Below are 288,358 nucleotides of genomic sequence, written 5' to 3' on the forward strand. Positions count from 1 at the left end.
ATTGATTTCCATTGATCATTTTTGTGTGATTTTGTTGTCAGCACATTCAACTGTGTAAAGAGCAAAGTATTTCATAAGAATATTTCATTCATTTAGACCTAGGATGTGTTTTTTAAGTGTTCCCTTTATTTTTTTGAACAGTATATATATCCTGCATTCGGGGTCACGGGGGATGCTGGAGCTGTCCCGGCTGTCATCGGGCGAGAGGCTGGGCTCACAGGGCCACATACAAAATGACATGCAAATTCCCATTTTTTTTTTCCAATTAATCTGCTGCATGTTTTTGGAATGTGGAGGAAATCTCGTTCTTTTGGTCTCGACCCAACGCTCGTGACCAGGTGAGAGTGGGAACGTAGTTTCGATCGGTAAATTGAGAGCTTCTGGCTCAGCTCCTTCGTCACCACGACAGACCGGTGCAGAGTCCACATCGCCGCAGACGCTGCACCGATCCGCCTCTCGATCTCACTCGTAAACAAGACCCCAAGATAGTTTAACCCCTCCTCCTCTTGGGGCAGGACCTCTTCCCCGATCCAGAGTGGGGTTTTCCACGAGATATTTGGACAACTATTTGGACTCCAAATACTCCAGATTTGGATATTTGGACTGGGGGCAGGATCTCTTCCCCGACCTGTGATGGGCACTTTGCCTGTTCCCAGTTGAGCACCATGGTCTTGGATTTGGAGGTGCCGATCCTCATCCCGGCCGCTTCACAACTCGACTGCCAACCGCTCCGGTGAGTGCTGGAGGTCGTGGCCTGATGAAGCCAACAGAACCACATCATCTGCAAAAAGCAGAGACTCGATCTTGCGGCCACCAAAACGGATCCCCTCGACATCCTGGGTGCGCCTAGAGATTCTGTCAATAAAAGTTACGAACAGAATCGGTGACAAAGGGAGGCCCCGGTGGAGTCCAACTCTCATCGGAAATGGGTTCGACTTACAACTGTTAATGCGGACCGAGCTCTGACACCGATCATACAGGGACTGAACAGCCCCTCACTCCCAGAGCACCCCCGCAGGATTGCCCATGAGATACTGTCGAATGCCTTCTCCAGATCCACAAACACATGTAGACCGGTTGGGCAAACTCCCTCGCCCCCTCGAGGACCCTGCCGAGGGTAAAGAGCCGCTTCACTGTACCACGACCAGGACAGAAACCAAACTTCTCCTGGATCTTCCGGGTCAGTGGATCCTCTTCTCCAGCACCGCTGGATAGACCTTACCAGGGAGGCCGAGGAGTGTGATTCCCCCCGCCTTGGATCCCCCTTTTTATAAAGGTGGCTCACCACCCCTGTCTGCCAGTCCGGCGGCAACGTCCCCGACATCCACGCGATCCGGCAGATGCGTGGCATCAGGACAGCCCTGCGGCATCCAGAGCCTTGAGGAACCCAGGACCTCATCCACCCCCGTGGCTCTGCTACTAAAGAGCTTTTTGACTGCTTCAGCAACTTGAGCCCTGGAAATAGGTGCGTCCAGGGGACGGCCCTGGTGACCCGGGCAAGGGAAGACTCGATCCGATGTTTTGCTTCTTCATCCTCCATGTCTGAGATGGGAGGTTGTGTAATTTGTTCTTCAGTCACTCGTCGATATCGTTTCTCTTTATTTGTGAGTAGCATTTAAAGGACAACACAGCGTTCATTTCGTAAGATAAATTAATTTCAAATCCGGACTCAAAAGATCGTCTGAAAACAGAACCATTTCCAGCCGATGTACGGGCGTCTGTACTTGGGTGCCTCCCTAATGATTTTTTAACGATTTTTATTTCTCGCCGTCGCAAATCATTAAATAATGAAATCTGTGTGCGTGTGTTAGTTTGTGTGTGGGATTGTGTGTGTTAATGATTAATTTCGTAAATAGTAGAAAATGTTCATCTTGCAAGAACTGCGAATTACACACTCGATTCCAGGGAGTCCCGGAGCAGCGTGGAAAATTTAAATGGCGGCAGAAGGGGGGGGGCTAACTAACGACAACGATTCATTTAGTGATACAATCAATATGTTGTTTTGCTTGTCTGAATTTGTTTCAACTTTTTTTTTTTTCTTTTTTTTCACCTCTACCTAGAAAAAGAAAAAAAGTATCACAAGTGTTATTCTGTCTAGCTGTCGGCAGAGTCTTTTTGTATCACCGTCGGAGAGCTCCTTGGTTCGCTCCAGCTCAATCAAATACCGTGCGCAGGGTTCGGGATGAGTTGCACGCCGGGGGAACATCCGATGTGAAATTCAAACCCTAATAGCACTGGCTTGTCGCCGCGGAACTTATGAAGTTTTAAAATTGAATGAAAAATCCCACTCCCCCAAAAAGACGAGACATTTGCTGGTTTGGACGGTGCCTTACGATACATGACCTTTTTTTTTTTTCATCTGATTACTATCCGTGGTGTTTGAGGGGTATTCTGTAGGAAAATAAAACCAGCTTGGTTTTGAAGGCTCTGACATTTGCATGCATTTCATGCAAAAACCGTTTTTTCCCTGTAGCTTCGCATCCAGCTCATTCATGTGTGTCAGTATTTCCACAGTAAAGGCTAAATCACAAAGCCAATCTGTGTCATTCAGCTCTCATGTAGCTCCAAAAATGAAATCATCTCCTGTTTGACTTCCCACATTCATTGATCCAATCATTCAATCGTTCACATCAAGTATGAATTCTGTACCTATCTTTATCTAAAAAAGGCCGAATGTGGCCCGCGGGCCGTAGTTTGCCCACCCCTGCTCTTGGCCCTGTAGGAACTTTTTGTTGTTCCTAGAGTTTTAGTAACTTGGCCATTTTTTGGTGCATTCAGACATCATTTGCCAAAGCTCCTAGAACCATTTTAGCTCCGTGCGCGACGCAGGGTCGTTTGCTAGACCTCATAAGCCGTGCACATTACCGGATACTCCTTGTGGACTGTGGAGCGTGATTTTTTTTAAGCTTCTATGGCGACTCGTCAGCTGTTTTCTTGCGAAAAAATCAACAGAACCGGTGATGAATTGTGCAACAAAGAGGTCAGAGCTTTTCTGACCTGCTCCAGCACAGAGGGGTTTCCAGGGCTTGCGGCGGATCATTAACATTTCGAGCAAAATAAGTAGCTTATTAGCTAACTGTGATGTATTTTTGTTTTCACACTGCAAAACAGTGCATGAAATACAGTAAATAAAAACACCGAAGTCCATCTGATCGTCCACGGTTATTATTCTCGTCATGCAAAAACATGAATACTGTGGCAGCTTTGCTCTCAATGTTGTCCTTGTACATGTTGTAGACGCTTTTGTCAAAACTAAAAAGTTCCCTCAGAGGAGGGGAGCTCCTGGAATGAGCCTGGCAGTTGTTAGAACTGAGTTCTGGGAACTTTTCTGTCCGAAAGAAGCTACTTTTAATAACATGTTTAAGAATAAACCCGCTGACACTCCTGCGCCAGTGAAAAGTAACGTCGAAGCCCGTGGCGGACATTTTGTCTTTTAAAAAAAAGTGCTTCCCGGGATGTTTGCCATCGGATGCTCCCATCCCTCTGTACCCTCTGTTCCTTGGAAAAAAAAGAATTAGGAATTCGTCCCAAAGAAAAGGTTAAGAACCGAAAGTATTGCAGCTGCCGCGAGAAGAGCACTCCAGCAAATGCATTTCCTAACACCTCCTAATGCGCCAGCTGGTTTGTGAAGGTCACGGTTATTGAGCTTAAGCCTCTGGTCGTCTCGCTCTTGCCCCCCCCCACCTCCCGATCAGAGTGGGGACTTGAAGGAACGCAAACAGACGTGTTGTTCACGCAGGTTCAAAGTTCCTCTCTGGTTTGCGGTGGCATTCACAGCAACCTGAGTCGCTTCTTACCTGCCGGGTGTCTTTCTGCACCGCCAAAACTCTTCTCCTTCATGTTTGCCCTTTTTCCTTCTTTTTCTTTTGACGGGGTTCGAGTTTAGAAGCTACGGCCAAAAGCTTTTTTTCTGCTTGAACAATTTATCATGACATTTATTAGAATCTATAATGATATTTATTTATTTATTTGTAACAGAAAAATGCAATTTTGGCAATACTACATAAAGATTGATCACTTTATTGTCAACTTTAGCACTTTGAGTGGGCAACTGGATTGTAAGATGGATTGAAGGAGCAATAGGTGGTGTTGATTAAATGCTATTATATAATCACGTGCTGTTGATAAACTTGATATCATCGGACAAATGAGAGGAGCCTGTAAGGCAAAGTATTGGAATCAGATGTTGCTGGTTTCTTTGAAAATGATGCAAGAAACTGATGATAATGATAATCATTATAATAATAATATGCGATTATATTGGATGAATGGATGGATGGATGGATACTTCATTCATCCTCAAATGAGATTCTAGTTTGTATCAATTCAAATGGTTGAAGGAATGTTGCGCTTACAAGCAGAATTGACAGGATTTGTACAAGTTCAAATTCTGATCTATTTTAGGTCTATGTTATTACAATCTGCTGCACGTGTCGTCGTCAGTTTTCCCATTTTATACACGTTTTTGATTAGATTAAAATTCATGCGATTCTGCAGACCAAATAGGGAGCTGGCTGGCAGAGCGGCGAGACAAGCGGCATCTGTTCATCTTCGTTCTGGACTGTGTTTAATTTTTCCTGACCTTTGAATGAGACGCATCTGATTGGTTAAATCAATCCAGATTTGATGAAACGGGCAGAGCGGCTTTCGTGTTCGCACGTCGACCGAATCGCGCGCCAATAAAGGAGGAGTCGCTCCATCTCGCGCTGGAACGGCCCTCAAAAGACTTTCTCACTTTTGTTGATTACTAAGTTTTGCCAGTTGCGACAACAGATGGCTTTGAATCACCACTGGAAGAAAAAACAAAGTGAAAAAACAGAGGGTGATCAATTTGGCCACGATGAAAGATCACCTTTATCCAACACTCAAAAGATAGCGATCAAATCCCCACGGTTTATATGGAGTTTTCACTTTTGTGTGATGAGAGCTGATGTTCCCGGATGAACCCGCTCGGTTCCCCTCCGGCAGGTTGTTCCGGGGTATCGCCGTTTTAACGGCAGAACCCTCAACTTTTAGTAGACTCTCGCGGGGAGATAATAGAGTTTAGATCTCCAGGCGGTGTGTTCGGTCGTGGGAGTGTCGGGTTGTCGGGGGGTTTGAGATGGTGTGATATGAGATGCCGGACCGGATGGAGGTTAAAACGTTATGAAACGGTATTTTCAAGTCGACTCTGTTAACCAGGGTGAGGAAGATAAGAAAAAAAAAAACAAATAAAGGGATGCCGTGATATTTCAAGTCTCAAGGGCTGAAGCTGCAGACGGAGAGACATTTCAAGGAAGATGAGATGAACGAGTGAATGTTCATCTTTGCGAATTGAAGAGAGCTCACTTGTACTCTTGATTTGAATCCATCGATCCGTTTATCTAGCATCGATCAAATACAGGAAACCGAGGTTTCGAAATCGAATCCATCCATCCGTCCGCACGGCGACGTCCTTTTGTCCAGACGACCTCAGATCGTCGGTGTGTCGGGCGCGGTTCGAGGTCACCGTCGGTCCCTTACCGAACGTGGAGATCATTTTTTTCCTGTGACGACGGCTTGGGGAGGTGGGCTGGGGGACGATTTAAAGCAGATAAACACACTCCGTCTGATGCGCAGCTTTGCTCCACGGAGCGTATTACGGCACCGCTATGAACGCACCGCACTTCTCTCTCATCAGCGTGCAGAAACCTCATTTAGATGGCACATCTCTGGGAAAAGGATTCCACAGCGCAATATTGCATCGCGGGGTTAAATGGATTTCCGAGCGCTTCCATCCATATTAACAACGACTTATATGTGTTTTATGTAGACAGTGATATCACTGCGCGGGGAGGGCTCGTGCAATATGAGGTTTTGAGAGACACTTCAATCAGTTTACTCTAATGAAGTCGCCGGCGCCGGAGTAATTTATCGGTGTGTTTCTCGCTATGCTAATGGTGCTTTGGCTCATTACGTTATACAGTTTAGGCGGATATTTTGTCCCAAGGCCCGGCTGCTCAGGTTTCAATTCGGCTACAGGTAATAAAGCGCTCCATCTACGGCGGGGTTTTGACGTATCAGCGCACGTTACGGTCGTTTATGGAGCTCGTAATTTGTTTTATTATTCATGTTTATTTTATCTGCTTATCAGCTATAACTTAGCTCAAAGCATGCAAATCCGTCGACGCGTTTCGACGTTGTTGCGCCTCGGCATCCATACATCAGCATTAAAGGGTCCTCGGCGGAGACGGTATAAAAATGTATTATCCTGGCATTCTTTTGCTTCATCTGTAAACAAAATCATGTGCTAAGCTCTCTCTGAGTTGTGCCGGTCATCAAATTACAAAGTAATGGCCTCCACGGGGGCCGACGAGGTCGGGGAGGGAAACATCCCGGGTGTCCTCCACGGGTGACGAGCTATGTTGACCGTTTTTCGTTTCAAAATAAAAGTTTCTGTCAACCCTTGAAATGATTACCAGTGTGTCGCAGCGGAAACGAGACTTGGCAGGCACGTGCGGATTCAGCGTTTGGGTTTCCGGCCAAACACATAGTTACAGCGACTTTGCAACCACGCGTATGTTTATTGGCTAAATGAATAAAGAACTTGGAAAGCAAACCCCCGAGTACAAGCGTCCGCAATTAGGCTGCGGTATTACATGGTTTATTTTGTTGCCATGGAGATCTTCAGTTATATAAATGATGAAGCGGCTTTTTAAGAATTCCCCCACAGCAGCTTGTGTTGTCACCCGTCCCCACAGAGCCTTGTACATATGGCTGTTCTGTTTGTGTGTGTGTGTGTGTGTTTGTGTCTCCGTCTGTGTGTAAACAAATAGCTACAGTCCCCTTCAATTGGGGATTCTCACAGAAGTCTTTGCGCGACCTCTGCGCTGATCCCGACACTGGCATCGCGTACCGACTCTTTGGTTCCTGTCGCTGTGTTCGGCCCGCAGGTGGCTTGTTAGCATAACCCGGAAGCCCCGAGCGCCCCGGTGTGTGTTTGTGACGCCTCGGCGCCGCCGTTCTGTCTCTCTCCCTGCCTTTCTCTGCCACTTCTTTGTTTCAGCCGGTTGTTTTTATTGTCATTGGTCTTGTTCTACACCTCAATACTCTCGCATGCACACTCTAACACACACTCCGACTCCGACTTAACGGTCTCCATTTGACGCTAATTTGCTTGACCTGCCGAGACCCGAGCTGTTGTTTGCCTTTTTTTGAAGGTGTCCGAAGGCATTCACCAAGTGCAAGTGCTCAGACTCTGTCTTCGGACACAAATAACTGTCTAATAAAGAGACGTCCTCATATGAGGACGGTGAGTTTATTGGTAGCTAAGGCTACTCTCAGATGCCGTTTATCTGCGTGAGTATCTTTTACGTGTGAGGAGGAGGCAATGGCACGGAATCTGTTATTTTCAAATCAGTTATGGGCTTCATTAGCATTGGTAGCACACTCTGAGCTGAGCTGAAGTGACTTCAAATAAGACCATCCCGAATGCTGAAATGTCAAACGTTGACGAAAATCTCCATAAGGAAAAGGTTCTGGAGCTGCTCCGGTAAGCAATAGATGACATCATAATATTGTTGTTTGTGTTTATTAGAAGTCCTAACAGACATTTGTTTTACTCGAGTTTTGGCATCAGCATGTTTACTTCAATTTCTCTGGTCTGTGCTGCCTTATTCTAGTAAGACCACGTTTTAAAACTCATCTAATATAGACAACAAATCAGAAGTTCAACCAAGATAATGGAAACCTCAATAACACTTATATAATAATATTGTGTCATTTGGGTTTGTACACACACTGATATAGCGATAAAATGTCTGATCGATATATTTCACGAGAAACCTCTGTCGGTCAATTCTACAAGGAACGTTAACTCCGAACGCTTCACCTTTGGAGATCTCCAAAAGAAACTTTTCCCTTTTATTAATCACAATGAAGTCAAAGACAATTAACTGCCATAATCGCAACCTGTGATTAGTGGTACGTCCCGTCTGTCGGCGTGCATATTTATCAACTTTACCACTTTATCGGCTGCAGGTTTAAGGCCACGCCGGGCCGGAGGTCATCCCGAGACCGCGGGAGGTGGGTCCTTTACTTTGCAGTAAAAAGAATAAATTTTATTTTGTTGATCTTTTATCAACACTATAACCAGTATACTGCTATTACATCATTATTATATAACGACCAGCAGCACCAGCTCCAGGCATAGAACGGTGGGGTCATATTGGCATCATTATTTTTTCGTGACTTTCTCTCAAGTGCGCTGTTACACAACTCCGGCCGCGTCCTCAGCTGCTGTTGAATAACTGAATAACATCTCCCCTGCCTTCCTTGTGATTGGCTCGGACCACTCAGCGTTTGAGGACCTTTGAGGACCACATGGGCTAAAAACACAGGGGTTAAAGCCTAACATTTTAACTTGCGGATCAATGGAATAAATGGTGTTTTCGAGGTCCGGTGATTAAGTGATACGCACGTGTCAGCTACCGATGGTATCCATGACAACGACTGTCCGCAGCATCCGGGCGGGTCATCTTTCCCGCTAACTGCCTGGGTGTTAGCGCCTTGCTTTTTTCCCTTTTTTCCCTTTTTTCCCTTTTTTCCGTCATCGCTCCCCCGTGGCTGCAGTTTCCCCGCTGTCATACCAGACGGTTCGGGATGGTTCGGACCCAGTAAGGCAGGCGGAGGTCGATTTGCAGGGTTCGTTCGTTGATTGACAGTTTTCTCTGGCAATAACAGCAGCCGAGGAAACGCGGCAATTATGCAAATCCAGCGGTTTAATAGTCAGACATCAGGCCGCACACCCAGAGGCACTTTGCTGTGTGAAAAGAAAGCCATCGTGCTGGCAGATAGTCAAAACACACCTTTATTGAAATAATTAGATGAATCTTCATCTGATGGTGATTTACCCGCCGAACTAAAGCGCATAATTAGCCGATACCTCATTGGAGACACGTGATCGACTGAAATGTGACCTCATTGGCGGAAAGCGGTGCGAGAAAATAAGCGTATTCAAATACCCCCGCTATTACTTCGGATCGGGAAAAAGTTCCCCTTTTCTCAGACGTGTTTTTATTACAGCCCGTGAAATTACAGGTTGTGAGCAGTAAACGGTTGATGGCGGAGACACTCCGGGGAAACCGAGACACGAGACGGCACTAATGAATGACGATTGAGCACCTTAGCTGATAATACTGCCGGGAAACATTATGGGATGAGCCGTCAGGAGGTCGAATCGGCAAATGAAAGAATCCCGAATGCAGTTTACAGATGATAACAGCAACCGCCATTAAGCAAGGAACATTTAACCAGTGTTTTTAGTGCAATGTTTAAGAATATTTATATTTTCAGTTTGGTTTATTTCCTCTAAATCAGGGGTCTCAGACTCGCGGGCCAATAGCGGCCCTCGGAACAATATTTTGTGGCTCCCTGCCTGAAATCAAATCTTTGTGATATTGCGGCCCACGCGTTTTTTCTCACATGCATCTGGGGGTTTTATACAGTGGCTTTCAAAAAAAAAAAAACAGCAAGGAAAAAAATTTAAAAGTTACTTTGCAAAGTATTTTTTTTTTGCTTCAAAATTTGAAAATAAAATGATTTTTTGTGAAAAAAACCTCTAGTGACATTGTTAAATTGATCTTTTCTGTTCTACAAATTTCTACAAAAACCACAAAAACGATAGCTAAAGAAAAACGGGCAAAATTAAAAAGACTGATTGAATAACCAGAATATCCACCATTAGCCTTGTAAACATGATAGCTCCTCTTATACATGCTACCAATCCATTTTCTAATAAATTCAAGTGGCACATTTTCCCACAAGGACGAGATTTTTGTTTAAAGTCAACCCCATTTTTAGGGTGTTATTTCATCAATTCTTTGAAATATTTTTTTTCAATATTAATTCTTCATGCATTTCTTAGATGAACACTTCATTACATATTATAAAGATTTTTTAAATTTACCTGTCTACCTTCTTTACACTAAAACAAAGGAAAAATTTGGACTTGGTGTTACATCTAGGTAATGATTTTTACCGGTCCGGCCACCTTGACGTAAAATTAGACCGTATGTGGACCCAAAACCAAAATGAGTTTGACACCCCTGGTCTAGGGCAACATCCTGGCTCCGGGATTTCAACCGGAACATGTTAGCGCACTGGCGGTTATTTACATTTCATGGTATATTGTAACTAACTAAAAAGAGTATCTGATGAGCGGCTCCAACAACAGCACGTCAGCGATCAGACTCAGACATATGGCACGCACTACCGAGATTCTTCGAGGAACACATATGGAAAAAAACTGTGAAAAAAGAAAGGGAAAAAAAGATTCTCTGAACGGTTTCTGGAGTAGCTTCCAACCAAAATCCACTTCAGGGAAAGTGATGTCTCACTCACCGTGAGGCCTTCTCCTTTTATTTTTTCCCATCACTCTTGCACCCGCTGGGTATTGTGCACCGCTTTGGCTTCCGGACAGTTCTACACCAAACAACGTCTTCTTTTCCCTTCTAATGTGTGTGTTTTCCGGCGGTATGCGAACATATAGACCCTCGGACTAACGAAGATGGATCCTTCGCTGGAGCGAGGAGGTGGAATTAGAGCCAATCAGAATGATATAGTGACCATTTCCCCGTCGCAGGGGAATCGGTACAATCCAGTCATTGGTGGTATGACCCGTTTTTAACTTCAGGAAGTAAAAGATAATTGTTGTTCACTTTATTTGACATTCTTTCTCATCTTTATTCTTCTTCTTCCTCACAATTTCAATCGGGTTCCTTTCTCCCCCAACCCACAGACGAATTTCGATGTTTTTTTTTTTGGTCAGTTTTCTTTAACCCTCTCCAGGCAGATGTTGCAGATTTGCGACAGCTAAATGCTACTTAGCTAATTACGCCACAACTTAATTTGAGCCTGAGAGGGTTAAAATCCTGCCAAATGTAGTTCAAATTAGACTTTTATTGAAAACCTGCACGACCTGCAACAGATGCGTGTCCCCATTAACTTTGCATTCAGGAGGCGCAGCAGCATAACTGCAAGTCCCTTAATCTCCCGACGCAGTCCGGCTGAATCGGCCGGCCAGGTGATTAATGTTCTCACACACACACACACACACACACACACACGCTCCCGGATTGGTTTAGTCACATTGTTTAGCTTAAAGCAGCCTCCTCGTCCTCCTCATCCTCCTCCAGCTGAACCCTGCTCATGTTACTTCCTGTAATGCCAGATTTCTTTGCGCGTTGAATCGACGTCCTTCGCCCTTAAAAGGAAGAGATCGGACACCAAAAACCGAGAAATTTGACTTTCAGCCCGGCGCCTCCGACATGTCAACGTGAAGCCGAGTCTGAATCATTGCTGACGCCACAGCAATCCGCCTGTCAATCTCCCGCTCTACTTTTTCCCCTCACTTGTGAACAACACCTTAAAATACTCGACTTCCTCTTTGCATAGAATTGTTGCTACTTGCTTAACTATTGGCTTTTAAATCAGCCGGCTTGTTTTCCCTTCTCGTGAACGTAGCTGTGCTCGCTGTAATGTCCCCGCAGCAAATGCGGCGATATATTTAAAAATCAGAACTAATAAGTCACTGGTGAAGTGGTTCATTTTTCTTCAATTTGCTTAATTTATCGTATAAAAAGCAATCTGCCCAGGGACGGTGGTGTTTTTTTTTTTTTTTAAACATCTGGCATTTAAAAGGAATCAGATGTGACGGTTCTGATTGGTCGGTTCGTTCGTTAATGCCGGAACCAAACTATTCTTGAGTGAAGCTGGTCAGAATGTGTAGATTTTTGCCGCAAAGAGTGATTTCACATGCAGGTTTAAGTGTCCCGGTATCCTGTAAATGCATTTTTCTCATGCACGTCCATAAGAATGGATCATTTATTTCCCTTTTTTTTTTTTTTAAACACACACATCCCCATCCGGTGTTCGGCCCTGTATGTCCCGGCTGGAAATGGCCACGTGAAATCAAGCGGTGAGGAAAAAAAAAAAAACGAAAAATTCCATAGACTGTATGTCATCTCGGCATTGAAATGTTTCCAATGAGTTAGAAAGCGCTTATTTCACAACCTGCGTTAACAAGCTCATTTGTCAAATTACTTGCCGGAGATTAAACAAATGGCTTTGGGAATAATTATTTGTTTTTCTATTGAAGACCATCTACTTAATCAAATAGGTGTCAGGCTTACGCAATTTAATGTGTGATGGGCTCTTTTTAAACGCCTTCATACAAATTGCACCTTTGCAGGGGCGCGATCGATGGCGGCGGCGCTCCCGGCATGCAAAATACAACAAATGAGACGGCGGTGAAGACGTTTTAAAGGGACAAATGGCCGTCGATGGACATGTTAGCCGCCGACGGGATTTAAGCGGTGACTTTTCTAATTACGGCCGCGGTATCTCAAAAACCACAAGGGCACCTCGGCTCGGCTCCGCATGGGAAATCAAAGTGTCAGGGAGAGTTTCCTCGTCGTATTTAGCACCAGGATGCTTTGCATTTTATTTTAGGTCGGTGTCCTTGGTGATGAATTAATCTCTGTATTTCACCGCCGGATTCGAGTCCGGCTCATTGAGATGCTCGAGGACCGGGAGCCCGTCGTCCTCCGACGTTTTGCCGGATTCTTAACAACAGCTTGGATTAAGGGTCTTATCGCGCGGCTCATTAGATGAAGTGTTGGCCTGAAACCGCCGCGAAAATGACGACCGCCCGTCCTCATCAAGATCTCGAATCAACGCTTGACCAACCCGATGGAGACGCGTTTCTTTGCACCGGCTCGATAACCAATTCCATCTTTCTGCTGTGAAAACTTTTGAAACGCTGCAAGTATTTCACGTTGAGATCTCCAAAAGTCCACACACACACACTCACGACCACTGTTTTCATCCAAACAACCAGATGCATAATCTGTCTTCCTCGTGCACCCCCCCCCCCCGTTTTGTCGGCTAAGTGCCGCATCGATTTCCCCATGATTCACCTCCAGATAAAGGCCGTCTGAATCGATGTAGCCTCATATCACACGTTAAGCCGGACGCAACCAGACGCACCGGCCGATCCTTGTGTTTGAGCCCCGTCACTAACCTTCGATGGATCTATTGATCATCAGTAAAGCTGAAATTCAAAGCACCCGTGCAAACATGAGGTGAACGTTATCTTGAGTTTTCCCCGTGAAAGCCTCGCATTGATCGCAGTCATCATAAAGGTCAGACATAATGTGCACACCTGTTTGTTTGCTTTTTCTTTTTAAGGAAAAGGTAAAACGGTTCTAGTGCAATCTCCCACTTCGATATATGTGCCTCCGTCGCCCTGAGCTTTTTTTTTTTTTTCCCTTCACCTCGAAAAGCTATCGATTGGGGTTTTACAATCCTCCCCCGCCACAATGTTTCTGCTCACCACTGTGTCCTGCAGGACAGGCTTTGTGCTCGGCGCACAACAAGCCTCTGTGTCCAGATGACGTGTTATCTTGTAACAGGTTTTTTTTTTTTCTCTCTCTCTACATCTCTCCCGTCCTGTCACACTAATGCATCGCTTACTGTGCAATCCAGAAGCGCAGAAAGGCGGTCGGGAAAGCATAATGTTCGGATCCCAACGACAAGGCACGACGTACGGTCGATTTCAGCAACATGGTGATTTTGAGATTGAACCCTAGAACACTACCGACAAATATAGCGTCACCATCACTGACGTCGGGTACAATAATCAATACAAAATAAATCTCATTGAAATATACTGCTCAGAAAAATAAAGGGAACACTTGAACAACACAATGTAACTCCAAGTCAATCACACCTCTGTGAAATCATAGTGTCCACTCAGGAAGCAACACAGATTCATTTTGACTTGTTTTAAGGACATTACATCAAATTTGGATCCGTCTGGAGTTTGTTTTTACACTTTAATTTTGAGTGTGATTCCTAATCCAGACCTCCATGGGTTGATACAATTGATTTCCATTGATCATTTTTGTGTGATTTTGTTGTCAGCACATTCAACTGTGCAAAGAGCAAAGTATTTCATAAGAATATTTCATTCATTTAGATCTAGGATGTGTTTTTTAAGTATTCCCTTTATTTTTTTGAGCAGTGTATATCAAAATCAGCAATACATGGCAACTAGAAATCAAACAAAAAATGAAAAAAATGTATCATGGGGGACCCAAAAGAAAATCAAATTAGTGAAACATTAGAATATCAAACAATAAATCCTTAAGCAGTAATGGAGCTGGGAACGTCCACCCATTCTTGGGACTTTTGAACCTCGCCTGGTGAAGGTAAAGCCAAACTAACGGTGCGTGAAGATCAACCAAAACTGCGCCGTTGAAAAAAAAACATGCCTTCTCATGAAAATCATGCAACCGCAGTTGCAAAGGTGGGGACAATGATCTCAATTTAATTGTATACAGAAGCGATTTCTCACAGCAACCATTCGGTTATAATGCATCTTAACAAGAAATCACAGACAATGTAAAATGAAGTAAACAAGGGAAAATGCAGGGTTACTATTTTTATTATCATTACAGTTTCTTATCCAGTCAAACATTTTGTAAAGGTCGCTCTGCTCTTGTTATTAATAATGTTATAGAGCTATCTTGTATTTCAGGTTAGACAAAACCCACTGAGTAACTTTTTTGTGTCTTGCAGATTTTTCCCCTTTTCATTGTTGCAAGCAATTTTTCCACAGTATTTGTGTGTGTGTGAGAGAGATTCTGTGTCAGAGAGAGATATGGGAAAAAAAAAGTTCTACTGCTGAATCATTATAATTTTGCAGTTGCAGAGGGAGATGGAGAGAGACGGTAAATTAAGTTCTTAGCGTCAGTTCCAGCTGCAGCTCGCCCCGACGCCCCCACCATTTAATCTGTTCCTGATCTGGGGGCGCAGAATCGCCCGCTATCACGAGTGCAGGCGGTAACAGCATCTTTCTAAAGAGCAAAATAACAACACACCCCACGAATGAATATTCTATATGGAGCATTTCTTCTTTGGAACATCACCGGAGAAAAAAAGAGGGAGTTCATGGGATCAGAGCGATTGTCGCTCTTCGTTATAAAACGCCGGTTTCCAGTCACGCTGAGGATCCCAAGCTTCCACTGAACCTTCTGTCAGCTTGGATTTCATCTCTCATCCAAAATTGTTTAAAGAGCTAAAAGAAAAGGAACTCATTACATCAGTATTAAACTGCATTGGGATTTCGGCTTGGGGGGAAATTTCGGCTTGGATTTCTTCAGCGAGTAGAAGATAATGACGAAATTCAGTGATTTTGGTGGATGTTTCACCTCTTGTTAGGGTTCTTCTCACTTCTTTTGAGGCCGAACTTCTCTCCCAGCACATTAGAAACAGGCAGAATTTATCAGCTCCAGAAAGAAACGAACACTTAATTGCATCTGGTTGCTCCGCTGCAACTCCCTGGTCCCACACACACATACTGGAATCCTCAAGGATTTGAAATTGTTTGTCAAGATTAACAGAACGAGCGCCGCAATAACACGTCTCACACGTTTTTCCCGTGGGGGTCAGTTTTAGGCGCCCGCGGGAAGATATTTCAAGCACCTGATGAGCTAAAGGCATCGAGCCATCCCCGTCTCTCCAGTCACCATCCAGCAGTGACATGCTTGACCTACCGGTTTGACAAAAAGTACGACGCTGTAGGTGCAGGGGAACCGGAATTAATGGGAAGACTAACATGCAGAGAGGAAAAACTAACACCGATTTTCCTCTGTTGGTATTCTCCTCAGTGCTGTTGCGCGCCAGGTTGCTTTACAACGGGATCTAAATTGGGTTTTGTCGGCGACCTTTGATTTTAATTGCACCTCAGCTCATTTCACAAATGAACAGCTCAGCAAACACCGTGATTATTTGCATGGTGGATGACAGGCCCACTCCCACTCCCACGGGTTCCGCTGTTTTCGGAGCTACGGCAGCTCTACTGTTGGTTAATTAATTCGTTTGCCGTTTCCTTTACCGCTTACGCTGCACTCAGGCTCGCGGGACATTGGAGCCTATCGTAGCGATCATTTGGGGGTTCACGCCTGTCAATAACGGGGACACATACATTCGCTCACTCACTCATTCACAGAGTAGAATCGGAGGGAAGTCATGCAGACACGGGGAGAACGTGCAAACCCTGCGCAGCAAAGCCTCCTGGCAGGGTTAAACTAGGGACCTTCTTGCAGTGAAGCGGAAAAACTAACCACCGAGCCCCTTGCTGCGCTGTTGTCCCTTTATGCATTTACTAATTCTGCCTCGGAGAACAAGGGAAGCGGAATCATGATTTCTCTAATTCAGGGGTGTCAAACTTATTTTGGTCCGGGGGCCACATACGGCCTAATTTGATGTCAAGGGGGTAAACCAGTAAAATCTTTTTTTTTTTTTTTTTTTGCGTCTTTTTTTCCTAAATTTTCTACTTTTTTTATTCTATTTACTTCTACTGATACCACCGAGGAGCTCCACTGAACGCCACAGGAGGTCTTTCCTACCTGAGGCTATCAGACTTTTTAATTCCTCTCCCTTCAGCCGCAGAGAATCTCAAAACCTTAAACCATAAAAAAAAAAAAAAAAAACTCACCCACTTACTGTAAATCATAATAATTTATCTGTATATATATTCATAACTGTGCAGTATTTCATTTCACAACAGCTGCATGTGCTATATTTTTTCATACTCTTGTGCACTCCGTAGCTTTCCCTTTGTACTTAAGACCTTAAGACACTGTATAGCCTTGAATTGTTACTTAGACACTGAAAGTTTTATTTGTATTTCTTGTTCCCCCCTTTTTTTATACTGTTTATACATTTTCCTACAATCATTTGTTATTGTTTTGTTTTACTTGAAACTCTGGCACAACAATTTCCTGCGGGATAAATAAAGTTATTCTTATTCTTATTCTTGTCCTTATTCTTATTCTTATTCTTATTCTTATTCTTATTCTTATTCTTATTCTTATTCTTATTCTTATTACCTAGGAGTAACACTAAGTCCATTTTTTTCCTTTGTTTTAGTGTAAAGGAAGTAAATGGGTAAATAATAAAAATCTTTATATGTGATGAACAGTTCCTCTAAAGACAACTTGACAAATTAATATTAAAAAAGAATTGATGAAAATACACCCTAAAAATATGGTTGAGTTAGAAGAGAAAATCTTTTCCTTGTGGGAAAATTTGCTACTAGAATTTATCAGAAAATGGATTGCTAGCATGAATAAGAGGAGGTATCATGTTTACAAGGCTAATTGGGGGCTAATCTGGTTATTAATTTTGACCATCTATTTTTGCTATCTTTTTTGTGGTTTTTATAGAAATAAGAAAAGAAAAGATCGTTTCAAGAATGTCACTCGATGTTTTTTCATCGAAAAATAATGTTGCTTTCAAATTTTGAAGCAAAAAATACATTGCAATGTTACTTTTTCCATCGATTCTTTGCCGTTTTTTTATTTATTTATTTTTTAAACCCACTCTATAAAACCCCTGGATGCATGTGAGAAAAAAACGCATGGGCCGCACTGACAAAAAGATTTGATTTCAGACAGGGGGCCACAAAATATTGTTCAGAGGGCCGCAATTGGCTAATTTCTTGGTCAAATTTTCCGTGGGGAGTTCAAGATTCTCTCTGCCTGAGTCCCTCATGTCATTGGACACGTCTCCTACCGCCCGTGTTATTTACCTCAGACTAAATGGTTACACCAACCAAGAGCCGACTCCATCGCCGGAGTTATTTCTACCGCCGCGTCGTCACGGTGGATCCGATCTCGCAAAGGAATCTGCGCTCATAAAGAGCTGTCATTGTCAAGTGTCATTTGACACGGAGTAAAGAAAGCCAGCGTTCGAAATCATCACAGGGACAAAATCTGATGTGGCCGCGACCTTCCGACCCGGCCCCGAGGTGGCAAAACAATTCAAAGCGAAAGATGGAAAAGGGCAGATGCGGCGGGGCAGTATCTAGGGGATACAAGTCCCCCCGTTTGTTCCATTAGTCTCCTGCCGTGGCACATCCTATTCCTCCGGGGAATTAGCCTGTCGATAAGAAAGCATCAAACCTCGCCGCAAAGGACGGAATCCATTTAACCGGCCTTTTGTTTCTCGACATTTTTCAGCCGCCATCTGGAAAATGTCATGGCAACCTTATCACAAAAGTCACACACCGCGGCGTCGACAGTTGGCATCTGACAAATAGAGGAGCGTCGGAAATAATGCGATATGTCAGCTCATTTATGGTCCGATCGGGCGCTTGCCATTTTGCTGAGTCGGCCCTAACAAGCTTTAAGTGATGATGGAGTCGGCAGAATCGGGGAGATGGTTGTTAGTTTGCACAGCTAATAAAGTTGTATCTTCATTCAATTGGTCGCGGGCTTCTCCGGGACAACGGGCGAGAGAGAACACGTCTCGCGCGGATTGTAAAGCCTCCAGAGACCAACAGCGTTCTATCAAACGGCGCAAGTAAACCTCGTTTGACTCTGTCGGCGACGATCGAATGTCCGAGCTTCACAAATAATCATCTCACTGACACGAGAAGCTCGAAATTACACGGAAATGATAACTCGCGGCCTCTCGAAGGTGAACCGGCGACTGATACGCTGCCAGTGAGGTCAAAGATTGTCCAATGTATTCAAAACATCTTGAATAAATAAAGAAAAATGCATTTATATGGCCGGGGGGCAGAGGAGCTTTTTTGTTTGGACTTACCCAAGAGGGCTGACGGCCTCGACTTTGGACGGAAAACAAGGAACATCCTCAGTTTTGCAAGTCTGAAGAAAAGCGATTTAGCGTTAACATATGTGGCGGTGATGGCGGTAAAGGAAGAAAATAACCCCGGTTTGTGTTTACATGGCGGCCGGCGGAATGAGTTATTTCCTTTTACAAGGGCAAACATGAAAGGTGCATTGGGGGAAATTAAAAGATGCGGATGTGAGCACGAAAGAAAAACAACAGAAAAAACAAATAAATCAATGCGGATTGAAGAAAAAAACCCTGTTATTACTGTGACTTTTCACAACTTCAAATGCTATGATTATGCAAGTCTGAGATTCTTAAGCTCTGTCCTCCATTTATCCTGCTAACTATGCCATTAGAATAGTTTAAATACTTAAATTCAGGAGAAATGGAGGCATTACAATGATTAAAATGAGTAAGGGGGGGGGGGGGGGCATAACAGTTGAGAGCATTTAACAAGGGAGCTTAGGATTAGGCTTATTGTCCTGAATTAGAACAGCAAATTATTTCACACGAATACAGCGGGTCGGAACAGGAAGTGGCCATGTCTCGCGTCAGTCTGGAAGAAGCACCGCTTCAGAGCCGGGAGACCGACAAATGTCCGTAAACAAAAAAATAAATCAACTAAAATTTGCCTAATTGCAGTCTTACGTGTGAAAGAAAGCAAACAAACCCAAAAAAGAAAATAGCGACGGATCGGAGCCGCGAACCGGCCCGAAGCAGACGGCGGCGGCGTCTCCACCAGTTGCCGCAGAAAGAACTATTATTCACGCTTAAACTGATTCACAGACCAACTCCAAAGGTTAAATTACGCCTGCGACAGCCTCTGGTATGAATCAGGACTTTATCTGCTGAAGGGAGCGACTTTCAGCAAAGACTCGGGGCGCCGGAAAGAAATTGAAGGAGAGAAAGGGGAGAAAATCCGGTCCACGATGAGGAACGACGTCTGGGACGTCTGGGAGCGCCGAGCCGAGAGACGGATAAAAACCGATGAGACAAAGTTGAAGAAGTGGCTGACCGTCAAAACATCACGCCTTAAAAATACCCGTAAAGAAAGGCTTGTCATTTATTGGAATCGTATTAATATTTCTGTTTCACCACATGAATTCAATTCTCTTAAACACAGTTCATTCAAGTCCGGCATCATGGAAACTAAAGTGCTCCAGGTCTGGATAAGTGTTGCCCAGACTAGTCATTAAAATATAAATGTTGGTTGCTTTCTTCCTTCGCTGACGATGGACTTTTAATGGCAGGGTGCGACTCTTCAGCCACTAATGCTTATTATAAGCTGGCTATTGGTTTTTGCAGTCGGCTGTGGTTACAGGTAGGAGCGAGGTCAACGTGCAATGAAGCAAACCTCTTACCACTAAACATAACACCCTATTGACTGAATGCTAAGATCCTTTGTGTATGGTTTCTGAGAAGGAGTTTATATATTGCGTACGGCAGAACGATAGGTTGGATCGAAGAAAGTTGGGACTCGAGTGATTCCCCCTTATTGCAAATTTAATTGCAGAAGAAAATAAACTAACTTGAGAAGATTTAAAGGAGCAAAAATGAGTCAGCTAGCCTGGCAAAATGATCTGATTGCTAATAATGAGATGAATAGGTAACCTTGGTGAGAAAAGACGATATCATCCCTTATTTCTTTTTTTTTTCCAGAATGGGAGGAAACACGTCATTTAATGTATAATAATAACAACAACGTATATCTCGACGCCTCCTTCGTACCGGGAGTTCTCCTGAGACGGCCGCTGTGCGTCCAAACCGCCAAAGTGCCGCACAATCGGTGATGGCTCTATTTAAGGATATGTCTATTTTCAAACCGGTAGCTCCGGCGGACGGCAACCCCCTTTTATTTCCAAAGTGTCTGCCTCTCAGCGATGGCGGTATGCCGCGGTGCAGCAGACAAGCAATTAGTCCACAAAGGCCAGACAATTACGGAGACTGCAGAAGCACTTCAAAGAGACCCGGGCTTAAATCCTTAAGGGGCCACAGAACGCATCCCATCACACATCTCTGCTGGATGGCAGTCAGTTATCCCGTCCGCTGCCACGGGCCGGAGAAGCAGCTGCGATGTGTCAGCTCACATCACGCGGACGTCTGGTGGGAAGCAGAGCTTCTCTTCATCCTCCAGACACACTGAGACTTTCATTCATTTTGGTTGCCAGCTCTGTTTTCTATAGATTTGACAACCGCCTCGCAGCGACGGCGTGAACGCGTACCCCCCGCGATACCCCGGTCGCCTCTCCAAGCGCGCACACACATGCGCTCTGGCGTGTCGCCTCGGAGTTGACGAACCGACTTCACCCCTTGCAGGTTGCATGAGGTGGTTATCAATGTCCACAAGTGCGGCGGGCGCCAGACGCAATTATATGTTCTTCTATCGCAGCTATTATTACCGGCTACTTCTGTTGTCATGGAGATGCGCCGTGATGAAAATAAGGATGCGTTTGCGAGGTGGAAAAGGGTTTACGACGGCCCGCGCCCTGCCGGGTATCCTAGTAGTTGCGAATTACAAATTCGCAACTATTACAAACAGCAAATTAGCTGAGTGCAACTAATTTGTTGTTTGAGTCCAAATTTTCGAGAGCCGACGATTGCGAGGGGCCCGTGTGCCCCCGGCTCCTCGCCAATCGCTTGATTACACAGTCGTAGATTGGGGAGACACATTACCATTAAAAATAATGATTGCGAGACAAATTATTTCAAGTATGTGAGGGGAATTAAGAGAAATCAGAATGTCAACAGGCAAAACATTTGTAGAGCTCGATTCGTAATGGCGATGAGCTTGAAACAGAAGATCGTCTTTGTGGCTCAGTTGCTCTTAGAATTGATGAGTTGCAGCTCGATGCTTCTTTTTATTCTACATCTAGATGTGTGTGGTCCTCACAAACAACTGGAAAATATGAACATTTTTTAAGTCACGCTTTTTTGTTGGACTTCCAAGAGCATGTTATTTACATTACATTACAATGCATTTGGCAGACGCTTTTATCCAAAGCGACTTACAATAGAGGACATAGGGACTGCAAATACACTTGCAAATACACAATGCACAGGAAATATATAGAACAGTAAGCTTGGGTTAGTGAGGTTTTTTTTTTTTTTTTTTGACAAAGATATACACAAACGTACACACACACACACTGCATAGCCTTTAGGTCAACGGTAGGCGTTAACCATCGACCACGGTTACCATCGTCTGCCACTTATCCTGCAATCAAGGTCACGGGAATAGACAAAGAACCATTCACTTACTCATTCCGGGGAATATTCCCAATTTTTTGGTTTTTGGACTGTGGGAGGAAACCAGGTCCTTCCATGCAAAGGTCCCTTTGTTAGTATCGATCCAGGATCCTTGGTGGTGTGCGGCCAAAGTACTAACCACCGTGTCACTGTGCCGCCCTGCTGTAAACCAGAACCTGCAGACATTGTTCAAACGCTTCGAAAAACCCAACAAAGTTGTATGTCGCTTGGCAGCATCCGTGGCAGGGTGTCGTCTACACTTGTCAAATTGTGCTAAAATTCAGATTACAAAATACCACCCGTGTCTCACGATTCATCGTTTAATTTTGCTTGATAGGAACAGTTTTTGTACCCCGGCACTCAATTGAACTAATGTTCAGATATTCTGAGATCCTTCAACCAAGATCTCACGCCGTTTTAACGCCAAAGTTCTCTTTTCACACATCTGACGGCTGCTACGGTCACCCGGGAGCCATTTTGGCTAAAAACATGATTCAAATTGGTGTTTTTTTACCGCATGGAAAGTGTCCTTAGAAAGACTGGTTGATGGTTTTCAAGGCGACGGTGATCATTTTGATTTTGATAAGTCAGCACGCCGCTCTTTGGTTGATGATTACACAGTATACCCTTGTTTTTTGCGGGGGTTACGTTCCAAAAAGAACCCGTGATAGGCAAAATCTGTGAAGTAGAAACCTTTTAATTTTTTTTTACAATTATTATACAATTAAATACTCTGTTATACATTGAAAAGAAAGAACAAACCATTTTACAGGCTCAATCATCAAATCAAAGTTTTGATACGGTATTCTCGCTTTTGTGCAGATAACGTTTGTATAGAACGTAATGTTTTTTTTTTCCTGCAGTCATTAAATCCACAGAGCTAATGCAGACTCCATCCTTACCATGGTCTTGTTGCGGACAGTTGCAACTCTTTTTGCATCCTTATTAAAACTTATTGCTGCTGTCGTCCTTATGTTTTTTTCTTCCTTCCTTATGGAACGAACGGAAGATTCATAAATTCCGTCATGCCGATCTACGGCCGCATAGCTTTTACCTTCCCTTAGCATGTCCAGAAGTTTAACTTTATCTGCGTAACTTTATCTCTGTCGGTTCAGAGCGTTTTGTCAACATTATGGGTTTTAGGGAAACTCAAATTTGCAAGAGAATTTGCACGTACGTAATGTAAATTTGGCAAGTTGTCTTACGTACATGCGCATATTAAACTGCAACATTATTGACGCACAAGTAGAGAAGAAGCGGAGTGACTTTTTAGCCAATCAGAATGCAGAACGCAATGCAAGATGCAAATCTGTGAAGTAGCGAAACCGTGAAAAGTAAACCGCGTTATAGCGAGGGATCACTGTATTTTAATTTCACTGAATCATTCGGTCCAATGTCAATTCTGCAAGTCCCGTCAAAATGAAGAGCCGAATCCACACGACTTGCATAATAAAGCCGGGGTGGAAATGAATCCGTCAGTTCTGCACATGGTCTCCCAATATCAAACCTTCAGCGGCAAAAAAAAGAAAAAAGATCTACAATATTTCACTTTGACCTTTCTTTTGAGAAGCGTATTGAATAAATAAATAGTTCAACCCGGCTTTGAACACTTTAAGACAATCTTGAAAAAAAATCAAATTGTTTCTCTCTCGGTCTGGCGCCGAGAAGGTCATGTGGTCTCCGCCGCTATTCCATATCTGCTGTATTATTGTGATTCCTTTTATGCAGGCCAGAGTAGTGTTTCTTTACCTTTTGCTTGGTACTTCTGTCCTGACTTAAATAAAGTAGAATACAGAAAAAAAAAAAAAAAAGAACAAAATAAAACTGCAGACGATATCACATCGGCCTTATCTTTTTTAGCCTCTCTTCAACTGCTTTCCTGGTTGACGGGATTCATGGAGTTATGAGATTATGAAAGGGTAACTAGCTGATGGTATGTGGGTTAAAATTTCCCACCCTGAGTTCTGTGCAGATATTTGCTATCAGTTTGATATCAGTTTGCTGTCACCTGATTTTACCAAGAGCAATGTTACAGCAAAGGAAGTGGCTAACAGTACTAGCATTTCACGAGTAGCCTTGATGAGATTTACAGAAACCAAACAATGAGAAAACTATTGCTGACAGTGGCAAGGAAAAACAGAGTTTTGCCGAGCAGAGACCTTTCGACAGATTCACGCTTAACGCTGGCGGCCTTCTGTCTCGACCGGTCAGGAGACACAGCTTGTCCCTACAACTCAGAATACTGGATGCAAAAAAGTCTGTTTTTTGGAATAACATATCATAGTTTGATTCCACTAACTTAACGGTAGAACGGTCTACATTTCTGTTTTCCGTCCGTGTAGTTGTTCAGTGCCGTGACGGTTTGTCTGTACTTTCATTTGAAAGGGCCTCATCATATGAAGGACACATATAGAGAGAGACATTTCTTCTGATGTGATAAATGGCCTTTACTTACATCCCCTAAAGATGGATGAATAATAAAAAAGGAAGAAAAAAAAGGTGCTTTGAAAAGCATGGAACAAAAATTCCTGAGGACTTTTTATTTGAATAGAGAAGGAACTGCTCTTGGATGGGACGTACAGAGTTTTTGTTTTTTATTTATGTGACATGTTATAATAATAATATATAATAAAAAAATATATACATATAATGTAATAATGTATGTATATATTTTTTTTTATTTTATATTTCATAATTTTTATATTTTTTAAATCCATAAAAATCATATATATATATATATATATATGTGAAAAATATAAAACATTAAAAAAATGAAATAAAACGATATAAATTCGTATGTATATACATACATTATTATGATTTTTTTAATGGATTTTTAAGATGCAGCTCTATTTCCTCCCCCCCCAGATTTGTCGCATAGGAGTGATTGCCAGATGAAAGAGCCGCAGCCTGGGTTGAGGGTGTCGGACACAAAGCATCGAAATGAACGAAACAAATCAAGGTCTTCAAGAGGCTTACGACCAACTCGGAAATGAATCCCATAAGGAATTGAAATCAACCTACTCGGTAGCGGTGAGGCGGTGGCTTCACATTGGCTTATCACATATATATATATCATATGCATATCATATATACATATATATGTATATCATTTAGCTTAAAATGAAAAGGTAGCATAAAAAGCATCTGCTGATCAGATAAGGTGTCCATTTTGGTGTCGAGGCAAATATATCAGAGTGCCGTTTTCTGAAGTCAGCGAAGCACCAAATTGGAGCGGCGAGTTCCCCGACAGTCCCATCAAATTCGTGATTTGGTGCTGAACAGGAAGGAGATCCAATATCCCGCAGCCACGGCTCTCCGGACCTGCCAGGAAACCCCGCGGTTGGCGATCAGCATCTTTCAAATACAAGACCGCCCTTGATATAGTTTGAATATTTATCCTGCGAGCTGCCATTATTGCCAATAAGAAGCTCGGTTTGTTTTATCGATTGACTGATTCCATTCCATCGCGCTTTAACATCTTCATCCATTACCCTGGTGCTACCCGTGCTTTGACAACCCCGATGTCAAATTGATCGAAGGAGCGGAAAAGGAGAGACCACTTCGTCGAGTCGCTGCTCCGGCTCAAAAAAAAAAAAAAAAAAAAAAGGGAAACGTAGGTTCTACTTGAGCAGGTTCTTTTTGTCAGAGCCTGACAGGAAACCCACAGAGAGAAAGAATTGAGAGGAGAAGGAGGGGAAGGGGAAGCTTTGGTCCGCCAGTTGCTCGTCCGCCACTTGGAAGAGAGAGAGCCGGGGGGTTTCGGGGGCAGTCAGAGCCTTCCGCCTTTATCTCTATCTCGTTTTTCCTCGCCCTCCCGGCCACGTCCGCAACACTTACCGTAGATCGCAATAAGCCTCGGAATTCGGTCGAAAGCGAACCTGCCTCGGCCTCCGGATCCTCAGGTAAATGAGTCCCGCTCGCCAAGGAGAACAAAGAGAAGACGAAGAAGAGGGGAAAAAAAAAACTGCTTGGAAGCGTTCGCGCTTTTGCGGGGCTATTTAAATGATCGATGACGCGTTGTCTAATTTAAGTGGCTTTTAGGTATGGCCGATCCATTCAAGTTAGTTAAATGAGGAATAAATCAGGCCTGAAGTGAGACTCCAAGAGCATCTGTCGTCTGTCTCCGAAGGACCAACGGTACGACGTCTTTACTTGAAACATTGCTGTCACTGACGTCTCAATTCTGTTTCCGCCTGACGGTGTGACCCGTCCTGCAGGGACGCCGGAGGCGCGCCTTTTACCGTAAGTCAGTAAAGAGGACCGATCTAATGAAAAAAATCAGGGATTTACACTCATTCGTTCATTATCTACGTTAGCTTCTCCTGCAATAATAGTCACGGGACACAGGCTCCGACCGATCACGACCTCAGTTGATCCGGGTTTTATGTGGCGATAAACAACCATTCAAGGCCGCCGGTCGGAATCGGAAGCGGAACCCAACGCCTCCAAATACGCCGTCTGTTTGGGTGCCATATTTAGAGAGGACGGACCGCATTGTTATTGCCCAAATCAGGGTCAAAACAGGGTTTTTGTCCAAAATGCCAGAGAGCGGAGCGTTCCGGGGGAACATCAAGCTGCAGCGGCGGCAACTCAACACGATCAGATTAAGAGCCTGATCCCGGCAGCCTCGGGTTTTGTGTGGGCCAGGAGAGCTGCGGGAGAGAGATTATGGGGAGAAAAATTATCTCGGAGGACAGGTAAAGTAATTAGAGTGGAAAAGAGGATAGGAATAAATTGGGATTCTGAGAGGAAACCGGAGTACAAATTGAAGGAGGCGAGATGAAGCGGTAGGAAGAGGCACGGCGAACAAAGGGTGGAGCGAAGACGGATGGAGCGACGGCGTTGAAAAGAATAAAGGGTAGGAGAGTTGAACAGAGGGAAAGAGGCGGCTCGGAATTTGGATGTCCGTCTGGTATTGTAACCCTGTCAAATCCGCTTTGGAATCCTGGGAGAAGCCCAGGCTGTGGAGATAACAGCGGGAGGTTCAGGGAACGGACGGATCCGCCGGCGGGAGGGAGGAAAGGGGACGCTTCCAGCATCGATCAAAAGTCAGTTTTTGAAGATATTAGATTTTCTCACGCGATGATGTATTTCAATCAGCCGGTCCTCCGGCTTTTGTCGTCGGGATCTCACGGAAATCAAATCAAAATCATTGTTTCTGTGGAAAAAAAAACTCAAAAAAAAAAAACATCCGGATCGTCACCCTCCCCGCAGACACATCACATCGACTTCTCTTCACGACAGTACATCACTGTCTGCACAGACGTGCAGGATAAAGGCTTAAAGTGACAAGCTAAGATGAATGACGGGGCTGCAGATGTCTCCTCTGAGAGCACCGCTGCCACGCCGATGCACGGCTCCTGCAGCTGGATTGAGTTTCCACACGCCGTGAGCAGCCGCCACTGCACTCCCGGCTGGGTTTGGACGAAATTAGCCTGCTTCTAGCCTCATTCGGTGAAAATTTGGCCGTCGAACAGCAGCTCACCTGTGTCCTTAACTTGACCCGGTCCGTTTTTCCGTCCGTCCGTCATCTCCACAACACGCAAGATGTATCTATTAACCTGCTCCGTCATTCTGTGATCTCCGAAAACGGAAGCACCGTAAACGCTTGCTGCTGTGAAAGTCCTAAAAGACAGTGCCGTTCTGACCAAACATGAGGAATACAAATCAATTTTAAGATCATATTCCGGAAAGGACAGATGATTGAGGAAAAAAAAAACGAAGGAGGAGCGACGCTGTGAATGTACAGATAAAAGATTCGCTAATTCACCCGCGTGATTACAGCACTTATCAATGTTGGCGTCAATAAAACACGAGAAGCGCTAAAATCACAGCTGCAAATTCCATTAAAGGGAACAAGTTACTTTTTCAATATTAGTGTCATTCCATCGTTGTTAAAGTCCTTGCAGCCAGTCAGGAGCAAATTTAAAACATCCTTTGATTGAGTAAATGAATGTTGCATCCAGCCCCGATGTAATTTCGCAGAACCGGCTGAAGCTATTCCGAATGCCAACCGGATCAGGTTCCTGAATAATACAAGGGGAAATAACATGTAATGGATGGAGGGATACAGGGGCGTGTAGAAAAAATGGTATCTATTATCCACACAAATTATTCACACCTACCGGGTGTAAAGCAGTGATCTTTTTTTTGTTTTTCCCGAACAAAAAACAGAGTAACGCACTTTTAAATCCCGTCCAACGTGACACATCGTGTTCGGGATATCCGTGAAGTGACGCTAAAGCTGACGCCTCTGCTGCTTTCCTGTGATACTGTACTACCGTATTTTCAACACTATAAGGTGCACCGAAAAGCCTTTTATCATCTCGAAAACCGACAGTGCGCCTTATATATGGATCAGTATCGAGCGCCAGGAGGTCTCGCAACTATAGGAAGCAGCTGCCAAGTCGTGAATGCACTAACTTGTTTTGGGAGTGAACAGAGTTGTCAGAGCCTTGGTTTGTATTCTATTAATGACGTTTGACTGACTTATCTGACTATTTTGTTGACATTCCCTTTAGCGCAGCTCCATTTAGTGGATGCATAACGCAACCCCAGCCACTACTGTAGCTTCTTTTCTATCCGTCTTATAATGCGCCTTGTATATGAATTTTTTTTTAAGATAGGCCATTGATTGAAGGTGCGCCTTATAATCCAGTGCGCCTTATAGTGCGGAAAATATGGTACTTTCCAGCGGGGTGGCTTATAGCTTCCTTTAGCTTTTAGCTTCCTTGTGTTCAGAAAAACAGGCAGCCTCCGCATTGCTGGTTGTTTCAAAACACTCTTTAACCGCTGCATTATCTCTCTCTCTCTCTCTCTCTCTCTATCTATCTATGTATCTATCTATCTATATATTTTCTTTACCCTTCACGGTGGTGGCAGGTTGTGCAAAATCACCAGTGTTTGGCCGATGGCGGGTGCAAATTTGGAACCCTGATCACAGTATCATTATGCATTAATGTAAAGTCACTCAGACAAATGAAGTTTTTAATTGAATATGCTTGCGGAATAGATGGAGTCGGCGGAGGTTTATCAGTCACCGTCTCCTCCGCTCTGTAATGAGTTTGGGTGATTGAGCGAATTCCAAAAGCAGCCGGTTGAAAAACAGATGTGCGGCCGTCAAATTCCATCTCCTCATCTCTCCCATCTGCCCGGAACGGGTGATCACACATCTAATATGCAAATAACATTACATATAAATGTTTTTATTTTTATTTATTTTTTGGTTAAAAAAAAAAAAAAAAAAAAAAAAAAAGCACATTTGGCTGAAGAGCAGCTTTAGTTTTATTTCATGTTAACTCTGCAGTCTGATTTTTTTTTCTTTTTCACCATACTGATATTTGTTTAAATGCTGCCCAGCTCACAAATTCAACCCAAACTGAAATTGCACGCTTGGGGAAATTGTTTAAACTAATTTAGATGGGCTTCTTTTGGAGCTTATTATGCTTGATGTGAGCATTGAATGGGTGAGTTTTCTTTTTTTGCCTCGTCTGAAACCAAATAACTTTACTATCAAGTGGATCCGTATTTTTGTCAGCCGTTATTTGGCCGCAGAAGTGCTTGTCCATGGGTGAATGTTGGGTTTCCGTGAATCCTCTTAAACAGTGTGATCCTGACCCGCTCTACATCGAAAGCGTCTATCAGACAAACTGTTGTGATTTGGTTGCATATAAATAAAATCCACTTAACTTGACTCGACTTTACTTTAATGGGATGAAAACGTGCCCAGATAGGGACGGAGATGAGCGGACGCCGAACAAATAGCCTGAAAAGTTGGCGACGGTTTTCGCAACACACAGGTACAAGTCTTTGAACGGAGGAATTGAGTCGGGCGCCGTGTCGTCGGACAATCTGCATCTTCACTTGGACAATTTATGGCCTGACGTTATTGAATTTTTAATCACGCCAGTGGCATCAATACACGGCCACGGGAGACAGCTGAGAGATTATTCGACTGTCTACATTTATTCAATACCGTTGCAGCACCTCTTTAAAAGAGATGGCATCGAAAAGATGCTCTTTTAATTTCTTTTCTTTTTATTTTGTCCTGCTAAAATTACTAATACATATAAATATATATATATATATATATATATACATATACATATATATGTATATCTCAATTCACGGCCACGGGAGACAGCTTAGAGATTCTTCAATTGTCTACATTTATTCAATAGCTTTGCAGCGCGTCTTTGAGAAAGACGGCATTGAAAAGATGCGCTTCTATTTCTTTTCTTTTTATTTTGTCCCGCTAAAAACACTAATATATATATATACATATCCAAATATGATGACAGATAAAACGTTTTGTTTTTTAAGCTATGACTGTAGGGTTGAAAGCTCCAGCTCGTCAGTGATAGGATCTTATTTCCTATCTCTTTACATTTTGGTTTTGATGCGCCAGTCAAGAGAAAGTCACATTATTTTCTTTCAGGAATTAGGTTAATTTCATTTCTGAATTGTTTGATTATCGATTCGTCTGCCTCTGCCCCTGGCACAAACTCTGGTGCCATGGTCAAGCGATGGTTCCTAGATTAGGAACCATCGAAATCATGTCAAAAAAATGTAAAGAATTGAAACTGAGCAGCTGAGCCAGGGCTTGGTTCTGCGCGGGTGCAGAGTTTTTAAGTTCCTTGCGTGTTCTTGGATTCTTGTGGATGCGATGATTTATTCGGTTACGTTCACATGTTATGCTGATGATATGCCGATATCCATCAAAAGCGCACTGTGTTTGTTTGCCTTAGCTTTGTTTCCCTCGTCATTGTGTGTATTTTGTGTTTTTACAAATGCCCCGAGGACGCATTGTAGAGAGGAAGGGAGCTGAAAATAGAACATCTGTTCCCGTGGTCAATGTAGCAGCTCCGATTGATTATGCCGGAAGTGATCAGCTGTGACAAGCGTCTCGGTTTATTTGTACCAAAAGACTTTGTGTTTGATATTGTATCTGTTTACATCGCTCACCAGACCAGAGGGGAAAGTGGGGGTTGTAATCACAACTGGGAAGGTTGTAAGATTCATAAAAAACACCAACCGGATGTGGGGGAGTGTAAGAGTGAGAGAGACTTCTGGCAACCAGCGTTTGCATACGTCCGCAGTTGATGTGCGTACTGGGACTGTTGAATACCGGCTATTTTCAAATGAAGTGAAAGGCGGGGGGCATAAAAATCCGTGCAAGGATTGAAAGCACAAATGAAATAACAGGGGATACAATGCAGAGATCTTCACCGGTCTACCCGGGCTCATGCACAACCAAAGTCCACGTCCGTCAGGCAAATCATTGATGATCCGTTCAGTTAAAGACGCAAGATGAAAAACATGCAGTGGATCCCGTAGCCTTGGGTTTCCACGAGCTACCAAAACCTCCTCTTTGGGACACTGCTGGGTGTCAGGAAAGGCAAAGGTAAAACGAGTCAGGAGAGGATAGCTCCACATGATGACATCGTATCTATTTAGCATGCGTGCTAGCGCCTCTCAGACATTTCCCTCTTAGCTTTGCATAAATTCATCACCATCTGACTTCCTGCTGTGTGGGTGAAAGGGGGGACAGCTGCGTGCAGCACTCGTGCTCTTTGCCGCGGTGCGGTAAAGATGAGGTTTTGCCGAGGCGATGTGGTCTTACAAACAAGGGCTTGTGTACGATCGCACCTCCAAATGTGTTGGTAAAAGGTTGATTCACCCTGGGAGAAAACCAATAATGGCTTGCCGGGGTTAACTTGAACGGACTAAAGAAGGATTTCCATTCTGAGCATGTTTTATTCCAGGCGGCTATTTTAGTGGAAATGCAGTGGATAAAACTTTGAGCGTTTAGCTTTCTTTTAGGGACCCGCCTCGGTTGAAGGGAATTTTGATAATTCTATTCTTTTTTTCGAATGCGGCGGCCGTTTCGGGACCACCTGTCAATCATGAGCCATCTCAGTGCATGGTTATATTTCACATGTGGGCTCCACTGCTGTCCACTTGTCTAGATTTGGGTACAAAAAAAAAAAGAGATTTCACCGCCGATAATCCCCGGAGCTGCTGCCACAGGCTCGCTACCGCGCCGTAAAGCTAATGATGTTTTTAGCCTTGTGGAAGGGCAAAAGCGAAAAGCCGTCCGCTCAGCGTTGGTCTTGGAGCGCGTAGAATAGAAAGGCACATTACTGATGAAACAAAGAAAATGACAAAATCATCCTATTAGCATACAATCACATTTAGCAAAGTACTTTATTGATCAGTGTCTTTTGGTAGGATTAAATAATTAGTGCAATGTACAGTCGGATATGACACCATCTAGCATTTCTAATAGCGGCGAGCTAGAAAAAGACTTTCTTGAAAGAAAGACCGAAAGGGGTAAATGGAGGGAGTAGAAAGTTCTTTTGAGGTTCAGCACCGGCACCGATTGAAAATGGACCTTCAGGGCCAAACTGCACATCTGCGCGCTTATTTCTCCGAGCTTGCCGGCCTTGATAACAACTGCACAACAACTGCAGATCGTCTATCTGCAATGTGTACGTGCAGGGGAATTCGCTTTGCAGCTTGCAGGAGGTTGAGGTTTCATTTGGCGGCGCCCGCCCCCCCCGGTAGTTACCCCATTGCCCCTGATTGTATTTGCCCCGCAGAGGACAGCGTCGGGAAATTGAGCTTGTGAGACCCTAATCAGAGAGCAGGGCGCGTTAATTTCATAAGAGGGCCGAGTCCAGTCGTTGGCGAAATTCCCCCGCGTACACCGAGGCACCCTCCGCCCCCTTCCCTTTCCCTGTTAGGTCGAACTGATGCCGCTATCTCTTAATAAATGAGGTCCACCTTCCTCGTTCCCCTTTGTCTCCGGGCTCCACCCCCCCACCCCCCACCCGCCGCCTCTTATCTGTCATCGGGTCCAATCGCGGAGGCGTACGGGGGGCTATGACGGGGCGCCGCGCTCGCAATTGAGAGGCTGAAAGGGAAAACGAGATTGGACGGGGCGCCGAGCTCCTGATAGAGCCAAAGATTTCATTTCAAACCTCCCACCTTACCGTCCGTTCTTAATTCAATTAATCCCCCGAATATCTTGCGGTAGATGAAATGTCATATTTTTGGACCGCGCTTAATCGGTAGCAACAATAGCGGGGTGGTGATTTGGATATCTTATTTTGTATTTTGATCAGTGCAGGGTTTCCAGACTCTTTCCAGCTCATTCAAAAGTCCCTGTGCATATTTCTGCCGTACTGTACAGTGCCGAGTTTCTCACATCCTGCTGAGAAAAAGACCCACTTTCCGAGAGAAGCCGAGTGGATCGACGGGGATGACAGAATAATTTCAGGTGTTTTGAAAGAGCTAAGCACAAAAGGAAACAATACCGAGGATTGCTGTTGTTGTTTGTTGTCCTAGAGGGCGATTAAGAGCTGACAGCCAATAGAAAACTGTCTAAACGGCTTTTTTTAGAGGTACTTCATTTATTATTCATTGCCAGGAAAGCTTTTTCGGGACAAATCAACTTTGTATTTACTAGCGGCCGTGCAACGAAACGATAGAACGACAAAGGTGATATCGACTTCTTGTCGCGGTCAAGAAAAATTGGATGAAAAGATAAGAGAGTAAATGACGGGAGATTTCGGATGCGGAGAGATTTGATCATGCTTCCGGGTTTCGGTTTGAATTTCTAATGTTTGTTTTCACAACATTTTGAGGACGTTGCAAAGGGATTTCATTTTTGAACAGTGGTATGACGCGCGCGCATCAGAATGACCACCAGGTGGCGCTGCGTGGCGACCAAAATTATGTTATTTTGGTCTGATTTTAAGATCAACCAAAAGGGCGTTGTGGTCTCTTCTGTCATTTCACGTGTGCCTCATCTTCAAGCCCATATTCAAAACAAACCCCTTCTTCTTGGCATCATCCTACAAGCAACTTTGCCCTTCTAAGATCATGTCTTACATCCTATCAAATGTGCAATAATACAGCAGGGCCGTATTGTTGCGTTTTACAAAGCAACCCTCTTTTATCCTTTGGACGTTTTATGACACAAGACGCTTTTAGACAGTGCAGTTCAGCGAATAGTTAATTGGGAAGATCCGATTTAAAAGCCTTTTAATCGACCAAATTAAAAATGCTTGCGGAAGGTCGCGGAAAATTCCCCGATCGTCCAAGACTCCTCCGTTTCCTCTTGCGGTGCGCCCTCCGTGTCCTCGTTGCGTTTGCGCACGGCATCATCGGCACAGGTGTACGAGTGACAAACTAATGTAGCCGTACAATGCTTGTCCATTACAGCATGTGACTGGTAAGGAGTGCTGAATTTGAATGCAAATTCCCAGACCCGCCGAGTGCAATTGGCTGTGGAGACGGAAAGAGCCGACGAAGCAGCGGTTTTCCACGCCTCGCTACCCTCCGAGGTGTCAGGAGACCCGCTTGGCAAAGCCCCGTTTTACTTTCAAGGCTGAGCGGGATCGTTTCAAGCAAAGGTTATAGACTCGTACCCGTTCGGCGAAGGGACCAAATCAAGATAAATGCTTGAAGAAAAAAAAAAACAAAAAAAAACAAGTCCTGCCAAGACATACTTTTATTTTAAAACCGCTACGAAAGCTGTCAGGTGAGTGATTGAAGTGGGAACAACATTTTTATAGCGGCTTGTTCTGTATGCATGTGTTTCGACGCGGAGGAAAATCATCCTTCTGTGCGGTTCCCGTCTGCACATTGTCCTCTCTGCACGCTGCGTCACGCCGCATTCTCTTCTTGATGCCACTTTCAGCGACAAATCCCTGTATTTGGTGCCGTGCAGCTAATCTGCTACGCCGGCATCAGAGCTGGTAACGTCACATATGTCCGGGCGAAACCGAATGTATGTCGTGTTCCATTTGCTGACTTGGCTAATTTGGCTGGCAGTCTCTGAACCGACTTGACGCCTCATTTTAACCCTTGTGTTGTCTTGCGAGTCAAAAGTGACCCACTACCATGCTTAGCTGTCGAAAAAACACCTTAACCTATTTTTTTTTCAACTTGAAATTTTATGACTTTTCCTAAAGAGACCCCATAATTAGAAAAAGTGATACTTCTTTTTTGCACATGTTTCAATGTGGACTGTACACCACTAGGGTACAAAGATTGTCTTACGGGTCATTTTTGACCCGTAATACAAGGGGAGTAAACGCAATGTTAAGATCGCACGAGGGTTAAATACCTCAGAGCTGTTAGCGTGTTTATTAAGCTGTGCAAAGTTTTTTTACGATCCAACCTTTTAACCGCCGGCAGAAAACTGTTACGATAAAGGAGTATCGGCCGGATTGAAAGGAAAGGTTTTACAAGGTTCAGGAGCATAGATGATGCTGAGGTTGGACAGGACCAGGAATGAGTCCGCCAGAAAGACAACACATGTTAGATGTTTTTGAGATGGAGTCAGACAGAGACGGTTTGGACGTGTACAGAGGAGGGATAGTGAATATATTGTTAGAAGGATGCGAGGATGGAACTGCCTGGCAGGAGGTTTAGTGGACGATCAAAGAGAAGAATCGGTGCGAGAGACAAGGATGCTGAGAACGGGGTTGTACGATGAGGAGTAAAAAAAAAAAAAAAAAGGGAATTCCCTCAATGTCTACAGAAATCTCCATTTGTACTTCTGTGTGTTTTCCTTTCTTTAGTCTTCAGATAACAGAGCGGTAAAATTGTATGTGCCGCAGACAAATGGGAGATCTGTGGGAGTCTCGCCGGCCGCACCGATGATCCGGGTTAGTTCATCCCGTCCACTGGACTCTTTTCACTTCCTCTTCAGGGTTTTTTTCGCCCGTCTAATTCAAAGAACAGCCACCTTTGGTTTGCATACATTATTCATGGCGCAAACAAATGTCGGTTTGTAATGAAAAAGTCTTTCTGTCGGTGCGCTTCGGCCCGCCAGCCAGCAGGACGTGAATTTCCTCTTGCCCCGGGCAAATGTAAAGGAATTCTAATGCCATCAGAGCAGCATTTGAAGCTCAACTTCTTGATTGAGATTTTCAGTCGGCCAAAGAAACCCGTCCGCCGGCTTTTTGCGACGGCACGGCGCTTTTAGCGAGCTTAATCGGATTTCGGGTTGCAGGAGTAGCATAGCATCTTGCATCTTAGCATCTCTACACGCAATCAGTCAAATCTCACTTCTCAGTCGGCATCATTACGCGTTGGCCTTTAAGCTCCTGTTGGTTTCGACGTCTCGAGTCTTTCCTCCTCACCGTTTCCCCCATTTCCATCCAGGAACTTATCTCCACAGCGTTGCTCCGTGCCTTAATCACCCGGGTGACTCACGCGACCGCCGAGCAGTAATAAGGATTAAGCAGAGCTTCTTCGCATCATTGATTTTTTAAGAGTTTCTCAAGGAAGCGTTTTAGCTCTGTTTACGTGCGCTGTATTTAGTCGATTACTCCTAAACCCGCAGAGCATGCAACTTAACACTCTGTCCGCTTCGCAGACCGGAGTTTTTCGGCAGGGGTTTATAGCAAAGCCTCGCGTGGGTCGGTTTTGCGTTTTGCGTTTATACCACCGGCAACAATTTAAGATCCCGAGCTTAATTTAGCGTCTAATTTTCAAACAAAAATCCTTACGTAACCCCATTAATTCTCTGCCCGACGGTGACGAAACGAGGAATTAGAGAGCAACATGTTAGTGTTGACTTCCTTACGCGGCATATCGTTTTCTCTTGGATGGTGTTTGTAAAAATGTGAAACGGAGTGTTTTGCTTGCCTCTCTCTCTTCCATTATCTGTGTTGTTGGGCTTCTTGTGTGATAATTAAACGCTGCTCTGCAGTCGGACTAACGCAAGCCAACGGGACAAACAGAGCAACAAGCTTCATCGGTCCCCGCGGAAGCCGAGAAACGATTCGGAGGCAACAAAGTAAAACCCCCGGATGGGGTTCTGAGTGTTTATTTTTAGTCTTTTTTTTTTTTTTTAAATGCATTTTTTTTCTGCTCTTTTCTTGGCAGTCGTGATCTCTGCAGGGGTCTGCGCGAGAAGATCGAAGCTGATTTAGAGCAAAATCAAGCGACGTTTTCTACCCCGAGTGTCTCCGTTCAGTTCCAAGATCTCAATCCGCCACATCGTGAACTTAGTTTTATTTTTTCATATTTTTAGACGGAGCCATTTCCAACGCATCACTCATGCTGGGAATTGCGAAACTGTCAACCGCCGCACCAAATTATGTTTTCGCGCATCCGTAAAAATCAAGGTCAAATAAATAACACGAGCCGTAGTGCGCATGCAAATGACGGCAACGCATCACGGCAACGGCTTTTGTCTCGACGTCCTGACCCGAGGAGTCATTACCGCGTTATTACACAGAGACAAGGCACTTATCAGATGAGCCACCCGTATCTGTGAACTCGACTCGGGTTTTGATCCTCGTTTCGATAACTCGCCCGTGAAGCTCGCGACTTCTAATAGATCTGGGCCGGCCAGGAGGCGAAGGCATGGGTAAGTTTGATCAACAGACAGCAGACATTCGGGATGGTGTGCTGTAATATGCGGGAATATGAAATGCCTCATCTTGAGAACATTTACATGATAAAATACGCTTTAAGGCTTTTTTTTTTGGTCTAATGCGCACAATAACAAGAGCAGGAATGTGGGTAATTTGGTTGAAGGAAAGGTGCTTATCTGCCTTGCTGTTGTTGTGCTGAGGAGGAGACATGGGAGTACTTCAATAATTCAGAATATCTCTTTTTTTTTTTTTCTTGCCGGTGTAAATATTTCAATTTTTCTGGTTTTTATTGTGTCAAGCATTCTTTTTTCCTTTAGCCTACACATATATTTGCTGCATCCGACAAATATGATTTCCTTTTTTATACTAAATCAACACAAACATTGCAATGTTTGATTTGAGTTATTAGCTGATCACGTATATTTAGGTTGTCTGTATGAAGGTTGTATTTTTGTCAATAGGTTGCAGAGACCCGGAGACTGATTCAGCGCGGGCTCGGACGCGCCTCCGACGGGCTGAAGGCGGCCGGTATTTCAGCTGAAGGAGAAAAATAAGCTAGAAAGAGGCGTGATGATGCTCATCAGCGACTCAGCTGACGGTATCGCTGGAAATCATAAACATTTTTCACAGCGTTCCGGGTCGGAGCGGCTGCGGCGACCTTGTTAACTCGGCCAGGCTCGGCTAACAACGCCAGCACGCGGCTGCTAGTACAGGAACGACACGGGTCGGGTGGGAGGATCGACTAAACGTAAGGCGGCATTTAGAGAGGCGCGTTCATTTAAATCTAAATTAATTGAGATTTTTGACTTATAAAAAGGAAAATAAGTGCAAGATTAGATTTAGTGAAATCTAATTATTTATAGCTTATTAGAGGCATTTTCAACCCTGTTGAGTTAAGGGTTTTCAGCCATTTGTCGCATGTGGTGGCACTAATTGCTTCCCAAGTGTGGTTTCCATGGTATCACGGGCGGCAGTTTGTGTTTATTCCCTTTTTTTTTTAACCCTCTGCAAACTAAATATGCCTTCATTTAGATTTCATGCACACAGGTTAACAGCTTATTTTGAGACACTGCTCATTAAATCCTCTTTTGTTTTTAGTTCCTGTCATTGTGTGTTACAGCATGATTTTTCAATCACTCTCTTTCTCTCTGTCACACACACACACACACACACACACACATTCTCCCAAGATCTTCCAGGTGAAAACAATGCACACCTCAAGCCATCTCCAACCGAAATGATGAACGCGCAGCCTTCAGGAAGGTTATTCTGGGCTCTATATGTTACTGGACATAAAGTCATGCTGCAGATTGTATAGGTAAGCAATCTGTTGAGAAAAAGTGCAAGAATCGGTTACCTGTATATTGTTTTTCGGGGGCGGAGAGGGTGGGGACGGGGACATAAGCCTGCTTGGTCCATTGCATTTGAATTGCCTCCAACTCATCTGCGCCCGGGATGCTCCCTGAGGGAATAACAGTTTATATTGGCGCCATATGTGTTTTTTTTTGTTTTTTTTTCTCATAAGCAGGAATTTGAAAAGAGCGGCGAGTTAAAGTGGCCCCATTCTCTTTTCAAGAGGAAGAATTATGACTTTGCTCAGAGAATGGATTAAAAAAGGGGAATTAAAATCCTAGTTATGGCGACAAGCGGCGGGGAAGCGGTTGGGTGGGTGGTTGGGGTTGCGGCAACGGCTGTTTCAGCTCGGCGGTGCAAAGTGAAAATTGACATCCCCACAGACTCGGATGCCAAACTCGCTCAGTATCACCGCGCTGCACGCAATAGGTTGTGACTGCGCTCCCACTGCGTGCGCCGATTGCCAAAGCATCGCTTTCAGAGAGATAAAAATATAACTTTGTGACAGTATACTAAAAATCCAAGTTATCTGCAGTTTTTGGATCACGTTTGGGGTGTGAGGTGTTTCTGAGACGTGTGTCAATGAGCAGGAAATATATCCACTGATTTTCTCCCCCTTGAAAAAAGTTTTTTTTAAACCCCTTATTTATAACTAGGCAATTATGATGACTTTTTGACGAAACTTTGTTTTTTTTCATTATGATGATGATGATGATGATGATTATTATTATTATTATCATTATTATTATTATTGTTGTTGTTGTTATTATCATTGTTATTATTATTATTGTTGTTGTTTTTGTTGTTGTTGTTGTTGTTGTTGTTATTATTATTATCAATATCATCATCATCATCATCATCATCATTATCATCATCATTATTATTATTATTACTACTACTATTACTATTATTATCATTATTATTATCACTGTTATCATTATTATTAGTATTATTAGTATTATTAGTATTTTCACCTCCCTTGAAATGCTTACTAGACGGGAACAATTAGGAGAAAATGCACTCCTTAAAAAATGCAATTTTTGATCTGTAAACGCGGGGAAAATTCTGACATTTCATTATGGGATGGCTCAGACAGAATCACCAGGAAACATTTTTCCCTGTCGAATGATAAATCCAACGGTCCTCACCAGGAGGACACAGCATGAAGGTGCGGTGCGTAAGAAAGCTTGAAAAATAGAAACCCCGGGAGACTGATGTCATGCGATTGGTCACCGCAGTTGTGACCCGGGATAATCGGGCCGTGAAAACATGTCACCGTTTCATACTGAGTTTAAATGAGAGCGTCGTTTGCAGAAAATGAACACTGTGCTGCGCTGGAGCGGAGCTGGAACCAGGAGTGGAGACCATAAGCTCATTAGTGTTTTCCTGGCAATCCTTTAAAAAACATGGCCGCCAAGAGACGCACATCGGTAAGCGGTGAGAGAGACAATGTCACTGAGATGAAGACGTTTTAAAAACGTCTGGTTTCCTGCACAAACCGCTCTGATCGACTCGGGGATGTAACATTCCTCGATTTCAAGATAAAAACTTAAGGTGACATCAAGGGGCGAAGGGAAGAGGATTTAATGTAGACATTATCTGAATGAAAACTACATTAGAAAGTTGTTAGCTCACCTTAGTAGCGCAAGTAAGTTCGCCCTCGAAGACGTTGTTATCGGAGAGGCTGAGCTCCGTGTTTGCATCCGTCCGCCCTTTTAGACATCGTTCAAGCAGTTATTTACTTGTTCCGAGGCACAGAAACCACCTCATTTTCTCACCGTTGTTGGTGGTTTGGCTGTTGGCGGCAGAGGACGGAGGACGGAGAGGCTCTAACCTTGCAGAGCTGGGCCGGATCAAATCCAAATATACAGCAGGAGTTAGGATGGCTGCTTCATCTCGAAGCAGGAGCCTCCTTTTCCTCCCGTCTCCGAGGCCATGAAGGCAAAGAGCTAAGCAAAGGGCAAACACGGCGCACGATGGCGCTTTTAGTCCGCCTCCAGAGAAGGAACTCTACTCCGGGACCACGCTGACTAAATCAATTCGTCCTTCACCCAAATATTTCAAATTAAATCAAGTACCACTTGGATCATGATCCAATACTTGTTAGTTTACCGCATGATGACATTTGCGAGTAGTACCAAAAAGTAGCGGTTGGAGATAAAACACCTGTTTAGGGGAAAGAGAGAAGATGATACAGAGTGACGGCAGAGCGAGAACGAGATGGACGGAGATGGAGAGAGAGGCGGCAAAAGATGATGGAGGTAGACGGAGGTTGCGGTAGCAGATGACTGAACTGGAGCAGGAGAGTGGCAGATGATGGAGGGAGAGCAGCTGTGAGGAGACGGAGAGAGACAGAAGAGCCGGAGACGTCGGCGGATGATGAAGCGCGAGGCGGAGAAGAAGCAAGCGGTGAGCGGCACGAGAGGTGCGGCCGCTTCCCAAAGCCGTGGCCGGGTATTTGGGGGAGCTTTACTGCAACGTCTGAGGCGCTCCTTCAGTCTGGTGACCCAGAGCCAGTTAACGTGATCCGATGACTGACCAAACCTAATAAAGTGCTCTCCAAGGTGCCCTTGGAGTTGACAAAACAAGATGAGGTGTCCTCGAGGGTGTTCTTAAGGTAGAGGAGAGGTGATAAAAAGCCCCCCAAGGTGGCCTTCCAGTGCACAAAATGTGGTAAAATGTCCCTCCTGGTGTGGCCTTCCCGCGGGCAGGTCATTTCTGACCAGCTGTCGTCCGTTCTCATTGCTAAATGTCGAGGTGTCGTCTTACCGCTGCCCTTCGTCTTCTCCTTTGGGAGTTTCCCTTCAGGGGTCGCCACAGCGAATCAACTTTCTCCATCTAACCCTATTCTCTGTATCCTCCTCTCTCACAACAACTACCTTCATATCTTCTCTCACTATGTCCTTAACCCTCTTATTATGTTAAGGGTCAATTTGACCCATTTCACCCATTGACCCAATGGGTCAAGTTGACCCTTAACATAATATGAGGGTTAAACCTTCTCTTTGGTCTTCCTCTAGATTGCCAGCCTGGCAGCTCCATTTCCAGCATCCGTCTACCAATATATTCACTATCCCTCCTCTGTACATGATCCAACCCAATCTCTCCAAAACATCTAATATGTGCTGTCCCACTTATTGACTCATTCCTGATCCTATCCATCCTGGATAGGATCCCAAAGAGAACCTCAACATCCTCATCTCTGTGACCTCTAGTTCTGCCTGCTGTCTTTTGGTCTTTGTAACAGTTTCTAGTCCATACATCATCGCTGGTCTCACCACTGTCCTGTCCACCTTTCCTTTCATTCTGGCTGATAGTCTTCTATCTCTTCGTACCCCTGACACTTTTCTCCACCCATTCCAACCTCCTCGAACCCGTCTCTTCACCTCTTTTCCACGCTTTCTATTGCATCTGGACTGTTGACCCCAAGTACCCGATATCCTCCAACTTCTTGATCTCCACTCCTTGTAGCCTCACCGGTCCACCCGGGTTCCTCTCATTCACACACAAATATTCTGTCTTGCTGCAACTAACTTTCATTCCTCTCCTTTCCAGAGCATACCTCCACCTTTCTAGATTTTCCTCAACCTGTTCTCTGCTCTCACCACAGATCTACAGAAAAACTGCCCAACTCTGGCTGGGGAAGGTGCTACGAAGTGCAAACAGGAGCTGGGGTGATGTGAGGTGTGTACACGTGTTTGGATTCAGTCATGTGATCCGGCCGGAGGTGCATGAAGTGTGACACAGGGCCTCCCCCTCCGAGTTCCTTGAGGTGGAGGTGATTGTATTAGTTTGCCCCGGTGTACGCTGTTCTCGCCACATACCGCTTTTTGGAAAGTCCTCTGTTTTTGAAATGAGAGGCAGGAATGCCTTTCTGACTCTGGCCTTCTGAAGGCTCATCTTTTGTTGCCACGACTGGGCGGAATATGTTGAACCGCGCAACTGATCTGGAGTTCACAAGCGACACTACAAAGTTGTTTGCTTGTAAACCCTTTTGAACAAACACCCATCCCTTGTAGAGGCTTAAATCTTTCAAACAAAGCCTCCATGAATCTTTCATCGTGCCAGTCTCGCGGATGGTACGGGCGCCGCGCAACACAACAGAAAAAAAAATGATGTAACAAGGCCAATGCCGTCAATTCAATATTTTAAAATGCCGTCTTCAAGCTACAAAGTGAAACTCCAGAGTGTTGAGTTGGGGCAAAATGTCTTCCAGTGGTGCTTCTCCAAAGCGTAAATTCGCAAATTCAAGCTATTAATTGTGTTGCCCGTCAGTTAAAGGGGCTAATTCTAGCGTTAGTGAGATATAAATACTACTGATGTGATAGTCATTGAAATCATATGATTTATTCCCTTTAATTTTTCCCGAGGCGGCAGCACCAGCACTTTGTTGACTCGGTTTAACATACGTTATAGCTACTGGTGTTTTCACCCATTAATGTTCCCCTTTGTAGTCCCAGCATGGGAAAATCAGGTTAAGAAGCGCCCAGAGGTCATTATAAAGATGTGCTTTAAATAGAAAGGTCAGCTTTGGAAGTTCAGATCAAGCCTGGAATGTCCTCGAGTCTAAGTCAACGCTTCGGGATGTGCGGCGTTTTCATGTTTTTTCCGTCTATATCCCAGGACGTTAAAGATCCAAGCGGACTGAATGGCGGTGATAAGGTACAGCCGGCGATGCCGCCAACCGCTGGTGTTTAGTCCCGAACACGCGCTCTTCAGTGGAGGGCTTTCCATATGGAATGAGTCCCTCTCGGCCTGAAACCACAGGAACGCTTCATCCCGGCACTCGCTCTCTGTCCCCGAACAGCTGGCTCTCCAGCTAAGAGCTGCCAAGCCGGAGAGAGCCAGACGCGTGACGTTTTCCCCCTTCGGTGACAGAGTTGCTCTCCAGAACGGGTTCCCACGACGCTGGATGTGTCTTGCCGCATTTGGCGAGGCAGGACGGGGGCGTCACATCTGCTCCGCCGGGCAACGCGAAGTATATTCTGCTAATGACAAGCGGCCGGCCGCCGGCCTCCCGCTCCCGCCGAAGGAGAAACTTTATTTCCATTTGCGGGATGGTAAATCAACCCAATCCGGGTTTTTTTTTTTTTTTTTTTCTTTTGTCTGTTCTCACAGTGTCTGTGTTTAAATTTCATCAGGCCTTTGAGAATATGTCACAGCGGAGAGATAATAACTACTTAATGCAGGATTCCTCCCGAAGCTCATCGCTCTAATCCGCTAATCCACAGGCTGGATGACCTCCTCGAGTAACACCGTCGTCTGTAAGACAGCAGCACCATTCAAGGGAAATAAACAAAAAACAAATACTTTCAGGGGATAAAATGATTGTGAAATAAATCTAATACCGACCCTTTGTCCAGCTGTAGAGGCCTACACGACCTACATCTTAAGTGGTCGATTAATAGTTGATGAAAACGATTACTCCGATTGTAAGGTTTTTACATCTTCGTGAGCCTCGTGGAAGCAGCTGGTTGCTAAAAGCAACGACAGACTGTGAAGGCTGAATGAAATATCATTATTGAATAGTGAAATAACTATTGATTCATGCTTTCACTAATCATCCATGCACTCAGGGTTACCTGGGACCGGTCGCCAGCCAATCACAGGGCAACAAATAAAACCATAACCCTCTCATTCACAAGTCACATGCAACCCTGTAATTCAGGGTTCATTCAATAACAAGTGATTGAATCAGCATAGTAAAGCATGTATATGCTTTACTGTTTGTTCCCATACTACAAAGAATTGTTATTTCTTTAAAAATCACAATTTATAACACATATTTTAACCCAGGAGGCAGCACGCTGGGTTGATGACGTAAGGAGGTTGCTTGTGTTAACTTTGGCTTTCCACGGTACGCCATATTCGGTAAAAATACCACATTGCGCTGCTAATGGTTGCAATTTCCGGTCCGAGGGAAGGAAATGGACTGACGCTAGTCTACACTGCTTTCCAAGGGATGCATTTGACGTATTTAGCTGAGCTAAGCTGCCTAAAGTGCTCAAAGTTGCCATTTGCACACCAGTGACTTTTGTCAACTTTTACCTCTTCGCGTCTGTTTTCATTTTGAAGCTCATTTTGACTTCTTTCTTCAGCTTTATTCTCCTCGTGCAGATGTCAGGGTCAAATGTGAAGGGTTGACGCAACATGTTTTTGCACCATACGGTAAATCTCATGACGTCACCAGTGTTGGATGAACAACAATGGTGACCTAAGAATTTTTTTCCAATTTTATACCAAATAAGATATGTTATATTCTCGTTTTTATTCAGCACAAATATCGGTCAAATAGGACAATAACATCTTGGGGATCCCCTTAAAGGTCTCCAATGAGGCTGTTTTTGGACTGGTTGAGGAAACAAATGCAGTCATAGGGAGAACATCCAGACTCCCCCCTGTTGGAATCAAACAAAGGACCTTCTTGCCGTGAAGCGGAAGCTCCGGTGCCACCCTGTAAAAAAAAAAAAATTACATTCAGGAAGCGAAGGTTCGGATTTTGAACCGTCATAACTGGAGTGTGCGGAACAGGCTTAGAGATTTCATCCGACTTTTAAATCTTTGATGAAAGACGGGACCTCGCGGTCCTCGTGTGAGGGAGGAGGAGGAGGCAGAGGAGCAGGAGATGTGTGAGTCGCAGAAAATGTCAAGAGACATTAGAACTGAACTTCTCCACTCTAAAACGTGCATCTTGATTTTTTTTTTTTTTTTTTTTTATGACTGCCTTCTCGACTTCACCGACTTTTGTTTTAAAGCCTCAGTGGAGTAGCGGCGTGTTAGGAAGGGACCCTATTTCACGGCCTGTGGAAGCGCCCGCCAGATCCAGCTCGTAAACCTGCCGCAGACATTTTCGAGGACCATTCGGATTTCCATGGTGACCGGTGACCTTTTCATCGCCGCAAACCGTGCAGCTCCATATTCTTATAGCTGGCGTGATGGAAAGATGTGCTAAAGTTAACGAATAAAGGATGTTGGCGGCGAGCGCGTCCTCCTAGGAGTTGCTAACAGTGAGCAAAGTAGCCTTTCAATGAAACTATGGGAATTTGGAAACATTTTTAAATAATATTTTAGTATATATTCTTTGTACTTTTTCCTCAGGGTGGATGATGAGGAAGTTCACCCAGCCCAATGTAATAACACAGGTGCAGCCGTGTAATAATTCAAATGCAAAAAATTTCTTCCTATAAAAAAAAAAAAGCATGCTAAAAGAGTCTTTATTTTCTTTGTTTTCATAAAAAAGTTAACTTTTATTGTGCGGCTTTGTTGGAGGTATTGGAGTCAGTTTGCACTACTTAAGGAAGGCAATTCCTTTGTTTACTTCATACCAAAAAAATCCACAGAAAGGAATTTTAAAAAACACCCAGAAGGACTTATTGAACTTGTGATGTTTTTTTTTTTTTTTTTTCCCCTCTCTCTAAGGTCGACCTTGAAGAGGCTTCCCTCCGCCGCCTTTTTTCGCGGCACAGTGAGTAGCAAAAAGGGCGACAGACAAGGCTCGTGTTAAACGGAGGCGGTGGCTCCTGTCATGGTCTACCTGGGCGCTATCAGGACGGGATCAGTCGCCCGTGTCTGGATGACAGGATTCCCGGGCAGCTCTGAGAGAACGCCGCGTCCTCTGGCTTTTGGTGTCGTGACAACCAGCTCAGGAGGACAATGGGACAACTAGAGTGGAAGAAATGCCCGCTGTCAGCATCTTAAGCTGTACAACCTGGGTGGCACCTTATGTCCAAAACTATCCGAGCGGAAATCTAAACTCCGAAATGATATCGAGGAATACGCGCCGCAGCGGACGAGGCTATTTATTGGCTGCCTTGTCCTATCCTCTTCACTGTAGACACAAGTTGACTCTGTTCCAAGTTCTCTCATCAGAGTGACAAAGACTTGGAATAGAAACGCCCCCACCAAATTAAGAGAAATCAAATACAACACAGATTCACTAGTATGGGTGGATGATTTTCCAAACATCATTTTGCATATTAAGTAGTTATTATCATTGTTGGTTTGGGACATGCTAAAACAGGGGCGGGCAATTATTATTTTGACTGGCGGGGTGCATTTTTTATTTTATTTTTATACGCGGGCCGACAGGGCGTCATGTAAATTGAACAAAATGGAAATTGTAATTTAGATATTTTTGGCACTTTATTTTAACTTTAAAATCATTCACGATCATGTTATTGTACCTATATTATTTTGTATGAAATAATCTGCACAAAATTGAACAAAAGGAAAAAATTGAGGCATTTCTAAATTCAATATTGATTGAAAATACTTCAAAAAATATTCAAAGGAAATAGTTCGGCGGGCCGGATGTGGCCCGCGGGCCGTAAAAGAACCTAAACTGATACTAATGTTAAAATCAGGACCAAATTATCACTTTAGACCCTGTTGAAGGGCAGCAATGTAGTGCATTGATTAGCACGTTAGCCTCCAAGCAAGAACATTCCTGTTTGAACCCGACAGGGGGCCTTTCTGTGAGGAGTTAGAATTTTCTTCCTATCTCCGCATCAATTTCCTCACGCTTTTCGGGTTTCCTCCCATGCAGGACTTTCGTCGGAGACCCTAAATTGTAAATGAGAGAGGGAACGGTCGTATGTCTGTGGCCCTGTGACTGTCTGCTGACTGATTGGTTCGGCTTGAAGGAATCGCGAACGGCTGTTTGACGGCATCATCTGGAATATTGCAGTTAAAGTCAAGAGCACTGCAGATTCTTAGATGGCGCAACTTGAAGGAAATCGAGGATTTCTCCAATTTTCCCATAATTTTCTCACTGCGATGTCACACTTGCGGCGTTGTTGCGTTGTGCTGTTTTATCAAGCTGAGCCGGTCAAGGTAGTATTAATTAAATCTACATTTGAAGTTTCAACATCAGTCGCCCGCTTTATCCAAGCGGCCGATATTTACCGACTGACCTTAAAAAAGTTTTGTGAACGCAAATCAGCGCAGTTGATGAAGAAGTGGTAACAACCGGTTTAATGAGCGATAAACCCTCCATCTCCAATCTGTTGAAGGGAGGAGGCTGGAGACTAAAGGTCTAAATGACACGGGAGAGTTTCGAATTTTCCCCGCACTAATGAGCCACTTTTTAAAGGTCATTTCCGATCATCTCAAAATATATACATATATACATAAGTTGTTATTTCATGAAGTGCAGTTTGTGTATGTTTTACTCAAATCAAAATTGAATGAAGGGATTCCCACACATACACATGTATGGAAACTCAGCCATCATTTGCGGGTTTATATCTAACAGCGCCACTTTGACGCAAAGAATCTTTCAACATCCGAAGCTCCAGTTGAAGTCTTGTCCAGCCCGGCCACCGGTCCGTGACTGGTGGGGTTTAAGGACGCCTGCACATCTATTTGGATAAACACAACTTGAGCGGAAGCAACCCGCACCATGTGTTTCATCATGTGCTTTTCAGAATCATGTCAGAGAGCTGGAGATAAAACCAAAATCCATTTCAGACGGTCGTGTGGGTTAATAGTAAACATTATTTCAACTCAGTGCATCTTTTCGCGGGGTTTTGTTCTTTCGATCCCTGTTCCCGACACCTTCTGCAGTGGTGTTTTGTGCGTCTCGTCAAGGCTGAACGCGCCAAAGACGGGTTCATGCATTCATGGGATAATTCATTTCTGCTCATGCGTCGGGAATCACCAAAGAACTCCTTAAACTCACTTAGACAAGTCTTTGGTCCAGTGGGCGAATCAAACACCCTATATATTGAAAATTCCACCCCCGGGGTGACGGATCCACTCTGGTCCCAACATTTAAATTCAAGTCGCTGCTAACCGGCGCACTTTCCGGTGCGTTTGCGTTATTCGATGCGAACGACGTGATCGGTCGAACCCGGTCGGACGAGCGACCGACCGGAAACGCGGTTTAGAGAGTAAACAAACCTGGTCGAAAACGTAACGTGTTCGCAGTCGAAAAAGTGATCGGCATAGTTTGATTCAAGGAAGGAGTTTGATTGGCAGCCACTGAGGTCGGGTGTGTTCAGCCCAACTCTGCATGACTGAATCCAGGGGAAAGTCGGGCATAAAAAAAAAACGTCAATGTCTTTCTTGGCTTAAGTTGACCAAGCAGCTTGCTTTTTACAAACAAAAAAGAAAAAAGACTGTAGAAAGGCACGGTTTAGACATCTTTTCATGTCACTCCCCTTGTCTGTTGGTTATTGTAATTAAATCCCTTCCTATTTGCATTTTTTCATGGCAAAGCAACATGACAAATCAATTTTTTGCAGTTCAGGAGGGCTTTTTTTCTCCCCGAAAGAATCATCAATTTTCCACCATCCACCGACTCAACAAAAGCGCGCTAATTATTCCGGATGCGGCGAGGGAGACGAGGCTGCATCTCGCACAGGATGCACAACCAACCGGCGGCCTCAGTCAGTCATCGGGTGGCTCGGCGGGATGGGGCCGGGAGGTTGTAACGCCGGCAGGCCTCCGACGCATGATTGAGGAGCCGATGGCGAGATTATACCGCTTCCCTTCGCGAGCGGAGGTAAAGAAAGAATAGAGAGGTTGAAGCCGGTGCTAAATTCTCCAGAGGAGGGGGCGGACGGGTGGAGGGGGGGGGGGCCAACGCCCGTCCATGTGACCGGGAGAAGATAAAGGACTGACAATAGATAATTAAGGAACTGCCAAGACCACTTTTCTATTCACGCGGCTGTTTTATTAAAGAGGATTCAGCCAGGAAGAATATTAATATCTAAACTAGCAGGCTGTGTGACTCAAGGATGAATAGAAAGCGGGAGAGGAGGCGGAGGAGTGCGTTAGGAATTCTTCATCGTCGAGCGGCGGACACACTTCTCATCACGTTGTTTCGCCGTTTGGACGGTCGTCTGTTTGCGTAACGGGATTCTTAAAGCCCGTGTTTAACCGTCCGGCTTCCTGTCAGCTGATTGGTGCTTCTTCTTTAAAAAGGCCTGACCGTCAGGTTAAACTAAAGTAGGTTGATCATTTTAAATGACATCCCCAAACTACGGCCCGGGGGCCGAAAGGGCCCGCCTCAACATTTTGCCCGGCCCCTGAACAATGCCAGAAATGCATAATGATTTTTTATTTTTCATTCTGGGCACGTAATCGTGACTTGTACATGCATAGAACACAACATTCTGTTCCACCCTTTGTGGCTTATCTGAAACCCCTCCCTCAAAAAAAAACAAAAAAAAAAAAAAAAACATCCTGGACTCACCCCTGTCAAATAAAATAAAAAATGGCAAAAAGATTAAGAAGATAGGTTATTTAACCTGCAGTGGACACGCTTATTTTTTTTGTTAAATTCAAAGAAAAGACTGTTTGTCTCATCTGTCAAGAGATGAGACAAAGACATTATTCATCGATAATGTTATTATTTATTTTCTGATTTTTATTTTTTTTTTCTTGTCAAGATCCCAGAGAAGGGTTAATTTCAGGAAAACAATAAATGTTTATGTTTAGAAACGTCTGCGATCATCACACTTTTTGTTACAAACTGGCCCGGCCCCCCCGTCAAAAAGGGAAAAGTTATTTGGCCCTCGAAGGAAAAAGTTTGGGGACCCCTGCTCTATACGATCTAACTATAAGCACGTTGGCTAGATATTTATTTTTATTCAAAAGTCGTGAGCAGCGGTGGTGGCTTCTGTCATGGCTGCGGAAAATTCATGACTTTTTTTTCATTCGTTTATTTTTTAATATGCTTTCTTGGTGGGGGTGGTTGTCAGTCACGGTTTCCTGCAAGAATTGAAAAGTAATAATGTTATGAAGATCAAATTATGCTTTAACAAAACACTAATGCCGTCATTAAAAATTGCTTTAATAACTTATAATCGGAGATGAGTCATGTTGAAAATTGATCCATCTTAACAATGATTATAAAAGCCAGAAACATTTCTCTTTTTTTTCAATGTCGACGCTTTTTTAAAATTTCCATTTTTTTTCAATCCTCCTTCTGTTTCTATTTTGCCTTTTTTTTTTTTTTTTTTTGTGCGGAACAGATGTCGAAACACAGCTCACGCTTATTACCGTGTTATTATCTATTCTTCATCCACTCAGCGGGGACTAAACCTTCTGACACACTGAAGGTAAAAACCTTGCGAGCTGCAGTGCGTCCGTTCGCTCGGCGACCAACCCGCATCTGTTGAAACCAAATGTCGGAGGAATCATAATGTAAACACGGGAAAAAAAGTGGAGAGGGTGAGACGGCATTGTGATTAATGCGGTGGAGTTTCATTATCGATGCATGCAGCTTATCAGATGTAGAGGTTGTTGAGATGAAAGTACCTCTCCACGTGGATTTCAGAGATAAGTGTACCGCCTAATACTTTTTCAAGGAGCCTTTTATCCAATACACCCTACTGTGTAAGGCCATACATTTAAAGATGAATGCATTCCCTGCGAAGGGTGTTTTTACTTTCTATTCTCTGCTAACATGGCTAAAATATTATTACTACTTTCTTTTTCAATTTTTTTTGCATTAAGCATGGAGGGGATTATATCTCAGTTGTGATGCGTTGGGCATGACAGAATCGGATGAAAAAGGAAGATGCAAAATGCCTGTTTTGAAATGTGCGTGTATATATATTTATGTATATACATGTATATACAGACAGAGAAAGATGTATATACATGCAGGGGGTTGGTGCAGTTGACTTTCTATATGATTATATGTTATTATCATATATGTATTATCATTATAATACTCCAAGTTTGATTCCTGTGGAAGAAGTGACTGCTCCCCTGGTGCTGCTTCATCCATGATGGATTAAATAATGGTCAAAATTAGATGAATATGTGCTGTATGTATGATTAAACGTGACAAAAAAAAAAAGATTTTTATAGTCTTCAGTTCCTGTCACTAAGGAGGGTGACACCTGTAGAAATGTGTAAGTAATTTTCCATTCTGTGTGGTTTCACTTTTTATTTGTAGAGCAGCCTCTCAGGCGTATCGTGTTTCCAGTAAAGCTCATCGTCGGATGGAAGGTATCATCTTCAACTTCTGATGCTTTAATTTTGAACTTCCTCTCACCTCATCCTCAGTTGCAAGATTTTATGTTCAGTACTTTGTTAGTGCTATTCCACATCAGTGACATTTAGAAAATGTTGCATTGACGGGCATGCCTGGAATTAATGTGAGGGAAAAGCTCACCAGTTGCCATAACAACAAGTGGCTTCAAGAACCATTTACACCTTATCATATCTTCACCGAACCGTTTCGGAAGCTTCTAAAGACACCATACTCTTTATTTATTACGTTCATATATACGCCTACCTCATTATACACTTTCTTAACATGCGCTTGTGTTTGATTTATTTTTTCCCCCCCCAGCAAAACTCACGTTTCATGCGTTTCCACTAAAGCTGTAAAAATAAATCATGTTAAATCTTGCTTGTATTTCCCTTTTTGACGTGTGAATGAAATAGTGAATGGCTGTGTGTGTCTGTATGTGAGTGACAGTGACGTGCGGTGAGGTTCATGGCCGCTGAGGCCTATAGAGTAGCTTATTCACCATTCTGTTCTGTTTAAAATATAATAGCAGCATTCTTTGCATATACAAACTGTTGAATAGAAAAAAAAAGCACATTATGAAAAACATTATTATCTCTTACCTTTACTTATAAATGAAGTCCATGCATCCTTCTGAAGAAAAGCATCGATAACTTGCTTGTAGAAGTCTTCCTTATCTTTATTCAGTTTTAAGAGTCTCTGTGTCTCAATGGAAATCGCTGCCAGTGAAGACAGTTGTCCTTGATCGGTCCTGTTACGACTGTTTGTTTTCGGTCTTTTCGGTGCTTAGAATGAGCGCTCCACCGATGCTGTCGGCCGGAGCACCGGCCGGCGCAACTTTGTCGCCTCAGGAACAGTTTGAATGAGATCCTTCTGGGACAAAAAGTTGAGAAGCTGCCCAGGAGATTTACATTCATTCCTCGCCGTTTATGAGCTATACAGCCCGATGAGATCAGCAAAAAATAACTGGATGGCTACACTTGACTTGCTAACTGTTTACTGTAGCTTGCGATTGCTAATTCTATTATTCTGTAGCCGAGTAGTAAGAAGGATCCCTGGGATCAGCGGTGCCCCCTTAAGTGAGGCACAGTCACTGCGTGCCTCACTTAGTGTCTCTTTGCAGTCATTTTATGATTACAAGAAACACGTTACAGTTGTTGACGAAAACCATTAGACACATCAGCTAAACTATGGAAATTTAGTTCTTGTATTAAAAGTGTTTGAACATTTTAATAGTGACATACACAGAGATGGCAATACGGTCTCAGTGCATAAAATGCTAGCACAGCTAGCAGAATCATTGTGCAATCCATAGTCACCGCACGTCCCTTCTTCATATTTGAACAGTAAATGTGCATTTTTTTTCAACAATTTTGAAAAAAAACACTGAAAATGGTGAAGTTAAGTGGAAAATAACTTTGTAGTCACAAATCACAGAATAAATATAACCATTTAATTTATTTTTTCATTTGCAATTTTTTTTTTCTAGATGTCAGGTGAGGCCCGGCCTCCCCTGCCTCTGCTGCCTGGAAGTCACTGGTGAGTGAGTGATTGTACGCCTCTATATACAAATTAATGAGATAATGAACTGTTTGATATAAAGTAGAACCTCGGCCTATGTACAGAATTCATTCTTTGACTCTGTAAGTGAACTGATCTGTTTGCAAATGGAACCCATTTTTCCCATTGAAATCAATGTAAATCCCACTGATCTTTTCTCTAGCCATCAAAGATCATACTGCACTCTCCTATGGGTTTATTTGTGGCAAAAATCAAGAAAGGAAATAAAGACAACCTGAATTATATCTGGTGTTCTTTCTCTTCTTGCTAGCACTCATTTGACTTGAACTTCTTCTTAACACCAGAACTTTTAGTTATATTGCGAGCCATAATAAGGGCTAACTTGCTGAAAAAGCAACAAAAATCTTCCAAACAGAAAGATGAAGGATGTAAACAACGCGACGTGCCACACACGACCCCTGGAACGCTACAAGGCCACGACGCAGAAAGCCCATGAGTTTGTTTGTTTATGTGTTCACACACTTTGATTGAAAAAGTCTGTATTTTTTGTGATTAAGCTGATTTGTAAGCACTTATAACACGTGAAGGAGAAGGTGAATTATTGCGTACCACTATATGACTTGTGAATGGTTGTCTGTCTATGTGACGTGTGAATGGAAAGATGGCTGGATTTAGGTTTCTGTCTCCATCTGGCAGTAGAGGGTGATTATTTTTTAATCTTGCTCAAAATGTGAATGTTATTATGAATGGAATGAGTGTAGATTTAAAAGCCTTAGCTCTCCGGTCCCACTGGTCGCGAGGTTTTATTTTTGTTTTTTTCCCTCCGTCAGACGTCAGGAACCCCTTCGCTCTCTCACTGGACATCTAGAACCTTGACTCTATGTGTTGCATTTGTGTCCACGACCCTCCAAGTCCAGTGAAAGGGAGGTCAGTTGCGTGTCTCTTTATATCGTGTGAATGGTTTTCCGCCTCTATGTCGTGTCAATGAGAGTCTGGACGCATTCATGTCGGTGTAGAATGTGTGACGAAGATAGGCGCCGGAAACATAATGAACGAACGACTTGTAAAGTCGAGTGAACGACTGAATTTGTCTTCATATGACGAGTGAATGGATGTGTGTCCGTATGGTTTCATGTGCATAAGGTTAGCGAATGGATGTATGTGGCCTCTATATGACCTGTGAACGGCTGCATGTCTGCAGGAAATGCGAATGAGAAAAAAAATAGTTGTGACTATATCAGGGGTCGGCGACCTTTGACACCCAAAGAGCCATTTGGACCCGGTTTCCACGGAAAGGAAAACACCGGGAGCCGCAATTACTTTTTGACGTCTAAAATAAAGGTACCCCTGTATATTGCTAGACAGTTTTTCTCCACAAATTAGGCAAACTGGTAGGCCACTCTTGTCAGAGGTAAATGGACATGCATTTGCCCAGGCATCATTAAATGTTCAATTTTCTGCACATATTTTTCTTTTCTTACATTTCTCTATATTTTGCCTACCTGAGGTTGAAAGTCTCGACAAATTGGCTTCCGCGAGTGTGACGTCGAAAAAATAATAAGATTTCAAGATCACAATAGTGTAAGGATGAAAGAACCGCGGGTTGCCGACCCCTGGTCTATATGATGTGTGAATGAGAGGGGAATGCTATTATTTCTCCAGTTGATTTATGAATAATAGAATTAAATAACAGACTTAATTGACATATAAATGACAGTGAATGGTTCCATGTGCCTATGTGATCTTTGAATGGAATGGTTCATGGATGTATGTCTATAATAGCGTGTGAGCGAGAAGCAATGAAATATGATAGATGTTAATGTTTTTTGTGAAATAGAGCTCGGTTGGACATCTTTATTTGACGTGCGAATGTTAACTGGTTGTATGTCTCTAGATGAATGTTTCTTTATAACTTGTGTATAGGAGTGAAAGCTTGCATGTATCTATAAGATTTGTGACTGTTTCAGGGTATCACACCTGATCCCAATTTGCAATCGGCGCCAGCTGCAGCAGATGCCGCTAATCAAGATCCCTATAAAGGGCAGCGGCACGCTCTGCCTGGCGCCGGGGGATTGTGGCTCTCAGACCACAGCGGAGCCCTGCCACGACCGGACCCCAACCCTGCCACGACCGGACCCCGGCGGCCGGTGTAACCGCTGACCCCTACCCTACCCTACCCTGCCTGGGGCCCGTCCTGCCTGCAACCCGTCCTGGTGAGACCCAGCCCTGTGCAACTCTTTCTCGGGGCCAGGGGCTTACCAGGGACACCCTACCTGCCGTTTCAACGCAATAAAACGCTTTCGATCCAATTTCTGCTCAGAGGTGTGGTTCCCTTTGTTTCTTTATTACGTTTTGTGAGTATGATGTATCAATCTGAGGGTGATGGATAGATTCCCTAAATCAGACCTGGGCCCGCCAAACTATTTCCTTTGAATAGTTTAACAAGTATATTCTATCAATATTGTTTTTAGAAACTCCTTTTGTTTAATTTTGTACGGACGATCACATACGAAATAATGTCGGCACATTTATATGATCGTGAATGATTTTAAAGTTGAAATAAGCTGCCTAAATATTTCAAGTGCAATTCTCATTTTGTTCAGTTTACTTTATACCTAATCAAATAAGAAACCAGCCAAATAAATTGCCCACCCCTGTCCTAAATGGTTGATTTTGGTGCGCTCAGTCGTCAACTTCTGACTGTCGTGAAGGAAGGACGTGTGATTTCTTTCTTAATATTTTAATCCCTAATTATGTTGAGCAAAAACAGAAAGCGGTCAGACTAACATGGATTCACATGTATAACGGTGACGGGAGTCGGCCTCAGAACTCTTTTTGTGTGAAGATCATGTTTTGCTGGTTTTGTTCTTTGAAAACACTGATGTCGATGCAGGGTTCATTTTGTGCACCCGTAAAACAAAGACCTATCTCTTAAATTTTTGAAAAGAATCACATTTTATTTTTCCAATAAAGAAGGGTTCGGTGAATGCACTTAGGAAACTGTTGGGGTTCAGAACCATTGATCTATATGATGAGAAAATGACTGAATGATGACTGAATAAAGGGTGAGTGCTTTTATATTTGTTTGTAAATAACATTTGAATGACACAGTGAATTGTTGTCGTGTTGCAGGTTAACTGTTTGTAAATGACGCGTGAATCATAGAATGGCTAAATGAATTAGAGATAGTGTTGTATGTTTCTGTGTGACATCTCTTGGACAGAGTGAACAAATTATCTCTATATAACGGTTTTACAGTTGTGTGTCTCTGACGGGTGAAGGGGAGAATAATAGCTTTATGTCTCTAAATGACCTGTGAATTGATGTGTTTCTATATGAGCCGTAGATGAGAGGGTGAATGGATGAGTGTGTCCGTATATCTTTATTTAACGTGTGAACACAAGAATGACTGGTTGACATTTGACAGACGAACAATAGTTTTAATATTCTATAAAACCTGTATGAGAGATTGAATGGTTGTTTCTATGTGATGAGAAGGTGAACGGTAGTATATCTCTATAACGTGTGAATGATTGTATTATTGTTAGATTATGAATCTCTAATATAATGTGTGAATAAGAAATTGAATGTTTCTATGTGCTTAGCGCTTCTCACGGCAAAAAGGTGCCTGGTTTGATTCCAACAGGAATTTTGTGTGCGGAGTGTGTGTTCTTCACACGTCCCCGAGGATTTTCTCTCACACTCCGACAACATTTAATTGTAAAAAAAAAAAAAAAAATCTGGAAAACTGCCCAGATGTGTGAATGAGAGAGTGAATGGTCTCTATAGGCCTTTATTCAACATGTGAAGGTGAGATGAAATACTTGTCATTTGATGAAATTACATGGTTGAATTTCTTAGTTTGACAGTTCGAATGCTTGGTAGTCTCTTTATAACGTGAAAGAAATACCGAACGTGCCGTGTGAAAAGGTCTGCAGAGACGAAGGCGAGTTCTAAATTCATCCTTCAAACAGCAAAATGAAACGGACAGTAAATTTTAATGGACCGTGATGCCCCTCGACCTGAGCCACAACCCCTGGTCCCTCGGGGGCCCCTTAGTGTCCACCTCACAGCCCGAACACTCAGAAGGGACTCCCAAATACAAACTACTCTCATGGGGGGCTTGTACAGCCCGCTATCACAACTGCTCCCTCCTTTGGTCAAAGCAGCGGGAAGCACCGGACGCTGGAACTGCGGAGGCGCTGCTGGGGTCCCGGATCGATGGCGACCTTGTTGGGGAACCTGGAAAGGAACACAACTTCATGTCTGATGGCGTGAGCTACGCCGGCCCATATCCAGCACAAAACTTAGAACGCCCGTCTCAAGAACCCGGAAAAGCCCACTGTACGGCGGTTGAAGAGGCAAGCGGTGAGCGTCGTGTGTGACAAACACAAATTGAGCTTACATGAGCTCTGCAGGCATAAAATACCACTGAAAACAGTGGTGAATGAGTTCTGGAACCCAAGAGCTGCTGGCCATGAAAGGATCTGTGTCCAGACGGGGTGAAAGGGGCACATCTCTCGGGCAAAAATTCCCCAGGGACTCGCAGCGGCTGACTGCGAACCAGCTCGGCGGGCAATGCGTCGAGGTCGTCGTGGTAGGCAGTCTATCCAGTTGCCATGGCAGCCCACAGCACTGCCTCGAGGGACCGGTGGAACTGTTCGCATAAGCCATGAGCCTGAGGGCGTTATTTCCATCGCACAGTGTACCTCCGCCCCCGATGACACTGCCAGCGCCGACCGGAGCGCCGACAGGAAATGCGGACCTCTGTCCGAAGTGATGTCTAACGGAGTGCTGAAACGGGCGACCCAGGAGGAAAGAAACGCCTGTGACATGTCCGAGGTTGTCGTGCAGGATAGCGGAACACCCTCTGGGCACCTGGTGGTTTGATCAACCATGTTGAGCAGGTGTGTAAAACCCTACGAGGCCCCATCAGGTGGACACGAACACGGTCAAAGCGCCCGGCTGGAATGGGAAACGGTTCATGAGGCGCCCTAAGATGCTGGGGAATCTTGGCGCGTTGGCACGCCACACATGCGGCCGCCCTCTCTGGCGTCCTTATGGCTACCAGGTCAGACAAACTTTGAACACACCAACTTCACCAATGCCCGAACTCCTGGATGTGAGGGGGAGTTGAACGCCAGGCCACTGGAAGCGCTGAGCGGGGACAGCCGATGGAGACGTCACAGAGGATGGCAAGACTACCTCTCCGCAGGGCGAGGACTTCTGGATAACTGGGCTCGTTGGTGACCACAGGAGAGAAAAGTACCGCGATGTGTACGGGGCACAGGAGTACCCACGATAGGCAATCAGCAACAGGGCTGGACTTCCCATCCACATGCTGAATGTCGGTTGTGAGCTCTGGAATGGCTGCTAGGTGGTGCTGCTGGCAAGCGGACCACGGCTCAGTCGCTTTGGATACGGCAAAGGTCAGTGGCTTGTGATCCACATAAGCCGTGAAGGAGCGACCTTCCAGCAGGAACTGGAAATGACACGCTGCCAGATGCAGGGTCAAAAACTCCCTGTCAAAAACACTGTACTTCTGCTCGCTATCCCGTATTTTGCGGCCAAGGAAAGCAAGGCGCTGCCACCCAACCACCACACGCAGTTTGACCACAGCCCCGACAGCAATGTCAGATGCGGCCGACGTCAATGCTATCGACGCCATGGGTGCGGGATGGGCGAGAACGGCCGCGTTAGCCAGGGTGCGCTTAGCCGTGTCAAAAACCTGGACCTGTTCAGGAGTCTAGCCGTCTGTGTCGCCTTCTTGAGCTGCAAAGCCACGAAAAGGGGCTGAAGGAGGTGGGAAGCGTGAGGGAGGAAATGGTTGTAAAAGTTCACCATGCGCTCCTGCAGTGAAAGTCTACTACTCCAGAGGCGACGGCACCTTGCGGTGAAAGGCGATCACCTAAGAGGTGAATCATCGACAGTCCAAACTGACACTTAGCTGGGTTGCCTATGAGGCCGTGTTTGTCCAAACAAATTAAAACCTGTGTCAGGTGTTCGACCGGCCAGTAGTATGTTGTCATGGTAGAAGAACACGAAAGCAAGATCACGCGGCACTGAGTCAATGAGGTTCTGGAAGGTTTGAGCAGCTCTCTTCAAGGCACCAGGCGCAGGAATTCGAAAAGTCCAAATGGGCTGACGCAGGCTTGGGCACGGACACCCGGTGATAACAGTCCACCTTGGAGAAGACGGCGGCGCCCGACAGCCGTACGGAGAAGTCTTGAACGTTGGGGATGGGGTCGCAGTCGTTCATGGTGACGTTGTTCAAATGACCAAAGGTTCTGCAAGGTTACCATGACCCATCGGCCTCGGGTACCATTTGCAGCGAAGAAGCCCGCGGGCTGTTGGACCACCTCACGATCCCCAGACGCTCCATGATGGCAAACTCCTCCTTTGCCGTGGCCAGCTTACCCAAGTCAAGGAGCCGCGGCGGCGTGAAACCAGGCGTTCCCCCCATTGGGATGAGGCACTCCACGCCATGTTTGGTAGATGTGGTAGAAAAGGTGGGTGTCGTGAGCGTCTGTGAATCTTCTAGAAAATGTTGAAAAACATGTTGAAAGACAAGTCTCTCTGTACGAACGCTAATTTCGATCTAATGAGAACTCGGTGGTTATATTCAGATCTTGTACGTCACTCCAACTTTTAATAGCTCGCTAATTAAACAACTTGACTCCAAGTCAAAGTGACGCATTCATAAATTTGTGAAAGTAAACGCGAGTTGCAGTAGAATACTCCCTCTTGCTGTTTTACTTAAATATGATGGTTTGAATAGCGTGAAGTACTTTGTGGATGTCTGTCTATCGATCTGTGATCTCACTCACTCATCCCATTTATCCCTTTAGCTATCATTAACCTAGTTACCATGGAGTTTCAGGTCAAAGGTATAAATACTGAACTGAAATGAAATTAAATATAATGTAGTAGCAGATTTCATCACCTGAAAGGAAAAAAAAAATGACTCGCCGGTCGTTGTCATGAGGAAGGAGAGCAAATGCAGTTTTTTTTTTTTTTAATTCTATAGGTTTTTATTGTTGGGTAAAATGACAAGCTTGTTTTTTTCACTTTTTTCTATATAAATAACAATCACATGGAGGAAACATACGACTCGGCTATGTGGACGTGAAAGCGGCGATCACAATGTGCTCGAGGGAGTGATGGATGTTTAAGGGTGACAGTCGTGTTTTCTCGGTGGGAGGGTCGAAGGGTTGAATTGTTCGGCCGGGACGAAGGACCGGAACCTGAATCTGTACAACACCTGGAACTCAAATGACCACTTTGAAATAAAGAACGGCGACAGAGGAGGAAAAGAGGTAAAGACGTGGCGTGAACGTGAGCGAGGCGGTGGAGACAGATGGACCGTATATAACATGTATGTATATGCCAATGTATATAATATGTACACATCAGGAGTCCGTATTAAACTTTTTTTTTTGAGATACACGCTGCCCGGTGTGATCCACAGAGTCATCGAGTGCCAGGGTGAGAATGCATAGAAAGGTGTCCAGCTAGAAAACTGCTTTTCTGATTGAATGACCGGCTATGTATCTACGGCCTGGCGGAGCTCCGCCTCCCCCCGCGCCCCGCCAGACACCACCGACACCACACGCCACAACTAACCATTCCGCTAGCTCGCCGTAAAACTTCACATTAAAACATCCAGTTTGGGAAAAAAAAAAAAAAAAAAAAATGCATGATCTCATGCAGTTCATTGTCTTGTGTCACATTTTTTATTCGTTCGTTTTTCTTATTTTCCTCAGTCCGGGAGTTTCGGAGCTAAGATACGGGATTCTTGTCTACTGACTCGTCGTGAAGGAACTTTCTGAAAGGACAGGTTTTCATGTGTGGCGAAGGGAAGCTGGTACTAGCATTGCATTGCAGGCTGTCTTTTTGGACTAAAGAGGAAATAAAAATCATCCCAAAGGCTCCGACTCTGGTTATAATTTGGGATCAAAGGTGACAGAGCACGCCGCCGCCGCCGCCTCCACTTCAAACAGGACGGGATCGCAGCGAGGGCTCGTTTTAATTAGGCCGGGTCGGCGGCGTCAGCGGCGGCGAGTGAAGGGATAAAAAAAAAAAAAGTAAAAAAAAAAAAAAGCAGTATCTGCGAGGAGACGCGAACAGAAAGGGGTCAAAGAAGGAGGCGCGGTCTGCAGTCACGCTGGGAATAATTACGCTAATTCCTCTGACTGTGGGGAATTTTCCTTGAAGGCACGGGGCAAAAAAAAAAAAGTGGATGTTTGAAATGAAATTCCCAAAGTCGATGCCGGGTAGAAACAGGGCGCAGCTCCCCTTTGACCCCATCGAGCTGATGGACGGATTTATAACGCAGGATTTCACAAAACGCATTTTCCTGAAAAACGGCGCCGGCGGTACCATCATGTAGACGCGTGGTCTGAGACAACGTTTCGGTACCTTCCCTCACGTGTAGGTGCAGCGCTGACCGATGGCCGGCGAAAGCGACGGCGTTCGGCGGCTAAGCAACGACGGCATCCATTAACACCTTGTATTTCTTCCCCGCTGACAGGTGCAGAATTGTATTACCAGAGTCTGACAAGCTCACATGAGGCACCACTGAGTGTTTTTGCATGTAGCCCAGGCAGCGTCACCGTCCCGTAGGGGGGCGGCGAGCATCGGTGCACAATGATGAGGGCTTCCAGCCGAGAGCGAGCCAGGGGGTGCCGTGCTTTGGATAACCGTCACGGGAGAAATAGAGCACGCCGCCGAAATGGGTCGGTAAATATGTGGCGCTTAAGGAAGCTGTCATTTTGGAGACGCTACAGTCTAAAGTTCTGACTAAATGACTGCACACGGATGAAAGTACCGTCTGGACGCTGCGTCTTGCTGTGCCCGTACGTGCCGGAATCTGACGGGCAGTTGGACGGGGGAAAAAAAATAAAATTGTTACAGTTAAGCAACTTTCCCAGAAATGTGGATGAGTGGGGTCGAGCTAAATGTGCTAGTCGTTAGCACGACGGGTCGGGGGTGTGTGTACGTGTGCGTGTGTGTGTGTGTTCGTAGCAGATCATTCCCGTGACGTTGTCAGACACCGATAATAGAATTTCTGGTCGCCCAATCCACAGATGGCGGCAACATTTGGCCCCCGGCGTAAAAAGAATCAAATCGAATCCCTGCATCACTTTCTCCTATTTTTGAGATACTACATTTTGGGGAGGGGGGGGGTGATAGTGTGTCATCTCTCAATATACAAATCGATAATTGATTTTTCTTACTAATTTGAGGTTTTCCCCGCGGCGCACCCTCTCGCGGAAAATCAAAACACAACAGACTTCAGTGCAACAGTACCTTGGAGGGAAAGAAAAGCGGCTCGGGGAGTTGGGGGGGGGGAAGGGAGGCGTCGCGACCTAAGACTCCCCGACCCACGCCAGTACGTTGCCTTTGAGGACGTCGGTGATTTCGCAGTTGAGCTTGTTGAGCCGTCCGTCAAGGATGAAGAGCGATTCCCTGGAAGGGGTCATGAGGTACTGTCCAAACAGACCGCTGCCCACCACCACCCTGTTCCTCCCGCTCCAGGGCCACTCCAGAGCCTTGGTGGCCTCCTTCAGGCTCTTGATCATCTTGACCTTGCCGGTGGCGAGCTCCACGAACAGGACGTCGGTCTGACGGCCGGAGCTGCCGAACACGTTGTAGCGGTGGAGCTCGGTGAAGGAGCGCTGGAAGGCCAGGTCGGACAGGTGGAGGTTGGTGTGGATGTCGAAGGGCTCGCCGATCTCGCCCCGCTCGGAAATGGTCTGGATCCTCATCAGGCCGTCGCCGTCGTCGACGGTCACCAGGTAGTGGCCGTCCGGGGACATGTAAGGGGTGCCGGTGACGTCGCGGTTGGGACCGATCACGCTGTCCGTCACTCCGTCCAGGACGATTTGAGGTCGGGTGGCGCCGGTGGAATCGGGTTTGCAGTTGACGAAATAGTAGCCTCCCAGGTGGGTGTAGGCCAGCGACTTGGGGACGCAGTTGTATTGTCGCAGGCTGATGTTTTTCACGTACGCCATCGTCTCCAGGTCAATCTTGTGCAGCGCCGGCTCATTTCGGTGAAGGATGAGGCCGAACCTGGAGGCAATTCAAAGAGAGGAAGATTTCATCGATAACGTATTTTGGCTCGCGAGCCGCAAATTGCGCGTGTGCAACTCACACAGCGCAACCAAACAATGGGATGGATCACCGTTGTATCCTATACGGACAGGCATCTTTATCATTACAGGGTAAAAAACTAGATTTGAGTCACTTTCATCGGAAACAGTGGCATTTCACAATAATTACACAGCAATAACTGATATTTGCTCGATTTATGCGATCACCCCTGTAAACAGAAAGGCTTCTCACCAACTCTCTCATGCAATTTTTCATTTATGGTACTCGAATAAATGTGTGATGCTAACCGGGGACGGATTTTGAACGGCGAGCAATTCAAATCTGGATTATTCAGATTAAAAATGAGATACAGTGATCCATCGCTATAACGCGGATTACTTTTCACAGTTTCGCTACTTCACGGATTTGCATCTGCATTGTCTTCTGCATTCTGATTGGCTAAAAAGTCACTCCGCTTCTTCTCTACCTGTGCGTCAATTACGTCGCAGTTTAATATGTACACGTACGTAAAACAGCTTGCCAAATTTACATTACGTACATGCAAATTCTAACCCATAATGTTGACGAAACACTCTGGACCGACAAAAGCACCTGCGGCCCAAAAGGCAGCGGAAGATGCTATCTATCGCAGATTAAGTTAAACTTCTGCACATGCTAAGGGAAGGTAAAAGCTATGCGTCTGTAGGTCGGCATTACGGAATTAATGAATCTTCCGTTCGTTCCATAAAGAAGGAAGAAAAAAACATAAGGACGACAGCAGCAATGTATAATAGAGTATTTAATTGTAAAATAATTGTAAAAAAAAAAAAAAAAAGGTTTCTACTTCTTTTTGGAACGTAGCCCCCGCAAAAAACAAAGGTATACTGTATATAAAGTCCTGTTAGTCCCTGCTAAGTTCTGTTTATGCGGCGGTGGTTGCGCGTGATCAGACCTCCAGAACAGCCGAGTTGTCATTTTTCCCGAGCTATCGCCGTGGTTACTGGATGGATTGTCCCCGCAGTACCATCCCCACGATCTCGTATCCTCAGACACTCCTTCCAGCTCGCATTTCAAGGAAAATGTTTGCATTGGTTCACGTATGCATTAGCGTACACAAATTGTGTTGAGTGTAAAAACTTGTTAACAAACTAGTTATCGCATGTGATTATTAGTACTGGATTAACTACTTTAGGAATAGTGCAATCATCAGTTTAGCAGTGAAGACTTCCTCTCACAATAATAATAAAAATGCAATTCACCGTTAAAGGCAGGTTATAATTCAAGTGAGCGGAGTAGAAGCGAGGAGCCGGCGGGCCTCAATTAAAGGCGGGAATCTGCTGATCGATGCCGACAGTCAGCTCAATCTCGCCGCCGTTCATCTTTTATGCCATTTGAACAGCGAACCATCGGTACCTGTGAACTGGAAACGCCACGGAGCACATCATCATCTATGCGGAGCGAATCATTGATCCAGAGATTGTGTCGTCCACCGAGCCGTAAAATAGGAGATCTAAACCCTGTTTTTTTTTTTTTTTTTTTTTTTGCAGACATCATGGCGGAAGGTAGTTATTATGAGCAGGAACAAGATGAGCTGAGATGTTCATTTTTAAAACCCTGCGCTGAAGGCAAATTGTTTTGTAATACTGGTTCCGTTTTTTTTTTTTTTTTTTTTTTTTCAGGGTATGAGAGGGACTGGCGAAAGGAATATTTGGGAGTTTAGGCTTATTATCCCAAGTCTGGACTTGTCAAGGATTGTTATTACACATTAATTACCCATTCGTACCCAACCGCAGATGTGAAGCCGCACCTCATCTGGAATGGATGGAAGGAAAAAAGCATTGCAAGATGCTTGAACTTTTGTCCTGGGGGAAAAAAACAAAAATGTCCGCGCGGCCCACGTCATGTTGATCAACGCAATGTAACGCTATCGAGCCGAAAACGTCTGTCATGAAATGTATTTATGATAAGTGGGGGAGCAGGATAAAAGTCTGGATGGAAATAATCAAAATAAATAAGAAATGCGTGTTCACCTGTTCCTATATCTATCAAATATATATATACATATATACATTTCAATGTTATCAACTTTTTATTTCACATGAGGTTGGCGAATCAATAAAAAAAAAAAAAAAAACATGTTCCATGGATGAGACGCAGATCGCATCCTTTACAGAGGAATATTACCGCTTCCTTTCAGCCCCCGCTGAAATTGTTTGCTTGTATTCTAATTGTGTTGTTTGCGACAGATCAATGAGACGTGCGCACTGATTTATTGGCAACATGAGGGTGGGTGGCTGGACGGAGGCGGCCGGATGAAGGCCAGCGGTGAAAACACAGCGTCGATAACATCGTCGGCTGCCACGCCTCTGCATCCCCCGTCTCCCCGGCTAACAGGTCAACATAATACGGCGGTAATGAGAATACAATGAGAATACGGATGGTGGGCGGTGGGCGGCATCTTTGAACGAGAACCCGACCTCGCTCATAAATGACTAGATATCCGCGTGTTCCCGTCGGATCAGGTGCGCCCAATGCGTCGATCGCGAGCTACCGGTCGATGGCAAGGGTAGTGTGTGTAGATCGCGTGGCATTAAAATGCAGATGTCAGATTATCGTCCTCACTATGAAATTTGTCACTTGACTGATAGTCGGTCAGTCCGATCTGACCTTTTTTGACACGGGCGCCACTGCGCATGTGCACATAACGGCGCATTCTAGCAAGCTAGTTAGCCTCCGATTCATGTCTTCTAAAGTTTTGGGTGTAAAAATGAGTTGGGGAGCTCAAACGACGAAAAAGATTAAAACGTATCACTTCCATACCGAATGGGAGGTGGACTTTTTTTTTTTTTTATGATGTCATTTTCAAAGTGCGTTCGCCTCATCCGTCGGTCTGCCATCGCTATACCGAAAAAAGGGAAATGTGGAGCGGCATTTTCTGACCGTTAATCAAAAACGACGACACCGGCTTCCCTCCGAAAAGTGATTCGAGAAGGAGAAAGGTGAAGGAACTAAAATCCCAGCTGTCAGGACGGCAGTCATTTTTCTCACAGATAAGTTCAACTATGCTGCTGCAAGTCATCAGAATAAGGTATTTACATAAAAAGTACTCTGTTGTAGAGTGCCATAAGGGTTCATGCAGTTATGCAAGATCCACAAACATTTATTGTGTCAAGTATACTCAGTAGAGATATCAATAAATACATATTCAGCATTTTTAGTGGAGGTCGATCATTTTCACATGTTCATTTGAAAAGTAGCTCACAAGGTGAAAAAGTGTGGGCACCCCTGCGTTGGATCAGAAAGTCCCCGAGGTTGATTCGACGACTGATCGATACAATCTAAAAATATGGATACCCGCTTGTAGAAGAACCCCCCCCGGGAAGGGTGAAGATTAAGTTCCCAGACGATGCGATGTGAACGCAGCAGAGTGGCAGAACACGATCCGACAGCTGATCTCGCTGTTTGTTTGTTAACGATTAGTGTATTACACCTTCAAGGAAAGCTTGTTTTATTTCACCGGCACAAGGGCGTCTTATCCTCCGTCTGAATAACTCCGGGTCAGGACACACACGATCACACATAGACAGACAATCACACACACACATGCACTAGCACCAGACATGACATTTACAAATCACAGAAAGACCCCCCTGAGGCACAGCAGCAGGTGAAAGATGGATGTGGCGTGGTGAAATCCATCTCTGAAATAACAATCTGTGTCCAGCCGTCCCCTGGCGGCCCGAGTGACAATTTGAATTAAAATAAAATCATGCATTTATATACTCATTGACATGTGAATGGAAAAGTAAATGGGTGTATCTCTCTCTCTATATATATTTATACTGTGTAATCCCCATCTGTGAAAAGCTCCAGCATCCTGTGAGATAATTCATGATAGTTGCGCAATTCCTATTACTATTATCCCTATTTTATTACATTTTTACCTAAAAAGCCATATCTGATTTTTGTATTTGATTCACACATTTAGCATGATATTGTTGAATAGTCTGTAACAACCACTTGGATAAAATGCTGATTTAACGACAGAGAAAAATATTGATCTATATTGTAAAAAAAAAAAAATATATATATATATATATATATATATGTGTGTGTGTGTGTGTGTGTGTGTGTATATATAATCTTTTTTTTTTGGCAAATGTCAATTTTATTTAATTACTCATCAATTTATTTTCTGATATGACACTTTATCCCAAAAATGGTCAGCTCATATCTGTATAATATAATGTAAAATATTGATATATTGAAAATTTTGATGGGAAATATGTTATAACGACTCTATTTTTTTTTGGTAAATATCAATTTTATTTCATTGATTCACCCATTTATTTTCAGATATGACACTTTATCTTAAAAATGGTCAGCTCATATCTGTTTGATAAAATATAAAATATTGGTATATTGAAAATATTGATGGGAAATATGTTATAACGACTCTATTCTTTTTTTGGCAAATATCAATTTTATTTAATTATTCATCATTTTATTTTCTGATATGACCCTTTGTCCCAAAATGGTCTGCTCATATCTGTATTGATGTGCAGTAGACATCCGACAGTTGTGACTGTAAAAATTTCAGCCAAAGTAATAACACACATTTGTTACTGTATAATAATTCATGAATATTCATTTTTATTTTTCCCTGCTTTTCCGTGCATCATGGAACAGGATTAACAAGCCGCTGTCCCGTATTGGACTGCCTAAGTTTGATGTGGTATTCTGATTTGTTGAATTTACAACATAAAAATCAAGATATTCTTCTCCCCGACATTCCAGCAGGTTTAATTTATTGCAGTTGAGTTTGTGATAAGTGACAAAAAAAAGCCCTTTGAAAAGAAATTTGGACCGGATTATTAAACTGGGCTCCAATTTGCCGGCTTTAGGACTTTAATAGGTGTCGAATTCGGTTTCAAGTGTGAGTTTTTTTTGTTTTTTTTTTCATGCTCTGTATCCGTGCAGGGAAGTTTGCTCCAACTTATTTTCAGCGAATACTTGATACCCATGGACAGCAGGAAAAAGCTGTAACACACACACATACACACACACATACACACACACACTGCACAAGCTTCCCCAACTTTTTAGGTCACGGCTCCCGAAAAATAAAGGTGGCGCTGACAGGTGACCCCGGACGAATCCATCTCCGATGTGATTGGAGCAGATGAATGTTGCATGCTCGCTCAAAGTCTTATACACACACACACACAGACACACACACACACACATTCATGGCCTATTTTTTTTCATTTATTTTCCAATGCTTTCCCTGGAATTAAGTCGTTCTTCAACAGATTCTTTCATGCCAATAAAAGAGTCATCTTGGGTAACAATTAGGACACGTATTTTTTAGATTTATTAACTCATTTCTCATTTTTACTGGAGTCATTGCTAATGTTTTTATTTTATTCTAATTATTATATGATTTATTGGATACTTGACTGATTTTTTTGCATTGATTTTGAGGACCTTTCTTGTAATTTAAATGTGATTATACTTGTTTGTATATATTTATCCGTGAGACAAATTGCAATGAATGTTAAAGTGATCTCAAGCTAATATTTGTTTTTTTTACATTTTGAATTACTCTGTGTTTGTGTGTGTGTGTGTGTCACAAAATGCGCTCAGAGACCCTCTTCTATTCAGCAAGCTTATTTTCTAAAGGGCATGTACTATGACATGTAAAGAAAGCAACTTCCAAACAACATTAAGGAGAAGTGAGATCTTCTCTGTGGGTCTCGGCGGATCTAATTACAGCTGCTCTAGAAACCCTCCCCGCTCGCCATCCCATGAGTCGAGCGCTCGCTCCTCATCTAAAAAAAATAAGTCAAGAGGCCGGAGACATCTTGGAATCTTGAAAACCCCCCTGCTTTTTCTTGACCTCCCCTTGACATTGGCTCCAGCCTCAGGGTCCCCAGGTCGGCCCCCACACTGACAACTATTTTTCAATATGCTGTGCAACCTATAACCTATAAAAAGCGATTTGGATGCAATTGTTGGAAAGTAGACGGCCTCTGGCCCTTTTATAACCTGGTAATAAGCGGATCAGCTGATCACCGCGGAGGCGATTCCACTCGGTTCAAAGGACAGGCGTCAAAATGTTAAATATCGTATTGAAAAAAGAGGCCCGCGCCGTATCGGCTCTTCAGAATCACAAAACAGTCGGCCTCCTGTCCGGAGTCGGCGGCTTGACGAGGCGTCCGCGATTGCCGAGGCCAAACGACTCGCGAGTTCAAAAAAGCGAATTAACGAACCTGACGTGGTTGATGATGAGGCTGGAGTCGGGGATGAAGAAGTCGTCGACTCTGTCGAAGCGCCGGCCCACCGGCTGGGTGTGGACGGTGTGGTGAGACACTCGCCCGCTGGCCTGACTGATCACCTGCACGAGGATAAAATGAATTGGGTGCACAAGTACTGTGAGTGGATATGTAATGTAAAAAATATAGTATATGTTATAAAAAAAAAAAAAAAAGTTAATTTATTTACTTTCGTTATCTTCTGTGGTAAAAGAAGAGTCTTTGGACTATTTATGATGTTTCAGTCTTGTGCTATACTGAACTACCACACTTTTTTCCCCAAGACTGCAAATAAAATCATTATAACCTTTTTTTTTAAAAAAAAAACAAATAGCCCTTAAATGAAAAAAAAAAAGTTGAATTATGAAAAAAAAAACATCCAGAAATATGCCAATAATAGGCTTAAATATAATATAAGAAAATATTATAAGACTATGAATACATCAATATTTCTGTGAGTTTGTGTGTTTGCGTGTTTAATATCACAATATAAATGTAAACAGAAAAAAAACAGAAAAAAAAAAACACAAATGCATTTATATACAAACACTTTATATAAGTTACAAAAAGAATTTCAATTAGGACACCACACATTTAAGTGGTGTATATCTAGACTTATGATAGATACTGAAAAGATAGATTCCTTGAATAAAGAGCAGCCCTGTCCGTCGTAAAAAGAGAGTCTTGTCGGGCGATTCCATCCCATAATAACAAGAAGCCTTGACTTCCTGGGTCCTTACGCTTGATGAAACAATGAATACATTGATATCAAATGCACCTTTTTGCCTTTATGTGCCATATATCAGATAAACTCCCACAGCCACCTGTCCTCATGCTGCACCGCAGCGGGAGGCAGCGAGCGCTGTCATTAGTGGAAGTGCGATGGTAGACGTGCACATGCGCACGTGCCCGTTTGATTGTTCTATAATGCACAAAGAAAATTGCCGGTGTTGAATCTCCTGCGGAAGATGAACTCAGCCAGATGAGGAGCCGCCAATCATCCGAAACAATGCAAACGTCGAATCAAATCATGGTCATTAAAAACCAGCAGGCGAATAAAAGGCATGTTCCCGTCCCTGAGCTCAGAGCGAATCTGAATTTATATTCATTTAATTTTCGTGTTTAATCAATTTTTTACTCATTAGATTTATTCATTCAAAGAAATTTAACATCAAACACCCCCTAGGTTACTGTTAGCAGGTAACTAGCATGGGCTTCAAGCTGTAGAACACCAGCTATGGGAAAACAGATGACCTGACGACAACCTCCTCTGTGTCGTCAAGGTTACTATAACTGAGAGTTGACCTGAAAACCAGAAATGCAGCAGGCGGGCCTATTTTTTGGGGGAGAATTGATGATTGTGGATCATCATCATGAAGACTGGCATGTAGATGCTCAGCACATTGCATTGTCATTGCTTGCTTCAAAGGAATTGTATTTACTAACCAGTACTATGTTTTTATATCTTAACTTTACTCAGAGTGACATACCTGCAGAGTGGGGAAGTTCTTCTCCAGGTCTCCCCAGCTGAGCAGCCATACCTGGTCGTGGGACTTGTCATAGTGGAGCTTGACCGGGTAAGGGTCTGTGGTGACAGTCTGGAAAGAGAGGAAAACGTTGGCTAATCAGATCGCCGCAATGGTTTGGGTGCACAGCGGAGGACAAACAGTCAATGGAAACCACTAACACTCCGGAAAAGATTATTTGACAAGTAATGCAGAGGTGGCCCAGATGTAGGGATTTGGGCAAGGGTCAGGCAAAATGGGGTTTAGGGTTGGGGGAATCAGGATTAGAGGTTCTCTTTATTTTGCGTGTTTGTTTTTAACAAAAAAAAAACCAAACCTTAAGAAGCTGAACCCTTAGCCGAACCCTAATCTACTGACCCTAACCCCAAGCATAACCACTGCAATAAGCCTACAGCTTACCTGGACCCACCAACCCGGAGCCTAAACCTCACCATGAGCCTGACCTTGAACCTAAGTCTAACCCCATTCCACCATCCCTAACTCTCAGCCAAACTAAACCAAATTGACCCACAACTTAACCCCGACACAAAGCTTAACCCCGACCCTAAACCTTGCCCTGACCCCAACCCCAACCCAACTCTAACCCATAGCTGAACCCTTAGCCTAGCCTGACCCTATTCATAACCCAAATCCTAAACCACTAAACCTAAGGCTTACCCTAACCCTGAACTTTACTCTAACCCTAACCTTAACGCCAACCTAACCCAAAGCCTAACCTTTAGCCAAACGTAACCCCAACCCTAACCCACTAACCCTTGCCCCAAGCCTAAATAACTCTAACCCTCACCCCAGTCCACTAACCCTTATTCTGAGCCTAACCCCAAACCTCAGCTTTACCCTAATCTGTTCGAACCGAGCGGCGACAGATAATGACTTTTCATTCTTTAACCGCCCCTCTGAACGCAGTGGCCATAATCAGTCAGAAGAACAGTTGTGCTGAAAGGCAAACCCTCCATGTCTGGTGTCCACCTGAGTGTAAATAGCCAGCCGTGTCCAAGGTCAAAACGGGGAAACACCTGGAGGGCGGAGGATGCAGGGGTTTTCCCCTCTCTGACAGCTGGAACAAACAATAATCTTCTTTTCGGAGATGACGAACGCAGCCCCGTACGGTCCCATCGGCCGCGGTGTACTTTCTATATTTGTTTTGCTCCGCAGCCCTAATGGCATTGTTTACCTTGGCGAGATGTATATTTGTATCAGCGGGAGTAAACAGCTCCACAGAGGGTTATTAAAAACCTGAATATCATCTAGAGTCGTGGCTAATCTCCAAGTACGTTGTTGTTGGAGGAAACAGGTGTTAGCGTCGTTTCCCTGCCGCAAACATTCCCTCTCAGGCGAAAGGAGATTAGATCCCCCGTCAGTGTGCTCCCACGACTGCGCTGTCTGCAAATCCATCGAAAAACCATGCGGGGAGGGGGGTTGATCGTGTGGAACATTAAGAAATAAAAGTACAATATGCTTGTCGATGCTCAAAACTAAATTTGTTTGCTATTGTTAAATCCTGCTTGTCAGTCATATAAATCGTTCAATTAGACGATGCAAACCCGATGCTTTTTAAATTGCGCCGTGGGTTCAGGTTGTTGATTAGCGACAGCTAATATAACGCAGTGAAGCTAAACCTCCAGGCTACTGGATAATGAGCCCACGACCGTCTCTGACACACACACACACACACACACACACACACACAAAAACACACAATCCTGTTCGCTGGCAGGATCTCAGGTTATTCCCCAAGAGGACACCGAGGGGTAAACAAATGGCAAGGTGTCGGGTCTGCGGAAATAAACACAAAACACCCGGAAACCCCAGGCAACACTAAGACGAGCCCAAATGAGGCGCTGTTTTCAGAGCTCGCCCTCGACAATTTTTTAAAATTTTTTTATATATATTTCTACAACACCTGCAAAATAATATCATTACCATTATTAGAAATTTAGTGATTGGTTGACGGATTGTCGTCGCTACAAGGGTCAAAGGGTAAGAGGGTCACCGCGCAATACTTGACTTCCATAAAGTATGCACAAAACAAATATATATATTTTTTTTCTGCAAATCATGTGCAGGAACTTGTCAGAAAGAGTGTGAACATGATATGGAATAAAAACTACAACATTGCTACAATGTCACAGTATTGCACTGTGTACTTTACCTTTAAGATAATTATAAAAATGACTATTCTAATACATATATAATATCTCCAATTTCCCATACATATATCGAAGTGCATGTGGCACTTAATTTGATTTTGTAATACTTCATCAGTTATTCCTCTTAATTATTAGGTTATGACAGCCTTAAGTAATGGTAAATAATTGAGGTTTTTATTTACTTATTTATAGCCATACCTTATTAATGCTGTATGAGTTGAATGACAATCAATCAATTTAATGATCAAATAATCCAATGTTATGAATTAAATCAGTCGGATCATTCCGTGTATCTTAATATTGTAAAATCGGGCTAATCATTTTTTTCTTATTTTTAATAAACATATATACATATATAAAAAATTACGTTGCAAGAATTGAAAGTAACTGAGCATGAATCACATCATAAACAACTCGATCCATTCTGTATCCACAACCAGTTTTCGTTGGTCGATATCGGACATGATCTCCGCTATCTAATGATCATGTCATATATCGACATTTGATCCCCAAATGCTTGATGTTAATCTTTTTTTTTTTGATATGTATACATTTATATATACATATATATATATATATTTTTTTTTTTTTTCAACTGACCAAATTGTGGCCCAAATCTGCTCAGCTCCCGTATGAAGAACGACGTATCAACAGGGGTCCCGGGTAGAAAAGGCAGGGCGGCATCATGAGAGAAATATGTTCTTTATTCAGCCGCAATCAATCACAGCGGCTTACAACCCATATTGAGCCCTGAGTCATTGTGCCACGAGCCGGCTCGATCGATGAGGTATGACTGTTTGACAAAAAATATCAAAAGGAAAAATGAAAAAAAAAAAAACAGAACCCTGGACCGCAGTGACCTTGAGGTTTTCCGTTGAAGTTTAAATCTATTTCACCGAAGCACAAACATGACATACCGTTCGGTTCTATTTATTTGTCGATTTTTAACCACTTCAGCCTTGAGTTGGCGCCGAGTGGTCCGACCGCCGCTGGAGAAAACTCCCGCGGACGGGGCTGCAGGGTTACCTGGACGGCCTTCTGAGACCGGACGTCAACTATCAGCACGCGGTCCAAGGTCGGCTGCGTCACGTAGATAAACTTGTCCTTGACGTTGACCGCCGACGACCACACGCACTTCTGGACTTCATCTCCCGCCGAGTTGGGACACACTTCCTCCTGGAAAAACCAAAACAGGCACAAAAAAAGGAAAGTTCGCTTATGCGGCCGCCTGAAACGTGTCTCGATGCAGCCTCCGGGCCGGGCCGAGTCATCCGCCACAGGCTCGCCGCCGTAATTTAGCGAGCCGTCGGTCGCGGCAAGGATGACTGAAGGGCTCCAGCGCGCCGGAGTGAACCTTCCCCTTATATTTATTTCCACGGAGGCCGCGGAGTGACGGGTGCCTTCCCACAGGCCGACGGCTCGCAGTTAGATGGGCACAAGGTAATGTATGAACTCCGCTGAACTCTATCAGGGATTAAGGGGGCGCCGTGGCAACGCTGACAGAATTTATCACATCTCCCGCCAAGTCGTTTGCTCGCCGCGGCCCCCGTTATCCCCCCGTAACCGTCAGGAAAAGACCATTAAATTCGGACGGCCGCGGTGAGAAAAAGGTTGTTTCGGGATGCAAACCAGCACAGCAGGCTCCCCCTTCCGCCGCTATCAGGGTATTTTGAAGTATTACATCGTGCTTCTATTTTCTTCTCTCGGCTAATATTGAAATACCTTTCGGCAAAGCGTCCGACCGTTCGTAACACCAGATGTTACGACTTGATGATTCCCGGGAAGTTACGCCAGGCAAACTGCTCAGCAGTGTCATTTCCAAATGCGGGTTTTCATCCGGCGCCATTTACTCAGAAGTGTTTTTCTACTGGCCCATCAGGCAATATAGGAAAATGCCAATGGGGGGGGGGTGTGTTAATTATATTAAAACCAGTTTTTACTATTAACTCCAAAAATGGAAAAGTCCCATAGATGTTAATCCAAACAACAACACCAAATAAGTCTCTCCTCGCCTCCGGTTGATCGGCCTGTGCTCGCTCTCTGCGGGGGGATGTAGAGATGTGAATCCTTGTTATATTTATAATTGATTAATATCATCATTTTTTACTGGACTTTTAGTTTGGGGTTTATTTGGGGCTTATTTATATATTATATATTATATATTATATATTATATATTTATTTATATATTGTATGTAATTATTTACAATATATATTGAAATAATATATATACATATATATTATATATATATATATGTATATTTCCTGTGCTTCGTGTATTTGCAAGTGTATTTGCAGTCCCTATGTCCTCTATTGTAAGTCGCTTTGGATGAAAGCGTCTGCCAAATGTAATGTAACATATATTATTATATCATATTGTTATTATATAGCATATCATTATATTATTTTGTTATTTATCATATCATTATTTATTGTATTATCATATATTATTTTATATATATATTTCTTTATATTGTGTTCAGATTTTTGTGATGATTATTATAGATGTTATGTTAAAAATCAAAGAAAACTGTAAAAACAATGCTGGTTAATTTCTTTTGTCGTCGCTGATGGAGGGGGCTCATAAATATCACGCCTAGGTTTGGGCGGATTGTAAATGTTGCATGATATTGGAGCGAGTCGACTTCCTGTTGACTCACACTGATGGAATCACGCGCTTCCTGTTTCTATTTTTAGGATGTTTCAATAAATAAAAGTGTCTTTCGGGGGGTTCGGCGTCTATTTGCATTTATTTTTTAAAAAACTTCAGATAAATAACCCCGTCTGTTCTAGCAGTCCGTGGGAGAGAGAGACGCCGAAAAGTAGAAAAAGAGAAAAATCCCCGCCGCGGTTGTCATCGCGCCATCAACGCCGGGCCTCCGAGGTGCCGCCTGCTGACCCACACCGGTTGTTACCGGGCTGTAAATGTCAAACGTATTGCACCCGTAAGAGGTGGAAAATTGAACATTTGGTGTCTGGCTGAGGGTGTGAACGGGGGCGACGGTAATCCTGCCCGTGTTATCTGGCGCGTGGGTGCGTCACGTGCGCGTGAATTATGTAGTAACTGACGGCAAGCGGAAACCGCAGGGATGTATTTCAACCCTTCTGTGTGCTTAATTATGGAAATCCACTCTCACCGCTGATACGCAGCAGGATATTTTTTCGCATGGATTCGTTCAAATCATCAACGTCTGGGACTTTAGGGGGCGGAGGGGTTGATCCAGCAACCACAAAATGCAGGCGTGGATTTGCCTGTCCCTTTGCAATCCACTCAGACGCTGTTTACATTATGTTTCTAGGAAACAACTTCACGGGATGATTGTAATAAACGTATAATAATCACTGTTTGATCGTGTCCGAGTGGATTTCTAAGAAGGGGGTGTTTATTTGCATTTTTTTTCTGCATGAAAACCCGCCGTCTGTTAGCATGAGAGGAATTTTTCATCGCGTCTTCACTCCGGTTTGGTTGCAAATCTAGGCAGGGCTGCGATGCGCAAGTCAAATCGTAATGTATTCAAGACACCACATCAGCGACTTTTGAGGTGCAAAAAAAAAAGAAAAAAAACAAAACAACGGGAAGCTCAGAAAACCATCATCATCATCCAGAGTGTCAAGAGGAGGAACTTGATGTTGATTTCAGGCGATAAATTGCTTGGCGGAAACAGATTCTGCAAATGCAATCACATTTTCATCCTGAACGTCCCTGTCTCGTCGGGGTTTGACATATTTATACCTGCATTCTCCGCACCGGGGCGGCCGTAATGCCATTTTTTTCTTTTTCCCACGTATCCTTCGGGGACTACGGGTGTTATCACAGTGTTTATAACTGTTCAATTATCATTATTTTTTTTTTAAAGGAAAGTAAAAATCCATCCAACGTGAAATAAATACAAAAACTGTCACATAACAGTGACAACCATAACCACACACAAGCACACACACCACAGTAAAACACTCTATATCCTCTATCTAAGGTATCAGATTACCATAAACAAATTACAACGGCGATCACGTGAGCGCCATGCTGGTCGCGGGCCCTTGCGTCTACCTGAGAGCCCGCCAGAAGAAGAAGCGGCATCACGACGATCACATTGATGGATATCCTAATAGAAACGACACCTCTGCGAGGAGGGCTCGGATTATTCGCGCGCATCTCCGCGCATCAAGTTATGGGGCTCCCTTCGGTCGAACTGGAGACGGCGGCGGGGGGAGGAGAGAGGACCCCGTTCAAGAACACGTGTAAATCTAAAAGGTGTCTCGCTCTCTTTCTCTGCGCCGGATGCTTTGAATATTTTGTCGCTCGGCTGCTTGGACGATTGATGGCGATTCCGCCCGGAAGAAGGGTAAAGAGATTGCACTCCGAAGGGGGGCGGGGAGGTGGGAGTGGGAGGGCATCATTGGAGTAAGTGTGATAAGGCAGAATAAAAAATATAATAAAAATAATATGAAAAAATATATACACATATATCAATAAAGGTTACATGTATTCTAGACATTGTGAAACTCTCTGGTGATCAATTGAGCCGTAATAGATCTATAATATCCTCTGACTTTGTAATATCCCACTTTGTATCAGTGATTGAATATTTTATTTGAGGACATTTTTTTTCTTCTGAACTTGTACCTTGAATTAGAATAAAATATGAAATAAAATAAAAAAATAAAGTGTATAAAATAAAAAAATATAATAAAAAAATATGTGTGTGTATATATATATATATATATATATATATATATATATATATATATATATATATATATATATATATATATATATTTTATGTGTGTATATATATATATGTACATATATATATATACACACACATAAAAAAATAAAGGTAGCATGTACTCCAGACATTGTGAAACTCTGGTGATCAATTGAGCTGTAATAGATTTATAATATCCTCTGACTTTGTAATATCCCACTTTGTATCAGTGATTGAATGTTAATTTGAGACATTTTTATGGATATCATCTGGATGTGTACTTTGAATTATAATAAAATATAAAATAAATAGCAAAAAATATAATTAAAAAAGATATATATGCACATAAAAAATAAAGGTAACATGTATTCCAGGCATTGTGAAACTATCAGTTGAGCTGAGATAGATCTATAATATCCTCTGACTTTGTAATATCATATCATATTGTATCAGTGAATGAATTTCAGTTGAAGATATTTTAATGGATTTCATCTGAACGTGTACTTTGAATTATGATTCTGCCCCCCCCCCCTTTTATTCTAGTGGAATTCCTGCAACTTGCACAATGAAAAGACCCTGACCATTATTGACCTCTTAGTCAATCATTCTAACTAATCTGTACATGGTATTATATTTGTTTCTCAAAATATGCTATTTAAAAAAAATGTAGTAAAGGAATGATGCTCATTTTTTGCATTTGACCTTTGACAACCTTGTGAAGTCCTTCTTTTACTAGCTTATATGTCTTATGATATTTTACAAATTAATTATGAAAAGTGATGCCATTCACTTCCCTGGTTCAAGTACAAGCTTGCAGTGAAAAAAAAATATTCAGGTACTTAAAAATATTACATGCGTAATATTTCACTTCAAATGTGATCCTTTATAATTGTATAATTATCAAGGTGTAAACCTGCCCCTTCAGCGTGATTCTCTTTTCCCAGAGTAGACTGATATAAAAGTGGCGTTTCGCGAGTTCAGATCACGCGTGCTTTTAATTATTCAAGAATAGGAAAAGAAAACGGTGCGTTCAAATTCAAGACCCGCCTCCTGCTCATTTTGTTTATAACACCATGAGGCGCTTAATGATTCCCTCACCCTCTCAAATCTGTAAGGAGCTTAAAACATTGTTTTGGGCTTTCTGGACATAGCGAGACCCGGCTGATGAGATCATTGCACAATATTACCTCTTACCATCGCACCTCCGCCGTCTTGCCAGATGATAACTGACCCCCCCGAACTCCGATACAACGGCCGCTCGCTTGCATCATTAAAACCAAGTTCACCCTCCTGAACATGAAGGGAGTTCCCGGTTTATAGATTTTAATCTCAGCTCCACGTTGGTTATAAAACCGTTAAGAAATAGTTCATATGAGTAGATGGTCCTGGGTTTTATTTATGTATTTACTTTGCTTATTTTTACCTCAAGGACACGGTTTTGTGTGGAACCTCTCATGAATCTGTCTATGGTTTGCATGACTAGTTCCTGACCTCTAATATGTTCAATAGCTTAGGAGTTCAAACATTTCTGCTGCGGTTAAAAATATAAAAATGATATTTTATTAAAACCATAATAAGAAGAAAAATGTTGGTCTTGGTCATGATTTAGACATTACAAGGCTATCACCAGTCGCGTCTCAACCGCAAAACGGTGGATTTGCCTGATGACTTCGAACCCTCTGTTGGCAAACGTGCTCATGAATATTTTCCCGTGTCTCTAGATGATTTGTAGGGAAAAGAAAGTGATGAGCAATTTATTTTTCAACATAAAGATTATCACCAGAGACTGCAGCCATAGATAAATCTGTTGTTTAATTTATAGCAAGTAATTGATACCAACCTCATTTCATTTTTGTTATCATTTTTTTATGACAATAATAATAATAATAATAATTATTATTATTATTATTATTAGCAATAACGATATATGTTCTATAATAATAATAATAATAATAATAATATTAAAATCTTAATTGTTGTTATTATCATTGGCATTATCTAATGACAACTATAATAAAAATTGTTATCATCCATCCATCCATCGTCTGCTGCTTATCCTGCACACAGGGTTGCACCCCAGTCCAAACGTCTTATCTGCAGTAATATGGAATAGCCCTAGAGGTGGTGTCTATCTCTGGTAACCTATCTCCCTGGTGTTTGCACTTCTACCGCCCCGTTCTTAAATTCCTCTGAGACGGAACCCGCCTCTGCTCCACCTCTGTCTCCATACCCTCTATCATCTAGCAACTGGTCCAGGGTGAATTCCGCCTCTTGCCAAATGACTCCAGCATCCCTTCGGCCCTGAATGAATGAAAAAGTGAACGGCACCAGGGGGATCATCGTCCCCAGTCAGTCCGATGACGTTCAGCATTGAACCGCAGGGGGGCGGAAGCGAGTTGGTACTTTCGAATTGGATTAGTTACCGATGACTATGGGAGTTTGGCAAAAGAGGTTGAAGAAGATGAAGAATTGCCTGTTTTTTGTATTCAATGTTGACCATTAGTGTCTGAGTGGCGACATGAAATGCAAATGAAAGCTGATGACTTTCAGAAAAAGGAAACGTTCCAAAAGTGCAGGTGTTCAAACTCGGACGAGTGGCTGTAAAACAGAATCCCCCGTTTTATCGTTTTTCGCTGGGATGTCTTTCTTTTGTTCCCCCTCACCTGCAGAGCCAGCAGCTTCTCACTCGGCTTGATGTGTCTCTGGATTTCACACGCCACAGGCTGGATGACCTTAATGCCATCCTCATAGAACACATAGAACATGTTCCCGATGCCGAGGCCTGGAGGAGAAAAATAAACAAATATACAGATGAATAAATTGATAAATAAATTAATGATTGTAAGAATGAACCCATGCGTAAACAAATTTTAACCAAATGAATAAATGGTTGGATGAATGATTTTAAAAAAAAAATTGAATGAATGTATGAATCCATTAGTAAACAAATAAAAAATAAATAATAAATAAAGAAATAAATGCATGAATGAGTGAATACATATACATAAATAATCAAATACATTAGGAATTAAATACATGTATGAATAAACTATCATATGATTTATTCAAGAAATAAATAAATTAAAAAAAAACAGAAGTTGACTCATACATACATACATTAGCACATGCATTAGCAGTAAAAATAAAATGACTGGCCAAGTCCTTCTCATCACAGTGCAAGAAAAACAAAAAAAAAAGAAACTGAACAGCGCCACTGGCGTGATACATACCTTCCTCCCGCCACAGAATGTTCGCCACTGTGAAAGAGAGAGAGCGGTATTGAAAATAAAGGCCATAATCGATAGTATGTCTTTGCACCTCAACACCTCAACCCTTGTGTTGAGGCAATTCAGAAAGCAGAGGACGTGAAAGAAACCATCTCCTTGACATCTGGTCCAACGAATAATCGAGATTGGGCTCTGCTTGGAAATTATCTAACCTTCCTCTTGTGTTAGGGTCGCCACCGACCCGTTTTAGTTTTTAAATCCATAAAATAATCACTTAATTTTTTTTTTTTTTTTGCATCAAGGCTTCTTGACTTTGTCAGGAACCTTGATTTTAACAAAATTCAACAAAAACATTTTTTTTCACTGCATGATAAAATACTCCAGTTGAAATTATGTCCTATGTAGTGTTAGGGTCAGTTTCGACCCGGGTATAAAAATAAGATTACAAAGCAATAATTAGAGCCAAAATTTAAATCTTAAATGCATTGTCAGCCAACACAATGACAGCCAACTCCTCCCCCACTAGTGAGCTTCTGGGGATGCTCATTTGTCCAGGATTGCTGCAAAAAAAAACAAAAATGAGCATGTCCAGACACGTCAGACACGTATTTATATTATTCTCTTGAGGTTAATTTTTCTGTTTTTTATTGAAATCGAGAGGTTATACTAATAATAAAAAGGCCCAGAGAACCACAACAAAAAATTTTATACCCAATATTTTCATGAATAAGGAAGCCAAACGAGGTAACCAAGAGATGAGAAAAAGAATTGGAATTTAAGTTTTTATTTTTAGTGTATTTTAAAGCTGATTTAAGACACGGGTCGAAACCGACCCGTTAACACCGGGGATGCTACCAGAAAGCTAACACGGGAGGAAGGTTAAATACCAGACTCAAAAACATACCATCGGGAAGGAGAAGTTGCCACTCTCCCTTCATTGCTTCGCCGTGTGAAAAACCCTGGCGTTGGGTAACTCGGCTTACTTTGGCCAAAATCTTTATGTTTGGCTACGAACCATGGAAACCACCAGCCAAAAGTGCTTGGACCTCTTTATTGCTCCATTTCTCACCGGTTCTGTCAATTTTTTCGCAATAAAACACCTGACAGTGAGCAGTAGTTTTTCAAGATAGTACTTGGCAGTCCCAGAGAAGTATAGCTGTGTCTTATGAGTCCGACCAATCACCCATATGATATCATATGAGGACCACAAAAGCCCTGCCTCGGAGTAGAAGCTGAGATGGTTCTAGGAACCAAAGCCCCTTGTCTCTGGCTCCTCTGCTAACCTAATGCAACAAAAAAGTAGCCTAGTCCAGGAAAGGCAAAAAGTTCCTACTGGGTGAAACGGAGCCTCCTATGGATGAGGGTGTTCCAGGCTTGGGTGATTTTGGTGGGATTCACCATTTTTCTCTAGTAACCCCCCGCCTTTCCACCCTCTGGCCTAACACCACTGACACGTTAGTTAACTTAACGCCATGGATGTTAGCATACAACTGCAGCCCCTTTCGGCGCGTTCAAAGCGACGGTGTGTAAATACACAGCAATACACCAGACTACCAAAGTTCCAAATGGTGAGTCAGTATTTTATGAAATAATAAGATGGTTGAACCTTTAATGAATCAGCAAAACAAAATGCCGTGGTGAAAGGTTGGAGGCTAATACCGCGATAGGAACGCCCGAGGCCATTTCAAAGCTACTTTCCATGCAAATATGTGAGTGAATCCTGCAACGCTATTTAACGGTGACCTTCTATCTCATTGTTCGTTATCCGCCCCCCCCCAAGTCTTTCCCTCTTTTTCCATTCCGTCTCCCATTTTCAGGCATTTCTAGCCCACGGACCAATCTCCAGCCCAATTCACATCCGATTGTAATCTCCCCTCTATTGCAATGTTCATTCCCTCAGCCTCTCGCTCGGGAAGAACAGACAGAAAGAGAGGAAGGGGGGGGTTAAAGATGGGGGGGGGGCAAAGACAACTAGACGCATCTGCGCCGTTTGTCAGCCTTAATCTTTCAAAAGTGCTTTGTCAAGTGTTTCCCCCCCTCCGGCTGCGGTCTGGCATACCTTTTAGCTCATTAAAAAAAAGTTTGGCGGCGCAAGAAGTGTTCTGTAGCAGTTGAGGAAAAACAAGAAAAGAAGGGCGATACAATTCGAGACGTTCCGAGAGACGTGCCGGGGGAAAACGAAAAAACGAAAAGAATAAAAAAAAAAAAAAAAAGAAGGAAAATGGCGGAGAGGAGTCGAAATGAGAAGGGGCACGCCCCGCTCCTCTCCAACAGCCCGTCGGAGATACTATTCATCACTTGGCGTGAAGACAGCGACCGTTGGGCGCCGACAAGGACCCAATACATCAACTTCATCATCCATAGAGCAAAACAAGCCGCCGCCACCGCAGGCAGGGACTTCACTCTTTCTGCCATAATGACTGTGTTTTCAGCGACTGGAATCGCCGGGAACGCTGTGCTCTCTCGCCAGGCTCTCTAGCCGCCCCCGGATCCCGTCGCTCGCGCCGTCGGCGGGGTTACATAAATTCAATTTGTTTACAAGAGCGTGCTGCTGAGACGGCGGCGGTGCTCATCCCGTGGCCACCGAAGTGGCAGCGGAAGGCGATGCATGCATAATATAAGAAGATTAATTGGGTCAAGGCAAATGCAAATGCAACGTACATCTCCGCTGCTTTGGGGTCAGGCGGGGGCCTTTTCGCAGCGACTCGCCGGTATTCTCACTCACATTGACCTCCGCAGCATCGAATAACTCAACTGTGAACGCCATATGGATTCTTTACTGTGAGAGCTCAGTGGCTTCCAGCAGTGGCTGGAAAGCCGTGCTAAGGAAGGTGTTTTTTAACCCCTTTTAGATCCTTCCATCCCTGGATGAGGTTGAGGCATGTTGATCAGCAACAGGCCAAACTGACACACCCATGTCCCAATTGCTAAGAGGCCGGTGAACACTATATATATATATATATATATATATATAGTATAAAAATAATAGATCCCTGTCCAATGACATTCTTATTTTTCTGTCCACAGTGCATTTATATGTGTAAATATCTTTGGCAATACACAGACACACACACAGACACACAGACACACACACACACACACACACACATATATATATATATATATATATGTTATACTGAGACAAAAATATGTATGTGGAACAAATGGAACAAATTTATTATAATGGTATTATATATATATATATATATATATATATATATATATATATATATATATATATATATATATATATATATATACACACACACACACACACACACACATATATATATATATATATATATATATATATATATATACATATACATATGTGTGTGTGTGTGTGTGTGTGTGTGTGTTTCTGTGTATTGCCAAATATATTTACACATATAAATGCACTGTGGACAGAAAAATAAGAATGTCATTGGACAGGGATCTATTATTTTTATACTACATATATATCTTGTAGTTTTATATATATATATATATATATATATATATACACATATATATATAACTTATCTACATCAGGGGTCCCCAAACTTTTTCCTGCGAGGGCCAAATAACTTTCCCCTTCTCTGTTGGGAGGCCGGGCCACTTTATAACAAAAAGTGTAAAACGTAAACATTTATTGTTTTCCAGAAATCCACATACATCCAAAAATTAACCCTTTCTGGGATCTTGACAGGAAAAAAAAAATCAGAAAATAAATAATAACATTTTGAATGAAATTAATAGCACTATTTATGAAATAAATAATCAACAAATAACCCTTTTCAAAATTTTCACAGAAAAAAAGACCAGATAAGGCACAGACTGCAGAAGGATGGAATAGAAGGTTACGTTCTATGTATGTACAAGTCACAATCACGTGGCCAGAATGAAAAAAAAAAAATCATACTGCACTTCTTGTATTGTTCAGGGGCCGGGCAGAATGTGGAGGCGGGCCTTATCCGGCCCCCGGGCCGTGGTTTTGGCACCCCTAATCTACAACCTTGGTTGCTGCTAGCCACCAAAATAGTGACCCGGCCACCTCTGTGCCACGACTCCTCACTGGAATCAAAACCACAACAAACCGAGAAAATCTTGCCCTTCTCTGTTTGGTGTTGGCTCCTCGTTCAGCTCCACTTCAAAACACACACAGCCACGCAGAAAAACACACGGGAATGACCGTGACCTTGTAACTTCGCATCAGACGGTGCCAGTGTGATCTTTGAATGTGAAATTACCGTACAAAAGATGGCGGTGAGTAAAACACTTTGGGCGTGATAAGCCCAGGATAAACAAGGCTGTTAGGGTATTATTTTTTGCTGCTGGATAATAATAGCTTATCATTTAATTAATAAAATATGGATTTAAGCACAAAACATGAATTTAATTCAAACTAATTCTGGAAGTAAAGACTAAACACCTCAGCCCGGCTAGCATAGAAAATCAGCCCAGCAAATGTGCATCACTTATCCGACCACTTTATATTTCATTTCACGAAATGTAAATAAAAGAAAACAAGATATGTGGCAACTTTAATGCAGCCTCAGGAGGGCACATTCCTGAACAGGTCCCAAGCGTTACTGCAGAGGGTTGCGTCCATTCATTATTGAAAAATATCAGGTCTTTCTGTTTGTCCTGTTGACTTTTACTTAATGTCTAACTATTTGTAATATTTATAGCCATTTCCTTTATCACTGAACATTGAAAGCTAATGGCACACTGCTATTGACTTTTTTTAAATCATGATTTTGATCATAATCTATAGATGAGCAAAGGTAAGCATATTGTACCATGGCTGCAGGCAGTAAAAATGCAAATCATGAAAAATAAATAAATGAAATGAAATAAATCAAATTCAGCGCGTATCTATACGTCAACCCCAGTGCATTATGCTAATTACAGGTCAGGGCCTTTTCATATTTCTTTGGTGAGGCTGCTCTGCTCAAATCGGAGCTTTCAGAGACCCATCATGCGCAGCCGTACACAACAGGAAGTAGCTTATTAGCAGCAACATCTTCCGGATGCACCACTCGGGTTTTTTGGGCAAACTGAACAAGAGGAAAACGGCTGTAACAGCTATAGTCAGACAGAGAGGAAGAAACGTGCATTAGTAACAGGAGTGACTGCGGTAGAATTAGCAGCGGTGGAGCTGTGGGGGATTGAAGGCTGAATCATCTTTTTAAGGAGACTTAATCCTTAAAGGGAAAAATCCCCCGGAGTTTCAGTGAGGAAAAAAACAAACAAACATACAAAAAAAACAAAAAAAAAAACACTACAAGTTGCTCTGAGGGGCTTGAAACATTTGGGGCTGAAGAACTACAGAGGGAGACATGGAGGGATAAATATACATGCATGGAGGGAATGCTGAACACACACACACAAACACACACACACACACACACACACATGCTAGTTGCTGTTCTGTCAGACAAATGCTACAGGGTTTTCCATGTTCTTTTTTTTGTAGTTGTGCTGACCGATATGCATCATGTTTATAATCCTTTTATTACATCTTATAACCGAACCACTGTGGAATTCAAACGTCGCTGCTGTGCTACGTGCGGTGAAGACTTTTGTCAGGATGTGTAACTGCATCGTTCATCGTCTTGAAAAGTTTCTTAAATATAGTTGTTTCTATTTTATCTGTGGTAAAACTAAAACTGAGCAGTAGCAATTCATTATAGGTTGTAAGAAAACAAATTCGTAATCAATTTTTCTTTTTTAAATATTTATTTTACTACATTTTTGGCTCTATATCATGTTACAGAGCCATAAGTTAAGATGTCTAAGGAAGTTATAATTACTATTATTTTTCTATGATTATTATAATTATAATATTATTATAGCAAGTGTATGGTTATTTGTTATCATTCTTATTCATTATTCTGTTTTTGCGTGACCATGAGTGCAGGATAAGCGGTAGTAGATGGATGGGTGGATGGATGGATAGATGGAAAAAAAGAGAAGAAAATCATTTTAAAAAATTCCCCATGAATACTGAATACATTTCCAAGCCCGTGACCAGTCCTCCCCGTGCACGCCCATCAGCCAAACAGCTTGTTAGTTCCGACCCCGATTAAGATCGGCACACTTCATCATGAGAAATATTCATAAGCAAACCGAGGGTTTAAAGGCTTCGCGATGAATTTAGAATACTCTTTTTGCTAAAGCCTTTTGCATGTAACCAGGGGCCACGGGCACCGGGGGCCGGCGTGCCGGCCTGCTCGTAACCCACTTGCTCGGTCTGACACTCTGATTGGAGCCTCATCTCTGGATCCGGAAAATATCAACCCGTCTGTTTTCTACTTGGAGTAACAAAAAATTTGCTCTGGCTTCCTGGCCCCTCAAGGGAGATACACTAGTCCAGCGGTGTCAAACGTACGGCCCGCGGGCCAGTACCCGCCAAGGGGTCCAATCAGCCCGTGGAATAAATCTACAATTTGAAAAAAAAAAAAAACGTAAAAATCATGAGCAACTTATTTTAAATGAAAATGCAGTTCCTATATTGTCTGCAAGGTGTGCACTCTTTTAGTCCATGTTAGCAACATGGCACAACACTATGCGACTCACAACTTACAGCAGATGGCTGCAATGCGGCTCCTGGGTCTGTAAATAGCATTTTTACTAATTGTTAGAAATTGACCTGCTTTTGTGTCGGACTTTCCAAAAAAAATAAATAGACCGCTTCTTATTTGTTTGTTGAGGTTAATAAGAAACCTGTATGCTCAGTGTGGAAGCAGGAAGTTTTGGTGCCGCTTTGAGACTCGCCGTGGCAAAAATCACTACCAAATGCACGGAGAACTGAGAAGACAATAGTGAGGCTTTGTATTGTTCTCACAAAAACAAAGGAAAAATTGGACTTAGTGTTACTTCTATGTAATTACGCAATAATTTTACTGATCCGGCCCCCTTGACATCAAATTCGGCCGTATGTGGCCCCCGGATCAAAATGAGTTTGACAGTCCTGCACTAGACTGATTGTGGGCGCAGCTGCGGGAACGTTACGTTTATTTTCAGAGGAAAACAGCCGTCGGTTATCAGGGAGGGAGTTGAAGGTGTTCCTGATCAATCTAATCATGGTCAAACCGTCTCAAGGAAGAAAAAAACAGTCTATCCCAGTTTTCGTTAAGGAATGAAAGAGCAACACGTGGCAGGTTTTAGAGGATCGGGCGCTGTTCATTAATCAGACCCAGCTCGTCTGCTAACACCTGTCACTTCTAAATTCCTTTTGTAAACTGTTGCCGTGAACTGTAAATTTCTGTCCGTCTCAAACGGACTCTCCTTCAAGTGTCTAAACACAAAACAACCCCGGCCGCCAATTTGAAATGACTTAACTGGCTTGATTGGCGGTTTTTCCCTGCATGTCTGTTTGATTCTTGACATGCTTGTTGTTGTCTTACCCAGTTATTACAATCATTTTATTTTCAACAACTGACTTGACTATTATAATAAATAACAACAAATATATAATATTTTTTATATCTAGAGAGAGATCTCTACATATGCGCACACATACACACACACACACACACACACACACACACACACACACACACATATATATAAATCAGCAGTTCTTAACCTGGATTTGACTGAACCCCAGGGGTTCGCTGAGTCAGTCTCGGAGGTCGAGGCACCTCAGCAGCCAACTTGTGACAGACGCAATGCAAAGTTGTGTGTTTTTTTTCCTAATATTAGAAGATAATAGGGGAAATTCCCCTGTCACATTAGCATAACACTTATAATGTCCAAAAAAAAGGGAAAATAAATATGATTTTACATATAAAGAGAGAGAGAGGAAGACAGAAGATAGCAAGGTGGGAAGAAAATCCCTTCATAGTAATTATGTCGAGCAAAAAAAAGAAAATATGTACAACATGGATTCATATGTACAATGAAACGTGATGGGAGTCGGTGTCTTAACTGCTTGATTTGCCAAGTTGAACAATTCAAGGCAAAACTAGGGGAACGCTTCCTTAATCCTTCTTATTCATTATTCTGTTTTTGCGTGATGTTGATGCACGGCTCACTTTGTGCACTGGTAAAACATATACGTACGGCTGTAATTTTCTTTTTCTTTTTCCAAAAAAGAAGGGTTCAGTGAATGCACGTACGAAACTGATGGGGTTCGGTACCTCCAACAAGGTTAAGAACCACTTATATAAATATATGTGTGTGTGTGTGTGAGAGAGAGAGAGATTGTTATTATTATTAGTAGAGATGGCAGAGATGCTGGTAACGTCAGCACTAGTAGCAGTCAGCAGTCTTTCAATCATTTTCATAAATGTCCGTTATGTGTTACATTTTACCTGCAGTCATCAAACCCAAACCCATTTTACCCGCTCACATATCATGATGTTTTCCCGCTCCAGATATGCTACAGGTGTATCAATGTTAGATTCTTGGCCGCCATGCAGCCTTTGAATGTGTTTGCAGACAAGCCTACTTCCTGGTTGCGTGATGCCTACGCCTCTCGGGAGCGTCGGCCATTGATGTCGACCATGAATCCTGAGCGGCGTCCGCTAACGCGCCGTCTTTCCGCTCGGCTGCTACCGTGGTTCTATCGAACCTTGTATGCTATCAATTAATATTACCTCCCCCGACGCCGACGGTTTTACAAAAACAGTTCTTCCGCGGGTTCGGGCGCCGCTTGTTTCAAACTACCTGCAAGGACTCTGTGACAATGAGCCAGGAGAGGTGCTTAACGCGGCAAAATAACAAAGCCAGGGGAGACGGAAGCAACAAAAGCTCCGCCGATCTTCCTACACGGCACAAATAATTGGCTCATCGTGAAGGGCAGATATTTATGCCGGTTTGGAGGCAGACTGTCAGAGATGGATGGGACGCTGCCAGCCGGTGACAGACTGTTAAAAAAAGAGATCTCGGAATAGCGACGGCTCAGGTTTTTACCCAAACAACGACGGCGCGCCAGATTAAATCCAGAAATCCAGGAGGGAAGGGGGTGAATAAACGAACATTTGCGGCGATGGAGGGGGAAGAAAAGAAGTTCTGACCTTCGGTCTCCTCTGAGGTGGATTCATTTGAGGATGATCATTCGCGGCGCCCTCGTCAAATTACGCATTTCAGCTCATCTCCTTTTTAATATCAGATTCGGCCCTTTGAAAACAGGCTTAGTTACTGATCCGCCGCTCTCTTATTCGACTGTCCGAATGAGGAGCCCGAGGCAGGTCATAAACAAAATGGTTTCATGGAATGAGATCATTAACTCCCGCCGTGTCCGATTTCTAAAACAATTCCAAACCCAATCAGTGAGCGTCTCTCTCAGCCGGGCCGCGTCGGAAAAATCGGTCGCGTTAGCCCGTCGCCACGCCTGTGTCGGGACCTCTACGGGATGAGATGTATCGCAGCCTTCGTTCACCTTCGCGCAAGGTGATGTCGGAAATGTCCCGTCCGAGCTCGCGGCGGAGAAGGGGGGTCGAGACTGACGTCCTTTCATTCGTCATGAACAACACTTATCCCAGTCCTGTCATCGGGCGAGAGGTCGGGTTCACTCCGCACAGGTCGACAGTCAATAGACAATCGACTGCATGTTTTCGGACCGTGGGAGGAACCGGGGATGCGAGAGGAAACCCACGCGGGCGTGAGCAGGACGTGCAAACTGTCTGAAATGAACAGGGACCTTCTTGCTGTGACAAGGAAGCGCCAACCGCTCGTCTTCCCACACAGACGCAAATTAAGCATCATGGAAAATGTCCAAAAACAAGAACTGCTTATAGATTGTGGAATCAAATTACTGTGCATACTGCTCGTTGTCATCTCGTCTGCATGAACCAACCGGGACCCCTATTGGGTTTATATTACACATTAATTACACTGGAACAAAAACAACATATAAAAAAATCTATCACGGTTAAAAATCAATTTCAATATATTCATTCGTTTTTGAATAGAATAGAAGAGGCCTTAATTTGTTCCACAGTGCGGAAATTTCAGGTCTTGTCAGTAATGCAGAGACTATGAAGCCTCACTTATATATACAAATATATAGTCGATTTAAGAAATAATACAACTATTAATGCTTATTTTATCTGGAAGAAACTGGTACAAAGAACGATGCGGAAAAATTTTGAACTTTACTCACTTACTTACTCACCCAAAGTAACGCCCCCCACCCCAGGAGGAGGATATCAGGATGAGGAGAAAAAGCTCTTTTTTTGGCGTCAGTTACTAAAGGATCGGAAACATGGTGCATCTTAATAGAAATATAATTCAATACTTACACTTGTTGAACTCGTCTGCGGACACTTTGATGAATGGAAGTAATAATGCAGCTGTCTGAAAACTACGAATGATTTCCCAGACTGACTTCCTGAAGTATCGCATTGGGATTTTTGGCCGTGTAACAGGAAGTGATGTCAGAACGGTGGATCTGTAATGATATCACCTCTGAGCGTTATATTTTATTTAAATCATTTTTTCCAGGTTGAATTTCTTTCCCGACATAAAGGTAAAGAAAAAGGACTACAAGAATCAGAGTGAGGTAGGAGCGGAGCTGTCCAAGAAAACGCCAATTCGAAATTGATTTGAAATTTGAAATGGGAACTTCTGGCCCAGTTTTAAGTTCAATGGAAATAATAGATCCCTGTCCACTGACATTCTTATTTTTCTGTCCACAGTGCATTTATATGTGTAAATATTTATATATACGGTATATATGGCAATACACACACACACACACCTGTATATTTAGATTTATATATATATATATACAGGACTGTCTCAGAAAATTAGTATATGTGATAACATTCATTATCTTTTATAATGCAATTACAAAAAACAAAAATGTCATACATTCTGGATTCATTACAAAACAACTGAAATAGTGCAAGCCTTTTATTATTTTAATATTGCTGATTATGGCTTGCATCTTAAGAAAACTCAAAAATCCTATCTCAAAATATTAGAATATCATGAAAAAGTAATTTTTGTTTTTTTTAATTTCATTACAGAAGAATCACAATATTCTAATTTTCTGAGACATAAACATATATACATATGTCTACGGATATAATTTCGGTGTGTCCAGACTAAAGACTAGAAGTTGTTTTGTGGTGTTTTTTTCTTTCTTTTTTCTAAAAGCTCAAGACAATGTCTCGACCTCGCACTTGGAATTCGCCATCTCCGATTCAACTTACGCTCAAACTTTTTAGATGCATTCGTTACTTAACCTTGACTTTGTAGATGACAAAGATGCCCTGATTTTGCACGAGGTCTCCTGTTTCCACTACAACAAACATCTTACCATCGCTTAATGCTACACGTCAGTATGACATGCGAATGGTTGGATGTCTCTATGTCTGCAGGGCGAGGACAAACCCCACCCAACCAAAGAAAGCTGAGCTAGGCTGTGACCTCCTTCTTTCTATTTGCATGCATACTCATGCACCGGCTATGTTAACAATCATTTATTACATTTGCAAGTGCATAAAGATGTGTGACTGTGTGTCTATTAGGGGGAGGAAAGGGTGTTCAGATGTAAAATAACCATAATCAATAATTCAATCGGTTAAAAATGGATCAGCCAACAAGGCGGGAGAGCGGCGTTTCATTCTCGCACGACTCGGGGGTTCGTCCGTGTGGCCGTCTCCGCGGTGGTTTCGACATCCCAAAACATGAACAAACATAAAAAAACAACAACGGCATGTCTTTCTGTGAAAGAAATGACTAAGGCTCTTTGTTTTGATTTGTTCCGGCACGCTCACATTTCGGAGGAATTCTTATCAATCATTATTGTCCGCGGTGTTTCATCTTGTTTCGGCGACGAGTAGCAGCCAAGCGGCGGAGCACCATCTTAACAACAAAATAAAAAACAGGAACAAAAAAAACTTGTAAATGCAAACTTTCCTCCTATTTTCTTAAATCATATTTTTTCTACTCCTGCATCACGAGAAAAGAATCCACAATCCGTTTTAAACCTGCAATAATTAGCCATTAGCTGATCAGGGATCTTTACCCGTGTGTTCATTATTTGTATTTCTAGTATTTTTTGCATTTATAAACCATATATTATTATAGGAATATCTCTATCTATATCTCTCGATAGATAGACGATAGATGAAAAGCTGTGAAAATGTTCACCATCAGGTTTGGGATTTGGAGGTGCCGCTCCAATACAAATGTTCTGTGATTGTCTTTTATTTATTTTTACTTGAACCACACGCTGACATATTGTCTCGCGACGGTAGGTGTATCTAACAGAGCGTCCGCCTCCGAGGAAGTTTGGTGCTGAGGATCACAGACGTGTCAGCGGCAGCTCAGCATCTCTGCAGCGCAGCAGTGCCCTTACGGGAGCTGCCGGCGAGAGTTCGTCTCCGAAGGACAATCAAGCTGCGAGATAAAGCAGGAGGTCAGACTCCGGCCGACAGTCCGTTCGCAGACTTAATGAGTTTTGTGTTTCTTGCCTCCGCGCACTGACGTCATCCAAATTGCATTTCCTCCTGGGACGCTGCTGCAAATATTCGGTCAAACGCGACCCGATTGTCACCGGATCATTAGATTACACCGTCGTTAAACCTATTCCACTTGCAGAGCCGCCTAATTGTCCAAAAAAAAACTTTTTTTTTTTTTTTTAATATGCAAAAGCTAGCAGGCTATCTTGACGAATCTATTCAATTCAATCTCTTCAAATTGGTGATTCAAAGTGTCTGTTTTTAGCCGTCATTAGCATTGGTAGCCGGACTCCTCAAAAAGCCTTTCAGGGGCTAAACAGGACCAAAACAAGGTGACTTAAACGTAGTGTTTCGAAAGCTGTGAGTTGTCTGCGAAGGGACGTGAGCAAAATTTGGACCCTCCTCTGGTAAACCGTGTCACACACTCAACAAATTCTTCTTTTTCTCACATTGCGGGCTAAAGCAGTAGCACAGCATTTGGTAAGAACCGGCTTTGCACTGTATTTGACGCCCACGTTCAATTATTTCCCACCAAACACATGGCGAGCACATCTTCCTGACATTCCAGTGTGATTACAGAATGATTTGCATTGCAAAACAAATAAGTAAAAAAAAAAAAATTCTGGGAAAATAACCTCAAATTTAGGTTACGCCAACACAAGCGACAGACACTTCATTTATGAAGGAGGCCTCGCGTTTTGCAGGGAAGCCACACGAGAGCCGGAGAATAACAACGATACCCGGCTCGGCGGACAAAGAGGCGTCGCCCCCCCCAGTGATGTCGACTCCAGGTTTGCCGAGACGAAGCGCGGGTAAGTTTCGAAAAATAAATCCGCAATGATTGAGCGTGTCGGGGGAGACGGTGCGGAAAATCACAGCAGCATATGCCGTGCAAAAACAAACCGCCATGATAAAAAGGAGCATCGGTTGTAAATCCGGCGTTCCCTCGCAAGGGGTTACGATGGGCAGATTAGGAAGGCGGGGGGAGGGACAGGCGGTGGTTAAAGATTTCTCTTTAACTCCGGGTTTCCGTGGCTAAGATACTGCGCCGGTATTTCCAAGATTTCCATTCGCATGTGGGAGATATGTGACGATTAAACTAACATCCCACGGCCTCGACCCCGCCGGCGCCGGCCTATTAAAGCGTGCAACAGGAAGGGCGAGACCCTCAAGGTGGTTTAAAGGTGAGTGTGAATGTGATACGAGGGCTGTGGGGGGGTTCGGCCCAGAGACACAGCATCCCCAGATTCGAATCTGATCCGACGCCGCCCACGCGCCATAAAACCTTACGAGCTCATAGTAGTCACAGCTGAGGAGGGTCCCAGATGATAAAGGTTGAAAAATAAAATAAAAAGATGTTCATTACCAGCAAATTTTTGTCTTACTTTGTCCTTCAACAAATCCTGCATAGGAAATGAGAAAATGAAGCCGTCATGCAGCGTGAGCTAAGAATTATATATATATATTTTTTTTTGTTTGAAGACTTGAGTTTTATTTATTTGATTGTTATTATTATTATTATTATTATCTATATATTTATTATTAATTACTTATACATTCATTCACACAATAGATATCCGTCGGCCAGGTTACAATATTGTAATTGAGCCCAATAAAAGGATATTTAGCTGAAGCATTTAGTGCATTTATCCTGCACTCACGGGATGCTGGAGCCTATCCAGTCATTTAGTGAGAGGCAGATATTTTCCCAATATGTATATATTATATAGATCTATTTAGTTATATCTATTGTTACTAGTAATGGACATCAAAAACAGCTTATTGCAGAGGGTTGTTACCGTCAACAGGCTATTGGATAGACAGCTGCTGAGAGAATGATTTAGAAAACAAAGCAAAAAAAAAAAAAAAAAGGTTAATTATTGTAATTATTGACATAGCGGGCAAACAACAAGCTTTCATCATCAATTTGTGTGATTAGCTCGATTAGCTATTTTGAACGATTCGGCAGCACCCAAAATTGCAAAGTATGAAAAATAGTTAATGTTATTATCATTTAACCTCCCCCCCCACTGAGCAGGATTCGACGTGACTTTCATTTTCTTCTGCACTTCCAAGCAAAGGTTGGTGTTTTCATGAGGCATCCAGAACGGGTCAGTGGGCACATATTCAGGCCAGACAACTGTGAAGTGAAGCCCCCCCACCCCCTTTTTCGTAATGTACCAGCGCGGCCACGTCTGGCTGACTCGCATCCCTTTGAACTCCTCTCCTCTGGGGATGTTCACACCAAAAAGGCTCTGGAATATCTCCTAGCATGATTTTTAGCCCGTGGTCGAGCTTCAAAAGCTTCAAAGCACATGAGTGACTCCTGACCCCGGCGAGCGTGAACCTCTGATGCGTGACGGGCCGGTGTAGGAAGTTTTGTACCGCTGGGATGACATCAAAACGCGTTAGGTCTTGCAGAGGTGCGGTACAGTGTGTATGTGCGCGTGAGTGTATGTGTGTGTGACCAGACTACATAATCGCCTCATGTGGCGAAACAGGAAGCCTAATTACACAAGAAAAGCTAAGACGCGGCACACTAACAACTGTTCTTGAGCCCCTAAAGACAGATTCTGACATTTCGGAAAAGGTTAATTATCGCGCTTGACTCCTTTCGTGGGCGCCGTAGAAGATTAGATTGTTTGTCTTGGAAAAAAAAAAAAGTATTTGAATGGACAGATAATTGTGTCTCAATCTGATGTTAACAGCGGGTGAATATAATATGTTAACAAAAATCATCAGTTCTAAAGAAATCATTGCTGGTACCGATTGGAGGGAGAGAGGGGTTTGTTTAGATTTCCGATGAATCAGATTCGCGTCCATTTCGGAGATAAGATTATCTCAATCTTGTGTTACCTTAAAACTTGTTTGAAATGCTATCTCAGTTCAAACTCATTAATGTTGCGATAATGGGGTGGGTAGGCAGAAAGTGACTAAATAAAATGAAAACAAAGCATTGTTTCTTAACGGAGATTATCTTTCAGTAATAAAAGCCTGCGTGACTGAAATTCAGAGTCCTATATATTTAATCTAAACAATAAAAATGAGGGTGGCGTCGTGGTTAGCACTTCTATCACATCGCAATAAGGTTCCCGGTTCGTTTCTTCCAGATTCTTCTGTTTCCTCAAAGAATACAAAATCACGTGACGATAATGAAAATGAATAAACGAATATCAATTAAAATGAAAGCTAAACTTGGGTGGGACGTTTAGCATCCAATATGTTTAACTCCTGACGTCATCAAAGTTGCACTTTCTAACTAAGTGTGTCGTACCTTTTAAATATTGTTGTTGTAAATATCACAAGGATAGCCAAATATCATAGTTGTATTTGTTTTCAATAAGACAATTTAATGTTAATAAATGTTTAAAGCATTTTTTAAACCCTAATTTGTGCTTTCATGCCACTGTTGATGATGAAAAAAGTCAAAAGGCGAGGGGCATTCTGAACTCGAATGAGAACTTGGTTTCACAAAGGGTCCGATAATATTTGATAATTTCAATGAACAGTAGTTGCCGCGGTGATCAGAGATTTTAAAAGAAAAATTTGATAAAATCGGTATTACCATTAATTCCCTAGCAGAGCCCTTATTATCGTATCATATCATATCATATCATATCATATCATATCATTCAATCTTTGTAGTTACAGTTAACAGTTAAGACAATTCATATTTCATTGTATTTCTTATTCTTCCTCCTTTCTATTATTAACCATTACTGTTATGTTTTTTACTTGAAACTCTGGCACAACAATTTCCTTCGGGATAAATAAAGTTGTTCTCATCTCATCTCATCTCATCTCATCTCATAACGTAAACAAAGCCAATGATAGCAAAATGCTAACGCCATTAGCATGGCTCCATCCGAAAAGGCATTGAGCATACTGGGTTCATTGTTTATACATACAGGTCTTGCGTGCAGAGTCTTCCACGAATAGCGACGAGATGTCCTCGTCCACGCCCGCCTCATTTTTGGCAATGCAGGTGTAAGCGCCAGTGTCCTCAAAGTGCACGTTGCTGACGTGCACCTCGCTTCCATTAGCTGCGCGGGGGACAACACACACGGAGAGGAGATGAAAGGGAACTTCTGTACATCCTCTGCTACCTTTACCACCTTACATAACGCATCTCTGACATGTTACAAAGCAGCCTGAGAGGTTTTATTCAGAGAGATGTTTGGAGAGGAAAAAAAAAAGTAGAAGTTCAAAGTGAGGCGCGGCGCAGGTCTTCCGCGTTCCCCCCGTTTTCTTTGAGCGCTAACCAAGGTCTCCGCTTCAAATTTCAGGGTTGAAACTTCAGAGGGAACGAGCATTTGTTTCATGTGTTCATTGCAAGATAAGGGAGTTCGAGGTTTCAAATGAATAAATGACTGGTGAGCAGGACGACCGTCGCGGGGAATCCTCGGATGTTAACTGCTGCTGGAGAATATAATTACCGATAGACGTGGACTAAAACACCCAACTGCCTGGATCCGGTCTTCGGCTCAAACCCGAATAGTATCTTGGATTTGTTGCGCATTTTCTAGGTTACCCCTTAAAACAAGCGTGGTACTCCACCTACATTGTCCTAAACTTGCAGTGTTTCCACTTAGCGTCAGAAATAATTCAACAAACAAATTTGAACTTGAAGCATTACGCCGTAAAATTCAAAAGGTTGGGGATCACATGCAGCGCTAAAGGGAGATATAGGAGGACGGTAGAGGACGGTATCATTCAAGACTAGCTTAAAATGACTACATTTTATTTACACCTGCAGCAGGTGCTGGTACACCAGCAGTTCCTCTTCCAGCCTCTCCATCGTCTTCATATCCCGCAACTTCTGTAGCCTCTCCTGACTCCCGAACTTCCTCCATCTTCCATCTTCTGCAAAATCTCCTGCCTCGCCTGCACCTTCAGCATCTCCCGCACCTTCTACAGTTCTCGCTTTCATTTCCCCACAGCCCAGTTCTGTTTTGTGATGTACATGTACGGCTCTAAGGTGTTCTTGGTTAGGTAAGCTACTTTGGTTGCGGTAAATCCCCTTACATTGTAGTAATGGATATATGTAACTCGACGAACCCCTGTGCTTTTTGCTGATCTCTTCAAATTGGTAATTTCCTTGCCGTTTATTTGAAACCACGTATGTAAGATTAGAGCGTAATATAGATGTTTGATGACTCCAGACTTCAGTTATTTTTCATCATTTTTGAACCACTAGGCTTTTTAGGCCGAAGGGGAAGACACCGCTTTATACAGTCTCAACCTTCAGTGAACCTCCAGAGACGCATCGTCTGTCTGACTCCTATCGGCTTTGAAAACGTTGCCAGGGCAACGCTCTTTCGCAAGGTACCGCATCGGGACTCGGAAGTCGCCGATTCCGGTTTGTGAGACTTCTTGACGCCTACCTGTCAGACACCTCTTGTTTTATTTTCTTTTTTTCCTTTTGTTGTTGTTGCTGTTTTTGTATGCAGGAAGGGGGCAGCCATGGAGAATGGGAAGCCGTTGAAAGAAGCAGTTGGTGGACGGGGCAGGTGTGTGTGTGTGTGTGGTACCTTGCAGGGTGAGCTGTTTGGAGAGCTTAGAAGTGATATCCATGCCATTTTTCAACCAGGATAGCTGGGGGCGGGGGATGCCCTCGGCGTGGCAGCGCAGGCTAGCGGTGACGCCTGGCTCGCGGGCTTGGCTCTCCGGATACACCCTGATGACGGGGGGAACTGGAACACATGGGAAAAAGATGGTTCGGGGGATTAGCTAAGGGGGCTTTGCTTGGTTTGTTTGTTGAGCAGGCGAGCCTCAAATCAGATTTGCGCTATGATTCGTCTGTGTGTCGAAGTGTCCCCGGTTAAGAGTGTGATCCGGTATAAGGAATTGTGAAACTGCACGGTGTAAAAGCGCCGTGTAAGTTGACACCGTTTAACAAAACGCCACGTGACCCGTGGGGTTTTCAGTCACTGGCGGTAAGCGTTCATCCTTGAGTCGAAACAACGGCACACGTCGGTGGGCGTCGGGTTAAAATGCAACTTTTTCTCTGGCGAGGGAGACGGAAGAGATGACGGAAACTCAACATTAAAAAAAAAGGCGCGGTTGGGAATAAACAGGCGGCGTAGTGTTTCCCGCCAGCTGACATTACATTTCCTCACGTCGGCGCCGCATTTCCGCCTCTTTACCGAGCCCCGGGGGCCAAAACCAAAACAAACAAACAAAGAAAAAAAAAAGTAAACTCTCCGACGCGCGTTGCTTCGTAGAACCCGGAGTGGAGATGAATCAATAAAAAATAAATAAAAAGAAAAAAGAAAAACGCGAACGCGTTAATGATATGCATTTATGCATTGACTTAGAAAAAGTACGCCGCCATTTCGGCTCGGCGCCCAGAGGGGCCGAATTGTTAGAATCTCCGCTCCGCAAAACAAGGGGAATATGAAAAGAGGGGGATTTGAATAATCCGTCAGATGACTAAAGGCTTCGCCTAAGACCTTGAGGAAGGAAGGGCGAGGGGACCGTCCCGTGGACTAACTCCGGCATCAGAAGCATTTACTGAGGCCATCAAAGACTGCGTTATCCGGCGCACAGCAGCCTGTCAAGAGGCGCCGCCGGCCTGGCGGCGGACATGGAAGTCTCTATCTCGCCATCTTGTTGCGAGCAGTTCCTTGTAGCCTCCGCCACTCAATCCATGTTTTCTTTATCTATTTTTTTTCTCTCCGTCTGCTGTTCTGAAACAGACTTCAGAGACACAAGCTGACGGGGGAGGGAGGGTTGGCGGCGCCGCCCGGGAACGTTTCCTGCGGGCACCGAGTCGGAGGTAGTCTTCACTCAGTCAGGTGAGCGGAGGACGAGCGCTGCCGCAGCCATCTGGCAGTTTTTTGCACTTTCGGGATTACGGCAGCGCGCTGCGCGCCGGCTGCCAACACGCCGACTGTTGTGGGCCAACGAGGATCGCCGCGGTGCCCGAGTTACTCCCCCAATCAGAGTCGGGGAGACACTCCAGCTAGGACGCCACCCCTCGGCACCGACAGCGCTGATTGAATAGAACCCAAGGTGGAGATTATGCTGGACGGTCTGCCGCTATTCACTTCTGATGCGAATACAAGCGTGCAAACACTCAAAGGCCTGAAAGGACGTACAGCGGGAATCACTGCAGAGTCCAAGTCTCACCTAAATATAGAGAATATTTTACTTTAGAAGAGTCACAACACCGAGTGGCTTCACATAGACGCCAAGTTGTAAAAGGCATTTTTATAGGAATGTGCCGAAATCTAACAACAGTCATCATCTCATTGACGAGTCATATCGAGACGTACGACAATCAAACGTTCGGACAATTTAGGGTCCCGAATTTGGATTGTCGGATAACACGGAGGAATCCACACATACAGTGGGAGAACGTGGAAACTCCACAGAAAAGCCCTGTCGGAATTGAACCTTGGACCTTCTTTGAACATAATTAGTTGTATAAATACAATTTCAAACGGGTGGGCATGTACATCTGAAATGGAAAGATATCGTCTCCTGCTGTTAATCGCATTGATGTATGACTCTTAGAATCAGTGAGATGTATAATTAATACGTTAATTACAGAACATGTTACACGAAATGCTAATAATGCGAGGCAGGAAGTATCAGGTTCATGCCGTGCGTACCACGCATCTCCGTTCAAAGCTCGCGACCGCAATTAATCACAAGTCGCGACGGGGCATCGACCAGGCACCCCCTCGCTGACTCTGCTTCTCTGATGTCTTGGCTGCTTTCGGTAATTAGCCAGTTTAAATCCAAACTAGCGTTATCTAGTCAAGTGTTGGTAGCAGGCAAAAGACCTGACTCGCTTCGGCCCTCTTATGCAGAGAGGCGGAAATATACGAGCGTATAATAAAATATGTAAATATATTCTCACCCCGGTGAGCCTGGTAATAGACAGACATGATAGGAAAAGAAAGAGGGGGATTTATGGCTAATAAATAATCCAGGTCTGGGAGCTTGCGGAGGAATGAAATGTATAAAAATGAGCAAGAATCGTCAGAAAGGAAAAAATAAAAAAAAAAAAGCGGCATAAATTTATGTCAGTTTCCAGCCTGCAGCAGCCGTGGAGGGGAAGGGTGTTCGGGGGGGGGGGGTGACTTTTACTTCCTGTTTTGTGTTTGTCAGGCTGTTTGTCAGTGACAAGCCACGCACTTGTATGACTTCCAAGGTCGTGTCTTCGGCTCTCGGGGCTGTGGGTGAGGTGGACTGTGGTTTACACCTTAAATACATTCAAATAAAATGACTATGTCAGCCTCGGATATTGGATTCACATATTAAATTCCAAGCTGCGTTATCACAGATTCATTCACATTTTATTGACCTTTACGACAACATTTTTTTTTTTTTTTGACCTTTACCTTTTTCGCATGAACCTGATTGAACTTTAACTGTTTGAAAAAGCCGTTTAATGGCCTCTACTTGGATATAAATGTTCATCTGCTTTTGGGGGGACGGACGAAAACTAAATAACCGATATTTTTTCAGATGATTTGAATGCAATGAGAAAAGAAACAAACGAACTGCGGTATTGTGTTCCCGCCGCATGGAGATACAATGCTAATATAATTTCAAAACAAATTCCATCAAGACTTCTGAATTGTCCCTGTGTTTATCTTGTCTTTTTATTATGAAACAAAAACTCTTCCACAAATATGTTGTGAGGACACTGAGTCAAAAACTAAGAAACAACAACAATGCATTTTTTATTTATTTTTTTGTTATTTTTAACAGATGGAGCAAATTCCCCCTGCACCTCGCCTGTCAGGCAGCGAGGTTGGTTGCGCCGGTCTTGAGGCCGAATGTCCCGGAAAGCGGCGGCGACTGTGGTGTCGGCCAGCCTTTACTCTGTTTGCTGCCACATCGCCCCGACAGCCCTGGTATATTTTTAATGATCCCATCCCATCGAATTAGAGGCCTTTTTATATTTTTAAAACCTCCCTGAGAGCTGGGACCTGGATTATTGATGGTGTTTCTGGCCCTGGGAAGGACAGCGGCTCCGCTCCCGCTGCCCGTTCCCTCTCATGCAAGTCTCATCTCTTTCACTGGCGGTCGTGATGAACAAGATGAGATGTGATGTCACAGCAAAAACGCCTGAGCTTATGTTTAACTTTTTTAAGAAATGCATTTTGCAATCCAAAATGGACCGTGCCATGAAATGAAATATTCTTTAGATGCCTGATTCTTCTGATTTACTTTGATTCAAATCCTTCATCAGGAAGACTCTGATATTCTTTGATTCTGCCTTGCCGATGTTGACAGACAGAGCACACTCTCCATAAATATCAATTGAGGGAAAAAAGATGGTGTATCGGCATAGAATTGTGTACTCAGCAGCTACCGTGACAGGCTATTCAGATTTGAGGTGAGGATACAGAATAAGCAGTGGAAAAGCTGAATCAGTCAGACATTTCAGATGTAATTATCATTATAGTGTGGAAAAATAACATTGACACTTTTTGAATATGTATTATCGATCATCAGATTTTTAAGCATGATTGACAAGGAGACTTGGTGGAGGAATGAAGAGGTGCAGGGGTGTATACAGAGAAAGCGGTTAGAAAAGGAGTGGGACACTGAGGGGACTGAAGAGAACAGACAGGAGCACAGGGAGATACAGTGTAAGGTAAAGATAGAGGTAGAAAAGGCCAACCAAAGGGCGTATGATGGCCTGTATGATTGGTTGGTCAGTAAGAAGGGAGAGTATGATTTATACATGTTGGCAAAACAGAGTGATAGAAATGGAAAGGATGTACAACAGGTCTAGGTGATTAAGGATAAAGAAGGACTCAGTGTGATGACTTGTATACTCGGTTGGTCAGTAAGGAGGAAGAGAATGATTTATAGAAGTTGGCAAAACAGAGAGATAGAGATGGAAAGGATGTACAACAGGTCTGGGTGATTAAGGATAGAGAGGGAAATGTATTGACAGATGCTAGAAGAGTGATGGGAAGATGGAAAGAGTACTTTGAAGAGCTGATGAATGAAGGTGAGGGAAGGGTAGAAGAGGTGACCATTGTAGACCACAAAGTAGCAGAGATTAGTAGAAGAGAAGTGAGGAAGCCATTGAAGAGGATGAAGAGTGGTAAGACAGTTGATCCTAATGATATACCCGTAAAGGTACGGAAGTGTCTGGGCGGCGGTAGAGTTTCTGGCTGGATTATTCAACAGGATCTCAGGGAGTGATAAGATGACTGAGGAATGGAGAAGAAGTGTGATGGTACCCGTTTTTAAGAATAAGGGGAGACGTGCACAATTGCGGTAACTAGAGATGGATAAAGTTGATGAGCCATACAATGAAGTTATGGGAAAGATTAATGGAAACTAGACCAAGAGCAGAATTCAGCATTTGTGAACAGCAGTATGGCTTCATTCCTAGAAAAAGCACTGCAGATGCAGTATTTGCCTTGAAAATGCTAATAGAGAAGTACAGAGAAGGTCAGAGGGAACTGCATTGCGCTTTTGGGGACCTAGAAAAAGCATACCACAGGGTCCCGAGAGAGGGACTCTGGTATTGTATGAGGAAATCTGGAGTGGCAGAGAAGTATGCAGGACTGGTGCAGGACATGTATGCTAGCTGTGAGACAGTGGTGAGGTGTACTGTAGGGGTAACAGAGAAGTTCAAGGTGGAGGTGGGACTCCATCCGAGATCAGCACTGAGCCCCTTCTTGTTCGCAATGATGATGTACAGGCTAACAGATGAGGTCAGACAGGAATCACCATGGACCATGATGTTTGCAGACAACATTGTGATCTGTAGTGACAGCAGGGAAGGGGTTGAGGAAAATCTTGAGCGGTGAAGGTAGGTGCTGGAAAGGAGAGGGGGTTAGTTGCAGCAAGACAGGGTGTACGTGTGTGAATGAGAGGAACCCTTGTGGGATGGAGAGGCTACAGGGTGTGGAGATCAAGAAGTTGAAGGATTTCAAGTACTTAGGGCCAGCAGTGCAGAGGGAGTGGAAAAGAGGCAAAGAGACAGATCCAAGCGGGTTGGAATTGTTGGAGAAAAGTGTCAGGGGTACTATGCGATAGAAGACTTTCAACCATAATGAAAGGAAAGGTGGACAAGACAGTGGTGAGACGAGCAATGCCGTATGGACTGGAAACAGTTACAATGACGAAAAGACAGGATGCAGAGCAGGAGGACGCAGAGATGAAGATGTTGAGGTTCTCTTTAGGAGTGACCAGGATGGATAGGATCAGGAATGAGTCTATCAGAGGAACAGCACATGTTAGATGTTTTGGAGAGAAGGTCAGAGAAGCCAGACTGAGATGGTTGGGTCATGGACAGAGAAGGGATAGTGAATATATTGGTAGACAAATGCTGGAATTGGAGCTGCCAGGCAGGAGGTCTAAGGGAAAACCAAAGAGAAGATTTATGGACGTAGTAAGAGAAGATATGAAGGTATTTGTGGTGAGAGAGGAGGATACAGAGAACAGGGTTAGATGGAGAAGGTTGATTTGCTGTAGCGAGTCTTGAAGGGAAAAGCAGAAAGGAAAAGAAGGAGGAGGCAACATTTAAACAAATAAATGAATAAATTGTGTTTATCCATTGGCTGTTTGCGGGCAGCTGTTTGTGGCTTTTTATGATTGATTCATTTTTAGGAGGTATATTTGACTGTTCTCAGGCCACTCTTGCCTTCAGACAGTTAATCTTCTGAAGCTTCTGATCCCCAAGAGGCACAGGATGTCTGAAACCTTGTCTTCTCCGAATCTATAGCTCCTAACCTCATATCTTTTCTCCTTTTTACTCCCTCTCTGTAACTTAATGTCAAGAAGATTACAAATATTTAAAGGCAGACAGTTGTGTTTAACCCTGTCAAGACTATAACAAGAAGAGAACTGGAGTTGTGGGGATGATCTGCATTTGATGTATAAAGCAAGTGATTGTAGTGCTCAGGTGGGGGAAGAAAGTGCTGGCGCAGTGTGTAGCGGTGTAATTAGACAGTAATAAGCAGTGGGAATGGGTGTGGAGGTCTGCACGCGCTCAGCAGAATTTGTGCTTGAACCTTCAGCGGGTTTCAATCGACCCAATTCGGCCAAATATCAGCAAAAAGGAGGGTCTGCGTCTGCCAAAACTCCACGAGCCGAGTCCCGGTTCCCTGCGTCATCAGGTTCACCCTCCTCTGCATGGAGAATTGTCAGTGTCAGTGTCTCTTAATGGATTTGGTAATTTACGGCACCGAATGTATCGGAAAAAAAAAAAAGACAAATAATACCAGCGGTGACAAAAATGAAAAAAAAAAAAAGGTTGAGTCCTGATTTCAGCAGATGATTAAACAGACACCACTTCGTCGCCATTCGTCGTGCTCAGTAAATGCACAAAACACTAAATCACTAAACGCTAAATCTATTTAATTTCTTTTTCCGTTCGACGACAGATGGGTTCCGAGTGGTTCGCTTATTATTTCCCCAACGCCGAATGTAATTCCAGTCATTTTTTTTTTTTAATTGAAAGGGATGAAATGTTTTTGTTATTTTGTCTCTGCAGGATGATTGCTTTATGAATTAGAGATACAATGAGCCCGATCATGAGACTTTAGCCTTCCTTACTGTTTCCGTTGTCTCTGAACTCATCACACGCAGAATATTTTTTTCAAAACAAAGAGCGAGGAGGGGTCGGAGGCCCGGAGGTGAAGAGAGGAGGGTCAGGAGAAGCACCGGCAAGAGGATGCCACGCTGCAGGGCTGGCAGCTCCATCATAAAGCTCCCCGGCCGGTCGTCAATCACTCAGCAAGGCTCCCTGACAGCGCTCCAGAAAATGAGCACGAATACATTCTTCACACACATTCGCCCATGTGTGTGTGTGTGTGTGTGTGTGTGTGTGCGTATACTAACACTTTGGCAGAAAGCCGCCCCTCCACCGAGTTCCAACTGAGCCTGGGCGACTTTAGTTTAACGCTTAGAGCCGCCAGAGTTTGCTGCTAGTAAGCCGGGGTCAGTCGCGCTTGACACACAAACACACACATGCACGCGCACACACACACACACACATAAACACATGTGTGAAAAAACCAAACGTCAACAATGCAAGGCATGATGGAAGCTGCCTCCCCACTGGTTCTGGGTTCACTCACACCTGAACCCTGCAGGTGTGTGTGTGTGTGTGTGTGTGAATTTGGTCGTGCCTTAACAATCCAATCTCCTACCAAAAACCCGCGCCAGACGTTTACGCCTCCAAAAAGAGTCATGATCTTGAGTTCATTTTCATTCCATATGTTTTAAATGATTTATTATTAACTCTGGCAAAAATAATACGCCGACTATGATTCAAAATAAATTGCCTTTATGCAGCAGAAAATGCCCGTGGGAAAAATGAATTGCTTTAATTGGATAATGTGCCATAATGTTTGAACAATTAGTACTTGTACGTGGAAAATTCCTCAAAAAAATATATCAATCTTTACTACTAAAAGCAAGAACAATGTAATGGAGTAAAATCCATAGACAGAACCAATGAAAATGGAAGATCTGAAAACTGATTAGATAGATAGATAGATAGATAGATAGATAGATAGATAGATAGATAGATAGATAGATAGATAGATAGATAGATAGATAGATAGATAGATAGATAGATAGATAGATAGATAGATAGATAGATAGATAGATAGATAGATAGATAGATAGATAGATAGATAGATAGATAGATAGATAGATAGATAGATAGATAGATAGAATCTGACATTGGGAAAGAGGTGGGATTTAACTTGGACCTGTCAGCTGTCAATCAAAAGTCTACATATACACACAATGTGTGAGTGTGTGTGTCTGTGAGTGTGTGTGTTTGTATGTGAGCTAAGAAGTAGAGCAGAAGCTTAATATGGGTTGAGATAATAATAATAATAATAATAATAGGGGGCACAGTGGTTAGCGCTTCAACCTCACAACACAAAAGAGCCTGGTTCAATTCCAATAAGGTGACCTTTCTGTGTGGAGCCTGCATGTTCTCTGCATGGATTTTCTCCCGCAGTCCAAAAACATGCAGGTTAATTGGAAAAAATTGGAAAATAAAATTAGGAAAATTGCCCTGAATCAATGAATGAGCGAACGGTTGTTTGTCATTATATGTGGCCCTGCGATTGACTGGCGACCAGTCCAGGGTGAACCCTGTCTGGGACGGACTCCAGCATCCCCGCGACCCAGAGTGCAGGATGAGCGGAAGAAGATTGACGGATGAATGAATAATAATCATAATTTGGTTTCCCAGAGTCACTTCTTCTCCCCTGTGGACGTATCCAGGGGATCCAGCGACGGCCTACAGGGAGAATAATTTGGTTTCGGCAAGACGCCGGGGAAAGTGGATAAACTGTGAAGTCGCGCTACGAATTAAATGCAAAAGTTATCGATCCGGTGGGTAAATTGGGGTCACTGGCGAGAAAACATGAAAAAACAAAAGCCTGTAGATAAGAACAGAGAAGAAAATAAGACACTGGTGAGAAATTATATCTGCACGCTGTGGCTAAGTTTTGAAGAAGGCGGTCTGCGTGGCCTCATCAAAGACTGAGAGGTCGGCGGTGGCAATATTCTAGCGGGCAGGAGATGAAACCCGGACGGTAGAAACCGTTTCTTCCGGACTCCAACGCGCGCCCGGCAGGAAGCAGCTTCGCTCGCCAGCCGCTTTCGCCGGGAAATCAAACTTCGTCCAAAAAGTACTTCCAGCCTAAATAGTCTCTCCTCTAAATACTGCATGAGTCCTCGCTCTCCGGCGGCCGCGGAAGGACGCCACGCATTTTGATTCCTGCCTTTCTCCGAATGCCTCTTTCAGCTGTTTCTTAATTGAGTTTTAGAGAATCTCAGCGGCTGTGGCGGCTTTACAGCAGCTCTCAGGAGAGGCTAAGTGACGAGCACCAATGTGAAATTCTGTGAGTAAAAGCCTTCGGTTAGAAATAAATAAATAAAAACAGAAAAAAAGGTCAGTTTCACTTTAGATTATGATTATGACCAAAAGCTAGTGGCCTCTCCGGAGCTTCACTTTGTTTTGACAAACAGAATAACCGGGGTAATAAAACATTGGCCACTCTGGAGGCTGTTGGGAGCCTCGGTAATGAAGCCGCCTGCCAGTCAAACGTAATGAAGATGATAAGTTTCCTTCGTGACACTTGCCGTTTTTGATTTTTTATTATTCCCCCCCCCCCCCCACATTCACCTCATTAGGAACGCCTCGGGGGGGTCAAGGGGAGCCGGTTCCTCGCGCGCTCTCGGACCTTTACCCTTTTCTCTTCGCGTCTCCCGTTTAGCATTCACAAGGCGGATCGCCCTGTGGCGCTGAACATTATGCTAATCGTCAAAGGTGGAATTTAAAAAAAAGAAAAAAAGCCTGCGATGATATCGTGCTTTCACGAGTACATTGTGAATTTCTGAAGTAGAAAAAAAAAAAAAATAGACCTGGGGTGGAAGAAGGTTTGCCACCGTCTGACACCAATTCCGTGTCAGAAAAAAAGAATTTGAGTTATATGAATTGAAAGTTCCACTTCTGAGTCGGTGGCTTCCAAAAACCAAAATCTGGCTAGCGAGTTAGCATAATGGCTGTACTTATACCTGGTCCTATCTCTGTGATCTGTGCTACTACCTACTAGTTGCCTCGAAATAATTCTAATCTTAATAATTCTATTTTTTTCCACTGTTTTTGTTTCTTTAATACAATTAAAAACAGATGAATAAAACCTTGTGGTTCAGAATAAATCACAAATTTACACGGGGAAAAAAATGATCATAGTAATAGTAGATAAACACTTTTTTGACCTATTAAACTCTGTTTGCTGTTGGCTTTATAAGTCCAAGATGTTGCTAATAGCCACCTAGCTTGCAGTTACAGTTCGCTCAATTTTTTGGTCAGAGTGCACACAGGGCCGCAGGAAAGACAAAAATGAAATCAATAATAAAACTGCAACAGACGCTGGAACTCGATTCGGAACATTAAGCGGCAGTGAAACCGACGAGATGCAAATTTAGCTTACAGGCGGTTGTTTACATTAATGGATCTGGGCTAGCTACAGGTTCAAGCTAGAGCTCTTTGTTTTCATCCCTCCTGTGTAATTACAGTGTCTCAGAGCCATTTCCAAGTCACAATCTAGTCGTTCGGAGGGTTTTTCTTTGTTCTCGGACACAAAAAATAATGGACTTTTCTAGTTCTCCCACGCACACACACACACGCAGCGCCCACACACACATTGCGCTCCATTATCCAATTGGGAAATAGCTTTCAGTTAACTATCTTTTTGTTTTACGGACACATTTTGACGGCCACATTCTTGATTCACGGCAAATGGCTGGAGTAAAAACACCACGCCATTGACTCCTTGATGACTGGTGGAAACGGACGCCATTTTTGTTTCCAACCTCAAGTGTTGATTGACATGTGAAAATACAGTCCTATATTTCCACACAAGTGTGTTCAGCTCCCTTATGTCTATAAGGTGGGCAAAAAAAAAAGAATTAAAAAGCTGCAAACTAAAGCAAATAGATGATCACATTCTTATTCAAGTCATGTTCCAAACGCCTGGATTGGGGAAAAAGATAAACACTTAGCACCTTGGGAATGGTGGCATGATGGCGAGGATCAATGGTCACTTTTGAATGCCAGGTTTACCGGCGAGATGTGACCCGAGCTATAGCAAGGCGGCGGCTAACGCCCTCCGAATAAAAAACAAAAGAATGGAAATACAAAGAGAATAATCGTTGGTTTGTTCTCAAGACATTTTCTTTGTGTCAAAAGTAAGGTTGGAGACCGGACGAGAGCTTTGTTTGAATGTAGTGTCTGTGTCTGTGTGTGTGTCTGTGTGTGTGTGTGTAGGCAAGCCACTTACCATTCACTTGGAGAGTGTGTGTCTGAAACAGTTTATCGTAACCATCAGCGTGACAGGTATAATTGCCCATGTGGGTGGTGGTCACCTTGGTGATGTACAATGAGCCATCATCCCCAAAGTCCTGCCGGAGAGAGAGAGAGAGAGGGAAAGAAGGGGGAGGTGACAGAATGGAGAGGTGTGATGTTAGCATTTGTAGCGCTGTGCAGCCTTGAGTTCAAAAACAGGAATCCACCCACCCGCCCATCCAAAAACAAACAACGGCACATCATTGTGCACGACCCCATCCGTTCAAGCCTCGAGGGACTGGCCGTCACAGAAAACAATCGACGAGCACGAGTGTGTAAGCCAGGGGCGCTCAACACTTAGATCGCGATCTACCAGTCGATCGTAAAGGTAATACCGGTAGATCACATAATATTAAAAAAAAAAAAGACGTCAGCCTATTATCCACCCCGTCACTTGATTGATATACAGGGCAGCCGGTCAGATGACATCAGATTTTTTTCTGACACTGAGGTCTCTGCACGTGCACAAACAACGGCGTGGAGTGCAGCAAAACTAACAAGCTAGTTAGCAAGTTACCTCCAATTTTTAGCCCTTGTTTTTTTCTCTTAAACTTAAGAAAGGGTATAAAATGAGGGAGGGAGTTGGACTAAGTAAGAAGATAAAAACTTATCACTTTCACACGGAATGAAAGGAGAGCTTTTTTTCACGATGACATTTTCGAAGTGCGTTCGCCTCATCCGCCGATCTACCGTCGCAATACCAAAGAAGGGTAATGTGGAGCGGCATTTTCGTCCTGTTCGTGGAAAATACGACACGGGCATCCGGCCGAAAAGCCGGCTGAGAAAGAGAAAAGGTGAAGGACCTAAAATCCTATTTGTCCAGACAGCGGTCACTTTTCACACAACATACTTCAAATGCAAAAGCTGCGACCGAAACATGGTTCCGGGCGATTCAATTCAGTGCAAGTCAACAGAGCCATGACAAAAAATGTACATCATTATTTTGTGTTGTGCAATATTGGCTCATGCGGTTATGCAAGGTACATCAACATACATTTGCATATAAAGAACGTTTTGCATTTTTGTTGTGCATAGATCATTTTGGCTTGGTCATTTTATGAGTTGCTCGCATGCTGAAAAAGTGCGAGCACCCCTGGTGTAAGCCGTGGTTAAGAGAAATTGTTTTTCTCTTAGCGGGGATTCGGGGACGCTGGGAATTACACCATGTCGCTACTTTATGGGAGCAAAAAAAAACAAAAACAGGACAATGTGAACCTGCATGTAGATGAGGGGATCTACATCCAGTCAGAACCCTCCCCTTCGACACACACACACACACACACACACACATTCACACAAAGTAGTGTTAAAACATAGACCAAAACGTGCCACTACTCAAATACTGCAACCCCCCCCCCGGGATGAGATATTTAAAGTCGTGATTTGATCCATGCCGTGTGATGATAGAGTCCTCACAACCCCAGGAAATGGATTTTGGCAGGATAAAAGGTTAGGCACTTTTAATGAATGTATAATTATAAATAGCCCCTTTTAGTCACAAGAATTAGAAATCTTTATTCCGTGTGAAGAAAAAATGTACTGACAAAAACTGCTGAAAACAATACAACCCCCCCATAATTCCTTGTTGGTCAAAGCAAATTGATAATCAATACCACCAGTATAATAAGATAAGAATACGAATGACAAACTTACTTTCATACATTTCATGCCATAGAAAAAAATAAGCAAACAAGAAAAAAAAAAAAAAAACCTTAACATTGGGCTCCATCACTTTCCTCCAATGATGATGTCACACAATTGTATGTGAATTTATATATACACTGCTCAAAAAAATAAAGGGAACACTTAAACACATCCTAGATCTAAATGAATGAAATATTCTTATGAAATACTTTGCTCTTTACACAGTTGAATGTGCTGACAACAAAATCACACAAAAATGATCAATGGAAATCAATTGTATCAACCATGGAGGTCCGGATTAGGAATCACACTCAAAATTAAAGTGTAAAAACAAACTCCAGGCTGATCCAACTTTGATGTAATGTCCTTAAAACAAGTCAAAATGAATCTGTGTTGCTTCCTGAGTGGACACTATGATTTCACAGAAGTGTGATTGACTTGGAGTTACATTGTGTTGTTCAAGTGTTCCCTTTATTTTTTTGAGCAGTATATATATATACATAAATTCTATGTATATACACAATCGTATGTATATATGTATACAATACTTGTATGAAATCGTAATTATTTCCAGCTAGAGTTATTATTTATCTTAGTTATTGTTACGGGTGATTCAAAGACTCAGGTGCGGAGCGACAAGACACGAGCAGGACTCAGAATTTAGAAATAAATATTTAATGATAGCCAAAATACAAACAGAAATGGAGCCAAACAAAAACTGAATAAGGGACAAAGGACAACTAGCAACACTAGTGAAAAGGTTAAACTGAAGGAGACTAGCTTTAACGCTAGTGAACAGACCCAAGTGGCGATACAAACTAACGTTATCAATTATCGAACAGGCTACGAACAAACAGGCGAACGAGTGAACTAGCAAATTCAGTAAGGCAAGGATTCCTAATCTAAACAATCCTACAGTACTCAGCTGGTGGGAAGGCAGTGAGTCAAGCAGGGGGTTCCAGGCAGGCAGCGCCCGGTGTGTGGCGGTGGAGTTGGATGACGGGGTAGCAGACCGGTGGAATGATCCAGGGGTTCTGACGGGCAGAAGCTGAGCTGGCGAGGGGGAACTAACAAAACCAGGTAGTCGCATGTGTGAGCCGGTGGTCGTCATTGTGGAATGTGACGTTCCGGCGATTAGACATCCGGTGTGTGCGGCTTTTAAGCTGCACAGGATGGGTGTGGCCAATCAGCTGCGCCTTGTTTGCTGATTGTCAATTGCTTCCACCTGTCTGCCGCACCGCCACACAACGTCACATGCCCACCTAGAATCAGAGAAGGGAGGAACGGGGAGAACACAACAGACATTGCTTCTAGCGAACATTCCCAGTGGACGTAACAGTTATACGTAGTGACTTACGTAAGTTTGTTATTCACTTTTCCTTCACACGGCGGTCAGAAGCTTTATTTTGTTAAGCCATCGATCTCATTATCACCTTTATTATGACTGTGATTATTTTGGTCGGGCAGGGTCAAATCTTGTAAAAAAAAAAATAAAAATAACACTGGTTTGGTGACGTGATTAAAAAAAAAAAAAAATGGAATATAAAATGGAATACATTAAAATGAAAGACTAATTATCTAAATATTCTGTGTGTGATAAAAAGAAGGGAGACTTTGACCCAGAATAATAAGTGTCACCTTCTTTCCGAAGCAGCCTGGCAGCGGTGAGCGCGCTCAGACGCACGGCCTCCATTAGAGACGCCTTTCTCCGCCCACCGACTCGATGAAGGCCAAGTGCCAGAACGTGTCCTTCCCTGATTGCCGCCTCGCATTAAAAAATCATCCCGGAGTCATTTAGGGGTGTGAACCTTCCGCTTTTTTAAGAAGGTAAGGGCATCAGCTTCTGACGCTCAATCGTATCTTTAACCGACGCTTACAGGCGCTGGACGTCCTTATCGCGCCCGATTCAGGAGCCCGGCAACGGGTCGGGTCGAGCCGGGAAAAGCGACGCGGTTTTCGCGACGTGAAGGGAAATCGATGGCGTGCTCCGGCCCCTCGGCCGCCGGGAGCATATTGTGTCACCTTGTCCAATGAAAAATGAACCGGGGTTGCGAGGTGGCGGGTGGGTGGTAGCGAGGGGGCGGGGGCAGGGAGGGGAATGGAAGTCAGAGAGGCGGAACGAGGCGCGGCCGAGGCTGTCGACATGGTTCCCCGCCTCGCCGGCCCTCGCCCCGGCTATCGGCGGCGCTTGGCTCTCCGCCCGCGGGTGTCGGCTCACGGGGACCGGAGACAAGGGCAGGTGGAGGTGGATTTACAAACAGGCCGCCGCCCCGAGAAACCGTAATTAATATAGCTGTCGGGGGGACGGCGGAGGGGGGGGTTCACCTCTGAGGGGACACTAAAGAGCCGCTACATCGCTCGAGTGACGAGGAGTTCGCAAAATAAATACGCTGATCACGCCAAGAAAACCGGCGCTATGATGGGCGGTGTGTTCGGGGTCATGCGGCTAAAACACCAAAACAAAATCACTATTCTGGACTTTATTTAAGACAAGATCATATATCCAGACCTCAAGAGTTTGTGCAAGTGTTAAAATTCTCACTTTCAGATTGTAATATTTACATTATATTATGTATTTTATCACTTAATAAAATAAAGATCTTCAGCAAACCAGTCGGTTTGCCCATTGATACTCTTTTGGAAGATTACGTGCATTAGTATGACCCGCTTACTATTAATAAAATCGAATTACAATTACATTTTTCAGTATCTCACTGCATCTGAGAGTAATCAGTTGGACATTGCAGTAGAGTTTGAAGTACCTCTGAAAAACGCAATGGGTGTGGGGGCTGAATTTGAAGTACAGCCATATGCAAATACTATCTCATCACATTAGAACAGTAAATATACTTTCCACCGCCGCCTAACAGCAGGGGTGTGAGAACGTGTTATATAACAACACTGTTATTGTGGAATCGTTCTGTAATAAAGAGTCTGGAAGGAACACGGGAAAAAAAAAAAAGCGTTTTCTGCAACCTAGCAACATTTAGATTAGACGATATTTAAACGATCAACTACGATTTTTGTTGTATTTTCATCTCAATTCAAGCCAAACCATGAATAAGGCTCTCACTGGATAACAGGGTTGTTTTCCTTGCTTGCCTGGCTTCTCCATGAACGCTTCTTTGTGTTTATTCACCGCGTGAAAAGCCGAGGCGACGAGGATTTTTCGGCCTTGGATTTCGATCACGACAACAATCGGACGTCTGGATGTTGTAATCCGGCGGGGCTCTGGTCGGGTTTCGGGAGAGACTCGCTATTCAGTCCCGATTGCGAGCGGCATGGGCAGTATTTGAGCAACGGATGGCGGCTAGTTGCCATGGCACCCACGAAAATTCGAGAAAAGACGCCCTCTAATTGTCTCTGAACTTCAACAGAATCTGTCCGGGAGACAAAACGACGCGCTAAATGTTCAACGCTCAATGGGCTGAATGATATCTGCAACCGCTAGAGCCAATTCAGACGTATCGTCCCAAAATACATTCGGCGCTCAAAGTTTCAGGCTACCGATAATTTTATCGACATTTTGACGGTCACAGTTCCGGTGTTTGCCGCATCGTCAAAGGACCGCCGTAAAAGACGACATCTGTTTGCATTAAAAGAATAAACAAGATGGCGGCATCACGGGAGGAGGGCCAGAGCTGATAAATGTTCCCGATGGGCCGAACATCTGCTCCTGAATGCATAAGATCACGATTGGGGAGTAAAGTTTGGCTCAACTTTAAATGTCCTGATTTAGGTAAATGCTAATTTGAACCCAAGCGAGCGGAAGAATCCGACGGATTGATGTCGCAGGCGACGTGCCGCGTTCGAGTGGATGGGGAAAAATAAAAATAAAGCAAGAGAAGCAAAAATCAAAAGAGAAAACAACCTACCTGTGATTTGATCTGTTGGAGGGGGAGAGGAAAGGTCAAACGTTCAGAGGGTCGCATTCAATGGCCGCATCAAAACATCAGAAAACACACAGAGAAATGCCTTCAGGGTTTGCAGTCAAATGTTGCTTCAGGCTAGAGGCGTGTTTCTGTGTGTGAGTGTGTGTGTGTTGTTTAGTTGCGAGGAAATGCAGACATCTTAATAGAAAGCAGTTAAACCCCGACCGGTGCGAGACACACGTTATCTGCCGCACCATTTATTCACCCTGCGGAGAGAACAGAAGTGTGTATCGTCAGGTGTCACGTATGTGTGTGTGTACTGTGCTTAATCAAATCAATCAAATGCTGTTACGGTGCGCCGCCACCCCGCAGAGATAATGTGGAAGGGTGTATTTTAGGAAAAGCGAGTATTCCTAGTGGATCGAAGCGAGGGAGCGGGATGGTGTTTTTGTTCCGGGTCTTAACTCAGAGAACAACTCAATATTTTGAACTCTGCTCTTGGTCAACATCTTCATCCATGTATTTCAGATGAAAACATTAATGTTTCAGCCGAGTGATGTTGCTATGTATTTATTTTAAATCCTCTGGGACGGCGGTAGTGACGCGTTCAGGTTCTTTGTTGAGCCAGAATGAGATTTTTCTGCACTTCCTCTTTTAAATGACCAGCAAAGCCTTTAAATAAAAGAAGAACAAAAAAAAAAAAACTTTTAATTTGAAAAATCTCGTGAAAATTATAGATTTACGTTTTAATCTGACTTACCAAAATGTATGGCCTGAATTTCTGATTAATTTGGGGGTAAATTGAAACAACCCAGAAACAACTTTGAATCCACATAGTAGTAATTATATTTTATTGCAGCGTCTTGTGTCTCATCTTAACGTATCTTAGGATCACGCACAAGCTTTGTGTCTAATTTTTTTTATATGTCCGGGCATAGAGACAACCTCGCAGAGCACACTGAGGACACTGTGAGTAACATTAGATGTGGCCACAAGCCAGTATCACACCTGGGATCATAGCATCCATTTAGTCCATATTTTTCCATTAGAAAACTCGCTTACTACGTAATTTCGCTGCCTGTTTTGCGGGGCAGACCTTTTCCGCTCAAAAAAGAAAAACATCTCACTGGGTTTCACCACTTATTCTTCTATTTACACGTACTCCGACAGCCGTTCCGACTTAAAAGAACCGCATTTCTTTTTTACTTTGGTTTGGTGAGTGGACGTTATCACATTTGTCATGATTAGCATGTTAGCATTAGCGTCACTTAACTCCGCCACACTGTTATTATTGTTATATAGCATGTATGAGCAGAGCACGTGCGCAGGCACTATCAATGCCGTGATTGGCAGGAGGCATCATTGCATTGTATCGTATGATTGGCCGGATACCTGTCCCTCACTCAGTTACGCAGAAAATAATACAGAAAAAAATGTTACATATCTGATTCATTTGCAGTGCGCTCACTGCGCTGGATAGGTTTTCTTGTGCGCTGGGAGTGTGTGAGCAGTGTGCAATTGCACGGTTGCGCAGCTTAGAGGAAACATTGGGCCTTTTCAGCATGTGTTGTATAATAAAATTAACATATATTTTATTTCTCTATTTCTATTTATGTGTAACCTGACTTAAGGCCACTAGGAGTTCTGCACAGGTTGAGTTATTCAATATAATGAAAGAAAAAAGGAAGGAAGCTTATGTGCAGAAATAAGTCGGTGTCATAATTCAGGTAAAATTGTGCAATTAAAAAAAAAAAAATGGAGAAAACAAGACAACAAGGATGGGGTACCTAACAAGAAAGCAAAATATGTGTAAACAGTATTAAAATATCAAATATTAAATATTACCCTACACCTCAAATATAAGCAAGCAACCATTGGGGGGGATTCACTCCACACAAGACACAGCCAGATAACAATGGCAAGTGTTATTCACTAAAAACTAAATGTAGAAATAAGAAGACAGACAAATAAACCCAACAATGAAGCGGAAGTGGTTTCACAATATAGAGAGCAACTGATAACCAACAGATTAATACATACAAACAACAGTAGGTGGAGGGTTTTAAATATTATGGTGGGAAAAACACGTTTGTGGCACTAACTGTCTTGACATTGTCGTTCGCCTTAGCTTTCCGTCCGGGTCATTGCGAGGAAATGGTCAGTAACCTCTGTAAAGTTCAATTGCTCAGGAATGTTGTTATAAAGTGTCATTTTCCCTCTGTTTCACCTTCAACTAAAGCTGAGTCGCTAAAATCCAAGAAGTTCCAAGAACTCCATCTTGGCTTTCTGTTTTCTCACCGCCGGCACTGCAAAGTTGTGCAGGAAGTAGCCTTTCGGCGTTTTGCCGCGTGAAAAACGTTTTTTTTTTCTAAAAAAGGAATCCTGTGCTGTGTCACATGACCATAAGGCTACCTTAACGGGTCAGCGTTTCCCGTCACACGGGTTGATATCCGAAATAATATTCAGATGCGACTCCAAACAAGCCCCGGCCGCCCGTCGGTGGTCTTCTTGGCGGTTATAATCCCGGTCTCGGCCCCAAAAATGCCAACAGCCCGGAACGATGATGCAACAGCCAGCAACTGTCAACTCCCCGAATTACACTAAGCTGCTTTGTCAAAATTTAGAGAGGCTCCGCTGAATTCCGGGAAGCCAGCGCTCCGTCGGGATTAACCTGTGGTTTCAACATAACCACCGCCCACGGCCCGGGGGGCCGGCGAGATTGGGTGGCGTGAAAAAACTCCCCCCCCCCCTCCGAGCGCCGGGGACTGACCCGCCCGTTAGAGCTGCCGGTCGACGTCCACTTAACCCCAGAACACAGATGAAATCTGTCCACGACTTTTCCAGATGAAGACCGAATCCGAGCGACAACAGCGACGGACAAAAATAAATCTGGATTAAGCCGGCAACAGTGTGCTATATTTGTGCGGCGCCGGTAATTCCTCTCCATCCTGCATGCCGAGCAAGCTTTTTTTTTTAAAATGCGTTCTCTGTTTATTTTTATTTATTCATTTCCTTCCTCTCAAAATACTGATAAATATAAATAAAGGCGGCTTCTGGGCAGCCACACATCTCTTCAGCGGCATACACAATCATATACAGTCAAAAGTTTATTTACAGCATTACATGAAATAACCCACCTCTTACACTGCATTAATGCATTGTTAAATGTATGTATTTATTTCAAACTGATCTTTTATTCATTTGTATAATTTATGTCAAATTAAGCCATTGGCATACTAACGTAAAAGTCAATCACGTCCAAAATTCTCTAAAAAATTACTCTCAAAATTTACAAAAACATTATTTGCAAAGGGGAGGAAAAATCAGGCAAAAGTGCATAAAAGTGAATAAACAGATGAAAATTAAAAATCCTCTGAATTTAACTAAAAGGATTGGTTAAAAGTGAAAAAAAAATAAAAAACATGGATAGTGTTAATAGAAAATAAATCCAACTTATTTTTCCCAATTTGTTGGTGTGAAATTTTGATTCCTCAAATCCAGATTCTTATTTATTTTTTTATTCTTATTTATTTTGTTTGTTTTCCATCACCCTACACCAATCAAGCACCATTTCAATATTTCAATTATTCCAGCAACCTACCGATGAAAAGTATCGGCGTCGGTGGCTTATATCACTCCCGTGTGTGTGTGTGTGTGTGTGTGTGTGTGTGTGTGTGTGTGTGTGCGCGCATCCATGTGTGTGTGTGTTAAACTCAGACATCCCCCCACACACACACACACACACATGCACGTACTCACAAACACACACATGAAGCGCTGCATATCTTTAGGCAATAGTAGGAGATGAAACAAGAATGAGGTCATTTGTATCTGCTGAATAGAAAAATAAATCAAATAACATAAAAGAAATCCAGATCAAACCTTTTTTATCCGTTGCAGAATCTCCCGCAGACCAGGGGTCGGGATTTCGGGGAGCCGACGTTTGATTCGTGTCTCCCGGGACTGCCATTTGTGTGCATAATTGTGTTATCATTACGTAACGCACTTGGCGGCGGAGGAGTCAAAGCGTTTTCAGACTCTCACAAAACGCCGATCACATCTGATCCATTCCTCGAAGCCATCGATAAGCGACGCTAATAAAAATGCCGATAAGGATAATAATAAGTGCGGCGACGGCGGCGTCTTACATTGATGTCTTCCAAGTTCAAGGAGTTCAGGTATTGGTTGTTTCTCTTCCACATGATCGGGGGCCTCCAGTCGCCGCTGATGCCGCAGGTCAACACCACGCTCTGGCCCACCGTCACCGTTTTGACCACCACTCTCTGGTCGTCCGGGAGGTCGAGAAGGTAGACGTCTGTGAAAAACGACAAGGAACGGCGTTGAAATTGATCACGTGACTTTTATCCCTTTCAAAACCTCAATGAGAAAAAAGAGACCCACGCACGAACATGCAGACTGCACGTAGAAAGGCATAATTCAAACCCATCAGCCGTCCAATTTTAGTATTATACCAAATTTTTTTAAATGTATTATTTTATTTCACCTTATTTCATCAAATTTTTATTTCCTTTACTGTTTTATCTTCTTTTTTTTTTTTTCAAATGTATGAATTTAATTTTGAAACGTATTCTATTAATTCATTCATTGATTTGATTTTAAACTCTAATTATGTTTACCTGCTGGTATGCTCTGTGAGGCGAGCATTTTTGATGTATTTCATATTTTCACACGCTGGTATTACTTTTTGTATGTAGAAGTGCGTGAGATAATTGCACTTTATTTTTTGCATAAGTTGACGGATAAAGAATGTCAGAGATGTGGTTGTGTTGTGATATATATATATATATATATGTTTTTTAACCAAAAATAAATCGCAATGTGCAAAGCAAAGGGAATTCATTTATGTTCTGGATATAATCTGCAGAATTTATGCGATGATGTCATAAATGGAGGTTGTGTTTCGCCCCCGTGGGATGCCATCTCCACGCCGGTAAACAGTGCTATTCTTTAATTAGGATAAACAATACCACTGGGAGGCTGACTCATGATTATATTAGAAAATGCATGCATGATAACGGTCAAAAACTAAAATTAATACGTAAATAAAAGTCGATGATTTTACCCAATGCATGTATCTTCTCAAAGCATTTTTTTAGCTGTCTGTATGCCAGGCCTGACTTGGGCTACCTTGTAGCTCGAGCCTCATAGTTCGGGGAATCAGACCCCGTCAGGGTCACCACGGTAACCTTCCTCTGTATTTGTAGTGCTCACAGAGAAGCACACGCCTACACAACATCTTATATATTACTCACGATGCCCAGTGCGATGGCACAGCAACAGAAACAAGAAAAATAGGCAGGAGGCAACAAACAGTCAAAACTAAATAAACACTGAGGGATATAATCCTAATCTAATCTCACGAACCATCCATTTTATCATTAACTTTGGTCAGCACGCTGTGACCTTGGGACTTAAAAACAAATGCAAAACTGGCCCTGAAAGATGCAGTATTTAAAGCTGTGTGGGGTTAAAGCGATACACGGTGGGATTCATGGTCATTTTTTACAGTTTTGCTTTGTGTACTTCACTTTAAGAAGTTCACTTCAGGATCACACAATATTGATGTCTTTTAATGTTTTGGTCTACGAAAACAGAAACACAAACCAACAAACAACAACAAATCGTTTCTGTGTCCGTGGACCTTTCAGCTGAGCTGCTAGGGTTTTAAATCCGAAATTTAGCTTTTGAGTCGGAAAGGGAACTCGAAGAAAGTCCCTGAAAAGGTTTCGACCTACAGTGAAAATATTTGAAATATTAACCATTGGAAGGGATTGGAGTCAAAATATATCGCAAAATGTAAAATACATTAAATTAAATGAAAGACAATGGAATTTTTACTTATTCAATATATATTTAATAATAACTGAATGTTTAATATTTCATTTTTTTGCAGTGGGGGGGGGTGTTTTATGTATCCCCAACCGGGGGACGGATAAAGACCGATCTAATCTGATCCAACCCAATGTAATCTAGTCCAATGAAATATAATGCTGATCTGATGCAAAAAAAAAATAGAACAAAAAAGGGTAAAAATAAAAAAAAATTAGTAAGAAATAAATCATTTTATAATACTACTGAAAATTAGCAATTTACCTATTCAAAAGTTTATATATATATACATATTTACTTTTTATTTTTTCATTTATTTTTATAGGAATTAATCATGGAGTTAATTTAAAAGAAAAACACAGCAAGCGTTAATGTCATGATTTAAGTCTATGATAATCCTTGACTACTTTGTGCACTTTAAAATTTAACTATCTATATTCTGCTTCATTTCCACGCTAACTCTTGGACTACAAAACTTTGAACAAGTAAGTTAATTACACTTCTTTAAAATACTTTTCTTTCATATTATCTGTTCTATTAGCCGTGGCTGTCGGTTCCACCTCATGATGGGTGTTAATAGGTCACTGTGGGTTGGCGAGGGCTCAGCTTGACTCCGCTTGGTTTAACAACGTGTGTGTGTGTGTGTGTGTGTGTGTGTGTGTCCGGTATTTTGATGAAAAGACGAGCACAAAGCACACTCATCCCTTCTCCGGTGCCGTTACGTAATGCGGCCCGTGAGAGAAGGCCTTTTAAGCTTTCTCATCGGTAATGAGCAACAGAGCAATAGGAAACAGAGACTCAATTTGTTCTGCTCCTGAAGGCATGAAATGCAAAAGCTAATGAACGAAGCGCCGAACCGGATGGACGCCGCCGGCCGGCTCGCCACAGCTGGGAGAACAGGACGGGAAGGCCTCGAATTGCCGCGTGACTCGGGTGGCTTCGGACCAGCTTCTTTTTTTTTTGACCCCTTCCAGATGCCTCTACGCTCCCGAGATCCCCCCGGTTAGGCTTCCTGCACAAGTGCCAATCTTCTGCCAAAACGTATTAAACCGTCTCCCAATTTTGTTTTCATTTTTGAGAAACATCTCCCGCCCAAAAAATCCCCTGTCTCTTTAGATGCATTTTGCATCGTCTGCATAATAACAGACCACAACATTTAGCAGGTCGAGAGGAAGACCATGCTTTCCTATGAAACCAGAGTTCTCTTGTCTTTTTCAACTGGTTTACTGGCATAAAAAAATAAAAATACATGACAGACAAATTCTGTCTTTTTTAGAGGCAAAAAAAAAATATATATATATGTGTGTGTGTGTGTGTATATATATATATATATATACATATATCAACATAGATAGATAGATAGATAGATAGATAGATAGATAGATAGATAGATAGATAGATAGATAGATAGATAGATAGATAGATAGATAGATAGATAGATAGATAGATAGATGGAATAAAAGATAAAAATAAAAATCCAGCAATCAACCAACATATTATTATTATTATTGTGTAACTTTACATTATTATTATTATACTGTATTCATGACTCACACCCCCACGCCCTTCCCTCATGACAGTTAAGTGCATATTTCCCAGCTCCGCTGTCTGTGTCAGGCGCAACAAAACAAGACATTTAAGAACGTCATCTTGGGGCCTGAGGAAAAGCTCATTACCATTTCCTGACATTTTGTGGGAGAGAGCGACGAATAAGTCGGTCCGGTGTGTCAGCGTCGCCTCATGCTGTTCCTCCAATCTAACCGAGTGTGTTTTTGACAGCCGGCCTACGGTTCAAGTTTTGCCCCGATGAATCGTGCCGGAAAGTAAAATTCTTTAAAAGGTGATTTTCCCATGGCAGGTGGATGCATGCAGTGGCGGATTGGATCCACCGACAAATCCCCCTCGGGTCGTGTCCCCCTAACCGTCCAATTACGGCCACCTTGTATCTCAACGCTCCAGGAATACGCTACAAGCAGCAAACTCGATTTGCCACTGATCCCCGGGAGGGATGGGAACGTACGAAGTTATGGGTAGAATTTCAAGATGGACGTGGGCGGACAGACGGGCTCCAGCGCAGCTGCAGCTCAGGGGGATAGAAATAAGGGGAGAAAAAAGACGCGGGGGGGAAGGGGGGGTTAGTATCTGAGAGCCGGGCGGAGTTCACTCACACACTCGGTGTGACTCCTCCTCTCACTGCGATTTATCTCAGGAGGAGCAGGGCGGCCTCCGAGCCTCTGAGCCCTTTCACCTGATGGTCCCCCCCCCCCCCATTACCTCTATCTCTACCCGCCCAGGAGGAATCAACCCTTGCAAGCCAGCCTGTAATTAGCGATTAACAGTGAAGCCCAGGCTTTTGGTTTCCTCCCCTTCATATATCGGGGATGGCGGTTGCCGCTGAGGTAATTCAGCTATTGCACTGGAAGCAACAATCCTGTCAGGGAAAATGGTTGGACAACTGCTGTGTATGCTGCATGCATTGTTTACCAAACTGCAGAGTTATCTTGTTCCTCTTATACCAGGGGTGGGCAAATTTTTGGCCCAGGGGCCGCATCGACTCTTAAAATTTGACAGACGGGCCGTGTCAGCACAAGATGCAATACATATAAAAAATAAAAATAAAAAATAAAAACATTTGTTAACAGTACGTATCAGACTCGTCTGAAATTTGTCTGAACATTGTCTAACGTTTGTTTATTTTTCACGCACAAACCGTTTTTTCGCTTGTAGCTTCATATCCAGCTCATGCATGTATGTCAGTATGTCCACGGTAAAGGCTAAATCACAAAGCCAATCCGTGTCATTCAGCTCAGGAAAACTCTCAGGAACCTCCAAAAATGAAATAATCTTGTGTTTGAGCTCCCACATTCATTGATCTAATCATTCAATCATTCACATCAAGTATGAATTCTTTACCAATCTTCGGTGGGCCGGATCAAAAAGACCAACGGGCCGGATGTGGCCCGCGGGCCGTAGTTTGCCCACCCCTGTCTTATGCCTATGTTACCATATGTAAGTAATATTTGATACTGTATACATTCGCTAGTGAGGGCAAAGATAGAATTACAAAGTGAGGGGAGATGCCTTTTCTCACGGCGCTTATGAAAATAAAGACTCACACTTTGAATCATTTGAAGCATTTGAATCTTTTGAAGCGTTTGAATCATTTGAACCATTTGAATCTTTTGAAGCATTTGAATCTTTTGAAGCATTTGAATCCCGCTCCTTCATTCTTTCAGCCCCCCCCCCTCTCGTCCCCCCAGCATCCCCGCTGATGTTCTGTGTCACCGAGCCTGAATCTCAGCGCAGCGTTCGACTTTTCAAAGTGCAGACGGAGGTAGTTTCACTGGTGCTGTGTGTTCGGGGACCTACAGGCAGGAGACTTGGGGAAGGAGGGCGTGGGGGACCATGGGGGGGGGGATGACAAAAACCTCATACCTACTCTTGACAGTGGCGACCCGGTTGGATTTACACAAATTCTTCCAGAGAAAAAGAATTTTCTTTTTTTTTGTTATTGCCAAAGACTGTAGACAAAAACCCTTTGACAGCAGCAGTAGGAGGGACAGACACACAAACACACACGCCGACACACTCCCTCTGCTCTCGCTGTTGAAAACTAACCGTCCTCTACATGCTGCAAGTTCCCGTGTCCAAGGCGGGCCGGTCCCTTGACGTGCATCCAATTCAGACACCCGTCTGGGTTCAGAATAGTTGGCTGAACTCAAGCATTACCAGCCAATAATCACATACAAGCAAGTGACACCCTGTCAAGCCACAACAGTTGTCTCTGAAAATGAAAAATAATATGTATACATATTATAAAAATATGTTGTAGTGAAGGCTGCATCTTGCAGAATCTGTATTGACAGCGCAATGCAGTCAAACTTTCTTTTCCCTGCAGCCGTGAGCTGCAAAAAATATTAATGCTATCCTCTCTCATACTTTGCACACAGGTCTGTATACATGCATATAATATTTGTTTGTTTTGAGTTGCATTCCTTTTGTACTTCCATCTAATTCATTTATTCATGCCTGTGAATTAATACTGCTGGGCTGTCGGTGACATGAAAGAGCCACGGCTCCCTTCCTCGCCGCTGCGCCCAAAATCTCAATGCCAATCAAGTGGCGCTCGGCTGAAAAAAAATAAAAAATACACCCGTACATCAGCAAAACAGTGACCGCATTTGCCTCCGTTTACAGAATGAATTTCCCGGCGTTTTTTTGACGGCGCTTTCGGTGGCCTGCGGTGTAATTTTGGATAAGTCCGAGTCTAAACCCAATAAAATTTTTACTGACACAACAGCAGCATCTGCTTGTTCTTAATGTCTGCATACCACACACACACACACACACACACACACACACACACTGTGAATGCTCTATTAAACAACACCTGTTAAACCATACTTCCTTGACACTTCCTTTACACAGAAAAAGGAAAGCAGGGCAACTCATAACTATCACAGGTTTGTCTTGACTAGGGGGGGTTTAAAATAAACTATACGAATAGTAACAATAACAATAATAAATAGTAATAATGATGATATCATCAAAGCAAGTTACTGTCATCAGAAAACTATGCCTCAGATCCCCAGAGGTTTAGTGCGCCTCCAGAGCTGCTCCCAGAGTGGATCCGAGGGGAAAGTGCAGCATTAGTATGCAGCAGCGCCCGAGGAACACTCCTAATTAGACTCATTTTAACTCTGCTACCTTGTGGAGCGCAATTAATGGAAAAAAAAAAAAAAAAAAGCCACTATCTTACCTCAAATTAAATGCTAAATGAGGGAGGGAGGATGTGTGATTCGTATACATTCTCACTCGCAAGCCTGTATTGGATACCAACGTGCTGTGCACCCCCTTCTCGTCAATTTTCGGCGAACCTGGTCTACTATCAGGTGCAGTGTCAGGAGAGGAACACGATTTGTCATTTAGAACAATGCGCAAAATACAAACTCCGCTTTTATTTATGTTAAGTTTAGATATAGATACATATGTCGTCAATAAATAAGGAGTTCCAATGTGTCAGTATGGTAAAGGGAACCTTCCATAGCCATCAGGATATTGACGCATAAGGAGCAAGAATGTGTTTATGATTCCGATGTTGGCAGGATGGCATTTTAAATCCAATCACAGAATTGTTACATACCATAATAATCCAAAGATTACCAGTCGCCTAAAAAAAGGAGCGTCTGCGGCGAGGTTTTGTACTCGTGAAGGCCCTGCCACCCATCCGCTGATAGAGGGTGGCAGAAAAACTATTGTCCTCCCGGGAGCATCTGGCCCATCTCTAGACCTGCTCACACTGCGGCTGAACTTAATTAGACGTCGGCATTGAGGCGACAAGTCTATATTTTGGAGAGTGGATGAAATTTACGGCGCCCCTGATGACCGTCTGGGCATCCAGGAGAGCCGTTGACATTTCAGCGACATTCGGTAATAAATGTGTGGCTCGCCCGCCCCTGATGCGGGTCGCCACGTGCCCCCACATCTAGTAAGGGTCGGAGGCACGGCGCCGGGGCCACAGCCAAGTGTGCCAATTGAACGACTAATGTACATTTTGTGTGATCCCGGTGGGTTAAAGTCTTAATCATTATTTCAATCACCCGTGCATTTAAACACCATTGACAGAGGCTGCCAAGGCTCCCAGCTGCCAGCTTGTTCGTGAGGGTAACGGCGCCAGGAGGGGGGGGGGTGTCAATGACTCGCTAAAGCACTCGGACAAAGTCAGCCAGGGGATCGAGAGCTGCGCGTTCAAAGGAGGCTAAATATGCACCGAAAAAAAATGGCATTTCCTGGCGGGATGGTTGAAGGAAAGGCGTTTCGATGGCCTTCGACAGTCACAGGAATGGGGAGGCTCTCGACCCATGGAATTCCATTTCCACAAGACAGAGTTTGTTAAACTGCTCAATTAGAAAGATGATTAACGAATAGGACTGCAAAAATCATCCGGAATCAGATTGTTTTTCAAGCACTGCTATGGGATGGCACCCCAGTCCTCAACCAGGAGCTGATGAGGGTCAACCAGTTGGGTTGTGTTGGTCACACTAGCGCATGCAGCAGCATCTCACCCAAGTCCTCGCCCGTGACGCCCAGCAGGCCATACCATCCCCTCCGGGTGTAATATGATTACCCTGAGGAGAGCGTTACCACAGAGGAAGGTGGAGTTTAGTCCACGATCCTGAAAATATGGGATGAGCGCCGGCTCCAGAACATCATTCCGATATCCCGCAACCCAGACATCAACAAGTTCAAGATTCAGCACTATCTTTTTGGGAGGGGAGGGTGCATGGGACTTGTGGTTAAGCCACATGTCCCTACCCGTCCCCTCCGATCTGCCACCTCTCGACGACTGTCCACCCCATCACTCAGAGCCCCCAGCTGCCGATCGAACCGGTCTCGGCTCCTCAGTGGTGGAACAAACTCCCGAAAAAGGTCAGAACAGCAGGGTCGCTGCCCATCTTTCGCCGTGAGCTGAAAACATACCTCGTCACCAAGCACTACCCCACTTATCGCACTAAGCCCCCAACCCCCCCGGACAAAAAAAATAACATGAAATGAATGTATGTATGCATATGGTTCTGAGATGGCTATTTGGTCGAGTGGTCACTTCTGACTTCCAACTACTAGTACTTCGAATCTTCGGTGACTGAATTGCCCTTTTTGTAAGTCGCTTTGGATAAAAGCGTCTGCCATTGGACTGTAATGTAATGTAATGTAATGTGCTCTCCAAGTGTTTTAGCTGCATTGCTCATTCCTTAGAAGCCCGGCCATCCCAACTTTCGCCTCATTGTAAAGGTGACTTATCAGACTTTCCGATGTATAAACGTATGATGTATAAAGAACCCCCAGTTGGCGTTGTGAAAGGCCACTTTCAGACGGAAAGGTCCCCAGACACAGTTCTTAAAAGTGCAAAGCCGCCAGAATGTTCATGTTCTGTATGGTGGGATTAATAACCATGGGATATCAAGTGGTTATGTTTTTAATTTTTTCCCGCACTGCATTGGTGTGAGGAAAAACCCTGCAGTTTGCTCACTCTGTAAAATGTTGACGTTCTGCTACGAGCCGCAGAAAGCCTTCTGTGACGTAACAGGGCAGAAGAGCTCTCTCACTTTGTCGCAAGAAAACATCCAACCGTTGAACACAAACTTTTTACAAATGGCACTTCTGCAAGAAGTACCTATAAATGGACGTAGACTATAAGTTCAAGCATCTACATCACATAAAGTCTACAATCGTTCTTGGAACTAAACTCCAAATTTCGTGGTTCCCATGTTGTCCCAAAGCACAGAAAAAAACAGGCTATTTCCTGAAAAAGGTTCTAGAGACTGAAAAGCTTACATTGTGTGAAGGGCTATTCTTGAATTGCTAAAGCAGTCAGCTGTGAAAGCAGTCATGGGTCCGAGCCCCGGCTGACCCGCGAGAACCCCCGTCTCTGCTCCGGCACTCGCATAGAAAAAGAAAGAATAAATAGTTTTCACAAGGACAGGGGTTTGGAGGCAAAGAACGCTCCCCTGGTGAGAATTGGTCAGGGAACTGCCACTAGAACTTTAACAGAGGATCAAAAAAAGTAATTCAACCTTATCTCTTTAATGCATGCCGGGGACAGAGGAGTCACATTCTGCATAATGAGCCGCGGATTTCCAAACCACTTTAACACCGCTCCTTGGCGAGAGCCCATTGAGTTCTCAGCAGGGGTTTATGACAAGTAAGGAGCCCAAGAACTCGGTAATTGCCGCTGCATCGCCACTACTGTTGATTATCAGCAAATTTAGCATAAAAGGGGCAAGCTGGCCCCCCTCAGCCAAGGCCATTTTCAAAACAAGTCAGAACTACCACAGCTTAAGAGACGTAAGTAACCTCATAGACTGAAGTCACCTGAAATCATACATATATATCAAGTGACAGAACTAGGCCATGGAGAAATGAAAAAGGGAGAATATAATTACAGCACACAAAAATGACAAAAATGAAACCGTATATAAAACCAAAAGATAATAATGCCAGTGATACCCAAAGAGGGTAAGCTATGAGCCCCACGCGATGTCCCCTCTCCAAAATGAACAGTGAAAACGCCGCAATATTTGAATTTTATGTCACACCACTTCTAGCTGAAAGTTATTTTTTAAATCAGTTATTGGATTATGGCCACGAACCCAAAACACAATAAATGACCATCCATTTATCTATCGTTTGGCTACCGCTTATGTGAAATGTGGTTGAAGTGGCAGCATCAAAGCAGAGGCCCAGACTTCCCTCTTGGCCACTCAGTCCAGCTATTGCAGGGGGATCCCAAGGCATTCCTAGGCCAGCCAAGGGACATCGTCCCCCCAGCGTGTCCTGGGTCTTCCTTTGGGCCTCCTACTGGTTGGACATGCCTGGAACACCTCACCAGGGAAGCGTCCAGGATGCCAACCAGATGCCAAAGCCACCTCCGACTCCTCTCTACATAGAGGTGCAGGGACTGTACTCTGAGCCTCCCGGATGGCAGAGCTCCTCACCCTATCACTAAGGGAAAATGCAGAGAAAGCTCATTTAAGGTGCTTGGATCTGTGATCTTCTTCTTTCGGTCATGACCCATAGCTCGCGACCAGAGGTGAGGGTAGGAGCGTAGATCAACCAGTAAATGAGAGCTTCACCGTTTGGCTTTGCTTCTTCTTTAACAGGACAGACCGGTGCAGGGTTCCCAATCACTACTAATGCTGCACTGATCTGCTTGTCGGCCTCCTGTTCCATCCTTCCCAAACTCGATTGTAAGAGCCCGAGATACCTGATACATGTTTCACGGTCTCGGATTTGAAGTTATTGATCCACATTCCAACCGCTTCATATTCTGCTGCGAACCGATAAAGCCTACAGAACCGCATCATCCGCAGTAAGCGGACACCTATCTTGAGGTCACCAAATCGAGTCCTCTCAACACCTTAGCTGCACCTCCGAATTCTGTTCAGAAAAGTTATGAACAGAATTCCAACCCAGGAGTCCAACCCTCACGAGAAATGAGCCTGACTTAGGTTAGGTTGTCTAAACTCCTGGAGCACCCCCTACACGACTCCCTGCGGGATATGGTCAAATACCTTTTCCAGGTCCACAAAACACACGTAGACTAGTTGGGCAAACTCCCACGCACCTTCAAGGACCCTGCCGAGGATGTAGAGCTGGTCCACTATTCCAGGGCCGGCATAAAAAGCGGATTGTTCCTCCTGAATCCGAGGTTCAATGACCCGTCAGACCCTCCTCTCCAGAGTAGACTTTTCCAGGGATGCTGAGGGAGGAGTTTGGTGAGGCCATGGAGAACGCTCCAAACAACTGTTTATTGATACATATGAATAGAACATGTTATATTAATCCATCTTGTGCCGCTGATCTGGGGCGGGGTCACGGGGGACGGCAGCCTGAGCCGAGAGGCCAAGACTTCCCAGCCAGGGTTGCAGCACCGCGGACGCTGCAACGGTTTGCCGGCCTCAGAATTGACTCACCGCTTTTTCGCAAATAATGTAGTTCTGTTGGCTTCACCCGGCCGTGATCTCCAGCTCTTACTGGAGCCGTTCGCAATTAAACGTGAGGCGGTTTAGGCGTGACGAGCTGGGATGACAATCAGCGGATACGATCCTGCTCCGAGTTGAGGGGGATTTCAAGGTCTTGTTCATGAATGAGGGGAAAAATGGCGCACGAGATGGACATTTTTTTTTTTTTCCCTGCTAACTTTCCACGCTTTGACATTATCTACGTTTGATAATGTGTTATTACCAGCAGGATCCACAATTTGAACCTCCCCAACAGATGTAATAATGATTTTGATAATAATAATCAAGAAAGTACCAGCTACTTAAAATCCCCTGCGTCAGACTTTGCCCTTTGCTCATCCATCTGTCGTATATTCCGTCGGTCCAGCACCGGCCGACGGTAAAAGGTCGAGGGGTGGAGCTCGGCTGTCAATCAATCACCGGGCAGAAACCGCTGACGGCCACCCCACCTTCCCGGGCTCAATCAGTTACCGGAGCGAAAGCGCCGCCGTACGTCTGCTAGCAAGACAAGCGAACGAGTTGCGACTTTGATTTCGACGCTCATCCTCACTCACAGAAGCGGAGGAGGTGAATTTCGGTTCAGCGGCGAATGCAGCACACAGTGGGCCGTATCTCAGGGCTGAGGATCGATATCTTGGTACATAAGACACAACAAATGGCGTTGGCGGGGCTGGGAAGCTATCCGGGTCATCGCAACATAAATCTTGTCAATGTGTGCGCAATCCTCTTCGATTGGGTGAAAATACAACATTATTACAATGTAATAACAGCACTGGAACGCAACTTTGGGGATGCGCATTGTGTTAGCGTGAGATCCTAGCCAACACATTAGCGTAAGGGAGCATTTAAAATTTTAAAAAGGGGGATTTTTTTTTTTTTCTAACCTCATGCTCATTCATCATGATTGTCTGTGAGGCGGCGTGTCAGGAGAAAATGCGTTTAACAGGTTTACTCAATATAATTAAAGCTTGCAGTTCACAGCTAGAGCAGGCTCTGATTGGTCCACGCCATTTCAGTGAGGGTTATAAATGGAATGCATTAACATGCAGTTTGAACTTTAGCTGTGACAGAATATAATGCAAAAAAAACATCACATGTAACTGGAGACGGGCATGTGATGCGGTAGTCGTCCTTTTCCATTGTCACGTCAAGATTTTATTAGCTTCCTGTTTTCCAGGTTAATAAGTCGGATTTGATTTAATCTGTGTTTCGGCATCATTGCACTTGTTAAATGAATGGTAATGACAGACCCCCCCACCACCACCACCACCACCAGAGAGGTGAACACAAATCCAGCCATTTGGTAGGTTACATGAGGTTATTAAAAAAAAAAAAAAAAAAATAATGAATCCACGGAAAACAACCTGCGCTTATAACACTACTATAATCCCTTTATAAACATTTTCCCCAGGTACTTTAAATACCTCTGTAATCACAAACCGTCATGGTTCCCGGTGCTTTTTCCGATGGTTCCACCTCATCAGCTGATTTGGTCCACCTGGAAACGCAGCTGCCGCCCATAGCAGGCAATCATTACGGACTTAATAGCTTCAGCTCCCATCCCACTACTTGCCAAGTTGTCTTCTTTCCCTTCCCAGTGGACAGGTTGCCCTTTTTTGCCACGGGAGACGCACAGGCCGTCCCTAATTTGACTTACCGCAACGGACCCTCTCTGTCTGCGCAATCTCACTAAAGCAGTAGAGTTTCTGGTTAGATAATTCAACAGGATCTAAGAGAATGAGGAGATGCCCGGGAAGAAGTGTGATGGTGCCCATTTTTTAACAATAAGGGAAGAATTGTTGTGACTACAGAGTAATAAAGTTGATGAGCCATACAATGACGCTATGGAAACAGGCGAGAGCAGAACTCAGCATTTGTGAGCAGCAGTATGGTTTCATGCTCAGAAAGAGTACTACAAATGCAGTATTTTCTTTAAGAATGCTGGTAGACAAGTGCAGAGAAGTTTCGGGGGGTACATTGTGCCTTCGTGGAACTAAAAAAAACATACGACAAGGTGCCAAGAGAGGAACTCCGGTATTATATGAGCAGTCTGGAGTGGCAGAGAAGTATAATAGCCTGGTGCAAGACATGTATGCTCGATAAGAGACAGCGGTGACATGTGCTGCAGGTGTGACAGAGAAGTTCAAGGTGCAGGTGGGACTACATCAGGAATCAGCTCTGAGCCCCTCCTTTTTTGCAGCGGTGATGGACAGAATAGACAAGAATCTCCATGGATCATGATGTTGGCAGGTGACATCATGATCTCTAGTGGGAGTAGGGTGGAGAGGTGGAGGAATGTCCTTGAAAGGAAAGGAATGAAGGTTAGTCCCAGCAAGACAGGATACTTGTGTGTGAATAAGAGGAATCCAAATGGAGCAAGTGGTGAGGCCGTAGGGAGTGGAGATTAAGAAGGTCTAGGGTTTTTAAGTGAGAGGGTCAACAGGAAAGGAAAGGTGTATAAGACGGTAATGAGACAAGCGATGCTGTGTGATTCAGAGACAGTTGATTCACTGAGGTGCCGTCTGAATGGAAAAGTTGAAATGAAGAAAAATCCAAGTATATAAGTGTATCAGTATCTATGTATATAAATATATGTGGAGGTTCACAGTTGTCCAGGTCATGTTCAATTCTTGTCAAAATCTTCTTTCCTTTGCAACTGAACTTGATTTTCTTCCTGAAGATGCTTCAGCCCAGTGGCTATGAAAAGATTTTGAGAAGAATTATAATATATGATATTACATATAAAAACACAGTTGTGCAATAGGCAGGTCGGGAATAGTAGGTATTGATGACCTCTGATGCTTTTATAGCCCATGTTTTTAAGATTAAGATTATAGGAATATGTGTGTGTGTGTGTATGTCTGTGTTTGTGAATGTATGTATTTTGTGTTGGTATGTAATGCACAGGTAAGAGTGTGAACAACAAATCGTGTGTGTGTGTGTGTGTGTTTGTGTGAAAGAGAGAGAGAGAAATCCTAAATGGGTGTTTGACCCCCTTACACACACTGAAAATCTAAGATTTAATCCGAAGTTTTTGCAAACAGCAAGAAAGTGTTTCAGTTGCGTTTTTCCATTCGGACACGGAGTGTGTGCCTGTGTGCGTGTGTGTCTGTGTGTGTGTGTGTGTGTGTGTGACGGTGACACGTGAAGGAGGATGGAGAGGAACCTGCCTATTGGCTGTTGGTCCTATCTGCTCCACCGAGATTAAGATTAAGAGCCGTCTTTATGTCCGTCTCCCACACGGGATTAAGGCGAAAACCGTTTTCACGAGATTCCGAAGGAGGAGAGCGCGGTTCGAGGAGGATCCACGCTGTAATCCCATGGATTTCCACATGTAATCCCGGGGAATTTTTGCGGTTGTCCCAAGCCCAAGTACACACATGTATAAGTACATTCCAGATGAATCTTTTAACCTTATAAATCACTCAACGCGCCTCTGTTGGAACTGATCGCGTATATCAATAAATCACATGATCTGCAGGGATTAAACAGTTAAAGGTTGTTTTTTTACTTCAATAGATAATCTATTCTATTGAAACGGATGCTTCTCTGCATTTCCTGGAAACTGGAGAAAATAACTTTTATAATTTCAGACTGTAGAATAACACAGCTGTCAGTCTTACAAAATTGTATTTTATCTTCTTTCAAGTGAATTTACATAGAAAGAGATTTTTTCTTTTTTTCCCCGCTTTCGTCGCCGACAGCGGCAACACTCCACAATGAAGAGATGTGCGCGATGCAGAGGTATCAAGTGGGGAACGTCCTTGTACTGGGACGCGAGGTGGCGAGAGGTCGAATGCAAACTTATACAAACAAATGGGCCTTTGAGAAAAGGGACAAAATAAAGAGTTGTTGGGGTGAATTCCAGACATTTTAAATTTTCCTAGGGTTCTCGAGGACGGGAGAAACCCCCGAGTGTTAACTCCGAATTCCCAATCTACGCTTTTGGACGACGGCGCATAAATCTGCTCCCGTGACGGCGTAACCTCCCATTTTGGACCCAAAGTTAACGACGCCTTGAGACGCGACGACACCGAATCTGTTTACCCTTAATGCACCGCGCCGTCACTCAGCGGATTGTTATTAGGCGTTGACAAGGGGGCCGGCCCGCCAGTCCGGTGGCAGACATCATTCATATCTGTAACATCATCTAATTAAACGACATCACTCCTGCCAGACAGTTTCCGTGGTGTTAACCGGAGCAAATTGATTCTCTCAACCACCCACTGCACCGCCGCCACCTCCGGTCTATGCAAACGAGCTTATGAATAATGCATGGACGTTAAAGTCTTATCTCCGGCCCTGACAAACAATATTGCCACGCTTTGAATATTCCACAAAGGTGCGCCGGTCGTGAGGATTAGCCACGGAGTGGAGACAGGTGCCGTTTTCACGGCCGGGCCATTCGCCGTTTACGGCGTCCCCGAACCATTCCGGACACGACGGATGGAGGGGTTTACTGTACGGCGGGGCTCGGGTTTACGATGGCGCTTTAAGGTATTTGCATAGATTTTTACAGCAGCCACTCAGGCATTATGATAGCGGTGAAGCCGGGGAGTTAAAGTCCAGGTTATGTGTTCTGGCCTCTGGTCGTTCCCTCTTTGCAGAAACGCGGCCCATCTGCGACACCTGCAAGCGGCGCGCTTGGGCTAGTCTGCTAGCTGGACATATTTGAAGATTTAATATTTAAAAAGAAACATTTTTTTTTATATTAACATCCTCTTTTGTGGTCCTGTATTACGCATTTATTTCGGCTTTACAGTTCCAGATTATTCTTTTACTACATTTATGATCCAACCACTACAAGCTATTTTTGAAAAATTAAAACTTTTTTTTTTTCTATTAGCATTTATTTATTCATGTTTCTTTTTTTTTTTTATCTGTTTATTTGCTTGTTTGTTTGTCTTTTGCCAGCTCCATAGACTTTGTTCCAACTAAATCCTTTTTTCCAGCTGAGATCATTCCAGGTGCATTTCAGGACCTCTCAGAGGAAACTGTTGATAAACAGCAAGCTAAGTGACCATTCGTCAATAACAACGTGTGTCAATGTAGGTAGGCTAGTTACCTTGTGAATCATGTATAAGCCCTAATCGAAGCTTTACTGCATATTTATTGCTACTTGTTGCAGAAAGGCAAAATAAAAGATGTATCTTTCGTCAAGCGTCTGCCGGCGGGTAGGTTGTGTACATCATTCAGCTTAATTAAAGGCTGACTATAAACTAGCCTTAAGGTGTTGTGAGCGGGAAATAGATATTTGCCTTGGAAAGTGAACGCGTCCAGATGCCGTGCCCGCGGCTCAGTCCCGACCGCTCAAGTCGAATTCTCAGTGTGTGTGTGCACCAATGTCACCTTTTTTTCCAGATATCCGTATTCGATAGAAACACCCAATTTGAAAGGCGGCCATCTTGAATCGCCTGAATACATGACTATTTGACGTGGGGGTTAGAGACCACGTGCAACGAGAGCGCGGCAGAGATACGCAGACACAGAAAAGGAAAACCAAAGAGGAGTCGACTCTTTACGGAAACCTGGACCGCGTTGGCATGGCTGCCTTTCGGTTCCTGTTTTGCCAGAAGTGAGTTTTGGCGTCCACGCTTCCAGGCAGGAAGTCCGTCCGGAAGACTTTCTTTTCGGACGCTGGGCCGGCAGGGTATCAGGAGAATCTCCGACACAGCAAATGCATCCGAACGCGGGAAAGAACGGGGAAAAAAACAAAAAACTGGTTCACGTTTGTTTGCGTTGCTGGGGAAACAGCCAGGCACCTGACATTACCGCGCTGCCTAATGAGGGAGGTTGGGTTCAAGTCGTGACCCGCTTCCTTTGGCACAAACTCAACTTTCCCGACGCTTTGATCCGTCGAACCTCGGCGGACCCGACGTTCCCGGGCATACGGGGACGCCGAAAAGTTCCCCGCCAGTTGGCGTCGCTTGACAGGAAGCCTCCCGTCTCCATTCTCTGCCTTTCAAAAGAAAGGTGAGGACTTTGAGGGAAAAGAAAAAAAAGGCTTCCTCCAGAGTCGGAGGAGAAACAGAAACTCAACGCGCAACCTCTTCTGATCTGATGTATCTTACGATGATTTGGTGTGTGTCTCTGTGTTTGTGTGTGTCTCTGTGTGTGTGTGTGTGTGTGTGTGTGTGTGTGTGTGTGTGTGTGAGCTTCAAAGGGGAAGCTTGGATAATGAACCTGAACTGCTCGTGGAAATGCTATGTCGTGCTTTCATCACTTTTCTGGTTTCAAATCACTTTACATAAGATAACGAATTCACACACACACACGCACATACAAACACACACCGATGGCAGCATGTAATGTGCAGAGAAGGCCTTCAGGAGCAACTTTGGGGTTCAGTGTTTTGCTCAAGTACACTTGGGCGAACAGCAGGCAGTGTGTATGACCATGGGCAGTGTGCGACTGGTAACCCAAGCAGGGTTGACAAAAACTCACACACACACACATACACACACTCACACACACTGACAAGAATGCGGTCTAGAATTTGAGATCTGCGGTAAAGCACAACAGCACAAGCAGGGGTATTGAGTCCAGTGCTAGTACTAGTAGTGGTAGAAGTAGCAATAGTACAAATAGTAGTACAATCTTACCAAAAGCCGTGTAAAATTCTTCCTTATTCAGGTGTTCGTCATCGTCGGCGTCGTTGTACTTCAGCAGGTCAAACAGCGTGCACTCTGACGTTTCTTTAGAAAGACCCTCTTGCTTGATGACCTTGGATAGACACACACACACACACACACACACACACACAGACAATGTATTTGTCATCATGTGCAGGCACTCAGTGGGTCCTGGTGTGCTTTAATAATCCAAATTAATAGAAACACCAGCCTGTCCCTTTAAGGGAGCGACATCCTGCTGATGTAGCCGTTCAAACTTTCTTAAATTATAAAACAATCCCGGTTACTTCTTGTTATATTTATTTATTTATTCATTTATTTCATCCACTGAGAAAACTCATTAAAATGCAACCTCAGCAGTTAATTATGGCATGAATAATGTTGTTATTATTTTTTTTGTTTTTGTTTTTGTTTTTATAAGGCAATTTAGCAAAGTACTGTCGCCTAATTTGCGACAGACATCGAGTGGAAGATGTGATCCGGCTGAATCAGCGAGGTCACGTGCAGGAGCCGCCGTGCACAGCACGTGCATCAGATTCGTCGCACAGAGAGCAGAGATTTGAAAAGTCGGAGCTTATTCGGAATAAAAAGGTGTAAACAGGTGAATTCATTTACATGCTTGAGGACTTATTTATTTATTTAGCATTTTGTCGTCAGGCTATGAGACTGATAATTAAATCTACTGTGTGTTTTGTGCAAAACTTTTCACTCCCAAGCCTGCATCAGATAGCGACGCGTTAAGCGCCCCTTTGTGATGTCTTTATTTGTTCGGTTGCATGTGTGTGCACGTTTGCACCGCGAGTATTCAGAGCATGAACACCTCAAAATTTCCCCAAATGGATATTGCAAAATTAAAAGCTGAAATATGTTTTTTCTGCAATCTATTCGTGCGTTTGTTTGTTCGTGTATTTGATTTTTTTTTTTTTTTTTTTTTTTTTTTTTCAGAAAAAAGCTGATTAGTTTACTTGAATCATTTATTACCATTTACTTAAATAAATTCATTTGGCAATATTCCGATAAAGAAAGTGAAATCTAGAGTCACGTGTGAAAACAATGGTGATGAAATCTGCTTCGCTAAGGAACAGTTGAAACTCAAAATTTGAAATAAATAAATACATATATTAAAAAAAGTAACACTGCAAGGACAGTTACTGTACAAAAAAAAGAAACCAATTGTGTCAAAAATGGGAAAAAAAATAAAGAAATACAAGGGCTCTTCCTGCTTGGGATGGGGTTGCTTTCTTGGACCCTCTCTCAAAAGGACTCCGAGCGACATTTTAATTTTTAGCAGGATCCTGCAGAAACTTTGCCCCCCGAACCAAAACATCCATCACTTTCAATCAGCTGCCAGTGCTCCGATCGCAGTCGACAGCTCTGTGCGTATCCTGTCTCGTAAAGTCGAGCACTTCCAGCTTCTAGGGTCACGGAAAACACTGGTATTTACCGAAAGTTTTAAAGATTATCTCCCTGTGATGGCCGCTGCAACCCTCTGATGAGGTGGATAATATTGTCTTTGACCTAAAATAGTTAAGCAATCCCTCTTTAAAAAAAAATCCCTGAAGAAATTAGGAGAAAGTCCCTGGCCTCTGTCCAATCATCTCCCGCCTCGCTTCGGTGTCTTGAACGTCCAACAGAAATGTTTTTTTTTAATCAGTTATTTGGCAAAATTAAAACGTCCTTACGTCCTGGCGTCCTCGTACGAGGACAGTTCGTTGCCAACGGTTGTTTAATAACAGGACTCGCAAACGGCACCGCCGCTCATCTTTCCACGCTGTAATTATTCTGTTTCGTTTTCCCACCAAGTGGGGTCACTGTGTTTATATTTAGATACTATAAATAAATCAGCCGCGCTGAAACGACCCCATTGTCACGTCTGGTTATTGTCTCCGGGCGCTGAAATGAGGGAGCGGCGATCAAAACAAACGAGGCCAGTAAGCACGCTTAATTACACCCGAGGTATTAATCTATTACACATTCTGTAAAACGGGAACGTCCTTAAGCTTCATCGCGCGATCACGGGAGAGTTGATAAATCCGTAATTTCAAATAAAAAGTCCGACGCAGAGGTTAAAAGCTGACGATGGCCCCTCCTCACCTGCGATAGTTCACCGGTTCGGATCTGGCCGCTGTTGTCGGCGTCGAAGCGCTTGAACATGACGTCCACCAGCTGCTTCCTGGCCGCCATGTCGTCCTGATACGCGCGCTGGAGGCCGGAGCCGGTGTAGCGGCGGTCGTGAAGGTCCAGGATCTTGGTTTTCAGCCGGCGGTAGTCGCTCAGGCGGCAGTTATCGTCTGGCGGGAGAGGACAGTGAAAAAAAAATCAAGCACTGAAGCACATTTATTTACATATATTCGATAATGATGAATAAGTAATAAAGCGCTGTTATTGAGCTGGTACAACTTCATCCTCACACTCGAAGGAACCTTCCATTTCAATAAATGTATTGACATTTATCTTACATCAGATGAAGATTTTAAGATTTTAATATTATTTTGCAATATTATTTTACTTGTTTTACTTTCTGTTTTAAAGAATATATTATGTGCACTCCTTAAAAAGAGACAGTCAGTATTGAAATATCATTGAAAGACTATCATTACTGTCATCACAAGCTGTTTATCTGTATTTGGCCACAGACTAACTATGACAACTTCATAACACTCTCATAAAGAATTAATCACTATAAAAACATGCATCTATCTATATATGATCAATTATTTTTCACACGTTTAAGCACATTTTAGTCATTTAAATACTGTCATTTTGCTGGTGCACCTTTTTTTTAATCTGGAATTTTTACAACATTGAAGTCATTGTAGAAGAATACAAATTATGTACATTATTCGTGTTTTTATTTGCCATCAAGATTTGCTTGAAAATCCATGATTCCGATAATTAGTACCGGATATCTATAATTCAATCGTCACGTCTGTGGAGGATCTCGGTCATCCAGGTCACGGTAAATTTGAAATTTTCTTGTCGCGGTAACTGGACTTGAAATTCTTTACTTGAAGACATTTCACCCCCTCGTCTCTCGGATCGGAAATGAAGAAGCATCTCGGAAAAAGGGGGTGAAACGTCTTCAGGTGAAGCATGTCAAGTCCAGGTTCCACAGCATTTACTTGCAATCACAAAGTCTGATGTCATCTGAAAATAAGTAATATCAAAATAAATACATTGACTGATTAATACTAAATGAACAAATAAAAAAAAATACTCAATCATTACAGTCATAAAATGAATAAATACAAAAATGAATAAAAGATGGAACATGAATACTCAAAAAGTGCCTCTGGGGTTCAAACTGGCCCGCAATAATAGAAAATAATAAAGGGAACTAATGATTTATGAAATTGGATGAAATGTTCAAAATCCCTGCCAACTATTTTTACCTGAAAAAGCAGACTCCCCCTGAGAGTTGCACTAATAAAAAGGAGACCTAAAATGCAGTACGTCTTCATTGTTTTCTTCACAAAAACAAATTTTAAGGAGTGAGTTCCCCGAAGGCGCAGACAGCGGCAGAGCAGCCTGTCAGTGCAAGCAAAATGAAAATAAATAAAAATTAAAGAATACTGTCAACCCCCTTAAACACGAGTCTGACAAGCAGATTCATCACAGGGGCCTCAAAGGCTTTTGCTTAGCAGCAACAGGAAATCTCTCGATGTCGTATTAATAATGTAACTACAATCTAATTATAACGGTCTCCGGTTCAAATACGTCGACGACAAGAAAGGTTAAGGCCGCCTTCGTCCGCCCCTGTAAGAGTTTGCCGCTGACATTTGTACCTACGGGTACCATGTTGGCCACAACAAAAAGGCCACCGTTGTTCCGCGAGATTAAATCACAAGTGGAGGGCGCCGTTACATTTGCCCGCTTGGGAGAAACATGGGATTTGAAAAGTTGCTTCAGGAGTCTTAACAAAGGGAAGGTGAAAAAAGAAAGAGGAAACAGCAGGAAATGACAAAGACACAACAACAGGATGCTGGATTGCCAGACTTAGATTATTATTGTTAATAATAATAATCATAATAACAATGACAATACTAATTAATATTATTATTATGATTATCATTATGATTATTATTATTGTTGTTGTTGTTGCTGTTATCATTTTTATTATTATTATTATAATACTCTAAATGATTTATGATGACATGCTCTGAATTATAAGTAATAACATAATAATAATTATTATTATTATTACTATTATTATTGTTGTTGTTGTTGAAGTTATTATTATTGATATTATCATTATCATTATTATTATATTGCAATATAAATGCAATATAAACTATTATATAGCAGATTATATAATAAGTAATAATAATTATTATTATTATTGTTTTTGTTATTTGTTTTCTTTTCCTTATTTATTTTCAATTAACAGTGACCAAATTATTGTACAGATGAAAATTATCAAAAAGAAAAATTACGTGAATATCATACCCATTGCAGGGAAAAAGGTTAAAAAAAAAATACTGCATTAAATCATCTGTCAGACAATTGGCAGAATCTAATAATATCAGGGACTCTGATGAGCGTGACCGCCCTGTTGAGGTTTCCGTGGCGACAGGGTTAGAGGCACTTTGGCATCATCCGAGACCTGAACCTGGGAAATATCTGTAAATGAAAAAGGATTCGGACATGATCTGCGAGCTCTTATTGATCATCCAGCAGCGGGAAGGACAATCCGAGAAATTGTCTTTTCTTTTCTTCTGGCCAATGATGAAACGTGGATTCCGGCCACGGTGACGTCGTCTGTTTCTCTTGTGTATCTCCACGGCTCAGAACTCCACAACAATGAGCTTTTACATAAAGCGTGGCCCTGGAAAACTCCAGGTACGGTTTGGATTAACTGCATCTTCACTGCACTCTCATGTGAGAGAGACACTGTTCATGCCCTAGATAATACAGCCTTTCAATATATTCTTTGTATTTGTTGTTGATAACATGATACTAACACCAGGGTTACCGTGATCATGTGATTTACATCCCAATAATTTATCCTCGTCCTTAGCAGAATTGCAGTCTGATGCTCGAGATTTCGACAAAAAACGGCGACAGGTCGAGTGACTTGGCGCCGAGAGACGGATTTTGATCACAATCCGAGACTAGCGAATTATCAAGCACGGTAACACGTAGGATAGAATGCACAAGTTAACAAGTCTGACCTTTTATAGCGACGCTATCGATGTTTTGAAAATGCTAACATGCCTTGTGCAGTCCGGCAAAAGAGATGCATGGCTCAAGGGGAACAAGGTCGACTTTTCCCGGTTTTTCACGCCACTAGAAAACGCCCGGCATGATGACATCTGATGCCAGAACAACAATGACGGATCTGTTTTTCTACGTTTCTTGCCGCCCCGTTTTTTTTTTTTCCACGCAGGACACAAAAGCCATAAAGACTGCGGTCCAAGGACAACGTGTGGACGCCATCGATCAATATCGTCAACACCGTTGATATGAAAAATGGGTCCGGACTTAGACTTACCGGAGCCTCAGCTATGGGGAACAGGAAGTCCACAAACAAAATGTTTATCCATGACTAAACACATGTTCCAGGTCACTGTCACTGTTCCATTTATTCACGGCATTACATGTGGTTTATCCTGCAGTCAGGGACGCGACGGGGTTGCAGCCTGATCCACCTGCCAGCGGAGGAGCGTCAGGGTTCACCCATGACTGTCTGCCGGTCAATCATAAAGACACACAACCATTCATCCTCTCATTGGCACATCATATACAGATATACGACCATGAACTCCATCGAACTCGCATCTGGGCAATTTAGGGTCTCCTATGAACCTACTGCATGTTTTGGACTGAGCGCAAAAACATAAGTCAAACCTTGTTGTACTCTTCTTGAATTTTCTTCACTTGAAGACGTTTTATCCCCCATCCGAGAGGTTTCTTCAGTTCCAATGACCTGTGGGGAGTTTCCGAACACACCTGCCAGGGTTTTTGGCGGGTCTCGGTTATGGCAGAAACTCGGGGAAAGAGGGTTGTTGTGCTGATAGGAGTGTCATTCGTCGGAACAAACGAGCAACTTTGTGGGATTTCCTGGATCGATTGTCCGGAGGGTGCCGATGCACCCATCTGCAACTTCCAACTAGGAAGGACTCACCAAGAGAGCCATAGTAACGTCCCGTCCACATGAGCCTTGGTTCATGTCATCAATTCATGTAAACGCATTCACTTCAAGATCCTCCTCACCACCTACAAAGCCCTAAACAACCTCGTCCCCCCCATATCTCACCGATCTCCTACATCGCCACTCTCCGGCTCGTCGTCTTCGCTCCTCGGTTACAAACCTCCTCACTCCAAACCTCAAGTCCAAGTACCGCACCCTGTGGGACAGAGCCTTCGCCATCGCCGCCCCCGCCCTCTGGAACTGCCTCCCCCCAGCCACCCGAGAGTCTAATTCACTGTCATCCTTTAAACAAAACCTCAAGACCCACCTCTTCCAAAACACTTACAACACCTACAGCCTTTCCCAATAATTGTGTGTATGTCCTGTGTCTTCTAAAGCATCTTTGAGTACCATGAAAAGCGCTATACAAATCTTATGTGTTATTATTATTATTATTATTAATCCACCTTTATTTAGCTTCACCTATTCATATTCCAATCCAGGCACTCCCACAAAGTTGCTCTCTCATTCCAACAAATTACACCTGCATTAGCATAACAAACACCTTAGACCTAGTTTCTGCCGATGGACTTTTCCATTTACATAACAAGCCACCATGACCTACAACCCTGCCAGTTATACTCAGAAACACCCCAAAGGTCATTAGAACTGAAGAAGCTGCTCGGATGAGGGGTGAAACATTTTCGAGCAAAGAATATCAAGTCCGGTTGCCAAAACAAGAAAATTTCAACAAGAATTCATCATGACCTGGATGACCGAGAACCTCCGCAGATATGAGAACACTGAAACTCCCACTATCTCAGAATTGAACCAGGAACCTTCTTGCTGTGAGGCGGAAGCGCAAAGCACCGCACCGCCATTTATTTTTCTCCAAATCTTTCTTTGTCACAACAGAGCATCGCGGCCTTGCAGTATTGCAATTTTGCAGCATAACAGCATCGCGCCGACTGCTTATTCCTCAGAGTACCGCTCACTCCTACTGTTATGGAGCAGAGCTATTCAAGACGCCCCGGATTCTGCCCTCACTGCTCTTTTCAGGGTGATGAAGCTCAGTTATTTCCTCCAGGATGACTAACTCCACCTTCAAGGTTGTTTTCCTTTTCTTTCTTTTTCTTTTTTAAGAGAAAGGGGCGGGTGGGGGGGGGGTGAGCAATCAGAAGATGCTTTTAGTCACAAAGACCCTGGACAGTTAAAGCAGTAGATAATGCTGACGAATTGGGATGGGAGGGTTCAGAAAGTTTAATTCCCGTCCTGGAATCCACAGCCGGCTGCATATCATGGGATGGAGGGTGAGGTTCGGGGCTGTTTTGACAAGCGCCGGTGCCAAGGAAGCTGCCTCGGTCACAAATGGCAGAATGAATAAAAGATAAATGGCTGCTAGCATACCCGGGGGACATGAAGGTCAACGGCGTCAAAGCAGCCGCGCGCACACAAACCGCAACGCGCACGCACACATATGGTCGCGTATGGTATCCACACACACCCGTGTATTCGGATGACACAGGTCTTCCGGAGGGGCATATAAAGTATTCATTCTATCAGTAATCACACACTCCTGTGTGTTAAACACAAACGCGGAAATGTCGAAATCCTGATACCGGACAAAAGGCGGGGTTTAACCCCAGCTGTCAATCACAGAGCCACATATCCGGATGTGCATTTAGCCAACCTCTAATTCACAATTCAAGACTGGGTTTGGGATGCGGAGGGGAGAACGTGACGGCGACGGCCCGGTCGGAATCGAATCGGGATCTTATTCCTTCCTCGGTGACGAATCCGGTGAAAACAGTACGTCGAATATAGCATTTGCTTAACAACATGAGGCTAACGGCGACAGCAGGCGGCGCCGCGCTACGCCGCACCACATGCATCTCCTCCAGGTCACTCCCTCACTTCCCAAAACACACCGATTTCACCGTTTTCATTTTCCGAGACGAACATTAAACCACATGCCGAATCGGGTCGCGGTATTTCTTTGTTTTGTCGGCTAAAAGCTGTCTCCCTTTAACCCCCCCCCCCCCCAACACACACACACACACACACACACATGCATACGCTCACAAACACAGACGGGCACGCCACGCCTGGTCGCATCCCCTTTGTTTCCCTCCGCTAGCGACCGAAACGCCCCGCCCGCCGTTGGCTCTTGTTGACTTCGGTGCGGAAACGCGTCTGTTTCCATGTTTCGCAGGAGGATAACTCAACTCTCAGCTTTGACCTTGAAGGTTTTATCGTCCATTCTTTTTTTTTTTTCTTTCTTAACCATCACGCCATCACATCCTCTGCGTTTTCTTTGAAGTTATCCAACTCTGGACTTTTCATTTCACGGGTAATTATCACCTTAGATCAACGCGTGTGCGCGCGTGTGTGTGTGTGCATGTGGCAGTGTGGGTGCAGGTGATTTCCAGTGGAGAGGATCTATCTGTTTACTTATTTATCAATTATATCTTCTGATGTCAATCTCCTGAAGGGATTCGCAGAACTTTGTCAGCTAGCGGCTCGTTCCCCTGCAAAGATATATTTCTGATTAATTACTCACCAGGAATCAGGTATCGCTCTCGGCAGCCGCTTGTGTCTGCTCCCAGATTCTTTTGTAAACACTGAATCTCCTGGAGCCTGGCGGAAGAACTTTTGGTTGCTTGTAACTGTTTTTTTGTTTTTTTTTAACAAAATGGGGATGTTTCCATTGGGGAGTCAATTGATTAGTACCCTTTTTTTTTGTTTGTTATTTGAGCTTTTCCCTGTGCCAAGGGCTGCTCGCCATTCTTCCTATCAGGCTATATCTGTCACCCAACTAATTACCTCTAGTGGGATGAATAAAGTTGTTTATATTTTATGGGGCCGTGCTGCGTGATACTGCAACATTTTGGGTGTGCAGTCTTTTTGTACAGAGCAGGGAAAGATCTAAAGCGCAGAAGGGAGAATTTTTCCCCCAGTTCTGATTTGCAGTAAAGCTTTATGGTCGGATATTCCCCGAGAAGGGGGGGGGGGGGGGGGTGTATACTAAACCAAAAGGAAGTCATTTTATTGCCTTAACAAAAATGCTTTTTGTTTTGTGTTCTAAAAAGATGCTTAACCCCGCGCTGCCAGGATAAGGCCACGTGTTACCACCAGATAAAAGCTGGACTTTATTGTTCACATCATCTGAAAATCACGATTCACATTCCAACATTTGACACAGTGTTCACATGCGTTGGTTAATGACTCAAATAAATTAAGAGATAAAATAACGTCAAGGAATAATCTCCAAGTTGCAGATTCAGATCCACTGGCAAGTAACCCCGGCAGCAGCGGGGAAAGAATCACAACGTTTGTCAATGAGGAACCTCTGACGTCGACGTCATCCAGAGCTGTCGGATCAATGCTGAGGGTTTTGCATGTGAGTACAGGATACTCTTGTTTTTTCGCGGGGGTTACGTTCCAAAAAGAACCCGTGATAGGCAAAATCCGTGAAGTGGAAACCTTTATTTTTTTTACAATTATTATACAATTGAATACTCTATTATACATTGCTGCTGTCGTCCTTATGTTTTTTTCTTCCTTCTTTATGGAACAGACGGAAGCTTCATTAATTCCGTAATGCCGACCTACAGCCGCATAGCTTTTACCTTCCCTTAGCATGTGCAGAAGTTTAACTTTATCTGCGATAGATAGCATCTTCCGCTGCCTTTTGGGCCCTGCAAGGTGCTTTTGTCGGTCCAGAGCGTTTTATCAACATTATGGGTTTTAGAGAAACTCGAAATTGCGAGAGAATTTGCACGTACGTAATGTCAATTTGGCAAGCCGTTTTACGTACGTGTACATATTAAACTGCGACGTCATTGACGCACAGATAGAGAAGAAGCGGTGTGACTTTTTAGCCAATCAGAATGCAGAACGCAATGCACGACGCAAATCCGTTAAGTAGCGAAACCGTGAAAAATAAACCGCGTTACAGCGAGGGATCACCGTACTGGAAGCGGGTCGGAGTTTGCGGTTAAACCCCGGACTCAATGACTTGTGCGATAAACCAGCAGCAGAGCTGATCCGCAGGAACCCCTATGAAATACGACAAATGGTTTAATCCAGCAACTCGTATCACTGGAGGACTTCTCACCGGATGCCTCGGGAAAGTATTTCCAGGAGACCTTTAGCGAGCTGGCGTTCATTCCATGCTAAGTCGCGGCTGGCTGGGTTATAGGCATGCGTCAGGCAGGTTAAGATAAGGGAAAAGGCACTCAGGTAGGGGAAATGAAATGCTCCCCCCTGCTGTCAATCAAACACCCGCCTGCACAGTGGGTTACCATATTGCGTGCTGGGAGCAGAGTGGTCGCCTGGGTTTTCCCTCATGGTTTTCACGCGCTGGTTTTCAGGGATTACTCAAGTTCTCTGAGACGTGTTACCCCCTCGCGCGATGGTCAGCGGCTCGCCGTTACGGTCCCACCCCCGAAACAACACCGCAGCCTCCTGCCGTTCTTTTAGCGTTCCCATCGGGGACGGTGGCAATTCTAAAACTGACTGCCAGCTCAGCGATTGGCGTTTGGAACAGGAATCAAACGTGTTATTCTTTAAAAACAAAGAGAAAAAAAAAACAATCATGCGAAAGTGTTACATGTCAGCATGTCGGCCCGCCTTTTTTGTTTTTGTGAATCACGTCAGCGTTGCAGCGACGTCGCCCACATGGAGGAAGCATGTCAATGCAGAATCACCCCAGCGTTGTTACCCTGGAAACTTTCCTCACAAAGTTGTCAGGAAGTCTGCTCATTCTAATGACGGCAGGCTCTGCTCTCTCTCTCTCTCTCTCTCTTTGTTTTTCTTTTTTTTTTTTCAGAATCCAATTACAAGCTGAGTAAACAGCGTTCAAGGAGAGTTAACAGTGCTGTAATAGAAGCATCAACTGTACGACTCCCACAGGAGCTCTTTAGTATAATGCAGCTTTTGTAAACATTATTCATAGATAAAATATGTTCCTTTTTTTTTTTCTGGTTCCGTTTATTTTTTTTTCCGGCGGCCGAACGCTTGGCGGGGGGAAAGTAGTTGATGAAAAAGACCGACATGAGGTGAAGTGATGTTGGGACGTTCTTTCCGCGGCAGCTGCTGTTGCTGCTGCTGCTGCTGCTGCTGCTGCACCCACACAACATCCGCGTGTTAAACCGGATGTAAAGCAAAATGTGGCAGTTGTTTGTCGTCTCCGCTGTGAAAGCACAGCGTTGATCCTACATGAAAAAATAATGAGGGGAAAAAAGAGGCCGAAAGGTTACCCAGCAAAAGGTAAAGCGTTGACAAAAAGTGTCACTTTTCTGACCGAAGATTTTCTTCTGCTGGTATCTCATGACGTAGCAGATGCTGATTGGACAGTGACCCGGCCCGTGACACGCATTTTGTCACATGACTCCTCTAATCCACCGGCCGTGTTTGGATTGGATCACCGCAGCGTCGCTCTTATTAACTGCGTGGAAGAGGGAGGGGGCTCACGTGATTCGGGTCGCATTTGTCACGAGGATGCTCTTCTGGAGAGCAGGAGCCGAAAACATGTTGTGACATTGGATCTTCTAACTGCTGACTTGAAAAAGGCTAATGATCATTTATTCTGATTCTGATTATAGGTTTCCATGTTCACTTGACATTATCGATCAGCCCCCCCCCCCCATCATGTTGGAGGGGGTTGCGCATCCAATTGTTGTCAGGGGCTTTATGCCGCTGGAAGGGTCACCCAAGGCAAACAGGTCCCAGCTGAGGGACCAGACAAAGCGTGGCTCAGAAGATCCGCATGAGGAATAATAATTTGACCGAGATTTCCCCTGCTAGAACACGGGTGTCCCCCCAGACTTGGTAGACCCAAACGTAACTTGAGGGTCTGCTGGGAACGTCTGGCAGAGTTGCCCATCAGAGGGAGTTTCAACTCCCACCTCGAGCAGGGCTACAACCTCTGTTCCTCTGACGGACTCATTCCTGATCCACATCTCTGTGACCTCCAGCTCTGCATCCTACCTTTTTGGCATTGTAACAGCTTCTAGTCCATACAGCATTGCTGGTCTCACCACTGTCTTGTACACCTTTCCTTTCATGCTGGCTGATAGTCTTCTATCTCTTCGTACCCCTGACACTTTTCTCCACCCATTACAACCTGTTCGAACCCATTTCTTCACCATTTCTTCCACACTCTCTGTTGCTCTGGACTGTTGACCCCAAGTACCTGAAATCCTCCAACTTCTTGATGTTCACTCCCTGTAGCCTCAACGTTCCACCCGGGTTCCTCTTGTTCACACACATGTATTCTGTCTTGCTGCGACTATCCTTCATAACTCTCCTTTCCAGAGCATACCTCCAACTCTCTAGAGTGTTCTTAGCCTGTTCCCTGCTGTCACTACAGATCACTATGACAACTGCAAACATCATGGTCAATGGAGATTCCTGTCTAACCTCATTTGTCTATCCTGTCCATCACCACTGCAAACAAGAAGGTGCTCTGTGATGAACTCCCGCCTCCACCTTGAATTTCTCTGTTACCCTGACAGCACTCCTCACCACTGTCTCACAGCTAGCATACATGTCCTGCACCAGTCTAACAAACTTCTCTGTCATTCCAGAGTTCCTCAAACAATATCAGAGTTCCTCTCTTGGCGCCCTGTCATATTCTTTTTCTGGGTCTACAAAAGCGCATTGCAGCTCCCTCTGACCTTCTCCGTACTTCTCTATTAGCATTTACGTCTCTATTACCATTTACTTCTCTATTGGTATCGATTACCGTAGATTACCAAGTGATGTGAATGACAGAATGAATGGTTCGATGTCCATCCCCACCAGGATATTCAGCATCACAAATAAAGATTGTGGAACATAGTGAATTCAACACACTCATTTGAAGAGTTTCACAGATCATGTATATATTCCTGACTGACCCGAGTTGATCATCAAGTGGAGGAAAAACTACAACTTGATCCGGTGGAACTACAGTTCAATGCCGTGAGCAGGAACTGCAGTGGATGATGAGACGTTTTCTAGAAACATCAAAACGCAGCATAAAAAACAGCCAGCAGAACCATCAAAAAAAGAGGCTAGTGGTGCATCAAGGGGTTGCTCGGCGTGATAATAGTGGCTGCTGGAATCAGAGGTCACAGATTGGCATCTCTCAGAGCGACAGGAGGCGCTGCCTGCCGTCACACCTGGCTGAGTCTGAAATTGGTATCCAGGTTGGAGGGGCCACCAACGGCTCACAGCTGTTCCGTCATGGAACCACGAGAACACCGAACCTCACAGCTGGTCCAGACACGGATCGGCATACATTCAGAATAAAGCTCTGATGATCCATGGAGCTGTGGGAGGTGCCGAGGACGCATAATCAACCTGCACGGCACTTTTGTCGCCGTTGTCGTTTTTGTTGTCATTGTTGTCAGCTTTTGAGATTGTTTACTGCAAGACGGGTAACACTGATGCATAAAAGTCCCTTTCATGCCTCATTTACATGAACAATCTCACATTATTACAATGTCATACGCTTTTAGTAATCGTATTACCTAATAACTATATGAAGATTTGCTTTATAAAAAAACAATTCCATCCATGCATTAATAAGGTCAAATGAAGTGAAACCCCCATTTTGGGGGGCATTTTGAGCCCCTGATAACATGACCCATATGACGGATCAACATGTTGTTGACCCTACTGAGGTCCATCTGTAGATTTTCACTGAAAATAATCGCAATCTTAATACGTTCTCACACCAACCCCTGACAAAACACTTTTTTTTTTTCTATTGTTTTAACAATAAAACAATGCAGAATAAACATAGGGAGGAACACGGAGAGTGGAGGGGAGATTTTGACCCCCATGCACAGCCACTCGGGATAAGGGCTAGTATCTGTTTGAATCGTCTAATAAATGCACCATAGCAGCATAATAGATGCATCACAACAACATTGTACAAGTGCAGCTCGTGTCTGGATACCACCTGGTTTCTCCATCAGTGGCTCACAGGTGGAGACAAACTCCCGTCATTCTTCCGCTGTCTGTAACGAGTGCTTCCTCCTTGGGCGGCGGCACAATTCTCCCCCATGGACGCCGCTCCGCCACACGTATTAATCAATGCTGCATCGCCACAGCCCCTCCTCTTCCAGCGTGACACCGATCACTATTATCCGGGGGACTTTATTTCGACCCCCCCTTCTATTTTAATCCCTCTCGGCGGGCACCGACGGACGCCTCAGAGCCGACGCCACAATTTTGAGTCGTCGGAGGCCGGACTGCGTTCTGCACGTACGAGTCCAAAGAACCCAATTTATCCCAGCGCTAAACGGTAACCTGTCGTCTGAAGTGAGCCTCTCCGGTTATTACGGGTCACTTCACATTTGCGAAAGAAAACGAGAAAGGAGGACGGCGCCCGGATCTCAATCCCGAGGCGTGGATTACAATCGATGGTTGGATTCAGGATTACATAATCATTGAGCTTTTTTTTTTTGCAGAAGAACGCAAAAGTGAGAGAGTATATGAAGCACATGTCATCTCTTAGATTTACCAGCAGGGTCCTTCTCACGCGAACATACACACACACACACAAATGTGCACGGACCGTAAATATTGCGCAGTTACGATGCGATAACTACATTATTTAATGTCAAACCCTTTGTGCAGAGAGTGTGTGAGTGTTAGGGATCTGAACTGTGACCGAGTGAATTAACTCCGTTTGTTATTAATCCGCTGAGAAAAAAAAAGCAATTCAATTTGACTTATTTAGCACATTAGCCTGGATTATTGGATGTTTTTCCTCTGCAGTGTGTTATTGCACGTTGATAAAGCTAACGCTAAAATACATTCCCGCCGCCACAGTTCACTGACGCCGTCGCGTTGGAAAAACAGCGGCGCCGAAGCCGAGATGGAGAGACGACAAATCAGATACTGGCGTGGCGGAGTGAACGCGGCTCACTCCTCTGACACCGTGATGGACGAGGGTGACTTCGGGGGGAACATTTTCTGTAACACACACTCTGCACAAAAGTATGTAAACGCAATGTGTCGCCTGAAGTGAGCTTGCACGGTCGGCGCGCGTTGATATAAGTTTGTTAAAACATAGCGTCTGGGCCATTTCACTCCACGTAAAACAACACACACGTACACTTGTCCTCTGCGACTTCCCTTCAGTTCCTGTCTCTGCACACTGCATGTGTGTGTGTGTGTGTGTGTGTTTCACTAAAAATCAATTCCATCTGCATGTTGCTGATATCCACTGAGTATTTATTGCTGCTGCACTTGGTTTTAAGCACACACAGAGACAGAAATTATGACATTAATTGAATTATACATCAGCTCAGCACGTACCTCATTCTTTGACCACTACACTGCCCCGTGCGTGTGCGTGTGTGTGTGTGTGTGTGTGTGTTTGAGTACGCTGGACGATCGATCCCGGCTACGTGCTACTATCATCTGTGTTCTCAGCACTGCGGTTTTTCCAGGGTTATTTGGCTCTGCGAAGCACTTGAAGCAGCCGACTTGTGTTTACCCGCATCCAATAAAATCCCATAATACCAAAAGTGTGCTTCGCGGCTCGAATGACCGAGAGCCCACCTGGCCGGTTATGAACGCGCCCAGACACACACACCCGGGATTTACCGACACCAAGTAAAACACTGATCACTACAACGCTGTTTCAGCACTGAGGTCAGTGTCGGGTTAAAGGACCCCATTATCCTCCATCCTGCCGCTGGAATCCACCAAAGTGTCCGACGCCTGCTGGAGGGCGGCTTCAGAGGTCACATGCTATGTGTTTGTTTTTGCGGGATTTTTCACACTACTTTGTAATAGATGTTTTATAACCGTTCCTTTTGGGGTCAGGCGGGGAAAATATGTAATGGTTCTGAAGTGTCCATCGATCATTTAGCTTTCATTTTTGCTTGAGGTGGACCCAGACCATTGGCAGGGAGGTGTAACCTAGTCAGGGTTAGCAGAATCATCAGGGATTTATGTCAAGAATGTGAATTTCTCTTCCTGATGGTTTGTCGAGAATATATATTTTTTTTTTTTGTTTTTTGTTTTGCCTGATATATGATGCCATATGTTATATGGGCAACCAGTCAAATTTTTTTTTTTTTCTTCCTTTTTTTTTCTTATGTTTTCCAGTCAAGTCATTTTTTTTTCTTCCTTTTTTTCTTATGTTTTCCTGTCTTTGATAGATTCTGATCCATGCGGGACTAACAATCACGCACAGATCAATCAATTTATTATTATATTTTTTTAAGGGGATTCATATCAGGTAAAAGGTGATGGAAGAAAAGGCGGGGAGGGTTCAGAAGTTGAGGGCAGTGGGCTAGTTTGAACAGAAATCTGACAGAACAGCCCTCAGTCGCTGTCAATTAAACGCATTGGTTGCCGTCAATCAAACAGTGGCAACAGCCAATGAAAAAGAGGAAGCGGGACACAGGAAATAGCGTGGAAAAAGGAGGAATACAGGATATAATGGGATGTCAAAACAACGATGGCGCCGCGAGGGAAGCTAATGGAGGAAAGAACAGATACCTGCACTAATAGCAACTGCTAGCTGTTTTTGGCCGTAATTTTGTTACGGATGAGTTTTTATCAAATGAAAACACAGCAGCAAATATCAATTTCACCGCTGCGTATTTGAACCTTCTTTCAGGGGCCGCTGGTGTGCAAAGTGCTAAACTGACACGCCGCCGTCCAGAGCCAACGCCATCGGATTAGGATTAGCTGGGGTTCATCCCAGAGCTTGTGCCGAAACAGGAAATACATTTTAAATAGAAATAAGCAAAGATGAGGCAGAAAGAAAGAGAAGATTCGCACGCTGAGTTACGGGCTTCTAAACGGGGGAATATAATTGCACTCCAAGTGCAAATAAGGATAAATGATTTATCAGGCGAGTTATAAATTTGTTATTACCCCGATTCAGAAGAACTGCACCAACCGGGTTAGTTAGTCACCTGCGTGACACTATTAGCGGTTGTTTAAACTCGCTCACCTGGTAAACCTTTAACTACCTGTCAATGCCGGCGTGGCTTTCGCTCACACAAGTGAAATAAACGTGGGCCGTCGACACACCGCCGGGAGGGAGAAAATCATACACGTTTAATTGGCTTATTTGTCATATGATTGTTTAGGATTTGATTCTCGGTCATTCGCGCACGCACGCACGCCAACACATGCGCATCTGATTAAATAATTGGGCATTTCTGGCACATAATGAACATGCAAATCAATACGGGATGCTGGGACAGCGGGCGGCCTATAAATAATCCCATCGATCAGGGGCGCCGTGGGGATTTCGACAAAGACGAATACGACCAACAAAAAGAAAAAAAAAAAAAAAAAAATCCAACTTAATGGTTTCTATTGGTTTGAGGCTATAAATGCATTTATTGAGTCTGTGGCCATCAGGCTGATGTGTTGGGTAGGTTTTTTTTTTTTATTCTTTTAACTCGATCATTTATTCTACCGGAGAGGGCAATATGTGGAAATAAAAGAAATAAAATAAAAAAGGAGTCAGCATTTCACTCATCTAAATTAATGATGATAACATAACTTTTGGTATTATACATTTTATATTCCTTTTTATGGAAACACAGCGAAAATCTATATTAGTTTTATTAATTATTTCGTTCTCTTTTTTTTCACTTTCGTTCCCCAGATTGAAAAATTGGGGGGGTTGTGAAACAGCTCGAGGGACTTTCGGACGCTTGGTAATAACCCAAACTCTCGAAATACGAGAAATGTTGGCGTTTTCAATGTTTTTTGTTTTCCAACAAGTCTGGTGTGTGGAATCTGGTATTAAATACAGGATTATTTGAATGGATCTCACCCTACAGATTAATTATAAATTCGGGCTCCCGCTGTCAATGGTGTAACTGCCACACCGCAGAGGGCACCAGTGTTTTTCAGAACACAAAAGCACAAAACACAAAAATGTCCTGAGAGAACGATTCGCCGTGGAAACCGTTACGTTCCAGCCGGGCGAATGCGAAACAAGTTGTTTTGCATCACCGACATTTTATGCTGTTCATTTCTCATGCTTTCCTGCCAGACATAAAAGAACACGGGCCATAATTGCAGATTGTATTTGATATATGCGCCCAGCGGTGTAACCAATGCGTAATGTGCCGTTTACTACCGTTGTTTACGGGTGGGTAGCACAACGGTGGCTAAAAGAAGTGCTGCCAGTGGCGTGAAAACTCAGAAATGTGGATATTTGGTATTCCGATTACAAATTATCGTGTTGCATGTATTCTTCGATCACTTCATCCATGTATTATTTCTAATATATATATATATGTATACTACAGAGCAAAATTGCAATGATTTATTTTTCTAGTTTTTTCAGTGTAAAACAGCTGGTGCTAATTGTTCTTATAAGTAGGTGATATATATCTTCCCGTATCCAGACCCTGCAGTGCTGCAGTTATGCATGGGTAATAACAACAAGGGATTTAAAAAAAAATGCCCCGGGAATAAATGAGAAGTAGTTCTGTGGAGAAATCCTCCTGGGTTCTCACTTTAAGAACCCCGATATATTCTTTGTTTAAATATGCGTTTTGTGAGACGAGGCTGCCGCGACATATACAATCAGAGCTACAGAATAATAATGGCAAAATATATAGTGTGTTTTGGTCCGCATCTTTTCAAGCGCCTCCTTATCATTTTGGGATCAATGAACAAAATCTAAGAGGCGTCTTATTTACGACGGCATCTCGTCCCTTCAATTGATGCACGCCGATGGGTGGGAGGAGCGGCAGGACCGGTAACGCTGCTCTGCTGACGTGCAGAAAAATCAGCTTCTCCACGAAAACGCACGCCAGAGATTCAGCTACCGCAGACGACGAAGTGATCACATTTCACCGCAGAGCGCTCGGAACGTGACGCCGAGAGCTTCGAGGTGTTTTCACGGGAATGGGGAATTAGCGTGACGGGCCAGTGACAAGCAACTGGTGTTTGGATAATTTCAGATCTCTGCATCATCTAAAGATAGAGCTGTTATTGTAATTAACAGGTATGTATTGTGTTATTACTGTTGCAAACTTCTGCTGCTTTTCCCATCAGGGCAGGGGACTCCAACTCGCGGCCCGCGGGCCAATTGCGGCCCTCGGATCAATATTTTGTGGCGCCCTGCCTGAAATCAAATCTTTGTGTCAGTGAGGCCGCGTGTTTTTTCTCTCATGCATCTGAAGGTTTTATACAGTGGGTTTCAAGACAAAAACGGGCGAGGAAAAAATGAAAAAGTAGCTTTGCAATGTATTTTTTTGGTTCAAAATTTGAAAACGAAATGATTTTTTGATGAAAAAAACATCTAGTGACATTGTTAAAATAATCTTTTCTTTTCTTATATCTATAAAAAACAAAAAAACGATAGCAAAAAAAACAAAAAACGGACAAAATTTAAAAGATTGATTTGATAACCAGAATAGCCACCATTAGCCTTGTAAACATTACACCTCCTCTTTTCCATGCTACCAATCCATTTTCTAATAAATTCGAGTTGCAAATTTTCCCACAGTGACAAGATTTTCTCTTTTAACTTAATATTTTTAAGGTGTAGTTTCATCAATTCTTTTTAACATTCATTTTTTATATTAATTCATCATGCATTTTTTAGAAGAACAGTTCATTACATATAAAGATTTTTAGAATTGACCTGTTTACCTCCTTTACACTAAAACGAAGGAAAAATTTGGACTTAGTGTTACGTCTAGGCAATGATTTTACCGGTCCGGCCCGCTTGATGTCAAATAAGGCCGTATGTGGCCTCTGGACCAAAATGAGTTTGACACCCCTGCTTTAGGGGGAGTCGTCCAGTTTCCACTGGACCCTGTAGGTCATCGGCACCAATGGCGGTCGTTGTTTACCCGGGTCTCGACCAATCCGGTATGAGATTCTCAGGTTCGATTCGCATGTTTTTAGCACAAGTTTTACACCGGATGCCCTTCCTTACGCAGCCATCTGCATTTATCCAGGCTTGTACCGGCTGGTAGACGCTGCCCTGTGAACTCCTGAGGCTGCAATGTTACCACTGTTGCAAACAACCATTCATTTTCTCATTCAAACATCATATATCGATATATACTGCTCAAAAAAATAAAGGGAACACTTGAACAACACAATGTAACTCCAAGTCAATCACACTTCTGTGAAATCATAGTGTCCACTCAGGAAGCAACACAGATTCATTTTGACTTGTTTTAAGGACATTACATCAAAGTTGGATCAGCCTGGAGTTTGTTTTTACACTTTAATTTTGAGTGTGATTCCTAATCCAGACCTCCATGGGTTGATACAATTGATTTCCATTGATCATTTTTGTGTGATTTTGTTGTCAGCACATTCAACTGTGTAAAGAGCAAAGTATTTCATAAGACTATTTCATTCATTTAGATCTAGGATGTGTTTTTTAAGTGTTCCCTTTATTTTTTTGAGTAGTGTATAATCATTCACCCTCTGTTGGAATCAAACCAGGGGACCTTCTTGCTTTGAGAAGGAAGCGCTAACCACCATGACACCCTCAACAATTAAAAATAACGCGATAATTCAGCGCCTAAATTTGCGTCGTTTTGTTCTGTCATTTAGCAACTTTAAAGAAATAATGTAGAAAGTAACATTACTGAGTTGAACTATTAGGAAGCTGGCAGACGTGTTAGAGGATGGAGACCAAAGAGCGAGACAGAAATGCTAAAGTTGACAACATTAGCATTCAACCAGAAACAGGGGTGGAGGACAGGAAGATGTTTGGACCGAATCACTGGGAAGCAGGCAGCGGAAATGAAAACAAAGTGCAAACGCCAGGTCAGGACAGACCATTCAAACGCGCGGGAGACCAAGTAAGCACAGAAAGTATCAAACGTATCGAAACACAAGAGTGGAAATTTCAAAATAAAACAGGAAGCGATGACTTAGGTTCTTTTCTTCAATGACAGTTGGAAAAAGAATGATTTCGAAACTAAAACTAAGGAACCTGAGACTTCTTTTTTTTCTATATGAACAAAGCACCGCTATCTCTTTGATAATATATTCCAGATGGATTTATTCATGAAAATAAAACTTTTATGGGGATATCATTTTTTTTTTAATCTCTGGCTCTCACCAGCAACCTTCATTAGAGGACAGGGAGGATTCAAACCCATGTCCCCTCGAAACTCTTTCTTTCGTTCATTCATTCATGCATTCATCATGAATGCACAGCATCATACTGTGGCGTTTCAGGCTCTCGGCTCCTTAATCGTAGAATAATGGAAAAAAAGTAAAGTTGCAATAAGTGACTTACATGCATTCATTATATAGACAGTCTTTAATTGAGGAAAAATCCCAATATATCTCAAAATGGTTAACCAATAATGTGGCAGTGCCAATAACACTATTGAATAAACCTATGACTTAATTCGAGGTCTGCCTTTTTGTACCATAATATTAATCCTAGATTTGAATGCAATCCAAATGAATGAAATTCCATATATCATATTGTAGAGTCCTTGGATTAAAATCCCATGAATGATCTTCATCCAGCATCTTGGAGCAATGCGAGACAATTGTTCTCAACCATTAGTAACTCATTTCTCTCAGAAGGATGGTTCCATAATACAAGTTTCCCCATTCAGAATAATTCAAAATAAATGAATAAAAATCCCCCGAATGTGTGATAATGTGTAATCACACTTTTGTGTCGTTTTAAAAAAAAAAAAAGAAATGTTCTGATTCAACATCCACTGATCTGATACAGAGCAGATGAGCACATAATCTGGATAGAATGAGCCGGAAAATTAATCTCCTCTGCCCCGAGCGCCAAAGAATTCAATAGGAGAATTAAACCCAACCTCCGGGCTGCATTTTTTTCCCCCTTTCAAAGGAAAAAAAAAACATTAACCGATCGCAATCTCCAAAAAACATTAGGGTAGGTTGGAAAAGAGAAAGGCCCTATTTTTGGAGGTGAGCTCGCCTGCCGCCGGATTAATTTCTGTCCCCGGTCAAATAATTGGTGATTAAAAGAACATGAAACCTTCAGGGAGATCGTGAAAACCCGCGGGAGGAGAGCTTCGGGGCCGGAGACCCGACGGAGCCTCTGACGGCACGTCCTTGCAAACTTAATGATCTGCAGGCGCCTCGATTTTAATGTGCCCTACTCTCTCAGGCGCATTGTTTCCATGACGACAACGGCGTGGCAGGTAGGCGTAGGTTCTCGGGTCCTACGGCGCGGGGCTGCCGAGGGCGCCGGCGAACGTCCCCGTCGTGAAGGCGGAGGGTCTCGACGGGACGCGGGGGTTGTTTTTCCTGGCGGAACCCAAGGGAAGCAGGACCGCAAGGGCTATACAGGGGACGTGGCGAGCAACGACAACAACAACAACAACAACAACAGGGCCTGCTTTTAAAAACGGAGCCTGAGCGCTCATTATGGCGCTGATGCTTCGGTTTGGCGCAGAGGAGGAGCTGCTCAAGCAGAGGAAAACAACTTCACCTCGAGAAGGTTTATCCCCAGGGCAGCTGGGATTCGTCCAAGTTAGTTTTGCGGAGATTAGACCGAGCCGAAAAGCAAATGACGGCAGCGATCATGTCTTACGTCTATTATGGCTTTTCAATTTGGAGGCCGGGGGGGGGGGGGGCGGAAGACGATCGCTTCCACCGCCCGCGGCGCATAGATGGCGAGTTATTTGCTAAAGCTGCTGCTGCTGCTGCCGCTACAACCCCCTCGGACCTTGTTCGCGACGCCGTCTACATATTTGGTTCTGTACAAACGCAAAAAGATCAACATTTCATGGGATTTAATCGACCTGAGTTGAAGATTCCTCCTTAAAGATCCTTGATCACGAGCTCCTTTCGGACAGAGAGATTCTAAGAACTGAGGTCTAAGAAGTGTCCAACTTGAATGTGGTTCCAGGAACTCCTGTCCCATCGCTTTTTAGTTTTGTGTTCCCACAGACACTAAGGGACCACAGCAGGGACCGGAGTGATGCAAGCGTCTCCGATGTAAACCTTAAGCACCGCACTCAGAGACAAACCACCGCAAAAAGACGAAGACGACACCGACAACAAGGAGAATAAAACTGCCTCATCGTTCACCTTCTGCAAGGCCGCAATAATAACCAGACTATCAAGCCGGTTGAAGTGTTTTTATTTTTTCCCTGCACTGCTTTGCCGTGTGAAGAATCCCGCTGTTTGCAAACTGTACTTACTTTTGCCAAAAATGTCGATGTTCTCTTTGGATTCACGTTGTGGCCAAAGGAGTTTCGACCTCTTTGTCACTTAGTTTCTCACAAGTTCCGTTCCGTTTTGTCTCAAGAAAACCGCCGTCCGGTTAACACGGTAGTTTCTCAAAACGGTGCCCGGCAGTCCGCAAAATGTTTCTAATATTGGGCCTGGCTTATGAGTTCTAGCAATCACCAAGCGCCTACTTCACATGAGTTCTTATGAAACCATGAAAAAGAGCCTGCGTCAGAGCAGGAGCAAAGATGGAACTGAGATCCTTGTTCCTCTGCCGTCCCGATGTATGAAGAAATGGCCTAATTCCTTAAAACATTTCTCCTACAGTGTTATGGGGCCCAGGTAGTGACAACACTGGTCAGATTTTGGGTTCAGAATATCCAGGCTGAGATTTTGGGGAATGACACAGGGAGGCCGACCAAGAGCCGATCCAACTTAGTCGATCCAAAGAAACCCGATGAGAACAAAATCTCTTGACGCTCAATCCCGAAGCGAAATCCAATCTGGACCGTCGCTTCAAACAGGCGAGTCGCGGTCCGCAAAGCATCCCCTGCACTGTTGAAACAAATCAGATTTTGAACCCTAGTCTCCGCAACGGAGGAGCAAAGGATGCAGTTCGAGTTGCGGAAACTAAAACAGGTTTTACCGATTGCGCGAAGGGTTCCAAATTGGACATTCTCCGGATAACTAGACATGGCGAAAACCTCTGCCGGCCCGCCGTCGCAACTGTCTCCACTCACGGCTGACACATCGCCCCTCAGTCGGATCAGACAGGCTTTTTGTGCAGCGCATAATTTCCAATCAGATCCAATCCCGGCTAAGTTGGCGTTCGGCGGGAGGGGAAAGTGGGGGTCGTACGTTTTCCCCGCTGCTAATGAGAAGCTTCAGTCAACACATGGCTGTCATTTTCCATCCCATCTTACATTCCAGATAAGAGCTGGAGTTAAGATCTGCCTGACAAGGGCCGTCCAGCGCGGAATAAATTCATCCGGCAGCTGGAGCTCTTTGTAAACCGGCGCCGGTTCAAAAGCAATCATTTCCTGTGATTCAGGAACTAAACGTCAACCTGTCAATTTAGCTTGACACTAATTCGTTCGTTTGTAATTATGACATTCACATCACCTTGGGATGCCGGGAGTCCATGATGGTGATGACGTGCGGCTTAGTGTTGTCCATGACAAAGGGACCTCAAGTTAACCTTGTTTAACGCAGTGATACATTCAAACCTCTCGCAGCTAAAAACATAATGAAGCTTGCCGTCGTTGAGGCCACTAGACTCGAATTATACTCTTGAAGGCGTTCCACCGCTCGTCCGAGAGGATTCTTCAGTTCTGCTGTGCTGCGGGGAGTTATCCGAGTATAATTCAGTCGCGGTTGAGGTTCTAGTTGTTGGTCCAAGTTGAGAGGCTTCGTTATGTTAAAGGGTGAGTTGATTTGTAGCGGTTCGGGTTGAATGGGATTGTTCGGTTAATGTATGCTTGTCGTCTCTGTGCCCTTTACGAATTTCAGGGACTCGCCTGAGTCAGTGATCTGCGGAGATATATGTAAGGCCAATGTGTAGATTGTGTGAAAGGGAGTCCGTTGGATCACTTGAGTTGAGACTTGGGTGGTAGTTTTGGTATTGGATCTCTCCCTCTGGGTTGCAGGCTGCAGATGGATCTGATTGTCCATCTGTCTTGGTACAGATTTCGGCGTGGCGTTGTATGAAGACAAGGAGATGTGTTGAAGACCCCTCCTCGGTTTAGTGACGCTCTCTCCAGTTTGACAAAGACGGCGTCTTTGGCTCCTCTCTCAAAACACCCTTCGTCTTTGCCCAAAATCCGGACATTGCGGTCTTTTAGGGAGTAGCCCTTTTCCTTCATGTGGAAGTAAACTATGAAGTCCTGACCTAAAGGAGTGACTCTCCTGCAATTGGTCAACAGTTTGTCCGGAGGTTGCTTTGTCTCACAATTATAAAACTCATCACAATCCTCATTGTACTTCACACACACACACACACACACACACAACAACCCCGTTGAAATCAGTTTCTTCAAAACAACTCACCCATTTACATAGCCAGACATCTCAACCTGGGCTAACACCAGACACCCACTCCCAACAGTTAAACTAAAGCTTGAGAAAAACAATTACAGTCAAAGGTTGCATGCAAGCATTTTTTTTTGTCCCTTGTACAAACAAATGCATGCTAGCATCGCACTTGTTGGGCTCCTGCAACACCGACACAATGTAATTATTGATATTGTCTGGATAGAAATTGAACCAGCTAATAAGAGAATAAGGTATTGAATAAGGGGTTCCGGGCCATCGGTGCACCCGAAGCTGATTTTATGACATGGCCGGAACATGAATGGATTTTTCAAACACTGACAGAAAAAAGGGACAAATATAATTGCTTCTGTTGATTTAGATAATCCATTTCAGCGCCGAGATAATGATATGCTCCACCTCCATATCGGTGGGTACGCCAAAACCCATCACCTGGAGGGGAATAATCGGGCGATGCTTCTTACATGCCATGGTGCGCACGTCCTATTCCGCACGCTAATCGTTATTACATCCAAATCTTGTATAATACATGGAGCAGCCGTCAGCGTCTGGGTCAACACGCCGTCTTTCCTGCGCTCAACGAGGATCATACTCATAGCTGAAAATCAGAAAGTCAAAGCCGCCATCTCATCAAATATGAAACTAAACTGCACACAATGTTTCATAATTCATGTCTGTGTTTTGGCTGGGGAAAATAAGAAAGACGTCGGACAAAGACGACCCATCTCTCCTGAACAAGCTTCCCTGCCCTTTCCATCATCCTCTCATCCAATGAGAAATTGATTAAATATCAGTCAGAGTACCAAGAAAACTACCCCGGAATGATAAAGCAGGGGGATGAAGATGAATTTGGGGCCAGAGGACTTTTTTTTGATCTGGTATCGATCACATGGCGTCGGTCAAACATCCGTCCACCGCATTGCGGCGAGACGCCACCATCGCTGGGAAGCATGAGGCGTTGAGTGGCAGGTCAAGGGAACCCAGATTTCTGATTTGGGCCGGTTTGGGCACAGGAATGTTCCTGATGTATGCCCAGTCACGAGGCTGCTGTTAACGGGTTGGTTAGTGTTTGGGGGGGGGGTTGCCATTACGCCTCGACTTCCCACTCCCCGCAGCTTCCTGTTCCTTTCTAAATTGGACAGCTTGGTGGTGGAATCACGCATGTCAGCCGGGCTGCATGTTGTCTGACAAGGAATCCCATCTTGATGTCTTCTTACTTACAGTAAGGTAAAAAAAAGTGTTTAGCCAGCCACCAATTGTGCAAGTTCTCCAATTTGAATAATGAGAGAGGTGTGTAATTTTCATCATAGGTAAACTTCAACTATGAGAGACAGAATGCACAAAAAAAAAAAAAAAAAATCCAGAAAATCACATTATCTGATTTTTAAAGAAGTTTTTTGCAAATTTTGATGGAAAATAAGTATTTGGTCAATAACAAATCTTTTTAAGTGGGAGAACAAGCACAATTGGTAAAGAAAGAAAAGAAAACGTGGATTCAAATCCAACCCGATACTTTCTCAGGTTTCAAGATCTTCTGATATTGTTGCGGGGGGAATCAGTCATCAGTCATAACAGGCAGGACCGGCACGGACTTTGCAGGTCTGGTTTGAGCCGATGCTGGATGCTGATGCGGCGGGGAAGACGAAGAGCTGGGAATGAGATGGGATTTGTGGACTGGAGCGTCCATCAATTCGCTCGTGCAGAGAAACCGCCAAGGTGTGGGAACGTCAGCGAGAGAGAGTCAAGAGACCTTGACGATAGCACTCTTAAAGGGAATCCCGCCTGGGAGCACTAATAGGCTCTATAACTATCTATCTCTTACAAAAATGTGTTATAAAAAAACACAAAGAATCATTTGAAAATCCCAGTTGATGACATATTTTAACCCACGGGCGCAACCATTGTTTTCCTTGCGCAGTGGTTTCACGGTTTCACTACTTCACGGATTTGCATCGCGCATTGTGTTCTGCATTCTGATTGGCTAAAAAGTCACTCCGCTTCTTCTCTACCTGTGTGTCAATAACATCGCAGTTTAATATGTACACGTACGTAAAACAGCTTGCAAAATTTACATTATGTACGTGCAAATTCTCTTGCAATTTCGAGTTTCTCTAAAACCCATAATGTTGACAAAAAGCTCTGAACCGACAAAAGCACCTGCGGCAGGGCCCAAAAAGCAGCGGAAGATGCTATCTATTGCAGATAAAGTTAAACTTCTGCACATGCTAAGGGAAGGAAAAGCTATGCGGCTGTAGGTCGGCATTACGGAATTAATGAATCTTCCGTTCGTTCCATAAAGAAGGAAGAAAAAAAATAAGGACGACAACAGCAATAAGTTTTAATAAGGATGCAAAAAGAGTTGCAACTGTCCGCAACAAGACCATAGTAAGGATGGAGTCTGCATTAGCTCTGTGGATTAATGACTGCATTAATTGTATAAGAATTGTAAGAAAAAATAAAGGTTTCTACTTCACGGATTTTGCCACGGGTTCTTTTTGGAACGTAACCCCCGCGAAAAACAAGGGTATAACAATTCACTCACTCATTCACAGATCAGAGATATACAATGGTTTACTCTCATCTACACTTCACATTGAAACATAATTCATTCACTCCCTCATTCACTGCTGTCACTGCCTGGTGTGGTTACCTAGGTAACCTCAGGGAGTGGGACAGTCAACATGACAACACGTGTCACAGGAACGGTTCAGATTCCAGTGCTGTTATCCCGCCGATGTAGAGTTTTTGCAAAAGGGAGCGACGCCTCGTTTCCAGGGGCGAAGAATAATTGGTGTGTTTATGCAATCAATGGCCGACAGCAGTCGACCCTCTCCGGGGAAATTTGAGCGCCGCCGCAAAACCACCTGCTCCCGCCTCTCAACATCGCAGAAAGATCGACGATGGATTCAAATCTTTTTCTTTTTTTCCCGCCTCTACAGTGGAGTGTCCTCCGTCGCGCTCGAACACGTTGTGTGTCTTCGGGACTGTCAAGAGCGCGAAACTCGTATCGGCCAGTGTCCAATTTCCACGGCAATGACTTGTTTTTTTTCCAAATATACGCCGTACTTGGCGTAATTGTTTTCGTGCTTGAAAAGCGACGAATGAGCAGAATAATACAAAATAATTTGGCTTGAATCAGGTCGTTAGCTTTGCACCGCTGATGACTTCTTATCCAGAGCTCACATTTTTTTTGTGTAGGATTTTAATAACAACTATGAGGGTTGCTTTTATTTCACATAGAAAAGAAAGACAGGAATAACATCCTCATTGCCTGATATCTGTGCGCTCTCTGCAAGGAGCGACACCCATGTAGCTTGACGGCTAGCTTTTGGGCACAATTGGAGGATCTTAATATCCATAATTTATCCCTGTTTATTCCGCGTGACGGAAGACGAGCGGATCCTTGCCTTTCTCAGTGTAATTAAAGAATGAGTTTAGCTTAGCGTTATAAATGGCAGCTTGTGAAAAGCGATCGACGGATCGACGAAACACACCATGCGGTATCGCTTGCTTGCCATTTTGGAGAAGAGAAAAAAAAATCAAAAAAACAACCTTTATATCTTTTTTTTGGGCCGAGAGTCTCTGGAGAACTTTTAAATGCGTCTGCATTGGAGACTCATTATGTATATATTTATATACATCCCTTATAGAGAGAGAGACAGCGAGGAAGTTTAAATTTTGCAAACTAAGGACTCAACAAGGCCGAGAAACCGCTCATCATCCATCTTTACAGGGCTGTGGTTTCTTTACTTCCTCCGATAAGCCAATTAGGGTCGAGGTTAAGAGCGTCATATATCCGCCCGCCAAAATGGAAACCGTGTCTTTTTTATCATTGGCCAAGCAGAAGATTAGAGGGGATCTTCCTAATGACGGCTGGTCATCTGCCAGCGGATGGCGCTTAGTGACCGGCGTTTGGCCGGTGATCATTTCCCGCCCTGCCTGAGTCCCCCGCTCGCCAACATGTCGAGTTCTCTCTTAAAAATTTGTTTACCCTTATTTCCTCCCTCCTTCATAGGGGAATAAATTCGCACGATGGAATGTTTTATTTCAGACGTCACTTGTCGGTAAATATTCGAGACGCGTGACGAAAAGCGAGATGACAATCGTAAAAGGAAAAAAACTGAAAAAAAAAAAAAAAAATTCACTGATTATCACTGTGTTCTTCAAAAATGAGCCGCAGAATTATTTAAATGAAATAATTATACAGAGTAAATTAGCAAGCTGATGTGGACATCAACCGCAGATGACAGGGATGGACCTCTGCGCCATAAGACCAATAACGATTCATAAATGCATCAGAAATCTTTCTCTTCGCGGGTCGCCACAGGGAATCTACCTCCTTTAAACATTAAATAAATGAATAAATAAACAGATAAATAAAATAAAAAAATTAAAAAAAGCTAATGCACCGAATTAGGCAAATACAAGAGGGCTCAGGGATGCGATCGCTGGGTGTGAATTTGTTACAAATGACAAAAAAATATCAATAACATAAGGAGCGGCATGTAGGACACACGCGGTCCTCCATTGGTCGATCATGTGACCCCTCACCTTTGTAAAAGCACTCCTCGCTGTGCACGATGGTGACCCTGCGTCCCTGCAGGCACGAGGCCCGGTGCAGCTGGCAGTGGTTCTGGTAGAGCTTCCCGTCGGAGCCGCACACAGGCTTGTAGTGGGGCTTGCAGCGGTCCAGGCATCGGCACTCGCCCTGGCCGGAGTCGCCGTCGACGACGCAGTGGCGCCCCAAGCCGCAGTATTTGTGTTGACACGGACCCAGGAAGCCATTGTGTCCCATAAACCCTGAGAAGGAGACAGAAGAGGCAAAATTTAAACATTGTTTTTTTTTTTTTTTGACTGATCCACATATTTTTGAACTGGCCTACACTGACCGCCGAGCCAATCCCTGAATGGAAGCCATTAAAGTTCTTTTTTGACAGGATTATAAAGTTAAAGCAACACTGAAGTTATAGTCTTAAATGGCTTCTTTGAATTATTTTTTTATTTCAATTATTTCATTTGACCTTGCTGCTACTTTGCTATTTTATATTGGAATCATGCGTGCTAAGTACTTCTGGCTAGGTGCCATTGGAAAATAAAATAAAATAATTTCCAAGCGTAAAAAGAAATTAAAAAATGCACACTCTGAGGCGTTTCGTGGTTGGTCCTTCATGATGCCTGAAATTAAATATAATCCAATGTGTTAATAACTGTTATTATACATCATAGGTGAGCATTACTCTTGTCTGTATGACATCACATAAATGATGATATCATGGAAAATATATATTTTTTAATCATATTCCTAATTATAATCCTGACTCAGGTGTTAAATTGCACTGAGCAACAACAACAACAACATGTTGACATGCACGGGAGCACCGGGACTGAAATATGAGCTTTCACGGGAGATTATGGGATTGATTCTACGGTCTGTTGGGTTTTGTAGGAATCAAAGATTTTCCATCTGGTCGTTTGTTTTTGACGGTTCTGGGATTAAAAGTCTTTATGAAATTAAAAATAAATTAAAAAAAAAAAGTGTCTGGCCCATTGAGAGTAAGCAAAACGAATGCAGACAAAATTTTTATTTGTCTCACTTTCTTTCAAATCTATTGAAATAGCTCTCCAATGAATTTTAAACAAATGCAGTCCAAGCATGATTCATTTTCTTTTTTTTTTTTTCATTTTAATTCTTCTCCAAAAAAAAAAAAAAAAAAAAAAAAAAAAGCGCATTTTCCAATTGACATCCACACAGGAAGTAGGCGTGCAGACGGCTCTGGGCAGCGACGAGACACGAAAAGATGGAAAGCCAGGATTTAGACTGGATCTGATTCCTGCAGTTTGAGTCTCTCTGGCCTTCGGGGATTCCCCATCAATATTGGATGGTGTTTTTCTCAACCCACACGGCGTCACTGGAATCCATAATTTATGCAAACCAAGCTTGCTACAAAGTAATCTCAGTGGGAGTGATTAAAAAAAAAGAAGAGCGATCATTTCATCTGAAACATCACACATCCATTGTTCATCGTGGTTCGGAGACAAGTCGGAATCAAGAAGCTCTGCCGCCACGTTAATTTTAATCAAAGCAACCCTTGGCGAGCTCCGAAGCCGTCTGAGTTCGTGGCTCGTGTCCTTTTTTTTTTTATTTTTTTAAGCGCCGCCGCCAGCGAGAGCACGGCATTTTGACGAGTGGGCGCCGAAAAAGGAGCCGAGACGGCGTGCATGTTTTAAAAAAAAAAAAATTCTCTTTTGCAAAACATAAATTTCCCCCTCTCCGAGCGGGCTCCTGTGGATCGTGAAGCAAGAAATTGTTCACACACACCTATCGTGCACACCCTCCCTCAGCAGGCCTGATTATTAAAACCTACTTGTATTTAGCTTAGCGTGCTAAGCTGCCTTGCAAGGCGTCAACCGGGAACAGGTTTCCGCGGCGGAAGCCGAAAATCGAACCCTTGACCTTCCAATCGGACGGATTCAGCCATATCTGAGTGAACAGGCGCGATCTTGACCCGGTCCTCCGACGGCCTTGTGTCTTTTTTTTTTTTTTAACTTTTTCGACCGCTTGACCCCTCGACCCCGCGCTGACATCTACTCCCCCGCTCGCCACAGCGTCCGCCACATGCTCTGGAACGTCACAGAGGAGTTCTTCGCGGCGCCCTCGAGCAGGAGTAGCACGCAAAAAAAAAGGGGAAAAAAAAAAAGAAAAAAACAAGCGGGGTTTTCTTTTTGAGGAAGCATCCAACGTGGGTTTTGACATTTCAAGCGGCGCGGAAGGTAACGATTTCTGACAGGGCTGTGGCACCCGGCAGCTCCGCCGCCGCCGTGAACCGGATCAAATGTATTGGCTTTCTGAAAGCACCTTCCCAACGCTGGTGGACCTGCCCTTTGGACCAGCTCCTCTTGGGACAGGACTGATGAGCAGAAGAAAGAAAGAAAGAAAGAAAGAAAGAAAGAAAGAAAGAAAGAAAGAAAGAAAGAAAGAAAGAAAGAAAGAAAGAATTGAAAGAAGAGGGAAAAAAAACCTTCAATTTGAATTCCCTTAGATGAAAAAAAAGGGTTTTAAAATAAAGAAACAAATAAATAAGTGCCAGACTGGTCTTTTGTTGTCAGGGAAGCCGATAGATAGATAGATAGATAGATAGATAGATAGATAGATAGATAGATAGATAGATAGATAGATAGATAGATAGATAGATAGATAGATAGATAGATAGATAGATAGATAGATAGATAGATAGATAGATAGATAGATAGATAGATAGATAGAGAGATGCTGCAGCATAAGAAGCAGCAAACTGAAGTCAGGTTTCACTGCATAGCAGCATTTAAGTCAGGTTTGTGTTAAATTCCTTAAATAAATCTCTCAATTGTTTTCTCCTTTGTTTTGTTGTTATATTTGTTCAGTTTTCTTGAACACCAATTGGAGCAATAAAAAAAAAAAAGAAAAGGATTTGCCAAAAGCCAGTGGATGCACGTCCTCGCAGTGCGGTCATAATGAATGGGAGTCCAGGGCCGGCGTTGAGAAAACCGGATCCTGGGAAATTGTTTCATTATTTTCAGAAGCACCGTAGGATAAATCATATCAACCATCCAGAGTGCACGTGTGTGTGTGTGTGTGTGTATGTGTGTGTGTGTGTGTATGCTAGTGATCATGATAGTTTTCATCACAGAAAGACAAACATGGGTAAAAGAGAAAAAACCGTATGGCCTTGCAAAATCTGCTCGATCAATATTTCCGATCACACGTTATCATTCGATCAAATTAGATGCTGCTATAAACATATTTGTTATAGAGTAATCACATAATCGTGACGATATACAATAACCTCATTCGCCTAAAGTCGCGAGAAACAAAGAGCAATTTATTGGTTGTTTTTAATATATGTATGTATTTTTTTTCTATTTATTGCAAAAAAAAAAAAAAAAAATCAATCACAGCAGCATGTAAGACTGATCTTTGGTAGTGAAGCGCCAAACTACTAGAATCTAAATCACACCCTTGGATCAAATCTGTGATCTTCTATTATCCTATTAATTAAAAAAAAAATGTCAGGGACCGAAAATGAGACAAACTAATTGTGCTATTTTATTTCTTAATTCATTCATTCATTCATTCATTCAGTTGCAGAACTTATTTATTCCCATGCATCAACTTGAAATGTATCTTTCATTTCAGGGCTCCATCGATTTTTTTCACTCTTATTTATTAATTTTTTTCTCTGGGCATCTTATCGAAAAAATGGATGCATCTTGATGCACCAATGAAAGTTCAGCCATCGCTGCAGTACCACGGCTTTATTACATTGTTATTACCTTTATTACATTGTTATTATGTGTTATTACACATTATCCCAGGATAGTGCCGGTCAGGTTCTGATAAATACTCGTTTAATCCTTCTTAGTTTTTTCTAACATGTCTGAAACACAAGCAAACACAGGCAAATGTGTTTGTGGACCCAGCGTGCACGTTTAAAAACACTAGTTGTAGTTTTTGAACCAAATCATTGGATTTGTCTCCCAAGGTCAAACAAGGTCACTTGCTTGGACGTTCTTAAAACAAGAGTTCCTCGAAAGCGAACGTGAGCGGTGTGGAAAAAGGTTAAAAGATCAGTAAAGCAAATTTAGATTTTCTCTTTAAATTCCTTTGTTTTTTTGTTTTTTTTAATTTGTTTTATTATCAGCGTCAAAGAAATAATCTGCATTTGAAAAGCGTGTGAGAGAGAGAGGAGAAATCACCTTAGGACACGGGGACCCCTAAAGTTTCCGTCACGGCTCCAGCCTTTTCTGCCTTTTACAACCGACCGATAAATATCGATTTAGGAAAAAAAAAAAAAAAAGAAAAAAAAAACATAAAAACCGGAGCTTGACTGCATTTTTAATGTGTCTTGGCGGAGGACAGCGGACTGAGCGTGTTTACAATTCGACGCACGAGGCTGCGGCCCCGATGGCTCCAGGGCCCGAAAACAAACTCTGAAGAACAAACTCTTTCTTTTTCACTTTTTTTATTGATACCCCCCGTTCCCCTTACAATCCTGCTAATTACTGGAAATCTATTCAATCCATGATTACCTTTGGGTATTTCCCACTGACTCATTCTGACTCTGAGTCTGTTCTTTGGGTTGATTTAAATTATTTTGAATTAAATGATAGATAGATAGATAGATAGATAGATAGATAGATAGATAGATAGATAGATAGATAGATAGATAGATAGATAGATAGATAGATAGATAGATAGATAGATAGATAGATAGATAGATAGATAGATAGATAGATAGATAGATAGATAGATAGATAGATAGATAGATAGATAGATAGATAGATGTTTTATTTATTAATAAGAATAAGAATAAGAAAAAGAACAACTTTATTCATCCTGACGGAAATTGTTGAAATGTATTCATTTATTTGTTTTATTTTTACATATATTATTTATTATTTATTTTTTTTTCCACTTTCTGTCATTTCTTATGGATTTACCAATGAAATTGTTTCATTTCTCAATACTTCCTTTCATTCATTTTCTAGGAAGGGTTCGAAGGGTCGTCAGCCAATCACGGGGCCACATACAGAAACATACAACAATTAATTTTCTCATTCACACGCCTGGATAATTTCAGGAACCTTTTTGACTATGAGCCATAAAAGCTAAATATATCTAAATAAATTTCATTGAGAGCCATATAGTATGATAAAGTATAATAAATTGAATATGTCTTACTTTTAATACGACCTCCGGTGCTGCATGGATTTGTTCGAAGTGCTGCTTTATATTTTCATTTTATCATTGCATATTAGACATGTCACAGATCCTGCTCCCTCCACAAAATTAAATTCCTCTGTCCACGCAGGAATGCACGGTAATCATCGTCTTTTTTTTCTTTTCGCCGCCTTTTCCGTTACAAGGATTGAAGCAGATAAACTAGTTGGCTATCTGATAAAATTAATTTCTTCACCTTTACAACGAAGACATTGGTTCCCGAACCGACCGACGGGTGACCGGTGAAATTCATCTTCAAAAAATAATTTCCATTTACTTGAAACAGAATTATGAGGAAAAATATTTCAAAATCAGTTCAAAACTGTTTTTTTTTTTTTTTTTCCCAACTCAAAATTGTCATGGGCCGAAGGTTCCTGATAGCTGATTCAGGGTCTCCAATGAACCTCATGTATGTTTTTGGCATGTGGGAAGAAACCAGAACACACAAATTCTACACGTTAAGCGCCCCTGTTGGAAATGAACCAGAGAGCTTCTCTCTGTGATGTAGACACGCTAACTGTTGCGCCGCCATGGGCTAACACATTAGCAAAGCTCATTTCTCAAACTGATCTCAATATAATTGCGTCATTTTGGAAACCCTGTTTCCTTTTCACATCCAGTCTTTTATTTTTTTAATCTTTTTTTTTTTTTTTTTTTTTACCCTGGACTTTTGCGAGGCAATATTGGAGAGCTCAGACCTAGCGGGTGAAAGCCGCGGGTAAACAAACCGATTTAAAATGTTAAGCCTCATTCGCGTCCCTGCGTGTCCCATCCACGTCGGGCTTGTCTTTATCCTCTTGGTGTCACTGAGGATTTAGGTGAAACGGAGGTGTATGTGTGTGTGTGTGTGTGTGTGTGTGTGTGTGTATGCTCTGACCTGATTGGAGTCAGTCAATTTGCCAGTTTATTAATTCCCCCCCTTGCTGGCCCGGCTGTAACGATTATTCAGTGAATTTGCGTGGCATCCTCTGCCGCCGGCGGGGTCGTCGAAGGGCAAAGCCGCCCCGTTATCGGCGTGTTTCGTCTCCGCCATCGGAGGGATGAGCGATGCCGCCGGGCCATTTACTTATTGATGACCCATTACTTGTTCAGTGAGGACAGAAGTACGGCTAGCGTGAGCGCAGATCGCTGGAAATGTAAGGAGGCCGAAGCAGCCGCTCAAGGACACAACTATATTTTATTCAAAGAAGTCTCATTCCAGAAGGACATATTCCAAGTAACAAAAGAGGAGTTTTGTCATCTATCCACTCAATGAATCAGAGGCTGAATGGTTGTGCAGCTACAGCAGGGGTGTCAAACTCATTTTGGTCCACATACGGCCAAAGGTGGCCGGGCCGGTAAAATCATTACCTGGAAGTAGCACTAAGTCGACATTTTTCCTTTGTTTTATTGTAAAGGAGGTGAAAAGGTAAATTATAAAAATCTTCATAATGAAGTGTTCCTCTAAAAAAATTATGAATTAATATTAAAAATGAATATTAAAAAAGAATTGATGAAATGACACCCTGAAAATATGGTTGAGTTAAAAGAGAAAATCTTGTCACTGTGAGACAATTTGCCGCTCGAATTTATTAGAAAATGGATTGGTAGCATGTATGAGAGGAAGTATCATGTTTGCAAGGCTAATGTTGGCTATTCTGGTTATTAAATCAATCTTTTTAAATTAGCCTGTTTGTTTTTGCAATTGTTTTTGTGGTTTTTATAGAAATAAGAAAAGAGAAGATCGTTTTAACAATGTCACGAGACAATTTTTCATCCAAACATTATTTTGTTTTCAAATTTTGAAGCAAAAAATACATTGCAAAGTTACAGTTTCATTTTGTTTTTCTTGAAACCCACTGTATAAAACCCCCAGATGCATGTGAGACAAAAAACACGCACGCTGCACTAACACAAAGATTTGATTTCAAGCAGGGGGCCACAAAATACTGTTGGATGTTGCGGAGCAAGTTCCAGAGATGGAACGTGGGCATCGGGAAAAACAGAACAGGAAGCGATCAGATTAGATAGGATTGACTAAAAATGGGATTAAACTGGATTGCGACTTTGTCGGAGATTTGATCCTGGTGTCTGGACGGACGGGAAGAAACCACTGGAAACATCAGCAGCAGGATAACTGCCCGCTAGCTGTAACCCATAACTGGAATCCCTTGTGTGAATCGACGGAACGCATTTCGTCTAAATCCCATTGGTGCGGAGGTCCGTTACGATCTCAATGGTGTTCCAGCCAATAACGTGGCTTCTTATGAACGACCTAAATCGGTGAAGGAGATGAAGTCAACCGATTGAACAGTGACGTCTGCTACTGCACAAACAAGCCCCTTGTTTTGGTTTTCTAGGCTACCATCTTTGGACATTTAATATTCACTCTGGCCCAATTAGCTTCGGGCCACAGCAAGCGGCGGGTTTGTCATCAAAAATACACAAGGACTAAACAAAACAGAAAGTTCCCTTTGTGCTGGCGTTGAGCAGCAGACAGACAGAGCGAGGAACGACCAAATAAATCAGATTTGAGGTTTTAAAGCCCGTCTTTGTGCAGAAAAATGTTGCGTTTTTTTCAAAACGGTGTGGAGAACATCAAGATCCGGCGAACATCAAGGTCCGTACATCATTTGAGGGGCGTCTCGTCGCATAATGACATGATTTTTGGGGAACAGATGTTGCAGACGCTTGTATATGAGCGTCTGAGATAATTTGGTTAAATCAAATAAACACGAGGAGAACATGCAAACCACCGCGCCGCCATTGAAAATGTTGTAGCTATTAGCATTTCTGCTAAGCTCACCTAGGAGAAAAAGGTCTTTCTCAACTTCTCAAGGAAGTCCTATCCGACCCGATTTGCTCGGGATAAAATAGGTGATTCTGAGCTCAGCTGGTACATAGGGAGATTTTTGATCTCTGATTAGAAACCTTAAAATATAACAAATGACATAATTTGCCCCCAAAAAAAAGAGAAAATACAGCTTTAGACGATGAGGGAGAGGGAGCCGTTGTTCTGAAGGGAGCGAATCGGCAGAATATTCGGAAGGCTTCAGACTGCAAGGCTGAATCTGATAAATGAGGAGGTTGCAGTGTTGACCTCAACTCCGGTTGAAGGAACATTTCTTGTAAACCGACTGCAGGGGTTTTTTTCTTTTTAATTAAGATTTCTAATTAACGTCGCGACACATGATCCCCTTTGAATGCCTGAAATCTTCCGTTTGAATGACTAAAGCTAGAAAACTGAATGTTTAAACGCGCCTATCAACCCGTCGACGGGTATCTGAATTCCCCGCATCCGGCTCGCCTTTCGCTTTCCACCACTTCCTGAACCGAACGCTCGTCTGTCTCTCATCTGATGTTTTCCATTAAGGCGGCTCGCTGTCCTATGGGAGAGCAGACAGCGGTAAACAAAAAGCAGACGCCGCAAGCTCACACGGCACGCGGGATTATGTCGGCCCCTCAAGGCCCCCACTGAGCGCGCTCAGAGTAAACAGGTACATAAACAACGATAAAACTTTACATAAAATAGATGCGGTTTTCCGAACACAAGGCATGGAAGGGGGAAAACACCACTTCCAGAAAAACGTTAGCATCACTTAGCCAAAGGGCTAAAATAGTCGCTATTGTGCAGGAAAGGTACTGAAATTCAGGTCGTCGGGGGCGAGTCAAAAGCGCCGCTTTTTTGCTGACGGGGAATTATTTACAGTCTAGACAGTTTATAGAAAAGTAACCGTCACGGGGAGTTATTTTCAACACACAGGTCATAGTTTGTGCTTCGGATGCTGCTGAGTCGTCCCGACACTTGACGTAGCAACCTCACAAGGAAACACTCGGAATATTCACAACCTCTTCAAAATCGCTCTGAAAGAGCAAACAGTTGGCTTCCAAAAATAACATATTAGTACTCGTGAAAATAAAATATGGCCAAAAAAGCACCCTGTATTTTCCAAATAGGCAGGTCTTGACAGAACTGCTTGTGTATCATAATTCATACATCGTTTCCCTTTTCATAGACCTGTACTGATTTTTATAAAAAAATAAAATAAATGAGCAAAATTTTCCCAATAAAATTCTATTGATTAAATTAACAAAAAAAGCTAAGGACATTTACTAAATATATAAATGAAATACTGAGATGTGAAAAGACATTTGGCTGAAAAGTAGTAATCCTAGAATCTATAACTTTAATTCTGCAAGAGATTATGAAATGTATCAACATAAATATATCAAAAATAAAATAGCTAAGCCCCTTTTAAAAGGATTATTGAAACACATAAACAATATGATAGCAAACAACCAAGAAGTCCATTTCAATCTCCCTAATCTTTAATTTTTACATCCACAAGCTGCTGAGTGGGATTTCCGTTAATCTCCCGTTTGGTTTCTACACGTCTCCATAGATTATTAGCACTTCCTCGGCTTGACACAGAGGTCATAATTTGTTTTTTTTCAAGACGAGCGTCCGACTACTAGTGAAATATCGATAACATTTCAAATTTTTTTACACCGTCCTTTTTCCCTATTTTTCACCCAAATTGTTTTTAATCTACTTCATTTCAAATAGAAAATAAAATGTCACATGAGAAATGTAAAAGTTAACAAAAACCACAACATTTAAATAAATTAAACATGAAAACAATCAAAGACATTTGAAATCATATTACTCAGATGATTTGTAATAATTATACATTATTATACACTATTATGATAATAGTGTGTGTGTGTGTGTGTGGAATCTATTTTCATAATAAAAACATTGAATTCACATCATTTGTGTGATGTATGACGGACATCTATATTAAAATATTTTTCATATTCAACATATTCTTTAAAGGTTCATAAATAATTTCATGTTATGCTTGTACTCCCGTTAGATTTAAAAATAAATAAACAATACAAATGACTGAAGAAAGCACATAAAACTATTGAGTACTTTAGATATGTTCTTTTTACCTAATATGCTGTTTTTTGAAAGAAATCAAATAAAAAATAAAAAGCAATTTTCTACGCATATCCATTTTCTTTACTGCAAAAGTAATGCAATAGATGGCTTAACTGATGCTTTTCTGTTTTGAACATACCGTTCAAAACATAACATTAAATCAAAGTAAACATACTGTTAAATCAAAGTAAATCAAAGCATCAATGCTTTTATTTAGGCATGTCCTGACTTTACTTCCTGCACAGGGTTCATTGCGACTTGTGTAAAAGTACGTCAAGCTGCGCGCTTCTCTTCATTGCTGCATCTCTGCGTGTCTTTGACTGTAAAGACAGTTGCGTTTATACATAAAGTTGATTTTCTCATTATTATTGTGCATTTGCGTTTGTGTGTGTGTGTCACATTGCCAACATCGGCAACGAAGGAGCACAACGCCACATGATCGCAAAGCATTTCATGTTGCCGAGCGATGCGGCAGCTGAAATATCCGTGCTGCTTTTTAAGAAAAGCTGGAATTATTTTCCGTCACCGTGTGGGATTGTGGGTCAACATCGGCTTTCGCAGCGCCGCCGTCCTTCTGAGACGGGGGGGGGACAGGCGGCGCTCGGCTCCAGCATAGGAGTAAACGGGAGTGTTTCGTGAAAAACAACGGTAATGATATTGCTTGATATGGTGTCCGAGTGACCGACAATCCTAGATACTTATGGGACGTTCGCTTCTTTCCTTGCAATGCTTGCAATCAGCGCCAACTGATGAGGAACTACAAGTACTCCACGCCTTTTCCAACAATCGTCTTTTCTTCTTGACTGCAAAATGGTGACGTTCTCTTGACGATGGACTCGGATCAGGGTCAGGAATTAGTCCGTCAGATGGGTCGGCACGTGTTAAATGTTCTGAAGATACAGTCAGACTGAGATGGTTTGGGATAGCGAAGATCTGGCAAGAAAGATGCTGAAGTTGGAACTAGAGGAGGCCTGGAGGAAACCCAAAGAGGAGATTTATGGAAGTTGTGAAAGAGGACATGGAGTAAGTTGGTGCGAGAAGACGGGGCTCCGGGGAATTGGGATGGATGGAAGAAGTGGCTGACGGGAGTGACCGAAAGGAAAAGAAGTACCAATTACGACACGGGTACGCTTTCTCATAAAAGGGGTAATACAACTTTTAGCATTTTAATGTTGCTCGAAACTTGTACCCCGAAGAAAGAGACAATAACGTTGCAAGGTTAGCTGCTAACTCATGGGCCCGATTCAAAAAAAAATCTTAATTAGTCGATCTACTATTCAAGATGCACAAAGGCATGTGATCGACTGGGATTTGGTATAGAAGCAACAAATGACAATTCCTCAGCTGGTACAAACCCTTTAACATGCATCGCTTCACCAGCTGGCGGGGCAGGTTTGAGGGGAGACTTTAGCCGGGGTCATGTTAAAGATGAAGGAGCCATGGCTGATCCCGATAGACTCACCCCTGAATAGGGATTTCAATTCCATCGTCCTGCACGAGGAACCGGAATGCAACATGTAACAGGAAGCCCTCATGAAGTCCTTCAGAGGAGAGCAAAAACAGCTGCCTGGCTACATCATTCCCTTTGAGTCCATCAACTGTTGAGTTGTAATTTATGAATTTATTCATTGGACTTCATACATTTTATACTTTGGGCTGTTTTTCTTTAAGCTTGCACCGCTTTCGCTGCTTTAAATTGGTGATGAATCGGCTGGCGCCTTGTTTGCACATGGAGAACCCAGTCAACCGAGGATTATTCATCTGTGAGCGTTGTGTTTTTGGTTTGTTTTCTCTCCCATTAACTCAGAATGATCAATTATGACAGTGTAGTTACACAACCTTGGCTGGCCAAACCAGATAGCCTTTAGAAAACAAAAAAGGAAAAAAAAAAAAAAAGGTCAGACAGCTCGATTGGTATTTCAGAGCATAGCGCCGATTAAACACTGCCAATATCGATATCAGGAGGCCCGCCGAAAAGATGGCCGCTCTCTCGGGAGGCTGGCTTCCTGCCACTTGAACTGAGAAACTGCATCGTCCCTGCTTTGGTACTGCGGTAATAATACACGTGTTGTACAATGATACCGGATTAGTCTTATAGTAAAAGAAAAAGGAAAAAGTAAGAAGCCTCCTGGACCGAGACAGGCCGAATTTATCAGCAAGTTAGCAGCTCAAGCAGGACCGTCTCCTGCAGCCTGCTGGAAACAGCAGCAATGACACAGATACCCCGGGAGCATCCTCATTGACTTCCTGTTGGCAGCGCGAGGGCCGATGCCGGGGCAATCCACCCGCTCGGGCTGCCAGAGCCTTTATTTGATGTTCTCCTCCCGGACTCTTTGAACTGCTCTGTACAGGTCACTGATTCGGGCTATTGACCAGAAGATATATCGACATTAACCCCATTACCCCAAGGACAGTCGCTATTATTCCCAACTCATCTGTGTTAGCTAAGAGCTTTCCAGCCTCGTTGGGGTTTCGATGAAAATATCACTAAGTGGAGACTTCAGGACCATAAATGGAGAGAAAACAGAGCAACGATAAATACTGTTGTTGACTGGCAGACCAGACCTTCGATGAGCTCTACCAGAGACCTTGGATTGTAGAGCGAAGACAGGGTGTCAAAGTCAAGGCCTGTGGGCCGACAAACCAATTTAGTTCGGCTTGCAAAACTTAAAGATACGAGGTAAAATAGGTACATTAACAGTAGTTAATACTTCATGTTTTTACCCGTCCGATCCACATGGGAATGGATTTGCCTCCATGTGGCCCCTGAGCTAAAATGTGTTTGACGCCCGTAAGCCAAGGCAGTGGTCCCAAACATTCTTTTGACCTCCAGAACATTCCTCCCAAACCCGTCCTTCAAGACAACTCCAACTCCATTTCTCTTCCTGTCATTACTATGATAGTACAACTTAAAAACTGCTTCTAGCCTTACTACCTTTTACCTGGTCTCCCGGACACAGGGTATATCTAGCTTCCTTCTCTGCATCATGTTAACCAACTCTCTATCTCTTCCTGTAATTGTCCCAGTATTCAAAGTCCCTACTCTCGTTCCCAGATTCTTTCCTTTCCTCTTCTCTCTCTCTGCTTCTGAACACTCCTTCCTCCTCTCCTTCTTCGACCAAATTTTTCCCCTTCGAAAAGAAGCTCATTTTGCTAGCTTGCGGGGTACATGTTTAGCGCTGAGAGACCGAGATGTCACCGAGAGATTCCGGTCATTTTTCAAAATAAAAGATTTTTCAAAACAAAGATTGTTCAGACTCGGATAATAAATCCAACGGATATAAGGGATTACTTCTTGTGTGGCCGAGTATCCACGGTACCGGCCCGCGGCCCAGGGGTTAGGGACCACTGAGCTAAGGGTATGAGTGAATGAGTGGCAATGTCAGTCTCTAAGAGACAAAGAGCAGGTTGGTAACTGAGTCACCGAGTGGTTCAAGACTAACTTCTTCAGCAAGAGTGCTATCAGTCAGTAAATGAGTTAGAGCAGGGGTGGAAAACTTTTTAACACAGAGGCTACATTGACTTTTAGAATTTGACAGATGGGCCGGGTCAGCACAAGATACGATACATATTGACGCGCGTACGCATTTGTTAACAGAATATATCAGACTTGTCTGACATTTGTCTGAACTCTCTTTACTTGGAAAATAAAGCCAGCTTGGTTTTTGAGGCTTTGCCTTTTGCTTGCATTTCATTCACAAACGTTTTTTTCCCTTGTAGCTTCATGTCCAGCTCATTTATGTGTGTCAGTATGTCCACAGTAAAGACTGAATCACAAATCCAATCTGTGTCGTACAGCTCAGGAAAATTCCCAAATGTTCTCAAGTAGCTCCAAAAATGAAATAATCTCCTTTTTGAGCTCCCGGATTCATTGACCCAAGCATTCGCATCAAGTATGAATTCTGTACCAATCTTTGGCGGGCTGTATGTGGCCTGCGGCTGTAGTTTGCCCACCCCTGAGTTAGAGGTTTCATGTTGCCAGCCCCGAAAAATCAGACGAGTCAGATGCTCATTAATTGAGTGACTGAGTTGGGGGACAGTAACTCTCTTGGCAAATGAGTAACTTAGTGGGTCAGTAAGGGAACGACTTAGTAAAAAGGGTATGACTCATTCAGCAAAAGAGTGGACAAGCAAAGGGTCAGTCAGGGAATCACTACGTCAGTCACTAAGTGAGATACTGAGTGAGTCAACCATTAACTCGAAGGCTGATTCAGGGAAGAATAGCTCCTTCCACAAACAAGCGGTAGAGTGACTGAGTAAATGAATGAGAAATTAGCCGAGTGGAGTCATCCAGACGCTCGGTAAATCAGCGAGCAAACAACTGAGAGGGCCACTGAATGAATGGCTGAATCTGAGTCGGTGAGTCACCGGACGAGTCGGTAACTCTTTACGAGTGAAAACATCATGAAATGAGTGAATTGGTCATTCGTGATGAGTGAGTCACCGGGCTCACCGTTAAATCGGTAATGAAGTGAGTCAATGAGGGAGTTCGTGAAGAGTAAGTCCTTCAGCAAATGAGTGAGGGAATGAATGAGTGAACTACTAAAATGAGTAGCACCCAAATAAGAGCAAACAAGTCAAGTCAATAGTAAACCACTGAGCAAGTTGGCCCATGAACCAGACACTACATCAGTCGGTGGTGGTTGTATTTTCCGCACTATAAGGCGCAACTAAAAGCCTTTATTCTTCTCAAAAAACGATGGTGCGCCTTATAATCCAGTGTACCTTATATATGGGTCAATATTGAGACGCAAGAGGTCTCGCAACTATGGGAAGCGGCCGCCGAGTCCATTTTCTCCTGTAGAAGAAGTAGCAAGCGGTGCATGCTAGGATATATGACTGCACGAAGCGTGCGTTTTCATTTCTATTTGTGTGTGTGTGTGTGTGTGTGTGTGTGTCGCCAAAGTAGCAGCGGTAAAAACGGTAAAGGGGAATTCCAGTCCCACACCACTTGTGTGTGTGTAAAGACCCCGAAATGGCAGCTTTCAAGAGACACGCTTACGACGCAGAGTTTAAACTCAAGGCGATCGATCACGCAGTAGAACACGGGAATAGAGCAGCTGCGACAGAATTCAACATTAATGAATCAATGGTGCAGAAGTGGAAGTAGCAACAAGACGACCTGCGCCGAGTAAAAACAGAGTTTCCGAGGAAACAAAGCGAGATGCTACAGTTAAAGGACAAACTTGAACAGTGGGTTGTTGAACAGAGAGCAGCAAGTAGAAGCGTCTCTACAGTCACTATTCCAATGAAGGCAACAGCGCTAGCTAGCGACATGAACATCAATGGATTTAGAGGCGGTTTTCTTGTTGCTTTTGTGTTTTGAAAAGCTTTGTACTGTGACAAATGGAGTTGAAAAATACTGTAATCAACGAAGCCGGCGTAAATACCGGTAAGAGCTACCGGTACATACGGTACCGTATTGTGAATGCACTAACTTGTTTTGGGAATGAACAGAGTTGTCAGGGCGTTGGTTTGTAATCTATTAATAAAGTTTGACTGACTTATCTGACTGTTTTGTCGACATTCCCTTTTACATTCTGCCGCTACATTTAGTGGATGCATAACGCAACCCCAGCCACTACTGAAGCTGCTATTATATGCGCCTTATAATCCAGTGCGCCTTATATGTGATTTTTTTTTTTTTTTTTGAATGACCATTCATTGAAGGTGCACCGTATGATGCGAAAAATACGGTAGTTAGTCAGTAAATTAGTGAATGAACGAGGCTTCCAATCAGGAGTAAAGTAATGAGAGGTGAACTGTGCGTGTGTGTGTGTGTGTGTGTGTTTAGTATTCATATAAGGTGACATTTCGCAGCTCACTTTGACCTCTTGACCACGAGGTCACACGTCATGGCTATCCATATACTATTCAGTATTTATAAGCCATTTTTAATGACAGCTGTCTAAAACAGCTGACTTTAGAGAACAGTGATCTTAAATGAGAGCTCTCCCCTTTTCCCACAATATTCATATACCCGTAGTATTTGAAATGTTACATAAATATAAAGGTGTTATGTAATATAGGAGGACATCGTAGGTGCTGAAAACTACAAAAAAAAATGATATCCCTCTCTATCACGAGTCTGAAAAAAAACCTGTATGTCACCACACTCTGAAGATGTGTGTGTGTGAGTGTGTGTGCACCTGGCAGCCACTTGGCATCTTTCCGTCCCATTTCATTGGCCGGTCTAATGAGCGAACGCTAGCCGGGCTCCTCTCTCATTCGGTCCACATCAGAATGCGGCAGGGAGCCGCTTCCCCCCGCCGGCACGCCGTTTATCGCTGATTGCCGACTAATTCCAAGCTGCCCCTGCTCGGACCCGCCCACAACGCCCCACCTCATTCCGGCGGTTAAGAGGTCCCTCGGCTTCCTCCTGTCGTAACTGATGTTTCCGGGTTTGTTTTCCTGGGACGCGACCAAGATCCTTGAGTGAAGCTTTTTTTTTTTCCCTTTACAGTCAACATTCAAGCGCTTTGCAGTCGTGACGGTCGGCGGTCACGTGGATGTTGACTTTAACCCCTGAAAACCCCCTAACAAGAGTTAATGTGTCTGATAAATCAACTTTATTCACTTTTCTTTTGAGTAAGTATGGCCAACATCATCCATAAAAACCTTATGGCAAGATTGTGTTCCCGTTTGATCGGACTGACGGCGTAGCTTTTGTATAACAAGGTGAAGGTCATTCATCGGAATACAATACAACTTGGGAGTCGTTGCTCGACTGTCGCCATGGTTACCGTTGTTGAAAAGACTCGGAGTTGGCGCTGATCAAGGATGAGCGATCACAGACGGCAAGATAGGTCCGACCAACTGAAAGCATCAAACTCTGGCTGAAGCCAACTCGTCCATCAGAGCCGGTTTAGAGGATAAACCAACACGGATGATAAAAATGGCTCTGTTATCGCTATTATCGCGGCTACTTATTCTTCCTACATTCGTGGAGTCCAGTTTGGCTTTGCGGACTCGCCTTGTATTTGGTGCATGTTTTGATATTCCCGCTACTTCCTATCCTCTTCTTCTGAAGACAACGCCACCTTGCTTTCATCGGCTGTTGAGTCGAAACGTCAAAATTGAAACATGTTTGATTGACAGCGACTGACTGGGCCTCGCCCACTGATTCAACTGGCACTGACTGGTACCAACTCTACTTGACAAGACACTTGGAAAGTCAACCGTCCAGTTTGACCCCAGCTTGAGTTCCAAGGTAAATTTTGGCAGATCAGATCTCAAGGTAAAGCTGGTGTTTTATCAAAAATATCATTACATTACATTGCATTTGGCAGATATCATGATATTTGGCAGATATCATGGCGTGTTTGTTTGTATTTGCCTCTTTCAATGGTGATGTTCAACTTCACTTCACGCTTCCAGATGTTCTTTAAAATGTAAAATGTCAAACAACTAAAAAAATGTAAAAAAAATGCTCACGGAATGACAAAAAAATTAGCAATAAAATTATTAATATTGGAGAAAGTTCAACACATGAATGACCAAGAAAGATCCAGGAAGAAAGTACCTAAAATTTGGATTCTGACCATATAATTCACTCCGCAAATAAAAATCCAAACCCTATTCATTGCAAACAATCCTCACAGCCTTGAGAGTACGCAAAAAAAGTTCACAGGAGGAAGGCCGTTTCCTTTTTTGCCGTTGTCCTTCTCGAGTCAGATCAAGGCCCATTTGGAGGGTTTGGAAAGTTTCTGCTCAACAGGACGAGAAAAAAGAAACATCGACAAAAAGAAAGAAACTTCAGCACCAAGTAAAAGTGCAAACCCCTCGGCTAAGAAGAAGGATGCCGCACAAATTGTTGCCGCTCCGTCACGATCGTCACCAAACAGTGCTGCCAACTCCACGGCTAAAGAGCTTTTTCTTTTTTTTATTATTTTAAAGCGATCTTTTTTTCACAAAAATCCACTCCGCAGACGCCAAGCTTTGGTCGGCAACCCCCCCTCCCCTAGACCAGAAGATAGATCAAGATAATGTTCCTCTGATTATTCCCAAGTTGACCTTCAGGTGGAGGGAGGGGGAAGCCGTCATCGTAACCGACCCCCTCAGATCACCGAGAATTATTGATGAATCACGATAGAGATTTGTCTCGGTCCATATAATTCTACACACCCAGGACGTCGTTAGCTTAAAAAAAAAAAAAAAAAAAAAAAAAAGAGAGAGAAAAAATGAAATTACATCCCGATGACCGTGGCAGTCATTTCCAGCGCAGACAATGAGCGCTAATGGCAAGGATACCGCCGATGCCGTTCATCGCGCGGCGCGTTCCCATTGGCGCCGGCTCCCGATGGCCGTGACACCGGCCGCTCGCTATTCTCACCCTTCGGCATGTTATTATTTTCCAATCGGCCGCCCGATGTCTCCCCCCGGCTCGTCTGGGCCGCTCAATGAGCTGGGAGTAAATGGCGCCGGAACGTGGTATTGCTTCTGAAATGTTATTCAAATGGCCGGGGGTGGCGGCCTATCTGTCAATCTTTATGGACATTAATTATTTTCAAGCAAGGGAATAAAAAGAGCTCCGAGTTATTGGACATGTGCGGAACATAGTGATGCACGGGCTAAATGGAAAGCGGTCTGAGAGGTTCCTCATTCCCTGCGTGGGGACAGATCATGAACCAGGAATGTAAAGCTCATTTGCTTAATAGATGATAATAAAAAAAAAAGAAAAAGTCAAATAAAACTAAGTGTTCGGTTTCCCCGGCGACACAGGTGCAAACTAGCCTCCGTGTTGGCAACATCAGGAGTTCTTGAGCGAGCGGCGCGTGGATGTTCATCTCAGCCTTTCACGCAGGAAGCAGCTCCAGACCCGACTTTGGCCAAGAAAGGCATAAAAGGTCAATTCTGTTTGAAATCGGGACGCACGCCGAGCCTGCCGCAAGTAGGAAGTACGCTAGAAAGACAAAAACTGCCCGTGGCTCTGTTTCCAACTGGTCGTGCTACTGGTGGGCCGGTCCGCAGGACAAAAGGGGAAAAGTTTAGACTTCCTGTGGCAGGAAGCGCACGTGAGAACCCAAACTAATAAAGGTATTCCTGATCTGCTCTGAGAGGGGGATGTGACCCCTTATTGAAATTCTAATGGAATTACATCCACAACAACAAGCTGGTTTCACCCTGTATACTAAAGTAAATTAACTTCTACCCACAATAATTAACTTCTAGACTGGTATGCTGCAACAAATTTCCAAATAGTTATTTAGTCAAGTTAGTGACTTACTGGGCTTCCGAATGTTTGTCTCCTGGACTCTTCTCTGTTCTGAATTGCGATCACATTTATTTATTCTACCAATAGATTACTAATCTGCATTTATTTTTATTTTGCGCTAAGGGTACTTATATCAAACACTGCTCAAAAATTAAAGGGAACACTTACATATTGTATCCTAGATCTGAAAGGATGAAACACTCTGGATACTTTACATAGCTGAATGTGCTGACAACAAAAATCACACAAAAATGAACAATGGAAATGTGTTAACCCATGGAGGTCTGGAGTTGGAGTCACACTCAAAATTACAGCGGAAAAAACACACTACTGGCTGATCCAACTATGATGTCATGTCCTTAAAACAAATCAAAATGAGGCTGGTCGTGTGTGTCTAGCATCGTCTTGGATGGTTTGATTTCGCAGAAGTGAGATTGACTTGGAGTTACTTCATTTTTTTTTTAGAGCAGTATATTTCAGATTATTTTGTATTCATTTGTAATGTGTTAAGCATGTAAACTGGATGACGTGTTATCTGATTAATTAAATACACGGCTGGAAACGATTTGTTTTGCATGTAAATTGCTGCCGGAGAGGGGCGTCACGTAAAAGTTCGCCCACATCGCCACATTGGGTAGATCCAACTGTGCCCCGCTCCCATCTTGTAAATAAAAACGCACAAAGTCATCCCTGATAAATCCAAAATATAAATGCTCTTCCTGCTAACCAGCTTCCCGGTGCTTCCCCTGCAAAGGTGAAAGAGCTGCTCTGTGCCGTATTTAGATCCGCTCGCGTGTCCGTTCTCCAGCCGGCTTAGTGGGTCAAGGATGGAAAATGGCCCGTAAAGCTGTCCGGGAACTCCTTTGGGAGTTTTAAAAGGAAAATCCGACCGGGCTTTTATTTTGAAGGGGGAGCACTCAGCCCGGGAATTGCAATAACTATTTTTAAAAAAATAAAAGCTGCAATAATGTGATTACGCCGTACTGTATCAATAATGACCTAACCCGGCCCCCCTCGACGGAATAAGGCAAACTTTCACACGGAACAATAGATCTTGGGGTAATCTTGCACGGGAAAAAAAAAAAACGCGGCGGCGTGCTCACAGCCGCCGCCTGCACAGATGTGACAAGTTATTAAAACACTCCGCCCCGGGGGGGAGTTGGTGTTTAATTTTAGAATTAATGTACAATTTAGAGCTCTGGTGTTTGCACTTCTCTAAATTATTCAAATGCACTCCTGCCACGGAGCAGCGGAGGGACGAGGACTCCACCGCCGCCGCCGCCGCCGCGCATAGAAATGAACGTATTATATGAGGGGGATGATGGAGGGGGACAGAGATCAGGGAAACATAAACATGGGTTCGAGACGACGCGACGGCATGTTTGCTACGGCGCCGAGTTCCGACCGGGAAGGTTTCGCCGCATCCATGGGAATAGTTGACGGCGCCTTTCGGAGGCCCCAAGATTGCGTTTCTCTCCAAGGGGAAATCTCTTCTTTGTGGACCGACTTTTCTCATATCTACTCACCGCCGCCCCTGCGGTTATTAGGGATTTGATTAAAAAGCTGGCGTTCTCAGACGCCCCCGCCGTCATGGCTGCATTATATTTGATATAATAAAAATGAAAACACAAAAATTTATTTCTACACACACAACAATATATTATCTATTCTTATTATCTATTATCTTCGGATCTTATCATACATGTATACACACACACACACACATATATATATATATGAATGAATGACTACAACCATGGTAGCTGGAGAGCTGACAGCTTCACTGAGGTTATTGTTTCTAACATTACTCTCATCCCAACGAAGGTATTCCATAAACAAGCTAAAGATAAATACAGAACTTACTCCCTCTGCTATTCCGAGTTCTCTGGAAATATTAATCTTTTTAACTTTTTTTTTTTCCTCCACTCAAAACTCATGAATTCCGTGTGGCAGCAGCTGACCGGGTAATGAGGCAGCTCAGAGGGAAAAGGTGTTGGGAAAAAAAAAAGGCAATGTCAGTTGCGATTACGCTGAGTTCATTATAACTTGAAAAGTGATAGAGATACACTTTATGAAATTAAAAAAGTTGTAGCTTTGTCAAATTAACCCCTCTAAGGTGATCAGATGATTCTTTCAAAACCACACAGAAAGTTTCTGATATACAGTTATTCCACATATCTTAAACTATTTAACGTGAAATATAAAAGGAGATGTAAGGCAACGTGGCTTCCGCCTCGCAGCAAGAAGGTTAAGTCCTGTGTTGAGTTTGCATGTTTTCCCTCTGAAAAATGTGCAAATGGTTCATCGCCCAGGCTGGTGAATGAGTGGACGCCTACATATGATAGAGGAACGAGAGAGTCACTGGTTGTGTGTCTCTAAACGTGGCAAACAACTGACTGGCGGTCAGACAGCAGGATAGTTCTCCAGTCCACCCTGCATCCCTGAGTGCAGGCTAAGCCGAACCTGGGTATTTTACGGCCCGCGGGCCACATTTGGCACATTTTGCTTTTTTATCCGACCCGCCAAAACTATTTTCTTTGAATACATTACATAATATTCCAGTCATTTGGCAGACGCTTTTGTACAAAGCGACGTACAAAAAGTGCAATTCAGTCACCGAAGATCTGAAGTACCAGTGGTCGGAAGTCAAAAGTGACCACTTGACCAAATAGCCATCTCAGAACTATATACATGCATACATTAATTCCATCTTTGATGTTTTTCTTTTTTTTTTTTTTTTCATTGGGGGCGAAGTCCGATTAGTCACATTTTAAAATTTGATACTATTTTTTTTTTTTTTTAAATAACTATACTGCTCAAAAAAATAAAGGGAACACTTGAACAACACAATGTAACTCCAAGTCAATCACACTCCTGTGAAATCATAGTGTCCACTCAGGAAGCAACACGGATTCATTTTGACTTGTTTTAAGGACATTACATCCAAGTTGGATCAGCCTGGAGTTTGTTTTTACACTTTAATTTTGAGTGTGATTCTTATCCAGACCTCCATGGGTTGATACAATTGATTTCCATTGATCATTTTTGTGTGATTTTGTTGTCAGCACATTCAACTGTGTAAAGAGCAAAGTATTTCATAAGAATATTTCATTCATTAAGATCTAGGATGTGTTTTTTAAGTGTTCCCTTTATTTTTTTGAGCAATGTATAACTTAGATAACTATAACTATAACTTGAATAACTTTAAAATAACCATTTTCAATCAATATTGAATGTAGAAACTCCTTTTTTTTTCCTTTTGTTTAATTTTGTATGGATGATTACACACTAAATAATGTCGGTACATTTCTTTTATAATTGATGATGTTAAAGTTGAAATAAAAATGCAGAAAAATGTAAATATTGCAATTGCAATTTTCATTTTGTTCAATTTACATGATACCTAGTTGGCCTGCGCATGACAATTAAAGAAAATGTGGCCCACCAGCCAAAATAATGGCACACCAAATTGTATAGAGAAATTTAAAAATAAAACTGGTGCGTCAATGATAAGAGAATCCTCATATATAGTTAATCGCTAACTTTTTTAAGTTAAGCAATAAACAGATCAGCTTTCATGGCCCAACCAGCAATCTGGATTAAGGAGTGCTATTTTGTTGTCATTCCATCACACATTTGGAAGCAGAGAAGAGTAACGGTTAATGGAGTGACGTTAACTCTAATCATCCGGTTAATGTTGTGACGAGCCAAACTTTTGGCAGCGTCCACCGGGCAGGTGTGAACAGACACATCCGATCAGCGTCTTTCCAAATCAAATTAAAGGGAGCGGCGTCATTCGGTGGTCACGTTTTTTTTTTTTTTTTGTTCACTTTGACCACCGTAGGCATCCGATGGCTGACGGCTCCGAGTCCATCCCAAGAAATATAAATGGAACGGTTCCGTATGTGTGAATGTAAATCACGCCTGGGAGGGAAATCCAGTATTCCACATTTTCATACATAATCTACAAGTTCGAGGGGTGGGGGTTCATCAAACATCCGCTGGCAAAACAGGCAAATATTTGGAAATCTCTTCAGAACGACGCGTGACTGGTGGTGTTGCTTTAGGTTGTTGACATGAGTGAAGCTGAGAACTGTAATAAACCGGGCATTTTAGAACCCCGGAGCTTTTTTTTTTTTTTTTTTTTTCTTAATCATCCGTTCAGGTTTTTTCACCCTTTTTCTTTTTTCATAAAAAGGTCGGCATCCCTGTGTGAAAACCAGAAGCCTCCCTGGAATTATTTACGATCCCCTCCGACCACCACCGCGACAATCTGCTCGTGGTTGCGCCGGAGATGAGTTTGCTGAAAAGTGGCCAAAGTGAGATCTCCGCTCTGGGCGTACGAAGGGCGGCGCATTAAAGTGAATCACAGCAGACAGCCGGGGCCACCCGTTATGGTAATGCACCCTCTGCAATTACTGCTTCGACCTTCCCCTGGTGCGGAGAAATGGAGGGAGGTCCATTTAGCTGCCCTTTCAAGCACTTGGAGGCCGACGCGTCAGGCGGCACCGCCACCTTTTGCCCGACATCGCCTCTAGTTTAAAGGATACATCGGGAAAACGCGGTGGGATTTTAGGGAGGAGACGTACGGCAACTGCAGAGGAGCGCGGGAGCTTGAATGCTGAAGAAAGCAAATTATGAGCGTTTTAGGTAATAATCGTAAATTACAGAGCGCCGCATTTGGAATCCTCGAGCGGAGGAGGGTAGATATTTGCCGGGATTGGTGTCGTGACCTTCTGCGGCAAAAATGACAGACGAATAATTCGATTAAAAATGGCAGTTTTCACAGCAGGAACCGCTCGGGTTGTGGTCAGAGGGATTGTCTGCAGGGAATGTGGAGTGCCGTGCTTGGAGAATAATCACGTGAGGGAACGTGACGGCGCTCCGGTGAGGTTCCAGGCGAGCCGAGCCGATGCTGAAAACAAGTCGTTGACCAACTGCTAGCCGCTGATCGGCGCAGGAATCAAACCTGCCATTATTAAAAAAAAAAAAAAAAAAAAAGGACCGAAGGGTGCTACACGTTAGCATGTCTCCGACTGCTCTCGTCTTGCTATTTGTGCTCAGATAAGCAGCCACAGACCCAAGAGCGAGTCCACCATCGGCTCAACATCCGCCATTATTTGTGCGTTTTGTGTCCCGTATAAAACTCTATCACACCGTGCAATGACGCCCCTGTGGTTTCTCCTCTGTGGAAACATATTCCAATCTGAAACCGGACATCCGACACCTTTTAAAACCTTTTTTTTTTTTTTTAATTTATCGTTAGCACTGGGCTAGCCCTTAGTTATGCTGCTATGCGCGTATCCTGCTAAGAGGAACTCATCTCATTCCTCTCACTCGTCCTATCCTGTTAGCGCTTACGTTCCTTCATCAACGCATGATAGTAATTTCATATCTTCTCCTAATGGGATCTCTCATGTCATGATCCTCATGCAGCGCTCCTGCCAGGTGCCCATCATTATTTCTTATTTCTTTCATTGATATTAAATCCATAATTGTATCATGTCACCAGAACCTTCAAGCTGCATGCACGGTTTCTCGCTCGGTCAAAACAGAGGGCCATCCGGTTTCTGCACAAGTAAAAGTGCAGTGTTTTCTTGCTGCTATCATCAAGCGCTTGCTCATGGTGCAATGTTGGGTTACTGTCGATTCTCTTCCATTTGTTTTTCCAGACTTTCTATTTGTGGAAATTGTCATCAGACGACTGTGTTGTGATTTTGACGTCCGACTTGACAATGAAGTAACAGAAAATCCACCCGACAGAGTCCAGCCCTCTCAGAGTGGAACTAGAACAGAGTCGTGGAAAAGCGCCAGAATCTGGTTTTGCTGGTATTTTAAAACGCCACCGCAAATCACCTGACGTCTCCTCAGCCATGCACGTTTGCATGTCGCCCACGTGATTTGGAGATCAATGATGTCAAAAAGGAAAAACCCAAGGGGAATTTCAGTGAAGCCACACAGGAAGTATTTGGATATTAGAAGCTTGAGAGAACCTGAAGGACACTTGAGCTTACACCTTTGATCGCACAGGGTTTGAGGCTGGGTGAGGGGGGTTGATATTTTGCAACAGAGAGCTTGTCGCCCCTAAAAAAGTCTAACTGCAGCATTTAATCTGGCCCTTGGGTAGAAACATCAAAATTTGGTATCCCGTCTGTGGTCTTCGGATGCTCAGAGGACAAGACACAGTTTTGTAGGGACTAAATGTGACGGGGATTCGCACTGGTTCGACTTTGCATTCGCTCCAGTCTGGTGTCTCCGGATGCATCCGGAACAAACTCGGACATGTAAGGACTGAAACTGGCGAGGGTTTGCAGTTCAGGTTTCGGTCTGCGGACTCCAGATGCGTGGGGGTGCATCAGGATGCGTTCGGCTGCCGTAAGGATTGAGCCAACACTGACCCGGCAACCAGTGAGACTGAGGTTCTAGCTTCGGGGTCCTCACTACCCCAAAACCCTCAGTATCACCCCTTGAGGAACAGCTTTAGCCTTCCCAAAACAAAAACCCGACAAAACCCGGTGGGCCGAGGGGGAGACGACTGGAAAGTGGGCCAAAAAAAAGGGGGGGGGGAGTGGGGAGTAGTGCCGCAGGGTCCGGGAGTGGCCAGGTCATTCCCTAACAATCCCTAACAAATTCTATTTGTTGCTAAACGCGAGAACACCGTACAAGATCTTTTGTTCGATTTTCTCTCGAGTCAGCACGGCTAGTCAGGCTAGAAATTGCTCAGGTTGGTGCATGAGGGTAACAAGCCCAACCTGACCTCTGCTGCAGGGGTGATCAAGGGCAAAAGAGCAGATAGCCACATTAGCGACAGCCAGCTATCAGTACTGCATGTTTGTTTACACTCTAAACTGTGGCTCTTGTTGGCACGGGTCCAGCTGGTTTGACCAATCATGTCGTCCGCGACCCCTCATCAGGCGCCGCTGTTAAATGTCTGATCCCCCCGCCTCTCCGAGGTCAATCATCTCCGGATTTCCAGATCGTTTCTGACATAAGATCGCTGATCTGACTTCCAAAACATTAAAAGACGTCTTGCCTCCAAGGAGCTCACAAATCAAGACGGTAAAATCTTTTTTTTTTTTTTTTTTTACCCCCTCCTTATGCGGCATCTCTCACACAAAGTCCAAGCCAATGTACTCCCCATAAAAGACAATAAAATTTGAGCACAACCATAACGGAGAGAGGGCAAATAAATATGATAAATATGGAGGAGGTTTTCGGCGAAGGGCTTCAGAGCTCGGGATGGTTTGTGTCTAATGAGCGTGTCGCTTATTTACTGCGGCGTCGGGCCATTTGGAGGTTTGCGCTGTTGACGAGGAAGCCTGCACACAAATCTGGCGGATGCGGCGTGTTTAAACACACACACATACCATCTTACATGTTTAAAAACCCCAGACTAGAAAAAGAGGGGAAAGTACATTTTGGGCTCTAGATGGATGTCTTGCATAGTTCCTTTTTTAAAAAACGTAAATTCCACGCATCAAGGCTTCATCACGACTGAATGGACAGAAATGATGTGTCTGCGAAGAGGGGAGGCGGAACAAAAAGAAGAGAAAGGAATAGAAACTCACCTTTTATCCTCAAGCTCTCAGGAAGCCCATCCTGCAGGAAGAGAGAAGACAGTTAGGATGAGTCAGACACAAACTCGACATCAGCGGTACGTCTTCATTAAAGATTGACTCTTCCACATTTGGAGGTAGTCACGCGACCTAGCTTAGCATGATGTGAGCAGAACAGAGTCCCTAGGCGTGCAAATGACAGAGGAGCTCCGCACCGCAGCGCTGGCCGAGGAACCACATCAGCATCTCTACCAGAGCCGGAGCCGCCATCAGGTGGACCCTCTACAGGGGCAGCATCGATAGCGTCACACTCGTGCTACATCCTGCGGTAAGAGTCTCCAGGGCTACAGTGACTGTCAGTAACCTCTTGTCAAAATCTTTTTATGGCAACTGGGCTTGAATTTCTTCCATTAAAGATGTCTCACCGCTCATCAAGGGAAGAAAAATTCAAGTCCGGTTGTCAAAACAAGATTTCAACCAGAATTCACCGTGACCTGGATGAGTGAGAACCTCAAAGCTCATGTATCTCGACTTTGCATTGCATGAACATACAAGACAGTGTAGGTGCTCAATACGTCGATCGCAAAGGTAATTTGCGATCGATGTTCTTCAGAACAAGAGTGGTACCAATAACGGTACGTTTATGTTACACAGAATTGAATTTGTTCTTTGAGAGTTTTTTTTTTTATCTGAATGCGGCTCCTCCAGATGCTCGAGTTGCCTTCCTTCAGGTTTCAAAGTCCCCCGTGGACGAATACTGGTGGATCCCATGACATAAAAAAAAAAAAAAATAGACGTCGGCCTATTATCCATCCCATCACTTGATTGATATACAGGGCAGCCAATCAGATGACATCTGATTTTTTCTGACACTGAGGTCTCTGCACGTGCACAAACAACGACGCGAAGTGCAGCAAAACGAATAAGCTGGTCAGCAAGTTACCTCCAATTTTTAGCACGCGTTTTTTTTTCTGTTAAACTGAAGAAAGGGTATAAAATGAGTGGGAGAGCCGAACCAAGTAAGAAGATAAAAACATATCTCTTTCATACGGAATGAGAGGAGGACATTTTCGAAGTGGGTTTGCCTCATCAGCCGGTCTACCGTCGCAATACCAAAGACGGGTAATGTGGAGCGGCATTTTCGGACTGTTTGTGGAAAATACACCATGGACATCCCGCCGAAAAGCGAGCTGAGAAAGAAAAAGGTGAAGGAAGTAAAATTCCAGTCGTCCGGGAAGCGGTCACTTCTCACACAACATAATTCAAAAGCGAAATCCGCGACCGAAGCATCGTTCCGGGCCAATCACGTCATCGTCAATAAGGCCGGCTGGAAGCAGCTACTGTTCGGACTATGATTCAATCCGGTGCACGTCATCAGAGTGAACTTGGGTCATGACAAAAAAAAAATCTAAATCACTATTTTATGTTGTGCAATATTGGCTCATGCAGTTATGCAAAGTACATTAACATACACTGTACATATAAAGAACGCTTTGCATTTTTGTTGTGGGTTGATCATTTTGACTTGGTCATTTTATAAGTAGCTCGCATGCTACAAAAGTGTGAGCACCCCTGGTGTAGAAGGTGAAGTGTTAATGGATGGAGGAACTTTCAGGAGCCTCCATCAGTGTCAGTTCACGCCACACACACACTTATCCACGCCCGGTCTGCCATCACAAGAAGCGTCAAAGATACGGCTTGACAGAGAAGTGCTGATTTCTGGTATAAAAATAAAGATAATTCGCTTCGAGAAAAAGGGGAGCAAATAGCCGCGACCCTTTCAGATGGCGCCGTGTGAAATCCGCCTTGTTTGGAGGAAAGCATGAGCACGATCACCTATTGTCAAGAGCCGCTCCTGACAAAAATACCGCGACGAGTACAAATATTCAAAAAAGGGTGACTTTTTGTGTCATCGGTTTGGGGAGGATGCTATTACGCAGGAGGAAGAAAAATAAATGAATTATGCAACAGGTTCGCAGCCACTAATGAACAGCTGTCCCCGAACGGCTGCAGGAAAACATTGTACATTTCCTTGTTTTCAGGATTGACTGTTAAAAATCGATGCCGCCGCACACACATATTACACTCACCTCGGTTTACTTTATATTTCCATTACTCTTACACTATTACAAAACACAGAATGGATTCTGCAGCGGACACAATGTCAGCCTCGCTGACTTCATTAGTCGAAGTTATAACGCTTTCTTTTTCTAAACGTCCTCCACCAAGAAGCTGACAAATCTTTGTTATTTGGTCGGAAAAGGGTGAGAGTCTCACCTGCCCGTCACCGCGGCGCCGCAGGGGAGTCTTGATTGCCCCTCATTGGAAACATGCGTGCAAAACCTTTAAATAGACCCCGCCCACAAGCTCACCACTTCCTGATTGTGAGTCCGAGTAAACATCACCCGGGTATGTCTTCTTCTTCTTCTTCTTCATTGGTCGATCCCTGCTGCGTATATTATGGTTCTGCTTTGTGTTTTATGTTGTTCAGCTGTTAGCCAGCCGTGTTTCCTTTGACGGGTCTTATTTAGTTGTTAACTCTTTTGCACTTTTTGGCAAATATCAGAAGAAACGTTGTGAAATCCCCGCAGGCAGTCATTTGGTATTCGGAGTACGACCCTTTTTGCTTTACGCTGCCGGAACCCACGAGGTCCTTCACTGTATGGCGTTTTTTTGTTTTTTTTCTCGGGTTTTGCTCTTGAAACAGGACAGTTTTGTGCCGTCTCATATTGTAAGTGGTCGTGAAGTGGCTTAACACGGGTTTATGTCAGGCTCTGATAACACAGTGGGGTTCCTTGAGCTCTACAACTCAGGGTTTGGCCATAAGACTAAGAGAGTGTCGTCTGAGAGCCTGATTACTTTACCTGAGGCTCCTTGGAACTGGATTTAAGAAAAACAACACTCTGACCTGCTCAATGTCAAGAAGGAAACTCGCTTCTCTCACGATCTCAGAACATTTACAAGCAGCGTAGGTTTGGGGCGCATTTTAATACGAGTGATGCCTTCGGCCCAAGAGTATCCACTTGTGATCCGGACAGGAAGTGAAACTCCAGCCACTTCTGGTTTAACTCTGTTCCTCTTTCTACCTGGTAAAACGCAACGCGTCCTGTCTGCTGTTGCTAAGCGCTTGCTCGTGGGCCAATTTGGGCTTTCTGTCAATCATAAGAGTACAACCCAGACCCGCTCTACGTGGAAAGGGTCATGTGACAACGGTGATGTGACGCCATAGCAATAAAATCTAACTTGACCGGACTGCTCACCGCTGGTTCTCCTCCAACATGGACTTATTAAAGAGAAATTCTGGTGTCTCTGCTTTGAGATGGACATGAGCTGCCTGCATAACCGTACCGGAACAACCATTTCGGTGTCCCCCAACTGAAAACCCGAGAACCTCCGTCCCGTGTACTATTGGCAGCCGAGTCCGTATGCTCCATACTTCAATGCAGCGGATAAGGGAGTCTTTGTACACTGCTCAAAAAAATAAAGGGAACACTTAAAAAACGCATCCTAGATCTAAATGAATGAAATACTCTTATGAAATACTTTACTCTTTACACATCTGACAACAAAATCACACAAAAATGATCAATGGAAATCAATTGTATCAACCCATGGAGGTCTGGATTAGGAATCACACTCAAAATTAAAGCGTAAAAACAAACTCCAGGCTGATCCAACTTTGATGTAATGTCCTTAAAACAAGTCAAAATGAATCTGTGTTGCTTCCTGAGTGGACACTATGATTTCACAGAAGTGTGATTGACTTGGAGCTACATTGTGTTGTTCAAGTGTTCCCTTTATTTTTTTGAGCAGTATATTTTCTCACATCCGTTTATCACGATGGGTTCGGCCGGGTTCACTTTCTGGGGTCCGTGTTCACACCGTGCAATTTCAGTGCCATGACATTGCCGAACCACTTGTTGGGCAGTTGTGTACATCCGAGTTCCGCCCCTTTTTGAATGCCATCTTAACTAATGGCCTAGAATAAGCCGTCCCTTCGCATCTTCCTGTTTTACAGCCCACTGTTGACGCTGCCTCGCTCGGCAGTGCTCACACACACCTGTGACTCCCATATATTCAGGGTACCCGCTTTCCAGCTGAGCCGTTGACATTTAGAACCGCACTACAGGTAGGGAAGATATTAAACTGAACTGATTTGCATACGGTGGCACGCGTTCGTGGTCCGATTGCCCGAGGAGAGCGATTTTCCCCCGAGCCTTCCGCAGGTCAGGGGAAGCTCAGGCAACCACCTGTGCGACCGCCGCGATCGTCTGACCCGACCCGCGCCTCCCGAGGCTGGCTGCTTGCCTACGTCCGTCCTGTACACCTGCCTTTTAATACATCAACACCCCTGTCTCCATGATCCAACCGGGCTGCCAAGTAAAGCCGCACCTGTGACCGGTGACTCACTGCTGGGATTTATAATGCAATTACACGGAATTCCCATGAACCGAATATTAGCATCCAACCGTTACTTTGCGAGATAAGAACAGCTAACATGCGAGTTCTATGCATCGCTCTTCTAAATATTCATAAATCACCGACTATTTTGCTAATTTAAAACATGTTAGTGCTGGAATTATTTTTTGCACGCTGCTAAGACAAGCGTTTTAAACCGTTACATGAGGCAAATATTTTAGCAGTTTTATGCTTTTAAAAAAAAAAAAAAAAAAAAGCTAATCGAATATGCATGTCAACCTGAACACTTTATTGTTACGGCTTGCCAGTCTCCTACTGTGTGTGCAAGTGTTTTTTTTTTTTTCTCTCTGTCCCCAAGCAGAGACTACACACACACACACACACACACACACACACACACACACACCAGGTTGCCCCTGCCTCAGGTGGGCTGCCATTTCAACGACAACAGCTCATCAGGATGATTGACAGGGTCTGGTGGGGACTGAGAAGAACCCGGAAACAAGGAGGTGGCGGGTCATATTTAAGCTACTTTAAACTACGCTGAGCCGCCACGCCTCCCACCCTCACTGAAACTCAATCTCATTTGTCCAGCCCAACCACCGCTCCCTCTCCTCACTTATCCCCTGTTAATCTAGATTTGCCATGTGGCTGAGCCAGCGCCGGATGAGCGATTCGGGGGGGGGGGGGCTTAACACACGCCAACCCTCGCTTCCATTTTGTTTGTCCCGACATAACAGCTTGACGTCGGGGAGACAGGCTCTCCCAAATTGCTCTGGGCCTGCACGTCCAGCCGGTGGACGGTAGACAACTAGCCTGGCCGGCACAATCAAAACATGTCCGCAGAACTACAATCTCAATCCTTAGTTTCTAATCTGCATCCTCTCACTGCAGCTACAGGCGCCGCATAAACATCAAAACATCTACCGTGCTTGACGGACTATTAGCCGCTACTTTTTTCACAATCTTTAAACGCTACGGCTAAAATAATGAGGCGGCTAATTTCTAGATTTTTACAAGTTAACTGTAAAAACACGCTGCCAAAATATTTAGACACATTGGACCGATAAAATTAGCAAACAGGTAACAGTGGAGCAATGAAACGCTTCAAATTTAATCAAATGCACTTTCGCTAAATTCTTCTTATCAGTCATTTTGCGCTTCGTGCACAGACCATTATGGCCAACATACAAAATAACGTCGTAAAGTAAAAGGCAGTCAATCTGCAAGTGTTTGACGGAAGATTTTGACAACTTTAGAGGTTTTACTGCGCAGGATAAAGATGAAGATAGCGATCAATGACCTTTCCTGGTTGGTTTTAAAAAAAAAAAAAAATTAAAAATTGAGTGGCCTGATGTATTGCAGGTATAGTTTGGAGGGATCAGTTATGGTACGTATCTAATTAAAAGTTAAAACTTTTTCCGTGTAACATCTTTCTGTGTCCACATCTTATTTTACAAATGGACACTTTGCTGATTGTAAACAAGTGCAGACGAGTACAATTTATTTTCTTTTCCCTTACAAATTTAGCAGGTGCAGTTTATGTTCAGGTGCACTCAGTCGTCTGAAAACGACTGTATTTTGTCGTATAAATTATCGATTAAGGACATCTTAACATTTCTACCACTTGTTTGTTTCAATTCCTTCCGTGTGCGGAGATATTTATTATTATTTCACTGAATCTCAGGGTTTAAAAGACCAGAACCTTGAACACAGCATTACGAGAAAATAAGCACAGCGCATTTGTATTCTTACAAATTATGTTGTTGTTTGCGCTTTCACCTCACTTAGACACACACACACACACACACACACACACACGGGGATGTTGCTTAATCTTAAACCACCCTTCTATGGCTGCACACCCTATATATTATAATTACTTATTAATGACTACATTAGCATTAGCTAGCATTATTGATTTGCCCTTATATACTGGAGACCGTTACTTTGTTTGCTTGTTTAGATTAATCAGATGGACACAATGGATAGCTAGTAGTTTACAAATGCACACTTTTGCCGTCTGTACGTCGTGCAGACCGGTTGTGTTGTGCGATAACTCGAGTGTATTGCCATAGGTGACCACCTGGGGGAACTGTGTGTAAATTGAATGCTGGAAAAGAGACATGAAGGATTCCATAAAGTAGCGGGAATGTCCAAATATGACAAACGAGTGTTTAAATTTAGATTGTGTTTAGATTTGCATTGTTTCAATTGTTAAAGTCACCTAGCATGTACAGTATATATATATATATGAAGAAGTTTTAGGGGAAATTATACACTGCATTTTATCACTAAAGATCATATATTTATGCATTCAACACAGACACGCGTGCACACACTTGCATTTGGATTCGCTAACTAGCCGTTCCTTCAGAATATGGAGAAGACGTGAGTCATCGTTCCACGAGGGGCGTGGAAACGGGGGGAGGATTCATCGCCTCGCGCGCCTCCGATTCTGGCCTGAAGCAGAATGAAGTATCTCCAGGGTTGGTGTTACGGATAATGTGGACGTTCAAGCGCAGCCTAACTTGAAAAGTATACCGTAGCGTTCCATTAGCGTGCATTAAATATGTATACGCTAACAGTGTCTGTGCACAACATCAGTGTTTCTTCTGCCTGACAAAAAAAGAGCCGTGTCTAACCGACCCGAGAACCATCGCCACTCATTTCCAGGGAACGGAAATTAGTTCTTGTTTTGTTTTTGTTTTTAAACCGTACATCAAAAGTTCAGGACGACGGATTTATTTTTGTGTTTTGTATCAGAGTAAACCAGACTTGGGCATTTTATCACATCCCGCCCGTTTGTCTTTTTTGTTATTCGGCCCGCCAAACTATTAAATATTTTAAGACGTATTTTCATCAATATTGACTTTAGAAACTCCTTATTTTTTCCTTTTGTTTCATTTTGTATGGATGATTACAAACAAAACAATGTCAGCACATTTACATGATCATGAATGATTTTAAAATTGAAAAAAAATGCCTAAATATTTAAATTGCAATTTTCATTTTGTTCAATTTACTTGATACCTAGTTGGCCCGCGCATAAAAATTAAATAAGAAATGTGGCTTGCCAAAATAATTGCTTACCCCTGGAGTAAACAAATGATTCGGGCAGGTATGAGGGTCTGTTGGGTCGGAGGGACGGGTTTATGACACACTCCATATTGGGCCGAGGCTCGAAATGGACTGTGACAGTTCAGTCTGATATCAGCGAGTTTAGAAAGGTTTTAGAAAAAAAAAAAAAACGGCAGAGGAGAAATGGGGTTGTCTGCCTCTGAAGCGCCGCCACCGCCCCGTTATCTCTACACTTCCACTCGCATCACTCGGGATGTTTGGGTGTTGGGAGTTAAAATCTCTTTAAGGCCGTGACAGACAACTCTCCGTGCCTGAGAGGAAGCCCTCGTGCGCGGCGGCTATCTGCGGCCTGTGTGTTTTTGTAAATCTTCTCTCGCATCCAATCCGGTTCAAAAGGTCAGGTTCTGCGACAGCGACGTACGGTCGCCGCAGCCGCCGCCGCCGCCGCCGCCGCCACGCCCCGGCCGAATCCGACACGGTCCAACAACGTTACTCCCTCCCGTCGTCTCTCGCTCTTCACCGATTTTTATTTCTAAAGAGCCCAAACACGAAATCATCTCAGGGCACGTTACAAAAGGAGCAACCGCAAGACCGCGTCTCTACGGCAACGGGCCGCTTCACCCGTGACCGCCGTCCTCCTACGACGCCATCTACAGACCCGCCGTCAGCAGAACCGACTCCTAGAAAGAACCTAATTGGGAGCAATTTGAAAATCCAGACGTCGGTCATTTTGAGGCCAGATGGAGAAAACAACCTTGTTGCCGCGGCTGTGTTTTTCAAAGGCGGCGGGTCCGCTAATGACCGCGCGATGTTATTTTTGTGATTTGGCGGGCAGGAAGGCGACCCCTGAGGCAAAAGGAAAAAAAAAAAAAAAAAAAAGATGTTTCAAAGGTCTGTTGGAGAAGAAAGGAAAAAAAAAACAAAAGTCTATACCTTGTGGCGGAATCTCACAACGGGTCGATAGGACGGCGACCCCGGTCCCTCGTCGCTGGGCCTCCCGTTGGCGCCGAGCACGGCGAGCCCCAACAGAGAAATTGCCGCCGAAAACCATCCGGACGTCTTCATTGGTCTTTTCCTGTCGGAAACCAAACAAGCGCTGTTAGCACATTCGGCGCCGGGCTGACACCGAAAGCTATCAATACACGGTCACCGCTCAGCGGCGAGGATTAAATCTCCTTTTGAATCAATTAAGGGGAAATAGACGTCACCGGGAGATCGAGATAAAAAAAAGACAAAGAGACGATATATTATAGCAATTAAAGCGGCGGCTTTGAATTAATTAGGCTGAGAGTGGAAATCGGGCGACAGTGATGCGCCGGGGAGATTACCTCTCGGCTCCCGCCTGTTTTTTTTTTTTTTTTTCGGATGTCCCCACGATTCCCTCTCTGCCTGTCGAAATAACCAAATAAATGTCTTTTCAATTACCCGCGCCACCAAAAACACAACAGATGAAATACAGTTTTGACCTTTTGCGTGGCGTGAATTAAACGTCCGGCGGAAGGGGAGCTCGTGTTAACCGTCGTCATGCTCGGGCTTGAAAAGCCACGCGTCGCCGTGCGTCCCTCCCACCTCTCTTCGTATTTCTGCGTGATACATCTCCTCCGTCAGAGCGGCGGTCATGAATAAACGACGACCCTTCATCCTGCTACCGAAGGAGGGCGACCCACGGCAGGAGGGGGACCCCGTGTTCCTCCCCCGCCGAGTCACAGGGTGACACATAAGTTCGCTGTAGCTCTACAGATCGAGGGTTCTTGATTTTTTTTTTGGGGATACGAGCTTCTCCCTCACTTTAACTTTGCAGTACCTAGAAGCTTTTTTAGGGACTTTTTTTGGTACATTGCATTGGATCCAGGGACCATGGAATTCTCTTCCTCATTCTCTTCTTGGCTCCTTCTTCGACTTTTTTAACAGTTCCATAGAAACTGACGTAGGCGCTTGGTTATTGGTGGAACTCAAAAGCCATGCTCATTATTGGAGATTTCTTGTTTTTAAAATCTACTGCAGTCACCGGTTCAGCTGTTTTCTTACAAATAATGAACAGAACCAACAAGAAATGGGCCGACAAAGAGGTCCAAGCCCTTCTGGCTTGCTACACCAAAGATCGGCTAAGATGCCTGCAGAGGAACATAAACATTTTGGCCAAAATAGCTACAGAGAGGTGTCTTTTTATCAGGGAGAAAATGTAAACATGTCCCCCATCTAATAGTCCATAGTTATTATTCCTGCCGTGCAGAAGATAAATGCTAAGGCAACTTTGCTCTCCGTGTTTTCTGCGTCGTCTTCCTCTTCCTCTACCTCCCTTCGTTTTGTTTTGAGGTGGTCCAGACCATGGTCCCTCAACTTCTGCGTAAATGCAAAACTAATTCTTAAAGCCGACTGGCCCATTAGGCAAATGCTTGGGGTGTTGTGGCATCCAAGGGACATCGAAAAATCAGGATAAAATTCATTTTCGACACAATTATATCAATTTTTTCTATTAACTCTTAAATGGAAAAGCTCACATTGACTCAAATTTAAAGCAATATTACTACAAGTGATGATATCAAATTTCCTTCTATGGGTGGAGGGGCAAATTTTTTGAACTTGTTGTATCTATGATTTATTATTTACTATCATTACAATTCTCATTATTGTTCACTTATTTACAAAAAAAAATATGTTGTAGTATTTATATTGTATTTCAGACTTTTATTTTGGATGGATTTGAAATTTGTTAAGCATGTAAAGTGGGTGAAAGGTTATCTAATAAGGTAAAGACAATGGTAAAAACAACGCTTTTCAATTTTTTTGGGAACACGAAAATTGCAGATGGGGTATGGAGGGTCCTAGAATCAAATTCAGGCTGTGTTCTGAGAACACGTCGTCTGAAAGCGCCTCGGATTTCTTTTCTCTTAATTTCAAGGTTTTTTGTTTTTTTTTGTTTTCATCCGAAAATAAAGGATGCAGCAAAACGCCCACTGGCTAGAATGTGAAAGTCATCTTTCCTGCGTAGATTCAAGGGACGAAGAGGAAACAACAGGTTAGAAGTTCGCATACAGTGTAAGTCGAAAGCCACCGCCTTATGTTTGACTCGAAAGCGCCGGTCACGTGGATAAAATGATCTTCCCGTGCAAGTCATTAACTCCTGATGCTGTCAGGGGGAGGAAAAGACTACAAAGGTGCTTTGGTAATGAGGCAGGAAGGAAGTTTTATTCATTTTTAGTTTCTCTTTTTTTTTTTTGTTTAAATGTGTGGAGTTAAAACTATCTGAGGGAAATCATTAAAAAGCAGCACTTGTTAATTCGTTGTTTTGTTTTTCCAATCTATTCCCGGTCTTCTTCGGGCAGGTTTTCAAAATCTATTGAACTCCAAATTCAAGACGACAACACGAGGTCGGTAGATCGTTCCCACCGTACATTTTCGGGAACTACTTTCTTTCCAGACTTTCAGGTGGAAACGGAGCTCCTGTCTGTTGGAATAATTTACCAAATCATGTTGTGAATTCTTCATCTGAAAATCATTTCAGAAATTAACTCTAGTCATGTTGTTGGATCAGTTAAATTAGGCAATGCAGCTGAACTAATTATTGTATTTCATTTGTGTTGGTATTTTGTCAGCTCATTTGAGTATTGTTTCTTAGCATTGTTTCCTTATTTTACATTTACTTTTTTTGTTTATTTTGTTTTTTGAGTGTTCTATGCACCTGTTTCTTAGGTGCATAGAACACTCAAAAAACAAAATAAACATTAATTGATTAGTTAACGATTAACTGAAAATTAATTGAGATTGATTTGATTCATCTTTACTATCTTTATCTAATTCCCCTACCGTGGGATCAATACAGTCTATTTTACCTTCCCTTGACTTTTTAGGTTGCGTTGTCTGATTATTTTACCTGATTATATCTTAAAAATTGTTAAATAGCAAAAAAAATGTAGTTTTAGATTTGTTTTTTTGGTGAGATTTTTATTCTCTCCTTTTCTGTGCCACTAACTAAATGCTCGGCCATCCTCCTGCAGGCATCACTGACACTTTGTGACATGGGGCAAAAGATAACCTGCCTTATTTTCTGACATTTTAAGTGTCCTTATTCACTGATCACATCCCCTACCAGCCGCACACAATCCCCATTGCTGTTTTGCCCCACTGGCGGCAGCTTTCTCAGACACACTGGGTGGATTAACGTGTCCGACCCGGCGCAATCAATCGACGTCTTTGTAGCATCAGCATGTGCAAGGCTTATTGATGGACCAACTTATAGCGTGTGTGTGTGTGTGTGTTTGTGTGTGTGTTGGAGCAATTTCAACTGCGCAATTGAGCCGCATGTGACACATTCAGCAGTGGCAAAGCGAATAATCCTGCAGTTCGGTGTTGACCTCTACCAGATCCCTCCACCCATCCAACCCCCCATTGGAAGAGACCTTTTGTTTTTTTTTCCCTTTCTATTTTTTTTTTTGTCAAGTTCATTTTCTTCTCATTAATGTTCAATTAACCCGCAAAGAGAGAAGTGATATCGTCACCGTAGGGAGGGGCGTTGAGTGGAGAGGCGGAGTAGCGGAGCGGCACTTCAGTTTGGACTAAAACTTGATCTTTCCAGTAGTTTTTGGCAAAATAGGTGATTTTTTTTTTTTTTCCAGTTACCAGGAAATATTCCACTAACAGCCAATTCATTCAATATGAAGAGTGATTTGAGTGCTGACAACAGCACATATTAAAAATGATAAAAAATAAAATAATTTTCTGATCCAGAGTTTTATATATTGAAACCGTAAGAGACTTTCCTAATATATATACATATATTATAATGTATACTGCGATTTTCACCATGAAAACCCCAACCCACATTTAGCGACATAATCTGCTGTTTATTTATTCATGGATTTTTTTTTTTGTCTCGATATCTTCTGTCTTCTGCCTTTCTATTCATACTCATGTTGAAAGACATTTCCTTTTTTTTTTTGACATTATAACTTACGCTACTTTGACAAATGAATTTCCCCAATGGGGATCAATAAAGTTTATCTTATCATAACAGTTAGCAAATGATGATTTAGCTGGTAGCTAATTGGGCAGGAAATAGCATACTTGGTATCCAGTTAGTCGATTTGAAAAGCTCTAAAAGGGAGAGCTGGATGTCTCCATGGAACAACAGGGAGAGATTTATTGTGGGTTAAAATACGAATTTAGGGAACGTTATGCAAAGTGTAATAACCGTTTGTTTTCCTGCGAGAGGCGCTTTCAGCCTGGGACATGATTAATATCTCCCGCGTCTTATTGTGAACTGTAGAGTCAGGCATCAGACACCACAATTCATAAAATTGCTTAATTACAATAGGCGTGTAATCCAGATTTTCATATTCCTAAATAAGACTCCGTACATGCATTAAAAATATTGTCATTTGGGGTATCGCGTTTTGTTTTTTTTCCCCACCAGGATAAGGACATAATGACTTCATTTGGAAATAATTAAAATCGCCGCCCACTCTCCTTATTGGCACATTTACAACAGCGCTTAAATGTAAAGTGACAAGCGGCCGACTGGGACGGCGGCAAACAGAAAAACAAGCCGGTGAACAGGAGCTTAAATAAAATGGACCCACGTTGAAGCTAAAGGGGGGGCTGGGATGTCACCGCAGTATGAATAGGAAGTCAAATTCAATTAATATCATGAATAAGCAATTTATTAACATGTCGACATATGATAACGCTGCAAATGCTTGTAAGCGTAGTTTTTCTTCCTCTCGTTTGAAGTTTAATTTTTGTCCATCAGAGTTTCAACTGTGGTAGCAGGAGGAAAAACAAAGCACCTTGCATCGGTGTAAATGTGTGTGTGTGTGTGTGTGTGTGTGTGTGTGTGAATGGGTACTATTTTGTGTAAAGAGCTTTTTTTTTGTTTTGTCTTGTTTTTTTCCAATCCTCTGGATGGAGCACATCTTAGCTTTGACATTGACTTTCAAATTGAGATCAATCATGTTCTTGACACCCAACGACCCACCCGACACCCGACGCCGATACCGACCGCCGCAATCTCACTATTTGTTGCACGAGCAGAGCGCCGCCACAGAAATTCCCATATGGCCGCTTTTACCCGCATTGAATTATGCAATTCACGGCAGCACTTTTTTTTTTTTTTTTTCACTGCGCTGGGATTTACAGCCAGTCTCAATTCAAGTCGTAACTCAGGAAATTAGAAATTAATAATTAAAATCATCATATATATATATATATATATATATATATATATATAATTTATTTCTTTAATTTCTGACATTATGCATTGAATTAAATGAGCTTCCCCTCCCTGCCAGGATTAAATTTCGGCTTATTGTTAAATCCTGCAACCTGCCTCTTTGAAAAGACTCTCCTAAAAAGAGATAAATCCGAATCCTCTTAATGATACCGCTTTTTAGATTGTTCCTCACACGCCTAATGATCCCGCTGTCGATATACTATTTGTTACTTGAAAAATCCCAATTATTCAGACAGTAATAGCGTTATTAAAGGACGGCGATTAACTTTGCGTCGCATCAGTTTGTTTGAAAAGTTGAATAAAAACTCAATAAGATGAGATATGTAAAGTTACTCGCATCGGCTGTTTGATATTCTGACTTCTGCAGTGACAGTGTGGCAGAATAAGAATTACAAAAGTAAAACCGTGGCCTCAATCAGTGGCTTTGGACCCTTTAAAAGCCACAAAAAAAGCGGCTGTCGCTCAAATATCCGCTATATTTAGTGTGTGAGAGAAAACATAGATGTATTTGAGAAAATGTTCCCCCTCAGCACAAAAGGGTTTTCAGCCAGTTCGTCTGGTCGGTAATTGGAAAATAACAAAAAAAAAAAAAGAGCTTGTGACTTAGTTTTTCCCTGCTTCTGTTTTCTGTATTTTATCGCATTTTTTTAATCACTAGCGTGCATCGTCAGACCGCTAGATGGACGGATCGCTGCTTGAAATACAACCGTCACTGACTTTTCCTATTAACCCTCAGGAAACAACATACTGCACTATTTAATGAAGTAATAATGCAGGCTTTTCAAAACAAAAGCACCCCATTTGAAGGTAGTTGTTACATAATGTTGCCTCGAACGCGATTGTGTATTTTTTTTTTTTTTTATTTATTTTTTTTTTGTTTTGTTTTTTGAGACGCTGCAGCCTTGAAGGAACTAAAGTACCGCGGATACTCCGCTAAAATCCGTCTCGACAGTGGTGTCACCGAAGGACGCAGACGTGTGAACGGATTGGACGGCGGTTTCCGAAATGAAGCGTTAAATAACGTAGAAATCAACTAATGCGACATCGGGGACAAGTGACAAGTGACAAGTGACATTCAAATCCAACAAAATGTTGCTACAGAACGGACATAAAGTTCGTTCATCCGTAATCTACCGTTTATCCTGCGGTTACGGTCGCAAGGGCGCCGAAGCCTATCTCGGCCGTCATTGGCCGAGAAGCAGGTCTGTAGATCACAGGGTCACAAATAGAGACGACCGTTGGACGAACCTCCTGCGTGGATTGCGCGAGGAACATGGAGGAAACCCATGCAGACACGTGGAGAACACGGAGACTCCACACGGAAAGGCCCGCCTGTCGGAGACCTTCTCGCACCGACCGCTGCGGAAAATTCAGACTTATGCAGGAATCGCCTGGCGGTCCTGGAATTATTCAAACTGTCAGGTCACCGAAGGGCAGGAGGACTTGAAGTCGGCAGATAAGTCGCCCCACCCATCCCATCCGGCGTTCACCGCCACCTTTTTAGCGAGCTCTGATGTATTCCCCGTGCACGGATCATTATAGTCGGAGTACTTCTATCTGGAGTGGTGCATCTGCTGCGTGTCGGCTGCCCGGGCAACCGCGCCATGTCGCGTCTTATTTGGCGACTTATCAGGGTGCTTCTCATACTCCCACATCCCCGGCAGCGCTGTTTACCGATAAAGGACTCCTTCAAGTTCAAAGCACGTCCGAAAAAAACCACGGGCGACACTCTTCTCGCCGCCGTCAGGTCCTCCCTCCTCCGAGTACGTTGGAAATCAGGCGCCGGTCGCTCGCAAGAAGTGGGAGGAGGGGGGGCGGCTTTGAATGGCAAATGAGAATCCCATATAGCATTCTGGTTGTGTCCGTACGCCTTGTTTTTCAACTTTCTTCCTTCATATCTAGAGTCTCTCTAGTGACCAAAGGAGCGCCGATGATCAAGCGAACGTCGGTCTCTTCAGCGGTCCGAGCCTTCGCCTTGCGTGTGAGAATTAATCATTCGAGATCTTGAGAAAGGACAATCGAAGACGAAACAAAAAGAGACCTGCATCTGGAGTTACTCAACCCACTCGAGGCCTCGGCCCGTCCCAGGCTACTCCTGGCAGAACTCACAGTTGGTTAATAAAACGGCAAAACGGGGGGGGGGGGGGGTCATAAATAGGGGCGGCGTTCCGCCCCCGGGGGGACGAAGGATGCCGACTGGTGGAAGCGAAGGTTGGGAAGCTTATAAAACGCAGACCATCTGAGAGAAGCCAAGCGTTTGAAGTAAAGGAGCAGCAATCTCCTCGCCTTTCAGATACTGCCGCCGTCCCTCCTGGGTGAATCCGCTAAAGCCAAACAATTACAGAGAAGAGGTTCAGCAGCCGACGCTCTGAGCCCGGGAGTATTTGTTGCCTTTGCATTTTCAGGAGGACTCAATCCCGGGGACTGGATTTGACCCCAGTCAGATTGAGACTCTACAGAGACTAATTTTGTTTGGTATGCACGGAGGCGACCGCGCAGTAAAACGATGCTTTTAATTCGGCGGTCTTCCCCCCGACTCCGGGTTGCGGTTTGATGGCTTTTTTTGATTGTTTTGAATGGCCAAAAAAACCACCTCCGTGTCGATCGGTGCCGTCGATCGCCCCGAATGGTTTGACGGCAGGGGGCCGGAGAGTGGCGCCGGAAAAATCAGTCACGAGGCTGCGCGCTAATTGACGTGCACAAAGCTTATCCGTGACCCTGGAAAAATGCTGCTGGCTTCACTTTCTGGATGCATGAGAACTCTCGGCGCTCCCGAGATTGAACTGTATTTTCTACCCGTGTAGTGTTGAAGGAAGGAAGAAAACAATGTATAAATGAGAGATTTGTGGTCAATCTTGGCCAAATAGGTTGGCATGTACCTTCTGGTTAGTTAGTGTGAGAGGAGAGGATGCAGAGAATAGATTTAGATGGAGGAAGACGAGTCCCTGTGACGACCCCTGAAAAGATCGGCCGAAAGAAAAAGAAGAAGAAGAAACTGAGAATGAAAATCTTTTCCTCGTCGGTCAAAAGTTAGCAGGTAAGAGATGCGAGATTCTTTGGCAAGAATCTGAGTGTCTTGCATAACCCGGCTATTTCGGAGTTGGGCTAGCTCTTCCTTCGCCGCCAGAGTGAAAGAGAGAAAGGTTCGAGGCCGGCAGCCCGATTGATATCGGGATACGTGACGGTCCTGGCCAACGAAACCCGCTTCCATTCCACTGCAGGGGAGTTGAGCAGCATAACTGCGCAGTTTGAGCTAAAATCCCATGAATCAAATCCTCCCCGAGACCAAAAGGTCATGTAAGAAATATCAAACGTTAGCGTACAGAATTTCACTTCAATTTCGATTTTGTTTCCGCGACGTGAAAGGGTGAGTCTCGGTCCGCCCGCGCCTCCGCAGACGACCTCCTCGTTCGCCTGGGCGTCTGCGCCGGATTCCCGCGAGTGTCGACGAAAACAGCGCCGAGTTCAGAATCAAAGCGTCCGCGTCGGCTTTGAGGATGGCGCCGCACCTTGCAGGGGAGGGGAGTGGCTCGCTTTTGATTTCCAATTTTGACGGACTTTTCTAGAAGGATCGTAGCCGCCGAGGGGCTTCCATTTGGAATTCAGATCAGGTGACAGACTGGTATTTTTCACCCGCATTATACAAAGACAGTCCCTGCTCTGACATTTTCTCTGAATAAGGGAAGAGGGGGGGGGGAAGCAGCTTGGGGGGGGGTGTCTGACAGAACGCTGGATTTGATTGGACTAAAAAATAAACAAACAGGAAAAACGGGGGCAGCCTCAAAGAAACAGCAGCGCAGACACTTTCTGACTCAGCAACCGGAGCAAAGCAATGCCGCTTTCAAGTCTGGAGGCCGGTATTCAACCGACACGGTTTTAACAGGAGGTATAGAAGGACGAACGCAAGAACGCTCGTTTTTGACTTCGTCTCGTTTCCGCCTCCATGGTGAGGTGAGACTCGTCACCGCGGCGACCAGCAGCCGTTCGCCTCCGACAGGCATGCTTTCGCAGAGAGGCTCCTCGGAGAGCTCGCTCATCCCCTCGCTGGAGATCCAGCTCCGCCAGAAGCGAGACGATCATCGGTTTTCATAGATTCCCACTTTGTTGCCGGCGTGTTCTTACATAGATGCAGATCGAGAAGCGGTACTTAGGGTCAACAGTCCAGAGCAACGGAGAATGTGGAAAAGAGGTGAAGAGGTCCAAGCAGGTTGGAACCGGTGGAGAAAAGTGTCAGGGGTTCTATGTGATAGAAGACTATCGGACAGAGTAAAAGGAAAGGTGTACAAGACAGTGGTGAGACCAGCGATGATGTATGGACTAGAAACTGTTACAATGACTGAAAGACAGCAGGCAGAACTAGAGGTCGCAGAGATGAAGATGTTGAGGTTCTCTTTGGGAGTGACCAGGATGGATAGGATCAGGAATGAGTCCATCAGAGGAACAGCACATGTTAGATGTTTTTGAGAGAAGGTCAGAGAAGCCAGACTGAGATGGTTGGGTCATGGACAGAGGAGGGATAGTGAATATATTGGTAGACGGATGCTGGAATTGGAGCTGCCAGGCAAGAGGTCTCGAGGAAGACCAAAGAGAAGATTTATGGACGTAGTGAGAGAGGATATGAAGGTAGTTGGTGTGAGAGAGGAGGATACAGAGAACAGGGTTAGATGGAGAAAGTTGACTCGTTGTGGCGACCCCTGATGGGAAAAGCCAAAATAAGAAGCAGAACTTACATAGATGCGTTCGACCGTCACCACGACTTAGTCAGACTCCTGCGTTACCTTTCTCCAAGTGCGGTAAAGAGCCCTGGGTGTTTATCTGGAAAAGGGTTGGTATTCGCCGTTGCTTAAAGTTGCGGCTGATTGGCTTTCATTTTAGAATTAGCAGAAGACGCGGGGGAAAAAAGTGTTTCCATGACAAATTAATTGAGTCAAGTTCACATTCAGGTCATGTCTGTAACCTAAATATGCAGCGTATCCCAGTTTTGCATCGCAGACACTGAGCTAATGAGTGTTTGCGGCCAAAAAAGAAAAAACCTCCTTTACTGAAAATGGTTGTGCTCCCTTATGTGTGTGTGTGTGTGTATATGTGTGTGCGTGTTTGTAGGTGGTATTCCTGTAATTGGAGTCGACTTGTGTGTAAATTGAGGGGGAGTCCAGACGCTGGTGCCCCACGAAAGAGGACCCAACCGCGGCGTGACCCCAATCTCACAAATGTTCTGGACGTCGTCCAAATGAGAGGCAGTTGAACTGCCCACTGCCCCCCAAATAATCACCATTATATATTAAACACCAACGCTTACACTAACACTCTCATTCATTAGGCTAATTCATGCATTATTTGTGCTCATTTTATTTTCTCAAATAACCGAAGGGCTTTTAATTAAAAAAAAAAAAAAAAAAAAAAAAAAACACCCATTGGAAACGGAGAGGCTAACCGAGCCCATTCGAAGTCCCATGGAGGACAACAATGCGACGTTACGACGCAGATATTCGGTTTCAAAATAACAATATCTTACCATCCCCTATTTGCAAAGCACCATTTTGTTGTTTACAAATACTAAAGAGTTGCGCTTCCTGTCTGGGTTGCTGTGCAGCAGCTCCAATGGAGGCTGACAGCAAAACTGACGGACAGGCATGGTCATAGCGCTGTTATTAAATAGGCAGTTGCCTGGGGCGAGGGGCCGGGGGCAGCCCCGATGTGATGGGTGGTTCTCGCAGCACACACACACACACACACACACACACCCTGTTTAAAGTCATATTAGAGGCTAAATATGGGCAGTTAAGGAACTGGCCGCTGCACAGTTATGAGTTGCGTGCCTGTCGGCCGGCAGGTGGGAAGCGGCGACTCGACAGCCAATCAGCAACACCGTTTGCGCGAACTCGGCGTCAAGGCCGCGGTGTCACGTCAAACCCTTTTTCCGAGGCCACGAAGAACCGTCGGAGTCGATACAGGAGAATTCAACTCTGTGGAATCTGGACGCATTCAGTCCCCCTGCAAATAAATCATTCATCATCCCTTCTAATCGGTCATATTGTCAACATTTCCCCCCCCTCAAATATATGTATATACATTACACATAGCTTTATATATTTTTACGTACCTTCAACATTATTTTTATTTATTAATTTTTGATCTTTATTGTTCTTTTTATTTTGATTTGATTATTCGTTAATTTTATTCCTATTTCTATATAAAGTTATCTCATTTCAACGAAAAACAATGTCCCCCTGGAGGGGGATCAATAAAGTATTCCGGTTCTAATTCTGATTCTGATATACGTATAACAATTTAAACAAATTTAGCCCTAAATCACTGACCGATGCTTCGTACTCTCCCTTGGACATTGATAGATTCTCTGGCTCCAAACACATTCATGGCAAAGTCGCCGATAGATTATAATTTTTATCTGAGGATGTGTTACCCCCTTTTGTATCTGGGTCAAAGTTACACAGTTGGAGGGTTAAAAAAGAAAATCACCCTTGCTTTCACTGGACTTCAAAGAATCCACTCGCCATCTGCATTTGAACCACACACACACACACACATGCGCGCACACACACACACACACACTTTTAGGGCGTCACTGCTCTGATATTCCTCATTAGACAGCGGCGCTGCACTTCCACATCAGACGTGGAGAAGTTCAGATCCGCACTTTTTACTGGCTCTATGTAGTAGTCTTGTAGTAGTAGTAGTAAAAAAAAATAGTAATCTTCACAAAGAAATGGAACAATTAATTCATTGTTTCCCTCATCCTGCACCTTGTGAGAGGCCGGGTTTATCGCGGTTGGGTCATCTGTCAATCAAACGGCCACGTAAATTCACACGGTCGTTCGTGCAAAAGACATTAGCGGATTGATATTGTTCGCCCCAGAAGTCTGAGGTGGTGATGTCGCTGCGAAGTTGACCTTTGACCTTTTTCTAACAGCCGCTGTTTTGTCACGCACGTCTGCGAGACGTGTGAAAAGTCAGAACGAAAGGATGATTTCGCGATGGAAAACGTCAGACTGGAACCCCCCCTTTACTCTCCCACCGTCATTTTTTTAACGCTTTTATCTGCTCCATTCATATATCCATCCCAACACACGGAAGAAGATTACGCTGAGCTCTGAACTTGTTCCGGAGCTTTCCGTGTCTCTTTACTAAATCCCCACCGAGGACGGAACAACACAAACACATCCTGAGGCGTGCTCGTGCTTGTGTTTGTGTATATATGTATATATGTCTGTGTGTGTGTGTGTGTGTGTCCCTTTATGACCTTCAGCCGCCTCATCCTTTCATCAAATTACGTTTACACCGTGGCCTTCTTTCAGATGCCGTGGATCATATTTTGCATGCATAGGATATTTGGTGAATGTGAGCCTGGAAAGAGGAGAGGTGTGTGTGTGTGTGTGTGTGTGTGTGTGTACATCCACGCTGCTCGCACAAGCGGAACCTGAGAGTCGAATGGCTTTTTAAAGTTAAATCTGCTCGAAATCCGGGCAAGCGCCGGGGCGGAGAATTTGTTGAAACACAAAGAAGTTGCAGCGGGACGGGAGGCCGAGGACTGGAATTGGACAGATGAGGGAGCAGGGAGGGCGGGCGATTCTGCGCGCCACGGGAGGCTGAATAACCACATGTTAATGAGAATCCCTATGTGTCGCTAACTTGACTTAACTTAACTTGAGCCTCTTTTTTCTCAGCTGGTCGCGGGAGTTGCCGCGACGGGAGTTACGTCTCCTCCCGAGAGTCAAGCGCTTGTTTCCGATCTCCGACCACGGACCCGTCGTCGTCGCTATCGGCTTTTCCGCCGATGTCTCTGAAACCCACACGTGCATTTGTGTCCGGGAACGACATTATTCCAGAGCCGGTTGAAAGGCCTCAGGAAGTGATGAAGGTATGATGTCATCTGTATCGTCGCAAAATTGACAATGCCAAAATGCCATTTTTTCTTTTAAGAAATCCATGTTTGAGCAAAACTGGAGATATGCCTTATTTAAAAAAAGAAAATCAAATTTTATAATTTTTAACTGAAAAACCACAGGCAGTTTCGAGTGGCTCAGTAAGCTGGCCACCTCCTAACCTGAGACGCACGTACGTAATTATATTCCCATTACACAGTGAGAAAAGATACTACATTCCTATTCATAAATTCCCTGTAATGAATTTAATCAGAGGACAATCACACGAGGATGCGTGGATGCAGCTCCACATGCAGCAGGCAAAGGGGCAGGTGGAGTTTTCAGGAAAAGCTACATCTGCCAAAATGTATATTTTAGCTGAATATTGTCTAGAGCAGGGGTGTTAAACTCATTTTGGTCCGGGGGCAACATTCGGCTTAATTTGATGTCAAGGGGCCGGACCGGTAAAATCATTACCTAAAAGTAACACCAAGTCTATATTTTGCCTTCGTTTTAGTGCAAAGGAGGTAAATGGGTAAATTATAATAATCTTTATCTGTAATGAAGTATTCCTCTAAAAATTACATGGTGAATTAATATGAAAAATGAATATTAAAAAAGAATTGATGAAATTGCACCCTAAAAACATGGTTGAGTTAAAAGAGAAAATGTTGTCACTGTGGGGAAATTTGCCACTCAAATTTAGTAGAAAATGGATTGTTAGCATGTAGAGGAGGAGGTGTAAGGCTAATGGTGGCTATTCTGGTTATTAAATCAATCTTTTTAATGTTGCCCGTTTTCGTTTTTGCAATCGTTTTTGTGTTTTTTATTGAAATAAAAAAAGAAAAGATCGTTTAAACAATGTCACTAGATGTTTTTTTTCATGAAAAAAAAAATTGTTTTCAAATTTTGAATCAAAAAAAACATTGCAAAGTCACTTCTTGTCACTGTGGGGAAATTTGACAGTAGAATTTATCAGAAAATGGATTGGTAGCATGTCTAAGAGGAGGTGTAATGTTTACAAGGCTAATGGTGGCTATTCTGGTTATAAAATCAATCTTTTTAATGTTGCCCCTTTTTTTGCGATCGTTTTTGTGTTATTTAGAAAAAAAAAAAATAAGAAAAGAACAGATTCTTTGAACAATGTCACAGACATTTTTTCCTGAAAAAAATCAATGTGTTTTCAAATTTGAAGCAAAAAAATACATTGCAATGTTACTTTTTCATTTTTTCCTTGCCCGTTTTTTTTTTTCTTTTTAAACCTATCGTATAAAACCCGCAGATGAACGTGAAAAAAAACGCACGCCACAAAATATTGTTCCGACGGCCGCAATCGGCCCGCGAGTCTGAAGCCCCCCGATCTAGAGGCGTGGTGACCACCTCTGAAGAAGCCAACGCTCCAAGCGGAGAAGCGTGAAACAAACATGGACCGCTACCAAAGAACTTCATGCAGCACCCAGAGAACAATCCAGCCACAGAACTTGGCAAACCAACACCAAAAAAAAAAACCTGACCGTCCGGCCGGAGAACCCAACAGCCTGAGCCCGATAAACCTGGCATCACATCTAGATAACTTTGCACCTCGCAGAAGGAGCTTTATGACTAAGTAAACAAGCCTTGAGCCCCGCTGGATGAAGAAGGTTAAGTTTGTCACTTGAGTCCCCGCTTGAGTTTGTTTGACGCTACCGACGTTTGCGACCATGACCGTCTCGCAAAACCATCGCTTTCCCGAGACACTTGAAATACCGAGCCAATTTCATTTTTTTACTTTTGAATCAAAAAAATGTGTCTGTTTTATATTTCTTTTTCCTTTCGGAAGTGAAACAATGTATTTTTTTCCACTCGACGAATAAAAAACCCGAAGCTCCTGTTTGACTCCAAACTGGACAAACACATTTGGGAGGTTTTCCATCTGATTCCGGACAGAAACACATCCCCTCCGTTGTTGGAGTCATAACCCGAGCCCGACCGGAACATCCCATAATACTGGTGGGGAAAACTTGATAAATCAAAATTCTGTGTAGAAGTTTTGATCGATGTTAATCCCCAGCAGGTGGAGAGCGTTGGGTTCAGCTGGTTGTTACAAGCTTGTTAAATGTACGCCGTGGCTTTTAAATTAAACCATTAAAACTGCTGAGGTTTTGCCTCCTCTGGCGGCACAGCGGTTACAAGAATGGTCAATAAAATAAATACTGACCAAGAAATCCAGCATAGATCGTTCCAGCCTGGTATGCACAACTATACAGCAGCCGTGCCCAACCCCCGGGTCGCGGACCGATACCGGTCTGTGGACCAATTGGTAGCGGGGCGCCCAAGAAATTATCAATTATTTCCATTGGATTTATCATCTGAGTCCAAAATAATTTTTATTTTGAAAAATAACCGGAATCTCTCGGTTACATCCTGAGCGCCAAAGAAATAGAAAAATGAGTAAAAAAAAACAGACGTCAGACGGGAAGTTTCTTTTCGAAGGGGAAAAGGTCTAGTGAAGAAACAGAAGAAGAGCATACGACTTCCAAGAAAAAGAAAGATTGTAACAGCCAATAGCAGGAGTTCTACTTGAAATGTGGATTTATCGTTAACAGGTGATTCCCACAGACGGAGCCGCTCTGCATAATATAGTGATCCCTCGCTTTAACGCGGTTTGCTTTTCACGATTTTGCTACTTCACGAATTTGCATTGTGTTCTGCATTCTGATTGGCTAAAAAGTCACTCCGCTTCTTCTCTACCTGTGCGTCAATAACGTCGCAGTTTAATATGTACACGTACGTAAAACAGCTTGCCAAATTTACATTACGTACGTGCAAATTCTCTCGCAATTTCGAGTTTCTCTAAAACCCATAATGTTGACAAAACGCTCTGGAGCGACCAAAGCACCTGCGGCAGGGTCCAAAAAGCAGCGGAAGATGCTATCTATCGCAGATAAAGTTAAACTTCTGGACATGCTAAGGGAAGGTAAAAGCTATGCGGCTGTAGGTCGGCATTACGGAATTAATGAATCTTCCGTCCGTTCCATAAAGAAGGAAGAAAAAAACATAAGGACGAAAGCAGCAATGTATAATAGAGCATTTAATTGTATAATAATTGCAAAAAAAATTAAGATTTCTACTTCACGGATTTTGCCTATCGCGGGTTCTTTTTGGAATGTAACCCCCGCGAAAAACAAGGGTATACTGTATGCGCAACGAGGCAATGAAGCCTTCATTATACTCACGTCATGTTGTTGGCGCAATGTTACGAGGAAGCTGCTAATAAAGTTGCATATGAGTACACAGTGGATTCACCTTTATTATTATAGTCGCAATATAAACAATCTCCATGTTCCCCCCCGGTCCGCAGTAAAATTGTCAAGTGTTGACCGGTCCGCGGGGATAGTAAGGTTGGGGATCACTGCTATACAGTAAACCGGTGTGTATTATTACGGAGGTAACGCTGTGCGGAGTCCACCCTGGGCTCAGGTTATATCGGCCCCCGCGATGATCGTTTATGATCGCAACGTACCAGGAAGTCAGGGGAAGGACCTTGACTTTTCGTTTATGGCCTTTTAATTTATGGACCGTTCAAGAAGTATGGCGCCGCCGCCGCCGCTCTGCTGAGAGGACCTGGCAGGGACAGGAGTTTCTCCCACCGCTAACCATCATTACATAATCTGACTGATGTCAGCCACTGTAGCGGGACGCCGTTGTCACAGTCGGCCCCAGGCGTACGTGAACTGCAACCCGCCGTGCCATTAAAATGCAACGCATGGCCAGACTCCCCCCCACCCGACCCGCCTCACCGCCACCGACTTCGGTCTTGCACACTTATGAAAGACAGCAAACAAAAACATTATCTCAGAGACAGACTTCCTTTCATTTTTTTTTTCTCTCTAGGTTTGAGCCAGCTCCGCTAACACCGCCGCCTACCCCTTCATGTCCTCGCCGGAGCCGAGTGCGCGACTAGACCGGCCTCGCACGCCAGCCCGGCGCCGCCGAACTCAGAGCGCTGCTGTCCCTCAACCTTAAGGTTTGTGCGATTCCAATAATCGGTCCAACCATCTTGACGCAGAGAGTCGTAGCTCCAGTGTTCCTAAAAGCAGGAGGTCTCCATCCGCTTACGGACGGGATTTGGAGGCGTTTCTTAAAATTCCACGAGCCGGAAACCGCGGACGCGCCGGCTGAGATTGATCCTGAAGCTCGGAGCTAAACATGTGTCATTCAGCTAAGCTTGTGCTAATGGTCTAAATCCAATTGCAACGCTCCGGATCTATTACAGCTTTCAGCACGAAACCAGCGCCTGTTTTTAATACACATATATATATATACGTGTCTTCTTTTTCGGCAACAGCTATATAAAGGAGAAACAGAATGTGCTGCTGCGGAGGAGGAGGAGGTTTTGACAGCCGACCCCCGTCAACAACACCCCTTGCAGGAGGTACCGTCTCCTAAACATGTCCGCAGGGTAGCTCGGCTCTGAGGGTGGAGGGCGGCTGTACGTGACAAGGTGGTGCTTTGCTGTAATCACATGCCAACTGTTGTATAATTAACAGACTTTTGGTGATCGATCATTCAATCAATCGCGTAATAGATCGATGGGGATGATTCAATAACCCTGAGCCGGAACATTTCTTTAGATTGTCACTGCGGTTTATGGTAATCGGGGCTCTCTATGTTCTCCATGTTCTCCCGCCTGGGTTCTCTTCGGGTCTAAAAATGGGATTGTTTGTCCGTTGACAAATTGTCAGTAGGTGTGAACGAGAGGGTGAATGATTGGACGTCTCTGTTTGTGGCCCTGTGATTGACAGGTGACCCGCCGGGGTTAAGCCCCGCCTCCTGGCCACATGTCAGCGGCAACTGCAGACTGGTGTTTTCCATAACGTTCTGATATTTTTCTCTTTTTTTTTCTTCGAAGTTGAATGATAGACTATCGCATTCTCTGAAATCACACACATTAATCAACAATGACAATAATCACTGCCCGCAGCCGTTCTATTTCCTGTGCGTTACTAAGGCCGTGCCTAATTTTACCTCCACCAACGCTGTTTTTTTATAGCTCTTTTTTATTTCCACTTCTTTCCTGCTGTTCTTTTCTGAAAGAGCAGGAAAAGAACATTGTGATTGTCGTCCTTATCAGACAAAGGATGTTTAACGGGATGCAATAAATTACTACCATGTGCAGGCCGGTCAGGTTCATCCGCAGCAGACTCTGTCATCCATGTCTTTATGAACCTGTCTTTGTGCACTGGTGCACAATCACGTTGGAAAAGGAAGAGTCCGCGTCCAAACTGTTCCCACAAAGTCGGGAGCGTGGAATTATCGCAAGCTTTCAGAGTTCCTTTCGCTGGAGCTAAGGGGCCAAGCCCAGCTCTTGAAAAACAACCCCTCCACCAAACGTCACACTCGGCACACTGCGGTCAAACAAGTAGCGTTCTCCTGGCGACCTCCAAATCCAGACTCGTCCATCAGATCGCCAGATGGAGAAGAGCGATTCGTCACTCCAGAGAACGCGTCTCCACTGCTCTAGAGTCCAGTGGCGTCGCGTTTTACTCCACCGCATCCGACGCTTTGCACTGCAGATGCTGATGTGTGACTCGGATATCTATTCTATGAAGCTCTCTGCGCGCTGCTCTTCAGCTAATCTGAAAGCAACTTGGACGTCTCTAGCGACCGAAGTTGGCAACATCTTTGCACGATGAGCCTCAGCATCCCCTCCGTCAGTTTACGCGACCTACCACATCGTGGCTGAGATGCTATCGTTCCAAACCGCGTCCATGTTCTCATAATCCATCTGACATGTGGCTTCCTATGACAGTTCCATGCTGGAATTCACCGAGCGCTAGAGAGCGACCCATTCTTTCACGGATGTTTGTAAAAACAGTCTGCATGCCGAGGTGCTTGATCTTATACACTCGTGGCCATGGAAGTGATTGGAACACCTGATTCCGATTATTTGGATAGGTGAGCGAATACTTCTGGCCGTATAGTATACGTATTGTTTTTCTTTTGAATTATTTCATGCAAATGACCGTAATTGAGTGGGAGGGTTAAGGAGTTGCTCTTTGCACAAACAGGTCCAGTAAAAGTACTCGGGGGCAAATGGAGAGGTAAATACCACACAAATACCACTAAGAGGCTCATTAGAACCGCGAGTTTCCCTCTCGAGCTGCTCCGCCGGACTCGTTGCCGCCGTAATGGACAAACTCCCTGGGTGTGAGGGAGGCACGGCAAATTTGAAAATGTCCATTGCTCAGAGAGACAGAAAAACGCCAATGGAATTTGTAAGGGTAAACATACGCTTTGATTTTAAAGGTCAAAAAACAAAAGGTTGGCCTAAAAAAGTAAACAAGTGGCTTTACATAGCTGTGATCGGAATTGCAGTATTTTCAAATGCCTGGCAAATTGATTATGCAGTTGGCGCTTGGGCTTCTTTTTTTGCTCCATTTTGCCTCGGTTCCGTCCATTTTGGTGCAAGAAAACAGCCGACCAGTGACCACAATGGTTTTTAAATTATCTGGTGATAGCGGCTTATGAATTCCACCAAGCACCCACTTCATATGAGTTCCAATGAATGCTAAACAGACCCTGCCTCAGAGTAGGACATAAGATTGTCTATGGTCCCTAAAAATATGGTCTACCAGTGCCAGAGAGGCTCAGGCGGTAGCGCGACAACTTTGCAGATGATGCATAATAGAGATGAAGAAGAAGGACGCGTTTACAGCGGTCGGCAATGATTCTGTCGGTCCACGAAACAAGCAGCGCTACGTTAGCCGCACAACATGATCTGAACTTGATGTTAGCATTAGCAGCTAGCTGAGTTTTGTGTTCGTCCAGAGAGTGGAAGCTCGCTACATTGGCGCGTTCTTTGGAGGTATTGGGAGGGAACTCTATTGTGGCAGTGAAGTGTTATGCAGTTAAACCCATGACCCGAGCGTAAAGTCAGCTTTCTAAATAATGTTATAATCACTTAACTGCAGCTAATCTGGCGAGAAATAGACAGGAGATGCTTTGGTCTGGAGCAGAGACAGGGTGACTGGATGTTTTTGTGAAATAGATAAGTAAAATGACGGCTGGTCAGACAGGAAAAATTTCAAAATTAGAAATCTTTAATTTCTGAAGCCTCATCTTGTGATCAACGGAGCACTGGGATATTACATTTCCTACATAAGTTTGCAATTTCCTCGGTGAGTCTGGCCAACGATAAGGTGATAAATTCCTCTTTGTTTTGTTTTCTTCCTCCCCCTGCTGTGGTAGAAAATGGGGAATCCATCCAACGGCGCCGCGCCGCTCCTTGTCCCTTTCCATTTCTATGCTGGACACAAACCTAAACATCGTAGATTTCACGGGCTTTTCCTCCTGATAAAAAGGCTGGCAGCATTTTTGCATTTTTTTTTCTTCTTTTTTTTCACCTCCGCCGTATTCGCTCAGAGGCAGAGTCCGTTTTTTTTAACGGAGCGGAAAAGAAAAACGAGCTAGCCGCAAGACAACCTACGCGCAACGTTAGCGCCAGGATGTGAAACCTGAAATAGACTGATTTAAAGTTGAGAAAAGTGAGCGATGCTGCAAAGTCATCACTCAACGGAATCCATCGTCACGGGAACAGATTTCCCCCGAAGGTCTTTTTGAGTGGAAAGAAATGTCGACCCCCTCCCTGCCGCTAGCACCACCAACTGGCTGCTCCCGCCCTTATTTAAAGAAGAGGCTCCATTAGCATTGATAGCCGCTTAGCCGGCGGCATCAGCTACCTGTTGTTTTTAAAAGCCCAATATGGGTCTGGATAAAAAATAAAAAGGAACGGATGGTCTTTTCAGATTCCGTCATGGTGGGTTATTGGCAGGAATGTGCTCCCCAGGAGAAATCCTCCGACTTTTTTTTTTTTTTTTTCCCTCTGTCAGGCGGTTCAACATCATCACGGTGGAGTGAAATCGACATGATTCCAATGAGTCACTCCTGAAAAATCAGGCTGCGGCTTCTCTGCAGTCAAATCTCGTAGCGAAATATCAATATATCTCCAATCCAATCCATCGTCGCCGTCATCCGTCTTCATATCGGAGAGACGCGAGCACTATTTCCTCTCATTTAGCAAAATCCATTTGAATCGGGCGGGAATAAATTGGCGCTTTGTCCAAACTTTAAATACGATAAAGCCGGGAAACGGTACGATACGTTAAATCGAAAAATCCGCAGAGGATTGCGGTGCATTCCAGAGGTCGTTGGGAAAGAGAAACCAAAGTATCGTCCGGAAAAAAACATGGATGAATATTTCCAAAATTAATTCCCTCCCAAAAAAGGTTTGAAAATCAAATGCATTTGAATTGGGTTGGGGGGGGACATCTAGAAAATCAAAATTCCTGAGTATCATCAGGATTAAGAGGTTCTTTTAAACTATTAGAACTAAAATATGAGTTAGAATACACTCTGGTCAAGAAACAGCACACACACACACACACACAAACACACACACACACTTGGCACAGAAAATGGATCCTATCCTTTTGTAATTCACTGACAGGCTGAGAGTTGGACGTCGGTTCAACACCACCCTGGAACCCCCCCGCCTTTTTTTATTCTATACAACAATCTCAATGTGTGTGTGTGTGTGTGTGTGTGTGTGTGTGTGTGTGTGTGTGTGTGTGTGTGTGTGTGTGTGTGTGTGTGTGTGTGTGTGTGTGTGAAGACTGAACAATCCCAATAACACTCACAGCCTCTTAAGGGAACGTGAGGTCAAGTCCCGGTGCAGCAGTTCACACCTGTGCATGAAGGCGTGTGAAAACCAGGGATATAAAATGCTAAATGTATCAACTAAACTGTATCTTAAAACACACACATAGTGCTGAAAATACAGTATATTTCTTTGCATTCAATCTGATCAAATACTACGATATTGATCCAAAAGTGATATAGAAAAAAAGCAATGTTGTGATTCGTTTGTTTGTTTTCCATAACATGGGTCACAGCAAGCGGTTCAAATCCAATCCCAATAATATTCCAAAAGGTTGTTGGACGGAATTGAATAAATGAGTTGATTTAAAAAATAAATAAACCCAACGGTCTATTATTTTCCCCAGAGCCAGTGATTTAATCTCCTGTAATTCTTCCCAATCTAAACATCTTCATGGGGGAAGGTGCGGGCTGCTCCGACTCCTATCGTTAGCGGGACTTAATCTGCTTTTCAAGGTTTTCCCTCCAACTCCATCTGCTGCACGAAACAATAATAACATAATTAGCAACACGAAAAAAAGAACAAAATAAATATAATAAAGAAAATAAAATTAAGAAATAAATATATAATAAAAAAAACGGTGATGCACCTTCTGCAAGCAGAGGAGTGGATGAAAACAAAAGTATAATCCCTGCGCTGCAAACGGTGTCACTCAAGGATTAGCGCACATCGGGCGGGACACACACACACACACACACACGCACACACACACGCACACACACACACACACACACGCACACACACACACACGCACACGCACACACACACTAAGTACCACGCTGACAGATTAAAAAACAACGACGACGCTCGACACTGTTTAACCGTGGGGTGACAGCGGGAGAATACGCACGCATATCAGTTGGATTGGTGTGAGATTAGGAGACAAATCGGTGTGTGTGACCTACGGGATTGAGAGCGTGCGTGAGGGTCGCACGGGTAGGGATGGTGAGTGTGTGTGTGCGTGTGTGTGCGGGGGGCGGAGGGGGGGGGGGGGGGGGGGTTGCTGATGGAGCTCCGGACCCGTAGACTTTCACAAATATCACGCAAAAGCAGTCATCCGCGGCGGGACTATTTTCTCTTACTTTACCTGTGAGTCCAGACGTCAATCATCCGGGGGAAATAATCCACGCAAGATTTGTAGAGAAGTGCCACACTTCTCAAAACCCAAAGATCACAAAAAAAAAGAGAGAAAAAAAATTAGGAGGAGATGGGTGGTGGAAGTGGGTGGGGTGGGGGGGGTCGCTCCAAGAACGGTGAAATCCAAAACGCGCGGCGTGGAAGTGGAGGTGGGGGGGGGGGGTACGATTTCTCGCGGGAGGACGCCCCACGGAGAAGTTTGCGCCCGAACGGCAGCCGGTGATAGTCCCGTCCGCTGAGCGGCGTCAGAGCAGAAGGAGGAGGAGGAGGAGGAGGCGGCGTGGGGGTTCAGCACCCGCGGCGTGGACAGCTCCGACGGCGACGGCGATCTCACCTCGGCCGCTCCTGGCTCTCTTGTGCGCCACCGAGGCAGGACGCAGCGGCCCCAACCCTCACCCAGCCGCTCCGGACCCGGAGGATTTACATACAATCATGCGGGAGGGGAGAGAGAGAGAGAGAGAGAGAGAGAGAGAGAAGAGGGAGGGATGGAGGGATGGAGGGATGGAGGAGGAGCCAATCCTGGATGTAGTAGTCGAGTCGAGTGGGGGGGTTTCTATCCAGAGCCGGTGGGAGGTGGGAGGGCAGTACTCTTCTTGTATTCGAGTACACGGATTATACAAAGTACCCGCTGACCTCCGGGTGACCGTCCGGGACGGGACAGGGGTGGGCAGTTATTTTGGCCGGTGAGTCGTATTTATTTATGTTTTTTTATGACCGACTAGGTATGATCGAAATTGAACGAAATGAAATTTTCAATTTTTTGGCATTTTATTTCGACTCTAAAATCATCGATTTGCTTTGTGTGTAATCAGCCATACAAAATCAACCCTTGTGTTGTCTTGCGGGTCAAAAGTGACCCACTACCATGTTTAGCTGTAGAAAAAAACACCTTAACCTATTTTTTTCCAGCTTGAAATTTTATGACTTTACCTAAAGAGACCCCATAATTAGAAAAAGCGATACTTCTTTTTTGGTTATGTTTCCATGTGGGCTGTACACCACAAGGGTACAAAGATTGTCTTACGGGTCATTTTTGACCCGTAGGACAAGGGGAGTAAACACAATTTTACAGATCGCACGAGGGTTAAACAAAAAGAAAAAAAGGAGGAGTTTCTAACTTCAATATGGATTGAAAATACTTTGAGAAAATAGTTTTGCGGGCCGGATGTGGCCGTAAAATGCCCAGGTCCCGCGACCGCTCCTTTAAGGTCAGCTCAGACCGCTGAGTAAAATTGTCCTTGTAGCGTTTTAATCAGGGAAAACACCTGGTTGACGGTAAAACGTCCGTTAAATAAACTGTTGTTGCCCACAGCCACGCCACACACGCCTCCAATACAACGAACTGTTCCCGCTCAATTTTAGGTTGATAAAAAAAAAAAAAAACAGAAATCCTTGCATCCCAAACCAAACCCACAAAATTCCCAGCGACCCCAAAAATCACACGGAAAACAAGCATCAACATAAACACCAACATTCATGACTCGCTACAATACTAATAGAAGCAGTACTGGTGAAAATGATACCTGTAGTTGAACTAGCAGTCAGGGCTAGTGAATATGGGAAGCCCTATATATCCTGCCTATTAGACAAAGCATTATTGTACCAGATGACCGGCGATTACTAGTTAACTATTTAAACCTATTCTATCCTCAGGATTGAAACTGAGCTCTAGTTCACCGATACTTCTGCGAGCTCAGGTCTCTTTGCCCATGCCAGTCAACGACTGAAGTTAAGGAAAAAAAGAATCATAAGTTTACCAGTAACCGGTTAACCAGAGCTATTTTACCCTTATTAGCTATTCAGGATAAAATAAATGAACCAAATTGTGCAATACAGGTCTTTCTATCCTACATTAACTGTTGACTAACTAGTTATTGAGTTTAAAAGCCACAAGCGAGGATCTTTCTAGATGAAAATTAAGAGATGATGCTTAAAACCCATCATACTTTTCTTATCTGAACCAGTGAGGCGATAAAAGTGTTTCATTTTAACTAATCCTGGCTAAAATAGTATCTCATCGTACCCATAGTGGTGACTATTCTGCATTAACAAATGGCAAAAAGGCTAACCGGGACCCAAAATACTCAATAACAATACTGGTAAAGGGCAATGCATATCAAAACTAACCGGCTGAAAATTCTTAAACCAGTCTGGTTAAGGTCTCTTTTCCTTTCCAGACAACTTGTAAGGTTCTGATGAGTCCTACTTGGAGAGGTGACGCTCTGCAATGAGGAATTCGGAGCACGTCTCCGGCTGTGCAAGGACTTCAAAATTTGCAACTGTCGGTTTCGGTTTCGGTACCTGCAGGTCGTCTGGTGAGCATCGCAAGCTCCTTCCTCGGTCTGGTGTTCTGTCTCGGACCTCCAGAGACTCTGAATACGCCAATGTTCATCGGGGTTCATCGGGGACCATTGGGGTTCACTGGAGTTACGCTGTAGCCGAACTCTCCCTACCATTGACCATCGAACCGAAACCCTGGGAACGCGAAGGCTACCGGAGGAAACAAAAGGGTCCTATCGTTGAAGAGACCGGACCGGTTATGCCTGGTCATAGTGGTTCTCTTATCGGGATCTAAACAGGTGAAGTGAGCCAGCTAAATACAGGAAATTCCTAATTTTCTGTCTTTTCATCCATTCGGTCGTGTCAGCGGAGGTTCTCGGTCATCCGGGTCACCGTGAACTCTTGTTGAAATCTTCTCGTTTTGACAACCGGACTTGAATTTCTTCACTTGAAGACGTTTTCATCCGAGAGGCTTCATCAGTTCTATTGACCCGTGGGGAGTTTACGAATTTAACTGCCAGGTTTTTGAGCGGGTCTAAATTTTGATGGCTTGTTATTACTTGTTAAGAATTGATGTGCAGAAACTAGGTCTCGGGCGGTTCATCGGAACAAAAGTACAACTGAGTGGAATGTGAAAAGGTAAAGCTAAACAGAAGAGTGAAACCTGTTGGATCACATAAACTGAGGCTCATATGGATGTTGCCACGGTCCGGTTCAGGCGGTGGGTCCTTCCTGGTTGTTTGGTCCTTGTGTGAAAATCGGTCAAAGGTTGTATCCGAGGCCCCCCCCTCTTCTTTCCAGTTTTTCAAAGATGGCTTCTTTGACATCTCTATCGAACCATCTGTCTTCTCCGGCCAGAATACGGACATCGCTGTCTTCAAACAATTGTCCCTTGTCCTTCAGGTGACCGCAGAGTCCTGTCCTGAAGTGAGTGGCTCTCCTGTGTTGGTCCTTCTGTTTGTGCAGAGGTTTTTTTTTGTCTCTCCGACGTAGCTGTCATCCCAATCATCTGTGCAAGTGACAGCACACACCGCATTCCCCGTCCCAGGGGTCTCAGACTCGCAGCCGATTGTGGCCCTCCGAACAATATTTTGTGGCCTCCTGCCTGAAATCAAATCTTTGTGTTAGTGTGTTTTTTTTTTCTCACATGCATCTGGGGGGTTTTATACAGTGGGTATATAAAAAAAGAAAAAAAAAAAAAAAAGGGCAAGAAAAAATCAAAAAGTAACTTAGCAATGTTTTTTTTTTTTTGCTTCAAAATTTGTAAACAAAATGATTTTTTGATGAAAAAAAAAGTCTAGTGACATTGTTAAAACGATCTTTTCTTTTCTGATTTCTATAAAAACCACAGAAACGATCACAAAAAAAGGAAAAAAAAACAGGCAACATTTAAAAGACTGATTTAATAACCAGAATAGCCACCATTAGCCTTGTAAACATAATACCTCCTCTTCTACATGCTACCAATCCATTTTCTAATTAATTCTAGTGGCAAATTTTCCTACAGCAACAAGATTTTCTCTTCTAACTCAACCATATTTTTAGGATGTAATTTCATCAGTTCTTTTTTTTAATATTCATATTTAATTTGTCATGCATTTTTTAGAGGAACACTTCATTAAATTTTTATCATTTACCTGTTTAACTCCTTTGCACTAAAACAAAGGAAAAATTTGGACTTAGTGTTACTTCTAGGTAATGATTTTACCGGTCCGGCCCCCTTGACATCAAATTAAGCCGAATATTGCCCCCGGACCAAAATGAGTTTACACCCCTGCTCTATCCTGTCCGTTGTCATGTTGATGACAAAAATAAGGAAGAGGAGCATGTTTGCTGTCAAGATCAGCTGGTTTCTTCTTCCAGAACACAGTGGGCTCTTTGTAAAATAGGCAAGTGGGCTAATAACTACCGCTTCATTAGCCCCTATTAGTTTAACCAGACACCATCAAAACTGTCGGAGGCTACGGCGCCCTCTTTCTCCCCACCCGCCGTTTGCATTCACCAAGTGACGGCAGCTGTTCGTGAGCCGTGGAAATATGGCCACTCGCGCCGAGGTCACATTGCTGAGGTTGCACTGCAGAGAGATATAGATTTAAAGCGGTGCCACATACTGATGTGGCCTGGTTGCTTTATTTAAGCAGAAATAAATAAATACATTCAATGAAATGAATGATGTAATAAATCAATGAGACTTCAAATGTCGCATTTTGATGGACAATTTCTGCCGTATTTGTTTAAAACATCCTGACCGTCGCTCGATCGGCGTTACGTAATGCCTTCACCGTGTAAATTAATTATGCAATCAAACCCCTAATTGCAGCATTACGTAACAAAGCGGGCTCATAATATAATACAAACTCTCCAGCAATTTACATACCAGTTATTTCACTGCGATGTAATAATACGCGATTGTGACAAAATGTGGGTGTTATGACATCATTTTTGTGGTATTACATAACGTGTTGTAATAGGACATTGTTATTATGTAAGACTTTTTTTTTTTTTTTTCTCATTTGACAAGTTAGCGGGTAGTTGATAGGGGTTATGACACGCGTGCTTGAGCGCGCACACGCATATGCACGTCTGGGCAATGAGGAAGAACCTTTAACTGCTCAAGACCTCCCCAGCGCGGGTCATTTTTCCCCTGAACATTTCAAGAGCTGAGTTCGTTGGATGCAGTAGGAGAGGTTGGAAAAGCCGTTTTTTGATGAAGACAGAAAAAAAAGACTTAATGTCAGAGAACTCAGATGTGACCTTAGGGTTATTTTCAGACTCTGAACGCCGGAGTCAGACCTCCAACACCAAACTTATTTCCCCGCAGCTCCAGAGGCTCACTATAAAAGCCTCTCGTTCCAGTGTGAGTATATGTGTGTGTGTGTGTGTGTGTGTTCTGACAGTTAACTGCTGTAAAGGCTTCAGTTCAGAGAGGAAACAATCTGCCAGCCGCCCCTACACACACACACACACACACAAATACACACTGAGCTGAGCTAAACAGCTCAACTGCGCGTCAAAACAAGAGGTGGAAACTCGACTTACGAAATTGGTGGCGGGCAAACTTGGCCCTCGCCACATCGCACCCCCCCTGCTGGTAGTGTGCAGAATTTTGACTGCTTCCAAGTGATTTTCCCCTTCAGACAAAAGTTCTTGTATTGTTAACCACCCCTAACTACCTGCGGTTACCTCTTCTTCCTCGCCTTGGTAACCGAGAGTCCGTAATGCAGCTTGCAAGACTCCATGAACACACCGACACACCATGTGGCCGTAGCCGGAAGTGCAGGTCTTAAAGTAAACAAGAAATGAATCCAAAAATAAGATACCTTTTTATGGCGAATAACAAAATGTTTTTAATTATACATTTATTTTTTTTGTCTGTTAAATCACTAAATTCAAACATTTTGACGCTTGGCGCTGAAGCCGAAAACGATAAATACTCCCTTGACATTCTCTCCACAAATCCAGAGATGAAGTTCCCACATCTGTGCTCATCACAAACTGTGTGTGTGTGTGTGTGTGTGTGTGTGTGTATTTGCACACGTCCTGCGGTTGCAATTCATCATGCTGGCAATTAACGCCCCGCATGTTAACTCAGGAAAAGGAGCCTTTGAAAGGATGAAACTCAGCATGTTTGTGATGTTTCCATTACTTAGAGAGACACCGGGGACGCAGTCACTCCCATCCATGAATATTGATTTAATCGGCAGCTACGAGTTGATAAAAACACATCAACCCTGTCCAACAGATATTTGGTCTGGTGAGGTTCCGATCCTGCCCTGGGCAACAACTCCGCATTTCCGTGTTGTTACCCATGTAGGTAACTATTTGCTTATTACTGTATAATAACAACAACTTGGCTCTTCGGATGGCATTTTATATACATTACATTTTATACACAGACTACGCACAAGCCTGAAAATGACGCATCACTTCCCGGCGTGGATAGCACTAGCTTTTAGCGCTGAACTGTGGCAAAAAAATGGCACACATTTTGCAAAAGTGAATTTATTGAACATAAAATCTGGGGACGAATTCTGTATAATTCCTACGAAAAAGTATGAGATTCTCTGCATTGTGAAGAAATGATCAACCCCTGCAAGCTGTTGTGTGGTTTAAAAATAAATATTGGGCTTTTTGAGCCACATCAATGATTCATATGTGTGTGTGTGTGTGTGTGTGTAGATGCGCGCACGTTTGTGTCTTAGAGAGCGAGAGAGAGAGTGACATGCGTATGTCTGGTTTTGAAAACGATGCATTCAGCAGATATCTGGAACAGGCACCTTTTTATGTGTTTGTGCACGCATGTGTGTGTTTGCGTGCACACGCCCGATGCCACTTGCACGTGCACATTTTCACAAATGGTGTTAGAAAGGCGACATCACCCACAAAAGTGTGTGCCGGCACACGGTAGGAGACAGTAATTGATTGTGACAGATTGGAAGGGAGGATGAGATGGGGGGGCTTCGGCAGGAGCGTGCTCACAAGGACGAGCCCGCGCCATCATCCAGTGCACCGTGCAACGTTGTGCACGGTTTCAAATTGTAATGTCACCCCAATGTACATCCCCTGCAACTTCTGCACAAGAGATAGTATCCACCCCCTCCACAGACACACACACACACACACACAAACACAAGGACATCAAGTTAGATCCAGCTTCCTCAGCAGAGGCTTCACACTTGACCTCTGAAAATACGTGCAGCATTTGTGCTGAAGAATCACTTTTCGAGAAATAAATATAAAACGATCTAAAAAAAAAAAAATGAAAATAAATAGATAGATAAATAAATAAATGAAAATAAATAAATGAATTAAAACACAAAATAGAAAATAAAAAATAAAGATAGAAATGAAAAACCAGTTCTGGTACTTTTTGAATAGAAAGTATAAAAAGTAAGCATAAAGTTACTCCGATTTTTTTTTTTTTTTTTCATTTAGATATTGACGAAATGTGGAGTCGGCGGAGAGAGAGCTACTTTCGACTTTTCTGTCCTGAAAAGATGCCAAATCCCTGCACCGAATTTCAAATTAAAAACCAACTGTTTTAAACTGAATCCCAAAGATTCAGTCTGGAATTTTTAACCAACTTTTAATGGAATTAAATATTGAAATAAATCAATAAAAACAATTTCATTTATCACGTAAGTATCTGTTTTGTCATACTAAAAAAAAGATGGGGCATTTCAAGAATTTATGTTTTGTTTTGTTTTTTTTCTCTAAAATTGTTAAAATTCCAGACCACTCCAAATCTGAATAGAACATTTTAAAATAAAATTACCTACCTAAATAATTGAAATCACCCGGCTGTGGTCAACAAAAAAGAAATTCCCACAGTTTGTGATTCGGAGAAATGTCAGGCCCCGCAGGAATTTTGCCACTGTTTATTTCCTTCCTTTTTCTCCGACACGTGTTCGCAGATTCTTCCGGCTCCTTTTTCTTTTTTTTCCGTTAATATTCCCGGTGATTGGGGAGGCTGGGGTGGAGGCGGTAGCTCTTAATGGATTCCTCTACTCGGACATTCATAATTCAGAAGTTGCTCCACTCGGGTTGAAAGCTTTTGTCTGTACGTGGAGGTCAGAGTCCAGACGGGCGGCTACAAGCACCGACCCGCCACGTCCCGCACCTTCTTCTTCTTATTCTCCTTTCGTTTTTAAAAAAAATCTATTTTCTTACCTCGACGACGGCGCATAGAAAGGGTCGTGGAGCGGTCGGGCTAATTCTTGGATCAGCATTTTTTTCACCGAGGCCCCGCCGAATCACCAGGAAATGGCGAATAAATCGGGAAAAAGTGGCGCGTCTCCGCGTCTCTCTCGCTCCCGGGAGACCGGCGACGTGGATGGCGGCTGATCAAAACAAAATTTTCTTTTCTTCTAGCAACACAGTGATGTAACCTTTTGAAGGCCGTCTTAGTCTTAGACCCCCCCCCCCCCTCCAAAACAAAAAACAGAATGGAATTTGCCTCAGCGGGACGGAAAAACATGAAGAAGTACTTTACGGAGCAGGAACAGGGGTCCAGGTTTCACCAAAGTGCTGCAACGAAGATGATTTTCACGATGAAGGAAACACAACGGAACAGGAAGTGTTTGGTTCCGGTGCTCAGATCTTATTGTGTCAGCGCTCCTCGCTTCGTCTTCAGTCGCATTTGATCTGCCGTTGTTTCCGTTTTGCGAGCGGGGCGGCTGGTTTCCGAAAAATCTCACATGAGGTATTATCGCCGAGTGGCAGATATTCCGCGTTACGATTTTTGTTTTTTGTTTTTCTTTGGGGGGGGGGGGGGGGGGGGGGATTGTTGACAGCTGTTTGAGGTTTGGGGAAGTGTACCAGAAAGGAAACGTGAGGGAATCTTTGAAAACGTGCAAACGACGTGAACGGTCGCAGATGTTTATGTAATGTTAATACTATGTCACAATCTTATTATTTTACTATTATCACGTTTGTGTTTTGTGTCTTCTAAACAGTAGAAGAGTCCCTGACGTACTGCGACGTGTTTTGCATCGACACCAACGGAGCCGACGGAGCTCGGCGCTAGTTAGCTTAGCACAGTAAATCGCATTCAATGGCTTCAAATGAGGGAGCGAATGGTTGTATGTCTATATATGTAGTCTCGTGATCAGCAATCACCAAAGAAATAAAGGGAAAAATCTACAAATATAGTGACATATGCACGTTGAGCGTGAAGCGTCCCAGGAGGCTCGTGGCCTGCGAGTTTGTCCGTGACAAACGGCGTTTGCGAGGCGGATAAGAGTTAAGTAAAATGTAAAAGGGCAAATAAAACCCGACATTTGTTGAGGTAAAGACGTGTCACCCCGCCTCCTCCGGAGACACGAGACGCACGGCTGACATTTCCCGAGCCGAGCGGATGACGGATACAGTCTGCTGCATCCGGCGCGCACCTCCTGCAGAATGGATTGCATTTGGCCGCAGAGCTGACGGGACATCGGACGCTATCTCGGCGTGCTGGGGACGCCGTGCAAACAAGTCCAGGGGTGGGGCTACGTGCAGCGGGGAGAATTAATCCAAATAATTTGCAGCAAATCCTCGCTTCCTGCCCGAACCGTGAAAACTGCTGGAGAAACGTGGGAATTATTGAACTTGTTGACGTTATGTTGAAATGTCTCCTGACGGGAAGCGATGGAACCTCTTTGTCAACGTTGCTCCCTGAACGCAGCGGCGAAGGGAAAAAAAATCTGCCGTCAAGATGTGTGTTTGCAATAAAAGGTTGCTTTATAACCGTAGCTGGCTAAGATCCCATTTCCATTTAATTTATCCAGTTATCATTCCATTGAGTTATATTTGGTTTATAACAATGTTATTGACAGATACTTGCGGTCTACGATTGTAATTTCTGAATAACTACGTGGTAACTCGTAGCAAGTAAAAATAATTATAGATGATCCAATAACTTTTGTTGTTTATCTTATAGAACCATATGTATTGATGGAAATCCACGTCCAAACATGGTGGATTTTATTCACGGGAACTTCTGTTTATCAGACGCCGTCAGAAAAACTACAGTAAATAGTCATTTGCCGTAACTCAACGGTAATTAACCATTTATTAACATGCCATATGATCATTTCAATGCTTGTTAACTGTTACTAACAGTTTATTCATGCTAGCATTGGCTGACACTTGAGTTAATCTAAATTAATCAATTACTACTTTATTACTGTTATCGTGATCATGAAACTAGATGCAGTCTTTAGTTTTAATTGAATCTAATCCGGTTAATTTCTCTGCAACAGTTGATCTTTCTTTATTGTTTTTGCACATCTTTGGAATTATCCCAGTTTTCTGATCCCCCCTATAGGCTTTAATTTGGTTAAATCTATTGTCAGGAGGTTCATCCACTGTTTGATTTCTTTACCGCATCTTTCTACTCGAGCGGCGTTTACTTTGCCTCTGGTGTCTCCTCAGCTCATGTTTTAATTAGAGAGTCGCTGCATCGGAAGTGCACGCACGTTTTTGTGTGTATGTTTGTGTGTGTGTGTGTGTGTGTGTGTGTGTGTGTTTTATTCACTGTTTCTTCTACAATGGAGACTGTTTTCCCACATCAGCTGACCCGTCACCTCAGATGATCCAAACTTGCAGAGAAGAAATGTCTGACAGTCAAACTCGACACTTATATTTTTGTTTTGCTCCCGAGAGAGGAACCAGACGTTTTGTAGAAAATCGAGCTTCAAAAATATCCTCAAGGTATATATCAAATTTATAGAGAAAATCGTATACATTATCTATTTATTATTATTCTACCTGATCTGTCAAAGCGCCACTGCTCCAGTTCACTGTATCAATCTGCCACTTAGTTCCACCGCAAAGGTATCATAAACATATCATAAAACCGAAAAGAAGTTCCCATAACCAGTATTAAGGTGAACATAACAGCGCTTTCTGCATAGAGGCACGCAACCATTACCTTTTTCATCCATTCATCATACAGAAATAGAACAGTTCTCTCTCTTATTGATAAATCAGATACACACAAATATCCATTGACCCTTTCATTCACATGTCATAGAGATATACAACCATACACACCCCAAAAACACACTTATTGGAGACATGCAACCGTTCACTCCCTCGGTCACATATCATACAGAGATGAACGACTGTTCGCTCTGTTGTTCATAGGTGTGGTCGAGTGGCTCTTGTTGTGTTGCTGGAGCGCAAACACCACACTGCTGCACGGCCCGCAATTGTTTACATACCGTAATATTCAAATCAAGATGTTTCATAGACAGATGTTTCATAGACAGATGACATTATGATGCTAAATAATTATAATCATGTAACACGTCATCTAAACTTGGCGATGTGGGTTCAAAAAGTGGAAACGTTAGAGGGAACCCTGCCTGGGAGGGCGATTACCTTGTCTCATACTAGAATGTGTTGTTAAAAAAGCACAAAAAAAACATTATTTACCGAAAAATCACAATTTGTAACATATTTGAACCCAAGGGCGCCGCTATTGTTTTACTAGCACAACACGCACTGGGCTGATGACGTACGGAGGTTGTTTGTGCAAACTTCCGCTTGTGCTTCCGCATTCGGCCGAGCTAAGCTGCCGAAAGAGCTCACAAGTACTGCTAGTTTTGAACGGACACAAAAGCCAAACAGCAGTTTTCTTTCCCACTCGTATAAACGCCATAAACTGCAGACACTGGATGTTCCTCTGCGAGGATGTCAACAACCCGCTACTGCAGAAGTAGCATCTGATGATGAAAGTCAGCAGAGGTGACAGAAGCAGACGATGAGTCAAGAGAGCTGTCCGGAGGTCTGCTGATAACAGAAAGTGGCGTATAGCAGCTTTTGCCAACTTTTACCTCTTCGTGCCTTCGCTTATATTAAAATAAACAAAGTGTGACGTCACTACCCAGATAGCATTGCGACGTAAACGACCATGACAACCTACGAGTGAAAAATTTCCATTTTCCAAAGATGTGGCGAGAGATTTTATTATCGCTTTTAAGTACCTGGTAAGATAAGCCCTTTAAGATAGCATGTAATAACAAAGATAAGTCGTGAAACCATTTGAAAGTCCTCGCCAAAGCCGCTGATAGGCATCAGTTGTGACTCGTGCCGTTCGGCGGCCAGGCATACCGCGAACATTCGTGCGGCCCCTTAAGCGTTTCAAACACTCAATGAAACAAACTCGCGGCGCTGAGACGAAAACGTGAAGATCCAAATGCGCGGGGGAAGGGTCTCCGCGGGCTGAGTTGGAGTACGGTATGATAAATTTAGAGAGGGAAAAAAAAAAAAAAAAAAGCACAGAGGGCTTGAATCTCTGTCAATCCGGCTGCACTGGCATGAATTTTAATTAAATTACATTTTGGTGTACCTCACTCTCACTACTCTCTTTATTGAAACGCCTCCCAGATTTGGTGCGAAGAGGCGGTGGAAGGTGCGGACGGCTTGTCGGACGGATGATGGCCCAGAGGTCGTCTGTTCTCAGACAAAGACACAGAGAGAGCATTTTAAACATCAATCAAACGACGAAGAACAATAACAAAAAAACCCGGATGAGCGAAGAGAGGAGGCGTGTTTTCCTGCCGTGACTGAGCCGCACAACAAAATTAAAAGTCGTGAAAATGCAGAGGCACGTCATTCATCCCTGCTGCTTGAAGCTTTTGTAATAACCATAAAGTGGTAATGACATTAAGTTGTGCTTTTCTTTTGTTGTTCAAATAGAAAAAAAAAAAAAAGAAACTTCCCCAGATGGAAATAAGTCCAATATCAATGTGGGGGTACGGGGGGGTCGCATAGAGCGTTGGAAGATCTGTGGATTTTTAGCAGAAAAGACATCAACTTGGCTGGTCTCAACAGGAAGTGACCATGCATATCATTCCTTTGAAATCCAAATTGGAATTATATCCATTAAGGTCAGATTATAGCAACTAAATCAAAACTACCAATATCCCCCATCTCCTCTACGGACTCCTGGACACTAAGCTGACAGAATATCAACAACCCAAAAAAAAAAAACATTGGGAATCCTCCCGTCTTGCACGTACCCCAGTGCGGGGAGCATCAAGACATTCGTCTCAAATGTGGAAAGTTTTGGTAACCATAGCAACAACGACTAACGCAAAACAGTCAAGAAAACCCACGTAATGCCATTTTCCCACAGTTATTAAACGTAAAATAAACACTCCGATTTCCCCGATGGGGATCAATAAATTGCTATTTTATCTTATTTTAAGAGGCGCAATTGCAGCAAGCATGGTTGTTTTCAGTTACTACAGCAAATAAAGTTGGTTAAAAGGTTAAAAAGCTGCAGGATATTGTTAGCCGAGGTTGTTTGTGAGTTTCTCCCAAAAAGTTCCCCGGAGGATCAGTAAGTCTCCCAGAGTGTCAGAACGCCGCAGGCGCCACTCGCCCATCAGTTCGACGCAGGCCTTCATCCGGACCGGCGGATGAAGGCGACGGGGAGGACAATGCGGTCACGCGTCCGATGGGTGATTGATATTCACGGCCGCGTTCTGTCCGTGCCATCATCAGACCTCATTACGTTAAACAAACGAACGCAGCGGCCCACCGCTGTCGCCGCCACCGCTGCCTCGGAAATGCAAATGGAGCGGTTCGGAATCCACGTCCCCTGCAAGCAAAGGCCGCGCCGACGTTGTTTATGCCCGCTCCAGAGATTTCTCGCCTAATGATGATGTTGAAAGTGAAATGGAGTGGAGATGGTTCGGTCCGGCCCCTGTGCCCACCCCTCGAAGCGGTAATGGTTCGGTCCAGCCTTCGCTAATGCACTTATGACACCAGGAAGCAGGAAGTTGGCCGGGTTTTTTTTTTTTTATTTTGAAACTTTTTGAGCTCCGGAAGGCGAAAAAACATATTAAATGAATAAAAATCAAGCAAGCTAAAAGGGAACACATCGTACGAATTGAAGGAAAGATTCGCCAGCAACCTGAAGACGATGATTAGCCACACCAACGCGTACACTCATCTGCATTCTGATTTTTGATTACCAGGGTTGTGATTTGACGCCAGGTGTTGCTGAAGGATTCCAGATGAGCCAATGGATTGGCTGCAAAGGGAAAAAAAAAAAAACAAGTCTCATTCACCACCGCCTCTTCACTTATCACCTTTGTCTGCAGAAAAATTACTTTTGCTGCGGTTTTAGTCTCACCGCACCCATTTCACATGATGACACTTGGACTGCGGAGGTCTGGTCGGATCTCATGGCGTCAGCTGGACTCGCTGTCTCTCCTTGAAGGCGTTCCACCTCTCCTCTGGGATTGTTTTTGTGACATGCTCTTATTTTTAAATGACAAACTTGCATGGATAGCGTGGCATTGTAGCACTTCAGCCTCACAGCGAGAAGTTCCGGAGTTTGCATGATCTCCCCATGCCTGCAGGAGGGGTTTCCTCCAGGTTACCCAGTTTCTTACTGCAATACAAAAACACAGAGGAGGATGAATTAGTCTTTCACAGGATTTTGAATCAAAAGGCTTTAGGAAGTATGTTTTTTCATTATCTCGCAACATATTTTTTTCTTTATTTAACAAACTCCAACACCAGCCCTCGCACACCCCGTTGATATCCCAAGGTCATTTTTGTGCTCACCGTCTGGAAAACTCAAAACGACAACATTTGGCTGTATGTTTAGCACAAAGGGAAGACGATATCAATGCTGATTTCTGCCGATAATTGGCTGCAGATGTCAGAGTTCAGTCAGAATCCGGCAGCCGTTATCTCCTTAATGCTTGCGATCCTGAAAGGAGCTATATATATAGGCAACTGTGCACACATATATACAGAAAATATACAAACCTCTCATCCGTTTCTGTCTGGGGGGACCTATTTCTCATCGCCGCGGCAAAGGGACAACCCAGCACAATCAATCAAACAGATGAGAGTTTGTTGGGAGGTGGGAGAGTGCCCAGATGGTGGGGTGGGATGGGGGGGTCTGCATATTTTATATCGCTAACTGATTTAATCAAAAGACGCAGGTAAGCAAAATAAAAAACGGCGACAGCATTTTTTTTTTTCGTCTCCTAATTAATTGTAAGTGCATCATAGACAACGGCAACGCGGTGCGTCCCTGCACAGATGCCCCTACAGTTCCGACCCCCTCCACAACCCAACTCCGACTCTTTCCGACACATCGGTGAAAAGTAAGACTTCAATAATCGCCCGATCTCTTTCTAATCACAGCTTCACCCCGCCAGCCGGCTACACTATCACGCCATCGTTGCTTCTCCGCCGCCCCGTTCTGGAGCTCTTTTATCCCACATCAGCAGCAGACGTCTCCTCCTGTATCTACCCGCAGATTACCCCGGATCCCCCTCCGCCCCCACCCTGGGGTAAACTTCTAACTCCGGTATCACCTCGGTAATCCACCCCAGCAAGAGCTGACACCAGATCTTAGACACCCGTGCTCCCACGCGCTCCCCAATCTGGCCTTTTTCAGATCGACGCGGCCTCTAGACGCTTTTTTTTACCTTTCCCAGAGACTCCTGAGTTGCCCACGGGGGACACGCGGACGAATTTTTTAGCTCACGTGACGCCATGACAACACCGTGTTATGTAGTGAGTGAAGCCTTTTGAAAAAAAAAAAAAAAAAGATAATTCATGTTGGGCAGGCTTTAAGTTTTCACTGGTTTTCTATCAAAGGCTCATGGGGACATCTAGTGTCGGCCCAGCAGAAGCAGAAGGTTGCGTTCGACGGGACTGAGGCAGATGTGGAAATGGTAGAATCTTCACCGGGGGAGGAAATGAAGAGATTTTTTTTTTTCTGGATAGATGGAGAGGAAACTTTTAAGTCTGAACGGCAAATAAACATTCCCGTAATTACCTTGTTCTGCACCCATCCAACCCCTACCCCCTCTTCTATCACTCTCCTGTTATCTGCTTCCCCCTCACCATCCCCCGCCCTTCCCCTTCCACTTTCCCCGCTTCTGCTTCCCCCTCCGCTTTGATTAGCTCCCATTAAGGATCCGCTCGGAGCGGCTCAGCGAGCCGGTGCATTCACAAGACATAAAAGTGTGCAATCAGCAAACTCACATCGGCCTTAAACTCTCCAAACATGCATTTGAGGGACATTTCTTGACAGTTTTAAAAAGTTGGGGGGGATTATCCGACATCAGTCCAAACACTTTGTCAGCCGTACATAAGGAGGGCGCTGCGTCAGAACCGTTTTGCGGCGACATGAAATATGAAATTACCCTGCCAGGGAAGGCGTTTGAAGACGGTGGGAGGGGCTGCTTTGCAAAATCTAATGTTTTTGTAATAATAATGATAATAATCATGTATTGGTAATGTCCTCAGACAAGGACTGAGCAGCCTCAGGTGGTGTAATGATAAACATTTCCCCCTCAGAGGGACTCCTTCTCTGACTCTTTACCCGACAGAACCGCTAGGACGACACACTCTTTTGACACTGGAAAAGTGTGTGTCCTTGACCGGAGGGAATGTTGTTTTCATCCTCAAAGAAGCCACAAGAGAAAGAGTGGCATTTGTCCTTTAAGTAGAGGTCAGACGCTCAATCATTCATTCACTCGCTCAGTCCAGGCTTGGAGGAACCCTCAGAACACTCTCTGGATGCCCGGTGATGATGTCAGCCTCTGTGGATGGAGACCAACTGGAGTTTAAAAATGAATATGCGTGTTGGAATGCACGAGCCGTGGTTGCTAAAGGATATACGTGCGGAGGAAATCCCAACTGGAAACATGGTTCTCAATTTGGAAGACATTTAGAAAAAAGAAAGGTCTCGTTCCCTTGATTTGAAAATATAAATAGAGCTCTTTGGCCCCCTCCGGAGCTTGTAGCTACACGAGCGCTCCGGATACAGGAATACTGTGCTTGCGTTTCGCCATTTTTTTTGAAGCTGCCACTTTTAGGGGAACGCACAGTATCATTTGTTGAGTGTTTTGGTATTTCTGAGATCTTCTTTCCGTTAACGCCATCTTGGCCCATTACACTCTGTGACTCCACATAGCAGGACGTTGGCGGTTTGATCCCCGTCTGCAAACCGGAGTGTCCTTGGGTAAAACACCGAATCTTCCAGTTGCTCCTGCTAATCTGAGTAGCGACTCTGCCGCCATTGGTGTGAGTGTGAATGCGTGAATACCATAAAGTGATTGGTGCCATCTAATGACAAGAGGGTATACTGACTCAATAAGATACCTACAGAACAGAGGCCCACCGAAAATAAGGCGATCGTGCTTTTTCGAAGGGGAAAACCTTGAATATATCACGTCGATGAATGACTGGCTGTAACTTATCCCTGTTTACAACTACATCACATTTGTGCTTTAGCAAGCTTGAGTCATTGTATCTGGGGCTACTTCAGGATGCAGCCTTCTTGTAGGTAGTTCCAAGTTGTTTTTGAGCAGTAAAAAAACATATTTCAGTGGTGCTGCAGCAGCAATGATGGTATGTACATTTATATCTGTATGTGTATTTCTGTGTGTGTGTGTGTGTGTGTGTGTGTGTGTGTGTGTGTGTGTGTGTGTGTGATTCCGCCTGGGAGAACAAGCAAAGAATTTATGATGGACATGCAGACACCCGGCTGTTGAGCACAGACGGAACGGTCCAATAAATCTTTATAAGCGTGGTTAACCTACGTGGCCAACATACTGACGTGGAACCACATTCTGCTGCCATTAGAGGCGCTGCCTCTTTTCCATTTAAACACCAAAGAGCGAGGTATTTCCCGCGGGGAAAAAAAAAAAAAAAAAAAAAATCTGGAGCCTTTAAATGAAGTGAGATAGCGGGATATTAGACTTGTGGCATAAACAGCGCTCCTGAGAAATGAAAGACAATAGAACAGAAACTGTCAAGGCTTTTGCTTTTCAACTCATCAGTCACTGATAATCCTGTCGGTCAAAGGCGGCTATAATTAGACGGTATTTTAGTATATTTCTTTAACACCTGAAGCCTCATGAACACAAGGCATCGTCTGCAGATCAGAAGTCGCACCTCGAATTCAGAGACTCTCGGGGTGAGGGGATTACAGGGGGACGTGCTCGTTGGCTCCCCTATTTTCAGAGCTAATGCATGTATGGCGATGCAGACCGCGCTCTCGTATTCCCTCGGCGAGTCCGGCCTATTCAGACTCGCAACATGTGGATGAGAAGAAAAAAGTCTCCCCTTGTGACCCCGAGGCCTCGTTTCTTTTCGTCTGTACCTTAAACATCCTCTGAACTTGCTGCTGAACTGGCTTATAGTTGTGTTAGCACTTTACAACACATCGGGACTACAAAAGTACCAAGAAGCAAGTACTTTCCCTGATGGCAATGCTAAAAGGAACCGGTCGAGTGACTGTTTTTGAAAACTCAAAACCATGAAAATAAGATTTTTGAGCATGCTTTTATTTAGTCGTGACCTTTTCGCACACAACCGTCCTTAGTTTAACCAAGGCGATAACTGTGCTAATATTCCATGCCATTTACATTTCCAACACTTGCTGTAACTTTGGCTGCAGGTGATAAATGTATTAACCTCACAAATTCATTGATGAGTTCATAACAGTAACTAAATAACATGCACGACATAAGCTCACTCAAGATTTGAAAAGTTACAGGCCAATACACACTGCAAATATTGGCCGAGATTTTGTTTGTATTGTACTATGCAGCATTTTCATAGACACGAATACAGTAAAAGACTATAAACATAATAAAATGTTTAAAAAATGGCACAATAAGATGAATATTGCACCAAACTGCACATAAACTGCATATTTCACAAACTATATCCATTATGTATCAATGTATATATAGATGTATATATACATATATGGAGGAATCACAACATGAACACATGATATGTATATATATATATATATATAAACATACTGCTCAAAAAAATAAAGGGAACACTTGAACAACACAATGTAACTCCAAGTCAATCACACTTCCGTGAAATCATAGTGTCAACTCAGGAAGCAACACAGATTCATTTTGACTTGTTTTAAGGACATTACATCAAAGTTGGATCAGCCTGGAGTTTGTTTTTACATTTTAATTTTGAGTGTGATTCTTATCCAGACCTCCATGGGTTGATACAATTGATTTCCTTTGATCATTTTTGTGTGATTTTGTTGTCAGCACATTCAACTGTGTAAAGAGCAAAGTATTTCATAAGAATATTTCATTCATTTAGATCTAGGAAGTGTTTTTTAAGCGTTCCCTTTATTTTTTTGAGCAGTGTATATATACATATATATATGTATATACAAGAAATGAGCTTGGATCCCGGGGATGGAGAAGGAGTTTGCGTGAACTCGGAAAAGTCGCCAGTGTGACGGGCCTCGGGGGGCTCGACTCGCAGGCTTCCCCTCCGCCCGCTCTCAAACAAACACCAATCCCGAAGGCCGTGTGTGTGTGTTTTTTTGTTATTCCACTCCGTAGTTGTCTGGTCACAAATCCCTTCACGGTGGAGTTACTCGCCTCCTCTTTGGGGGGAGTAATGAGATCATTCGGCTCCAGTGTGGGGGATGGCGGGTGGAGCTTAGGGCTGAAACCTCGGGTTGACCCGGAAACAAATGCGGTTGGGCGTGAGGCCGGTGCGAAGCGACAGAAACACGGGCGCGTCAGCGAAGGTTTGCGCGCCCTGGGATATCAGGGCAGCAGATGTGTGTGCGGTATCCAGGTGAGCGTGACAGATGAGGAGCTCAGGACATTCCTGCTTGTTTTATTCATGAAGTCTGGGATGTGTGTTTGGCACAGCAGGCGGTGGGATAATGGGAAGCCACCGCTCTCTGCTGTGTCACCGTCAGTGGCGCCTGCCGGGTGAAAACTAATCAGCTGTGTGGAAACATAGGCTTTGAAAACTTATTTTTTCAATTTTGTTTCTATTTAAATCCTCTCCGCTGTCTTCTTCACCTGTGGGCCAAGCACAGCAAAAATGGAGAAACCACTCTGTGCATGTCAGGCTGAAATGAATAAACACAATTCATAATTGTATAATCTACAAATCTGTAGCTGCAATCTGTTTCCTCATGCTAGACATTTCAGTGCTATTGTAACTGCCCAACAACAAAACAATAATAATAATAATAATAATAATAATTTTCTTTTCCCTTTGGCTTTTCCCTTCAGGGAAATCACAGTGAATCATCCATCTAACCCTATTGTATCCTCCTGTCACACTAATCAACTTCATATCCTTTCTCACTACATCAATAAATCTTGAATAATCCTGATAATGAAAACAATAATTATGTCAGACATAATAATCACAAAAAACAACAACACCAAAAATAATAACAATAGTAATCATACAGGTAATAATAATTAGCATAATTTCAAAATTGTGGTTAGTTGTTATTCACCTGTTCTGGCACAGGAGGGCGACGATGCTAAAATCACCCCACCCCAACGGTTTTTAATTTCCATTTTCATCTCTTCTTATTTTCAGATCACATCAGAAAATTGACATTATTTCAATTAATCCAGCCTGGAGTTAGGTATGATGTCACAGAGATGTGAGAGACGAGACAACAGCGAACCGATGCAGAGTCCCGGGAAGACAAAAATATTCAGCGAAGATGAAAGGGGGAGAAGGGAGAAGTCAGATGTTACAGTGTCTGCTACCTACAAGAATAAACCTCACACACGTAGCATCTCTGTTTTATCTAAAAGTACTTTTTTAATGATTTTGACCCACCAGAGGCAGAGATTGTCAGCCGAAAGCCCGAGGTTTGACGTTAGAATAATGTAGCGGCTAATAAAATGCTAGTAAAGAGCTAATAACTGATCAATGGCATATTCTTGGCTTTCTCAACTTTGCTTTGCCTGGGAATCTCCTCGAACAGATGGGACACACGGAGATGAACAGGAGCACAGAATGCAACTGGAAAGTGAAATCCGAGTGCATTTAAAATAGGGATGGAGCGGACGCAGTGAAGTTGATGGACCCCTGGGGTAGCAGGGCAGCATTTAACGTGAACTCCCCTCCTGCAGGTATTGTATTGTTGTCTGACCGGTGGAGCCGCAACATCCATCTTTAATCTGCTCACTTTTTTTGAGTTTTTAAGTCTTTTACCAAGACTCTCTAGACCAGAGGTCTCAGACTCGTGGCCCTCGGAACAATATATTTGCAGCCCCCTGCCTGAAATCAAATCAAATACAACAAAATGCACGGAGAACTGAGAAGACAGAACTGAGGCATAGTGTTGTTGAAATTGCTTTTCTTCATGAATCTCAGGTTGTTAGTCATGTATTGTTTAAAGGAACAGTTCATTACATATAAAGATTTCTATAATTACTTATTCTCCTTTGGACTTAGTGTTACTTCTTGGTAATTACACTACGATTTTACCGGTCCGGCCCCTTGACATCAAATTAGGCCGGTTGTGGCCCCCGGACCAAAATGAGTTTGACACCCCTGTTCTAGACACAAGCGTCCGCGTCCCTCGAATGCTAATGCACAAAACAAAGATATGACCTGCAGAAGGACCTTGTGTGGCTCGTCATCACTGTCACTGAAAATGAAAAGAGACTGTGCAATATATTCCAGGAGCAGAACATAATAAAAACAACCCCTGACAACAACACTGTGGATCAAAACCGTGGCATGGCATGAAAAAAAAGCTAATAAAAATGATTAAAATGCCTATACAAATAGAGAGGGAGCTGAGCAAATGGCAAGAGCGTGGGTTGCGAGAGTTAGTGTGAAGAAAATAGGGATTCCGCTTGAATAATAAAAAATAATAAAGCTGAAGAATGTGGCAGATTTAACAAAGTAAGGAGTTTTGGAAATAAATGTAATATTGAGAATGGAAAAAAAAATGAAAATATGGGTTAAATTGACTTGTGAAGTAATAAAGTGAGAGGAGCAAGGAAGATTACAGAGTTTTGCAATGAAAATAAAGCTTACATATATTGTAAATATAGTAATGCCACTAAAGTTAGTAGAGCTGGAAATAAGATGTGTGTTATTTAACTCAAACAACAGACTACAAAGACACGTTAACAGTTGAATAAATAGTACTTTGAGTTGTGAGTGCATAAATATTAAAACAAGAAAGCAACCAAGAACGAGTTTAAACTAATTGGAAAAAGAAGTGCACTCTTTCGTGAATATGTAAATAAAAAAGTGGTCAAAAACGTATTTCTTTTTCTTTTAAACTCCATTTAGCCAGACTGAGATCGTCTCCTGTCTTTTGAGTCGCAACCGTAACAAACGAGATCGAGGAAGCGCTGTTTTACAGCAGGTCCCTGAACGCAGCACCGGTTCCGCCAACCTGTTGCCTCGCCGGGGAAACGCCTCCAACAGCAGAGCCGTATATCTCAGCGGCCGCTTCCCCCGGCTCCGGTCACTGTGGTCGGCTACCCACAACAGGGAACATGGCTAGCAACCGGGTCATTGTTTACGGCGGAAGAGGCGCATTGGGCTCTAAATGTGTCCAGCATTTCAAATCCAAAGGCTGGGTGAGTACACAGGCGGCGGCCGCCGATGCTAACCCGCTTCACTTTAGCTCACAGTGTCTCTGAACCCGCAGTGGGTCGCCAACATCGACATGGCGGCTAACGAGGAGGCGGATGAAAATCTGCTCGTCAAGCCGACGGAGTCCTTCTCCGAGCAGGCGGGACAGGTGTGTGATGACCGGCCGTCTTCTTCTCCTCCTCCAGCGTCGGAAATCTTCACAGGAAGTGTGAAAACAGAACGACCGGAAGTTGTCAGATTGAGTAATTAGCTTAAGCAGAGACACATTGTTGACACTGATTGGATATGCTAGCTTAATGTAGCGTTCAGGTACACGATATACGTTTTCACACTTAGTGGACAATATCATCCTCATCCTCATCAATATTATAAGAAAAACATTTATTATTTTTCAAAAATAAATACACATTATTCTGATGTATGCGCTTATTAACTTCAATTACAACTGTTTAGCCTAAACTGGTTCTACTTTTCAGACATTGCTTTCTCAATGTTTCTTTGGAACGCTAGGTACAATGTAATGTATCTCTTGATTATTATTTTTTCCCCTGCCACAGATTTTCTACAATTTTACTTTACAAACTTTATTTTTTTCTTGTTAAGTATGGACTCATTTTGCAAAAATTAAGAATATAAATAATATAATAGCATAATACTACTATATGTTCCCTAGCCTTGGATATAAGCTATCTGGGGCAGATGTTACTACATGTCTATTAATTGGAAACCAATGGAAATTTGAAAATATTAATAGGTACGCTGATGTTGTTTTGTTTATGTTTGAGTCTTCATCTGTGTTTGGCCTTTTGTCATTAATGTCATTCTGTTTGTATCACACATAAAAGATGTTTGTGCCCTGCCAGTTTGTGCCATCATTGCCACTTTCCTCTGGTTGTGTTCAGGTGACAGCAGACGTGGCCCGGGTCCTCGGGGAACACAAAGTGGACGCCATCTTGTGTGTGGCCGGAGGATGGGCCGGAGGAAACTGTAGCTCCAAAGGTCAGAGTTCAGCCTCTGTTTGCTCTTCTAAAGGTTAACTGGGGACATTTCAGAGGAAAACCAGCACTGTCAAATTGTATTAAGGGATCAAATCACAACCTCTAATTCATGTTGATTGGGGAACAGATATGAAATACACCATCATAAGATATATATTATACCTATTGGTTGAATTGTTAGTTTTCATCATTAATTTTAGTCAATTTCCCCTATAAATGATTCTTATCTCTTTTGTGAGGAAATGACATTGTCACTGTCTTTTATCAAACAAAAGTGTTCTCTAACCATCTTTATTTTTGATAAAAATGTATTTAGCAGTCTCTCAATAAAGGGGTTTGCCTTTTTTGTGTTATGTTCTATATTCTGCTGTGACACACAGATTAACTATGAAAACTAACAATTGATTAACTGTCCTTTACCTGCTGTCTTCCAGACTTGTATAAAAACTCAGACCTGATGTGGAAGCAAAGTGTGTGGACCTCCACCATCTCCAGCCACCTTGCTGCTCTGCACCTGAAACCAGGCGGCCTGTTGACTTTGGCTGGCGCAAAAGCAGCCCTGTCAGGCACCGGAGGTAAGGCGGACGTCACTGTTTATTCATCTCCTTGCAATGAAACATTCATCAGCCGCTCGCACAGCGTGCGTCGTCACGGAAACAGCCAGGATTTGATTAAACGGGAGCTGCTGGGTCTGTACGTCTTTGTCGCCTTACCTGTCAATTGAGATGACGTCGGTAATAGAAAGCATTGCGGGGCTCCTATCGGGGAATCGACATCCTCGCTGGAGACACAGCGGCGTCAATAAGATGGATCCGGGAAAAGCAAATGAAGAGGGGAAGAGAGACAAAAAGGAGAATGGCAGCATCATGCTCTGGGTTCGATCCATCCCACCTGTCTGAACGGCGGCTCGCGTCCCTGATCTGATGACCTCGCTGACCCTCTAGCAACAAGGAAACAATTATTCTGAAAGAAATCGACCACGGTATAACCACAATCCTAATTCTGTATGCCTGCAGTACTACGTACTTGTCTGTTGACAAAGAATATGACGAAGAATCTTAAAATCCGATGTTATCAAGCCCCTGAATTTTTCTGCCTCTAATTAGATGATAATGAGGCCATCAATAGAATAATTTTCTCGTCAGCCTTCATTACCACGGGGTTTACCTGGTGGCTCATTTATTATTCTGTGTTGTCTGACTGGCGATCGGTCATTTGATGCCCTTCATCAGTGAGATGTCAGGATTCAACAAGACTAAAACTATGCCGCCATGTTCACTTTTCAGTAGGTTCCACTTTGGGTTCTATCAGCCAAACTCCATTCGGAAAACGAGTATTGTTATAGAACAGCGTGACAAAGCTGTAAGAAATAAACTTAATAGCGTCACTGCTTTACCCTCATTTTATTTTTCCCCCTCAGCATTGCAGTTATGCAATTTATAGGGAAAAACGTTTTCTACGGAGAAGTGTGGAGTCCTGTATTCATCACTTCTTCCTCAATATTGGAGGTTCAGTTAATACTGAGCTCATTGGCAAAATGAAATATGACTTTGTGAATATCAGTATCTGTAATTTTAATACTCGTGATGAAAGGCGCCTTCACAAGTGTCAAAACTCCAATATCAAGGCTTTAGATAAAACAGTAATATGGCATATTAAAAGTTTTTTTTTTCCCCCATCAAGGTCAAAAGCTGTTTCAGATGTGATGAAATTATAAAGTATCTGGTCCTAACCAATTGGCGTCAGAGCTGCTCTAGTAGTGTGGTTTTTCTTTTTTAACCCTCTCAAGCTAACCGCGTGACGGGCCCCGCTGTAAAACAAAGCTGCGGCTCAGCGGGCGGCCCCCAAATCTGCGAGCCCATTGGCCCGCCGCTCCCAAGGAGGATGACTCAGCAGCTGTGACAGCGCGCATTATCCTCACTGACCCAGACATGCGTTCTGTCTTTCGTCATAACCATTGTTCCGCTTTTGACTGGGCAGGATGCCGCCCCTCTGCAGCGCAGATGTATATCAACGCTGAAAAATCATGGGTCGGGACGTTGCGCAGGGAAGCATCAGGGATTTTAGGAAGAAACGATAAGAAAACAAAAGGAAGCGTCTGGGAGAGATGCTCTGCCCTCTGCTTCTGCGCCAACAAATGGTATAAAAAAGTTAATCCAGATTACTTCCACAGTGCAAGCAGGGAAGCAGATTAGAATAACCATTAACTTCCACTGTTTGTTTGTTTTTTCTTAATATTGTATGAATGAACACAAAGCTCAAGAGTTAAGAGACCACGTTTGTGCGTGTGTGTGCGTGTGTGTGCGTGTGTGTGCGTGAGATATTAAAGCTCTGTGGAGCATCGCGTTCGCTAGCAAAGCAATAAAAACTAAATTGAAAAAAAAAAATAACCACGTGATTTTAAAAGCTGGTATAGAACCATGTGGAATTTGTACCGCACGGTGCAAGGGAGACTCGTCTGCTCGATTTCATGTGACTTGTTTTTTTCACCTCCTAATCTCAGATTATCCCCCTAAATATTCGAAGGACTGCGTCTGTGATAGCTCTCAGTGCGGCCGAGGATTAGCCCTCGCTGTCCATCACAGTAGACCAACTCTAGAACCAGCACTCAAAGAGCCGCAGCAGCTCTGTGTGTGTCAGGCTGGAGTCATTGTCTTGACGTTTGACGTCCAGCTGTTTTTGGATTACATTATTTACAGAGCCGCTGTGGTCTTTTCATTCATTTATCATCTGTACTGCTTATCCTGTGCTGTGGGTCTTAGTGGGCCGGTGCCTATCTCAGCTGTCATTGGACTAGAGGTGGGGTTCACTTGTAACGGGTTGCCAGTCAATCACAGGTCCACATCTAGAGACATACAACCGTCCACTTATTATTCGCACGTCAGGCCATTTTAGGGTGTCCAGCTTGTTCTGTCGAGGAAAAACAAGAGAACCACACAGAAAGCCCCCCTGCTGGAATTGAATCGGTGACATTCTTGCCGTCAGGCAGGTAGAGCTATCCCCGACGTCCTCGTTTTCTTCTGTTTCATTTCTAATATCCGAGTTGGTGCCAAAGGCGTTCTACTCAAATCACGCGGCGCCTCTGTCTTTGGTTTTGTCATCTGTTCAGCCCATTTCGCCGGGAAGAAAAGATCTAACCAGCTGATCAGAACGGCCATCAGTCTCCAAATCCATTGTTCCTCCATGTGACCATTATGACGCAGCCACACACAACCCCCCCATACCACCTCGTTCCTGTCGATCCGTTCTTTGTTCGCCTGTCACAAAGGGTGAAGGGCTGAATTCTTCACATTCCCTTGGATGAAAGGCATCTTACTGAATCCAGATGCTAAATCGGCTCTCCGCCAAGCCATCAAAGCTGGGCTAAGACCCAAAAAAACAACAGCGGCTGGGGGCCGGTCTGTATTTCATATTTCGACGCAACCAGTGTCACATTCATAGGTCAACTCGCTGTGTTGTGTCACCTTTTGCTCGCGAATATTCAGTGTTTTGTCTTTTGTCTTCTGCAGGCATGGTTGGATATGGCATGGCCAAAGCTGCAGTGCACCAGCTGTGTCGGAGCCTTGCAACCAAAAGCAGCGGGATGCCATCAGGAGCCGCCGCCGTGGCCATACTGCCGTGAGTAAAGCACAGTGTCCCCCCTAAAAAACTCGTAGCGCCCCATAAACGGCGTGCACGCCAGGCAGGACAACTGAGATCTCCTCGCCACCAGTCAGGGGCTTCAGTGGAACAGAAATGGACGGCCACCACAGTCGACTTGTTCTCCCAGCACTTAAGCATTGACAGGAGTGATATTTGCGCTCACCCAGGGCAAGTCACCTCTGTCCTGCCGGGTGGGAGATAAACTGTACAAATGACACCGGTGTCAAAATCAACCCAGTGGTGTATCGCTTAAACTGGGTCTTGCAAACTTGGTGGTGTGAGTCACTTTTCAGCGACCGACTACTGGGGTCAGCGGCTGTAGTTTTGACCCGTGCCCCGCTCCATGTGGAAGGCCGGCTGCGGGAATCAAAATGAAAATCTAGTTAAAATAACCTGCTGGAACCCAAGCAGGACGATGAAACATTCTAATGGAAAGTCACATGGCACCTTTGCCATGGTTCAGACCACAGCAAACACCCCGTCCTCTCCTCCAAGTTTACCGTGTGTGTGTGTGTGTGTGTGTGTGTGTGTATTTTCGAAGGAAAAAACAATTTTCAAAGAAAGGCAAGATGATTCAAAATCTTTTTTTTTTTTCCCTTGTCTTTGTGATTTAAATGAGTCATTTTTCACAGAAATTGTCAAGAAATTATATATCAAGTGACTATTTGTTCAAAACCATTCAGATCGCACGGGGTTATGAAAACCCTTAACGCAAGTTATGGTGTCAGCTGACAAAAAATAAAGGCGTCAATATTGATCCCTGGGTTATGTCTAATTGATTGTGAGGTCGTAACTTGGGCAACGACCCGTCAGCCGGCGTGGCCATCGTATTGCAGCCGATCAGTGACGGTCAGAGCATTACGCAATTTCGACGGCGGTAACAGACTCACTGCAGTGATCTCAAACCGTAAGAACACCCGGAGCTCTTGCCTTGCATCTTCAAGCGGTCAGACAGACAATATGCTCATTGAAGTGTGGGATTCCTTCAAAAATTGTTTGGGGCTGAGCAGAGATGCCGCTCAAACATGCAGGGCAGTTCCTTGCCTGGCACAGAACAGCCTGCATGTTGTTTTGTTTTTTGTTTTTTTTTTGCAGCGTCATCATGAAACTAACATTTTACGGTGGGTGTATCAGGCCCCTGTTCTCTGTTTGGCTGCAGCTTCCACCAACAGCAGGCCGGAGGGAGTGTGCCTCTCCGGCTTGCTGTCACATCTGTTTTGCATTATCCCCGATGACTTGCATTTTCTGCCTGTATTCTGTGACCCCCCCCCCCCCCACCACCACCACCACATACACACTCACACACGCCAGCGCGAGGCAGCATTTGAGAACATCTTAAGTCGACTCTTTCTGCAAATGTCAGGTAATCAAGTGCAACCTCTTTCATCTTTCTTTCAAAAAGTTGGGAGATCCGTTCCGTGATCGCCGTCTGCTGCCCATTCATTTCATAATAGCGTTTTCAGCCCCCCCGCAAAGCGTAATGAAATAACAACAGGCTTAATCTCTTTAAATCTCCCGTCGCCACGGCGCAGCTCCTCGCCCTGATCGTCATCCGCTTTCATTCGGCAGGGTTACCCTGGATACGCCGATGAACAGGAAGTTCATGCCAGATGCAGACTTTGGGTCCTGGACACCACTGGAGTACATCGCCGAGTGAGTACCGGAGCATACACACACACACACACACATACACAGATATATTTATATGCGTGTGTGTGTGTGTTTTAAATGAAAGACAGCAGATTTTGGTAGAAATATGCTGGGTCATCAACGTGGATGCATCTGCTTAAACATGCCATCCCGTCATTTTCGACAGATCCTCCCAAATTCTGAAGGGCGGGGAGGGGAGGGTTGAAGTTGTAAAGCAACATTCTGGATGCAGAAAAGGCTGTTAGATTGAGCCAAACATTTGGACGCCACTCGCGGGTGAAATGTCTGCCTCAACAGCGCCGCCCAGTGGTCAGGACTGGTATTGTGGTCTTCTGCCATCCTTGCTTCTCATCAACTGTCCACGTTTTACTGAATTTACGTTCCCGGTTTATAATCCGCTCGTTTGCCGCAGACAATTTCATAACGTGATTTCTGACAAACCGACTGACTGAGCGGAAATCAATCCAGGGAAATTCTGTCATCAGGTTATTGGAAGCAGGATAATAGCCTTTGTGAACCCAATACGTAATAGATATTTTTATACAGCTGGCTTCCTTTTTTTTTTTTTTTTTTTTTTTTTGTGGGCTCTTCACTTCCAAACACTGAAAATCAATATCAGGATGAATGTGGACACGTTCAGGGCAGATGTTTGTGTTGATTTCTGCCGCGTTTACCCCCCACCCCCCTTCTCCGTTCAGCCGGTGAGATTAGATGGGAGTCTGACTGCCGGCTTCGGAACAGAAATAGAAACAATCTGGGTGCTGTAGAAACGAGGAGGGGGTGCAATCACTTCTTCATTGTCACCTCTCCTTTCCATCTCCGTATCTCTGTGACCTTACGAATGATGAAGGACAGTCATAAACATTTGAGCGACCGTCGGTTTCTCCCCCTGCTTGATGTCATTTTGAAATAATGATAACAATAATAATAATATATCACCGTGGCAGTTTTAATTTTCATAAAAGAAATCCAGAGAACACGCCACCTCAGTCTAAAAGTACAAATCCAAGTTCAAGGTGCAGCGGATGTGTGACACCAGCCGGACTGATAGCTGATCGATCAGCCTTTTACTTTTTGAAAAGATAATTTTTTGAAAAAGTGGAGGGGGGGGGGGGGAGGATTCTGACCACAGGCTTTAATATTGTCATCTCAAGTCGGTAGAGTTGGGTGTTCAACGCACCTGCATACTATCGGCGCCTGCCACCGATGTCCGCTGGCCCTTTAAGAGTTAATGAGGTCTCAACCGAGCATGGACGGTTCAACAGACGTGCTTTTGCATCACTCTGACAGCGACGTCATCTCCCCCCGATCTTCCCAAACCCCCATGTGTCTGCAGGATGTTCTTCGGCTGGGCCACAGGCGTGGATAGGCCGCCTTCAGGGAGCCTAATGCAGCTGCTGACCGCCAAGGGAGAGACCCAGGCTGTCCCCGCCCAGTAGAGAGGTGCTGGCAGGGGGCTGGGATAGAGGAGCAAAGAGAATTCAGAAAGGGTGGAATATGAGGAGAGGAGAAGGGGATAGTTGGGGATGATGAAGAGGCTTTCAGGAGAGGTAGTGGCCAGGTTGTGTTCATTTCAAACGCAGGCCCACAGCGCCATCTAGTGGCCAAGGTCCCTGCATCTCATCAGTTTTTTTGTCCCGTGGAAATTCGCCCCACAAATTTGGGTTAAATTTGTGTCAGATCGTGCAAAAGTGGAACCCTGCAATCCTTTTTTTTTTTTTTTTTTTTTTTTGAAAAAAAAAACAACAAAACAATAAGTGACAGTAATGTCCGTTTTTTTTTCAAGACTCGTTTTAAGATTGTGTCCGTGAACGAGAGCTCCATCTGTATTTGCATTCCTTCCGCGTCCCAGTGTGTCGTCAACCACCACAAAACCTCCATGTTGAAACAAAGCTGCTGACTGGACAAAAAACTGCAGCTTGGAATAGCCTTATTTTATGTTCCCAGACATCTCAGTCCTAAGTGTCCTTGGTGTCTGTGCCCACGGGGAGCACTCTGTCCTGTTGTGGGTTGTTTTTACTAAATCGTGTATTTTGACTGTGACTGGGAGACCGAAGAAAAGAAAAATAAAATGTTTAAAACCAAAGGGCAAAGTTCATTCATTTCCCATTGAAAACACACAATGGCACCTGAAGCCCTTTTTTTTTTTGTTTGTTTTTTGTTTCGATTTCTCCCCATCATCGACAGCTTGCGTAGATCTCCCGTTTTCATGTTCTGTGGCCTTCGTACTCTTCATTCATTGATTTATTGATTGATATTTTTGATTGGCCGAGAGTCAGTATAAGAGAAGACATATCAGTAAATTACAGCGAGATGAATGTGCAAAAACTAAAGACTATATTGAGGGGAAAAAAAAAAAGGATCAACATCCAGTGGGTTCCCACTCGAACTGGAAATTCTGGAAAATTACAGAGGGTAGGGTCAAATGTCATGCTTGTTTTCTCCTCCTTCTGCTTTGTGAGTAAATGTAAACTGGTGACAATATACGTGTCAAACTCAAGGCCGGTGGACCATAATCGGCCCGTGAATTAATCATCTTACTTTTTACAGCTGGCCTGCTGGTAGATTGCAAACACCACCCTAATACTACAAGTCCCATGATGCCAGTCCTCATCCGGGCCCCACTCAGCATCAGTCTTTTTGAACTGTTCATCTGTGTCATCTTTCAATTACCGCCCCCCTTCCCGAAAAATGGGTAAACCTAAGGTGGACGGGGGTTTTAAAATAAAGAACTAGTTACTAGCTCAGACATTACAGAACAGCAAACTGAGCTTAAATGCATTCTTAGTTGTCAAGGCACTGTCATTTTTGCATGTTTTTCTCTTGCTACGACAGGAAATTTGATTTTACGTTGAAGGACATTCTTTTTCTGGGCTGGTGTTTGTCTGCAGAAAAGTGTTTTCACAAGAGTCTACTGTGGGGAAGTTGCAGGTAGAGCATGAAGAATTGAAGTCAGTTCATTTAATTGGTTGTATTTTTTATGTAATTTGTTTGATGATTAGTCGGCAATAGCTAATAAGTGTAGTTAGTTCCCGCTTCAACATATGCATGTAGGTCATATCAAGAAGTTGACTTGTACCATTTTTTGAGAAATTTTTGTAAGAGATTATTTATCTCGTTAATCAGACAAGGAGAGGAACATACAGAAACATTCTTGGTAACTATAATTGTAGAAAAAGACATATTTGCAGGGCGTGGTGGGGTAGGTTTATTTTACACACACGCCCATTGAAATCTATTTGGTACTTTTGTTTTGAAAACTCCCATTTGCAATTCCCGGTCACTAGTAGAACAACAGAACTTATGCTTGCATTTTTATTTCTTTTCTGTTATAGCAATCATGTCAAGGGAAACAGTGACGCAACAGTGAGCGCAAAGATGCAGGAATAATTACGCAGGGCCAGGCAGTTCACCAGACTTACTCCTCAGGTTTGGAGATTACCTATACCTTTATCATGTCATTGATTTTTTTTTTTTTCTTTTTCTAATGTTTTTTTGCGTTCCCTGGCGAGCGGGTTCATCCCCAGTCCAATTCAAAGCGCCAAGTTTCATGTTATAACCTTGGTCTGTCAGAGGACCTCATGCCAGTTTATTTAAAAATCCAACATATTCAAGCTCCAGTGTAGGGAACGCTGGATCAGGATGTCAGCAGTCAACCATGACAGAGTTGTTATAACTAAAGGTTAAAGGTTTCACGAGACACTAAAATAAGGTTTTAATTTGTAATAAATAGTCAAAAATAGGGCTCTGTAAAACCAAAGCTCCCATTAGCCACAATAATAACTTCATGAAATAAACATCTACTTCACAAAAGCTTCATAAAGGATGGACTAGTTAATTAAAAAAAGCAAATTCATAATGTATAATGCATTCAAACAATGCACACTCTAGATTGACTTATTAATAAAGTATAATGCATTTATAACACTTCCATTATTTACATGGTGACTAAATGTGGGAAAGTGTGACTCACAATGAACTGAGTGTCTGCTAATACTAACGCATGGTAGCATGAAGGAAGTATGAGCACATGACATTTGAAATGCATTAAACTATAGATTTGTAATCAAGTGAATATAATGCTAGCACAGGTAGGTGGAAGTAGGAGCTAGGAAAATAATCTGAAATATAATGCATTTCTAATACATCCATTACTATTCTAGTAATGTAAAAAAGTACAATTTAATGACCTGTTATGTCAAATGTAATGTGATTACATCCTTGCACTGAGCATGTGCGGTGGCTGTCTGTATTACGCAAACAGCGCAGGATGATTCCTGTCAGTCGTCCATCATAACCTTCCTCTGACATTTAAGCACTTTGTTACCCGCCACTAGATGGCAGACTTGCACAAGACTCCTGCAGCCTGCCTCAGCGTGCGCGTGCGTATGTGCGTGCGTGTGCGTGCGTGTGTTCGGAGTGAAGGCGGCATTAAACAAACGGATGAGTTAACGCCGGGAGCTGAATATGCACTGCCATGCGTATGCAGCATAAAAATTATTTACAGAAGGGTCCTTTAGCATTCGCTCTCGCCACGCCGAGCTTGATTGCCGCGCGTCAGGGCCTTTCACCTTGGCGGATGCAAATCTTCGTCGTGGTGGCATCTGGAAAAACATCAATTTAAAAGTTTGATTATGACGAATAGATGATTTTGCAGGCCGCGGTTTCCCCTACACGCCGAGCGTTGTTGTTCGACCGGGCACACACACACCCCATCCCCACCTCCACCCCCCTCCCCTGTCTGGACCGGAATGCTCATAAATAGAGCGGCGAGGGCAGCTGCCGGGCCTCACTCTTAAACTCCACTATTTCTCCCAGCTGGCCACACTTCCAGGGGACTGTATGGCTGTTGACAAGCACACCGCAATAAATCACCGTGCACGGGATTAATAGGAAAGAGCAAAGCGCCCCGGCTCAATGTAGCTGATATGTATTTATTCTAGGTGGCGTAGCAATTCATCTTGTTGCGCGTGTGTATGCGTGTGCGTGCGTGTGTGTGTGTGTGTGTGTGTGTGTGTGAGGGCCCTGAGGCGAATTCAACACATCTATGCATACATTACCTCCCATGACGCTCTAGCTATAGAGCGATAGCCCACGGGGATCGAGTCAATGTTTATCACAGAAAGCATTCGGGACTGATCAAAGATTACCACCGAGATAGAGCGCGTCGTGTCCCGCCACCGTTCGGGCCGTGCCGATAACTCGTCACCTCCCCCCGGTGTCACAGACGTTATTGTTTCATGCCATGTAAACCGGCGAGGAGCCGACAGTTCAGGATGCCACAGGTGCAACGGCGTGCTTAAGAGAATTTATCCGGCCGCAGCACGTTTGCACTCCATCCCCATCTGATCTTCAGTCTGATGGTGTGTATGTAAACACAGGAGGACTGCTGTGAGCACAGACAGGATAGATGCCGTGACTCATTCGAGTTTACAGGGAGCGGAGTCGTGTGAGGTCAGCTCAATATATAAAATATATATGAAAAGGTTTTTTAATAAATCACATTTTGTTGATGTGCCTATAGTAAACTCACAGTGATCAAAACCCATAGGGCTCATGTGTCCTTGGACGGATTTGTGATGTCACAAACCCTGCCCAAGGGGCGCCGTCACCTCACACCGTGAAGGTCCCTGGTTCAATTAAGTTTCTTATATGAACATCAAGGAAACTTTTTTCCAGTTTGGCGCTGCGTGGCATTAGTTTTCAACTCCGTCATAAAGACAAAATCCATCAAAGGACAAGATCACCAGAAAAAAATATGCATTTGAATAAAAGCACAACATAGGAACATCTAGAAACACCAGACAGGAGAGCAGGAGAGGTATAACTTGATAACGTATTAACTAGTACTATATTCCACAGTAGCTGCATTCAGGTGAATTTTAAACCAGTTGAAGTACCACCTGTTTCTAGGCGGTCGAAGGAGATTGGAGAATGTGAAGTGACCCAGAGGACACAACAGCCGATATCCCAGAAGCGGAAAGCCCCCATGGCACGTGTTTTCGTGTACATCAAGGTTGAATGATAAAGGAGCTGTTCAGTTCGCTGTATTTTTATGTCAGCATCATATTTTAAGTTAGAGGTTTGTTGCATGAGAACTGTGATTTAGCGCATCCTGGTGGTGATAACCGGTTGTAATGCATCTGCAAGCACACTTGCAATATTTTCTGTGGATGCTGGCGATGCGGCCTCCTACCCTGTGTTTAAAGTTTACCGCCCCCACACACACACACACACACACATCAGATTTATTTTTTTTAATGAAAGCCTGTGATGAATAGCGTTTCGCACGGCAAGCAACCCCCCGCCGCGGCATTAGCTTTATTGACAGCGGATTGAAGCTTTCAAGCGCGGCCCCTGGTCGCCATGATTCATTGCACGGAGCGGCGGGGAGACGAGCAGGGTCCGGTCCCGCTTACAAGAAAACCCCCTGGAGGTGAATTTCCTGATTAAACCTCCCCGCCCCCTCTACCCCGACGCCCCTCCACTCAGCCCCTGCACGTGCACGGCCCCTATGGCACGGCCGTGTGAAATATCGCACACATGTTGGCGAGTGAGCCCCGGCGTGACGTGGGTGTGTAACATGCATATATTTATGTCGCAGCTATTGCCGTTTATATTTTTTTTTTTTTTTTCGGAGGGGGGGGCGTTCCAATCGTATAGCACGAAATGCATAACGTGCACAGAGTGCACACGCACGCATATTCGCCCATGCATTTGCATGCATTTAACCCAGCCATCTGTGCATCTGCTTAGTCAAGTGTCTTCAAAAATATGAAATATTTTGATTTGCGCTTTGCATTTTCCCCTTTCCATCGGCTTTCCCGTCAGCTCCGTTCCGTTTTGTCCATTTATTTACTCCACACGCGATCACACGCTATTTCCAAAAGTCCTATATCCTCAAGGATGCTAAGCCGGCAGAACAAAAAAAAAAAAACATATATATGTATGTTAGTGTTTATATATGGCTCGTAGTGCTGCGCATATCGGGAGTGCGATGCGGAGGTCGTGTCTGAGACGGGGCGGCCGCGCCATGTGGAAGCCATTGAGTCCCGAAGCAGGCGGCGAACATGGAAGGTGAGGCCAGATGGTAGTGGTTAGCCCTTGGCTGCTCGGGGTAACCCGACCTGCGGGGGAGGACCCCTCTGCCTCCCGAGGACCGGCTGCCACATGTGTTGCGTGAGAGCGAGTCACCCAAAACCCAGGAAACTGCCTCTCGGCTTCCTGGCAGCTTGTTCTCATAGCCGGGGACTGTTTTTCTAAGCGAGGATCTAAAACAACAATCCAGTGACGGGGATCAGACAGGACCAGGATCAAGGTGTTATTAGGTCTGATTCTGGCCTCTGTTCTGTGCCTGGTACATCTGTACCTGCACTCCGGAGCCCAATCCCCCACTCCTGCCCTTCTCGCCCCACTCAGGGGTCACATGTGGACATAATACACAGTGTGGTACTGTGAAACGTACTTTCTCATAAGTACTCGTAGGTATAAGGCAAGCCTCCACTCCAGGCGACGTCAACATATAAAAAGCCCGCCTAAAATCTGACCGTCCCGAGTGTCCTTGATGGAAAGTAACAAATGACATTTGTTAGGATTCGAGGAGCTTTTGTTGTCATACCAGCACACCTTACAGTATGCAGTACCCAGATCTGGTTCAAGCCATTAAAAAAAAATAAATAGAATGACAATAAAAAGGTCAGGTGTCAGGTTCTCGGTCTTGAATATTCCTATTTTGACATTTCTGTAGTTGTACTTCTACTGCACTACATCTCATTCGGAATACATTTTGATTCCCGCTGTTTTCACACCCCGCTGTCTACACCTGGCAGGCCGATGTAATCCGCACTGCAAGAAATACCCGAAATATTCATACTCGATGCTTAAGTACACTGTTGAAATACTACCCCGTGTATTTTTAGCAAATAAAAGCCCCTCATTTAACATGCAATTACATAATTAAGTGTGCGTTTACATTCATACTTGCACTCCACCTGCACATACTTGCGTACTTTTACTTCTATATCTAACTGGCTTTTAGAGGCTGGTGATTTATTTAGGGATCTCAATTTAAAACTATACATCATGAAATACATCAATTACATTTAACACACAGGAGAGTGTACTCGTGCACAGTCGAATGGCCGCCGCCCCTGAAGTAACACCTCTGTCTTATCAGCTCTCTGCTATGAAACTAAAGCTCCTGCTCGGTTTTTCTTCTGGTAGCGACCGAGAAGAGGAATGTATTAAAAAGTGAGTGAATTCGGGTGATTTTGCACAAACGTTAGAGTTTTCGCCCTCCCCCTCTTGTCAGCTCAGACTGTGATGTCACGCCAACGCGGCCCCGTTCCCTCGGGATCGGCGTGTCCTCCCCGGTCCGGCCTCTAGATGGCACTGAGTCATAAGTCAACCCGGGCTGCACGGCAGCGTAATTACAAATTTGGACTGATAAGTTTTTGATTTAATTAAACAGCCCTCTGGCGGGTAACTTACTGTGCGGGGGTCGATGTGATGGAGGATTTTATTTTTTTTATTTGGGTGGAATCAGGCAACATCAGCCCCAACGTCTGGGCTGCAGATCAAGGAGGCCGGAGAAGCCTTGGCATCTGCGAAAAATCCATGGCATTGAATAAATAATGGAGCAGGTCCGCACGTTTCCATCGATAAGCTCGTAGGCGACAAGTTAAGAAAGGAGAAAAGACTCACGTCTTTCTCCGATGAATGGACGTGAGTGAAGGCGATGGAGGACAAAAGATAACAGCATTTTCAAATATTGCTTTGCAGATAAATGCTAAAGCTAACAGAGTGGGGGGACATTTATATTTTTATATTTTTTTTATTGCTTTTTTAAAATCTTTACTTTTTTGAAATGACATTCGTAAATAATTTATTATAATATTTTTTATTATTTGAAATATTATTTTTTAGAAAATATTTCTCCATTTTAAAACAATATAGATTCAAATAAGGCTTTACTGCAAGAATACCTGTCCCTCTGATTTAGACAATCAAGTTAAAAAAAGGCAGCAGAAACAGAATTAAAAGGATGGAAACCTGAGCAAGAAATGAACTGGACTTTTACAAACTGCAAGAAACCAAACTAGAAAATCAATTTTAAGAAAATATAACAGTATATCAAGTTATATGTAATCCTATGCATGGAGACTATTGACATTTATTTTGAATTATATACATTTCAAGTGACAGGGGAAATTAGAAGCTGTATTCATGTGTTACAACTTTACCAGGAGGTAGCCAAGGCAACAAGGTGAGGTATTTGGGGCTTAAAGAGGTGTTGAGGAATGCTATCGCTGGGTTCAACAACTCAAAGAAGCAGTAATAATAAGGATGTACAGCAAGGTGTAGTAACAGCATTAAGACAGGAAGTTCGACATTTATGACATAACCGGCTTAAAAATGGCAATAAACTTGCTAAAAGGAAGCAAAAATACATTTTCAAATACACATGTCTTCCATGACATTCCATGTCATTTAGCTTTAGCTGCTAACCAACACAGTTAATTTTGGATTCTGGTGTGGCCTTGGAGGGGGAAAAAAAGCAGAACAGCGGGGGGAATTAAACTGGCTCGTTTTCACCAATCAGAAAGAAGACAGGTGACGAGGTTGGGCTTCACGCACTCGATAGAGTCCCTTTCTGTCTGTGTCGTTTATCTTCAACGCTAACTTTGCTAACTTCTCCTTTGAACGCTGGTGAACCCATCGTGAATTGGCGTTAGCATAATTCATGCTAATATCAGTTGCGCTGGCTAGCATTGGACACTCCATTGTGGCTGTGAAAAATATCCCAAACCGAATCTTCCCCGCTTCATAATCACTTGTATTGCTAATTAGCGTTGATGTATTTGGTTTTAAATCAGAGTAAGACACACAAATATCTGGTTATTTTCAAATGATCAAGAAAAAGTCGACCCCTGCCGTGTGACTTAGAAAGCACGGAGATAGTGTGGAGATAGTCTGGAGCTTGTGATTGCGCTACAGACGATCGATCCCCGGTGTTTTCCGGTGTTCCGGGGGCCTTTTTTCACCTCTCGCTCTCTGATATTAATTTTCTCACATTTACGTGATTTTAACGTTCGATCCATCCAGTCTCTGGTAGAGTCCCTTTCTGTCTGTGTCGTTTATCTTGAACGCTAACTTCGCTAACTTCTCCTTTGAACACTGGTAAACCCATCATGAATTGTTGTTAGCATAATTCATGCTAATATCGATTGCGCTGGCTAGCATTGGACACTCCATTGTGGCTGTGAAAAATATCCCAAACCGAATCGTCCCTGCTTCATAATCGACTGTATTGCTATTTGCGTTGATGTATTTGGTTGTAAATCAGAGTAAGACGCACGAATATCTGGTTATTTTCAAATGATCAAGAAAAAGTCGACCCCTGCTGTGTGACTTAGAAAGCAAGGAGATAGTGTGGAGATAGTGTGGAGATAGTGATTGCGCTACAGACAATCGATCCCAGGTTTTTTCCTGCGTTCCGGGGACCTTTTTTTCCCTTCTCGCTCTCCGATATTAATTTAATCTCATTTACGTGATTTTAACGTTCGATCCATCAAGTTTCTGGATGTCTGTCGAGTCGCAGGGGTGCCGCTTTGTACTTTCAATATTGGAAGTAAACAATGCAGAGCGTGTTCGTGTGTTCGTGTGTGTGTGTGTGTGTTTGGGGGTTGAAAAATAAGATAGTGAGCTCAATCTTAACTGGCGTCCCAGAGTGGACGACCGTGGGAGGCTATCGTTCGGAGACTCACTCACTGTCGGCCTCCTCCTCCTCTTCCTCCCACCCCCTGCCCCCCCGTTTCCTGACCTCACTGTGTCATCAGGAGGGGCAGTGACTGAGGAGGAGCAGGTCTGCCGTCTGGGTCCGGGGGGCCTCGGGGTATTGAAGCCAACACTGACTCCATTTTTCTGTCTTTCCCTCTCGACTCATGTTTCCAAACAAGCGTCTCTTTGTGGCGTTTTTTTTTTTGTGTCGGAGGCGACGGCCGCCGCCGCCGAAGATGTGGAGGACGGAGGGTGTCGATGCCGAGATACAGGCGTGTTTGAAAAATAAATAAATCAGCAAGAAAACTAAATATACCAAATGGTAGTACATTTTATATGATAAATATTCTATATACAGTTTATATATCACATTGGATCTCATCTGGTCAGGTTACAAAACATATTTTAGATTATATATACTGTACGTGTGTTTGTGTGTGTGTGTGTGTGTGTGTGTGTGTGTGTGTGTGTGTGTGTGTGTGTGTGTGTATACGTGTGTTTGTGTGTGTGTGTGTGTGTGCGTGTGTATGTATATTTGTATGTGTATATATACATATAATACATATATATATTTGATCTGCAAAGTAAGAAAAGCAGTTATAAAAGCATATATATGTATTCTATGTATATATAAACATGCATATATACATATATACACTCACACATACTTACACACACACACACACACACACACACACATACTGTATATATGTGTGTGTGTATGTAAAGTAAGAAAAGCATTGAAACTATTACAATATCAGTACAATAGACTTATAGGGAAATACTCAATGTCCAAATAATTCGAAGTACCGTCGAAGTAAAATATGTGATGGTATTTGTGGTACTGATGGGAGTATTTCTACAAATACTTCAAACTCCAGACATTTTTGAGGACGTGCTGGGGGGGGGGGGCAAGGAGGAAGTGGAGGCCAGTCAAACTGCAGTGAAGTGAAGTCGAGCAGCAGCAGCAGCAGCAGCAGCAGCAGCAGCGTCAGGCGGGAGGAAGGCCGGGATAATAGCCTCATTATTAGCCCTGCAGCGGGGATGTGGCGGTGGAGGTGGAGCTGGGGTGGGAGGGAGCGGACTTGTGTGTGTCTGTGTGTGTGTGTGTGTGTTGGGGGTGGAGGGGGCGTAGGGGGCTGGTGGTGGTGGTAGACCTACATCGCATGTGACACATCTAATCACATCTGACCCCTCTGGGACCAGAATTATCTGACAGGTTCTTGTTCCTGGTTGTTTTAAACCCCCACCGCCGCCGCCGCAAAGCCAGCGGGCCACTTGTTACGAATGTATGAAGGGACAGAGGGGATGGAAGGGGGGGGTCGGGGGGGCTACCAGCCCTAATAGGTGATTTGCCGGTTTTGTGAGATTTGCAAAGCTGTGATGTTTAACGGCGTGCTCATTGTAACTTAAAGAGGGAAACGCCTTTTTGATGTCTGCTGTCTGAGGCCGGTTCGCATCCAGCCCCCCCCATACACACACACACACACACACACACACACACACACACACACACACCTAGGGCCAGGTAATACATTGAAATATATCCAATACCATCTGACTGTGATACCAACCACATAGTTCTGTTTTTATTATTAGTAGTAGTAGTATTAGCAGTCTTATTATAAGTAGTATAGTTTTTATATTTTTTTTTATTATTTCTGTGTTGTTTGTGTCGTAATTGAAAATTAACAACTTGTCGAAAAAACAATAATGCAAAGTATTAGTATACCACTTAATACTGAATGAATGATTAGGTGAGCGCGAAACCATTTATAAAAATTCTGAATAAATAAAGAAGAAAAGTAAGTACTCTTAAAACTTATTACATTTGCAGCAAAATGTAAAATAAAAGAAAATAAACTGAAAGCACATTTTGAATGTGACTTAGCGAAGGTTAGCATTGCAGCACTAAATAACAGCAGAAAAATAAGCATAGCATAATGCTTGTTTATGATTTGCAAGATATTTTAAAAAAAGGGTGATGAACTTTTAGAAAGAGTGCCTCTCAAAGAACGAGGAGCAATGTAATTTTAATAATTGTATTAGATGAAAATGAACAAAACTGAACAGAAATTGACCAAAAACATCCTGAAAAGGGCAAGAAAATCCCTTAAAATCGCGCTTAAATAAAGACCTCACGACATTTTAAAAGCCTAATCTCAAAAGGGGTGTGCGCATGTGTGTGTGTGTGTGTGTGTGTGATACATCAATATCAAAATAAGGGCCTGGAAACACTGCTCTTTTCTTCCCCTTATCTCCAGCAGCTCTTCACTCTCCTCCGAACCAAAATGAGGTAAATATCTTTATTCCAGGGCGAATCATTGTTCAGCGGTAATTTATCACCCTTGGAGTTTAGGGTTATTTATGCGTCCTGCGTGGGTTTGAAGACCTCGAGGTGCATGTTTATAACTCATGTACAGGACTTTGGGGAGAAAAGGGAATAATGAATGTATATCAACCAGAGAATGCCTTCTTTTTTTTTCTGCCATCTCCAACAATGAATACATTATTGTGAGAAAGTCTACTAAGCCTGCAGTCATCAGCAGGAAGATGGGTGGATGAATTCACCTCCTCATAACCGTGAGACATTACACATAACCTCGAGTCACCCTTTGCAACGTGACAAACAACTTTGAATACAGCAATATTGAAAACACCGCTATCTAATTCAACGACTAGTGCCTATCATTGTGTAATAACATGCATATCACCGTTGCAATAACTTGAAAAAGGGTATAAGGATAGCTTTACCCACACAACTCATTTAGGTTTATAAGAGGTTGCATTTCAGAATAAGTCCCCCACCAAAAGAAGCTGCTGTTGTATACCGATCATCATAAAGTGTTACATTCAAGGTGAAAGTAAAATAACAATCTTTTTTTAATTTATTTTTTTATTCCTTTTTATCCTTTCTGGTGACAGTATCTAGTATTATTATCATTATTGTTATGACGATGGTAATCAATCAATGTTAAATATTTCCGTGTATTATTTATTTTATTTATTTACATTTGATTTTATTTTATTTTTTCTTTTTTTTTTTTTAACTGCCAATCTAACATGTTGTGTCATACAGCGTACATGAAACAGACGGGCCTGATGTGAATTCGCTTTTACGGTATTTCGGTCAACAAACCATCCAATTGGGACTGCAATTAAATTTGATTTTCCAAACCATTCGGTAGAAAAATGACGATGGATGGGCTTGATTTTAGATTCAGTTCAAACTCGACCGAAGCGGCGTTGACGGTCCAGATAGCGAATCACAGACTTCCATCTTGGCGGGAATGGTATCACCCGGACCTGGTTTCCAAACACCCGACAACCGAGAGGCCTCGTCGGAGCCGGAGTGGGCGGATCCCGCGGGCAGCAGCCAGTCAAATCCAGGTCAGCGGTGGGGAGGGTGTGCGCACGCTTGAGTGTGTGTGTGTATGTGTGTGTGTGTGTGTGTGTGTGTGTGTGTGTGTGATGTACAATACACCGGGCAAACTATGTGACCAAGCGGAGTTTCCACACAGGCGAAGAGATAATCCTCTTGGGAGTCGTGGCGTCCTCTCTTAGGGACAGATTAACGCACTTTTCTCTCCGTCTGTCCGTTCGTCCTTCTGTCCCTTCCACTCTGTTTACCTTCTCTCTCTATTTCCCGCTGGGTTGGAGCCTCATGCGAAGAAAACACTTCCAAAGATTTTGAAAAAAAGGAAAAAAAATTGTGATTTTCTATGTCTTCTGAACTCCCAACACATCTGGTTTTCATTTACATCCTGGGTCGAAGTTCACCGAGGGCTGGGTGTGCGTGCGTCTATGCGTGCGTGTCGGCCCTTTTCTTTTTTTCACTTTTTTCCTTTTCACTTCAACTCTCTGAAATATGTGAGGAATAATGAATTTATTTGTTCCAAATCAAATTGGATGATTCAAACCCTTGAGTTCAAAATGTGAGGGACAAGGTAATTACCCAGTCAGTAGCCCAGATACTCGATATTTTCCAGTAATTACAAGGCAATAAATAAAAACCAGCACCGGCGCAGCCTGTTAGTCAGGTTTAACCGCAGAAATTTAAATCAAAGACACGAATGTTGTGATTTGAATTATCAGAGACAGGAGTTTATGAGTCGAGGCGCAGTTCAGTTTCGATTAACCTGCTTTTTGATTTTCAGACAGAGGAAATAGAAATCACCTCTTACGGCAGCTCCTGTTTTTATTTACTTTGCTTTTTTCTGTCCTCTGACCGTTTCTGACCTGGTTTTGTGAAACTACATCACGCGGGGGGAATCCGGACAGAGCCGAAGAAATAACTCCGGTCCGCCCGGGATGATATCATCCATTTTTAAACTCGTCTAGGATAATATTTTTCAGGAAATGTGTGCTTGCAATGGACTTTAAGCTACACCATGAACTGCTCACGTGTTAAGTACATGCAGTACATGACATATTTTAAGGAACTCTTAATGATGTAAACATAGCAACACGTCCACATACCTGTTTGGCTCCCTCGGACATCTGCCGTGGGAATTTAATATCAGCTCGATAAAACCGAAAGGCTTTTGTTTTTTCATTTTGCACGCAAAGGCTACACACATGCTATCGGGCTAATTGGCCGCGGCTTAGCTACATGTCACGTGGGAAAGAAAAGATAAATAGATAAGATCCGTATCCCCATTTTGAAGCGTTGTCCTGGAATCGATTAGCACTGGATGCTACGCAACTAGCCGCCTAGCCGCCTGTCACCCGGACAGCTTGCGCCCGGACAAGGAAGTAGCTTTTTCCAATAATGAGGTATTTCATCTTTTCATGGGGAACGATGGAGAAAAAAAAAATAGAGGAAAAAAGAAGGAGAAAAGAGAAAAGAAGAATAAACAAAGTGGTGTTGTTTTACCAGACATGGAAACATATGGGCTGTAATTGCAGTACAAATATTTGTAAGTACAAGCAGAGAGTGTGTATAATCAAATCTGAACATGTCTGTTTGTGTACCTGTGAGAGTATTATGGTATGCTCTGTTGCAGGCCGGTTTGTAAATTCATACATGACTGTGAGAAGCTTTAAAAGGTCGCGTCTGGGAACGTAGACAGGAGCGAGGCCCCGTGGTTTCATGGTTGGCCGTGTTGGCAGGCATCGACGCGCGTCGGCAAGATCTGACAAATTTTGACAAAAAGGAGGTTCTTGTTTTGTTTTGTTTTTTTTCCTCCTTGGATGTTTCACAATCGTCCCACCTGGTCATTCAAAAACAAAAAAAAAGGTGCCGCCCGGTCTTCTTCGGGAGTTTGGGGAGGTGTGTAGGTATGCGTGTGTGTGTGTGTGTGTCGAGTGTGGCGGCTGCGACTTCAAAGTTCTCACAACTTACATAACACTTGTGTATTTTTCCTTTTCCTTTTTCCGGCGAGCACAATGACAGCGGTCCTCCGGAGTCCTTTAACCCGCGCGCTCGCCTCCGCCTGTTTCCATGACAACCCACTTTGTTTGATGTCCTGGTCCCGGTTGCACAAAGGCCAAGGTCCTTCTTAAATTTTCATCCAAGGACAACCCGAGAAAAAAAAAAAGTGCGGGGGAGCTTCGCCGAAAAAAAAAAAAACCTTAACCCTTAAAATCTCTCCCTCGTGCCGCTGGAAGCTTCCCGGTGACCGCCGTTATTCCTGAACCGTCTCTGAAGAGCCGAATCATCCGCGAGTGAGGTTGAAAAGGACGCCAATCCGACCACACATCTCCAAGGAGAGATCTTGTTCCTCCAAAACTCGAATGAGCCTCTTCGGCATTCAAGTGTTTTGTTGATTCGCTTATGTCGTCATGGCTCGCGATGAGGTAAAGAAAGGTTCACGGCTTTCGGAGGAGCCTTCCACGGATGATGAGGGGTTCATTGAAGACTAAATCGTCCAAAGTGTGTGAATCAGAGTTTGACTATTTGGATGACTCTTTGATTGACAGGTCCACGTTAAAACCTGCCTCTCGCCCAATCACAGCCGGGCTAGTGTATAATGCAGACAATGACTGCATGATGATCCGCAACGCGTTCGGGGATTGTAATTCAACAAGATTCCTTATGAAAAAGTATTTATCCGCGAGACTTAATCTGGTGACATTTGTGTTTTGCAGCATGAAGATGTGAAGATCAGAGATCAACCAGCTGTAACCCTTTTATGTCTACAACAGTCCATTATCATGAAGGCACCTTGAAAAGGCAGCTCTTCCCCAAATAACAACAACAATGATAATAATAATAATGGTGATAATCATGATGATTATAATGGTCATTGCTGGTGAGACTCAGGGAGGAAAAAAATCAAATTTATAATATTTCTCTACAAAAATCATGCCCTGCTCATTGGAGATACAGCCCATTACTTATTTATTATCTGCAAATTTATAAAGATTCATTTTCTCTCCAGTGAATGTTTTTCAGCTACTGCATGACCTTGCATAGCGATATGGCTGTTTACATACACGTATACAGACAGTATACAGACGTATACACAAACACACACACACACACACATATATTTAAACTGAGACAAACTGAGAATCTTCCAATCACTTATGTCAAGTGGAGAAAATTCTGTTTTGGCAAAAAAAAAAAATAGAATGAGATGTTTGGAGATGTTTTTCTTTTTGGAAAATCTCACCCCCAGAAAGACGGCGTAGTGGGAGCTGGAGGAAAGAAGACACTAGCTTATCTGGAGACCTGGTATGTTACAGTCGCCTTGGTTACAGATGTCGGAAAGACTTGGAGTTCACGCCGAAGCATGATGAGGCGCTACCGTGTTTAAGAGAGTAAACAAACATGGCCGACATTCAGCTGGCCGTAGCTATTGTTGTCCTCCATTAGTGTTGTCCCGTTTGTCTTCCTCTCCCTCCTTCGCTGTTTGCCATCGTTGTTTTGACGTTCCCGCGTCTACTGAGGCTCACCAAAGACTGCTTCCTGGCACCGTAAATACAGTCCCGTGCCTTGTCTTGCCTGGTCTGACGGGAGCGCCATAATTAACCTGTTGAGGATTCACATCTCTGAGAGCGCCGGCCGCCCCTTAGCGTTGACCGATTGTAAATCAAGCCGCGTGGCGAGGATGACCACGTCCTTGCTTTGTCATTAAAAAAACGTCAAATGACGGCAGGGGAATTTTTGAAATATTTCGGGGCATAAAACCGACGACGTCCAATGACAGCGCTGGCCGTTAAAAAAAAAACAGCTATAAAACTTTAATGACATGTAAACAATGATTGCGGAGCCCCTTACTCTCTCCTGGCCCCTGGAACAGGGCATCATCTTTGAAATATGACTTTAAAGGGGCTTTGTCTTTCATTATTCATGTTAATTTATGCAACAGAGGACGCAACTAATAAAGATTTGGAATATATAAGTATGTCTCGGTCTGGAGTAATGAGATATGCCAATAATAATATGTAAATTTGGTGAATTATTGAATAGGAGTGAATGAGTATTTCTTATTAGTTTGCATATTTGTTTCCCAAAAAAAGAAAAGATCCATCAATTTTTCATCTTGTGTCTCTGGAAGGTAGTTGGTGTGAGAAAGGAGGATGCGGAGAATAGGGTTAGACGGAGAAGGTCGATCGGCTGTGGCGCCCCCTGAAGGGAAAAGCCGAAAGGTGAAGACGAAGTCCCGCGCCCCATCCAATAAGTAAATCCAATCAAACGGCAAGATCAATAATTCCGGCGGTCATACAGTCAAGGCCCGGCCACCGCCCCCACTTAGAATCCCGGAGTCTCCGAAGTTGGCGGCCTGGTTGCGGACTTGGCTCATGTCCCTGCTGTGATGAAGTCGCAACTGATCTGAAATCAATACAGTTTATCAACCGCCGGTGGCCGATTATTGCTAAGTGCTTATTTCAATGGCGGGGCCGAGTCGTCGGCTGTTGCAGGATTACGGCAGAGCGGAGCGCCGCTGCTGTGCAGCTGCAGTAAATGGGAATTGGTAGGTGCGCGTGATTTAGTACCGCCTGTGGTGATCTGGTTAAAAAAAAAAAAAAAAAAAAAGAAGCCATGCCAAATATGTTTTTTTTTTTCTTCCCCTCCGTCTTTCTCTCTCCTTTTTTTGGGATTTTTTTTTTCCACTTTCCGTCTCTTCCCTCTTCACTCCGTTTCCCCGCCTCATTTGCAATGATTATGTTATCAGGGCAGCCAGGCAAAAGGGTGGAGCAACCATAATTTCAGCGCGGGATTAGGCAGAAATAACGAGGTCACCAAGTTACAGTTGCCATGGCAACGACACATCCAAGAACACAGGATGCCATTGCTTAAAAAAAAAAAAAATAGAAGAAACAGGGCCCAGGATTTTTCCTCTCCCCTTCGCCTCGTCTCCCCCTCCACACCTCCTTCTCCACCACTCCTTTTTTTTTCCCTCCCTCCTCCCAGGCAGCGCGAGGAGCGAAGGGGAGCAGTTCACTTTTTCCTCCCTCTGTTTGCCGGCGCCTTTTGTTTCTCAACATATTCAGAATAATAAATTCACTGTTGGGTACATTTGCATCCGTCTGGTATTCATATTAAGGAGGGGGTCTGTTTCCTCTCATTCCGACGACACCGCGCCCGTTCTTTAAAGCTCATTTGGAGACCCCCACACGCACACACACACACACACACACACACTCACACACACCCTTAGACCACCGCCCCATTCTCCTCCAACACCACAACCCACACACCCAACCTGCCTGCCTCCAACAGTCTCACAAAGACATTTTTTTAAAGGCGGAGTGTGTTTTCTGTTACACCGAGAAAAGTGTATTAGACAAAGTCATGAAAAAAAAAAAAACTTGGGAAGGAAAATTCTTCCTTTTGAAGGGAAATGACTTATCTGCTGCCCTGGCCTGATTATTGATTGGGGGTTTTTTGTGTTGCCAGAAGCTTTTTTTTGGACTCCCCTTCAAACGAATATCTGCTCCCACGTTGCACCTGGCTCCTGGTGAGACCGGCGAAGCTGCCGGCGCGTTACACAAAGTCCAACAATCAGCAAGGGCCTGGAGAAAAGGGCCACAGTACCTATTGATCAGCGCCGGGCCGAGGCTTCTGGGAGACACGGTATGATTCAAGGCTTCGGACAGGTAAACACTGGGGAGGAATTAGGTGATCAATTATCCTGGCTGCACAAATATCAGGTGGCGGCGAAGTATGGAGGACGTCCCATCCTGTGAGCACTGGGTTCACACACACATGCCCTGTAATCACACAAGGCACCATATTGTTTGTTTGGGTGAAACTAGCAATATGACAATAAAATAAGTTGCACTATGGTGTATTACTGTATTATTACTACTTTATAACACATCCTTGTGGTGTATTCGTAATGGCTGACATGAAATGCTTTTTGCTGTCCTTCCTAATATGGCGAAACAGGTAATAGATAAGTTGTCTTGACCGTGATTGTGTTTTATACAAAATTAAGCAAATTGAAACATGCAGTCAAACAGTAAATTCAATTTCTGGCCGTGATACGGTTTTATTTATTTATTCATTTTACAGTGACTCTACAGTGTTTCCTGTTTGGGCGTTAGTTCATATGACCGGGTATCTCGACCGGCGGTGTTAAATCAGATTTTATCTCCTGTCCGCATGCTTTTCGGGTGTTTATTAGAGGAATAAAACCCGAGCGTAAAAGCACAAAAACTTACAGGGAGATGAGAGATCGGAGCGTGAGAGGAGTAAAATCAAACCGACGCTAGACTTTTGCGGTTGTTGGGTTTCGGAGCACTTGGCTCTTCCGAATCGGCGATCGATTCGAAACAAAGCAAAACTCAAGAAACACTCCGTTATTATGCAAGAAAACATAAATTACACACAAATACAAACACAAGAAAACACATTTGAAGTCTTGTGTATTTGACGCCTGTTGTACACTAGCAACATGCATGCTAAAGCTAATCCTGCCAAGCTAATCACTCACTCATTCACATATCATGGAGCAAGGGTGGGAAATTATTTGAGCGCGTTTCTAATTTATTTTTTATGTGCAAACTGAACAAAATGAAAATTGCAATTCCTATCATTAATGATCACATAAATGTACCGACATTATTTTGTATGTATTTCCAACTTCAGCGTGAGCCAATAGCATAAGCAAGCATTTCAAAACATCCCGCGTGCTTACCGCAGCGGAGTGCTACGTTTTAGCAAGCGGACAGGCACTCGCAACCAATGCCGCGAAAAAACCAATTCTGCCTCTCCGCTGTCATACATTCACATGCACGCCGTGCAGACACATTAACAAAACACGCTGTGACATCCTGCAAACATACAAGCCTCTGATAATACAAAGGAATACTAAAGTTTTTGCGTTTATTTCTTACCTTAGAGTCGGACTGCCCTCGACGTTTCCCCGATAAATAAAACACCCCGCCATCTTTTGCATCAGAATGTTTTTCCCTTTTTTCTTCCCTCACCTCTTTAAGCAGTGTTACCACCCCCATTATTAGGAATACAAGAGACCTTTGCATTTCAAATCAAACCTGCTTTAAATTCGTGTTATTATTACCATTACTCACAAGCGCAGCTGCATTCGTGTCTACTGGCCTGTGTGGATGCAAACAGGTGCGATGCTGATCAGGCCGCTTTTAAGAATGCATGAGACCCCTGGGCTTGAGAATCACTAAAAATAATAAAATAAAAACCCTGCATTTTGACACTCCTGAATTATGTATCCATGGGTCAGATTAGTGATGTCAAATATAACAAAATATCTGCAGAGGAATAGGAAAAGTCCTTAAAATTCAGCAGAAGAAAAACAGATTGTCAATAAATAAATACATCATGATAATAACAATAATAATTAAAATAATATAATAATAATAATAAGAGCTCTTCCGTGCGCACTTCCATGCTGTCACTCCTGGTCTGTTGCGACCACATTAGCATGTTAGCTAATGTAGCGTAAAGGCCGACAAATCCTGAGACCCTGATTGGACATCGCAGGTCATGTGATGGATTTATTTGGACTCACTAGCTTGTCTGCTCGGGTTAGTCGCTCGCTCCTCGGCATTTGCCCTCTCCTTTGGCTACACCCCTCCTCCGTCCAGTTCTGAAAGCTACCAATATTATCTGAAAAGCCAAAGTTTATTAATTTCAGAACTTTATTTTTAATAATTTTTTTTTTTTTTACAAAAGCAGCCGTCGCACCACAAATCAATAGAAATCAATCGCTAATGTCCGTTTTTTTATTAAAGTGGCCCAAACGGGCCCCCTTAAACAGAACGTCCCCCCAGAAAAGCATCTAGAGACATTTTGCAAACACAGCTGAGGGAAATAACCAGCAAAATAACCACGGATAAACATTCAGCTGCTTATGAATCACCTTAAATAATTGAAACAACTGAAAAGTTGAATGATGCATGCCTGCCCCTATGTGTGTGTGTGTGTGTGTGTGTGTGTGTGTGTGTGTGTGTGTTTGTGTGTGAGTGTGTGTGTGTGTTTGTGTTTTATACCGTGGTTCCCCATCATACCCGTCAAACCTGTCTCCTGAACTAAGCACTGCCGCTTTAAATACATTCACAGATTTAATTTGAGTTGGGACTATTGTTGTGTGTGTGTGTGTGTGTGTGTATGTGTGTGTGTGTGTGTGTGTGTGTGTGTGTGTGTGTGTGTGTGTGTGCGTGCGCGCTGAATAGCAGAGAAACATTCATTTTGTTAGGTTCTGGAATATTCTCTCTGCCTCACATCAGGTAGCAGGGAGATCGGCTGTTCGTGTACGTCTGGGCGCTTGCGAGTGTGTGCGTGCATGTGTGTGTGTGTGTGTGTGTGTGTGTGTGTGTGTGTGTGTGTGTGTGTGTGCAGGCGCATGTGCGAGGCTGCTGCCATGCCTACGAGATGGGGGATGGTAGCAGCACAGCCAGCTATTTTTCTTTCTTTCTCTCCTGAACATCAAGTTTGGTCTCCCATCAGGCGGGAACAATATGGGTTCAAGACGGCACGCGGTCACACACCAGATCACGTCATCACTGATTATTGATTACTGATCTCTTATCAACCCACTGGGTTTTTTTTTCGGGTGGGGGGGGGGGCTTCACAAGAAACAACAGATCCTAACCAGCGGTAGAATTTGCAAAAAGAACCCGAACAGTGTATGCTGAATATTCATCATGTAACTGCCAAGGTTTGGAGATTTTCTACACTTTTATTTTGGTAGTAGTTATCGGCCATTTTTTTTGTTTTGTTTTTTAAGTGTGGTTTCATTTTCCAATCATGTCCAGCCGGGTTTCTCTCTCTCTCTCTCTCTCTCTCCCCCGGCGTTTTAATAAGTGTCAGTCGAGGCAGAGCTCAGGTAAAGTTGTTTTCTTTTTAAGGTTGCCTGTTCAAACCCAAACTTAGAAAAGCACGTCGCCCTCTCGCCCCCGGTAAATAATACACGGCCTCACTTTGACTGACACCTCGCTTCTTCTCGAGAGGTCCGAGTCAAGGGTCGGGAAGTGTCATGTTTGGGCGTGTCGTCCCTTTAACAGGGTGAAGGGCCGGCCGTCAGTTTTATTGATGGACTCCTCAACAGGTGCGGAGTTAGTTTAAAAAAAGCGCTTGTGCTTATATAAACAGCCTTTGCCCAAACTCCTCAGATTCAGATTCCTTTTTTTTTTTTTTCGTTCGCCACCTGTAACTGTGATAGCAGAGTCCATTAAATCCCCCTTTGCCCGGGGCCTCCTAATAACGAGAGGCTCATTGATGCTAATTGGGTAAAGGTGAGAATTTGCTAAAAATAAAAGAAAAAGAAACCTGGCTCTGGCAGTTTTGATCTTGTCATGGGGTAAGTTGAAATTGAACTTGTCCCAGGTTTTTAGCCAGATGTTAAAAGAAAAAAGAAAATCTGAAAACGAAAAGAAAATTCAAGGTCATGCCATGTTTTTGTACTTTTTTTCGTAGTTGATGTAATTTCTCAGCGCCGTCCCCTGTGCCCTTGTCCAATCAGCTCCCCGTTGCTCACCTATCTGTTGTTGGGTCATCAGCATACTTAGCATGTCAGTCGTCACCCCGCAGCCTCCGAGTTATATATTTTAGTCTAGCGCAGGCAAGATCTCATCCATCAGGCAATTTCTAAAACCTTTCTGCTGTTCCTTTTAGGCTGGCTAACATATTCCATAGGCTGCCATTCATTGCGCTAGGCTAAGCTAACCAGATGAAGTTGCAATCAGCTTGTCTCGTAAAGTCAAAACCCTGTTTCTGCTTTATTTAGCGGAAATGTCAGGTGCACGGGTTTTTTTTTACGAGTTTAAGATGATTGACACGTCCTCTTCACCAAAAACAGCAGAATCAACACGGCAGGTTTAACATTTAAAAGTTGAATTTAACTCCGAGCGACTGCCTCTGATTGATCTCTGCTATCAAGGTTAACTTTTACTGGAAAACCAGAGGGGCTTTTATTCAGAAAGCAGTAAGCCCATTAAGGAAATCTGCTCTCGTTCGTTGGGATTGTGAAGGGGAGCGGTTAAAAACGAAGGGGAAAAAAATGCTTTTTACATGTTAACACTCATTACTGTACCAGTATTTGTCTAATTCCTTCATCATCGGACGTCATTAAACATATTTAGATAGTTCTGAGCGGCTTCCGAGTCCCATCTGCTCCACCGGCGCACAGTCAACATCATTATCAGCCAACGACTTCCTTTCTTTCTTTCTTTCTTTCTTTCTTTCTTTCTTCGGCAGAATGAGAACAATTTTTTTTTTTTCAGCAGAAAACCCTGTTGCGATGCCACAGCGACCTGAAATCCCTCCGTGGCAAACGTTTGTTTAAAATTAAATAACGCCGAAAACAAACACCGGCGTTCTTGCGTGCGCCGACACGATACTCGGCGCCCCCCGCGGTATCTGCTATCGGGCCATTTCGACGTCGTCCACCTCCCTCCTCTCGCTTTACGTTCTAATTGTTCTCGTAAAGACTCTGCGGACTTACTAACACTCCCAGGTTCGGTAATTAGGGAACCTGCCCCGTCCTCGCTGGCAGCCGTCGGGCTAACCTCAGCGCGACCTCGCTCCGTCTGCGGAATGTTGGCCGCCATTCATGTCTCGCTCACCAACCCATTCGCCGGCGACCAAAGGGGGTGGTGGAGATGTTGGGAAGGGGGGGGGGGGGGGTAACTTGTTGGCAGAGCTCCTTGCTGAGAAAACACATCCAAAAAAACATCTGTGGCGGAGCAGGGAAGAAGAGGGGAAGGAGGTTGACGGGGGGGGGTAAGAGACGTGGGGGCGGTAGACGGCAGAAAAGTACGGCTGCGCTGCGAATCTGACGGGGAATTTTGAAAAAGGGATGAATCCCAAAGAGAACGCCACTGCCGCGCTACAAACAGCAAGCCGTGGAGACAGCCTGGGCTTTTTCACTGCAAGAAAAAAAAAAAGTGTACCTATATATATATATATATATACTGTATATCTATATATAATGATAAGTTCTTTGCAGTACTTGAAAAATGCAGGTGGAAAATATTGGCATTGCGAAAGGAAAGCGCACGTCACATGTTGTTTGCTACATTTTAACGGTGGAGACGCTGCCTTGGTTTCAGCTTATTGAAGGTTGTGCGTGTGTGTGTGTGTGTGTGTCCCTTTTTTTTTTTTTCTTAGCTCTGCTACTTCCACTATTCCTTCCATGGCCGTCAGGGTGTATGTGAGGCAGAGAATAACATTGGGTATTGGAGGGGGGGAATTAGAAAATAAATAAAAACGCAGTTATTAGTGGTGAAAGCAATCAAATCAGCGCCGCCGTGAATTCCGCTTTGTGACGGTGATGGTAAACGGCTGCGCTTCCGGTCCAACATCATTTCTGCGATCCACCGCCCCAAACCCCCGCCATTCGTCTTTTCTTTCAGTTTGATAGAGAGGTGACAGGGTGGTTTCCGCGGCTGCGCACCGGCTCTTACAATCTGTGTGACTGCTAATCCCATTGACGAAGTGGCGGTAATCTGAGTGCGGGATCCCGGCTAGACGTGAGTCGCACGGGAACAGAAAATGGGATTGGATCCAACCCCCCCCCCTCGCAGCGCCGTTTCATCAGCCGGATTGAGAAAAACACCTCGCCGTTACCGCCGTCCGACGCCATGTCAAAACACAAGTGTACACGTGTTTCGCCGCCTTAATCCGGGACTTCACCAAATTCAGTCGGAGGCACGGATGTCATTCGTCAGACCTCCCAGCTCATGTTTGGAGACCTTTCTAGACCAGCGAGGTTAAAGGTCAAGATGTAAAGTCTCGCCGCGATTGGCGGGTAAACGCGGCAGGAAACAAATCGCAGATTATTGTTATTTGTCCGTCTTTTAATCCTCCGAAGTCTAGAGACAAGAAAAACATGGCGCTCCTTGACCCTCCACCGTTTTATCGTCCATTCGGTGCGATTATTTGATTGATGTCTCAAGCGCCGTAGTCACGTGTTTATTCGCTCCGCTCTCCTCCACTTCTTTTTTTTTTTTTGTTTGATTGACACGGTGACGTTCCTGCCGCGGCCGTGCAGCGCGAGCACGCCAATAGATGGAGCTGTGGGCTCGAGGAGGGAATGGAGGGGAGGAGGAGATGGCGGTGGGGAGGGGGAGCGAGAAAAGAAGAGAGGGAGGGTGACTTTCTCAATGCTTGAAGTTGAGGGAGAAGTGTGGAGGAGCCACAGTTTCTAAATCTATGGGGTGAATCATTAGTGGGACTTCACCCGGTCGGGCCCGTGCTTTCACAGCTGTGAAAGGACAAAAAAAAAAGAAACACAGCGGCATGGAGTTAAGGATGATATCAGGGGGGTTTTCTGCTCCCGGCGGGTCGTGGTCACTTTTTACCTAAAAGGGATGAGGGAGCGTTTGCCCCCTCGCTCCGGGCCGCGCCGTGCGTGTCGATGCTGGATTTCGTGAGCGACGACGACGCTTACGTGCGTACGTTGGGTTTCCTGCTGCGCGGCGCGGCGTGGCGCGGCGTGGCGCGGCGGCCGGGAACCCGAGCGAGGGGTAGAATTCCATTCTCTCGGCGGAGCGGCGTTCTGCAGGAGCCAATTCCCAGGAGACACTGCTCTGCATGTCCTCCAGACAGCCAGGCTGAGGCACAGGCTCAGGCTCGCTTATTAACTGACCTGGGGGGGCGGGAGGGGGGCGTTTGGGGGGGCAGAGATGGAGAACGTGGGGTGGAGGGGTGGAGGGGGGGGGGGGGGTGAGCCCAGGGAGGCAGGAGGAAGAGGTGGGGGAGGGTGTTGTTGGGAATTATGGGTTTGTGTGTAGGTGTGTGTGGGAGTGTGCGCGAGCCTGAGTGTGATCAGGGGTGATGGGTTGTGGGGATATAGGCGTGTGTGCGCACGCGCGTGCGTGTGTGTGTCAGAGGCAGAACTGGTTGAAAATATTAACTCCTTGCTGGCCGGGCTGCTTTGCGGCGAGCATCCAGCGGGAGAGGAGGAGAATGTGGATGCCTAACAAGAGCAGGATCCCCACGCGGGGACCCGTTACCGCCTCGTTAAAAAAAGAAAGGGAGGGGGTTCACAAAAAAATCCTGCACACACATACACACACACACACACACACATAACACACACGCCGTTTTCTGAACTTCTAATTCAATTCTTCTGCTCCTGCTCATTTTGCAGCCATGATCTCCAACGAGGAGAGGATTCAGGCACAAATATGATTCCGCTTTCCACCCTTTCCACATTCAGCCTGTTTTTGTATTAGAACTTAAAACCATCGGCTTCTTATTCTTCTGTTGACATTGACTCGCCGTCCCTGCATGTATTTGTTTGTGGCGGCTGTGTGCGTGCATGTGTGTGTGTGTGTGTGTGTGCGTGTGCGCGCGCTTGCGTGTGCGTCTTCCCCGTAATTGCTTGACATGACTGTAAGACTCATTTGTCACCGGTCTGAGGAAAATCGCATAATTGAAAAGTGCTTTTCAATTACAATTTGTTTAACTTAAATAATGAAATAAAAATACGCCGCTTCAAAGTTTTACTTCTTTTTTCTTTTTTTTTTTTTTTTATTATTATTATTATTCTATCCAGCAGTGAAGAGCAAAGAGGGAGGGAAAAAAAAAAAAATCACTCACGGCAAAATGCAAATGAGCCTGGAAGCTATTACGATGCTAATGAGATTCCACCATAGAAGTTGCTGCTCCGGCATCCGGGTTATATTTCATCCATATTTGGAAAACAGTCGTGGGCTCTAAATAAGAGACACACGAGCCAATGTTCTTGGCCCAGGAGCGCGTTTTTGTTTTATTTCAGACGGTCAGCGTCCGGCAGCGTCGGCCGGAAAAGAAAAGCGAAAGAGGTAGAGAGGAAGAACCGGCACTGGCGGTTCATAGCGCGGAGCTACCCTTTTGTTAGCCCAGATTTCTCCTTTTTGCATCTCAGGCCCCGTATCGCGACCTCGTCTCCTCACCGCGGCAGCGTTTTGGTCGGGAAACACACGAGACGCCGCCGCGTCTTTATTTTCACGAGGCCTGTTCCGGGCGTTTCCTCCCGAAAAACAGGGGCGGCACCGGTGCGTTCAGGTGCAAAAACCTGTGGCGTGGCTGCCGGGGATGTGTGGTTGGTGAGCTCAGGCAGCCAGGTAAGGGAGATAGGGTACGTTACCATAGTAACACCAAGAGGGGACCCGGCAGATTGCCTATATGTGTACTGACCCATTTCCGCTCTCATCCACGTGCGCTTTGTCCGCCTCGCGTCCGAGTTTCGCTGCTAAAAGCTCCTCGTCCTTGACGTGTCCACCACATTTAATACCTCCACTGCTGCAAAATTTGGCTCGGTTTTATATTTTGGGCGCCGGTTCAACTCCCGCAACCCGTGTTGGCATCCAGAAGCGTCCGGCAAGACGCTGAAGACGCAGAAAAAAACGTATATGTGGAGATCATACGCAAGTTTGTGATTGGCGGGCGAAATCACCAATGACGGACGTTGCCGGAATTAAAAACAGGAAATGGGATATTTAAGAAAAAGCAAAGAGAGGGATATTTAGAAAACTAGTGTTTTCCTACGATGGCCTCGACAGGAAAAAGTCCTCAACGGAGACACGGATATCATTGGTGGCAGTTGAGATAATACAAGAGTACTACAGAGTACTGGGAAGGGGGATACTGGCGCAGTATGTTGAAAGTGAGTAGTTGAAATAGTTGAAATAGTGAAAAGCACATTTTTGACACAAGCATGAAAAGGGACATTTGCTCACAATATTCCATTCATTAGAATTAAGCTGAACTTTACTCACGAATTTCAGTTTGAAAATTTTACAGTCTGCGTCCATCTCAATGGAGAAATGATGTACAGCAAATATATATATATATATGTAAGCCACAGATTTTAACTTCATGCGTGCTGGTGTCCTCACCACAGAACTTTTGACCGTTTGTCCCCATATAACTGGCTTTTTCAACATCCCTTAGAGCAGCGGTCGGGAACCTATGGCTGGCGAGCCTCATGTGGCTCTTCTGGTGACGGCGCATGGCTATCAGATAGCCAACTAGTTTATCCGCATTAACCCTCATAACAGAAAAGATGGCGAAAAAAAAAAAGACGATGTATTTTATGGATTTTATGGCTCTCCCTGTCAAAAGGGTTCCCAATCCCTGCCTTAGAGGCAGCAAAGAGAATTACACAAATATGAGTGGACAAGGAACACAGCTACCAATTGCATTATTTTTTTTGTCACCGTAGCAACGCTGTGAATTCAGTAGTACCCATTTGAGGACGTGTGTGCTCAGGTTTATACAATTTGTGTGTGTGTGTGTGTGGGGGTGAAGGATGTACTTTTATGAGGACATTTGGTTTTAATCGGGATTTGAACGTCTATCTACAGCAGTAAAATCAACTCAAAACAAATGAAGATTCTTTAGTCTAAAACTCATAACCACTGACTGACATCTTTCGTGTTAAAAAACAAGAATAAAAGGTTTTACCTCTGAAGTACTACATAAAATACACCCATTGTCTCCATTTGAGGACAACTTTTCTCATTGACTTTTCTCATTGAGCGATTTCTCCCGAGCAAGCCAAGCAATACAAACGTGGAGTTTTTTATAAACTTGCATACTTTTGTTTTTTTTTGCAAAAGGCAACGCGGTGCTATGGTGATACACAAGCTTCCCAAGTGCGGCTTCATTTTGTCATTGAGACAGTCCATGGAAAATACACGCGATTGTCACGTTAAGTCTCGTCTCTGTAGAGCCGGTAGTATCTCAGATGTGAGTTCTTGGAGGAAGGACGTCATTTTTACAATCGCAAGACTTGTCGGGGTTTTTATCCGAAATTCCAGAATAATTAAGACGGTTGGAAACTTCAGGAGAGGAGAAGTAGTATGTTTGCGTTTATGCGAGCTAACCCAGTGTTGCTTTGTGAAACACGTGCAACACGTGACACTTTATATTTCTTTAACTTGTATTTATTTTCCAATTGCTTACCTAGAAATGCGTTTTGGTCGTATCGTTTTGGGCGAAAACAAACAAAAAAAACAAAAAAAAATCAACACGTATGATGAATATTGAGATGTACGAGAGCATGTTGAGTTTTTAAAGTGGTGGAATAATGTGAGTGTGTGTGTGTGTGTGTGTGTGTGTGTGTGTTCACGGTCATTGAGGAGCTCATCATCCTGCGATGAAGAGGCTCCAATAGAGTTGGAATAATAGTGAAGGTCTTGTGTCGGCTTGGCGGCCGGCGCTGCGCGTACATCTTAGCAGTTAAAACTTCTATTTATCTGACCCTGACGAAACCTCATTAACATGCGATTCATCGTAACATAATATCGGTATTTGCTTATATTTAGGTTGGAATATTGATAATCACCACGTGAGGATATTATTACTGTGCAATAACGGCCTCTCGCTGCATAACACTGACCTTCATAGTACAATAAAAGAGTTATTTATTTTTTATTAAGTCACAGACATATCTTAGAAATCATCAACTACACATTTACTAGCAATTCCTTCACTTTGTATCTGGTGATTGAAAAAATATATAAAAAAATCGATGCTTATTTTGATTATTTTATTGGAAGTCGGAATTGATTAAATTCATCATTTTTATTTTTTTAGGAACCCGCATTGCAGCTTTACACGGCTGAGTACTATTCATAAAAACCATGCCGAAATCATATATTCTTAAAATATACACAATTTCGTGTTTGAATCTTTTTTAGGGGTGTTCTATATCTGCATTACTCTTTGAATATAATACAGAGTTTGTAATAACGCTTTTATAAACACCCGGGCACCTTACTACGACGTCGTTACTCAATAACCAACACCGATCTCGAGGCACCTCCGTTTTCTCGGCAGGATTTTCTCATTTTAATGACGTCACGTCCGATGACCTGACGAGGCACCTCGCCGCCACCTAGATCCTGTTTACGACGGCGGCCTCGGCCACAATTGAACACAGCGACCGGTTAAATGAGCTGTGCAGCGGCTACACTCGAGCGGCGAGCGCTTTAGGCGAGCAAAGCAAATCCTGTTAGAAATGTCAATTGAAAAGGTCTTGAGATATTAAAAATGTAGTTTTTAATTAAAGGTTTATTAATAGATTTTTCAAACTTTTTCTTTTTTTTTTTTTTTTTAATTACCCAACCGGATGCCTGAGGCATTTGGATTACAACTTTTATCTCACTCGATTCAGACTGCCTCTCGCCATTCAGCCATTTTGGATTAAAAGTCAGACTTCATAAATGCTGTTCATTAATTCCCGGCGCGGGCAGTTAATGTGAGATTCGGTTGTAATGTTACGGTCGGTCCAAAGCGTCTGTTTATTTTTAGATTCTCGTGGCTACTTTTATAATCTGTCATGGAGGAGGGTGCGGAGGAAATCTTAATCGGTGTGCCGGAAGACGATTCCTTTTTTTTTTTTTTTTTTTCTGCAAGTCGCTCCGGTTTGTCAGGTCTGCAAATTCAACACGTTACTGACATGCGGCAAATGATGTTACTGGCATGTGTTGCGTGGAGCGGGAGGTAAATTGCATCCTGCTCCTGCTCCGCCGCCTGCGTGCACTATAATTATGTGATACCGCCAGCCCGCGTAGCACCTAGCACTGAGGAGATGTGACTTATAGCCAGCGAGTACCTGCACGGTACAAGGGTGTGCAGATGCCTTATTCTTGTTGCACGAGCTAGATGAAAAGATTTTGAAAAAAATTAATTTGCGGGATGCCGTGATTCCTCTTTTAATCATTAGCTCATTATGTTTTGTTTCGCTTCAAAATAACGCGGGCTAATGAGCGTCGTCCGTCGAGGGCCGTCCAATCTCAATCTGGGAAATACAGGAAATCATGAGCTCGGGCAAAAAGGGGCAGGACGGGGAGTGAAGAGAAAACTCTTAAAAACAGACGCGTAGAAAGCGTGGCGTCATCGATTGGAGGTCTATCAAGATTTTTTTGTTTTTTATTTCGTCTTTTTTAACCGCTGCCGCTGCAGAGCTGGAGAGAAGCTCAAAGTGTGCGGAGGAAAATCAATACGGATTTGTGTTAATTGAAGTGAAAATATTCAGAATAATCAGTTTTTAATTTGAGAATCTGTGTTATTTTCAAGATGATGGGCTTCGGGGAAAAATGGCAGAAGCTAGCGCGTGGCGCTGAACTCGGCGGGAGCTAAAAGCTGAGCCACAATGAGGTTTCCGGAGGAATCTAAAACCAAGGAGGAGGAAGAGGAAAAACAAAGTAACAAGGGTTTAAAACAAACAGATAAATATAGTTTTTAGCTTTTTTTGCAGTCGGGCTTTCTCACCGGAATCGGTGCAGAACTGGCTTCGTCGATCGATCGATCGATCGTTTTGATTGGAACCGCAGTCACAATGATCGGCCCAGAATTAACCTCTCCGCCTGTTTGATGTATGCACGCATGTGTGTGTGTGTGTGTGTGTGTGTGTGTGTGTGCATCTATCAATGATAACAAAACATCTGAATGAAAATGTCTCATTAATGTGACTCTTCCATCACCATCATCATAGTTTACCATCATTCTTTTTATAAGTCGCCTCCAAAATAAAATAAACAGACAGGTTAAAGTATCATTGCGGTTCTAATTCTAATTAAAAAGGTTCAGACGAAGTTCCAGAAGCATCTTAGTATTTTCAATTTTTTTAAGGCCGTTTTATGCATCCGCATTAAATCCACACCCGGATGTAGACTTTTATTCTGAAAATCTCCAGCCGAGTTTGACCTGCACTTCCTTGAAATGCAAATTCTACGAACCACCCTGGAGCCACTTTCCCTTGTCATGTCACCTTCCCTCCCCTGAGTTCCACAAATTTATTTTGCATTACTTTCACGATCTAAATTATTCATGAAAAGTTTGCTCTTTTAGGTTTTAGAAATAAAAAATGAATGTGAACTAAGTCAGAAAAATTAGAGGTATCGAGCCGGCCAACGTCAAATGTTGGCAACCTGATTTTAAGCCCCGCCTTTTCTTCTCCTTGCTTGTTTTTATTACCGGTTTCTTTTTATTTAAGTTATTAGAGACACACAGGAGTCATAACGTGATCGATCGCAGCCCCTGTCATCAATTTCGCACTACTCTTTGTCACCCCCGGCCCTCCGGCCCCCCCAGACCCAACTTTGCTATTGATTTTCTCTCCTCCCACCTATTTCAGATAAGAAGGGACCTAATAAAAGGGAAAACAAAGAATTGTCTGCAAACATAATGTTTGATAAAAAAAAAAAACAAAAAAAACATTGATAGCGTCCTCCCATGGGGATATCGGGTTAATTTTACTCTTAGTGAAGTTAACGCCTGTATATTTTTTGGTTCTTAGATATGATTGATGGGGCGTCTGAAAGTTAAGGCGTCACTTTTTTTGGAAAGCGGAGGAAAAAAAAAGGTGAAATCGTCCCCAAACGAGTGCTCTCCAATACACTAAAAATGTTATATTGTTTAAAATATAAATCCATATGGTTGGTTTCTGCCATTTGCTGTTTCTGCCACTAGGAGGCGCATTGATGGACCTCGAACAAACCAGGGAACGTCCTCAAATGA

At 43.7% G+C, this 288,358-nt stretch overlaps 2 protein-coding genes across 2 annotated transcripts; one reads left to right on the forward strand and one right to left on the reverse strand.

The window, feature by feature from the left end:
* Positions 1–62,342: 62,342 nt before the first annotated feature.
* fstl5 (follistatin-like 5) lies at positions 62,343–226,635 on the reverse strand. The gene is made up of 16 exons (XM_086158084.1): positions 226,179–226,635; positions 203,215–203,356; positions 194,794–194,824; positions 167,882–168,130; positions 140,062–140,258; positions 137,938–138,058; positions 120,113–120,279; positions 110,384–110,504; positions 99,119–99,280; positions 97,496–97,630; positions 81,190–81,216; positions 80,623–80,741; positions 74,281–74,430; positions 71,069–71,176; positions 69,537–69,661; positions 62,343–63,243 (listed from the first exon to the last, which is right to left on the reverse strand). The coding sequence occupies exons 1-16, from the start codon at positions 226,199–226,201 to the stop codon at positions 62,541–62,543; spliced, it is 2,580 nt and encodes an 859-aa protein (XP_086014210.1). The 5' UTR covers positions 226,202–226,635; the 3' UTR covers positions 62,343–62,540.
* Positions 226,636–248,227: 21,592 nt separating this feature from the next.
* Positions 248,228–256,780, forward strand: qdpra (quinoid dihydropteridine reductase a). Its single transcript, XM_086158085.1, has 7 exons — positions 248,228–248,388; positions 248,460–248,552; positions 249,307–249,403; positions 249,837–249,977; positions 252,912–253,020; positions 254,614–254,697; positions 256,031–256,780. The coding sequence occupies exons 1-7, from the start codon at positions 248,305–248,307 to the stop codon at positions 256,131–256,133; spliced, it is 711 nt and encodes a 236-aa protein (XP_086014211.1). The 5' UTR covers positions 248,228–248,304; the 3' UTR covers positions 256,134–256,780.
* Positions 256,781–288,358: the final 31,578 nt, after the last annotated feature.

Source organism: Fistularia commersonii, chromosome 13 (assembly GCF_037954325.1).
Source record: "Fistularia commersonii isolate RoL2024-O1a breed Wild chromosome 13, RoL_Fcom_v1.0, whole genome shotgun sequence".
Lineage (NCBI taxonomy): Eukaryota > Metazoa > Chordata > Actinopteri > Syngnathiformes > Fistulariidae > Fistularia > Fistularia commersonii.

Excerpts from the sequence above, each read along its gene's own strand:
- fstl5 (XM_086158084.1), bottom strand. The coding sequence starts at position 226,201 with ATGATTGACGTCTGGACTCACAG. Across the intron at positions 74,431-80,622 it reads AGAAGCTGCTGGCTCTGCAG|GAGGAAGTGTGTCCCAACTC; the intron begins GTGAGGGGGAAC and ends TGGTTTTTCCAG. Across the intron at positions 63,244-69,536 it reads CTCATCATCAACCACGTCAG|GTTCGGCCTCATCCTTCACC; the intron begins GTTCGTTAATTC and ends AATTGCCTCCAG.
- qdpra (XM_086158085.1), top strand. The coding sequence starts at position 248,305 with ATGGCTAGCAACCGGGTCATTGTTTACGGCGGAAGAGGCGCATTGGGC. Across the intron at positions 248,389-248,459 it reads ATTTCAAATCCAAAGGCTGG|TGGGTCGCCAACATCGACAT; the intron begins GTGAGTACACAG and ends CTGAACCCGCAG. Across the intron at positions 248,553-249,306 it reads TCTCCGAGCAGGCGGGACAG|GTGACAGCAGACGTGGCCCG; the intron begins GTGTGTGATGAC and ends GGTTGTGTTCAG.